Raw genomic sequence first — 288,358 nt, forward strand, 5'->3', positions numbered from 1 at the left:
CAACAATTCTGTAGATCAACGAACAGTGCTGAAATCAGCTGGGTTCTGCTGATCTTGCCTGGGTGTTAAATGCAGTTGCAGTCATCTGGCAAAAAATTAATAAAAATGACATTATCAGTCACCAAAATCTAATTAACGTTTATGGAACACTACACCCCATAACATCAGAATACATTCTTTCCAAGTGCATGTGATACATTTTCCAAGATAGAACATATGAAGGGCCTTAAAAAGAGTCTCAATATATTTCAAAGGAACAAAATAATACAGCATTTTCTAAAACTACAACAGAACTCAATTAGATGTCAGTAAATAAGATATCAAGGAAACCCCCAAATATTTAAAAAATAAAAAAGCATTTCTAAATAATTCATGAGTCAAAGACAAAATCACAAGGAAAATTAGAAGATATTTTAAATGGAACAACACAAATATAATATATAAGAATTTGGGTGATGCAGCTAAAGCAGTGCCTACAGGGAAATTTACATCTTTAAATGTATTAGAAAAGAAGGTCTAAAATCAGTTGGTCTAAAGGCCAACGACATTGATAACCCCCTATCTAGACTTATCAAGGAGAAAAGAGAGAGAACAAATCACCAGTATCAGAAAAGAAAAAGGGGTTATCACTGCAAGCCCTACAGACATCAAAAGGATAATAAGAGAATACTATGAATAACATCGTGCCAGCAAATTTGATAACTTTGATTGCGAAGGTTAATTCTAGGTGTCATCTTCATTAGATTAAGGAATGCTGAGAAACCTGGTAAAACTATCTTTTTAGGTTTGTCCATGAGGGTATTTCCAGCAGAGATTAGCATGAGAACCTGAGTGGACTAGGTGGGGAAGACCCACCTTCAATGTGTGTGAGAATCATCCAATCTGCTGGGGTCTTGGAGAGACTGAAAGACAAGAAAAAAGGTGAAGCTTTCTCTCTAACTGCTGGAGCTGGGATACATACTTCTCTCCTGTCTGTGGACATCAGAGCTTGAGACTCTTCAGCTTCCGGGTTCCAGGACTCACACCAAGGACACCATCAGCTTCTCTGTTTTTGAGGCCTTTGGACTTGGACTAAGCCACACTACTGGTATCCAGTTTACAGACCGCCTACTGTGGGACTTTTCTTCACAGTCATGTGAGCTAATCCCCCTAATAAATTCCCTCTCATATATTTATAACATATCCTATTGATTTGGTCTCTCTGGAGAACTCTGACTAATACATTGATGAAATGGACAATTTAAAAGCACAATTTAACAAAATTGACATGGGAAGAAATAGAAAATCTGGATAGGTCTATATCAAACAAGAAGCATTGAATTTGTTATCAAAAGCCTTCATCAAAAGACAAATTCATGCACAGATAGTTTCACCAGTGAATTCCATCCGATGTTTAGGGAAGAAATAGCACCAATTTCACACCAACTTTTTCAAAAAATAGAGGTGGGATCATTGCCCTACTTGTTGTATGAGAACGACATAACCTAATAAGAGGCCTGATAGAGACATTCCCAAAAGAAAATTACAGACTAATATTCCTTATGAATATAGTTGAAAAGATCCTTAACAAAATATTAGCAGATTACATTCAACAATATACATTAAAACAATCATACATTGTTTATTGACTTACTAGGGTTTATTCCATACATACATGCAAAATTGATTTAACATTTGAAAAATCAGTGTAATTATGCATATTGATAGAATAAAAAAGAAAAATAATAAAATCATCTCAATAGATGCAGCAATTTGACAAAATTCAATATCATACCCATTAATTATTTTTTAAAAAAACCTCTCAACAAGCTAGGAAGAACAGGAAACTTCTTCAAACTGATAAACAGCATCTACAAAACTGCTAACATGATCTTTAATGGTAAAAGACTCAATTTTTCCCATTGAGATTGGGAACAAGGGAAGGATGCCTGCTTTCACCATTTCTATTCCACATTTTTCTGGGTGTCATAGCCATTTTAATAAGGCAAGAGGGAAAAAAGAAAAGAGGCATAAAGACCAGAAAGGAACAAGGAAAATTGTCCCCATGGCAGATAATATTGTTCACATAGAAAACGCAGAGCAGCTATAAAACAACTATTAGAACTGATAAATAAATGTAGCAAGTTCACAGGATACAACAAAATATTTAAAAAATCAATTCCATTTTCATGTACTAGCAGATTTTTAAAAATCCTTTTAACACTTGTACTAAAAAACAGACCCATACAATACCTAGGAATACATTTTTTAAAAATCCAAGTAACTGAAAACTACCAAACATTGCTGAGAGAAATAAAGCTCAATACACAGGAAAAAATTATACTCATAGATTGCAAAATTTAATATTGTTAAGTCGGCAAGGTTTCCCATATTGAACTATAGATTCAGCACGATACCAATCAATATTTCAGCAGAATGTTTTGTAGAAATTAACAAGTTGATTCTAAAATTTATATGGAAATACAAAAGAACTAAAATAACAAAAGCAATTTTTGAAAAGGAGAACAAACTTGGAGAATTTACCCTACCTGATTTCATACTTACTATCAAGCTATCTTAATCAAGGCAGGTTGGTATTGGCAAAAAGACAGACATATAGGTCAATGGAAGAAGAGAGTCTAGAGAGACTCATGCATATATGGATAACTGATTTTTTGACAAAGATGTCAAAAAAATGGGAAAAGTCTTTTCAACAAAAGATGCCAGATCAATTGGATATCTGAATGGAAGGAAAGAACAACCCTTACCTCACACCATGTATAAAAATTAACTTGAAATGGATCATAGACATAAATGTGAAAACTAAAATTATAAAATTTCTAGAAAGAAACCAGGGAGAAAATATTCAAGTCCTTTAGATAGGCAAAAGTTTCTTAGATAGAATACAAAAAGTATAAACAATGAAAGAAAACATTGATAAATTAGATTTCATTAAAATTAAAAACTTTTGCTTTTTGAAAAACACACTATGAGAAAATGAAAATGCAAGCCACAGACTGAGAGAAAATATTCACTAAACATAAACATATATTACACAAAGGCCTTGGATCCAGAATATATAAAAAAATTCTTACAACTCAATAAGAAAAATACATTAAAAATGGGTAAAAGATTTGAAAAGATACTTCTCCAAAGAATATATAGATGGTGAATGAAAAGATGTTTCACATAATTAATCATCAGAAAAATGCTGATGAAAACTACTATGAGACACAGCTACACACCCACTAGAATGAATAAAATTTTTTTTAAAAACTGACCATACAAAGTGTTGGTGAGGATGTGAGACAACTGGATCTTTCAATCACTGCAGGTAAGAATTTGATAGTTTTTAAAAAAGTTAACCAAATATCTACCATACGATCTAACCATTTTAATCCTAGGTATTTATCAAAGAGAAGTAAAAGTGTATGTTCACATAAAGATTTATGTACAAAGATTCAAACGTTAATGGTCATATGTTCATAGCAGCTTTATTGGTAACAGCCGAAAAAAACCACAAACAAACCCCAAATCCAATCTGAAAACAACACAAATATCCATCAAGAGGTGAATGGATAGACAAATTATGGTACATCTGTATAGTGGGAAACGACTTGGTAATAAAAAAGAACAAACTATCGATACACATAACAATATGGATGGATTTCAAAATCATTATACTGAGTGAAAGAATACAGGCAAAAAGGAGTACATACTGTCTTATTCAACTTGTAGAAGATTCTCATAAGTGAAAACTAGTCTTTTGTGACAGAAATAATATGAGCATTTGCCTGGGGATGGGATGGAAGGAAGGGAAGAGAAAACTTATAGGGGTGATGAAACTGTTTATCTCGAGTGCAGTGATAGCATGGGTGTACATATATGTCAAAATGGATCAAGTTGTACACTTCGAGTATGTGCAATTTAGTGTGATTGTACTTTAATTATACCTCAATGAAGTTTTTCAAAAAACTGTGTGGGTTTATATACATTTTATTGGGGTTTACCCCATGCCCTAAAAAACACATATGTAATTCTTTTTGAGATAGACTATCTCTTCTTTGAGATGCAAGAGATGCTATTGTAGGGATGGCCCTTAAGATTCTTAGAAGCTGTTTCATCAAGCTGAGAAGTTTTGCTAGGCACCACCTTAAGTCTTTTGGAGATCACATCAAAGAATTTGATAGCCACACTATTTATTTGACTTTTACTCTGTAATATCTTACTTTGAGAATTTTGTCCACCTGGAGAGACTAAGGATGAGAAACACTTTTACTTTCTAACTGAGAAAGTCTAGCCTCTTACGTTGCCCATAAATTTTTCTAAAAAATGGAATAAGCTCTCTTTAGTTTATCTTTCTGTAACTAATCATATGCAGCTAAAAGAAGCCAACTGATACTTTCAACATTCTGTCTGGAAATCACCTTGGCCAGATCCACAAGTTCATTAGGCACAATTTTTTTTTTAATCTTCCAAGTTACCTTGGGCAACAGTTCTGCAAATTGTTCCTGTCACTAAATAACACAGTTTGTCTTTTTTCCATCCTCAAAGAGCAGTCTCCTCAATGCTATTCCAGCCTCCACTCATAGCTTCCTCTGTTCTTCTGACCTTTGCCTATTGTCCTGACTCAAAGCCAAAATCACAAGTTTTGGATTTTTATTTTGAACCCCCCTTATAGGTACCAATATCCCACCTCTATAGCACCTCAGCCTTGAACTTTCAACTTTATATCTTATCCTTTTGGAAAACTGCTGCCTTGTGACCGAGCTCAGCTAGCTTCCCTTGAGGCTGAAATGTCATGTGGAAAGAGAGACTACACTGGGGGAGAGAGAGAAGCCCAGTATCTGAGCTGTTCCAGCCAACCTAGCTGAGACCCCCACATGTGAGTGAGGGTATCTGGCACCATCCAGCCCCCAGCCGACTGACCAACTCGCTGCAAATGCCTGAGTGAGCCAGCCAAAAGCACATGGAGCAGAACCACAGCTGAGCTGAGCCCAAATTACCAACATACAGACTCAGGAACAAATAAATAATTTTTATTTTATGCCACTAAGTTTGAGGTGTTTTGCAGTAATAGTTAACTGATACAATCATATCCTCAAAAGTTGCTTAATAAAAATCTCTAATTGTGAAATAAAATGCTTAGAGCCATAGACATTTCAACTTAATATCCATATGACTTTATTATAAAGATTATAGTGTGAGAACTTTCTCTCTGAATATGATGTATAGTACCAAACATATGACAAGTTCATGATAAATGCCGGAAAGATTATGAATTTTAAAATACTCAGAGAATAATTGCAATTTGTGGTAATGGGCATGCTGATGGTATTGATCCGATCATCACATCTTGGGCACAGGTGATCCTGGTCAACTTTGTGCTCCATGAATAAGCATAATCAATAAAATAAAATAAAATACCTAGAGGAAAAGGGAGAGGGCAAGGGATTCGATTTTTAGGATTTTTTTTCCCCCCTTTTTTTTTAGCATCTGATAGTCTGGACATAGAAGAGAACATAGTTAAAATGTTTAACATTTAATAAAATGTTCATCATTTCACAGAGGAAATAAATTTGACTTTTTTCCTCTCATAAATGAGTCTCTTCCAATGTTAAGTCATGGAGCCCAGTTAAGATTATTTACCTCCCTGTTGTGTATTTGTGGCTCGCTTTTGCTCAACAGCAGATCTTTCTGGCATACTGACTTTGCCAACCATAACACAAGAACTGAACACACAACAAGAAGGGAAACACCCCTCCTATAATTGATCAGTGACCAAGTAAGGGGAAAGGTTAATAGGAACTTAACTTTACCAGGCAGGTGGATATTTTGTGAATTAACAGTTTTGATTTTATGGGTCTTGAAGTGTTTAATTCTCCCATTACTGTGATTAAGCTTCAACCTTGGTTTAAGCACTTTCAAAAGGAATGAAAAATGTAATTTCGTCTTGTTATTTTTCTTAGGGGAATATATAACTTCTACCTTTATCTGGAGCTCGTTCCTATTTTCACTGCTGACTGTGGGGGTCAGTTCCATTTGTGCTGAGCTGTGTGAGTGTCAATGTGCCCTTGGATTTTTTATATGAACTAGCACACGGTAATAGAGATTAGGTCACTCTGTTTCACATGTTGATTTTGCAGATAAACATGTCCGGTCACTTCATATGTGCAATAATAATAGCTGAATTATTAAAATTGGCTGAAATAAAATACTGTGAAAAGGTAAGGATAAAATAAGTGCATCCAGTGGATGCCAGCCAGAGTCCACACCCTCCCCATGGACTAGTTTTGCACTGCTCCCTATTCTGGGGTCAGAATATTACCTCCAAAGTGTGAGCCCCAAGGACCCCTGGTTTTCTGCTGTCTTGCTTGCAGCTGTATCACTTGCTGGCAGCTGTATCACTTGCTGTATCTATCACTGAGCCTTCAACATAATAGACACTAAATAAATATTTATCAAATTGGTTTATTATTACAGGGCTGCACTTAACAAGTATTTACTGGTGTGTCATTATTTAATATTTTCACAATTTTCACAGCCTCCCTTCCCAATATTCTTCCTGTAGTTTTATTCAAAAATGATAATACTATATATGTTTTAATACTTTGCAGTATACAAGTGTGATATTGTGAAAATATATATTAGGTCTCTGTCCCTGTCTCCTGACATACAACTCCTAAACTCCTCAGAATCTCCAAAGTGCTTTTTGTATGCTAATAATTTGACTGATGGCTGGAGGCCCCTAGATAGCTTCAGGATGAAAGCTGGTCACAGGAGACTCTTAGTCCCACCCTCCAACCTCCAGGAAGGGGAGAGGGGCTGAAGGTTAAGTTGATCACCAATGGCCAGTGATTTAATTAATCATACCTATGTAATGAAGCTTCCATAGAAACCCAAGAGCACAGGATTCAGAAAGCTTCTGGATAGTTGAATACATGGAGGTTCCTGGAGGGTGGCACACCTGGGGATGGCATGGAAGTTACATGCCCCTTCTCTCACACCTAGCCCTATGCATCTCTTCAACTGTATCCTTTGTGATATCCTTTACAATAAACAGGTAATTGTATTTAAGTGTTTCCCTGAGTTCTGTGAGCCACTCAGCAAATTAATTGAATCCAGGGATGGGGTCACAGAAACCCCAGTTTATAGCCAGTTGGTCAGAAGCACTGTTGGGAAAACAGAATAATTTAATCAGGCTTCCCCTTGCCTCAGGGCTGGTTGGGGGTGGTTCAGCAAACAAATTTTGTGTGTGTGTGTGTGGGTGGAGTTGATGCGCATGCCCAGCGCCTGCCACCTTGGCTGGCAATTGCCTCAAGCAGATGCCCTTCTGCGCAGCCGTGCTTTCCAACCTTCGGCTTCCGAGGACCTGTTTGCTGGTTATCTAGCTCATAGACCTGTGTGTAAGGGGTCTGGTGACCCAGCCTGGCATATGTGGGATCTGGTGACCCAGCCTGGCATGTGAAGGGTTTGTGACCCAGTCTGGACAACAGGCTTGAGGGGTCTGTGAGCTCCAGACCCAGCCCTAGCTCTACAATTGGCCCAATCAATGTGGGATTACGGGCAGGTAAAAGAGCCCGACAACTAGTATGGTTGTGTAGTTAGACAATTGGCGTCACGAACAGAATTAAGAGTTCTACAATTGGCAAAGTCGGCAGGATTCTAACATTAGCCTGAGTGCCACAAGCACAGGTAAAACAACCTGTAATTTGTGATTGGCATCAGAAGTGTGTGGGGGGAGTCTTGGGGACTGAGCCCCCAACCTGTGGGATGTGATGCTATCTCTAGGAAGATAGTATCAGAATTGAATTAGAGAATACCTAGCTAGCGTCCACTGAGGAAATGGTTGCTTGTTTGCTGGTGGGGAGAAAACCCACACACATTTGGTCACAGAAGTCAGAGATCTGTCTTCCATTGTGACTGTTGCTGAGTAAGAGTATAGGAAAAACATCCACTTTGTGTTTTTTCATATCTACTTAACTGTCAAGTGCATTATATCATTTGATTTTCTCAAAAACCTTGTGAGATACATAGGCAGAAAATTATCGTTCCTGTTTCACAGATGGGGTAACTGAGGCAGGCATAAGAAAATTAAATGATATAGAACTGAGGTCTCTGACTCCTAAAACAGGCCTCTCTGTACTCTAGTCAGATGCCCTTCTCATGCCTGAGTTTAACCTCTTTCCTTGAGTCCTTGTCTCAGTGGTGAATCAAAACAGGGAGGCCCTCTTCCAGCACTACCTCATTTTTACAAGTTTGTTTCTTTGTTTGCAGTTCTTCTGGCCTTGTGCTAGGAACATAAAAATGAATTTCTTTGTTAAAAAATCATTTATTATGTAGCTTCTAAAATGTGTATTTTGATTTTAGCAAAGCATTTTATGGCCTCTCATGATATCTTTGTAGACAAAATTGTTAGATGATTTTATTTTTTATTGTTTCAACAATGATACCCAACTCTTCAGTGATTTCCAATATCAAAGAGAAGAAAATCGAATTTTCACATCATTACCCTGAAGGCCCCGTATGATCTAGCTCATACCTACATCTCCAGCTTTATTTTATACCTCTTTCCTCCTCATTGAATAAACTCCAGAAACATGGATTTCTTTCTATTATTAATATATGCCAAGTTCATTCTCACCTAAGAGCATTTGCACTTGTCATACCTTTGGTATGGGACATCATTTCCCCCCCCCAGATCTTGCACAAGTCACTCTGTTTTATCATTCATCTGCTCAAAGACGTCCTTGAAGAGGCTTTTCTTGGTCTCCTTGTCATGTAAAAAAAGATAGGTACAGAGTGGTATATGTAGTGTGCTGCCATATCTGTATATTTTGTTAAATATTACTTACACAGTCGTACCCAGGAAATATTGCTGGAAAAATACACAAGAAATTGATAACAGTGGTTTCCATCCGGGAGGAGAATTGTAGCACGAAAGTGGATTTAAGACATTTTTCACTCTTTAGTATTTGCTTTCCACCTGTATATAGTATCTGCTGCAATAATTTAAATCTCTTTAAAAGAATGAGAAAAAAAAATTCATTGGATTGGGTGAAACTAACAAATTGAAAATAGAACAAAAATAAATATTTGATATTTCATTTAGATTCAGCAATTCAGTTGCACAAGTCCTGGTGAGGTGAATCCTGCTTAAAAGCAATTCACCTGACAAAAATTTAAGATTTTATTGACTATGAGCTCAATATGACCCTTATTTATTGACCAATAAAAAAGTGCATGAATCCACCCAACAGCAGCAGAATACTTGAGTGCACAAAGAACATTCTCCAGGATAAATTACATGTTAGTTCACAAAACAAGTCTTAACAAATTTAAGAATATTGAAATAATACCAATTATCTTTTTGACCACAGTGGGATAAAACTAGAAATCAATGGCAGAAGGAAAACTGAAAAATTCACAAATATGTGGAAATTAAGCAGCATGTTCTTGAACAATTAATGAGTCAAGAAGAAATCAAAAAGGAAATTAGAAAATATTTTGAGACAAACAAAAATAAAACCCAACATACCCAAACGTATCAGATGCAGCAAGAAAATTTACAGCGATAATTGCCTACATTATAAAAGAAGAAGAATCTCAAACAAGAAACCTGACTCTATATGAGAAGGAACTAGAAAAAGAACAAACTAAGCCCAAAGTTAGCAGAGTAGGAAGAAGAAAATAATAAAATTAGAGTAGAAATATACAAAGTAGAGAACGAAACGAAAAGTTGGTAATTTGAGGTCAACAAAATTCACATTTTAGCTACAATAGCTAAGAAAAAAGAGAAGATTCAAATAAATAAAATCTGAAATGAAAGACAAAACATTAAAACTAGTGCCACAGAAATAAATAGATTAATTTGTAGAAACATATAACCTACGAAGACTGAATCATGAAGAAATAGAAAATCTGAACAGATCTATAACTAGTAAGGAGATTGAATTGGTAATCAAAAACCTCTTAACAAAGAAAAGTCCAGGACCAGATGGCTTCACAGATTAATTCTACCAAACTTTTAAAGAATTAATGCCAATCCTCCTCAAATACTTCTAAAAGATTGAAGAGGAGGAAATATTTCCAAACTCATTTTATGAGGCCTGTGTTACTCTGATACCAAAGCCATAAAAACACACTACAAAAACAGAAAACTACAGACCAATATCCCTGGTGAATATAGATAAAAACACTCAACAAACAAACTAGGAATAAAAGGAAACTACCTCAACATATTAAAGGCCATATATGAAAAGCTCACAGCTAAGATATTCAACGATGAAAAACTGAAGGCTTTTCCTCTAAGATCAGGAATAATGCAAGGATGCCCACTCTTGCTACTTTTATCTAACATATGAGGGTACTCAAAAGTAACATTATCTTTGTTCACAGGTAACATTATCTTATGCATAGTAAACCCTAAAGACTCCACAAAAAAATCCCCGTTACAACTAATAAGTGAGTTTAATAAAATTTCAGGATACAATAATCGTACAAAAATCAGAGGCATTTTTATACATTAACAACAAACAATCCAAAAAGGAAAATAAGAAAATTCCATTTATAATAGCATCAAAAAGAATAAAATACTTAGGAAGAAACTTAAAGAGGTGAAAGATTTATACACTGAAAACTATGAAGCATTGCTGAAAAAAATTAAAGAAACCCAAATAAATGGAAAGACATCTTGTGTTCATGGATTGGAAGATTCAGTATTGTTAAAATGTCCATACTATCCAAAGCTACAGATTCAATACAATCCCTATCAAAATCTCAATGGCATTTTTTACAGAAATAGAAAAAAAATAAGGAATTCATATGGAACCACAAAGGACCCTGAATAGCCAAAACAATCTTGAGAAAGAAGAGCAAAGCTGGAGGTCTCATACTTCCCGATCTCAAAATACATTTAAAGCTATAGTAATCAAGAAAGTATGGTATTGGCATGAAGACAGACATGCAGACCAATGGAACACAATAGAGAGCCCAGAAATAAAACCATGCATATATGGTCAACTGATTTTCGACAAGAGTGCCAAAAATACACATGAGAAAAGAACAGTCTCTTCAAAAAATGGGTTGGGACAACTGGTTATCCACATACAAAAGAATGAAATTGTACCCTTATCTTACGCCATCTAAAACAACCAACTCAAAATGGATTAAAGACTTAAATAGAAGACCTGAAACATACAACTCTGAGAAGAAAACACAGGGGGAAAGCTTACAACATTGGTTTTGACAATGATTTCTTGGATATGGCAACAAAAGCAAAAATAAGCAGATGGGATTAAATAAAATGAAAAAGCTTCTGCACAAAAAAGGAAACAAGCAACAGAGGGAAAAGACAACCTATGGAATGAGAGAAAATATTTGCAAACTATATATCTGATAATGGGTTAATACCAAAAATATATAAGGAAATCCTACAACTCAATAGCAAAACAAACAAATGAATAAACAAAAACACAAATAATCTGATTAACAAATGGGCAAAGGACTTGTATAGACATTTCTCCAAAGAAGACATACAAGTTGTCAACAGATATATAAAAATCACTAATCATCAGGAAAACGCAAATCAAAACCACAATGATATATCACCTCCCACCTGTTAGGATTGTCATTATTTAAAAAAACAAACAAACAAAAACCTCCAAAATAAAGCAAAACAGAAAATAACAAATGTTAATGAGGATGTGGAGAAATTGGAACCCTTGGGCATTGTTGTCGAAAATGCAAAATGGTGCACTCTTATGTAGAACAGTATGGAAGTTTCTCAAAAACTTAAAAGTAGAATTACCATATGATCCAGCAATCCCACTTTTGGGTATTTACCCCAAAGAATTGCAATCAGGATCTCAAAGAGATCTTTGTACTCCCATATTCATTGCAGGATTATTTACAGTAGCCAACCTAAACATTCCTCTACAGATTAATAGATAGAGAAAGTATGGTATATACATACAACAGAACATTTAGTCACAAATCAGAAAGATATTTTGTCATATGCTATAACATAGATGAATCTTGAGGACATTATATAAAATAAACTAGTTAAGAGAATAAATACTGCATGATTCACTTATATGAGGTGTCTAAAATTATCAAACTCACCAAAGCAGAAAGTAGAATGGTGGTTGCCAGGGACTGAGGGGAGGGAGAAATGAGGAGTTGCTGTTAATGGGTATAAAAATTCAGTCATACAAGATGAAAAAGTTCTAGAGATGCGCTGTAGAACGTTGTGCTTATAATAAACAAGGCTGTACTGTGCACTTTAAAATCTGTTAAAAGGGTAGATCTCATCTTATGTGTTTTTTTCTTTTTTTTAACCACAATAAAAAAAGTGAATGCATCTCACAATAATAATCACAGAAATGCAAATAAAAAATTATCACCTGTCAAATTAGTAAGGATTTTTATGCCAATGAGAGTTCCCTGAGGCCGGCTCACATTTACTGCTTAAGTATAAATGGCAGGCACAACTGTTTTGAAAAATTGCTTTGGAAATACTCATCAAAGAGTCTTAAAAATGTTTATACCCTTCGATGTAATATTTTTACTTGTAGAAAGCGATTTTCATAAAGTAGTGACAAATGTAAATATGTTTATTATTTATAAAAGCAAAAATTAGAAATCTTCCAAATCTTCCATAAGAGAATGGTTAATAAATGTTAATACTCATGATGAAAGAACAAAAATGTTTATGAAGTTTTAGTGACAAGAAAACTGCTCACTATTAAGTGAAAAAAGGCAAGGTAACAAACTTTATAAAGGATGATTATAAACAGTATTATCACCACCATGTCAAAAAATTTTTTTAAAAAGGTGAAGAAAATACATAAATATGATAAATAGGGTTGTTTCTGGGTAATGAGATCATGGATGATTTAAGACAAGATTTTTTTAAAAAGTCCTTTTTTTTCATGCTTTTTAAATTTTTGACAAAGACCTCATATTACTCTCTCAAGCAGAAACAACCAAAAGATATAGTTTAAAAATCAAATGTAGTCTGAGTTTCCGTGAAAAGTATATTGTCTTGATCAGTTTGTCCCAAAATATTTTTTTGAAAGTGTCTGCTTACTCTCTAGTCTTTGTAAACATACATGTAAAGGTAGAATGTAGAGTGACCAAAAATTTAAAAATACTGGAGGGTATTTGACTGATTTTATTTAAGGTATGGTTAAAACAAATATAAACTTTTCCTCTAAATCTTTTGACTCTAATGTGAAAGAGGTAGACATAATGGGGAGAAATAAAGAGAAAGCCTTACATTATTTATTTGTATAGAAAACATATGGCCTCTAGTGGCCCAAGAAATAGCATCAGTTCCCTCTGGGATGCTGTGGGTTGGTCATCCTCTTCAGGAGAGTGGTCTTGAACAGCATAAATGGAATGGCAAGCAAGGGGGGCTGGAAAGGGTCTGCCCTGGCAGCCAGGTCAGCCAAACCCACCCTGGATTTCAGTGGGTTGGCAGATGGCACAGCCAGATTGTCCCCCCAGCCTGGAGCCAGTAACTAAGGCAATTACATTCAAGATGGGATAAATTCATGCTGCAATCAGATTCCTAATGTCAGCTGTGGATGGTGGGAGTCATGTTCTAATTCGTTTATAGATTGTGAGCAGATAACTCTGATAAGGAATGGGCAGAGAAATATGCAAACTGGCTTCTTTAGGGACACAAGCCACCAACTTTGAGAAAATCAAGTTTACTTCCCCCTTTACGCCTAACCTCATTACCACTTTACCACCCTCCCAGCCCTGCCATTTGATCCCATCTGAGAAGTGTTCTTTTACCTTTACTCATATGTTTCCTTGAAATCAGAGAGCAAATTTGGATGCAGTCTAGAAAATAGACCTTTCCAGTGTGCCCATGCTGTGTTTAAAGAAAAAAAAAAATCTTAAATGAGTGACAGTTAAAAATTGGGCGATCTGGCATAATTGGGACTTGGAGCTTTAAAAAAATTAAATCTAGAAAGAGTGAACTGTCATTGTCACATGGCAACAATCAGCTAAGAAAGAGTGCCAGATACACGCTTTAGATAGCACAGGCCCACCAGTATGCCGCAATCCTCACTCTGCCCATTTGTTCGTTTGGATTTCCATGCCTGGCCCCTGTATGTAGTCCTGACCCTGATTAATAGAATTGCTCTTACCAGCTGAAAGCTTTCAGGGCTCAGAGCAAGTCAAAAAGCCGATGTACTAGCCCCTGAGCTGCCTAGGATTAAAAGCCTTCACTGAAACAAAAACTCACTCAAAGCTACACTTCCAATAACTAACTCTGATAATTAAGAACTAATTAAGCACTATAAACATCCTCAGATACATGCTGGGAGAGTAGAAAGAGAGAGATGCCCTTCTGGAAGTCAGGGTGCTATGGGCAGATAGCTAGAATGGAGGGCCTTCAAGGATTGGGACATTCTGTAGGAAACTCTCAGCCTAGTGTTTGGAACTTCGTAGGAGGTTAATAAATATTTGCTTTCATCTTCCTAGGAGCAGATGCAGAGCACAGCAAGGAGGAAATGGAGCCAGAACAGTGTAATGTAATGCACAAAAGCACAGCATGCCAAGAGAGAAGGAGGAAGGGGGTAACTGTAGCCTAGAGAGCAGGAGCAGCAATAGAATAGACCTAGAGAAGTTAGGATGACAGAGCCAGGTACTATATAACAATGGGGACTGCACAACTGCAGCGTGATTCTGATAGATCTTTGATAGTCACCCATCTAAATGGTGAGCAGGAGCATAGAGTAGATGAAGACAACATTAATCAAGCAGAAATTCAGACAGAAATTCACACTGACACTGGTGAGGAGAAAAAATTCAACCCTTTAGTGAAGAATTGTTGGTTAAAACTGTAACAGATGTTTTTATAACATAAAAAATACAGAGAATACGTGAAACATGCAGAATAGCTATGTTCAGTTGAAATACAGAATTTCTATAATTAGCTAAAATTAGCTGTTTAATAAAATTTATTTTTGGTTTGCCAATAGTGTTGCTTTGGTTAGTTTGGAATAATTTTTTCTAAAGCCTCAATTTAAAAAAATCAGTTATTAACTAAAGTAAAATTCCCGGAAGCATCACGTCACTACAGTAATAACCTGTGAGAGAATGTTACACAAACGGTGCTGAACATCAGAATAGAAGGTTACAGATGCAATTTTTTTTCTATCCCTTTATTTAGTGTCATAGCCAACCAGTTACTGTTTTTACATGGGATAGCTTTTGCAGTATTTATTTTTTAAATATTTAACAGGCTTGAGAGTCAGTGACTGGCAATAATAGGTAGAATTTCTAACATGAGTGCTTAATATATGTTAAAACAATAAAATCCCGTATGATGAAAAACAGCAGTCAGTAAAACGATTACAATCTACAGTATTTTAAAGCCTATTTTAACTACTATTTTAAAAAGCATAAAAAGCAAACATAGTGCATTGATTAAATCATGACAATAAAGAAACATTTATATTCACTAAAAAAAAATCCACCCAGGTAATTTCCTCTTAAATTCCTCAGGGGATTGAAAGAAGTCATGGGCAAAGTAGATAAAGCATGAATTAAAAAACGACATTAAAAAAAATTTTTTTTAAAAGTCATGTGGAGCTCTGCTGACGACCAAACGGGGTAGCTGCATCCTGGACGATAGTGGGGTGCTTCAAGTACCTTCAAAACTCCCTTTAATCCGGCACCAATTAGCAAAGCCCTCCAATTTCCTAGAAGTCTTCAAGCTTCGAAAGACTTGGTTTTGGAAGAGGAGGCACCCACGTGCGTGTGTGCGACACCTCCAGAAGTACGCCGCGAGACACTGACACCGAGAAGGCAAATGCTTACACCCAGAAAGGAAGTTCTTTATTTGCAAATAACTGAATTTGGGAACCTCGACCGCTGCGCTCTCGGGGATGTCCCGCGCAGCCTTCAGCTGCCAAGGAACTCGGAGGCGAGGGCTGAAGACCCGGCGCTTTAAGTTTGGGGAAGGAAGCGAGGATGAAAAATAATAGAGCTGCTCCTTTAAGAACTTCCTTTCCCTTTTACTCTATGTTTACATAACACGGGGGCCGATCTGCCTCGGGGCCCGAGGGGGGCGGGGAGTGGGCGCGGGCGGCCCCACGCGCGGGGGAGGGGGCGACCCGCGCGCCGGGGGCGGAGGCGCTCTCCGAGAAGGGCGGGGCGTCTCCCACCTGCCCTCGCGCCGGCGGGGGCGGCTACGCGCTCCTGCCCCCGCCCCTCCCCCGCTCCTGCCCCTGCCCCCGCCCCTCCCCCGCTCTCATGCTCCCTCCCTCCCTCCCGCGGGGCTTCGGCGGCGGCGGCGGCGGCGGTGCTCGGCGCGAGCAGGTCCCTCTGCTGTTCGGTCCCATTTGTTGACGGGTCTGGGCCGGGGCGGCCGCGGCGCGTGGAGCTCGGAGGAGCCAGGCGGGGCAGCCGCGCAGTCACCACGGAGCAGCCGCGGGACTGGCCGTCCCGCGCCCCCTTCGCCGCCGTGCCGTTCCCCGGCGCGCTCACCCCCTTCTCGGGATGGGATTGTAGCGGCGGCGCGGACTCGGCGGGGATCGCGGCGGAGGCGGCGGCGGCAGCGGCCGAGCGGGGCTCCATGTTTTCGCCCGGCCAGGAGGAGCACTGCGCCCCCAATAAAGAGCCGGTGAAATACGGGGAGCTGGTGGTACTGGGGTGAGTCTGGGGAATCTCCGGCCCCGGGCAGCTGGGCGGGCGGCGAGCGCCCGCATCCTCGAGCTGGACCAGCCGGGCGACTCGGGCGCTCTCTGGGGACCGCCGGGGCTCTCGGGGCGGCGGGAGCGACTGAGAGGGCCGGGACGGCAGGCGCGCGGGGCAGGACGTCCTCCATCAGCGCGCGCGCCGAGCGCTGCAACGGGCGCCAGGCTGCGGTCCCACCGCGCGGGAACGCGGCGGAGAAAGTGGCGGAGCGGGGCCGACCGCGCGGGGCGCAGCGCTCGGGGACTGGGTCCTCGGCCGTACCGCGGGGCAGGGGCTCGACCTCCCCGCGCGCTGCGTCCGGGCCGGGGAAGGCGGGCAGGGACCCTCGGTGAGGCGCCGCCGTCGCGGGAATCTTGCGGGGTCGATTCCCGAAGCTGAGGCCAGCCGGTCCCGGCTCCCGGGGGCCCTCTTTTCCCCGCGGACCGTGGGCCCGGGGCCCCTGAAGTCGGAGCGCGGCGCTGTGGGCAGTGGGATCAGCGGGTGGGCGTCTGCGGGCTGCACTGTGCGCATTATTAGGGTGACCGCCGCGGGCAGCCTCAGCCCGAGGGTACTGAACTGTCTGTGACCCAGGCTGGCCTGCTGGCCCTCGGCTTCTCCCCGCCGGGAGTGCCCTGGAGGGGAGGGGCAAGGACGTGGCTGCGCCTGGCCCGGCCACCGGCGCGCGGGGCCGCATCCTGTCTGTACCCCCGTCCCCGGCCTCGCAGATGCCTTCCTGGCAGCAGGGCTGCGGCGAGGAGCTCGCCAGTCTCGCCTGCCTCGGCTCCCTCTCCGCTGGTGAAAACCACATTTTGAAGATAGTAATTATCTACAATCGTTAAGCGGCAGCAATTAGAGACTTCATCTACTTCCTGAGTTTCCTTGTGACATTTCTATTGTTTACCCTTAATAAGCCGGGAGAGAGACTTCGCAGGATTAAAGCAGGATAGAGTGGGCAGTGAAAGGGGACGGAGGGGGAGGAGAAAAGTGCAGGAAACTCGGGAGAAGGAGCAACGTGCGTTTAGTATTTGGAGGAGAAAGCATTATTTTTCTCTTTGGATGCGTCGGTCCTGGGAACCCGCGCTTTTGTTCTTGTCTGTTGAAAGACCTGTATTCAGAACATCCTTGGTGCTGATAGGTAGGCTTAGCACACAGTGAGGAGTCATGGGTATGAAAAGACCCAGGGAACTTTGAAAAACGTGTTTTGATAACTGAGTACCTTGAAGTAATTGCCGACTGAAAAATAATTTTAAAGAGAGGAGTTTTTAAGAGAAACTGCTAGACATGGTATAACTTTGTTGCTAGAGTATTAAATGGGACAGTATAGGAAATCTCATTACCTATTTTGAAGCTGTTTACAGATAAGCATTTTTTTCGCCTGCATCTTAATTGCACTTACAAGACAAATGTTAAGGTTCACTGGAAGGAGGAAGAAATGGCAGGAGAAAAGCCACAGTTTAGCCTTTCTTATGTAACTTCAGCCCAAACTAATTTTGTGGAGTTTGGTTTTGTGTGGCTGACTTCAAAGAATGTTTAACACTGTGAATTTGACATGGAAGATTAACTTATGCCAGAACTTTATTTCATTATTTCCTTTTGAGGAAATCATTGTTGAGATGTTTCTGAAAAACAGTGCGAGTGGACCTAGAGAGGTTATATGTTCATAGCTGGAAGTGCAGGGAATTCTGAACCCATGAAAAGGATTTATACCCTGGATTGTCTGAGCATCCTAGGCTTACTCCAAAGTAGGCTGAGTAAATACATTGCCAGTTGCATGTGCTCTGCCCTTGACTAATGCTATTCCAGGAGACGCTAAGTATGGCATGGGGCACTTACTCAATAGTTAGGATCAGACACTCAACAGTTACTTGTGCACCTATTGTGTGCCAACACTGTTTAAGCATTGTGGATCCAGCAGTGAACAAGGAATTTTCATTTTAGTGTGGAGTGACAGGCATAAACAGAAAGAAACTTGTAAACAAATAATACATGACGATTTCAGGTGTTGCCAAGTTCTAAACAGAAGTGGGTTAACTTAGTGCTGCTTAAGGTGGGTATTGCTTTCTTCAGCTAGAGGTCAGGGGAGGTCTCTCTGAGGAAGTGAAATGTGAGTAGAGGACACTAGTCTGGGTTTTGAACACTTGAATTGTGGTGTTTTTCTTTTTTTGAGAGTAGGTTTCTTACTTTAGCAAATTGAACACATCAAAGTGCAGGTAAAATAGTGAGGAGGTAGGTAGATTTTAGGAGAGACCCTTATTAATTTGTATCCCACCCTTAAGACTTGAGACAGTGCCCTCCCTCTTAAAACATCAATAACATTTACATAAAAATTAATATCAGCTTTGCATGTCTAGTTCTCTAGCATATACATATTGGAAAATAGAGGATTTCTAGTAGATTTTTCTTATTAATAAGATTATTCTTGAGGGTTAAGAATGCCCAATGTTTGATATTTATAGAAGCTTTTGCTTAAAAAATACGGTTTTTGTTGTTGTGTGACTGTCCTTTTTGCTGTCTTCTGAATTTCATAGTAAAAAGTTACTATGGAATCCTGGAGAGGAGACTGAAGAGCTGATGCGTAGATGTCTGTATGCACATACAGATACCTTTGCATCTTTTCACGTGTTGCGCAATACAGATGGTCCCCAAATTACAATGGTCCACTTCGATTTTTCGACTTTACGGTGGCATGAAAGCAGTACACGTTTAGTAGAAACTATTTCTCGCACCCATACAATCATTCTGTTTTTCACTTTTAGCATAGTATTCAGTAAATTACATGAGATATTCAACACTTTATTATAGAAGAGGCTTTGTGTTAAATGATTTGGCCCAACTGTAGGCATGTGTAAGTGTTCTGAGCACATTTAAGGTAGACTAGGCTAAACTATGATGTTTGGTAGGTTAGGTGTATTAAATGCATTTTTGACCTACGATATTTTCAACTTATTATGGGTTTGATGGGTTTATTGAGACATAACCCCCGTCATAAGTTGAGGATCATCTGTATTAAGAGAATGCCACATAGTTAGGATTTTAGTGAGGTCATCATTTTCTGAGCATATTAGTGGAATTTATTTCATGATCCCAACCAGTTAATGTATCATAGCCAGAACTCTTTTTGTGCCCATTACTTAATTGAACGTAGAGAAAATGACTGGTCTAACCATTGGGCATTTTTTGCTATTGATTTAAAATGTGGCTAACACTTTAAAGTTGAGGAAGTGTCTCAGGATTTGAGAGGCAGTTCAGTGTACTGGGAAGAGCATGAATTTACAGTTAGGGGATCAGGATTTAAGTCCCACGGTCTTGGCAACTGGCTTTGTGGTTTTGTCTTAGTACCTCCTCCTCTCTGTTTCTTTAGGAATAAAGAAATGGGATTAGATTATGTAGTCTTCAAGAGCTCTTTCTGGTCTGTACTCTGTAATTCTGTTCATTGGCTCAAATGTAGAAAATTTAGGAGGGTATTTCAATAAGTTTGTGGAAATAGAATTAAAAGATAATTCAAATCTTTCTGTGAACTTTTGAAGTACCCTCATATAGTTGTTGTATATTGCAAGTAGCCTGACATTTGTTGATTTTGTATATTCTTAAAGTGATGACGCTAGAATTCAAAGGGGAACACATAATTATGTTTTAATAGCGGAGAAGACTAATGCTGGTTGCTTTTTATGAAGTACATATGCTCAAAACAGGCTTTTTTTTTTTTTTTTAAAGCAGTTGTATTGGTGTGTGTGTATATATATATATATATATATATATATGTATTTCACTCATCGGTGTTAGGTTGTACATGAGAGCATTCAAATTGGGTAAAACTTTCAGTTCCAAGCTTAAGAAAGGCACTGATATTCCAAAATTAAGCTAAAGAGGCTGAAACAGCTAGCATAATGAGGAAGTAATCTGATGGTAGATTTTTGGACTGGAAGGGGCTGAAGAGGTCATGGTACATATTCAGCCCTTGTATTTTATTAATGAAGAAACTGAGGCTCCTGGAAGGAAGGAGATTTGTTAAAGTTCATAGTTGATTGGGGCTGAGCTGGTCCCCACTTTAGGGCAGATTCCAGCAGTGCCATCAATTCCTCAGAGCACTCTTTCTGGATTCAATTTGAAGCATGAGACACTCTTGCTGACTAATCGCCCATCATGGTTTTTGGAAAAGTATTGCTTACTCTCTTAGTTCCCCCTCATCTCACAGTTGAGTGGGTAATGCATTTTGCAAGGCTTTATTTTTCATTGATGCTTCATGAAATGTATTTTCATTGGCCCTCTCAACCAAGGGTTCTTAACCTAGGGTCCCCAGCTGGAATTCAGGGAGTCCTTGAGCTTGGGTGGGGAAAAGAAATACATTTTTATTTTCGTGATACTCAAACTGAAATTTAGCATTTCACTCAGCTATGAGTGTAGGCAGCAAAAAGACCTGCTGCTAGATTTGTTATTTAATGCATTAATACAGAAGTACGTGGCTGATTGTATCAAAATTTAAAACTGTTTTGATAACTAAGTACAACTGATTTCATTTGTAATCCTTTGTATTTTATTTTACAAATTTAAAAACATTTTTCTGAGATTTAAAAATACTTTTCTGAGTATGGCTTCGCCAAAGTGCCAGAGAGGGATCCTTGGCACAAAAAGAGGTTAAGAACCTGAACCTTGACTGATAAGTGAACTATTTTAGTGGAAACTGATTAAGCTCTACAAAAGGAGGTAGGTACCTGCCTTTTTCCTTTGGGCGATGCAGCATTCTATCAGACAAGACAGAGTGCTATTGCTTGAAGAGTTATGGTCTTTATTTATTTATTTTTTAAAGCAGCTCCCAGTTTCTCTCTCTCTCTATATATTTTTTGTTGTAACTTTGGCACTTTGTCTTAACTACCCCTCTCATTGGTGGTAATAAGAAAACTTAAAATATGCCCTAACACTTTTTCTTTTCTCATCCTCCAGTCTCATTTGGGCTCAAAGACAGCAAACACTAGTATTTTATATAGATTGAAAGGTCTTTGAACTTTTTTTTAAAAATAAAACAAAATCTTTACTGTCCCTCAGCATGTGGGGTGATCTGAAGAGCTCAGATCTGTTTGTGTGGATGGAGTGTCTAATTCTGTAGGCTATTAAGGGTTATGATGTTACTGGCTTTCGGTTGCTATATTTTCCTTTACTAACTTTAGCCTTGTTTGGGGTATGTGGCTGTCTGTGTTGCTTTGTGGTTTGTAGTCTGGCTTTCTCAGATTTATTTGTCTCTCTCTCTAACACACCAAGATTGAAACCTTTATTAGGACTTTTCATTTTTGGTTATATTTTATCATGTGATCAGTATTTGGTGATGCTTTGTATAATCAGAAATAAAACCAGCTTGATTCAGTTTACAACAATTTTACCAAACATATTTTATCCAAAAGATAAAACACACGCAAAAGACCAAAAATAAAAACAGCAGTTGCTGTATTTGAGGAAGACAGCATTGCCATCCTGGGGCAGTGGTTTTGTATCTGCTCTGTGGGGGTCCCAGTGTGGCCTCCCTGAAGTAAGGCTGTGGGGCTGTAGGTTGGCTTTTGAATGGAGACAATAGCAACTTGGTGGACCTCATTTTCATGAGAGAAAAATAACTGTGGAAAGGAATTTCTAATGTCTTTTGATTTAATTAAAGGTTTCTCCTGGGGTGTGCATAAATCTGTTTTATAAAAAGAAAAGTGGAGGTTAAAATGATTCACTTATTAATTCTTACTGAGCTTATTGCCACCTTCATTTTCTGGAAAATCAAATAGGATCAGAAAGTGCTTCGTATTTCTTCGCTTTGTCTAAATCAGCTGTTCTCAACCACCTCATGTGATGATCAGTCTTGAGGTGCGTGGCCAGTTATTTATGACAAGTAATAAAGTGTGGATCTTTCAAACGATTCAGAGGTGTATCTTTAATAATGCCACGTTTCACCCATTTGCCTTCTGATATGTTTTCTGAATAAGTGGGAGAGAAAGGGGTGGAGTTACATCAGGCAAGCCAGGAATTTATTCATTCAACAAATATTTATTGGGTGACTGCCCTTCCAGGCATGGGAATACAGCTAGGACAAGAAAGACACAGTCCATGCTGTGGTGAATTGCTGTCTTATTCTTATCACAGGCCCTTAGTGAACATCCATTACCTATGTACAGTTCATTTATTTATTCCCCAAATGTTTGATGTCTGCCGTGTGTCAGATGCTGTGCCCTGCATCTTGTTTACAGGTAAACAAGACAGATGTGGTCCCTGCCACTACAGAGCTTATAGCCCAGAGGGGGAGATCACTTGGCTGTGATGGCAGATACATTAGCAGGGTCCCCTGATCCCCAGCCCGGATGAGAAGTGGATGGCTAAAATGGACAAGAGAGGCAAAGAATGCTTTAGGAAGAGGATACAGAGTATTCTAAGACCTGGAGGTGAGCACATGTGGCTCCTTTATGGACAGATAAAAGCCTGGTATGGCTACAAAAGAGTGGTTAAATGAATTGAATGTGAGAAACGAGGATGGGGACGGTGCAGATCATGAAGGGCTTATAAATTATTGGAAGGGTTTTGGACTCTATTCTGTGGGCATAGGAGACTGTGGCGAGGTTTTCAGGTGTGAGATGGGAGTGGAGAAAGCCCTTTGCAAAGAAGCACAGTGGAAATGGACAGAGAAACTGTGGCTGGGGTGTGAACGAAGAGAATGGGGTATGAGCAGAGGGCAGCTGTCTAGTTTGCAGTTCCTGGTTCCTGTCCCTCCTGAGACTTGTTGCATCCCTTGCCCTGAGTTCCGTGCAATTGACCATTCATTCAGTGACTCGAAAAGTATTGACTGAGGACCAGCACTGCTCCAGGCCCTGGGCTATGCTGGTGGACAAACAGACAACTTCCCTGCCTGCATAATGGAGCTTACTTTTCAGTGGAGAGATGAGCAGCAAACAGGTAGATAAAAAATGGAATTTCAGAGAGTGCTATGAAGAAAATAGAGCTGGTAAAGGGGAAGAGAGTGATTGGGTGGGCAGGGTGTGGGAACTAGCAGGGTAAAGTGCTAGGGCTAAGGTAACTGGAGGTGGGGAGCAGGCATTTAGACAGAATAATTAGGAAAAGGTTTTCTGAGAAAATAATCCTGGGTCCTTTAACAGCCCCTACCTTTTTTCTGTTTAAGCCACCTTGAGTGGAATCTGCTCTTACAGCCTAAGGATTCTGAGTATTCCATTAGTTAAGGAGGGAAAGCAATTTACCAAAGGGGAAATAGAAGTGTAAACAAATACGAGGACAGATATTTAACGTCCCTAGACGCAAACATGGTTCAGGCCATAATGCTGCTTGCACGTGCCGAGAGTGGTAATTGCATTCCACCAGACTGTATTGAAACTGTTTGGTCTCCCTGGAAGTTTCCCTCTGGAGGGTAGGGATCCTGATTTCCACCCCCCCTTGCAGTGCTGGGCACACTCTTCTGGTGCAGGGTAGGCACTCACCAAGTCTCAAAGGAATGGATTTCTGTGACATACCTCAGTATGCCACTTGGCACAGGGGTGTCGCTGGGTCTCAGTAAACGTTTCTGGATTTGAAGGAGCACTCTGATTGTGTGGCACAGCTGTGGTTTTGTAAACAGTCCTACCAACCTTTAGGGCCCAAGTTAAAGGCTCCCTGCGAAACTAAACATGTACTTTACTGACATTAGATATTCCAGTTTCAACTTTTGTTTGTTTTTCTTTTTGTCAGTCACCAACCAGTCATTTCATCACCTGCAGAAAGTTCTGCCTTGAAGGGATGCAGACCATCTGTTCTGATTCCACCAGCTGCTCTGAGCTGCATTGCAGTGCACCACAGTGGCGCTGAAAGGCTGTGGCCATTAATGCCTGTTAATGATGGCTGAAAGTACTGTGGCATACAAGCCTTTTGGATGACAATCCTAATAAATATGCATCAGGGGCATTTTCAGCAGCAGGTTTAGGCTCTTGCAAGTCACTCTCAATTGAGGTTGTCTTTCCAGCCATCCACATAATGCTTCTCACTCTCTAACACTTAACTGCTTGTTCTCTGCTTTTCTGCTCATGCAGATGCTGTTTTTAGGGTAAGATATCATTATTTCAAATTTTGTACTTCCATTTTAATTAGTACTGGTTTAACAAAATCCAACCAAAGCAGGCTTCTAGGCTATTGTTTTAAAATGGCTGCTTACTATTACAAGCACCTCAGTGGAGCCTCAACGGCCCCTCTCCCTCTCTCAGCCATACCCAGGCTTCTCCTGCTTCCTGCTGCACGGTTATAGAACACCTGTAATCAGAACTTGCGAGAGGTGTGCAATTAGGTTTTTCTGGAGCAATTGATTGATTACTTTGAGGAAAGGCCCTTTTTGCAGAAGGACCATAGACAGAAAGGAGTGTGCTTTCACACCAGATCCCAGAAAATTATGCTGACTCAATCCTTGCTGTAGTATGTAAGATTACCTTATGATTTTGGTACTTTTGTTCTTACATACTCTTGGATAGAATGCAGAATGGAGTCGTATTTTTGCTTTTTATAGCTGAAGGTAAACAGGAGTTACACTACAGATAACTGTACTGTTTGTCAGCAGCTTATGCTTCTCTAGGTAGTTTTACACACACTTGAACAATTTTCACTGAAGAAGCGCTCCTTCGTTTGACTCTATAAACTGTCTAGTGAAAGAACTGTGCTAAAGACTGTATTCCTGAGGTGGAGCTTACCTGCCTTTCCTGCTTGGTCACTCAGCCATTTGGAGATCAGATATGACAACTTAGGTTTTGACTTCACCTCATGTCTTTCCGTGTTTTCTTCAAATGCAGCCAGCAGTGGTTCCCCCATCCCAGTATGTGCATGCTGGACCTCCCATCTGGAGAATCCCTTTCCCTGGATTCTGGGCTGGTTCTGTGATTTGCTTTGAGCAGTCTGTGTAGTGGAAGTGAGGCTGTGTGACTTCTGGATATTGCCTTAAGGGATGTTGAAGCTCCCATTTTTTGTTCTCTGTATTCATTTCCTAGGGCTGCCATAACAGAATACCACAGAGCTGATGGCTTAACCAGGAATTTATTTCTCAGGTTTTGGAGGCTGAAACTTCAAGAGCAAGGGGAAGATTTGGTTTCTCCTGAGTCCCCTCTCCTTGGCTTGCAGATGACCTCACTGTGCACGCATGCTTCTGGTGTCTCTTCCTTTTCTTATAAGGACAACAGTCATATTGGATTATGACCTCATTTAACCTTAATTACCTCTTTAAAGACCCTCATCTCCAAATGCAGTCACACTCTGAGGTATACTGGGAGTTAGGACGTCAACATGTGAATTTTATGGGGGATTCTGTTCAGTTCATGATATCCTCTTAGAATGTAGCTGCCTTATAGAGAAGTCTACCCTGGGCCGAGCCCGTGGCGCACTCGGGAGAGGGCAGCGCTGGGAGCGCAGCGACGCTCCCGCCGTGGGTTCGGATCCTATATAGGAATGGCCGGTGCGCTCACTGGCTGAGTGCCGGTCACGAAAAAGACAAAAAAAAAAAAAAAAAAAGAAGTCTACCCTGCTGGAGGGAGTTGCTTTTATGGATGGGAGATCATAAGAGGAGAGGAGAGAGGGCCAGCTGGCCCCCAGCCATTCTAGCCTCCGCAGCTGAGGCAGCAGCCATGAGAGAAGTCATCTTAGATCCTTTGGCCTGTCAAGCTGTCGTGTCCACACCACACAGCAGAGATGAGCGCTTTCCACCAGGCTCTGCCCGACTGAAAGAACTGTGAGCACACAAGCGGCAGTAGTTGTTTTAAGTCTGTACATTTTGAGGTGGTTTGTTACACAGCAGTAGGCGAGTCAACACAATACTGTTTGCATGTGGTTCAGTCATCAGATCTGACAAGACTAATATGAAATAAATTCATGACGTTGTTTTTTGTTTCCTTCAAGTTATTGATTATTCTAATAAGCACAATTTCAGCATTTTGTTTGAGTTATTCCAGGCACTAAGTACTGTATGGTTTGAAAATCTTAGCTAACAAAAGCATTTGTAGAGTAGCTTTATTATATAGAAGTCATCTGTGAGTCTCTGCATTCGTTAATCTCCGTAATCAATATTACCTCCTGAATTTGTTGAGAGCATAGCGGTTGAGGAGTAGCCCTGCTTAGCTGAGAACCATGCTTCTGGTAGACTCAAACATAAGCGGCTTTCACCCGGGACAGCTAATGCATGACACAGATTTTCAGGCTTTTAGAAGTCACCTGACATGAAATAATAGAACTAACAGAAATTTGAGTAGGGGAGGTTCTATACAAGGATCCTGCAGGTACGCAATGACGAATGGACCATAAGACTGTTTTAACACTGCAGTTGGGTGGCTAAATGGCAAGATGAAAAGCTCATTCATACTGGTTGTACCTGTCTGTGACTGCCAGCAGTAAGAAGGTAGTACAGTTCCTGAAGTACTTTACGTGTCTCCTCCACACTGTGGAGAACAGTTCCATGTCCGATCAGAAGCAAGCAAAGGCAGGAGGTTGCTCCTGTGTGGCGCTCTTTGGGGTGGAAGTGCACTCTCTACAGAAAGAGAGACAGTGCGACCGCAGGCACTGCTGCCAGCCACCTACAGGGACTCAGGGTAGAGAGAACCACAGGTGTGGAAGCCACCAGTTACTGCCTCCACATTGGGCAAATCGCCATGAAAAGTAAAGGATTCCTCTAGTAGCTGAAGTGAATGTAACTTCTGAAATTTCCCCAAATTCTGTTGGAGGAATTTCAATACTTTCCTTTTTTAATCAGGGGCTGAAAAATATACAGTCAAAACTTTTGCATTCAAAATTTCTCAACTAAATGTAAAAGAAATTTAAATAAAGTTCCAGGTGATGTGTTTTTAAGTCTGTAGCTTTTATAATTTTGTAGTTTTTAAAGCTTAAAAATGATTACTTTTGGGAAACCATATACACACATACATATATATATTTTGTTTTTTTATTGCATGTGTATTCTGCATGGCTGTATTTAGTTAAAAGTGGAATCCACTGTACATATGAGAGATTTAGCACTATCTAAACATTAACCACTCAGTTTGTGTTAGGTGATGCTGTTATTGTTGCTACTTGGCGATGGTGATTTCACACCAGAGGACTAGGGGTGGTGGAACCCACATAAGTAAATGCCCTCCAGTGGGGTGCAGTCTGAGGACAAGACAGATGACTTAGCAACACATTGTACACAGTGCAGGTGTAGAGGAAGGTGATTGGAGGGAGCTGTTGTTCTGGGTGCTCTGTGTGCGAGGTTCTGTTAGGTGTTTTACCATGCTACAAATTCCATTTTATTGTTTGGGCAGTGAGGCTGCAGCTTAGTGACTTGTCAAAGCTCACTCCCCTCGTCATCGGTGGACCCTGATTGGAAGACAGGTCTGTAGGGCTCTGAAGCTTGCCCTTTTCCACCAGGATGAAGATGAGAGGTATGTGTATTGCTGGGAGGTGGGGAAAGTTTTCCTGTGGCAGGTTGCCTTTGAGTAGTTTTGAAGCGTGACCGGATTTTGATAGAGCAGTAGTAATAAAGGCATGGGGATTTTGGAACCCTGCCATATTTTGCTGGAAGCTGAAGTGTTTGGGGAAAGAGATGCAGTTGGAAAGTTAGGTTGGAGTATTATCAGCTAGTCAACAAATACTTGTGCTAGGGATATGGTGGGTAGTGCCAGAGCGGTGCCTGCCTGCATGGAGCTTATAGTCTATCAGGAAAGAAGGACTTTAAACAAATTAAACCTGGCAAGGTGCTGCCAAGGGGAAGTACTGGGTTTTATGGGTGTACCGTAGGAGATGACACTCATTTTTGTGGGGAGGGAAGGACTCCGGTTAAGTTGAGATGGAAAGGGTGAGTGGAAGTTAGCCAAGGGGGAGCAGGGAGAGAATAGAGCATGTGAAGGTGTGTTGGGAGGTTGAGGAACCCCAGAGACACCAGTGTGTTTGGAAATTAAGGGGTTGGAGGGCCAATGTGATGTGAGAGACGTGAAAGGAAGGGCCGTGTGGATCCTGTGAAGATTTAGGCCTCCGGGAGTGGGAAGCTACTCCAGTCTGTAGGTGGCAGGCACAGTTTAAGCTTTCTGAGCAGGTTTCTGAACTCATCCTCAGGACCTGGCCTATCTGAAATCTCCAAATAGGCTTGCATTTCTTTTGTCATTCTTTTCCCCCCACCTTTGCTGAGGGACAGCTGCTCATGGTGGGTGTAGCCCACCCTCTGTGTGATGGCAACGGTGGGGGTGGGATCAGCTGATCATTTGGTCCCTCCAGTAGATCTTTTTGGAAACTTATTCCGGAACTGATGAGTGTTTTTGGGTTGAACCCCACTGGTGAGCAGTCAGCAATCAAAGAGTGCTTTCCCTTTCTGCACCCAGATAGCTGTCTGCTGTAGCCCTGCTTTCCCTGTAGGCGTCCCGTGTGGTTGTCCCCACAGCCCGCATGCTCCTTCCCCCGTTTGTAAGGAGGCTTAGTGTGCACACTGTAGGAAGAAGTCCCTCTCCCTTCCTTCAGGCTGTGGAGTCAGGGCAAAGGGAGTGGGTTGTCCCTCTACCACAGGGTCTCTGCTGTCTCTTGCTGGCTGTACCAGCTGTAGTGTGGGATGGGTGAGATGGCATTTCACACAGTGACCAGCTCCTCTGGTGGGGTGATTGGTCCTGGTGCTGGAGAAAAGAGCAGAGCAGCGCAGATTTCTGTTCTTGCTATGTTTGCAGTAGGCACATGGGTCTCTGATCACTGACTCTCTGCCCTGTTTGCTTGCCCTGTCTGGCCTGTCCCTCCAGTCTCAACCTCTGCCTCATCTCCAGGGGGCTCCACTCCTTTTGAATTGAAGTGGAGGTTCCTGATCAGAACCTGCAGTTTAAAATCATCATTAAAGATGAAGCATCAGGATCTGAGCTTTTTCTCTCTCTCTCTTTTTTTTTTTTTCCGGTGGAGAGGAGGAAATTTGGCCCTATTCTTCCTCTCCTTGGGGGAGGTGCCCAGAGGGCTGGCTCCTGGGTTATGATGATGAGATCTGTCCTTTATGGAGCGTTTCTTCTTTGCAGGTCGTGTGCACAGTGCTGCTCCTGCATGGCCTCTTTAAATCTGACCAAGGGAGTTAGGTACCGCCACTTGTCATTTTGTAGGTGAGGAAACTGAATCGTGGTGCCTGAGAAGCTTCTCCAGGATCACCGGATTATGATGTGACAGCGTTGAATCGGACCTAGGCCTTTCTGAGTCCAACACAGTTGTTCTTAAATCCTGTCTTTACTATGTTCAGAAGCAGTTTTGTTCCTTTTTTTATTTTATTTTTTAACCAAACCCTTGCCATCCTGTGTATTCTCATTAAACACAGTGACAGAAAACTTCACTAATTTAATGAAATTACCAGTAAGGTTAAATTTTTTTTTCCTTCGTTTCCCGTATATATTAACGTTTTTGGGAAGTTGCCTACATGCATGCTTTGCCCACTTTCATATTGTGCTGCTAGTGTGTTGGTTTCTTTAAAAAAATCAATTATGGGATTTGTAGGAAATAAATACTAATCCTTGTCACATCTGCCTTTTTTATTTTCTGGAATGTACTACAGTTGCATTAATGTTTCAAGGAAGACCTTCCTTTATCATCCAAAATAAATCAAAGTTCATTTTTCTAGTTCTCAGGACCATCCATTGAGTTATTCTTCCTCCCTTCAGGAAAGCTCTCTAGTCTCATTAGTTGTGGCATGCACCCTTGAAATCTCTTTTTCCCTTTCTTTTGCTGTTGTTGGTGATAAGTTAGGCTAGCATTTATATTTTGTTTATAGCTTGGAAAAGTGGCTTCAAGCACTTCTCTCTAGTAAAGGTCTGTCTTTGCATGGATACTAAGGTCACTGCATGTTGATTTTCCCTTTCCTGTCTCTTGATCTTCCTGTTTGTATTGATTAAGGGAAAGGAACTTTACAGCTTCTGTCTCCTCACTAACAGTATTTAGTACAACTTGTTCCAGCAATGGTACTAGTTTAGCTAATCCAAAAAGCATAGGCCAACAGCAGTCTAGGAAAAGTGCCTTTTATTTGCTTATGCGAGTGTTTCCTTAGACCAGGTGTCACTTTAAGGCTTTGATGAAACTCAGGTGACTGAGACCCTTTGGAGAGCTAGCATAGCTTTATGCTGTATAGTTTCAACCTTCCTGTGAGGGCAGTTAAGCCTTTTTGGTTACCTATGTGGTTATGTGCATATGACCCAGGGTTTCTGAAAAACATTCTGAGCAAATAGGCATCCTAAGATACCAGATGATAAAATACCAAAGGACAAATATAGCATCTTGATAAGCAATATTAGATGTTATATGGGGAAAAAGCAGAGACCTGGAATTGCTTCAGGGAAGTAATCCAATCAGCAGATTCTGATAATGTAATAAACTGCACAAAGGTGAAACTTGAGTGGTTTACACACATCAGAATGCCCTTCAATTCAGTTATTGTCTTATAATGGTTGTCTGCCTTTGTACTACTGTTTTAAATATTAAATAACACAACTCACTTTTTCCCCAGATGGAAGACAAAAGACACAAATCTTCGTCACCTTGATAATTGTATCTCCTCTTTCCTGTTCCCTAGCGCCTTCCCCCCATCCTCCATGACTGTCAAAGCTCATGTTTGGGGTTTATTAGTTGGAAATCCTGTCAGGGATAATAAAGCATATAGACCTGGCATTGTATTAAAAAAATACAACTGCTCCTTGATTGCTTCTCCTGTTGTGATTAGTGAGTAGGTCTGAGCAGAGAGGCTTTCCCCCTAGATGAGTTTTCATGGCTCCTGTACAATTTACTGACTGTAGGAGATAGTCAGAACTTTGGGTTCCTTGCATAGTGTGAGAGGCTCTTAAAGGGGCACAAACCCCTGCCACATGCCAGGTGCTGCATTAAAGCAGTCCTGGAGGAGGTGATGTCATTCTGGTTGAACAAATGAGGAAGTGCGGATGCCGAGAGACTGAGTGACTTGTATGAGGCTGCAGAGTCGGTACAAGATTTTGAAGTTCAGGAATTTGAATTCAGGTCTCAGATTTTAAAGCCCAGGCATGTTATACTTCTCAAAGCCTATATATACATCTCATGCTTGTACTAGGGCTTTACCAGATGGAGACACTGCATTAAGTCTGTGTCATTGATGGTAATACCTTTTGGTAAAGATCAGAAGGGGGTTAAGTCTTAATGTTTGGCATTAGGTTGTGAAGTTGTGATTTTCACAGTAGAGATGCTGGAGACTTCCCTGCTGGGTGGGCTGGGATGAGGTAGACAGCACTGTAGGCTGATAGCCCTGCTTGAGCCACCCGCTCCCCACTGCTCTGTGGCTCTGCCTGTTTACATTTCCTTTTCTGTGCCTCTCTGCCAGGCCCACGGAAAGGGTCAGAGGATGCCTGCCCCTCTTCTTCCTGTTACCTCCATTCTGATCAAATTCGGACAATAGGGCTGCACTCCCTCTGGAAAAGGGCTTTCTGTAGCCCTTTAAGCCCAGTTCAAGTGAATCTTTCTCTGATCTAATTGGTCTTTTTATCCAGTTGAACACTCACCGTGTTAGTTACCATCAATCACGCCCTGTTCGATTTTGCTCGTGAAATTATTTCACCCCCATTTCTTCTAGGTTAAGCCAGTTTCAAATTATGTGTTATGGATTCTTATAACTTTTAGATGTTAGCACTGATCATTAACACGAATCATTTAGCTTTCCTCCACTGAAAAATTTGTAAGTGGAAATTTTTGTTAAAGTAGTATTCAGGTAATATGGTATTAATTTAAAAGCTGTATGCTAAAAGAATACATAAAGACTATTAATGAAAATTTTGGAAGAAGGAAGAAAAATCACCCATGATGTTAATATTATTATTTTTTGCTTACTTTTTCTCATTCACTTCTAGTTATTTCCCATACACATACATATTTTATATGACATTTTATACATAATATATAAGCTTCTTTTTAAAGTATTAGCTGTCATTTTTAGAGGATTTGATTAATACTAAAAAAAATTAAAAATAAGCCAAATATATGTTTTTTTCTTGATTAGAACAGTAGGTTATTTAACACAAATTCTGCTTTTTGGGGGGTGGGATGGAGGGCAGCATCTGGAACTGCCATGTCATTTCTAAGGTCTCTGTGTGTTCTAACAGGATATAGGGGAGGAGGAGAAACTGGGTTCCATCTTATTTAAGATCTTTAGAAGACCTGAGAGACCAGTATGTATGGGAAGGGCTTCTGGAAATAAATCTCTTAGGTACTTAGAGGAAAGGTCACTTTCAAGGGCACTAAATTCTGCACATGTTGTTGCCCAGGCAATCTCGGGATAACATTTCCTGCCCTTGGGACCTTCCCCTGGAACCCTTCTACATATCCATAGAATTTTCTTCCTCCTCTTTTCTTTGTCTTCTGAGGTTTTGCGCTTGCAGCTTCCTCTGCCTGCCTGCCTGCAGTTCAGCTCTCTCTCTGCCTGTTCCTTCTGCTCACTGTTAGGATTTAGCTCAGGTGTCACCTCCAGCATGATGCCCTTCCTGACACCTCCTCCTTCTTCCTCCAACCAGTAGCAGGGACTTCTACTGAGTCTTCTGTGCCTTATAAAATTGCCCTCCTTAGAGGGTACCTGCAGGCAGGGCCTGGGGCTCACTCAGCTGCACTCTGTCCCTTGTGTAGTACCTGGCATCCACCTGCGTGGACGGTCAAAATGCATGAAGAAATGCTACCCTGGAAATATGAGCATTCTGATATGGATGGCCTCTTCCCCCTTTTCTTTGCTCCATGGCCCAGTTTTTAAGAATGCATTATTTACTTTAAAATAGGTATTTACAGGGGCTGGCTGGTTAGCTCAGTTGGTTAGAGTGAGGTGTTATAATACCACAGTTAAGGGTTTCAATCCCCATACTGGCCGGCTTCCAAAAAAACACAACAACAAAAAAATACATATTTAGTTTGTTTATATTTCTTTAATTCCTAAAATCTCCTGTTTGTGTTTTCCAAGATAAGGTAGATTGTAAAATTCTTCAGCACGTACACATGATGGGAGCTCATTGACAGTTGACTTTTTGGCCCTGAAATGAGATGGTGGTGAATTTTAGGTTTTCTTCTAAACTTTAAGAAAGAGAAGGGGTTAAAGTAGATGAGTACGGGGATGTGGCCTGAAGCTGACAGTCAGCTTTTTTGCTTTAAATGATCTTTCTTAGTAAGTAGTATTAAAAATCTCCCCAGAAAAATCAACAAATTCAAACATATTTTGACAGTGATAAATCTTTATTTTTTACTCAAAATTAGTTGTTCTGGTTTCTTATCTTTTCACTCTGAAGTCACAGATAAATATTCTTTCTATTATATTTCCTGATACTTATCACAGCTGGCTTTTGTGTTTGTGTGCTTGCTGTGTTTTTTTCACTCTGTATCTTCTTTTTGACTACTTTTCTTTGATTCTTAGAAAACTTTATGCTTATATGTGTTTGCTGTTCAGCCAATTTCAATGTATTCTTTTATTGTATCCCTACAAACATACTTTTGCTATTTGTTGACTTTTTCCCTCCGTCATACTTCGTTGAGTGCAGCTTATTATATACTTAAGCAAGACAGCTGAGGTACCCTGAAAGCCAACTTGAGTTTAATTTTTCCTTACTTTTCTTTTTTATTTTTAAATCATTGTCATAAGGAACCAGAGATCTTGTCATTAAACTCTGTTTCTTTTTGCTGGATAGTTTCTTCCCTGTTTTTCTTTTATTCTGCTCATCTCCTCCTCAGTCCAGTTTCCCACCCTGCCTTCAGTTTGTAGAATTCTCAAATGAATATTCATCTCCTTTCTCCATTCCCACTCCAGTTCTTATAGGGATTATAACAGATAATGAAATGTTTAAAATTCCAGTTGTTCATGGGATTTACAACAAATAAAGAGGTAAGCGTGGTGCTATTTAAAAATTACGTATACCTTGGAGAGCAGTGTGGTGTCATAAGTTATTCTGAATTAAGGTCCTTGTTGTTAGTCATGCCTCTGTAACTCCAAAGCTGTATTATGAGTGTAAAACATACACAGACACAAATCTGGTTCTGTGAGCACCTGTGCTGCCTCATGATGTGCCAACAGCAGAAGGGAGATGGTCTGCTGCTCTCGGTGTGTGCACAGATCTTTGGGAGTAAGCTGCAGTCCAACTGATTTGTGAAGTGTGGTTTTGTAAAGTGGCTTAATGAATTTGTTTATTTTGTTTTGATTGGATTATCATAAGAGACTGTCTTATGGTGAGTATCTGGCCAATTATTTTTGCCTTGTAGATTTTCTTGTGTATAATAGGCACATGTTCTCAATTGAAAGAAAAAGAAGATCCATAAATTGCAGATATTTTCTCAAAATGAGAAATAATGCTCAAGGATGGTAGCCCAGAGATTTTGGGGTAATGTTGGTGGTTGATGAGTCAACTTATTATTGAAGATCTCTCTAAAATGAGATTTCTCCAAGAGCTAACATTTTTGGCTTCCTATTGTAAATGTGTTAGCTATACATGATGAATATTATTAAATTGAAAATTGCCTTTATTTTTATGATAGAATATATTTCAAAATCTGGAACTCTTGTTTCTCCTGGACCAGAAGTAGCTGGGTTAAAAAAGAACAATATAATATGTTGTATATTCTGCTCACTAAGGAATATTTAGCTGAATAGTTAACTACTGTGGCTTTATACAGTCAAGACCTCGGCTAACCAGAATGCTTCAGGAGTGACATACTTATGGACAGTGAAGTTTTAGGTTAACTGATGATTAAGCAGAATCTCTGTAGAAGATTTTTTTAAAAAAATTACTGTTGATGGTTCTGCTTTTTCAAATACAACATATGGAGTATACTTGAGTCTTTTTGGTGGGTGAGGCTTGCCTTGTTGATTCTTTTGAACATTAGTGAACGCTGAATAACATGGTGAACTTAAAAGAGGTAGAAAACTGAGACCCAAGGGAATTCTCTGAAAATCCCTTTCAAACATTTTATTCCTGTAAATAAAATTAAAAGATAAAAATCAAATGTTAAAGGGAACTTATTTCTCTGTAAAGGCAGAGTAATAGGGAAGCCACTTCTGTTGGTAGAGGGTTCCATCGGTTCACTTAAGAGTCCACATATTTGAGTTTTTCATGGTCTTCAGGGGGGTGTGGTAGAATGTTGAGGTCCACAGTGTCTTTGGTCATGCCCAGAGACTCTGGATTTAGATAGTTTGGCAACAAAATAAACATGTTTGCTTGGTGAGTCTGTAGAACATATAATTTGGAAGCATCACTGTTAACTGCCAGATTATATTTTTAACCTTTTAAACTGGCACTTTCCTGTAATATATTGGGCTATTGAAAATAAGATTAAATCAGGGTTTCAGCTGAGGCGAATTGGGAAAGAAAGCAGAGCTGGAGATGTCATATGTGATACATCATTCTCCAAGGCTGTTCAGTTAGAGGGATGCCTTTTGTTTAAATAAGAATAAAAATAATAATTGTCTACTTTTAGCCCATTGATCTTGGTAATTCTTACATCTCCTGATGTAATTTATTAGTGCAATTTATTGAGTGACAAGGGTTTTAATCGATGTGTAAAGCACAGAATTGGTATGGAACTCCTGCCAGTGGTCTCACTCTGAAGTTGTGTGTGTCTTTCTCCTCTTTCTTTTTCTCCTCCTTCTCCTTCCTTTCCTCCTGTCCTCCTCTTCTCCTTGTAATTGTGCAGTCTGAGATTATTTCTTTCCAGGTAGACCTTGGCAGTTTGCCTTTAGCAACTTCTTCTAGGAGTCTTAGGTGGGAAAATCCAGCCAATATAGAATTAATCTGTTTTTCAGCTCCCCCTTAAAAAACCACTCCATACTGCCTTGCCTTCTGGATAGAGGTAACAGCGTCAAGTTTATAGCAAGGGGTCTAAGATAGGGTTTGTAACCTTCAGAGAGTGTTTTATGTCTTATCCTTAACATAAGAATCCCATAGTAACTGATGATTTGCATTTAAGATCTTAAACTGTTGAGTTTATTTAAGTTGCTGATCTGCTTTAGGGTATTAGAAAGAGATTGATCTTTGCAGAATTCAGAAACCTTTAAGAGTGATGCTGAGATCATTCTCACAAATATTATTTGATTCCAGATATTTCTACTTGACGTGGGGACAACAAGCTCACCTCTCTGGGCTGCAGCTTCTTGCCTGACATTGCTTCTTTATCTGTAGAGTTAAGGGAGGCCACAGGATGTGTGTTTCCCTCCCTCCTTGCTGCTGCCACCTATGCTACAGACTTCACTGGGGATGGGCTGCTTTGTGCGCTTGCAAATATTCAGACACGGCTCAGCCAGGCCACATGCCCTGCCTCTCCCTGGCCCACTCTTGCTGCGCAGCTCACTACTGATGCCTGCTCAGAAAATTGCTTTCTGTAAGAATTGGCTGTTTGTGTTTAAAGTAGTAATTTTTCATGGAGAGGTAAAAGTAACTTCAGGAGTACTCTTTGAAAATTGTACATTTAGCAAAATTAAATTATACATTTAGAAAATTGTATTTAGCAAAAAGTGCTACATCTCAAAACAGATAGTTTTAGATAGGTATTGACACAAAGTACTGTACATTTGGAATAGTGGTCCTACTGGGTAACTGGAAAAAGCATTCTTCAGGATTTGAGCATTTTCTCTCTTTGGAATCCCTTGCAACTTTTTAATAAAAATCAAAGTGCAGGTGGTTCTGTGGTTCTTTTTGTTTTTCAAAAACTGATAGGTATTCGTGAATTATTGTTTTCTATATTACATATCTGTATAGTAAAAGGCTGTAAAATGGCAGCTGCTTCACAGGAATATTATACAATAGGGGATTTGCTAAATTTGAATTTGTAAAGTTCTGACTTTAGAAACTTTGTAAAATGTCCTATTTGGCACACATAAGAAAAAGTCAGGTCTTACTGTTAGAGATATGTGAATAATGATGGAATATTAAAATTTTAAAGGTTTGATCCATCAAGCTAATCTTAGTATTAATTCTACTTTAGACTGTAATTGATTTGTGGCATAACTAAAAGGATATAGGGAGCAAATTTTTTTCAGTATTTTGTCAGTCTAGTGATGTCTGTTGTTCATTCACCCAGCTTGTTTGAAGTCTCAATGGTTCGTTATGGAAACACTTAGTTCATGTTGAAACAATTATTTCTCCCTGTTGTTGGTGTGTTTGTTTTCTCAGGTGCTTTTTCACAGCCTGGCTTTCACTTCTTTCCTGCTGACAAAATTGATGAGCATGTCGGGAGGCGGTGGGAATGAGTGGGGAATACATGTGGTTCAAGTTGGTCCAGCTGACAGGGAGCCAGAGGGATTTCCAGAAGGTGGCTGGACGGTGTGGGGACAGTGGGGTAGAGGTGTACTCATCGGAAAAGCCACAGAATCCTTCGTTATCTTACTGCATGTCTTGCTTCTCAGACACCCTAAATGATAGGCCATTACATACCCAGTTGTTTTCCTTGGTTTGGTTCTGGCTAGGAAGGAAAGGAGGAAGGAAAGAAGGCAGATGGGCCAGGGAAAAAGGAAGGGAAGGAGAGCAGATGTGGTGAAGAGGGGCTCGGGCTGCTGCACAGAATGGGATTTAAACAATACTAGGTTTTCATTGTATTTGGTAGTTTCACAATTTAATTGTCTTGACTACTTTTGAAACTATGAAAATTGATTGGTGTATATATATTTTGTGTGCAGTTGCTTATTTTCTAAGCAGGGTACCCTGTAGTTTCTTGTTTAGAGCTATTAAAGTTTATTTCGTATTGAACTGACTTCTTTCCCCCAACTTGCGTTCCTCCTTTTATCATTGTTTATCTTTCCTTTTCTTTCCTCTTCCTTGGATATGTTTTTTTCATTTTTTAAATTGTAGATTTACTTTTGAGTCAAGTGCCTGAGGGCCTTTTTTGTGCTTCCTGCCTTTTATGCTTCAGCTTGCCTGTTTTTTGTTTGTTCTTCCCGTGTTGCAAAATTTTTTTTTTTTAAAGTTAAATTTTCTAAAAATATGATTCTGGTAACTTGTGAGACTCAGTTAGCACAGACGAAAAACAAAAACTCGTGCCAGAATTCCTGACAATAATCCTGTCATATACCACGCCCATTCAACAAGCTTTTTAGTTAAAATCCAGCTTCGTTCTTTGAAAAGGGTGGTACAAACCAACTTCTGTACTAAAAGGAATATGTGGGATTTTAGTGTTAGAAGCTTGTCGTTAGTAGGGCATTCATCGCTGTTAAAGTTGGCTTCACCAGAAATGAATGATTATCTGAAAATGGGCCTTCCTCCTTCTGCCTTCTCTTTTTCTTCCTTAACATCTTAGCGCATATCTGAATGATGTGAGAATGCAACTCTGTTGATTATGGCTAGGTCATGCATTGTGCCTCAAACACTTATAACCCAGAGCTGGGTACCTTAATTGAGTGTTCTTGTATCTGAAAGATGTGTAATTTTACAGAACAGATGCATCCTTCCCAGATCTTGTAAAGAAGAGCAACTCACTTCCCCACAAACACACTAATTCCTTCCCCCAATCGCAGTTACTCATTTAAAATGAATTAAAACAGTATCAGTGGTTGCTTTAAATGGATCCCATCTGAATATATTCTTGTTAGGTGCAAATTAATCTAATTTTTTGAAAGTAGTAAAAGCAACAGTGAATGCAACAATAATGTACCTTTAAATTTTATTTTGCCTTTACACTGAGGTCTAAAAAGAAAAGGACATTAAATTTAAGCAAACCTTTGAAAATAGCTCCTGCTTTAGAAAGAAGTTCCTTTTGAAAGTTTCTAAGTCAAGACTTATTACATTAAAGGGTTGTGTGCAGGTATAACTCCACCATCAATCAGATCACTAACCCATTTGAAGAGGGTCTTTGTCAACCTCTCCTTATAGAGTAACAGCGGGGAGGGAGAATGTTTAAGGCTTAGAGTTATTTTTAGTTTTTAACTTTATGCCAAGGACTCAATAGTATTGTCAGTTTTAAATTTTGGTTTAACCACAAGACAGGGAAAAATTGATGATGCACAAACTAGTGCTGATGGAATCTAGTTAGTGGACCAATAGGGTATTGACTTGATATTATAGGAGCGTCACAGTTTGTGCAAAGGCACAGGAGGGAAGGCCCAGAGAATGGGACAGATGCATCGAGCTGACAGGTCGCTGGCCAGAGCATGTGGATGCTGATACAGCAGTTGAGTGTTTATTTCTGTCCTCTTTACCCTGGTACTGTATTGTTTAGTTGTCTATTAGCTGAGGAGAGCGTTAGTTCCACAGTCTAAGAACAGTAGTTTTGTCTGGTTTGGGACTGTTGGGCTGGAATGGCAGTGGGGTAGTACTGAACTGTTTCCTAGTAAGACTGGGTGACATAAAAGGATAACGTTTTAATCGATTGAAGACAAAATGATCATTTGATTTATAATGAAAATGTTATAACACATTGCAGGCATTATTCCATCTATTGTATATATGAATTGGGGAAAATTAAATGTGGGAAGAGATTTTGTCGGGCCAGAATCTTGTGTGTGTGCCCTTGGTGCTTCTTCTTCAGGATCACAGTCACGGCTCTGGCAGGGTGAGCCTGGCTGGCATGGGAATGGCCAGTCAGGCAGTTCCACACCTGTTCCTCTTTTGTCTGTTACCATTTTTCTGAGGTGGAATTTCCCTCGCAGGTTTTAGGAGGTAATGTGTTTCATGGACCATATTCCTGGATTTGTACTGCACATGGTCATTCAGTACACATATCAGCATAGTTCTGATCTTTGCCAGTTCTGGAGAGTTCTTTCATGAGCAGTGATCTCTGACTTGAGCTTCCCCATCCCCCTCTGAAATAAGAGGTAGCTGAGGGCTCATGAGCAGAACTTCAGGTATTGACACTGCTTTACCTTTTAGATTTGTGCTCACCCTTTGAAGTTAAAACAAACTCAAGTTTTCAAGTAAATAGGCCACAAATATTTATAATTTTGTGAGGAAAAATTGGAACATACTGCACCTTGAACGCTATTATCTCTAACAGGGGCTTGGTCCCACCCACTGCACTGTGTGAGGATATGGGGGACTTGGAGGGGAAGCTTCTACCTACCATTACGCTCCCATTTACCAGTGATTGTCCTCTGATGTCTCACAGTTTGTAAATTTTCAGACAGTTAGGAATTTAAGACTTAGAAGTGATAGCTTTCTCAGCTACCTCTGAGTGTCTTAGCAAGGGGTATTACACTTCAGAAACTTTTGGAGTATGTTTCATGTAGAGCCATTTCTTTCCAAATATGAAAATGATATCATTTTCTATTCTGTCTTTTCCCTGAATGCTGCTGTTAGAAGAGAGGGTTATGATAGGAAGTCTCATGGTTACTTGTAGAAGTCTAAAAGGACAGCAATGGCTCAGGTGCCTCCTAATCTCTCTTTACAAATATTTGTCTTTTCTGAAGTAAGCTTTAACATGTTTGTTGTTGAAGATGTAGAAAATACAAACTGTACAAGGGGGGAAATAAGTCACTCAGAGTCCCACCACGTGGAGGAGACGGCTGTCACACAGGCAGTATTCCCCCTGGTTCCTGCCTGCCCCTCTGCCGAGCATACACACCCAGCAGCTGGGTCATGTGTCTGCTTAAACTTTCAGGGCTCCTAAGGCCCCGTTGATGTGGCATAGGCTATGAGTTCTCTTCTCCCTACCCCTTAGTCTGTATCACAACATCTTGTGTGCTCTGTGGACTGGATCCTAGTTTATATTTGTTTTATATGTGCTCACGTGGTCTGTCTCTCACAGTGGAGGGGGAGCTTTGTGAACGTGGGACCATGGCACAGTAGTATCCCTAAAATCTGGCAAGTGCCTGGAATATTGTAGGGGCTTAGTAGAAATTTATTAAACAACGAATGAATGAATCCTTTGGGCCGTTCTCTCTGCATATATATGTACACGTGCTGTAATTACATACATGTTTGTTCTTTATAAAGTTCTCAGTTTGATTTCCCCCAGATCAGTACAGTTCCTTTTCATTTTAAATGAGGAAGAAGAGGTTATGGCACACGTTTTTAAAAAAACACCAAAGATTGCTATTTATAATTTTAATAAAAATAGAATGTGTAGTCTTCCTATTTTAAATCAAAAAGATCTGGCCTACCACTCTTTAAAGCTTTTTAAAAATATAGGACCAGATTTAGATCTTTTTTGAACTACAGCTCTTTTCTTCTTTTTATTTTGAAATAATTTTAATCTTACATAAAAATTGAAAAATTAGTACAGAGAGTTCACATACACCCTTCAGCCCAGTACATCTAACACTGTCAACTTTCATAACCATGGGACAATGATCACACCAAGAAATTAACACTTGTATAACACTTGCACCTAAAATACAGACCTTAGATGAATTTCACCAGTTTTTCTCCTAATGTCTTTTTCTGTTCTACAATCCAGTGCGAGATCTCACCGTTCATTAGTTGTCATGTCTCTTTAGTCTCCTCCAATCTGTGACATTCCTCAGTCTTTCATGACCATGGCCCTTGTATTGAGTACTGGTCAATTATTTTGTAGACTCTCAATTTGGGTTAGTCCGATGTGTTCTTATGATTAGATGGAGGCTACACAGTTTTGTCAAGCAGTCCGCAGAAGTAATGTGGGTCCTAGTGTATCATGTCAGAAGTTCATGATGATGAAATATGTTACCTTGATCACTTGGCTAAAGTGATGTCTGCTTAATTTCTCCTCTGTGAAGTTACTATTTTCCCTTTGTAAGCGATAAATAGCTTGGGGAAGACACTTTAAGTTTTGTGATTCTTTTTAAACTTTCCCCCACTGATTTTAGCATCCATCAGTGGATCTTGCCTGCAGCAGTTATAACTGTGATGCTTGTTTACTGGTGATTTTGTATTTCCTTTATTCCTTTTACGTTTATTAATTTAAATTCTTCTGTAAGTTAAAAGGTGTCCCTTCTCTTTCATGTCTTTATTCAATTATTTATGTCAAAGTGGAGTTTAATGGATATTTATTCTATGTGTTGTAATCCCAAAATATTACTATTTTTTTGCTCAAATTGTTCCAGAATTGGCCATTAGGAACTTCTGCACGTTGGCTCCTGTATCCCTTAAAGGACACGCTCTGTCCTTTAGTCAGCACTTCTTTGATTTTTGGCATGATGAGATGGTTCAGGCTCATCTTGTATTTTCCCTGCCCCAGCCCTGGAATACACCACTTTTCCAAAGAGGCTTTGTTCCTTTTATTGGAGAATGACTTTTAGAAACCAGGACCTGGGTGTTAAATGAGCTCATTGCTACTGAGTTATCATTGGTCCTGGCCTTCTCAGTGGACAGAGCTAGGAAAAACATGTATATATATTAAGCTATTCTTGCATACACATCTATATTTGTTTCTATACCTATTTGTGTGTGTATATATGTTAAAGACCATTAGTTTGTACTCATACCTCAGATTCTAATCGAGTACTATGAGGCTCATTCTAGCCTTCTCTCTTCCCTTATTCATAACTTCTTTCTTAGTGAGAAGCCTGGTTCTCATTACTACAGTATATTAACTTATTTGTTCAATGCTATTGTATTATTGAAGGTTCAACCAGAGAAACAGAACCAGTGGGAGATTTACGAGTATTAAAAGACATATTGTGAGGAATTAGCCAATGTGATTATGGGGCTGCCTAGGTAAGTCCAAAGTCTAGGGCAGGCTGTGAAGAAGAACAGCTGGAACTCTTGGGTACAAGCTGAAGCTGCTATCCACAGGTGGAATTAACTCTCCAGGGAAGCCTCAGCTGTGCTCTTAAGGCCTTTCGACTGATTGAATCAGGCCCACAGAGATTATCTAGGATAATGTCCTTTACATAAAGTTAACTGATTATGGACTTTAATTACATTTACAAAACACTTTCACAGTAGTACCTAGGTTAATGTTTGATTAAATAACTGGGAACTGTAGTCCTGTCAAAGTGACACGTAAAACTGACTATCACAAGTAGTATATGTGTAACGTAGTTACAGAATTGCTAAGATTTACAGACATGGTTGTAAAATTTTGTAAAATTGTAAAGAATTGTAAAATTTATAGATGTGATGCATATACAATAGCACTTATAAGAATCTCTAATTATCCCTTTTATTCATTATCTTGTTTATTATTTATCTTTCTTACTGGGCCCCTCTCAATCTTGCCCTGTGTATTTGTCTGTTTCTGTTGCTTTAATAGAATACTGGAAATTGGGTAATTTATAAAGAACAGAGGTTTATTTGGCTCACGATTCTGGGACAGCTGCATCTGGTACGGGCTTCAGGCTGCTTCTGTTCATGCGGGGTGGGGGTGGGGTTGGGGCGGGAGGGTGCCAGGGTCTTTTAAACAACAAGCTCTCGTGGGAACTAATAGAGCGAGAACTCACTCGCTACCCCACTACCCACTCCCCAGGGCATTAATCTATTCATGAGGGATCCACCCCATAACCCAAACTGCTCCCAACATTGCCAAGTTGGGGGTCAGATTTTGACATGATCTTTGGGGGACAACACATCCAAACTCTATCACCCTGCATCCCCATATTTGTATGGCTCCTGTATGGTGATTCACTGTTGAAGGGATGAAATGAATAAGGCCCTCAATCGTAATATTTCTTTATTACCAACTTTCCCCTTTGCCAGTGTTTCCATTAGAGAGAAGAGTGAAGTGGAAGATCCAGTTTGGAAACGGGTAGAAATTAAGTTAAATACTGGATTCCAAGGAAATGTTTTATAAATGTTCTCTTTACTTTGGGTTAACATTGAAACAGTTCACTGAATGACAGAAATCATTCCTTTTATAGATTGCCTACTTTCTCTCCTTTTTTCCCTAGCCCGTCCTTCCACTCCTTCTACAAGTTCTGCTTAGTTAGTTTTTATACCTTTGAGAGAAGGATGACTTCCCATAGTTTATAGCTTCAAAATAGGTTAGTTGAGGGCATTATCAGACTGTAGCAGTTCACATTTTTGTTGTTTTGGTGTAGCAGCATAATGCAAACTGTCATTTATTCAACTGTATTTTATGAGGGTTTCTCACTATGCCATGCATTTGGGCTATAGAAATGAAAGTGTATGGGCTCTGCTATTAAAGAGTATATATCTAGTACACTGTTACTCTGAACAGTGTATGATTCTGTTTCAAAGGGAAAATAACTATCTAGAATTTCTAGTGGACTTAGTTACTTTTGTTATAATGTTACCTAGGTATATAAAAACCTGTAACTAGGAATAAATCCATCATGCTTATATCTCTTTTACAACTCTAAATCAAAGCCAGTCCATAATGAAATATAAAACTATAAAGTCATTGAAATCCAAACTTACTGTTTTAATTTAATGTCGCAGATGACATTTTGCTAAAACAAAAGCACTGTCTGCAATACAATATATTGCACTGGCTCTTATGTGCAGAGGTTTTTGAGTTCGGCCTGCCTCTACTACCATGGGATGGCTTAGTCTTCCTTCCAGTAGTTCTGCCAGAACTGCTGAAGTCTTGGTTCTTGTAGAGTGCAGTGTGATTGGATTAGGCCTTCTGTTGCCCTAAGTGCATCATCTGTGTAGTAGGTCTGCATCTGTTGGTTTCTTTTTAGTACCACACAATGAAAGTAGTAATAGTCTGCCTTATCCTAACTCAAAATGCAGTGCAAATGGAGACATTGAAAAAGAAGATTAAAAAATATGCTTCTTGGCATATTGTGGACCTCCAAGAAGAATATGTCTATGAATCCATTGGTTCAGTAAAGAGAGAAAGGTGTGGATATACTGTTACCATGTGATGTGCGCCTTGCTGTACTGGAGATCTGTACAAGGTGCAGTGTGGTGGTAGGAGGAGGTGTCAGAATTTAGGTTGAAACTTGAGGGATAGGAAGGAGTTCACTAGGTTGACAAGTAAGGGAAAGCATTTCGGACAGAACTAACAGCTCGTACCAGGTAACGGGCCTGGAGGCATGGATAGTTCAGTACTATTGGAATATACTGCAAATGAACTTTTGAAGTTGGAGGTAGCATTCTAAAGGTTTCTTATGTATACATGTGGAATTCTTATGTTTACATGCTGAGATAAGTATTGCTTGTGTTATAACACTATAAAATTAAGGTCTTCATTTTTCCATTTTTTTCCTTTTTCCAGTTTATTGAGTTATACTTTATATGTCCTACAGTGACATATACCTATTTTGGTGTACAGTTCAACAGTTTAGTAAATTTGAACATTCATTTATAAATTCATCACCACAATCCAGTTTTAGAATACTTTCCTCAGTTCAGTGTTCCCTTCTGCCAGTTTGTAGTTAATTCCAGCTCCCACCCCTAGCTTTAGGCAACCACTGATCTGCTCTGTACCTATCATTTTGCCTTTTCTAGAAGTTTCATATAAATAGGATCACACAATAGGTAGTCTTTTGTGCCTGGCTTCTTTCATTTAACGTAATGTTTTCCCATGTTGTAGCCTGTTGCATCTATATTACAGCACTTTATATCTTTTTATCACCAAATGCCCTTCCATTGTGTGACAATCCCACGTTTTGTTTATCCATTGACCAGTTGAATGACACTTGGATTGTTTCTAGTTTTTGACTATTATGTATAATGCTGTTATAGACATTTGCTTGCAAGTCTTTGTGTGGACATATGTTTTAGTTTTCCTTTGTAATGTAATTACTGGGTCTTATGATAAGTGTATGTTTAACTTTTTAAGAAACTGCCAAATTTTTCTAAAAAAGCTCTGCCATCTTCTGAGTGTATAGTCCTATTGGCAAAAACCACAATGTTGTCGCCGAGCCCGTGGCGCACTCGGGAGAGTGCGGCGCTGGGAGCGCGGCGACGCTCCCTCTGTGGGTTCGGATCCTATATGGGAATGGCCAGTGCACTCACTGGCTGAGTGCCGGTCACGAAAAAGACGGGAAAAAAAAAAACCACAATGTTGTCATTTACAGTTATGGTGGACAGCAGCATATTTATATGGGGCAGAGGAAGGAGAAGATGTGAAGGTCGCTGTGGTAAAATGGGTTGTTTCTTTGTCTGCTACTTGATGTTCTGAATTCTTACACCAGCACCATATTGCATAGAATGGCATTCTGAGGATATTGCTTTCTTCTTTCTGTAGCCCTCTGAAGTTTAATGTTAATATTAATTCTTTTTCTCTTTATGAGCCTTGGTTTTATGTGAACTGTTTGTTAGCCACTGGAGTCTAGAAAAATACCCCTACAATAATCCCCAGTTGGCCTAAAACAGCACCCCCATATCTGCCTGTCTTGTGATGGAATTCTCTGGCTCCACCTTTTAGAAAGGTAGGGGAAAGCCGTAAATGTGTAGGAGGGGGAGTGGATATTTTGAATTGTGTGGTTTAGGTGTATGCTGAAAAGGAAAATGAGGGTACCCACTATGTTATTACCCATGCGGTATTTTGACCACGGCATTATCAGTGTGACAAGTTGTCTTGGATCCGATTTGCTACAAGACTGAATGTTCTAAGTATAGATAGTCTAGGAACAGACAGGTTTAGTTCTGGTGTTTTAATAGCATTAGGGAAGTACAGGTTACCTCATACCTTTTGGTTGCAGTATAAAGTTCAGCACAAGATTGTTCTCTCCCCCTTAAAAATCTGCCTCCTTGTGCTCATTCGTTCTCCGGGCAGTTGGCCCCACAAACCGGGCAGACCAGGACCTGGGGGTTGGCCTGCCTCCTCCTCTCACCTCCCACGTCGTGTGGATCACCGAGCGTTTTTCATTTTCATTCTTCCAGTCTGACTTCTCTTTTCTATCCCACCATGGCTGTAGTCTTGTTAATTCCTTTTCACCTTTTCTCCATTCCAGATCATCCCTTACAATGCTACTGGAGAGAAATATTAAAAATAAAAAGCAGTTTATATGACCCTGTTACGATTTATGTAAAAACATGTACGCATGTGTGTGTTGACTTTAGGATAAATGTACTGTGGTGTAAAAGGGTGGTGTAGCCCTGCCTGAGTTATCCCCCTGCCCGTGTCACCACGTGCAGCCTGCAGCCTTGTGGAATACTTGGGGCTTCTCAGTGTCCCTCTCTCTCTTGTTTCCAGGCCTTTGCAGATCCTGCTCTGGTTGTCTAGAGACCCTGTCCTCCCCAGCCCTGTCTACCTGAACACAGAAATTCATTCTTCTGAGACTTAGTGTAGGTGCCGGGACACCTGAAACCTTCCCAGACACCTTTTCCCTCCTTCCCTCTTTGTTCCTGTGTTCTCATAGCACTTTTACAAACCTTCCTATTTGATTTTGTCCCTGACTAGTAGCAGTGTACTTTTGGGTAGCAGGACTTTTCTTAAATGTTTTCTTATAAGTTTGTGACCCTGGCATCTGGTATGGTGCTTGGCACCAAGTGTGCACTCCACAAGGTTCTGCAGCTGACAAGGGAAGAGGAGTCAGGGATGAATGGAGTGGGAGAGCCAGAGACTTGTGAGAAGTGAGAAGCAGCCCATGAACTTGGGAGGAACTATGTGCAGTTATTCTGTGTCTTTCAGGAAGGTTGAGACCCAAACCCATTCACTGATTGAAAGAGCTTCGTAAGAGATACCATCTCCTTAAGTTACTGTTTCAGTAATCAAAAGCCTTCATGCTCAGAAAACATAGACGGATATTTTACCCAAATCCTTTAAGGTTTAAGCCTCAGTATATAAAGATCCTTCTGTGAAGGCAAATATAACATTCGAACCAGAGTTGTAATAAAATTGAACAAGAGTCGTGAAGTTAGTTGTCAAAATGTGTGAACCTACTAGATAAGCTTTAAACCACATATCCGTGCTTAATGAAAAGTGAGGTCCTTGTACAGTGTGCTTTTCTCTGTTTAACTTTCGTCTTATGCATAGTTCTCTTTTATGTATTCTGGCTAGATGTTCTGCATGCTGCAGTTCATTCTTTGTCCTTTTTTATTTCTGCAACTTGCCAAGTGTAATCATACGTGGAATTACGCTTTATAAAATAAAAATGTGTGCCTGAAGGAGCATGGGAGTCCAGGAAGAAAATGCTGCGAGGGAAGAAATGTAAGAATATATCTCATCACCAAGTATTTCTCCATTTGGTTTCATAGTTCAGTTTCCTTGGAGATTGGAGCCCACCTTTTACCTTTTTTTTGAACTATATCAGAGTTGTGAAGTCTTTTTTTCATTCTGCTGGATTAATTTTTATGTGACCTTCAGGGTTCACATCCCGTCAGTTCCTTTCCAGATTATCTCACTTGGCAGCATCTGTGAGTAAGGTGTTAAGATCTCTATTTAAAATATTGTGTACTTTATAGTTTTGTTCTTGTTCCAAGAGCTCACGTATCTTTCAGGGGATAATGCAAATTTGCTTTTGTTACTTTTAAAGGACATTTAATTTCTTTCCTCCCATGTACAGAAAATGCATTTTTCCTGCCCCCCCTTTATTATTTATTTGTTTTGGTGGTGGTAGATTTAACAGGGTCCTGCTTCCCCCTACTCTGTGCTGATCCTAGCTACATTGTGGGTGGGATTGATGGCTTTTCTAGAAATCTGTGCTATAGATATTACTAGTATTGTTATTAAGAAGAAACTTTAATAACTTAGTCCTCTATAATTATGCTTGCTACCTTCCTTCTCAAGGCAGGTGCAAGAATAAATAAGATGAAGTGCTTTGATCTCCTTGAAAGCAAAATATTTTAAGGAGGAAATATTATGGGGATTAAGTCCCTGGCAGAAAGCATGATGTAACTGTCAACTGTGTCTGGTAGCTAACATTAAGATCTGGTGTAACTGCCAACATGCCAACTTGAAGGAAATCATTTCCCCATGTATAAGCCAAGGTAAAGAAATTTACTTAAACAGAGTTTAAAAATGAAGATGTATTCTATTGAGTGCCATGTATGCTGATAGACTTAATAAAATCTCATAATTGATCTTATAATTGATAAGGGTAATATTTAATACCCTTATCTTTGGGGTTTTTTAAAATCATTTTTGAATACATTCAGTAGTCATTCTGATAAATATTCAGTTTAGCCTATATCTGACACAATACTGAGTAATAGAGTATTTGGAGTAGATACTTAACATGTATAACAGTGTTTAAATATTTGTTTACATATATTTTGAAGTATTTATGGTATTTGGAAAATATCTTACTACTTTTCATTTCTAAGATTGTAAATATTCAAAAAACTGTCAGGTAGAAGAGTGGTAGACTTATCTGCATTGGTTGAGAAGACTTGATACAAACACTGGGTAAACACAACAGAGAAGCCAAATTTAACATTCGGAAGACCTTCAGCAGGGACATGGGTCCTGCTGTGAGCTAGCCTCCCTTTTGGCTGTGTTCCAGGAGGGACAGCTAGTTGACCCTCTTTTTCAGAGATGGCAGAGTAGATTCTTGGCAGCACTGGAGTGGCTGGGCCAGGTGATGTCCAAGTTTCCTTCAACCCTAAATCCTGAGAAGTCTGGTATAATTTTATAGATAAGAAGACTGAGATCCATTGCTTTTAGGTTTAGAACATTGTTTCTGATTTAGGGATAAGATAGATAATCACCTTTGTTTTCTTCTTTAATTTTTGTGTTTTCATATTTATTTTTTGAGCATTTTAGAATTTATTGTGTGGTGAAATGTAAGATGTAGCTCTGAACAGTTTTTATTTTTTAAAGTGGCTTCACTTTCCCCAGAACAATTGATTGAATAATCCAGTTTCTTTCTCATTAAGTGGTGGTCCTTTCCTCATCCCACATTACTTTCTTATATTGTATATTCAAGGGTCTATTCCTGGAGTATTTCTTCTGTTCTGTTGGCTTGAGGTTTTTGTTCTCAGTAATACATTGTTTTCATTATTGTAGCAGTAACAGTAGTTTCATATCTTCTTTCCCAACAGTTAATACCCCTTATTTCTATTTCAATTTTATTGATTAGGCTAGAGCTTTTATAACAGTGTTTAGTAAACACTGGCAGTAGTGGACAGCCTTGTTTTGTTTCTGAGTTTTCATATAAATGTGTTTATTGTTTTATCTTTATAAACATGTGAAGGAAATATTCTTTTATTCTTGGCTCTCAGAAACATTAATCTGGAATGGTAAAGAATTTTATCATTGTCTGTAATAAGTCTGAATTTGGAAGTTGTTTATAAAGTGAATTTTTATAGATGAATCAGACTTTTTGAGTAACTTAGGTCACAAATTCCAAAGTGTGTCCCTAGAGGAAATGCTTCAGCTCCAAGCAAAATATATTTTTTGATGCCGGAATGTTTCCTTTCCCTCAAAAGGGCATTAGGACATTTTCTTAATTACCAGTTAGAGAGAAAAACATCATCTTCAAGCAGAGAGATGGAGTTTGAGAATGTCTTCCGGCTTTGGCATTGTTCCAAGGAACTCTTTTAGAAACATAGTGTCCAAAAACTGTCAAATTCTAGAAATCCTGAGGACAGAATTAAACTAGGATTCAGTATCCTTCTACTGATTGGCTGTGTGACCTAGAAAATGCCTCTTCACTTGACAGTCTATATCAGCACTGTCCAGCAGAGTTTTCTGCAATGGTAGGAGTGTTATAGATCTCAGCTGTCCAGTATGGTAGCCACTACTGGCCATGTGTTGCTGTTGAGTACTTGAAGTATGGCTAGCGTGAAGAACTGAATTTTAAATTTTATTTAATTTTAAATAAAATGTAAATAATTGCACATGGCTAGTGGCTGCCATATTGGACAGTGCAGATCTATACAGTAAATCAGTATATCACTAAGGTTATTTGCGAGGCGAACGTGATAACCACTACACTACGGAAACAAGCTGGCCGTTAGCCCTCACTAAGGTTATTTGCATCTCTCAAACTGTGTCTCTCTGAATATGGCTAGAAATTTCCTAAGAATCTTCTTATATTTCAAGAGTTTGTAAATTGGGAAATTTTTTGGGAAAAAACCAATGATTCGTTCTGGTTCTTGAATTCTTGATAACATACTCCCTGTATTCAGATTACGTAGATGGCTGTTGACTGACTTCTAGTATCCATGTAGGTATAATATGTTATTGATGATAATTAACAATTAATGTATTTATATACTTTCGTGGTGAATATGAAGTGTTCTTTTCCCACCCTCCCTTTTTGCAGCCAGTGGGTTAATGCTCCAAACTAAAATTAACTTCTAGCTAATATGCTTCTGTAGCACTGAAGAATTGGTTGTGGCAAACATCATTTACTACCAAGGGGCCCTGTTTCACCTACTACTTTGTAGTCATGAAATGCAGCTTTAAAGAGTGCTTCCATTTCTTGAAATAAACTTGATTTTGTATACATTTTTATTACTAATATTTCCTAATCTCATGATTCAGTTATTATGTGTAGGTGTTCTAGAAATAGAAAAACCTTCTTTAGAAAAGTCATATGAAAGTGAGTGAATCCATATATACATCACATCAAACCATGAATGGCTTTGGGTTTTGTAGCTCATTTATATTTGGTATAAAATCACTCTTTCCCTCCCCCCAAATTCTCCTGTAGGTGATTGAATAAAGCTAAAATATTTTGTAAAAAATTGTCTTGAGAATTTATTGTTGCATCCAACGCATTTAAATCTATTTTAGTAAGTAATTTGTTTGGGTGTTGCCCAGTAATGTTCAAAGTTGGTTTTGCTTGCTCTGGCATGTCTACATTTCTAGGAATTTCTAAAAATTCTCTATGCATACTCTAAAAGTTTAAAGTAAGCATATGTTGTTGTAAAAGAAAAAATAAATGGGACTATATCAAACTAACAAATTTCCACACAGGAAAGGAAACAATCAACAGAGCAGAAAGACAACCTATGGAATGGGAGAAAATATTTGCAAACTATACATCTGACAAGGGATTGATATCCAGAGTATATAAAGAACTCAAACAACCATACAGTAAGAAAACAAATAATCCAATTAAAAAATGGGCAAAGGAGATGAATAGACATTTTTCAAAGGAACATATACAGAAGGCCTACTGGTACATGAAAAAATGCTCAACATCACTAGTCATCAGAGAAGTGTAAAACAAAACCACACTGAGATATCTTCTTACCCCAGTTAGATTGGCCATTATTAAGAAGTCTGAGAACAACAAATGCTGGTGAGGATATGGGGAAAGGGGAACTCTTCTGCACTGTTGTGGGACTGTAAATCAGTACAGCCATTATGGAAAACTGTATGGAGGTTCCTCATACAACTGCAGATAGAACTACCATATGATCCAGCAATCCCACTACTGGGCATATACCCCAAAGGAATGGAAATCATCATGTCGAAGAGATACCTGCATTTCCATGTTCACTGCAGCTGTATTTACGAAAGCCAAATATGGAACCAACCTAACTGTCCATCGACAGATGACTGGATAGGGAAAATGTGGTATATGTACATAAGGGAACACTACTCAGCCATAAAAAAAGCATGAAATTCTGCCATTTACAGCAACATGGTTGCATCTGGAGAAAATTATGTTCAATGAAATAAGCCAGACAAGGAAAGAGAAATACCAAATGTTCTCACTTATAACTGGGTGCTAAGAAAGAAAGAAAGACCAAAACGATAAGTTAAACTTTCAGAAGAAGAGAACAAACCTAAGGGTACTGGAGATGATGGGGAGGCAGGGGAGGGGGTTTGGGGAAGGACAGGTTGAGTAAAGGGCATAAAGAAAAGTCATGATTTGTAGTACTGAATATGTTTATAATTAATAAAAATTAAAAAAATATTTATTGTGATTCTTTTAGGAGTAGTAAGAGAGGCATACCATGAAGTTTTTTAAAAAGGAAAAGAGATTGGAAATAATTTCTTACTTTAGGAATAGTTATTAAGGAATAAGTATTATTAGGAATAATAGGAATAGTTATGAAGCAGGAGAGATTACTGACCCAAATTTCTGGTTCTAATACTTACTCTCAAACTTTGGGCCAGTAATAAAATTTCTTTGTACCATCAAGTTTCTTTATTTGTAATGCCTATAACTTAATACATATTAGATAATGGGGCCAATGCTAGTTTAAGATGCTTTCTTTTTTTAGTCAGCCTTTCAGATGCTCATTTTTAGAGGCTTCTTACTATAGTAGAAGTTGTGTATAAATAGATTTAAAATAATGATTTGCCAAATAGTTTTATCCTAATTCTTTTATGTGAAATTTGATTATTATGCATTAAGATCTCTGTATACACACATAATTTGGCTTATTTGAGGGCCACAGATTTTAGTGGACAAAATGATATATTGAAAAGAAAAATAAAAGACATACAATTTGGTATTACCATTTGCCTTTTGTTTCATAAATACACATTTAAAAAACTATCTCATTTTCTTATAACCAGTTTTAAAAGGGAAGCATTTGGAATTATCTCTAATTTTAGATTTCCTCATTCTGAATGAAGAGGATTCCTTTTTTTTTTTTTAAATTTTATTTTGTCGATATACATTGTAGCTGATTATTGCTCCCCATCACCAAAACCTCCCTCCCTTCTCCCTCCCCCCTCCCCCCCAACAATGTCCTTTCTGTTTGCTTGTCGTATCAACTTCAAATAATTGTGGTTGTTATATCTTCTTCCCCCCCCCCCCCCGGTTTTTGTGTGTTTGTGTGTGTGTGTGTGAATTTATATATTAATTTTTAGCTCCCACCAATAAGTGAGAACATGTGGTATTTCTCTTTCTGTGCCTGACTTGTTTCACTTAATATAATTCTCTCAAGGTCCATCCATGTTGTTGCAAATGGCAGTATTTCATTCGTTTTTATAGCTGAGTAGTATTCCATTGTGTAGATGTACCACATTTTCCGTATCCACTCATCCGATGATGGGCATTTGGGCTGGTTCCAACTCTTGGCTATTGTAAAGAGGGCTGCGATGAACATTGGGAAACAGGTATACCTTCGACTTGATGATTTCCATTCCTCTGGGTATATTCCCAGCAGTGGAATAGCTGGGTCGTATGGTAGATCTATCTGCAATTGTTTGAGGAACCTCCATACCATTTTCCATAGAGGCTGCACCATTTTGCAGTCCCACCAACAATGTATGAGAGTTCCTTTTTCTCCGCAGCCTCGCCAGCATTTATCGTTCATAGTCTTTTGGATTTTAGCCATCCTAACTGGGGTTAGATGGTATCTCAATGTGGTTTTGATTTATTTTCCGGATGCTGAGTGATGTTGAGCATTTTTTCATATGTCTGTTGGCCATTTGTATATCTTCCTTAGAGAAATGCCTACTTAGCTCTTTTGCCCATTTTTTAATTGGGTTGCTTGTTTTCTTCTTGTAAAGTTGTTTGAGTTCCTTATATATTCTGGATATTAATCCTTTGTCAGATGTATATTTTGCAAATATTTTCTCCCACTCTGTTGGTTGTCTTTTAACTCTTTTAATTGTTTCTTTTGCTGTGCAGAAGCTTTTTAGTTTGATATAATCCCATTTGTTTATTTTTCCTTTGGTTGCCCGTGCTTTTGGGGTCGTGTTCATGAAGTCTGTGTCCAGTCCTATTTCCTGAAGTGTTTCTCCTATGTTTTCTTTAAGAAGTTTTATTGTTTCAGGGTGTATATTTAAATCCTTAATCCATTTTGAGTTGATTTTAGTATACGGTGAGAGTTATGGATCTAGTTTCATTCTCCTGCATATCGATATCCAGTTATCCCAGCACCATTTGCTGAAGAGGCAGTCCCTTCCCCAGTGAATAGGCTTGGTGCCTTTGTCAAAGATCAGATGGCAGTAAGTGTGTGGGTTGATTTCTGGATTCTCTATTCTATTCCATTGGTCAGTGTGTCTGTTTTTATGCCAGTACCATACTGTTTTGGTTATTATAGCTTTGTAGTATAGCTTAAAGTCAGGTAGTGTTATGCCTCCAGCTTTATTTTTTTTGCTCAGCATTGCTTTGGCTATGCGTGGTCTTTTATTGTTCCAAATAAATGTCTGGATAGTTTTTTCCATTTCTGAGAAAAATGTCTTTGGAATTTTGATGGGGATTGCATTGAATTTGTATATCACTTTGGGTAGTATGGACATTTTCACTATGTTGATTCTTCCAATCCAAGAGCATGGAATATCTTTCCATCTTCTTGTATCCTCTCTAATTTCTCTCAGCAGTGGTTTGTAGTTCTCATTATAGAGATTTTTCACATCCTTGGTTAACTCAATTACTGAGTATTTTATTTTTTTGGTGGCTATTGTAAATGGGCAAGCTTTCTTGATTTCTCCTTCTGCATGTTCACTATTGGAGAAAAGAAATGCTACTGATTTTTGTGTGTTGATTTTGTATCCTGCTACTGTGCTGAAATCATTTATCAATTCCAAGAGTTTTTTTGTAGAGGTTTTAGGCTGTTCGATATATAGGATCATGTCATCTGCAAACAGGGACAGTTTGACTTCATCTTTTCCAATCTGGATGCCCTTTATTTCCTTCTCTTCTCTGATTGCTCTGGCTAGTACTTCCAACACTATGTTGAATAGGAGTGGTGAGAGTGGGCATCCTTGTCTAGTTCCTGTTCTTAAAGGAAAAGCTTTCAGCTTTTGCCCATTCAGGATGATATTGGCAGTGGGTTTGGCATATATGGCTTTAATTATGTTGAGATACTTTCCCTCTATACCTAACTTATAGAGGGTCTTTGTCATGAATGAGTGCTGAACTTTATCAAATGCTTTTTCAGCATCTATAGAGATGATCATATGGTCCTTGTGTTTGAGTTTATTAATATGGTGTATCACATTTATTGATTTGCGTATGTTGAACCAACCTTGCATCCCTGGGATGAATCCCACTTGATCGTGATGAATAATTTTTCGTATGTGTTGCTGTATTTTGTTTGCTAGTATTTTAGTGAGGATTTTTGCATCTATATTCATCAAGGATATCGGCCTGTAGTTTTCTTTTTTGGTTATATCTTTACCTGGTTTTGGTATCAGGATGATGTTTGCTTCATAGAATGAGTTTGGGAGATTTGCGTCCGTTTCAATCTTTTGGAATAGTTTGTAAAGAATCAGTTTCAATTCCTGTTTGAATGTTTGGTAAAATTCTGCTGTGAATCCATCTGGTCCTGGGCTTTTCTTTGTTGGGAGCCTTCTGATAACAGCTTCAATCTCCTTTATTGTTATTGTTATTGGTCTGTTCAAATTTTCTACGTCTTCACGGTTCAGTTTTGGGAGCTTGTGTGGGTCTAGAAATTATTCATTTCCTCCAGATTTTCAAATTTGTTGGCATATAGTTGTTTATAGTAGTCTCGAATGATTCCTTGTATTTCAGATGAATCAGTTGTAATATCGCCTTTTTCATTTCTAATTTTGGTTATTTGAGTCTTCTCTCTCCTTTTTTTTTGTTAGCCATGCTAATGGTTTGTCAATTTTATTTATCTTTTCAAAAAACCAACTTTTTGATTCGTTGATCTTTTGAATTGTTTTTTGGGTTTCAATTTCATTCAGTTCTGCTCCGATCTTAATGATTTCTTTCCGTCTGCTAACTTTAGGTTTGGATTGTTCTTGTTTTTCTAGTTCTTTAAGGTGAAGTGTTAGGTTGTTCACTTGCCATCTTTCTATTCTTCTGAAGTGAGCATTTAGTGCAATAAATTTTCCCCTCAAAACTGCTTTTGCAGTATCCCACAGGTTTTGGTATGATGTATCATTGTTTTCATTAGTTTCAATAAATTTTTTGATTTCCTGCTTGATTTCTTCTTGGACCCATACGTCATTAAGTAGAATGCTGTTTAATTTCCATGTGTTTGTATAGTTTCCAGAGTTTCGTTTGTTATTAATTTCTAGTTTTAATCCATTGTGGTCTGAGAAGATACATGGGATAATTCCAATTTTTTTGAATTTATTGAGACTTGATTTGTGACCTAATATGTGATCTATCCTGGAGAATGATCCATGTGCTGATGAGAAGAATGAATATTCTGAGGTTGTTGGGTGGAATGTTCTGTAGATATCTGCCAATTCCAATTGGTCTAGAGTCTTGTTTAGATCTTGTGTTTCTCTACTGATTCTTTGCCTAGATGATCTGTCTAATATTGACAGTGGGGTGTTCAGGTCCCCTGCTATTATGGTATTAGTGTCTATTTCCTTCTTTAGGTCTAATAGAGTTTGTTTTATAAATCTTGCTGCTCCAACATTGGGTGCGTACATATTTATGATTGTTATGTCTTCTTGATGGATCAGTCCTTTTATCATTAAGTAGGGTCCCTCATTGTCTCTTTTTATGGTTTTTAGTTTAAAGTCTATTTTGTCAGATATAAGAATAGCTACTCCAGCTCGTTTTTCTCTTCTGTTTGCATGGTAAATCTTTTTCCATCCTTTCACTCTTAGTCTGTGTGAATCTTTATGGGTGAGGTGGGTCTCTTGTAGGCAGCATATAGTTGGGTCCTGCTTTTTGATCCAGTCAGCCAGTCTGTGTCTTTTGATTGGGGAATTTAAGCCTTTTACATTAAGAGTTGTTATTGAAAGGTGTTGATTTATTCCTAGCATTTTATTGGTTGTTTGGTTGTCTTAGGTCTCTTTTGTTCCTTGCTTTCTGATTTACTGTTTGGTTTCTGTGTTTGTTGGTTCCTTAGGTTGTAGATAGTGTTTTTGTTAGCTTGTTTTCTCTTCATGAATGCCATTTTTATTATACTAGTGGGTTTAGATTTTTCTTGGGTTTTTATGGCAGTGGTAGTTATTTTTCAGGAACCAAACCCAGTACTCCCTTGAGGATTTCTTGTAAGGGTGGTCGTGTGGTAGTGAACTCCCGCAGTTTTTGTTTGTCTGAGAAATATACTATTTGCCCCTCATTTCGGAAGGATAGCCTTGCAGGGTAGAATATTCTTGGCTGGCAATCTTTGTCTTTTAGTATTTTGAAAATATCATCCCATTCCTTTCTAGCTTTTAGGGTTTGTGATGAAAAGTCTGATGTTAACCTGACTGGGGCTCCCTTATAGGTGATTTGCCGCTTCTCTCTTGCAGCTTTTAAGATTCTCTCTTTGTCTCTGAGTTTTGCCAATTTGACTATGACATGTCTTGGAGAAGGCCTTTTTGGGTTGAATATATTTGGAGATCGTTGAGCTTCCTGGATCTGAAGATCTGTGATTTTTCCTATACCTGGGAAGTTTTCTGCCACTATTTTGTTGAATATGTTTTCAATGGAATCTCCATTTTCCTCCCCTTCTGGAATACCCATGACTCGGATATTTGAGCGCTTGAGGTTGTCTGATATTTCTCTCAGATTTTCTTTCATGTCCTTGATTCTTTTTTCTTTCTTTTTGTCTGCTTGTGTTATTTCAAACAGCCCATCTTCAAGTTCAGAGGTTCTCTCTTCAACTTCAACAAGCCTGCTGGTTAAACTCTCCGTTGTGTTTTTTATTTCGCTGAATAACTTCTTCAGTTCAGCAAGTTCTGCTACATTTTTTTTCAGGACATTGATTTCCTTGTACATTTCCTCTTTCAGATCGTGTATACTTTTCCTCATTTCATCATGATGTCTAGCTGAGTTTTCTTGTATCTCATTCAGTTTCCTTAGAATTATCACTCGAAATTCCTTGTGAGTTATTTCAAGGGCTTCTTGTTCTATAGGATGTAGAGTTTGAGATTTATTAACTTTTGGTGGTGTACTTTGTTGATTTTTTGTATTTCTGGTATCTTTTTTTTTGGTGTTTATTCATTGTGGCAGGGGGTTTCACAGTCCACCGGTTTGAGACTAATGACTAACTAGGATGTTGCTGTGGTTGCCAATTTCGTATGGCTCTCTCCGTGACTGCTCAGTTGGCCTCTAGTGCCTTGTGTGTGTGGTTGCCTCGGGTCTTGGGCTTCTCTGGAGAGCCACCTTTCTGGTCAGCTTGGATTCTGCTCGGCTGGTGGATCACGTACCACAGGGTGTGTGATCTCTGTTGAGCTTTCACTTCCTGTGCAGGACTTCTCCCCGTTCCATGTGCTCTGGCCCAGGCTGTTAGATCGTACAGTTGCGACCCCACCGTGTGTGTGGTTTCTGTCTAGTCTCTGCCTCCCTGTCCGCACGTCTCCCCCCTCTGTGCGCACTGTGCTGGTTTGGGGCGTGTCTTCTGCACCCCTCATCTATCAGCTGGGCCTTCAAGACCCTGCTCGGCACTGCCTCGCCCAGGATGTCTACCAGGTTTCTGCTAGGCACAGACGACCGGTCTCTCTGGGTGCCTTTGTAGCACTGTGTAGATCTTTCTTGGGTCTTGTTCACCTTTGTTTCCCCCCGGTATAAACCGAGTCTAGCGCCCGCCTGCAGCCTGCTCTCCGGCAGGTTCAAGCGGACCTGGGAACTCTCCTACCACACTATTCCCAACCAGAAATCGGTTAGGCTTTTTTCCAAACTTGTGGCCGCAGAGATGGTATCTGCCTCCCAGTAACAGGAAGTTTACCGAGGGCCGGAGTCCAGGGTGTGGTGGAGTGACAGTCGGCCCGCCCGTACTTCCTTGCCCTCCCAACACTGGCCGGGGATGCCCCACGCCACCAGCCCCGCCAGAGAACCGCGGAGGGAGTGGAAGAGGAGGCTGGCCCGCAGGCTCCGGAAAGCCCCGCGCCGGGCCAAGCAAGTGGGAAGGCTCAGTGATGGCCGAGCCGGGCGGAGCTGCCCGCACCTGGGAGAATGGAGGCAGCACCGGGCGGTGAGTGGCCTGGTGGTGCAGGCGGGAGCCGCGTGGGCATCCACCCCCCGAACAGAGCTGGGCCAGGGATCACTCACAGTGCTGTGCCAGGTCGGGTGCTCGCTCTCTGTCTCTGGTTTGCCACCTTTCCCAGGTCTTGGCCGCTGCTGCCTCGGGCTGTTCAGTCGCGGCGCGGCTCGGGCGCTCCCAGGAATCTTCTTTAATGCCGGCCTGAAACCTCGAATCCTGAATAGAGCAGCTGGCCGCCTTCAGCGCGGCCCCGGCCTCCGGGATCCTGGCTGCATCCACAGCAGCCCTGGCGCCGTGTTCCCTGTTTCGAGACTCGCTTTTGCAGCTAAGAAACAGTTCTTTTCCTGCTCCACACTTCAAAGCTGTTGCCTGTAAATAAGGCAGCCTCTCCTGCCGGTGGTAAAGTGGTGGTCACCCCCCACGACCGGCCAGCAGCAGCGGTCCTCCCTTAAGAGATGGCGAGAGGAAGGTCCACAAGTTTCCCGGCTGCCTGAGGCCCAGTGGCCGCCTTTTCCACCTCAGCTACTCTGCACCAACCGCCGCAGCCAGCGCCATCTTGAAACTCTCTGAGAGGATTCCTTATATATAAAACTTGAAAAGTGTGTATATTTGATATTTTACGTATGTTTTGCCCAAAGTCTTTAGGTGCTATGGAAGCACTTAAGTTTATTTGTCTTTGAAATGCAGACAGTCAGTTCATTATTGCCACACAATGCTGTGTGACAAATCATCCTCAAGCTCTGTGACTTGCAACAATAATCGTTCATTCTCATGAGTGTGTGGGCTGATTGAGGAGGCTGTGCTTTAGCTGTGATGGCGGCTTTGCTTAATGCTGCATTTGTGTGGTTGGGGCTCCTCCACGTGCCCCTCATTCTCCTTGGCATGGCAGACTAGCTGATCATGTTCTCCCTATGGCTGTGGAAGAGGCACCAGAGGATAATCCCAACTGCCAGGCACATTTCAGACTCCTATTCCCCTTACACTTGTTAGTCCCATCCTCTGGCTAAAGCATGTCACATGGCCTACCCTGAAGTCCTAGGCAAGGAAGTGAACTGGAACCATAAAGTTGTGAGGCAGAGGGCATGGACTCAGGGATGAGTGGGGAATTGGGGTCAGTATTTCAGTCTGCCACATACAGTGTATGCATCTGACTATCTTAATTGGTGGTGAGAGGCTAAAATAGGCAAATGTTAAGGTGATGAAAAAGGAATATATGGGATTTAGTTTGTTTTTCAAAATTATTAATTGGTGAAATATGTAAAGAAGTATGGAGCATAAAATGGCACTAATAGAGGACTAAGATAACGTGGTAAATCTTTACCTGGTTGTTCTTAAATTGTATACATCATGTACTATAGAGATGCATTGCTGAATGATGGGGATACATTCTGAGAAATCATTAGGTGATTTTGTCCTTAGGCAAACATAGTAGGTGATGTAGACTACTATACACCTGGGCTACATGGTACAGCCATTAGAACCTTATGGGACCTCTGTCGTATATGCAGTCTGCCATTGACTGAAACATTGTCATGCAGTGCATGACTGTATATCAAATCCACTTCTTGCTATACTTTGGTCTTTCCTCTTGGTATGATATTTTCTCTTCTTTTGGGAATCAAAATTATTACAGGGCAGTACTTAAATTATTTTCACCCACAGGGTGAAAAACAGATCCTTTGACATAAAGCACTAATATTAACTTGTACTTAATTAGATATATTTTGGGTTGTTGCAGCCAACAGCAGAGTGAAAGAAGTAGTCTTTAAGAGTAACATAGCCTTCCCTGTTCTTAGCACTTTGCCTGCTTTCAAGTGTTCAAGAAAAAATGCTCTGCTGTTGACCCTCCAGCAATGCTTAAAAATCAAAGCTTCAATATAGCAAAAAATTGGTCTTGTATAATTCAGTGACAATATCTGTTTGAAATGAAGAAGGGACGAGAAAGACGTCAAAAATGCAAATAGCTAAATATTAGGTAATAAATACTATTTTTTCCTAAACTTCCTTTGTTTTTTAGGTAGACTGGATTTGCTTTGCATGTTCTTTTTCTTATGTGGCCTGCTTGGAGGAGGAAGTAGGGAAATTTGACCTTTAAGAATCAGTAGGAATTGAATAAATGCAGGAAAGAACAGAGTGTTTGCCCAGGAGTCAGTATAGGTGTGGTGCTAATAAGGCTGGAGTCAGGCCTCTCTTGAGGTAGTTAGCTTTGCCCTCTTCTCCCAGCACCCCACTGTACCAGAATTCAAACTGGAGAATGTTGTGCCTTTCTACTTTATGGGGAAAGAAACAGCCTTTGAGAGGTTAAGGGACTTTGCAGAGCCATATATGGGATTGGAGGTCGAGCCACGATACAGTTTTCTTCCCCTGACACCATGTCTTTTGCTGCAGGGGGTGGATGAGAGTGGGTGGGTATATAAACCCAGGAAAAGCAGCTTAAAATCTGCTGAACGTGGGTAAACATGGGTGTAGTACTGTGTTCCTGATATAAGAACTTTTTAATGGTTAGCCTTGGGAAATATTTTCTCATGGGGAAGCTAGAAAACTTCAAGATAAGAAAAAGGCTACCTGAAGGTATATCTGCCACATCTCAATGGATTTGGGAGTCTTTTGTAAACTGTAACAGCATAGGAAAGCCAGTAGTTAAAATAAAAATGGCTGCCTTTTTCCTTCTTAGACCGGATGTGGGTATTTTGATTGGATGAAATGCCTTCTGTGTCATTGAATTGAAATGTTTGAAAGAGGTTTTGGAATCTCTTTTTAAAATTAAACTTGTAACCTTGTGTTGCTGTCTTTGTAGCTGAAGAAACCAAGGCCATCTTACTTAGGATTTGGATAAGTTCACAGCAGCAGCCAGGAGAAGATCTGGAGCTCTAGGATTCATCTTATGCTCTTTAGACCATTATCATTATTTCCACTCAAATGTGGTGCCTGTTTTACTGAGTCCCTCCTCTGTTTTAAGGTACCATGTAGGGGTGCAGGGGAGTATGCGAAGAAATAGGAATCTTTTCAAAGAGCATCTACTCCAAATGGTGTAAGAGAAATGGAAGATCAGCTTGTGTTGTTGCACAGGTCTGGTATAGATGACTTTGATTAAGGTCCCATGACTGTAATCACACCTGTAAGACATGCCAGTAAATAGGCCTTCAAATACACCAGGGCAACATCCTAATTCAAAACTTCCTTTTTTCCCCCTTGTGTTTTCTGACTCACTTTCGTTAGCATTGATCAGTGTTTTCTGATATGTTTCCTTGACTGTCTTCTCCTCCGCACTGGGTCCGTCAAGAGACAGGGTGTGTTTGTATCCTTAGCCCCTTCACACCCAGCCCTGGGCCCAAACCCCATCTCAGCCCCCCGCCAGGTACTTCTCTTAATGCATTTTGAATGAATATGTATATATTTTCATATTCCTTAGGTCTTTAGCTACTTGGAGCAAAGACCATTTCCAACTAGAAATGGGGACTTGAGAGTCTTCATTGCAAGGCAAAGCCCAGGAAGATTTTCTGAGTGAGTTGATGTTTACATAGCTGCAGTAGGCAATCTCCAAAGGGGATAGACTGTTATGGTGCTGCCATAATTACTTCTCCTGCTAGAAATCAGTCTAGTACTTATTTTATGAGACTCTCCAGTATGCAGCATTTCTTAGGCAAAGAGAAATAAACGTTGCATACCTGGGCGGGAGAAGTCCAGGTGGGTATGATAGGTTAAATAGTAAGGAAGTTGAGACTGTAATTACTTAAAACCAGTGTCAGGCACTCACTGGTATATGTGCATTTTCTCACACACAGTTGCAGGTGTGTGGTGAGTTAGTGTGAGCTGGCTTAAGACAGGCGCCACATTGCAGGGGTTTATCAGACTCTGTGCCCTGCCTTTAGGTCTCTGTAGTATTAGTCTTGTGTGTCTGCAGTGCACAATCTACTTTGGTTACATTAGTTGCTTATGATTTATCTGTGCAAGTGACAGAGATATTGCTTTTGAGGGAGGGCAGAGTCCTTAGTCTGTAATGAAAAGTGGAGCGGCCTCTGGGACGTGATCATTTGAGGCTGGTGATGCCTCCATTCTGGAGACCACATGTCTTTTCCATCCTGTGTGGATGCTTCTATAAGAGTTCAAGCTAGTTAAGATCAAGTGATGTCTCCAAAATGTGGCTGGGATCCCCTAACACCTCCTATTTTGCTGTTGTTTCCTATAGAAAATTCTTCTCAACACATGTTTAGGTGGCAGGCATCTTTTCAAAACTGTATGTTTGTGTTTTATGCCAAGTAATGCCTTGAATTTAAAAATAGTCACTGTTGGCTGGCCAGTTAGCTAAGCTGGTTAGAGCGTGGTGTTAAAACATCATGGTCAAGGGTTCAGATCCCCATATCTGCCAGTTGCTAAAAAAAGGTAAGAAATAATAAATAAATAAATAAAAATTGTCAGTGTTGTTTGCTGGAAAGAGTATATGGAATTTGGAGTTAGACAAAACTAGCCATGCAGGTTCATGTGTGTCTGAACCATTCCGAGCCTTTTTTTATCTATCTACTAGGAGTAATAATGCCTCCTTCACAGGGTTCCTTGGCACATAGTAAGTGCACAGCAAAAGTTATTAATTCACATTAATATGTGAACTAAATTAAATCATGAGGAACCCATTATTACTTGGTGAGGTTTCTTACACAGCATTTTCATTATTCTTTGCAACTTCCAAATACCTTTACTATCAAGACCAACTCTTTGCTCTACCTATATGAAGTTAAATTTCCATCACACATTTACTAAATAAATGGGTATTTTTAAGTCCCTAGAATTTAAAAAGTATGTGAAGCTTGAAAGGCATCTTGTGGGTTTGAATTGAAATACCCCTGTTCAGCAGCTGAAACAGGTGTGTCAGCAGCACTTGGGCATTTTATTCCTACAAACTTACTGGCTGAGAAGCTTGCCAAGCCAGGGAACATTCTGACCTTCTTTCATGGAACAGTAACTATTTGCCTTTGTAAGCAGAATTTCATCTTTATGCCTGGGCTATTCCACTATACAAAAGACACTTTTGTCCCCCAAAGTTCATGTGTTGGAAACGTAATCGCTAATGCAATGGTGTTGAGAGGTGGGATCTTTAAGAGGTGATTAGGTCATGGGAGGTCTGCTGTCATTGGTGGATTAATGCTGTCATCATGGGAGTGGGTTCATGATCACGGGAGTGGGTTCCTGCTAAAAGGATGAGCTCGAACACTTGCTGTCTCATGCACGCTCTCTTTCCTTCCACATTCAGCCATGAGATGACTCAGCAAGAAGGCCCTTGCTGGGTGTGGGCCCCTCAACTTTGGACTTCCCAGTCTCCTGAACTGTAAGAAATGAATCTCTCTTCTTTATAAATCACCTAGTATGAGGTATTTTCTTGTAGCAGCACAAAATGGACCAAGACAACAGTCCTTCTGTCATCTAGCTGGCTTGGAGATTTTCAGTGCCTACTGTGTGTCCCTGGTGCACTGTGCTGGGTGCTGGAGATACAGAATGTCTCACTTTCTTGGAAGTCACATTCCCTAGGGGGAAGATGGGCGGGGGAGGGGAAGATGTGGTGGTAGTTGTCAGGAGGAGGTGGCAGAGCTCGACTTGAAATAGATAGGGGACCAACGCAGAGGCAGTGAAGCAGGGGAGGAAGACTGCTGAAGGAGTCTGTACTGTGTAACCAGCCATCTGAAAACTTACTGGCTTAAAACAACCACCATTTTATTTATTGCACAATTCCATAGGTCAGGAATTTGGGCAATGCTACCCCACGTAGTGTCAACTGAGGTCACTTGGTGGTAGTCAGCTGATGGAGGGGCTGGTCTTGAGAGTCCATAATGGCTTCACTCACATGTCTTGTGCCTGAGCAGAGTGGCTGGAAGGCCAGGCTCAGCTGGGACTGCCAGTCTAGTGACTAGTGTGGCCTCCTCAGTGTGGCAGTCCCAGGGTGGTCGGATTTCTTACACGGCAGTTCAGGGATCCTAAGACACCCAGGCAGAAGCTGCAGGGCTTTTCCACACCTGGCTTTGGAAGTCTCAGAACATCACTTCTGCACCCTGTCAGTACGTAAGTCACTAAGGCCAGCCCAGATTTAGGGTGAAGGAATTAGACTCTACCTCTCAGTGGGAGAGGTAATGAGGAATTTGTAGTCCTCTTTAATCTGCCTCACTCTGTTCCTGGATAGGAGAGCCACTGGGAGACTTTAGGGAGGGAGGGTTGGATGATGTGCTGGGTGCATAATGCATGATCAGATGTGCTTTTAGATTGGGTGCAAAGATCAGACAATAGGGGCTAAAGAGCCAGCAAAGGTTGGAAGTAGGATAATGGATGTGGAGTACTTTTTCAAGATTCTTGGCTGTGAGGAGAAGATGAGAATGAGGGTGGAGGCTCAGAGTGAGGCTTAAGATTGGATATGTTTGCTTGTTTTTCCTTTGTTTTGGAGATGGGTGAGGTCACCAATGACCTGTTCTTTTCCAAATTATGGTTGTGCATTTTCATTCTCTTAACTGGCCTCTTAACTGGTTACACACTGTTGGAATTCTGTCTTCTCTTGCCTTTGGTGATATAACTTTCTCCTAGTCCTGATCCCTCTGCCTGTGACTAAGGAAGAATTGTTTTCTTATAGGGTCTGTTTCCTAGGCTCTGTCCCATCTGTCCTTACTTCCTTATTCTGCACCTTTTTCTTTAATAATCTCGTTTGTTCTCATGATTTGAGACCTTCACTTGCATGGTGAAGGTCTCAAGTCTATAACTTGTATGGATCCCCAGACCTATCTGTCCATCTGTCTCCTGCATGTCTCCTCCTGGATGTCCCTGTAATTCCTGTTCTTGTTTCTAATAGTATTATCAGCCTGACCAGACCAGAAGCCTGCCTGATTTTCCCCTTATCTGTCTCTCTCCCTGTGTATCCAAACAGGTCACCAAGTAGTGCTGATTTTGCCTTTAAGACCAGGGTTCTTAACTGTGGCTGTACGTGGGCATCACCTGTGGAGCTTTGCACAGATGCACACCTGAAGCCCCATCCCAGACTTACAAATCAGACTTAGGTGTGCATATTTTTATAAAGCTTCCCAGGTAATTCTGATGTGCACCTCACACTGAAAACAACTCTAAAATTTTTCTCTAATTCTCTAACTCATTTCCACCATTGCTGCTTTGGTTTAGGCTTTTATAGTTTCCTGTGGCTGCCATTATGAATTACCACAAACTTGGTGGCTTAAAACAACAGCTATTTATTCTCTCAGTTCTGGAGGCCACAAGTCTGAAATCAAGGTGTTGGCAGGACCGTGTTGCCTCCAAAGGTTCTAGGGGAGAATCCTTCTTGGCCTCTTCCAGTTTCTGGTGGCTCCAGGTGTTCCTTGGCTTGTGGTTGCATCATTCCAGGCTTTGCCTCCGTCTTCACATGGTCATCTCCTCTCTATCCCTGTGTGTCTGTTACAAAGACACTTGCCATTGGATTTAGACCCCATAGGTAATACAGGATGATCTCATCTGGAGATCCTTAACTTATTTACATCTGCAAAGATCCTTTTTCCAAAAGGTCACATTCTAAAAGGTTTTAGGACAGGAACATATCTTTTGGGGGACCACCATTAAACAAACCCACTACACACACCCCATGGCTGTGATGTTCTCCCATCTGGTCATCTTGCCTCTAATCTGGATATCTCCTCTAGTCCATCCTGCACTGTGCTGCCCTGGCAATTAATTTATATATCCAATCATCTTAGCCATTCGCTTCAGTCTTGCCAGACTCTCCATTCCCCTTATCATGGACTGCCAGGCTGTTGTGATCTGTCCCCTGCCTACCTTTTGTCTTCCTTTCCCACTCCTTCCTCTCCTGTTGACTTTTATGCTCTGGCAGTACCTGTAGTCTTCCTTGCCTTGTACATGCTGGCTTGTCTTAGGTTTCGAGACATTTCAAGCAGTGTCTCTTCCATGAAGCCTTCCCCAGTGCCTCTTCCCAAGTGCTTTGTACTACTAGTGCATCTTGTTACATGTGTATTTTATCACACTTGTTTTTGTGCCTTTCTCTTCTAAGTAGAGAGCCCCGCGAAGGTGGGGTAGCTGATATTCATCGTCGTAGCTCTAATACTTGGCGTTATAAATATTGAATGAATGACCATGTAGCTTAACCTAATTAGAAACTTGTCTCATCTTGACACTGGTTTTTCCACCACCACCTTAATTATTTCCAACAGGATTTTTAACCTCTCATCATCTAGATGTATTAAGTAGGCAATCTGTAAGTAGACTGGCTTATTATTTGCTTAACCTGCAGTATCTGTGCATCTGTGCTCAGGCAATTTAAGTTAAAATGTTTCTGCATGTGATAAGGTTGACATTTCTGTCCCCCGCTCCCCACCCCATATTAGATATGCCTTTTGGGTTGTAAGTAGCAGAAACCAACCTGAGTTAGCTGAAACTAAAAAGAATTTCATGAACAAGAGTCAGAGTACATCTGGGCCAATAGAAACCCTTACGACTACTCTTTCCATCTCTTTTTGCTGCTTGTCTCTGTTCATCTGCTTCATTCTTCACTTTGTCTGCTTCTTCAGCCACGTAACAGATTGTGACATCCCCACTTCTTCTGTGTTTACGTCTTACAGCTCTAGCCACTGACAGAGACTGGGTAGTTGTCTCTCTGTCCCAGTTTTGTATTTTCCAGGGTGAGAATGTTATTGGCCAGCTTGGGCCAGATGTCCACATCTGGCCAGTCAGCTCCAGGGTGGTGGAGAGGATGCTGGCATGGCCATTTCATTCAATCATGAGCTGGGGCTCACCTTTGGGAGTTATGAGCTAGATTCCAGAGAATGGAATGTTGTGAACAGATAGCCTGAAAAGTGTCTGCCACTCTCTTTCTAGGCTAAGTCCTGTTGATCAGGAGTGTATAATTGAGAGAAGGATGCAGCACAGATCTGGGTAAAAGTAAGAGGCATAGGTCTTTTTCCAGATCTTGTACCTAGGCCACAGTAGTGAAAATTTCCTCTAAATTGTTTACAATCCTGGCTTTAATTGGTTCACGTATGTTTCCCTTAATGTAGAATGTTCATCTTGATTTTAGTGATGTGCAAATCTATTAAAACAAAGTGGGTTTATAATCGTTGTCTACTCATGGATATTTTATAGTGATTACAAATATGTTTAAGAAAATAATGTACATTATTATCTTGCCTGAGAAAAATTAGAGGAATAAGACTTGAAATAAATTATCTCATTATTCTAGAGACATTTTTATATAGCTGACATTCCTTTGTGATGGAAGTAGAAACACAGTGGGAATAACTTTCAGTGATAATTTAAAGCCATCAGCAGACTGTAGTTACCTGTGCAACTCGTAAAACACACACACACAAAATCCCTTTGTTCCAACTTGTACAGTTCTGGAGTGACCCCCATGTCCCCTCTTCCCCACACCGGCCACCATACCTTTTTTCTGGGTGTTGCTGGAGAAGTGGAAAAGCCCAATAGGTCTCTGGACAAGACCATTAGGACAGGAACAAGCCACCAGATCTGCTGTCCCCTAACTTTGGTGTTTTGAGAGAGCCTTGGAGCCGTCATATTTGTTCATATAAATCATAAATCATTTCCCTCCCTTCTTTTAGTTCTTTTCTTGAAAAGAGCTTCTGCCCAGGTGTAGGTGGAAAATAGTCATCTCAATGTGGCAGCATGGGACAGCAGTGATTAGAACCTACAGAGACTGGTTAATCCAGAATTAGAAAATACAGTTGAAAATTGAAACGCTAACTGCAGTCAATTCTGCATTTTCTCTTAAACACTGATAGTAGATAAATACAGGAAATCTACTTAAAGACATTATATGTTTTCCAGTTAAGTCTCTAAGCTTTTTTTTGTTGTTGTTGTTTAAATGAACTAAAACTTGTGTATAATTATTTCAAGCTATTTTTTGGTAACCCTGCAGTGTAGATTTCAAACAGAAACGGAAATGAATATAGAGAATTCAGGACTTCTAAGAAAGCAGGTACTAAATTTGGTCTTTTTACAACTAAAGAGCCTGTGGACAGCATTAACGTGATTTAGTAGTGAGAGATGAGGTGTAATTACTATGCTCCTTCCTAACTAGTTCATTTAAAAATATTTCTCCAGTGTTTCTCTGGGGTCCATTAGAATGGCACTAGCTGAATGAGCCAGTGCCTCTGAAGAATACCCATTTGCTTATTTATACTGTCTCTTTGCAAAAAGATTTGAAGCGTCTGACTTTATAAAATAAGAAACCTATGATTTATTGTACATCACTCTTAAATTCAGTTTCTGGGAGTGATTTGAATTTCATTTTAGCTGAAGTCTGTTTTGCCGCCCTTTCCTTTTGTGAGGTGTTTCATGGGCAATTCTTTAAGACTGTCTCTCTTTTCCTGTATTCCGTCTAACTTTTATGATTAAAACTTTTGAAGTCTGCAAATAAATGAACTCTTTCCTTTCTCTTTCTAGGTACAATGGTGCTTTACCCAATGGAGACAGAGGACGGAGGAAAAGCAGATTTGCTCTCTATAAGCGGCCCAAAGCCAATGGCGTCAAACCCAGCACGGTCCATGTAATATCCACGCCCCAGGCGTCCATGGTAGGTGGTTCCTGCAGAGTTGGGAGGGCCACTAAACAACCAAATACGTCTGAAGATATTGTAGATCGTCTCCTGGGGAGGGATGGGCAGGTACAGTCTGTCCTGTTATGAACCATTGTTTCAGGATACAAAGCAAGTAGCATTTATTGATATGGAATAGTTATGGCTGGAAGATACGTGATGTTCTTTATCCTAAAGAGTTTTTGTATTAAATCTTGGAAAAAAAACACATGAAGATTTGTTATTTTTCTTTTTTAATGGAGTGCAGTACATGTTTTCACATAATCTATATGCACGTGAAATTGAATTTGTGTGATCGTTAGAAAGATGGGAAGTAAACAGAGCTAAGTGGTGTAAGACATGTGCTATACATATTTCTTATAAGTTTGAAGTGAATAAAATGGTAAATTAAAAAAAAAAGGATTATTTATTTGTTTCCTGATATATAAGTGGGGGAAAAATCCGAGTTTCCATTCTAGTTGATACATTTTACATGAGATTTATGATAATTTTTCTTCAATTAAATAAATTCTTTAATGTGTAACATAGTTTCCTTTTCTGTACAGTAATTATACTTATCTGAAGTACTGGCTGTACATGTTTATCATCATGGGTTTGTACCATGTAGAATAAATAAATTCTTGACTTCTATTTTTACTGAAACCCATTTTCAAAGAGACATGAATGGCTTCATGGAAACGCACAAGGTATTTACACACAGTGGGAACAGTGTAGATCACCTTTGTTTCTGAAACAGTGTCATGAAAAGAATTTATAAGAATGTACCAATTAAGATCATCTTGTATTAATGAGGGAATGAGCAGATAAGAAAATATCAAATACCAACGAAGCAGAAAAGGAAAGATTAATATTTAGAGGACAAGCTTTTGACTAGAGAAAGAGAAATAAACTAAAAAGGAAGGACATTTTGTAAGAAAAATAAAGGAAATTCAGCTTTACAAAGATTCTGAGGAAAGGAGGAGATAAAATAGCAACAAAATCTTGGAAGGTCAAGGAAGTATAAGAAACATTTTATAGTCCAAAAATATTTGGTGAAGAGGGATACCAAGACAAATGTTTTTAAGCATGTAAAGAGTGCCGAAAATGTCCTGCTATGATAAACATGGTCCTTATGATTTTGTCTCTTGATATTTATCTTTCCTTTCCTTCCTCTGGATTTATACCTTTTTGTATTTTTTTTAAATCTTGGGTTTTATATTAATACAATGGCTAACATTTAAAAAATTTATAGAAATCCTGCTTTAATTACTCAGTCTTCATGTTGTAATAGAATATGAAAATTTGCAACTGTTAGGAGATAGTTGGCCCTCCTTAGTCTTTACACACCTCCACCCCCTCCCATTTAGCCTTTCATGTTATAACTTTATATCTGGATTTTACTTCAAGTTATTTAGACTATAAATGTTTTGGTAGTTGTCTATCTAAATCTGTGTTTAAAAATATTCCTTACAGTACTAAGAATAGGGCAAGTTGGGTTTTGGTCTTGACCCTCTATCTGGGAAAATATATTTTCATTGCCTCAGTTGACTCATTTATAAACCGAGCAAATTGGCTACAGACAAGAACCATGTTGAATCAGATAAGATATCTTGCTTATAAGCTACATAAATTATTCTGGCTAAGAAAAAAAAAAAGGAAAAATGGAGAAATTAGCATAGGAGAGAGTAGAAGTAGCTCTCAGAATCAGGGGAGAAGTTGAGTAACCAGGTTTTGTGAGTGAGCAGAAGTGGAGTGAGTATCGATGGAGTTAACGTGGATATTCTTCAGAGGTGTCATAAAGTGACTTGACTCCAACCACCTTCTGTCTCTTTTAAAGGTTTTACTTTTCCACTGTCAGGAAAGAGAATCTGGTAGGCCTAGCCTAGGTCACTCATCCATGAGTGAGGCGGATGGATAGCAGGCGTATCTATCCTGAGCTGACCAGCCACGCCTGTGGCTTTGCCTTATTCACCTTACTCGTCTTTGTGCCTTTGCCTTGAGGGCCTTGTCCAAAGTAAGTAATGAATGGTGGTTTGTACAGTGAACAAGGGCTAAATCTACCTCTTCCGTCCTGCACAAACCTAGGACCTAGTCCCATGTCCCTCCCTCCTCCTGGTCCCTCTCAAACGCTCCTCCCCAGCCAGCTGTGCCCAGCAGCTCCTGCTGCTCAATTTGTGCTGTTGGCCCTTCTACTGGGAGCTCCACTCAGTTGTGAGCAAAGCACCTACGTATTTAACCTTTTCTTCAAATGTTTCTCCACTGCCTGGTGAACCTGAATCTGATTGTAAACTAATATGCTCTTTTTACTCTTTTTTCCATCTCCAGTTTGTGGAACTAGAGATGATTTCATTCTGCTGCTTCCATTTCAGTCTTCTCTCTTTTACATTATTAATTTAAGCTACCTTTCCCCCAACTTCCGTTGAACTTGCTGACCTACAGTTCACTCCTCCACATGCTCCAGTGACTCAGTACCTAACCTGATTCCTTTCTCCCTGACTCCTATAGCATCAAAGATTTCATAGTACTTTTCACTCAGTTTCAGAAACTCATTTCTGTTCCAGTTTTTCCCCAGTTACAGTGTACTTTACAGCTTGTTGTCACTGGAAGTGACCACAGTTTATTCTGCTCCTGTGTGCAATTCCTTTCTTATCTACTGTCATCAAGACATCTGGCCCTTTAGCTTTTCATTTGCCATGGTTGTTGGTGCATTGGGCTTCCCCGGGTACGTCTTAACTATGCCCCAGATTCTCTTTCTCCTCCTGAGTTCCTGGCTTTGGGCCCTTCCCAGGCCCTGCTGGGCTATTTTTCTTGTTGTCTTTGTTGCTTACTCCACATTCCTCAGAATGCTGGTGTTTTACCTGAATCGACCTGAATCGACAGTGGTTTCTCTGCTCTGAGGTTTCTGATTCTGCAGAATTGGTAATGAACGTGCACTTTTGATTGGAGTTGTAAAAGTGGGTGGCTGTGATTATCTATTGTTAGGATGCGAGCACTTTGCCTTCCAGCTGTTGTTTCTTTGCCCTGCCACAGTTGTTCCTCTGCCCCACCATCTGGGGCAGACCAGGGATTGCCCTTTGCTGGTGGTAGTGGCAGCTGGGGAGGCGACCTCCTAGTCTTCCACGCATGTCAGCGTCTGAGCTGAGTCAGAGGAGGATGGCAAGCAGTGCCACTATTGTGTCATTTCTATTTGTATCTTCTTTAGTTGTGTACATATTTGCTTTTGGGATAACACAGGTATTTCTCTGATTATGTAGTGTGTAAAAAAGTCATGTTTTTTGTTGGCTGTCCTGTTACATGATCATAGGGCCTTTAGCAATGTATTCACCCATCGATTTATTGAATAAATGTTTGTCTAGCACGTTCCATGGCCAGGCACCATGCCAGCTCTCGGATATACTGCAGTGAGCAAACACATCTGCATGAAGCCCAGCAGCTAGTGAGTAGGCAAAGAGGAAGAGTCGTGTGAATACACGTGTGAGTGCACATGTGAGAAGTGCTGTGAGGGAGGGGCACAGGGGTTGGACTGGGCAGACAGGGAAGGGTCTCGGAGGGAGCGGTGTGTGAACTGCAAGCTATAGGGAGAGAAGAGTTGGCCAGGAGAGCAGAGAGATCGGGGGTCTTGTGGGTCTGGCTGGAGAATTTGGATTTTTCTCCAAGGAGAAACTTTGAGGGGTGTGAAGCAGAGGGATGGCATGGTATGACTGAGAATTTAAGTTGATTTATGTGTGTTCATTTACTTTTTTATGATATGGGGCAACTGTTTTGCTCTTACTTGGCCAGTAAATGGTATGGTGGTGGTGGTGGTGATGGTGCTGATGCTGGTGCCTGATAGGGGAGTATTTTGCTAGCAGCGTGGTTTAAATTTAGCAACATTACTGTGGAGAACTCTTCATCATGGTTTTTCCGTCTTAGATTATGCTTTATTGAAATCTCCTTTTTGGGTTTTTTTTTTTTTTTTAACTTTTAAAAAGTAACCGAAAATCACTTTGTTCCAGTTGGCATATTTCAGAATGGTAAATATCAGTGGTCTTTGAGTGATAGTTTAGAGAAAAATTAGAGCTGTGTAATATGATGGCTATGACCAGGCTGCTCTTCAGCCTGGTGGTAGTGGCAGCTGGGGAGCAAGATCTCCTAGTCGGTGTGGCTTCCCTGTTGATAAAATATTGAAACTCTTCCTTATCGGCTGATGAATAATATAATAGTAACCATGAGAAGTGCTAAAACTAATAATATAATTTCCAGTGTAAACTCATTAATGTAAACTGATTTTGTAGGATGTAGTGAAACTACTTTGGAAGCACTCACTGTCTTTCCAGATTGTGTCTTGATGGCAGTGAAAGTCATTTCTCTACAGCATATTCATTATGCAGCTGGAACCTTTTGTGCTATAGGAGAACCATTGGTTTATCATTATCCTCAGACTTTCTAATTGTTACTGCTTTTAAATAGTTGAGTTTTAAATAGGTATGACTTTGGTTTCTCTCATTGTTATTGCATTATAACTCTTGGGTTAGTAGTGTGTGGTGTTTGATATTAATAGGTTCAAGAATTAATGAAGTATTTTATTATACATGGAGAAGCAATAAAGTTTGGATAAGTTTTCTCCTTTTAGATATCATAAACATGAATATTCTGAATCTGTGAGAGAAGAAAAAAAGAAGTAATAGTAATTAACTGTAGTCCAGAATGTCTTTCAATATTACATGGTAACACAAACCTAAAACAAATCATTCGTATTTCTAGAATGAAAAACAATTGATTATTTCAATGAAACATACAAACATGAATCAGTTCCCCCAAAATTAAAATAATAACTTCCAAAAAATTTAATCAAGGCATTTTGAAAAAGCAAAGGAAAGAACATGAGGCATTAATACAATATATTATATAGTTTTAAAATAATTTTCTGACATAAAGTATTTATTAGGACTTCAGAAAATATTTTTTATGTGAATCTATCAGGGCAGTTTAGATTTATGGTCCTGCTTGTTGCAAAACATGTATCTACTAGATGAAAAAACACTTTTTGGCAAACTTGTAAATCAGGACAGTAAAATTTCAGTCATTATTGACAAAGCTCCAACCATTTCACATAGGAGTATTTTAATAATTTACTTAAAAGTGCAATATTCAAGACTTTGAAGGTAGTGTGATGATTTTTGTTGATTTTATGGAGCTGCAAGGAACAACATCTGAAATATATTTCAGAAGTATTTATTTGGGCCGGCCCGTGGCTCACTCGGGAGAGTGCGGTGCTAATAACACCAAGGCCCCGGGTTCGGATCCCATATACGGATGGCCGGTTCGCTCACTGGGTGAGCGTGGTGCTGACCACACCAAGTCAAGGGTTAAGATCCCCTTACCGGTCATCTTTTAAAAAAAAAAAAAAAAAAAAGAAGTATTTATTTATTTGTCATACTCAAGAATTATTGTTTCAATGAGAAATATTCACATAAAAGCCTTATGAATTCTGTACAGATAGGATAAGTATGATTCTGGGGGCAGGAAGTGTCTCAGCTGAAATTCTAGAAAAATTTCTGGATGTTTTAATTTGGAAGGCAGCTATGCTCGCCAGTATACTACCAATGCCACCCCAGGATGTTTTCATTTGAAGCTCTCTTACTTGTATTTAGTTATCTCTGGATGATGCAGTAGAAAGATAAACCAAGTAAACCACTTAATATTTTTTCTTGAAATTTTTGTTTATTATGTTATATCAAATAAATACTGGAGAATTAAATACCACAGCGAAGGGCTTGAGATAATTGAAGTATTTGGACCTTGATGGGTAGCCTGTGGTACTGTTAATGTAGACTCAGTTTGGAAAGTGTATAAAGACTTGAATGTTCACTTTAATGGAAATTGTGAGATGTGATTTGGACAATTAAATATTTTTAGAGATTTTGGCTTTATTACATGATGTTCTAAACAATGTCAAATTTTCCTTTGGTTTTAGAAGAAAGATAAGTTTCAATTATTAAGATGGACAGATTTATTTGACAAATAAAAGGTGATAGAACATATAAAACCAAATACAGGAAACTATGATAGAGAAGCAGAGGATGTTAGAGAAGCAAATTTGAAATGAAACAAAATATTAATTTCAAGAGAAAACCTATTAAATTAGCCAACAAATTACATGAATATGTACTTATTTGATGACAAATATGAAAAATACAAGTAACTTTTAATAACGTTTCAACTTATTGATTCTTAGAACTTGTCCAGTTGATGTTTACAAAGTACAGATTGAAGGTGAACAAAATTTTGTAAAATTAATCCAAATAATTAAATATGAGAGTCCAGTAAGTGATTTTCATGGCTTAGGTGATAACAGAAGTAGTGAATATAAAAATCTCTGTATTAGGGCTGGAAAAAAATTGAATTTAATTGATATTAGGTCAGCAAAAGGTAATAGAACTGTATATATTGACTCAATTCACCTATTATCTTTCAATTAAATGGGTGAAGTTATTGGAAGAGTTTTGTTTCTTGTATCAAATCATAGCTCAGACATTGCTTGGCTTGTGACAGATACGTTAAATAAAGGGTCACACCAGTAATTTCTAATAATTAACAGATGACTTAGAAATTATTAGCATGACTTGAATGATTGGTGCTGTAACTTGCATCACTTTGGTACAGTTTCATAATTTGTCTAGTTCATATTTAGGGAATCAATCAGAATATTTTTATTTATTTAGATTTTGGGTTTTTTTTTGTTTTCTTGGTTATGAATATTCATGAGATACAAAGCTAATTGTCACCCCCTGTGCCCAAGATGTGAAGGCCAGATCCATACTGGCAGCATGCTCATTACCACAAATTGCGATTGTACCCCATGTACCCCACACAATTATCCCAACCTCCCTCCCCATCCCTCTTCTCCCCTCTCCACTTTGTATCCCAAGGTATGTTCTCTCCCTCTGCAAGTCCAACGCACCACTGTGGTCTTTCTCTTCTTCCTTCTTTCTCTCTTAGCTCCCACTTATGAGTGAGCACATACTGTATATATCCCTCTGTGCTTTGCTTATTTCACTCAACATAAGTTTCAACAAGCTCATCCATGTTGTTGCAAATGGGAGAATTTCATTCTTTGTTATGGCAGAGTAGTATTCCGTGGTGTATATATACCACAGTTTCCTTATCCAATCATCCATCAATGGACATTTAGGTTGGTTCCATATCTTGGCTATTGTGAACAGAGCTGCAGTGAACAAGGGAGTGCAGGTAGCCCTTTGACATGATGATTTCCATTCCTCTGGGTATATACCCAGAAGTGGGATTGCTGGATCATATGGAAGATCTTTCTGTAGTTGTTTGAGAAACCTCCATACCATTTTCCATAGTGGTTGTACTAATTTACAGTCCCACCAACAATTTAGGAGCATTCCCTTCTCTCCACACCCTTGTCAGCATTTGTTATTCACTGTCTTTTTGATTATAGCCAATCTAACTGGGATGAGGTGGTAACTCATTGTGGCTTTAATTTGCATTTCCCTGATGACTAGTGATGTCAAGCATTTTTTCATGTACCTGTTGGCCATTTGTATATCTTCCTTTGAAAAATGTCTGTTCAGCTCCTTTGCCCATTTTTTCATTGGGCTGTTTTTTTTACTGTGTAATTGCTTGAGTTCCTTGTATATTATGGATGTGAATCCCTTGTCGGATGCATAGTTAGCAAAAATTTTCTCCCACTCTGTAGGTTGTCATTTCATGCTGTTGATTGTTTCCTTTCCAGTGCAGAAGCTTTTTAGTTTGATATAGTCTCATTTGTTTATTTTTTATTTTGCTGCTTGTGCTTTTGGGCTCATGTTCATATGCTCAGACCTAGTTCCTGAAGTGTTTCACCTATATTTTCCCTTAGTAATTTTACAGTTTCAGATCTTATACTTAAGTCTTTAATCCATTTGGAGTAAATTTTAGTATATGGTGAGAGGTGCAGATCTAGTTTCATTCTTCTGCATATGGATATCCAGTTTCCCAGCACCACTTATTGAAGAGGCAGTCTTTTCCCCAGTGTAGATTTTTGTTGCTTTTGTCCAATATCAGATGGCTGTAAGCCTGAGGGGTGATTTCTGGGTTATCAATTCTATTCCACTGGTCTGAGTGTCTATTTTTATGCCAGTACCATGCTGTTTTGGTTAGAATAGCTTTGTAGTATAATTTGAAGTCAGGTAGTATTATGCCTCCAGCTTTATTATTATTTTTTTTCCTCAGATTGCTTTGGCTATTCAGGGTCTTTTGTTGTTCTGTATGTAAGTTAAGATTGTTTTTTCCATTTCTGTAAAGAATGTCATTGGTATTTTGATGGGGATTGCATTGAATCTGTAGATCGCTTTGGGTAGTATAGACATTTTCACAGTGTTAATTTTTCCAATCCAAGAGCATGGAATATCTTTCCATCTTTTTGTGTCTTCTTTAATTTCTTTCAGTAGTGGTTTGTAGTTCTCTTTCACCTCTTTGGTTAAATGGATCAATGGGAATATTTTAAAATATTTTATTTACATACTTAATAATTTTATTACAATTCTTATTGTTAAATATTCACTCCTTGAATGAATAATATTCATAAATATATCTGTGATTAGGTGATTTATCCAACTTTATGTTTTACATAGAATGAGTTTTAACATCAATTATTGGTTATTATTAACCATCTGTTACATTTCTGTAAATTTTGACTAATCAATACTTTTTTTATAAATGTTTTTGTAAGGTTTTTTGATAGTTTTGTTATTGTGGATAGTGTTAAGTAATTTGTGAGTTATTTTCTTTTGTTTGTTTGTTTGTTTAGTTTTTTACTTTTGTTATTCACAAAGTAACCATTAGGGTTTCTAGCTTAAATACATTTTCTTTCAAATCACCTAAATTAAATGTCGAGATTTTTACTGCCGTGTTTAAACTAAACAACTGTCTCAGATCTGAAACAGCATAACTATTTGTCACTACTTCTCCCGACAGATTTGTGTGTGAGTCTTTCAGATTTTAAGATATTTTATAGTAAATTTAAAATTAAAATTTGAAGTATGATTCATAGTGCCCACTATGAATACTTCTAGAAGAGTTGATTCAGAATATCACATTTTTCTTAGTTTCAGTAATTCATATAGTTTGACACTAACATTTTTTTCTCTCACCCCTTTTCTAGCATATAGTTTCATCTTTTTAAGCACTGATAACAAATGTGTTTTTTTTCTATGTATGTGTATTGATATTTAACATAAATCTCTGCCTTGCTGTGCAGTGGAGACAGAAGAATTATTCATGGTTTTCCAGCAAAAGAGACATCTATCTTTTCTGTACAGTTGGCCTGCCTTATCCATGGGTTTTGTATCTGTGGACTCAACCAATTACTGATCCAAAATATTTGGGAAAAAATAGGGTGGTGCATCTGTGCTGAACATATACAGACTTTTTTCCTTGTCCTTATTCCCTAAACAATACAGTATAACAACTGTTCACGTAGCATTTACATTATATTATAAATCTAGAGATGATTTAAAGTATACAGGAGGATATGTGTAGGTTATAGGCAAATATTGTGTCATTTTGTGCAAGGGACTTAAATCTGTGGATTTTGTTACCTGCAGGGTGTCCTGTAACCAACCTCCCAGGGTTACTGAGGGATGATTGTATTTGTGGTTGGTAGAAAAATGCCCCCCCCTCCCAAAAGATGCTCACACTTTAATCTCAGCCAATCTCTATGAATATGTTACTTTAATGGCAAAAGGGATTTTGCAGATAGAATTAAGGTCATGGAATTTTAAAGTAGGGTGATTATCCTGGATTATTATTCAGGTGGGCCCATTGTGATCACATGGGTCCTTAACAGTGGAAGAGGAAGGCAGAGACACAAAGAGAGGTGAAGGAAGAAGGGGCAGGAGAAATTTGAAGCCTGAGAGCGACTCATCCTTTTTCTAGATTGGGAGATGGAGGAAGGGGGCTATGAACTGCGAAATGCAAGCAGCAGCCGAGGACAACCCCGGCAGCCAGCCAGCAAGTAAACAAGGACTTCAGTCCTGTAATCACATGGAACTCAACCCTGCGGGCATCCTAAGTATCCCTGGAAACAGATTCTTCCCTAGGACCTCCATAAAGGAATACCTCGCTGCCGGTGCCTTGATTTCAGCCGTGTGAGATTCAGGCTGGCCTTCTGACTGACAGATGTGACCAAAAGATTGGGATAATCAATTTGTATTGTTTTTAGCTGCTAAGTTTTATGGTAATTTGTTACAGCAGCAAGAGAAAACTTATACGTGTTATTTTATGGGAAATGAAATACAAAATACCTTATATTACTGAACAGCTCTTAAACCTTGTGTTGGGGGGAACAAAAGGATGGGGAAGGAATGAAATAACAGAGAGTCAGGGAAGGGGGCTTTTTGTTTCTTTTCCTTTTAAAAATCTTTTGGATCCAGACTGTTAGACCAGGACAGCTTGATATAGCACTCAGTAACTTAATTATCAGTGTAATTATCTGCATTACTGATATACACTAATTATAATTTTGACTTGATGCATGTATTAGTTGGAAAATCATTTAATTTGTGTAGTCCGTAAAGCACAATTGTATTAAAGAGTTGCTTTTAACATGTCAGTGTGGGAGAATACTTGTATTTGTATTTATAATCATTCTTTTACTCAGACTTATTTGAATTTATGGCCCTGATTCAGGCATTTAAACCCATCTTCGCATGGAGGAAGAGAATCTTTTGCTGTAACTTTCCTTCTTAAAAACATGGAGTGTTACCTTTGGAAGGAACTATATTTAGACTGAGTCCTCATTGTATAGACGAAGGACTTAAAGAAGTTCGGAAAAGCCTGATAAGTTGTCTTATGTCACTAAGCCAGGTGTGTTGCTCAGGGCCCAGGAATGTAGATCTGTTACTGTAGGTAGCAGGTGGAAAATATTCTGGAGGATGGGACCCAGGCTGGATTCTGCTCCTGATTTTCCCACCTACCAAGAGTGTGACTTGGAAAATCCATTCATTTTCAAACTAGGATTGCTGTAATGATGACATGAATGAATACGACATTTGCCAGTAAAAATGGAAGTTGACTTATAGACTTACAGGTTAGTAGCACTATTAGGATAAGCTATCAGTCTGAAAGCAACTGCTCTGCAGAGTCTTTTCTACAAAAGAACAACGAGGCTTGTATTTAAGTAGCTGATTTGTTTGCAGTAGTAGTTATGACAGTGTGTAGTAGAAGGTGCATCAGAATAAATTCTGTGCAGCTGAAAAGAAGCATAGACTGCACAGGAGGGACACAGAGGTCCCACTGGTTGACTTGCAAATGCTGTTGCCTTTTTTGTTACACCTTTTGCTTTTTACATTAAAGTGAGTGGTTGGCCTTATCTTTTGTGAGAAAGCCTCTTTGAAGTCCTGTCATTGCTGACTGATTCACAGGGCTACCTACTGACAAGCTCTTTATTGGTCACACCCATGTTCCAGGTGAGGCATGAAGAAATGGCTTCAGGAACCTTTGTTTTTGTATTACTATAGGCTCTTTAGTGGACCCCCCTCATTCCTGCTTCACTCTTTATCTTTATTCTGCTGCCGGGTGAGCCCTGCAAGACTGCCCTGCTCTTCTCTGTGATCCCCAGGTGGCTGTTTTCCCTTGATGTTTGCCAGCGATGTCCTTATTGCTTAGGATGTGCCCCAGCCTCATATACTAACCTACACTCCCACTATCCTTAAAAACATGGCCCAAATGTCATTGCCTCCTGGAAACTCTCCTCACTCCCAGCCTTGGTGAAAGTCCCTTTTTTGAACTGCTAGAGCACCTTTTGCACATCCCCACAAGTTTCCTGATGCTGTCCTAGAGTTACAGGCGGGCTTCTCTTGTCATTACTGACAGCAGGCTCCTTGAAGGCAGGGCCTGTCCTTCATTTCTAAATTGCCATTTCCCAGTACAGTTTGTTGAATGAGTAACCAAATAGTGTGACCTGCCTTGGCCATGTGCTGGGACAGCTGGCTGTTCTAATAAGGTAATGCATTGATATTGTGCAATCCCACAGGCACATGCATAGATCGGTTTATATCACAGGTACATTTGGTGAATTTTGTCCTGGCTAGTTTTAGAATCTTGGAATTATACGATGTATATTGCTTTATATCCATTTTTTTTTCCATTTCTTATATTGTGACATTTCCCTATATCATTGAATGACCATTGAAAACTTGATTTTTAACCACTGCATAGTATTTAATTGTGTTAATGTGTTGAATGTATTAAAATTAAAATTTATTAACCCTTCTGTTGTTTCCAAATGTTTTTATGATAAACAACATGATGGTAACCAGCTTTGCACAAAAACTTGTATGTATTTCTGGTCTTTTTGCTTTGTGATCTCAGGAGTTACGTATCTGTTATTGAGAGTTTTAAGAAGAAATCATTGATAACATTAAAAAAATTTTAAAGAATATTACTCATGTTTCATGTCCATTGTGGGTTAGCATGGGGGCTGTGTTCATCACAGAAATTCAGGGACCCAGGATGATGGAGGGCCAATCTTGGTTTATACTTCAAAGATCATGGAGGGAGGAATAGAAATGTAGTTCTTTAAGCTTCTGCTGGGAAATGACATGCTTGTATTCCAGTGGCCAAAGCAAATCTCATGGCTCTGCCTGAGCTCAAAGGTTCAAAAGTTTTGCAGGGAGAAGCATTAAATACTTGCCAGTAGTATAGTCTGCCTCCAGGCTAGTGACACATGAAGGGAAACACTTGGAACTTGTCATATGCTCACTACATGGTAGCAATTTGTTAATGTTAGCTAATATTATTAGTGATGGTTTCTCGGGAAAGTATTAACTAGCTGTTATAAGAAGTTATAAATTGGCTCAGGAAATGATGAAATCTAGCATCCGTACTTATAGGCAGTTTGATTGTATAAAAAACTTTAAGCTAAAATTTGGCCATTACATGTTGTATACAACTACTGATAGTTTTTTGCCACACAAATATGTATAATCATTTGCTTCAATAAAAAAGATATTCAGCAAAAAAAATTCACAATCTGCAGGTGATTACTAAATGACCATTTACAGTAAATTAAAAAGATTTCCCATAATCTAGTAAAAAACCCAAAAAACATTTAGCTAAAGTGCAGTGATAGATTAAAAATTAAAACTCTATCCTTATGATTTGAATATAGGTTTCCTCTATAAACTTTACAATTTAAATTTATCATTTTCTTCAGATCACAGCCGTAAAGCTTTAATAATGACCAGTTTCTGAATTATTGAACCCACTAACTTTGAAAATCATTGCATGTCCTCACTGAAGAATGTACTTTATTCCAATTAGAACATTTTATAAGGCATTCTTATGTGAAAATGCATCCGACCTAACTCGGTTTTGTTTCCTCATGCATTCTTCAGACTGCCAACACTAGTTTCATTCCTTGCTTTTTTAACAAAGGAGTACTTCTGTATTTTTTTGCAGTTTGGAGTTAAACCCTTGTTTCACGTGAAACAAGATATAAAAAATTTTAAATCCTTCTATAGTGCCTGTTTGAAATTAACATTAATGTCAGTGATTTTTTCCCCAGCATTAAAAAAAATAATTTTTATTATTTTATTCTGCAACCCATATTATAAATCCAAGAATGTCACGTTTTTAAACTTCTAAATAACATTATTATTTAAGTCTTATAAGATAGGTAGAACTAATGTTAAATTTGGTTTCCTTAAAATGTGGAAGAATTGAATTCTGGTAAACAAATCTTATCTAGTATTTTTTAAGACGACTGTCTTTACACAAATCATAAGTGTAGAGTTTGAGTTTTCATAAAGTGAACATACCCATTTACACAGTACCCAGATCAAGAATCAACATTATCGGCACCCCAAAAGACTCCCTTGATCCCCATCCCAATTCCTATTCCCCTCTCCCAAGCAGTAACCAGGTAACCACCATCCTGACGTAACACCATAGGTTAGTTTTTGTATTTTATATAAATGAGATCTGTAGTATGTACTTTCTTTTTCTGACTTTTTTCATGTAGCATTTATATTTGTGAGTGAAATATCTCATGTTGGATATAATAATAGTTTGTTCATTGCTATATAATATTTCATAGTGTGAATATTCATTCTGCTACCCAGTATGCTTTAAAGTTGCATTAGCACTAAAACCTCAGTTAAGCTTTTGTAAATTATTAAAGGCATTTTAAAAAGTTACCTATTTTACTTTAGGACATGAAGTCAAAATAGAAATCAGTAATAGCTACCAACATTCACGTTTACAGCTTGTAGCAGTTTAAAATCTAGCTTTGTTACATAAATAAAAATGTATCTTAGAAAATTTGTTAGCCTGTTAAAACTAATGATTTTACAGAATTGAGTATTTGGGGGAAGAACTTCAATTTTATGCTAAACTTTGAATTTTATGGTTTGGCGTTTTTCTCTCCTGAAAGACATAAACCTATGTTACAGCTGGGAGCCTGCACACCAAATTTTCCTCGGTTTTTACATTTGTGAGATAGGGAGGCGGCCTGATGTAGGAGGCAGGAAAAACAGATTGTGATGTCAGACGGACCTCACTGGAACCTTGGCTCTTCTTTTCACAAACCATGTGACAAGGATAAGCTGTAAGAGAGGAAAATCCTTTCCAGAGTTGCTGGTGAGGATTGGACGGAATGGATAGTACACATGCCTCCTGTCCAGAGAGGTGATGGGAAATTAGTAACTTCTTTTAGTTACCTTGCAAGGAAGTTGTAAAGATGTAATGGAATCACACGCTCTTTTGAAAGCCATTCTGTACAATACATTATACCATATGAATCACCAGTGTAAACATGAATTAAGAAGACTATAAAATAATTCCCCTCTCTAAGTGCATAGATGCTCATTTTCACTGGCTGCATAGCTGGATTTCAGTATTTAAAATATAAGCAAATCCTTAATACTTAACCCCTTAATTGCACACCAAAAGAAAAAAAAAAGATCCTTAAAACTTTATTCTGAAAGGTGATTAACAGTCCCCAGATGCCACCTCTTCTGTGAAATCTGCTGTGTTCTCTCGTATCCACTCCTCCTGCCTTGCATTGGACTTGGAACTGGTACATTTCAGTTCCCAGCAGATTGTAAGCTCCTTGGCATTAGGACCTACTCTTACAGGCTGGTGCCCAGAGGGGAATGTTCATGTAACTGGTGAAATGAACAACAGCCGTCCATGATGTTTAGAAACCATTGCTTTTCAGTCAATTTACATGATTTCATGAAGTACAAAGGAGTTTAATAACTTTTGGAGAATGGAAAGCTTTTCTCAGAAAATACGTTTTTAGCATCCCAGACAGTTGAATTGGTTGAAATATCTTCTTTTTATCTGTGAAAATTGATCTTTACCTGATACTCGAATGGAATACTGAAGTGGGAAAATGAAGTATGGTTGGTAGGTAGTAGCAATGATGAGTCCCACAAGAGTTGGGGGAGAGGGTAGCTGGGCAATAAAGCGCCTAACTCTGCAATGGAAGCGTTGCCTAGGGTGGACATGCAGTAAAGGAGAAGGGGCAGCAGAAGTCATTAAATGCCAAAGTTCAGATCAGGTTGTGTGCACCTGGCTGGGAGAGAAGTACTTGCCCACAAAGGGCTCTTTCTTCCTTGCCTGCCTTCAGAGGCTGTGAAATTAGATAAGACAATATGAGTTCCTCTGGTGGAACCCACTGCCCCACTATCAGCTTCAAAATGTGTTTACCCAAGCTGTAATGTTGACAGCTTTTCTACTTGAGCTATGATGCAAAATCAGTTTTGATTCTAGTTACTACCTTTGTTTTTTTGTTTGTTTTTAAGAAAGATAATATTTTTGGTTTTGTTCGGTGGGAAGGTACTTTTGTTTGGTTTTCAAAAAAATGGAACAAAACTTTTAGTACCAATATACTGAACTTTCTTCTACTTGATCTTTTATTATTACACTGGTACATTTCTAATGTATGTTCCTTGTTCTTCATTATTCCCTAAACTGAGTTATATTGAACAGTGGTAAAGGAGGGAGAGATTATTAAGAAGTTTAAGAATATTTCTAATCAAAGGTTGAGGGTTTCTCAACCTCAGCAATATTGACAGTTGGGGCCAGATAACTCTTTGTTGTGGGGGCAGTGCTTTGTGTTGGAGGATGTTTTAGCAGCATCTATGGCCCCTACCCACTAGATGCTAATAACGCCCACCCTTTGTCCTTCAATGTGACTACCAAAAATGTCTCCAGATAGTACTGAATATCCCGAGGGGCAAAATCACCCCAGTGGAGGACCACTGATTTAAACTCTTACACTCTACTTAGTATGGAATCTAGTGCAAGCTCTGAAGTCAAGTTCCCTGGATTGAAATCCCAACTCTTCTTTGGCCAAGTGACAACCACTCTGACTCTCAGTTTTCTTATCTTTGAAGTGGCAGAAAATAATATTATTCAACTCATAGCTTAGAATAAATGAGTTAACATGTAAAGTTCTTAGCTTTAAGAATTGTGCCTGGTACCTTGTAATGCTCAGTAAATGTTAACCACGACTATTACTACTACTGCTAAGAATATTAGGAATCATATAACACCTTTCTTTCTTATTTTATTTACCATGCCAAAGAATATAGACCTAAGGGGAAATTATAAGTGAGAAAATTCATTAGCAAATTAATCTTCATTTAAAAAAGCTGTGTTGCTGTGTTCTCTGGCTGGCAGTGTGGTGAAGTGAATGGATATCAGACTCTTTTGCCTAGTTCCTTTTCCTTCAGTAATTCTGCACTGCTTAGCAGAAACCATTGCTTTAAATCAGGCTTTGTGGAGATAGAGGGGGATGATTTACAAATTGACTTTCGATATGGGGTTAATCTGTCTTTGGCCTGGATTAAGAGGGGCTGGTCTCAGTTCTCTGTGCCCGTGTCTTCCCAGGGCTGAAGGCACATTTTAAGACCTTATGTCCCCAGCCCAGCACAGAGGGTAGTGAAAAGCCTCCAGATGGACTGGGAGGAATGCGGATTTCTCTATTACCTCAGTCAGGTGAAGCTGCCTCCTCCTTGAATTTAATCCATTGTCTGATTTGACAAGGATAAATTCATTTTGCCAAAGCCTTGATTGTTGGCAGTCTTTCCTAATTTCATAGAATTAAAAATAGCAGGGTTTTGTGGAGGGGGGATGCAGAGACTAAGTGGAGGGAAAAAAGTTTTTCTAAAATCTGAGAATGGAAAAGCAAGAGAAGGACCTGCAAACAAATATGTAGTCATACATAGCAAAACAGACTTGAAATAATTTTTTTTTTTTTTTTTGGTTTTCTAACTTTATTTGACAATCAACAGTTAGTTCTCATCCACATTGACTGTCTGCAGATTTTTGAAGGTGGTAACAGGTACATAAGTAACCAAAGTATAGAGCTTGTTTGGTGAATCTTCATCCTCGTTACGTTTTCTGGACAACCGCACACGGATACGGTATGGGACATTCCTTATTCCTTTAGCCCAGACAGCTTTGTTGAGCCTGGTATCAATGCGCACATCTGGAGTCCCCATCTCCTTCATGGCAAATTTCCGGATCTCTTTGAGTGCCCGAGGAGCACGCTTCTTGAAACCCACTCCATGGATACGCTTGTGAATGTTGATGGTGTATTCTCGGGTCACCACCTCGTTGATGGCAGAACGGCCCTTCTTCTTCTCGCCGCCCTTCTTTGCAGGAGCCATCTCCCTGTCGGGCCCAAGTTAGAGAGGAGGGCGACTTGAAATAATTTAAACCAGCAAAATATCTCCTCTAATGATACATGCAACTAACTTACACTGACCAGTTTGTATGTTAGAAAAACCCATATGAGTTAATCCCAAATATGTTAATGACAAGTATTCTTTCCAAATTTTATTGTCTGACACATTTAAATTCTTTTTGATAAAGAATTGGAATTTTCAGTTTTGAAAAATATTTTAAGCTAACGTGAGATTTTTAAAGGTTAAGTCATAAGGGAGTATATAATTGCTCCTGGATGTGATACCATTTTTCTAGAATGTCACATTAGAAAGATTCTAAAGATTCTAGTTCTTCCTGTGCACTTTTCCCTGGAGTTACAGGGCCTTTCTAAGATTACTTGGCTAGCTTGAGCCTAAGGCTCTTACTTTTGTTAACTTTTTTTTATAGTTGGGGTCTTAGTTTGGTTTGAGAAATTGGTAAATATATTTTACCACCTTGTTCTTTTTTTAAAAAGTAGTAATTCCTTCTGATCTTTGTGGAGTCACGTGGCACTTATAAAATGCAGCTGCTGTAAGTGTGGGCACTGCCCATGGGCACATGGTTACCCATCCTGCCAGTGGTGGCAGTGTCTTCCAGCATGTCTCTGCCCCTCTTCCTACTAGCACAGTACTTCTGTTCCTGACTTCAGCATCTGCTCCTGAACCTGCTTCTTGACCTCTGTCTTCCTTCCTTCCTGTCTTTGCTTGTAGTCCCATCACCACCTATCTCATAGTCTAAGTGGGAAACTTAGCATCATTTTCTTTCCCTTAGTACTCCGGCCCTGACCCTACCAATGAGTCCCCAGATCCTGCAGAATCTACGTATACACCCTTCGTGATCCCGTGGACACTTGCAGTGGCTCGTGAATGGGCTTACAGAAGGACCCCTAATAGTTTTCCCTTCACTCCAGGCCGTAGTCTGTTCAGGCCCATCAGAGGTGACTCTTAAATCCCAAATATGATTTTAGATCACATGAAACTGTCTCTTTCACACTGAGCATGTCTGCCTAGTGACATCAGCTCACCTGGTGGAAAAGCTTTAATTCTTTATGGTATACACATGCTGTTTGACTTACGATGGGGCTACATCCTGATAAGCCCTTCATAAGTTGAAAATATTGTAAGTTGAAAATGCATTTAATAGACCTAACTTAGCAACATCATAGCTCAGCCTAGCCTATGTTAAATGTGCTCAGAACATTTATGTTCGCCTACAGTTGGGCAAAGTCATCTAACACAAATCCTACGTTATAATAAAGTGTTGAGTATCTCATGTGATTTGTTGAATACTGTGCTGAAAGTGAACAAAAGAATGGTTGCGTGGGGACTGAAGTATGGTTTCTACCGAACATGTATTGCTTTCGCACCTTTGTAAAGTTCAACCATGGTAAGTTGGGGACTGTCTGTACAAAATAAGGCCTCACATCCAGAGAATGGTGAACCAAGTTGTGTACAGAATGCCCCCCCGCCCTTTTACAGCCTCCTTTTTCCTGCCAGCACCCCATTTCTCTGCTTCAAAATTCAGTCACTGGTGGGTTGTATATTTAAGATCTTATCCTTTACATAGGTGACAATAAGGACCACGGGTTGGTCCCTGTTTTTAGAATTCAAGAGCCAGTTGTGTGAAATTAAAATATCCCATCACTCACTGTGTGCAGCGATGACCCTAATGAATGCAGAATTCACTTCCCACTGATGAGAATTCAATCTAAAAACTGTAAACTGGTTGTTCATTAATTTAATGCTTTTCCTTGATACATATTTCTAAAGCTTTTAGTAAAATGTTTTTAAGTGTCTGTGCAGATGGAAGGATGCATGCAAGCCAGAGGTAAATAAGTCTAGAAAATGAGCACATTCTCTCTTTGGTCTCCCTTTAATCATCTCTGTAACCATCCCTGCAAAGAGGAGCCCCTGCCCCTCCCAGAAGCGTGTCTTCTAAAAATCTCTCATGGCTCAGTCTTTGCACTGTTTACTTGTCATGTTGTGTCTTTAGGTTTGCTTCTTACCATCTTCTCATCGCCTCTCTTTCTAGTAGGGACACGGGCACGGAGAGACAGACACTGGAAGGACCGGGAGCGGGCCGCGCTTCCCTCTGCCGTCCTCTCTTCGCCCCTCACAGCTGGTTTGCAGCTGAAGCCATTTTCCATGGCATCTGTTCACTAAGGCAGTTCTGACCTTAAAATGCCGTTGGGTATTTTAATGGCCATAAAACAGAATTGCTGTGTGAAAGGCCTGCCAGCAATTTAGCTAAAGGCTTTAGAGGCAGCGGAGATATCTTTACTTAGGAAAATTGGCACTGATGAAACAGGTGGGGATACCTTTTCTCTGCACACCACCACCCTCTCTATAAAACACCACAAACCACTTATCAGAAGAAACTTTCCCACCTGGGCTGCTTTCGCTTATTTTAAACCATGTCTTAGATTTTGGAGCAGTTCCTCAGAGATATTTTGGTTGTTTAAGTGGGAATCGGATGTCAGAAAGCCTGATCTGAGCAGCTGGCAGTTGGGGCCCTGTTCTCAGAGGCCGCGTGTCTGCACAAACTGAGGTCTGCACATGCAGGGGTCGGGCAGAATGTGCATCGCCACAAGCCTGTTCACAGTGGGCAGAATATGGCCTTTATTGGACTCCAGGATGTCCATTTATGATGGGGGGAGGAGCTCTGATAGAATTGTGTTTACTTTTCTCAACAGATGAGTACAGTACAGTACAGAATGTCTGCAGTGTCAGGTCTGTGATTTTAAGTACAACTTCCAGGATTGTGGCGGTTTTACATATATATAGGTAGGATTAATACCAAGTGAATTTAAAGGCTAGAGAGAAGCAAGAGATTCCTTAGGAGGGCCGGCCTGTGGCTCACTCAGGAGAGTGCGGTGCTGATAACACCAAGGCCACAGGTTCGGATCCTATATAGGGATGGCCGGTTGGCTCACTGGCTGAGCATGGTGCTGACAACACCAAGCCAAGGGTTGAGGTCCCCTTACCGGTCATCTTTTTTTTAAAAAAAAGATTCCTTAGGAATCCTTAGGAATTCCGTAGTTATCCTTAAAATAACTGTTTTTTTCCAAAGCTTTTTTGTGTGTGTGTGTGCAGATTGGGAACCCCGAAACTAATGTGTTTGGCATTTATTTCTGAACAAGGTACTTCTAAGTCTATGGTTACTGAGTAATTTGAACCACAGAAGAATTTCAGTCCTTGATATTTTGATATCTGGTGATGAGACGATAATTATGCCATTATCTCTGGATTGGTCATCTTTGCTTTGGATATGTGTAATCCTCTGCTTCATACACACTGTGTGGATTCATCGCAGATGTGGCTTGTAGGAAAAATCTTCTTCAACCTCTTGCTTTCCACGTTCCTTTCTCTCGCTGATGCTGTCTTGCCCTCTACACTGTGATTGTGTTGTCTCTACTGCCCGTTTGAAAATGACTAATAGAATAATTTTTAAATCTTTATTTTCAGTCTTCCAAAAATATTTTTTGTTTTTATTTCAAAAAAGGTCTGTTTTAATTTTTGCCAATTTGTTGGGTTAAGATTGGAATCTTTCGGTTTCCTGGAATTTATTTACTATGTAATATTTATATTCCTTTCCTATATTTGAACTGTTATTTTACTTAAAAAAAATTGTAGGACCTCTTACTATATGTGTTGCATGTATTTTCTTTGTCTTTCAACTATATTCCTGGTGTATAATCCCATATTTGCATATTTTTAACCTTGATGTAATCAAATCTGGAATTTTTTCACTTATGATTAATGTTTCCTGTTTTGCTTAATAAATACTCAACTATATCAAGCTTTGTATACTTTGTTTTATTTTTTTTAAATGCTTTAATTTTTTTATATTTAGATTTAAAAATTTTTTATTTAAAATTTTTATTATTAGCATATCCATTCTTACAAATCATGATATTCTTTATGCCCTTTGCCTGACCTATCACTTCTCAAACCCCCTACTTCCCTTTCCCCCCATCTCTAGCATCCCTAGGTTTATTTTTTCCTTCTGAAAGTTCAACTTATTGTTGTGGTCTTTTCTTTCTTTCTTTCCTTCATTCCTTCCTCCTTCCCTCCCTCCCTCCTTTCCTTTCTTCCTAGCAGCCAGTTATGAGTGAGAACATGCGGTATTTGTTTCTTTGTCTGGCTTATTTCACTTAACATAATTTTCTGCAGACTCATCCGTATTACTGTTTAGATTTTTCTTCCATTTAAATTTTTTTGTCTAATTGATATTGATTGAGTATCTCCTGTGTGCCAGGCCCTGAACTCTGCATGGGATGAGTTAAGATAAACATGGTCCCTGCACTAATGGAGGTTATAGTGGCAGCAGCAGGCAATAAATAAGTAACCAAACAAATACATATATAATATTCATCTGTGCTTAGCACTGTCAAGGGGACAAACAATGGTGGAAAATACTTTGAGGACAAGGGACACAGACATAAGTTATGCTGAGAGGGACAAAAGTGTAACCAGAGGCATATTTCAAGACCTTGAGGCAGACTTGAGAGTTGGTTATTGGAGAGTTGGAGCCTGGGATGAGTTGAGGGTCCAGAAGTAACATATCTTTCAAGTCTTTAAGAGGCCTTGGTTTTAATTTGGGTGCAGTAGGAAGCTGTTGGGGGTTTAGGGAGAGATTTATGAATGTAGAGGGTGTTCTGGCTTTGATGTGGAGGGTAAGGATGGAAGCAGAGAGACCAGTTAGGAGGCTATTTCAATGGGTTAAATCAGATATTGAGGTGGCTTAGGGTATTGTGATGGTTAATTTTATGTGTCAGCTTGGCTGGGCCATGGTGCTAGGTAGTCAGACATTATTCTGAATGTTTCTGTGATGGTGTTTTTGGATGAGATTAACATTTAAATCTGTAGATTTTGAGTAAAGCAGATTGCCCCCATAATGTGGGTGTGCCTCATCCAATCAGTTGAAGTCCTGAATAGAACAAAAAACTAACCTATTTTGAGTAAGAGGGAATTCTGCAGCAGATGGCCTTTGGACTTGAACTGCAGCATCGGCTCTTTCCTGAGTCTCCAGCCTGCCTGCCCACTTTGTAGATTTTGGACTTACCAGACTCTGTAATCATGTGAGCCAATTCCTTAAAATAAATCTCTTTCTACATATACACACATCTCATTGGTCTATTTCTCTGGAGAACCGTGACTAATATAACTAGAGTGATGGCAGTGGAAATACAGAGAAGCGAACCTATCTTTCAGGAAAGAACAACAGGACTCTCAGAGGAAAAATTAATTAATTATAATTAATGGATGGTGATGCCATTCACTGAAGTGAAGGCGACAGAGAGGAGCTGGTTTAGGGAGTTCTGGAGTTGGTTTGGGATCTGTTTAGTTTGAGGTGCCAATGACATATGAATGGAAGAGTTGAGGACACATTGGGTATATGATTCTGGAACTCAGGAGTGTAGAGATGTAAAAGATTTAGGACTGAGTGCTGGAGAACCCAATCTTTAGAAAAAGACTGGAAAGAAGTGAACAGAAAATGAGGAAGAGAACCAAGAGAGCTTGGCATCATGGAAGATGAGAGGAGTGTCTGAGAGCAGAAGGGAGTAGCTGATGCCGTCAGATGCTGCTGAATGGTCCAGAAAGATGAGGACTGAAAGGAAGTAGCTGTTTGATTAGACCACTTGCAGCTTGATGGTTATAGTGACTAATGCAAGTTGATGGAGCAGTGGGAGCAGAGTCCAGCATGGAGAGGGCTGAAAGTGAACAGGAGATAGGGAAGTGAGGAGCACTCCTGGTGGCACCTCTTTGGAGAAGATGTGCAGTGCTGGGGAATGGTAAAACTAGGGGAAGGGTAGGTGAAGGCTTGGGGGTCAAGGGAGATGTTTCTTTTTTCACTTTTTAATGATGAATAATAGGAGAGCATGTCCATATGCTGATGGAGATGACCCAGTACAGTGAGATACTGATGATGAGGAGAGAGAGGCTGTAAATGAATGAGCAGGTCCTTGAGAAAGTGAAGAAGAAAGACATCTTGGAGTGCGACTGTGTAGATGGGAGTCACGAGGTGTGAAGAGAGGGAAGGAAAAAGGTCCGGCTGCAGGTGGGTTTGCTGTTGAGGAGGACGAAAGACTGCCCATCTGATGGGTTTTTGTTCCCAACACTATGTAAGGCAATGGGTGGTAGGAAGGAAGTGTGAAGAAAGGTAGGGAATAGAGTGGGGAAGGAAGTTTCCTGGAGAAACAAAATTGCTAGGATAGTGTTGAGAGCCCATCTGAGGGTTGAGACTGATATTAGTCTGTGTATTTCCAGTGTAAATATTTTGCTGCTTGCTGCATCTGTGGAGAGAGGAGAAAATTTGGGTAAGAGTAGAGTCTGACAAGCAGGACAGAGAGGGAAGGGTTTTTAACAGAATTGATGAAAAATGATGGATGGAATTTCAGTTCGATGAGAAGGAGGCTGATGAATAATTAGAGACATCCAAGAACTGTGGTGAAGGGGTTCAAGGAAGTAATCTGTAAGGATGGGAGGTTATATATGGTGTGAGGTAAGGGGTCCAGCTGGAGAAGTGGTTGTGCCCCAACCCTAACCCTGTACTAACAGTCCACCCTTCCTTCTCTGACTCTACTTGCTTCTGTTCCCATATATTAAACTTCCTTATAATACTCGGACCCCTCTCTGACTCTCTGTTGTGTCCCTTATTCTGTTTGCCTCTTGCTGTGCTGGCAGACACCATCCTACTCTTGGGCAGAGCAGGTTCCTTCAGATGCACATGGAGTAGTTTCTCCAGACCTACCTCCTAGAATGGAGATGCTTAAGGATGACATAGGTTCATCCTAGGTGTCAATAACTGTTGACAAGTTGTTCTCCAAGATGTTTGTGGCAGTTTACCCTCCTGCCAGCAATATCTGAGTTTCTGTTTCTCCACATTCTCACAAATGCTTAATGTTATCAGACTTGATACTTGCATTTTGGAAGAAGGGTTTTGTTGACTTCCTCATTCCATCAAGCTGGGAGTCAGAAGTCTCAGATTTTAATTTTAATGTAGTCAGATAAATCTGTCTCTCCTACTCCTCACTGCCACCCCTGTTTTGTACTTTGGTGTCTTTTGTGCTTTTGTGTCTCTTATTTAAATAATCTTTCCCTATGCTAATGTCATAGAGTTTGTTTATGATATTGTCTTTTTAATAAATTTTAAAGTTTTGCTTTTCGTAAGTAGGACTTTAAACCATATGGAATTTATTTTGTTAAATAAATTTGTAAGCTACGTAAGGATCAAATTTTGTTTTTCCATGTAGATAAGCAATTTTATCTGCACTTTCTCTCATTAACTTGTAGTATTTCCTCAGTCCTGTACAAAATTCCTACATATACATGAGGACCCACATATATAGATAGCTGTTTATTCTTGTCCCTTGGTATGTTTAACCCTGTTACCAACACCACACTATTTTAATTACTGCAACTTTATGATAAACCCTAATATCTGGTAAGATAAATTCCACCCACCTGTTCTTCAGGAGTGTCTTGGCTATTCTTGGCCCTTTCCTCTTTCAAGTGAATTCTAGGATTAAATTGCTGTTTCCAATCAAAAGGCATGTGTTACAGTTTTGATGGGAACTGCATGTAATTAGTAGATTAATTTGAAATAATAATTGTACAGTATTGAATCTTCTTATCCATTAACATGATATCTATTCACTTAGGTCATCTTTTATGATGTTTAATAAAGTTTATCTCCATAGATATCTTCTTTTTCTTTTCAAAAATTTAGACCTTAGATAACTTATGGTTATGCTTGCTATCAAAAATTATATCTATTTTTAATGCTGTGTTTTACAATTCTTTGTTGTTGGTAAAAAGCAGTGCTATTGATTTTTATATATCCTTGCATATGATTATTGGTTCTTGTCTTCTACCTATTCTTTGGTCAGTTTTGGTAATTTTATGTTTTGTTAGAAAGTCTCCCTCTGTTCTGGATCTACTGACAAAGTTATATATAGTATACACTTATATTTCTTTTAATCACCCATGTCTCTAATTATATTACCTTTTCTATAACTAATATTGTATATATTTTTCTCTTTTCCTTCTTTCCTCTTTTTGTGCTTAGATATCTTTTATTTTACCCATATTTTCACAGAGCCAACTTTTGACGACTTATTTTCTTAAATTTTATTAATGTTAGCTATCTTTATCCTCTCTTCCTACAATACTTCTGTAAACAAAAACAATTTTATTACTGTTGTGTGTGAGCCAAAGTTTCTTCTATCTTGCTGCCCAAGGCCTTTCTCATGAGAATAATCATGTGATGTTTCTGAATCATCTTCAGTGATTGTCCTGAATGTCTGCACATACCCATCTTAGCAAAGTGAATGTTGCAGCTCCTCCTGGCCTTTGACAGCCATTCAGTTCTGTTCTGTTTTCGTTTATACAAGAGACAATTTGGCTAGGTTGTTTCTTTTCTTCATTGTTGCTGCAGAGGCAGAATCCAGTTAAAGAACCAAGAATTATGAGAGTGAAAGTGTCCAACTAATCACAGATGGAAGATTCCCAAACTTAATTAAAGAAAACATTGTTTATTATTGGAAATGTTAAAATGGAAGATTGTATTTAAAATAATACATTAATTAAATCTACCCAATGGTTCATGGTTCTTCCTCTTGATTTCTCAGAGGATGGTTAGCAATGAACCAAGGTTGATAACTAGTAGCTGAGTGAAAACCCCCTTAAAAATAATTGTTTAATGTTTAATTTGATTCATTCATCCTGATTTAAACACAGATCCTACTGGTTATATAGGAGATAAAACTTATTTGGTAAATTAAAATATGTGAACATGCATGATAAACCAACCAGCTATTTCTTCAATATTTACATATAATTTTTATTCATTTTACAAAGTTCCAGGGATTTAATTAAGCTGTACTGCAAGTTCTGTTTAGGGTCATGCCATGGACACGGGGGTGCTTGGTAAATCTCTGTTGACTTGATGGTGATTGAGTGTAACTGGAGTTTACCTTCACTCTAGAAATTACTCTACCTTATGTGGATGGCAACACTTGGTATATTCACCTGGTGACAAGAAGTCTGTATCAAGCTTAGGTTTTCTGACAGTCAGCAGTTTAAGTGATTAATGAAGATTTCTTACAAAACAGGGAGCAGTGGTTTAAGGCCATAATTCTAGGCCTCAGTATAAATGTTTATATTGTTTATAATCTAGGTCATAATTCATTTTCCAAATATTTGTTATTGTTGTTATTCATACTCAAGAAAAGCAGAATGTATTTCTATGTACTTTACTAGCCACACCACACTACCACAATAATAATGACAGCTCAAATATAGATTGCTTACTGTCTGCCAGATATTATGCTAAGAGCCTTCCATATTTTTCCTTATTTTTCCTCATAACAGTTTCATGAGGTAGGGCTCTTATCATTTCCATTTTTCAGATGAGGAATCTGAGATGCAGAGTGATTAAGTAACCTCCCAAGGTCACACAGCTGGTGAGAAGTGGAGTGGAGACTCAAGTCTGGATCTTTCTGATGCCTGAGCCTGGTTTCATAACTACCACACTCTGTATTGTCTTCTTTTACCATATCAGGTACAGTCTAGAACTGGAAGTGATGACTAAGAAGGAAAGAAAACTTACTGTAAAAGGTAGTGAAATAATCAGCATAATCCCTATTCAACCAGAAATACATACCTGTGTGTTGAAATACTGGATTTTCAATTTTTGGAATGCTGAGGATTGTAAGTGAAAAGTCTGCAATTCAGGCAAAGATGATTCTTATTTGAGTAACTGAATTCCTGACTCAAGTCTCTCGTTATAAAAGTTCCTTTTAGACTAGTTTTTATTATCATAGTGGGCCTTAGCATAAGACTTAAAGTTATCTTATATTTGCATGTCCAACATTCTGATTGTTTGGCTCACAGATTTTTGTCTGGTCTAGAGGCCATTAATAATTATTATTAAATGAAACTGCCTAAAGATTTCACGAGTTTGTTTGGATTTCATAGGCTGTCTTTTTTACGTCAAAAAAGCACACATAGTCATCTTTAATATTTAAAATAGTTCTGATCTAGGCATAAAACATCAAAATAGTGCTAAGCTTCAGTCTTTAAATGTGAACCCGAGGAGGAGCACTGGCCTGTGAATTTGGAGGCCTGAACGTGCTCCCTGTTGTGTGGCTCCGGATAAATGATTCACTCTGTCTGAACTATGGTGAGGAAGCTGTAAAATGCAACTATAGATAAGTCCCGTTTTCCTGCATTTCTTCACACTCATTATTGTATCAAGGGATAATACTGGATTTGCTGGTTGTTTTTCCATGAGAGTGTTACTTAGAAATGTAGAAGATGTAAACTGGAATCTGTGGCAGAGTTTTTCATTTTTCCTTCAGTAAGCCTGAAAGCCGCCTTCCACTTAATGTGAGATAGTTGTTCATCTTGGAGTCTTGGACAGTAACATACGCACTAGCGGCAGTTAGCCAAGAAAGATCTAAGGATTTTTAAAAAGTGTAGCAGTACTTTTAAGTCCATGTTCATGTGTGCAGAGAATTTTGCATGCATTCAGCCAACAGTTTTAAGGGTCTACCACATAGGGGTTATTTTTGAAGAAGGAAAAAAACCTTTTCTCCCTATATAATTTGATTGAATTGTGTTGTCAAACTCCACCCAAAACCGTTTCGTTCTCATAGGCTCTCATCCACTTCGATTGCAGAATGTGGTGAAGCAATACTTCTGAACTGCTTAACGTCCCTTGCTCTTGATGGGTGGCTTAGTTGCACTATGGTTTACTGAAGATAGTTAGGAATGTTTAACCAAGAATTCAGCTAGCTAATTATTTACAGTAAGCCCATCCATGGTCAATCAGTCCATATTCTTTTTCTACAAAGGTTGAATCCTCATGGCTTAAGTCATTTTAAAGTTAAAACAGGCTTCTTAACCACAGGCTTACAATAATATTAATAATAACTCACTATGATTACAAAAATGTATTAAAGTTTACTAAGTACTAGATATTATTCTGGCACTTAACATGTGTTAACAAGTCTATTCTCACAATCCAATGAGGTAAGTTCTATTACCCTATTTGATAGATGATGAAACTGAGGCACAGATGCACGAAATAACCTGTCAGTGTCATACAACTACTAAGTGACATACCAGGTCTCTGAAGCCCAATTTAAGCTGATCCAACTGGGCATATAAGGTTTTTTTGTTTTTAAAAGAAATACTCGTCACCAAATAACCATGGTGATGACTACACCATGCTTTTAAAATAGAAGGAAAAAGTGGATAGAACATCATTCCTTTTAGTAAAAAAACCAAAATCAAAAAACATTTTAGGAAATTTTGGTTTAAATATAAAAATAATTCTGCAGTTAATAATTGCTTTTTTTTTTTTTCTCTTTGCTTAGTTTTCAGTTTTTCTGTAATGGCTTTATACCTTCTCTCTCCTACAGCAGTGTAAGTCTTCCCTTAGCACAACCTGACTCATCAGTTACCTGCCAGTTCTGTTCTTCTCAGTGGAGACAGCTCTCACTCAGAACTTGCTCTCTAGGTCTGCTCACAGGCAGCATCCTGCTTGCTTTGTCTCTTTCTCATTAGAGGCTTTCCTAAATGTCTGATGATACTTGGATGTCTGTTCACATGGAAGGCCAGTTAGAATCTGCAAATGAGGAAAGGATGGAGCTCCTGTAGTCTGGGCTGAGTTGTAGTATGATTGAGTAGGGGCAAGGTCATGTCTTCTGGGGGATGTGACTTCTGATGTGCTGCACTGAGAAGTACACAGCATATCATCTGCGAAATATTTTTGATGACATCTTTAACCTGAATAAGATCATTAAAAAATAGCCTAAGAAACAACCACACAAATCCAGGTTGTGGGGAATTTTACAAGACACCTGGCCTGAACTCTTCAAAACTGTCCATCACAAAGGACCAAAAAGTTACGTAAAAATGAAGAGCAAGGGAGCTGTTCTTTATTAAAGGAGATTAAAGTGGTGGGACAACCAAATGCAATGTGTGATCATTCCTTGGATCCTCGATTTTTAAAACATGCTGTTAAAGTGCATTTTAAAACAATTGGGGAAGTTGGAATATGGAATTAAATAGATAATCAATGTATGAAGGTTAATTTCGTGGGTGTGATAATAGTATTGTGATTATATAGGAAATTGCTGAAATACCTAGGATTGTGAAGTGTCATGTCTGTAACTTACTCTGAAATATTCAGAGTAGAAGTTTGTACATATGTATCTCTCTTTCTACACACATACTTATATATATACACACATATATATATATATACATATATACATACATACATACAACATGTGTGTGTGTGTGATGTATATAAGTAGATGTCCTCTATATCCAAAAACATTTTTTCTGGAAATTATTTGATTTATTATGAAAACATTAATGTTTATTTCTCAGAGTTGAACAATGAAGGACAAAGCAGTGATTCAAAATGCAGTGAAATAGTTAAAACATGATGTTTATGAGGCCATTTGTTGGCTTTATAATTTATTAAACAGAGATTTGCTGAGTACCTACTGATGGTGCCCATACCATGCCAGGTGCTTGTAAGTAAGGTAGATCCAGTCCTCATCCTAGTGAACCTCGCAGCCCGGTTTAAGCTCTTACAAGTAATTATGGCTCTTATTTTGGAAAGAGATTATGGCTATATATAACAGGGGCTCCTACCTAACTCTGAAGAGCTTCTGCAGACAGTGGCTTTCAGCTGAGTCTCCCGAGAAAGATTAGAAGTTAACTGTGTTAAATGGGGAGTTAGGTAGAAGGAGGATGTAGAATGAAGAAGAAATAGCCAGTGCAAGGGGCCTGTGGGAAGATAGGATGATGACCATTCCTGCCTCAGCAGTGAGCAGGGCTGAGCTCCCAGAAGGACTTGTCAGCCCAAGTATCAGGCAGGTGTTAGAGGGCTTTCAACGGGAGACTGACCAGTGTGATCTAATTTTTGTTTAGAACAGTCACATTGGTGATTGCTTTGGTGTTGTAGAAATGATCAAAGATTTCAAAATTGGTGAATCCTGGAGATCAGCAGGTGATATGATATTTTAGACTGATTGTGTGAATTGATGTCCCCCCCAAAACTTAGTCCTCACTGTGATAGTGTAAAGAAGGTGGGAAATCCCATTATAGTAATTGAAAAGTGGGGCTTTGAAGAGGTGATTAGAATGTAGGACATGCCTAGTGAATGGATTAATAATGGTGGTCAGGGGGGTGGTTCTGAGAGTTTTAAAAGGAGCATGCATGAGGAGCTCTGTCTCTCTCTGCTCTGCCATTTTCTGCCATGTGAGACCCCTGCATTGCTGTAAAGCCACCACCAAAGAAGCCCCTCACCAGATGTGTTCCGTGGACTCTGGACTCCCCAGCCTCAGAAACTGTAAGCAATAAATTTCGTTTTCTTACAGATTACCCAGTTCCGTGTATTTTGTTATAAGCGACAGAAACGGACTAATACAAATGAGTTGGTAGCAGTGAAAATAAAAATAAAGAGAAGTGTACAGCTTAGAATGACATTCATGTGGTAGATTAATGTGGATGTTTGGATCACTCTTTAGGTTGGTTGGGTGTGTTGGGTAAGAGAGAGCAAAAAGGCTAGGATGACTCCTGAGCTTTGGACTTGAGGAAATGGAAGGATAGCATGAATTCTGGAGGAGGACCAGGGTCTTTTTGTTTTGGAAGAGAAGAGAGTAGGAGAAGATGGTTTCAGTTCTTGATATGCTGAATTAGAGGCATTTGTGAGACCTACAAGGGCTGGCGTTCTGAAGGCTGTAAGATGTGAGAGTCTGGAGCTCAGAAGTGATGTTTGGGTAAGAGTAGGGAATTTTTGGCATAAGATGGTGTCTGGAGAAGGAGGGAGTGAGCTGCCCTGGCAAGAGCGTTTAGACTGTTGAGAAGACTGGGTGTAGTTAAAGGGCCTGGTAGAGAGGGAGGAGTCTACGAGGTCAAATGACAGAGGACTGAGAAACCCCACAAGTGTTACTAGTGTGAGGATCATGGGGCCCTATGTGGTGCTCTTTCACTGGAACATGGAGCACTAGGGATGGCTCTCGTGTGGACTAGATTGCGTGGCCTGTGGGGTGGCAGGGAGGTGAAGAGCAGTTTGACAACAGGGGATGAGAGTGTGATTTTGGCAGGGAAGTGGAATCAGGGAAGGGTTTCTTCTGTTTTTTTAATATGGAAGAGTCTTGAACATGCTTAAATGCTAAAGGTGGTGAGCCTGTGGGGAGGGGAAGATTGAAAATACAGGGGGTTAATTGATGGGCAGGATCCTAGAGAAGGCAAGAGGAGTTGACTGAGCTTGGCTGGGACTGGCCTGAGGAAGCATAAAATCCCCTTGGGTTGTAACAGGAGGGCGGAGGAAAGTTTGGCAGCATAGGTAAAGGCAGTGACTCAGTAGAAAGTTAAAATGAATACTTAAAAAGCAAAACCATTCAGTGATTTCAAAAGAAGATAAAGTCTTGTACCTTCAGAAAATATTCCCATGGAGCCAAAGACATGGTGATGCTCTTGTCGAGCACAGGACCACTCTGAGGGGGACCTGAAAGGTCCTCTGGTGGCTTTGGGGGGCACCTCCCGCCTCATGCAAGCCTGACCTTGTGCTGGCTGCTGCATCTGGGGGTAGTTGGGAGATGGAGGGAGCTATTAATTAAATAGAAGCAATTGTTCTCAAAGGCTGTCCTAAGTATCATGTTAAAGTATTTAAAGGGGTAGTTGGAGAGTTGGGTAGTTTTTTCTTTGTGGACTAATCAGTAACCATTATTTTGATACATAAAAAGAGCACAGAAAACCTACCAAATAGCAGTTCACTTTGGAGCTGGTGCTCCCCAGCGGGAAGTGTGGCAGCTGTTCACAAGTTTACTGTCTTTCACAAAGGTCGAGTAGTGCAGTGACACATTTCCCTTTACTGGGATATTTGTTGTAGGAAGGTGACCTTAGAACACATGGTAACTTCAGGAACTTTCTCATCTGATCACAGGGTCAGTGCCTGGAATTACTTCCCTTTACTTGATCAAAATAGATTAGTTGAGACTTCTTACCAGAATTAATCAGAGAAAAACAAAAGTTACATCAGAACCCAGGTTTGCAGATCACCCTTTCATTTCCCTTTCAAGGAATTTTTTTTTTTAAAGTTATTCTTAGTTGATGAAAATATCCGTTCTGCTTGTCCCCATTTTACAATAATCTCTCTCACCAAGTGGATTATATTTTGTAAACCTTTTAAGCGCTTCCTTCCAGTTTAACTTAGGTCACACCACGGGCTCCATAAGTTGTCATTTTGAAGTTCAGTGAATGACTCTCTTCATGTGCTATGCTGGCTGCGATATTTCTATTTCCAGTATTCCATTAAAGGCCACTTTGTTTTCTAATGGTTCTGCATTCCTAGAATACACAATCAGAGTGGTTTCCCTTCAGATGTTTTAAAATAACATAAAAATCCTGCACTTTATCACCAGCCCATGTAGTATGCAATGACTTTTCTCTTTCCTCCTTGAAAATTTCCTTTGTGTCCTGCTGTTTAGTGTTTTATCAATCTAATACCAGTTTCCCTCTCAGTTTATGGCTCTCATATGCTGGCTGTTAACCTTTGATATGAAACTCTGTCAAGTGTTTTCTGAATTCCAAGATTGCTGCTGCTCCTTTTATTAAACTTGTTGGTATTATCCTCAGAGGGATTTGCTGCATGTTACGTGAGAATGACTTGCTATTCCTGAAAGCATGTTGGCTGTGTCTAATCAAAATGTGCTCAATATGTTATCAAAAAAGGGCTCTTAGTTTTCAGTGATTACATGGGTACTGAATTGTAAGTCTGCAGTGAAATCCTGGGGAGATGTCGGAAATTAATAACAAAAATTACCACCCAAGAGCAGAGCGAACATAGGGTTTTAAGATTCATGAACTGTATCGTTTCTCATTGCCCTTGCACACAAGCTAAGATTACTAGACCCTAATGTATAATATACTTTGCACATTGCCAGTGAGGCCAGCAGAGCACAAAATTACTGAATAATCTCTGTATAAAACCAAATGTTCTTGTTGTCATTATATCAAAATTAGAACAGCTTCTGCTATTGACTACTGACTGTGTTGTAGTGACTGTGCTAAGAACTTTATATATATTATCTCATTTAATTGCTTCAAAAAATATTTTGTGAGCACCTACTATGTACAAGGTACTGTGGTAGGTACTAAGGATATTTTGCTCACTACCCTCAAAGATTTATAATCTAATGGGGGAAGTCCCACTAGAACATGATATTATTGGGGTTTATTAGGAACAGGACCAATTTTCTAGAAGATTCATTTTCCTTCAGCATGTTATATTTACATAGAGATATAGACTCACACAGAGTAGATAAAGCACAATTAAGCTTTAATGTCACCTAGACCCAGTGGGGAAAACAAGTAGTAAGATTGCTAGCAAAAGAGGGCTGGTGAGGGCTAAAGTCCCATCACTCCAGGTGGGATTCAGCATGAGCTAAAGGCTGAAAGTGGTGGTAACTGCAAGACAGCTGAGGCTTTTCTTGTTTGGCTAGAAGGTAGAGAGTTTCCTGCACAGGCAGGTTCCGCTAGTACAGAGCAGCAGCCCTGACCAGAAGTGGGTGGACCCTGTTACCTTCAGCTGTCTGGTTACATGGCCATTATACCTTCTCCCTGGTGGACTGTGGACCTTTATCCAAATGACAGACATATTGGGGTTGTCAGGTATTCAGGCTGGGACTCAAAAACAAAACTCTGTTCTCTTCCAGACATGTAAACAATAGAAGCCAGACACCTTTTACCTGTTAGACATGACATTGGGCCTAAAATTCAAAGTGCTGTGTTATCAAGGTGCATCGGCCAGCTTTAAAGAGAGAGTTTTAACAGTTTCGTGAGCAAATTAAGAATAATTCATGAGTGCTTGCCAGGATGGAGAGGCACCAGTGGGGAAGGGAATATCTGAGGAGCTCCTGCTAACACTCACTTACCGTAGCATACAGGGGCCATGGAAGTGCTTAGGAGGGCAGTCTAACCTAGTTTAAGGGAGTTAGAAAGTGCTTTCCAGAGGAGATGACATCCAAAACCTGAACAATAAATTGAGGTAGGTTGGGATGGAGGGAAAGGAGAGGGGAGATGACTGTTCAGACAAGCAGAGCAAAACTCCAAGAATAAAATTATTTTCATCTGGCTGGAAGGTGTAGAAGAAGGGGGGCTGTTAGGACACTCTTGCCTTTGCCTTTTTCCCTGTGTTGACATTTTCAAAAATCGTGCACAAGGAGTGGTGGGTAAAACTGCTGGCACTTTAGCACGATCATTGCAGTGGCTCCATAGTGTAGTTGCTTTACTCTTCATTGCCACAAAGCACCTGCAGTAGAAAAACAAAAAGCAGTTGCCCTTGTTGAAGCAGTAAACATTATTTTTATTAAACCCCTTTACCCTTGAGTACATATGTCTTTTTATTATGCATGATCAAGTGGACAGTGCATATATAGAACTCCTGTCACAAACCGAAGTGTGATAGTTATCTCTAAGAAAGCACTTGTGTGCTGCTTGTTTGGCTTTCAAACTGAACTAGCCACTTTCATAGCATACCATTTTTACTTAAAAGAATGACCTATAAATATGGTTATTCAGACTTGGATATTTGGCAGTCACTTTCTAAAGGAAAATTATGGAAAGCTTTTGTTGCCAATATCAAAATTCAAGTTTTCAAGCAAAACTTAGGATTTTGGAAAACTTTTGTATCTGCTACCAAGACTTGCCAGTTCCCAATACTTAAGAGGTTGGTGGTGATATTAATAAATGTGCATGGTGTTACAGAATCATACATAGTTGAAAGATCCATTCAAAGTGTAAATTAAACAATGGATTTTAAAGTAACAGAGTAAGAAAAGCTGATATAGTTTCAGATTCTGCACTGCAACTAACCTTTAAGAAATGACCAGTTGTCAAATTTTGCTGTAGTATCATGAAAGTTTCTACAATTATCTGCAAAGGCTATTGAAATATTTCTTCCGTTTTCAACTACATATCTATGTAAGGGTAGATTTTCTTTATATACTTCAGTCGGGTTGATGTATCATAACAGATACGAGAATCCAGCCAGACATTAAAGAGATTTGCAAAAATGTAAAACAGTATCACTCTTCTCAGTAAATTGTTCTTTCATTTTGGAAAATAGAGGCTTTTTTTCCCATAAAATATTTCATGATAATATAATATATATTATTGATTCCTGTTGTTATTCTTAAGTGAATTAATGCATATTTAAATTTTTTCAATTTTAATTTATAATATGGTAGGTGCCCTTAGCACAAGAACAAAAGATTTTGCAGATTTTTCAACAATAGAGTAGTACAAGGAGGTCTTGAGACCAAAATATTTGAGAACCAATTATTGAATATTTCAGACTGAAAAGGATTTAATTCACTGTATTAGATGCTTACCAAACCATTTAAAGGACTGGAAGAGCAAAGATCAGGGAACGCTATCACTAACTTTGAGGTTTACCACTAGTTTCGAAATAACTGAGAAATTGCTACTGTGGCGGAGTTAGGAACTGTAGGAAATACTCAATGATTTGTATCAGCTGAAAGGAGATAAAGAGATGAGACAGCTACATGAAATGCATGATCCTTGATTGGATCCTGGAATGGGGAAAACGCAAATGAGAAAGGACATTCCTGGGAAAATTAGGGAAATTTGAATATGGGTTGTATATTAGGTATTGTTATATTAGTGTTAAATTTCTTTAATGTGATAATGGTACTATGGTTACATAGTGTGAAATGAAGCATTCTAAAGTATTTAGGGATGAAATGTCATATTTTAAATTCGTCAAAAAGAAAAGATGCATACATAAAAAGATGATGCGATAAAATGTTAACAATTGGTAAATCTAGTCAGAGAGTATACAGATACAGATATTCGTTGTACTATTTTTTATGACTCACGTGGTTTTTGAAGTTTTTCAAAGTAAAATGTTGGAGAAATGTATAATAGGATAAAAATAAATTAATTTAAGGTTTGGGAAATAAAAGTAAAAATATTTCCTAGAATATAGAACAAAAGTAAAGTGATGGAAATTAAGGAGGAAAAAAAATAAAAATTAGAGGACCAGTTTAGAAAGTCTAATATCCAATTAGTATGAATTTTAGAAAGAGAAAGGAAACAGGAAGGAAAGGAGTTATCAAAGGAATAATGGATTAAAATGGGATAAAATACTTAAGAACTGATTAAATGAATCTCTAGATTGAAAACTCACACTAAGTGACCAACATAGAGATTGAAGAAAAGAGCCACATCAAGGCTCAAATTCAGAATACCAGAGAAAGAAAGAATCCTAATAGCTTGTGGAGAGAAAAATCATGACACAAGAAGATCCTAGAATTAGAACGTCTTCTCACCAGCAACACAGTGAAGCAAGGTTTTCAAAATTGTGAACGAAAAAGATTCCCAGCATAAAATTCTGCTTCCTCCCAAATTACCAATCAAGTATGGATATAGAATAAACACATCTTCAAATCTGAGATGTAACAGTTTAAGTGCTCTGTGCCCTTTCTCATGAAGTTACTAGAGGATGAACTCTAAGTGAAGGAGTAAAGGAAGAGCAGTGCGTGGGAACCAGGAACTATCCAACACAAAAGAGAAAAAAAGGGCTTCCCAGGATGATGAAGAGATCCAGGTGGCAGCTGGAGAGCTGACTGAGAGAACAATCTGTCCAGGTGGAGTAGGAGGCTGAAGATTTGTTCACAAAAGAGAATATCCAAGAAAAAGTTTGGAACCGATGGATTACCTAATGTGTATGACTGTCTTGAGAGAGATTTAGACTTCTGTAGGAGGGTCTGAGGATTAATTGATGATTGCTATAAACAAAATAGGCAAGTCAAAAGATGAATAAAATTCCAGGGAAAACAAAAATTAAACAGCAGAACTCAACTTTGAACAATGTTAACATAGTCAAAGTAACATCATCAGTGAATATTGATTTAACCAAAAATTGTGGTGCAACCCTATTGGAAGAAAGAAAAGAAACATATGTGTATGTTGATAGGAGGAGGGGTGTGGAGGAGGAATAAAAAGCTAAAAATAAGGTGGAGAAACGCCAGAGACCAGGAGGGAGATCCTATGAATTATAGAAACAAATATTGTAGAATTACCAAGAGAAAGAGTTAAAACAGGAGTTTGTAATCTGATTGCTTCAAATTTAAGATTTCCAGACGTAAAGAAATGTTGAGGCCCAGTGAATGGCTTGGGAATAAAGTAAATAGAGTGAAAGTCTTTGCAGTTAAGAGGTTAGTGAACTGAAAGACTAAGGCTCCATCTGGTCATCAAGTGTGTTAAAGTCACCCACAATAATGGCGGATTGGGGTACCAGGCAGACAGCACCTGGGTTCAGAGTCTTCAGTCTGGAGCCCAGTGGTCAGTAAGTAGAAACAGGACTCAGCTGTTCTGTCTGACCAATGGCTGAACATCCTCATAGTTCTCCCTCTACATAAATGAAAAGTGATCCCTTTTCTAAGTACCTAAAAATATCTATTGAATAACTATTTTACTGTTGCTTTTGGTGGTAGATATTGCTCATGTCCTTGGTCCTGAGAAACTACCAAGAGTGTTTGGATGCAGCTCACGCTTTCTGAGCATATCATGTAAGCAAGATTTATAAGCCATTCAGAAGCTGTTTAGCCCACCTGCAATTCTTTATCCTGCAGCACAGCCAACTGAGGGGCCTCCTTGAGCGAAGATAAAATCTCAGGTCTCTGGGCACTTGTGCCATTACCTCCGTCATGTACTCTGCTCCCTTGAGGTGCTGGAGTAGGCAGCTCCCAGTCCTGAGACAGCTTCACTTGGGCACTATGAGTTCGCCTCCTGCATAGATGCTGGCTCTGGCCACCATGAAAGTCATCATGGGGTCCCAAGGTGGTTGTTGGTTTCTGGCTGGTAGATGGACTTCGGAGTTGAGATGTCACAGCATTGTTTGTGACCTGTCACCTCCCATGAAGCCTGTCTTCAAGTTGCCGCATCTTCTCCCCTCACCCAGCATCCACAGGCTGAGTTAAATGCCCACATGGTCCTTCATTATGCACCTCTTATAAAGCATCTGGTATTTTGTATTGTACGATTTTTCAGATATATTTTCTAACATTGTTAGGATAGAGAGCAAATTTTATTGATGTCTGCATCTTCAACTCTAGTGATAATACTTGGCATTGAGTGAGAAATATATATTTTTTGGGTGGATAGATGGGTGACTATAAGTAAAATAGATGCTTGACATATCAAAGTTTTAGAGAATCTTTATTATAAAACTATTAAGCAAATGTGTGTTATTTCTGTGTTTGTTATTTCCAGCTGGTAAGGTTTCCAGATGGCTAAATTCCAAGTCGGGGGTTGGGTGGAGATACTATTAAAGAGGCTCTTTAATTTTTTTTATTATTATAGATCTAGCTGTCTCTTTTCCTTTCTTAAGAGGGAAAATGCATGTGACCAAATCTCAAAATCCATACAAACACATGCATATTGGCTTTCCCCCAGGAACAGAAGTATAATTTTGTAGAACATTGAAAACAAATACCTCAAGTCAAACATCTGCCTGGGACCTTCATTTAGTTAGCAGCAAGGTATCAAGAGCCTGTTATGTCCTAGGAATAGCCCTGATGGTTAGTGTTTGGTGCAGAAAATAATCAGAGAACCAGTTGGGGTAGATATCGCCAAAAAAGAGCAAGACAGTGAAATCAGCTGGGGGAAAAACTGGACAAAGACAATTTTCTCAGGATATTATTATGTGTCTGAAACCAGCCTGTATCTGAAATGTATAAAACAAACCATTCTCTTACTTTGTTAGGTCCTGAGCATAATTGATTTTTCACATTCTACCCTACATTGCTTTGCTTTTCTTAGGTACTACTGTGCTGTATTTTCCCATTTTAAAAAGTCTCACTATTTCCCCCTGAACTCTCCTGCCAGGCCCAATTTTCAGTAGATCACTGAGGCTGAGCCTCTGCTCCTTAAGAAGCTCTGACCCAGAAGCCATTTGTCTCAGGCATCCCTTTGTCTCTCTGTGCCTAGGACCTTATGCCAGCACAGGCCTGGCTGAGCTTCTGTGGAGGAGCTGAAGATGCAATATGAGACGATGAAGGGGTAGTGGGTGATAGGCTTTCTGAGGACAACTGAAGCTCCTGGATGCTGCCCTATTCTACTTTTGGGGGAGGAAGATTCTGGCTTTGGGACATTCATTCACAGTCGTGTAGGTGGCAGTGGAGCTCATGCAGCAAGTGTCTGGATCGGTAGCGAAGAGCATTAAGACTCTTCATAACTCTTCAGTCTTCCTTTAGCAGCTCCTTAGTGTCCTGGAGGCTGGACCAGGATGAGGACTTGTGTTCCAGTGGTCAGTCTGGGCATGTAGCCAGAGGCTAAGCACACACCTGCTGGACAGGAGAGGGGAGGCACAAGCCGTGGCCAAGAAACCCAGCCAAGGCCAATGGCAGGCCGCACTAGAGGCACTGGGGGTGAAAAGCAGGGCTGGGTAGGCAGGGTCCAGAGGAGGTTCTGGTCTGCACACTGTGTGCCCTTTCCCAGAGCCCTGGCTCTGAAGTGGATGGCAGGGGCCTTTCCCCAGCCTGCAGCTTGACAGTTGCCCTTCACTCTTCTTGTGACTCTAGCCCATATTTAGAATTATTCTTCAAACTGGAAAGTGATGGCAGGTGAACTGCCCAGAGTATCAGATTATAAAGAACATGAGCTCTGGCCTTGGGAGACATCCTTTTTCCTTATCACTTCCTCAGCAAATAGAAAACTGGGTAATAATATCTGTTCCTCTTCAATGTGTGGATGACATCACCGTTTTTATCATTATGAATTACTTTGATTTCTGTTTTGTATCCTACCTTTTGTGCCCAGGCAGAGGTTTTGTACAACAGAGGCAGGCAGGAGATCCAGAAAGGAATTAGTTTGTTGCATGCCAGGGAGGAGCACACTTCAAAGGCATAGACAGCAGGATCAGAGTCAGCAGGGGTTGTTGGGGACGAGCCCACGGGGCAGCTTAGGGCAGTTTGCAGAGAAAGGGACAGAGGCCAGATTGCAGAGAATAAGTAGAAAAAAGAGCCAAGGTTGAAGCAGTGTGTGGACTGTTGTCCCCAGGAAATTTGATGGTTTAATGATAAAGAGAAGAATTTTGGTGGCGGTGGTGATGTTTTTACGATGGGGGAGCAAAAATGTGCTTGGGGGTGAGGTTAATAAGCCAGTGGTAGAGAAAGCGGGGTTAAATTGCAAGAGAGAGATTCAGAGTGAGCAGTAGTGATAATGGATAGGAAGATGCCAGAACAAAGCTGAGGTTTATTTATTTAGTTGGTTTTCTCCTGAGGGATATATCAGTTTTGTGAATGACAAATATGTGCCTTATGCAGTGGTAATTTTTAAGGACTCATTTACAAGGCTTTTTCTAATGTCACTACAATATATTCAGTAAAATTCACAGATCTCAAATTGGGGCCTACAGGGAAGTATATTCATAATTATGATGCAAAGCTAGAAAAATTTGTCTTGCTTTCCCATCTCGGAGAGGTGGGAGTCTACGGCTATGAGGCCCGGAGGGCAGGTCAAGGGGGTAGCGAGGGGGGCTAGAAGGCCTTGAGCCCTGTGCTGTGCCTTTGACAGGTTCCAGGAATGGGTTTGGGATAGGAAATGATGCTACTTTTTCTTCGAATTCATTTTTGCTGTTGGTGGTGCTCACCCGTTGGATTGATTTGGTTTGAGGAGTATTGTTTAGTAGAATATGCACAAATGATAACGTGTGTGGTCATCGCTTTGGTAGAATACCCTTATTTTTAGTCCCTTCCTCTTCTAGCCCTTCTCCTGGGTGTCTCCAGTGGGATGGATTTAACCAAGAGATTGCTTTTCGGTTTGTTCTCTTGGTAGGAGGAAGGTACAGACTCATTTGTCCAAGAGGGAGCTGAGCTTGGAGTCAGCTGCTGTTCCATGTCAGGGGCCGTAGGGCACGGCAGCCATTGGGCTCGGGAGGTGGATATGCAGCCATTTTGGGTGGAAAACTTAATCCATGTTTTTCATCTGTGAGGTATCCATGCATCAAGGGACACACGAGCAGCACTTTAAGTGCCGTGTTTGGTTAGCAGGGAAAAGAGGTTGGTTGGAAGGGTGGGTTTGGGGAGACACTGACGCGTCTTGAATGCCACACAGAGGGTGTCCTTTCAGACTTCCTGGTGAGATGCTGGGGGTAGACAGGCTAAGACAGCTCCTACCCTCTGGGATTTAGCAGCCTGGGGAGAAATGACCAAGGAGATAAACAGTGCGGTGCAGTGTTACCAGCTTTGATAGGGTTGGGAACGAGGAGGGGACTGCCTGGGGTTAATGCTCTCCTAAACATCATTTTTTTTTTTGATTTAGAGATTTGGGGTATTTTAGTAACTATTTTGCTTAAAGCTGTATTTTGGAGTTAATAGTCAAACATATAGTTGGTGAGTCATTTGAGAGCTTGTTTGGAGGTTCTAGCAGGGGAGCGCAGCTACTCGTATACCCTTGACCGAAGAACGGTCCTCTCCTCTAGCGGGGAAGGTCGTCCTCTTCGACCGAGCGCGCAGCTTCGGGAGGGATGCACATGGAGCGGTGAGGGAGGAAGGGGACACCCGCCTAGCCAGCCAGATCAGCCGAATCAACCCTGGCGATCAATGGGGTGACAGATGTCGCAGCCAGATCGCCCTCACATCCTGGTGAGTCATTTGAAAAGAAGAGGTATCAGTATTTAATATCTGCATTTTACTTAGCTACAAGATGCTGGCACATCTCATTTGTGAACCATGTAATTGTGATTATCCATGCAGTGGTCTCACTTGGTAATATAGATGACAGCAAAATGGGTCTTTATCAGTTTTATTTGAGACACAGCAATTGAAATTGTTCTCTTTCCTATCTTCAGAAGTCTATTTATTCACTAGGAAATAATTTTGTGGTGATATAGACTTGAATGTGTCTTACATGCTAAACCCTTTTCATGGAGCACAAGGGGGTTTGGGGATTTAAGGGTAGACACCCTCCTGTACTGTTGCTGTAGCAAAACAGTGTACTGATCAACCAGGTGAGGGGATTGTTGCCAAGGATCGTTAGTGGATATACTTTGGTATTATTTTCACATTATATTGGGTTTCCTCAGTAGGCAGGTAGAAGGAAATAATACCTGTTATAAATAAGATTTATTTATAGCATTTTTAAAACATCGTTGATTCATGAACCGAGACTAAAAGAAGTAATCGTAAACAAAATAGCTTAAATTGGTTGTTGAAAATTCGTTTTTGGTGTTAAATTGTAGTAGTATTTTAATTGAACTCTACGTTTTGGTAGCAAAACACATGAATTAAGGAGCGTTTTGTTTTCAAAATAAACTGGGTCTTAAGAAAGAACCAGAGACTTGAAATGTAGCTGAGTTTTGCAAATAAAATTTGTAATTGAACTCGCTGTTGTTTAATTACATCTGTCAGGTCTTGTCACTGTCACCAGTGGTGTGGAATTTAGGTACCTAATGCTGTGAGCATCAGTCAGTAGCTTAAACCGTACATAATGTGGCTGCAGATTAATGACACTGCAGTGGCTTATAGAAATCATGCAGTTTTACTTTGTAGTCACACTCATGTTGTTATGGTGCTGTGGAGTATATATCACATTTGTGCTGATATTATAATTTTATTTTTATGTGCGAAATACATGCCGGTACTACTCGGGAATTTGCTTAATCTGGTTTATATTTTGCAGAGATGTCCTGTCTAGGCTTTCAAGGTAGCATTTGATTTTGCTTTATTGTTTAATCAGCATTATAGAAAAGTAAAAACAAAAAAACTGTATGCAGTTGCTGATGCATTTGCTTTTTATGTACCCGTGAAATAATTCACCTTTCATTTGGTTCAGATTTCAAGTGTGAGAGTGTTCTTGACTAGGGGGTGGGGCAGAGGCTATTCAAGGTCAATTGAGCTTGTGTGGTTGCAATGTTATTTGTTAAGGTTCCTCTCTTTTGTTTTCCATGTTCTAAACCAGTTGTTTAGTTATGCTATGCTCAATCTTGTTCCCTATATTCATTTCCAATGTGTATTAAACTACTTGTTCAGCAAAGTGTGATCTAGTGTTGTTGGATATTACAGCAGCCCTGTTATTTTGTAAAATGCTTATACCCAACAAGACATAGGCTGTTTTGTGCTGTAAACATAGTTTTTTCTAAAGGCACATATTTCACATAATTTGAATCATTTTTGTCAAATTATAACTCTCTGTCTTAGTTGCAGTGACTGAATTTTCATATGTTTGATGATAGTGTTTCAAGGAACACTGCTAGGCAGATGGTTATAAACCAATGGTAATTGCATTCATTTTAACCTAATTCAGAGGCAAGAAAGGAACAAAACTCTATAGGCAAAGGCCATGTTCAGAGCTCCATTGCTATCAGGCTTCATGTCATCAGTGCTCAGTTTTCTGGCTCCTCTGAAAAAGCTAATTCAGTTTCTTTACTTACCCGGCAGACAGTTGGCTGTTTGCCAGGAGCTGTTGACAGTTACTGCTCCTTCTGAGGCTGATTAGCATGCAATGTTACAATGTCCCTAAGAATAATTGTGCTTACCTATATAATAATTTAAGAATTTAATCATTTCCAAACATGTCCTAAATTATTCCATCCTTTGTCAGCATCTCAATTCAGTACTAGAAGTTTTTTTTGGGGGGGGGGGGCTTCATGTAATAGGGCATAAATACATTAAGGAAAGTGTTTCCAAATAGATTTTTTCTAATAATAGAATTCCTTACATTCTTTTGCTGCATTAGAGTTCCACACACACATCTCACTTGAGGGTAATAAAAGTCCCATGAGGCAGAGATATTAGGGGTGTAACTTCCCTTTTCAGAGAGGAGGAAACTGAGGCCTCGGGAGGGTGAGGGGTTTGCTTAGATCCACAGGGCTCGTGTTGCAGGTGGTCTGCTCCCTCCACCCGCTGGCAGGCCTGGCAGAGCTTCCCATCTCCTGGGAGAGAAATCGGCATACAAAACAGCCAGAACACAGAAGAGAATTAAAGTGTCCAGTGGACTCTGATCAGGAATTGCGGAGACAGATAATCTCACAGATGAGATCAGCACTGTGCTGTTATGGTAGGAGGAGGCTCCTCTGGCAGTGAGGGGAGGGTGGCCTGTGTGGCCAGGGGTCCACCAGGGTCCACCGGCTGCCATTTACTCAGTGACAGCGGAGCCAGCTCAATCTTTCCCCTCCGTCCCTACATCAGGAAGCCTTTCACACGTGCCACTTTTGAGTTTTGTATTAAACACACATCTGATACCCTTTTATTCTGCTCCCCACTGAAAGCTAGACATATATTTCATCACAAGAAAAACAAAAACACGTGTAATAGAAAAAAGGCTATTTATCATTTTCTGGCCTTTGAGATTTTACCATTTTGACAGGCACCTCCGTCCTCTTTTTCTTTTTGGTCCAGTGTGCAGCTGTTTCTCCCTGGGAGGGGCTGCCTTGCCCTCCTGCCTCCTCCTCACCAGTGTTCCCCTCACCTCCTTGCGGTTCTTAGCAAATGTGATGTGTGTTCTTGAGTTCAGCGAGCTAATAAAAAGCTACTATTTATGAAGGGTCCTCCCCAGGCAAGCACTCTGCTAAATACTTTTGACACAGGATCCCCTAGAATTCCCCCAGCCACCCTCAGTTGGATGTTCTAACTATCCCTACTTTATAGATGAAAAAAGATGAAGTTTGATGAAGAAACTCACTCAATATCACACAGCTAGTAAGTGACAAAGCTGGGATCTGAGCCCTGTTTGTCTGACTCTATAGCCAGTGGTCTAGTAAACGAATAGACTGATTCTGCCCCTTCCTTGGCCAGATTAAGTAGCCATGCCCCTTCAACTATTTTCTGGGACATCTCCCTTCAGAGAATAAAATTTTTTGTTGTTGTTGTTTTTTAAAATAGCTAGCAGCTTTTGCACTTAGAGATTGTTTTTTCTGTTCTGACATTCGACGAAGCAAAAATTAGTTTAGTGTTTAAAATATATGCCAACAGTTGCATTTTCTTCTTATTTATACCTTTATGGTCCTAGAGCAGAGAAGCAGTTTCAGGTGGGTTTTATGATAATAAAAATGCTTAGTATTGAAACCAACATTGTTACTTCTTTCATTGTTGCCAATTTTGACATATTTAATATGACTGTGTAGTTGACTGTGTGGTCTGTTTCATACAAGTTAATGTTCCGTGCCTAATTTTAAGGTTAAGTCTTTGCTGGCTCTCTTCTACTTCCCAGAAGTTTTATTTTCCCCAAGTGACAGAAATGGAAATGTTATTCTGCTTTATCCTTGTGGGTAATACCTTAAGAAAATTAGATCCAAGATTCTCTCTCTCTCTCTCTCTCTCTCTCTCTCTCTCTCTCTCTCTCTCTCTCTCTCTCTCTCTCGTGTGTGTGTATGTGTGTGTGTGTGTGAGAGAGAGAGAGAGAGAGATTGAGAAAGAGAATTTAATTTGCTGAGGAGATCGTAGATCAAGCAATCAGAAAGCAGAAGAGCTATTGCTCTGTGAAACTGTCATGTATCTGAAGAGTATACTCTGGTGCACAGAGACAAAATTTGGTCAAAATTCAATGTGATGGCAGTTTAGTTCTCAAAGATGGTTAATACACAGGGGTTGCTCTTGTGATGCTGTACGCATAGTAAAGCAGCAGGCAACGCTCCCATGCTGCTTTTGCCGGGATTTTATAAGATGCCTAGTCCTTACACGTTCTCGCACATGGCCAGATCAATTTCTTCTTTCCCTTCACCTTTCTTTTTCCTGTAGTAAACTGAATCCTAGGAAGCAAAGGTATCTTTGGATATGAGAGTATTCCAAAAAGTTTATTATGGAAAAATTCATATTATCTTGTAATTCTATTTTTCCACAAACTTTTTGGAGTACCCCCATACAAGCCATATTAGGTATCCTTGTCTCTTAATTTTTCATAGATTTTTTAAAGAAAATTAATCTTAACTTGCCAAAAGTTAAATACTGTTTTCAGCTCAACAATTCTGGTTCTTTTTCAGTGTTCAGCTCCCACTTTTTCACCACCCTTTCTTGTCCCAGTAACTACAAGACAAGCTACCTTACCCCTCTGCTCTCAGCTCTCATAGCCCTGCCCCACCCTTCTCTGCGACCCCTCGATCAGTCTTGAAGGGGCGGTCACTGTCGGCATCAGCAGGCAAGTCAGGTGAAGCGCCTCTGAGCCTCTACACACTCACAAGAGGCCCTCTCAGTGCTACTCTGGGACTTATTCATTCTCGATTATAGACCCTTCTTAATGAGCCGATTATTCCACTTCCTTTCTGTGGTTAGTTTAAAAACAGAGAATTAGATAGGGAAAATTACACTCAGTTGGTAAACTGAAAAGTGACATGACACGCATTCATTGTATCCAGTTAGAGTCATTTGTTTATTTGTACATGTTTATACCTTGCCCCATTCCACAAAAGACTTGAGGCAGCTGACATCCTTGCAGAAAGTCTCTTGTTATGACTTTAATGGATACAAGCTCCTTAAAGAAGCTCAGGATTGAAAAAATGCATGCTGCAGAACAAACAGATAATTTAAGTGTTTGAACACTTTTTATTGCTTTATTAATACTTGCCCTGGGAATCATATCACAAGCAGTCCAGGTAAACAGTAAGCTAACAGCACACACTGAGCATTTTGCTGTTTCACCAAACATGTATCTCATCTGCAAGCTGCAGATATTTAGCTTCAATTTCTGCTGTCCTTGTAAGGCTCTGGACAAGAGGCACACAGCAGACACAGCCCAGCTGCTGGCTCCCTGTGACAGAGTGCCATCCCCAGCACCAGAGTGACTGCGTGGGCCGTGCCATGGGAATGGTGCTTTAACTCTGTGCAGCTTTAAAATCAGATTAATTTCATTTGTGCAAAGGCATATCAGCAGGGGTGTGTTTTACTGTTTGACACACAGATGACAATCTGGCTGGGAGCTAGTATTAGGGGAAAAAATAACTGAAAAGAAAATGATAGTTTTGAAACAACATAGTTATAAGACACAGCATGTATCTGTATTTTTCTTCTGAAAAAAGTCAAAATTTTCTCCCTGGAAAAACACCCAGAAACGAAGCAGTAGCTTCCCTGTGTTTTGGCATTCATGTAGCAGTTTGTATAAAAGGACAACACTGTATAAAGTGATTCCAATAGTGTGTGCTGATTTTGCCAAAATGAGATGAAACAATCAGTATGTTTGCATTTTTGGTTTAAAATTTTTAAGAGTATGACAATGTAAAGAAAAAGAGGAGGGAGAGAGAAATGTGTGATATGATTGAAGAGGACAGAGCGGCAGCATAGTTAGAAAATCCAGGTCTGTACATAAGCAGTGTATGGAGAGCCATCACCAGGAGGAGGAGGTAAAGTGGGGAGTGCATGGAGATGGGGAGCAGGAAGGACGAAGCATCATGAGATGGTGCCAACTTTGGTGATTAAAATCCAGAATCCTATAAAGATTTCCAGAAAATATGAACAGCTACATAATTCAAGTTGTATGCATGATATATTTATACAGAGTTTTCAGAAGCACATGATTCTGTCCTTCTAACAATGCTGTGATGGAGACGGGGCACACACTCCTAGTTTATAAACCAGTTGCACAGTGAGGCCCTATGACAGTCTGTGACATGGACAGCTGTAACAGATGTGAAACGAAGCCTGCACCTCCATTGTCAAAACTGGCCATGCTTTCTAGGAAAGAAATTGCATTTCATAGGCCACACCTGAGTCTTGTAATATCTGATCCTAAAAAGAACAAACACCACGTGGGCACTTTAGAAGGGGAGGAAAGGCCTACGTATGGAGAATCTGGGCCTGGGAAGCATTGCTCCTTTTAGTGTTACAGGGACTGAGCAACGCAGGGGACTGGGTTAGGAAAGGAAGGAGTGGACTGGACTGAGCAACCAGCAGAGATCACACAGGGAATGTGGAGGAACAGGAGGTTCCAGGCTTCAGCTTGCCCTGCACCTGTAGTGTTGGCAACAGACTCCAAGGATTTGCCTGTAGAATGTTGAGGCTAAAAATCTGGGAATGGGCACATATTTTTTTAACCCCCATCCACCCACCATTTCTGCCTACCCACAGCGTTCAGGAATAATCATTTCATTTTATAAAACAAAGTACAGAAGATTTGTATTTGCCAGATCCCAAACTGGGAATGAGTATCTTCTCTAAAATATCTTTGATTGCCAGGATAACAAGACCTTTAACAACTAGAGGGGTGAGGCTAAAACACAAACCCATAGGTGCCATGGATTCTGTTTTTAAGAGCTCTCCCTCCTTTTTGTGTAAATGCGCAAAGGGGAGTTTTTCTTATGGAAATCTTCAGCTATCTGAAACTATCAGTGAATACATGATTTCGTATAAATGAGTTTTGTAAAGTGTTGATGGTTTAAACATTCACATTTTATTTTAATCTTTTTTGCGGGGTGATTATGTCCTGTCTTGAGAACTATTTCTCGGTTCCTTTTTTATAAAAGAGGGATAACAACCCTCAGCTAATAGAATTGTGATGAACTTAACAAACATGTCCTGATAACATTGGGATGACCATGGGAGGAAGTCAGTAAATGTTTGCTCCCTGCCTGTTGCCTCCAGCAAGGAGAATGGATGCAGGGCAAGAAGTCGTTGACTGGAATGATAGTTATTTTATATTGAGATATATTTCCTCTATGCATAATGGCCCTAGGTTGCTGTTCTTTTTCAGTTTGGGACTGCTTTTTAAGAGTTTTCCACCTACTTTTCTTAATGTTTTAAAAAGTTTACTGAGCTCCTACTATATTATGCTAGAAGCTTTACATTTATGTCACCTCATTTAATCTGCAAAGCAAGATGTCCTTTTCATTGGTCTGCATATATCTGGTTTAATTAAATACATTTTGCGGCTGTGATCCATTTTTTCAAATTCTGGAAGTTGTTTTGTTGGATGTGGATCAGAAGCAGGAAAGACTTTGTCCCCTTAATTTGCCTAAGGAAGATTTCCCTCGAGTCACTATTGAAAGTGTTCGAGTGGCTAGGTGAACCCAGCATTTAATGGCACTTTACAAAGAAAGGTAGGAACAATGACATCTAACACTTAGCTGGTGCTTGCCACTGTCTGTGTTCTAGGCACTGTCTGAAGCCCTTTATTTATTCATTTCTCTATTTGACTGAAGGAGGAACTCTGTCATGGGAGAAGACATACTAATGTAATATCATGTCTTAAAATGAAAAATATTTTTCATCAAAGGCAATTTGAAAAGAATTTGTTTTGATGGAGGAACTGTGGTCTTAGTTCCCAGTAATGTCATAAGAGGTTAGGAGGCAGAGATAGCCCTAGGTCATACGAATTAGAAAATGGTGCCCTCTCTGGGCAGATACTGCCCCCGGGACACAAGGCTTAGGGAAAGGATGGTGCTTTTGCATGAAATAGAAAAAGGCCTCCCTTTCTCTGGGTGAACACAGCCTGATACCAGGGTGTGTGGCTCAGGGAGCTGGGTGCAGGCTGGATTCCACCTTCTGGTGCACCCTGTGCATTGCACAGCCTGGCCTAACCACACAGCAGCTGAAGAGTGAGTGTGTGAGTGAGAGCGAGAGGAGGTGGGGGTGGGGTAGAGAGAGAGAGAGAGAGAGAGAGAGAGAGTGTGTGTGTGTGTGTGTGTGTGTGTGTGTGTGTGTGTGTGTGTGTGTGTGTGTGTGTGGTGGGGGTGGAGTTGAGGGGAGCCAAGGTGTTGATGGAGAGATGGCACAGAATGAATACAGGAGAGGGGCACAGGTATAGGACAAAGTGATAGATTGGCAACCAATAAACAATCAAAGGAATTATTTCAGAATGGGGAGGAGGTATGACTGCAGCCAGCCCTTGCTCAAGGCTTGTAAGGCAATTTGGTCCTTATAGTGACCCTTGATGCTCATGGCCCCATCCACCTCCAGAGCCTGTGGCCGAAACCCAAAGGAATAAAGGGGCTCGGCAAAGCCCAGGCAAGTCATGCTGCTCACCCCGCCCTTGACACCGAGGGAATCTTTCTTTCCTCATCTTTAATTCCCTTCATTGGTCTTAATTTCTCTAACTGCAGAGCTTAACTACAGAGCTTACTCTTAAGGAGTGGAGCTTATCCTTAGGCTCTGAAGGCTCTCAGGGCAAAGGAATTAGAGACATTGGAGAGATGTTGTGAAATGCTTTAGAGCTTTGACATTTCTCTCTTTGACTAGTATGTGGAAATCTGCAGAACAAACTGATCCCTGCCACTGTGTTCTCTTCAGCCCCTAGGTGGTGAGAGCTGGGCCTTGGTCTCTGAAGAGCAGCCTGGTCTCTGCTCCCATATTACCCTGTTTTCCTGTGGATTTCAGATGTGCAGAAAAAGGCCAAAATTGTGGGTTGGATGCAGTCATAATAATAGGAAAGCAAAATATGGAAGCAATTATGGATTGGATGTGGAGAGAGGAAAATCTAGTTGTAAAAGAGCCTATTTATAAGTTGCATATGTATCTTGTTTTTCTTCTTTTCATACTAGAAATATTTGATTACTTATTGTTAACTTCATTGAGGGCCAGATACAGATTCCAATACTATGTTTAGTAACTTTCTGAAATTGCAGAAGGGTAAAAGAAATCACAGTAGGATTTTAATTCATTTTTCTTATTTAGACATCATTTACTGTAATTTCACAAGAATTGAATACTGTTTGCTAACATTCCAGAAAGATTAATTTGCCGGTTTGTGTCATATAATACCTGTTTTTCTCCACCCACACCCACCCCCCATTTTGGCAAATATAAGCATATGAGGTTGGTGGAGATCAGTGTACATTAGAGTATATCTGTGAGAGTAAATGACTTCATTGTCTGTAAAATTATGGGGCAGTATAAATTGATCATATGTGGAAATATGGATGAACGTGGCTTTAAAAGGAGAAAAGAAAGTGGACTGATGAATGTGTGTATGTACTTTTAACAGTTCTGGTTTAGAAATCGTGACAGGTTCAGCAGTGCCCAGAATAATACCTGATGGCTTTTGATATTCATTTGAATGGGCTGATGTCATTCAAAGGGTTCTGTCTTCAGTTATAGAAACAATTGCTTCAGTAAAATGATTTAATATTGCTTGCAAGTGTAGAGACTCGTGATTTAGGCTCAGGGAAAAGCAGGTTCTGGCAATCATTTACTAAATCTCTCCCAAATCTCATATCCCACCTGGTGGTGACTACAACCAGGCGTGCCTGGTCTGCACAGTTAATAAATTGGAATCTCCTAACTTGAAAAGTCCACCATGATCTTGCCCTCCAGTAGCTTTTTTAAATCTCATGAATAGCTTATTCTGAAACTTAGCTGGTAAAATTGTTGCTCTTCAGAAAAGGGTTATCTGTTCAAAGTTCAGTAGGGATAGAACTCTTACAGCATAAGGCCAGTGTTTTATATCTTTTGCTTCTTTTAGAAACTGAGCTCACAGACAAGTTCTATCCACTGTAGTTTGTCAGAATTTTATTATTATTACCTCACAAAAGCAATTCAGGATTTAAGTAACATATTTTATGTGTCATAGTTTAATTTTTATATATATACGAGTAAATGGAAGGAAATGTTTTGCTACATTTGTGCAGAGCTTGTATTGTGTTTGAACAAGGTCATCTTTTCTTCATTAGACTTGTGAGACTCCTATGTTGTGGGACAATACATAAAGTATAATTGAATCAAAATGTAAAGACCTGGCCCGCAGACCCTCTTCCTGTCTGCCTCAGCTGCCTTCTCTTGGTCCTCTCTTACTCTATACATAATTCTGACATAGTGCTAGCTACTCTGCATTATAATTGCTGATTTGCCAATTGGTTCCTCCCTCAATGTTCTGCCTAATTTGAAGGTCTAGGTATGAGCAGATAACCGTGTATTTTCAGTATATGTGACCCCAGAACCTACTGTTATGTTGAGTGCTTGGTACGTGTAGAGTGAATGAGTACATGGCCACATGCATATATAATCAATGTTTGGTAAAGATGACCAGTGAGAATGGAGGTCTGACCCTGGGAAATGGGAAAGGGAAAAGGCCTGTCCAAGAATTCCAAACAGCAGCTGTATGAGCTTGGGGACTCCCGAGGCATGGCTGAGGGGGGCATCAGGCTGCTGTTAGGAGAATAGTTCTGAAGAATGGCAGAGGGGCTGGCTTGTCCAGAAATCTAGATGTCTGAGAGCTCGAACTGAGTACAGGGTATGGAAGGAGGTAAAACTAGGAGTGACAGTGACCTCAAGGCTGTAGGTAGGGCTACAGGAGGAACCAGCGATTGGAGAGGGAGCTGAGTGAGGCTTGCGAAGTTCCCAGCCTCTCCTGCACCTCCCTGGATGATGTGAGGTGAGGTCCACCACTGGGCTGAACTGAGCGCATCTTTCAGTGAGGTCCTGTACCAGCTGTGGGGGGTTACAGACTGGGCCGTCCTCCAGAGGACATGTAAGCACGGCCACAGTGAAGGGGCAGGAGCAGGGATGGGGCGGTGGTCATGACTCTCAGCAGTATTGCCTTTTCAGGAGAGGTGCTGCCTGCTTTCTTTCTTCTCCCCGTTTTTCTTGTCCCAGAGGAGGCAGAAACTACCAAAGAAGAGCACTGGGAAAAACCTGTTCAGAGACGCCCTCTGACTTGGAGCAGCCCCAAAACCCACTTTACGACAGCTGCCCTCCCATGGTCCAGCACATCACCAGGGTGAGGCAGGAGGGCTCCTTGCTCCACCAGTCCCCGTTCTGGTGTTGAAGATATGTGTGTCATGTGGAAACTGAGGCACAGAGAGGTTGTGAATCTTGCCCAAGGTCACTCAACTAATACGCTGTGAAGCCTGGATTTGAACTCAGTCTGGTTTCAGAATCTGTGCTTTTAGCACTCGTTTGCATTACCTTTGCTGGTGAAGGAGCTGACTGCCCAGGCAAGGTTGCCAGGGAAAGTCCCGGCATACCAGAAAAAAGCTGCCTCTGGCTGCGGAAGTCAGGTCAAGCGAGCCCAATTAACTGCTCTTAGTTGATTCTGACTCCAGTCTCACTCATTTCCTCTGCCTGTCTGGTGGAGGTTGACCCACCTGTCTCATTCTCCCCACCACTGCCTGCCCCAGCAATGATTTCACTCCCGGGTTATTGCACATGCACGTCTAGTCCTGACCTTGCTGGTTTTCATTCCTTGTTTGCTTTTCACCCCTGCCCACATCACTAAGTGACGGTCAGCCTGCTCTTGCTGCCATCCGCCAGTCTGATGTCCCTTGTGGTCCACCAAACTTCCTTGAGTCTGCAATCATTTGGGACAAAGAGGTACTTCATTCTTTTCTGATAGCAATTAACAACACCAAGGGAAGGTGAGAGTGTGGCATTGTGCTTTTTTTAACCCAGGCGTATGGATTTCAGACCAAATTTCTAGGTACATATGCCGGTAATTAAATATCCCTAAAATTGACATATGTTTGCACTAAAATTACTTTATGAATTCCTAGTTTAACTTTCTCTTCCAGACTTAGATTCATTGACATTGTGTTAAGATTACATTGTGTGAGCTATTAAAAACTTCCTGAACGTGCTATCTAATTCATTTTACTGAAAAGGAAGATTATGCTCCAGGGCTTCTATGTTACAGTGAAATGGTGTTTTGTTTGTTTAGGCATAAGTAGTGAAATTCTAGAGTACATTGACTGGTATTTAGTGAACATCATATCCTACCTCAGGTACTTGCACTTTAAAAAATATTTGGTGAAAATGAAATTTTGCAGAATGGAATCATTAGTAGGGATTATTCACAGTACAAAATGACTTTTTGCTTTGTGAAATAACTCACCACTGTGTTCCTTTAAGTAGAAAGCCCCGAGGGCTCTAAAATGTGATTCCTATATAAAAATATAAACGTCTGTGGAAATTTTCCGGAATGTGGCTATTACATAAAATGAAAGTGAACGACCCAATAAAATATTAGTTTTATTTTAAAGATAATTACCAAGTTTCTCTCTTCTGTTTCCTCAACAGTTCAGCTGAGAAGCCATTAGATGGGCTGAGCAAGGTAGCCATCTGTTTGGGGAGGAGGGTGGGTGGACCATGGTGGTCCTGCTTGTTTGAGGGGGGTGTCTTCCTGGGGGGCTGCCCAGCACAGCCGTCTGAGCTCAAGTAGGGGGTGAAGAGGACAGTAGGGTGTCAGATCCTGAGGGGGATGAGCTGGGGTGTGGAGGTAGCAGCCCAACTCAGCATGTTTGAACCCAAGCAGAGTGAAGAGAGTGCTCCACTGGGAATGGGGGCTCAGTGGTGGCAGTGACAGATTAGTTATGTACAGGGGATTGATCGAATGCTTAAGTCAGTCAAGGATAACAGAAGCCAGGTTTCTCACTTCAGAGAAGAGAATTATAAACGTGGAAAGGGAGAGAACTAGAATGAATGCTGTGGTGGTAGTTTTGAATTGGAGATACCAGTGTGAACTCATGGACTTCAGTAAGTGCAGACATAGAGAAATAAGTATCGATGTAAATGTGAATATGTCTGTATGTGTGCCTAGACTTACGCACAGTCCCTGGTTGTGTTCACTCACAGAGCCTGGAGCAGCAACACACCAGTAGCAGTGAGCACACCTCCCATCCAGCTCTTGGTTTCGAAATATCATTCTCCCCTGAAAGGAGCCAGGGCTCGTTGGAGAACTGAGGATTTTAGGGCCCAGAGGGGGAAATACTAAGTGAGCCCCAACATTGTGTTGTGCCAAAAAGTAAGGTAAGGTTGGGCAATGATAGAGGCCTGTCAAAAGGACTTAGAAGCTAGATTGAAGGTACTCTACTGGCAAATCTTGATGGCAAGAGCATCAGATTAAATCATGAAGTTCCAAAAGAAATGCAGATCCAAACTGAAGAGTGAATCTGGCCACTGCTAGAAATGGAACCCAAAAGCCAAGGGTCATCTCATTGCTTCCCAGCATCCAAAATAATGTATTGCTCCTAATGTACGTGGTGCAGTGTTTTAATAACTCTATCTGAACTGAAGAAGGCTGTGCTTTCAGAGAAGCCTCCCACCCTGTAAAACTGTTTCATTTCAAGAAATGATAGAGAAAACAATCGCTGTGTGTTAAATGTAGCATATTTATTTAAAATTGACATTTTTAAACATTTCTAGTTTGTGATAGGGACATTATTTTATGACTTTAAGGCAGTTGTAGTGACTAATCTTGCTGTGGTCTATACTCTTCCTTTCTCAGCATCATGTTAGTGTCATTCTGGGGACCTATATGTAGATATATACATATTGGAATGAAAAAAACAATTAAAAAAAACCTGAGGAATTGGACCTTTGATCTTCACTATATATCTGAAAAGTCCTAAATATTTTCCAAGCATGCCTAAGTTGAATGTCCTTTATTCATTTTTATTTTATGTAAGTTAATTGTACTTTTGTAATTAGGTGACTAAAATACTCAGTAACTATGTATTATAGGAAAATACAGAGTTATTAACTTAAAGTTTAAAACTAGATTTTAAAAAAGTAGTCTACTAAATTTGCACTGAGTTAAGATTAAAAAAAAAAAACCTAATGTGGTCAGGCCTGGGAGTGTGCTTTCTGCCAATTTGTAGGAAAATTGGAAATGAAGGTGGCAATGGAGAATGGAGGTGCTTTGGAGCGTACAGCACGTGAGTGGGGGCCCATCTGCAAGGGGCTGGTTGCAGACTGTTTGCAAGGGGCTGTAATTGCCCAGACTTGATATCAGGGACTAGGAAGTGTGATTTCCCAGCAGAGATTAGCATGAGAGCTTTTTCCTCACTGCCTTTCTTGAAAGTGTCTTGTTTGTTTCACATCTGAGGAATTGAGGTAAGGTTTAGGAAAGGTATCAGGAAAAAAATGATAATCTTTACCTTAAAGTTTAGTAGTTAATATTCTTTACTACAATCTCTCAAAAATAAGTTAATGTTGTAATGAATGGAATGTTACCTGCTCCAGTAGTAGTTAATAATTCAGAGACCTTAAGAAAAAATATTGTTGTGGTAACTATATGGTGTCAGGATATATCCCCCAGCTCTTTGGGGACTTTAGGAATCTTTGAAAAGGAATAATGTTCTTAAAGAGAGACTGAGAAACCTCGTGATCTATCAGTTTGTGATCATCTCTTCAGTGCTGCTACAGTGACTTTGACAAGGCTTAATGCTTTTGATGTTTTTATAAAGTCATTTCATGTGTTCTCAGGGGCCTTTTCCCAAGATAAACTGTCCTATCTTTGATAAACGATTACGTGAATATTTGCTTTTGTTTTCCAGCAGTTGGTAATTTCCCTTGCTCATTGAATGGAGTAGTAGTGGGTCCTTACACGTGTTTGCTCTTGTCCTTCTCTCACCTTCCTCCAGTAGAATGCTCTTTTCCATCAGTACACCAGATGATGATGATCTTGGCATTTGTGGTGGCTACAGAAATAGGTTGAGATTCCAGAGATGGTTGCTCTGTTGTGCTCAGGATTCTTTTGATGCCAGAAGAAACTCACCGGAGCTAGGTCGGATGGGCTTGGCAGAGGCTAAAGGGCATACTGGCAGAGGGTAAGGTGCAACAGGGCCTCTCATTCTTGCTGATTGTCATTGTGAATCTGCTTGGGACTCCTTCCTCTCTCTGTCTCTCTACTTATGTAGTGTTTCCACTCTTGTGCCTTCACGCTGGCTGTGGTCTGTCCAGACTTCCCAGACTCCAGCTCACCTCTCGAGCTTTCCTCTTGTCTCCTATAGTGAGGGGTGGCATCTCTAGGTATTGCTTAGGTCATCTTTTAGAACCAGGCCTAGAGCCACTGGCCAGCCCTAGCTAGCCTCAGGCTGCCAAAGCTGCTGTGGTCACCTGTGTGCAGTCCAAGCCTGGCCACTCAGGCCAATAGTGGTATGAGCAGTACTTGTAGAGCATCGTGCTCATGCAGATCTAGATCTTTCAGTTTTATAGAAGGATGGAAGATGGGTGTTTCCATTTCTATATAACATTTTAAGTACATAAGCATCTCCCCTGCAGAAGAGAGCTGTCTGCCCGGGTGTCTCGTGGCTCATCCCATGCCTGCTTGTAAACCCCTGGGAAGACAGTGAAGGGAGAAGCAGTTCTGTGTATGTTCAGGTGCAAAGGCATAGTCTATTTCTAGATGGTGGGGTTAGGTCTCCATTGTGTGCTTTTTGATTCAATTTTCATTAGCTGTATAATTACAAGGAATCAAGTTCAGAAAATGGTTTAACTCTTCATGTTTGAAATTTGCTTTTGCTTCTGTTTTGGTACTAGTGGAATTTCACCCCCTCCCCCTTTCCTGTGTCCTTATAGCTATTTAGTGGGTTATTGGAAGAGGTTGCATTAGGAGCTATAGCTGATACCTTTTTAAATTTGAACATTTTTTAAAGGTTGGAAGCTGTGTTTTAACATTTGTTCCCATGCGTATTGCATCAAACAGATAGCCTTATAAGCCTGCTGTTATTCATCTCTCTGATTCGTCACCATCAACTTTGTGACTAATAGTGTTAGTAGTGTTTGGAACATGGCAAACCTTTCTAGATCAGGAAGCATCTGAGGCAGTGCCAGGGTCCTGAATTTCTAGCAGCATCAGGTATCTTTTTATTAACTTACTGAAATCAGTGGAATGAGAGTGACATTATTCTTGGCTGATTTTGTCTGACACTGTTTTATAAACACTTATTATACACTGAGGTGTAAAGAGCTAAGGAAAGAAGAGCATTGGATAATGGAGAGTCAAAGAAAAAAATACAGTTACTTGTTTATTATTTTAAACCTTGGTTAATCTCTCCATTTTTTAGTGCAATTTTCCCATGTCCAATTTTTATTTAGTTCCACATTCAGTTGGTTGAAGACTCGTTATCTTGGAACCCATATTGGTAGGACCATTTCCCACCTTTCTCTCAGTTGCTTTTTGCAGTGAAAGTTACAGGTGGGTTTGCAGTAGAGCTTTACAGTTTCCAAGTGGTAATATCTGCCGCAGAGTTGATATATAACTTTAAGATTTTTTGTATTTGTTGTGATATTTTTTAGTCAACCATTTTGTGAGGTTGATAGAATTAAATTTTTACAGTTTATAAATTTGATCACTCTTTTCTACTCTAGCATGTTTCAAAATAAACATACTTGGAGCTGACTTAAAACACATGTACATGGGCATGTACGTACAAGTACTTACATAGCATTATTCTAGCTACAGCTCTTTGTACAGAAGCTGTCGTGTAGTGAATACCTGGAGGAGACTTTTATTCTCAGGTTTTAATTACACTTTTGTAATTATTTTTACAGCATCTCCAAAGCTCTAATACTGAGATGCTTCTGAGGAATGAATGAAATTTCAGTATATCCAGACTCCTGGCTGGCTTTGAGTATCCTGTGTGATGCATGTGTCTCCTTGCCTTCAGTGTCAATCCTGTATTTGATAAGTGCTAAACCTTTTACAGTTCTGATTCTACTGTGTAGTTTTTGCTGACTCTTACTCATGGTGTCTTGCTTTTGTGTGTATTTTATTTTAGTTTATTGCTATGAGTTCATATTTCTTAGAATTTTATCTGTGGGAATTCTCTGAGACCAGAGTTGAGAGCATGTTCCTCCAGAGAGGAATTATACCCTTTTCTTCTCCCGGGTAACTGGAGCCACTCCTAATCCCTGGGACCACTGGAAACTTACCTCTCAACTTGAGGTTTTTTGGACCTGAAGTTATTTCTGCCCATAAACTCATGTAAGGGCTGGCTTGTGATTCTGAATTTTTGAAGCTGTATGGATCTCTTCCCGTTCACTTAGTACCGAGATTTGAGACAGGCAACTTTCTTTGTAGCACTGAGGTGTCAATTTAATTCTACTTCTCTCAGATACTGAGGGTGTGGTCCTTTGGTATGTCTTATTAGATGTTCTACTTTGGGCAGGCCCTGGGGGCTCCCCTATTGCTTCTAGCACCCCTAGAAGACTGTGAAAACCAAAGCTAAAGTCTGCCACCCCACCCCCAGCAAATGTCCTCACGGCAGAAACCATTTTTAGTCCCCTGCTTACCTCTTGGGATTCCTGCTTTTACTTCATCTTTGACTTCTAATATTCCTTACTAACCAGCCAGGTCTTTGTCCATGTTTTATCCAAGATTTTTAGTTTTCATTGTGAGGATTAGTCAGATTACCTACTTACACAAGCCTCCAGAAGTGGAAGTCTTCAGTTAATTCTTAAAGTTGCTTTGAATCCATCTTTACTTATCTCATCTCTTCCCCCTGCAGGGCTGGAAGAATTTACAGAATTCAAGTCAGAGATGCATCCAGACCTTACTTCATATTTAGAGCTCACGACTTGTTCAGAGTCCCATTCCAGTCAGACAGCTCTAATTTTTAGATCCTTTTTTCTTGCCCAGAACTGAAAATTCTGTCTCCCTTTCATTTCTCCTGGTTGTTTAATATTCTTCTCTTTGAAGCAGCACAAGATAAATCTCCTTTTTCCATGAGGCTTCAGGTATTTTGTGTTTGTTTCTTTCCCCCACCCCACTAAGCTTTTTCTTCTCTGGATAAAACTTCCTCAGTGTTTCCAGCTGCTTCTTGGACAATGTGATTTGAGGTCTCCATCCCCAAACATCAGGATTACTGGTCATGTTCCCCTGTGTGCTGTACAGTCTGTCAGTTTCTCAGGCATTGCATGTTCATAACTGCACATGATATTCCAAATAGGACCTGACCATGTCAGCGTATGTGGACTGCCCAGGTGCTCTTTTAATGCCCTCCGTGTCTTTCCACAGTGCTCCATAGTGCAGCTCATCACCACTGACGATGCTGCTCAGTCAATCGCTTCTTCCTCTCCACTCCCTCCTCAGCCTCCAACCCTGACCTTTTCCATGTGAACTGTTTTAAACCAGGTCTTACTTATTCTGGAATTATAGATAATATGCCTTTTAAAAAAGATAAATGATGTGCTGTTATATGATTCCTTTTTGAATGGGCGTATTAAGGCCCTGATATGATTCTGTTTATCTTTTGGCTTAAGAATAATTTTCTTGAGTAGAAAATTGTCTAGAATCTCAGAAACTCCTAAGTTGTGTAAAAATCTGTCACTTCGACTTAACATGTTGTCAGTCAATCCTGAGAAGTTGATATTCAGTTATAATTAATAATAACCAAATCTATTGAATTAACATGCCTCTTACAGTTAAATTGACTTTTAAAAGATTATATTTTATGAAGGAGTTTCATTTACTATCTTTAATTTAAAGGAAGAGATTAAAGTTCTTAAAATCTCATTTTATCCAACATTTGATGTCCATTGCCGTTTTACATCGACTGCATTAATTAGATTTCCTGCTGATTTCAGTCTTCTAGTACATAATATATCAAGAAAAATCTATTAGTTATAATTTAGGTTCTTGTCATAAATATTTTTAGAAGGCTGTTCTAGCAGTGGTAACAGCAGTTAAAGGTGTTTAATGTTCTTAATCCATTTCTGCAATGGTTTTGCTCTTTTCCAAATGAAACCCTGGTCCCTTCGTGCTCCTAAGTAACTTTCCTGTTGTGTTTTCTGACTTTTGACTGTAGGACTCACTAGGTTGTGTAGACTTATTGTGGTTACCTTTGTGATAAGATTTGTTCTAAATTTCACACAATGGATTTGGAGTCTAATTAATCTGTTGCTAGGATGATTTATGAAATTGTATAGGGATGTGAAGTGTTTGTCTAAAAGCCAGATTAGTGACAGATTCCGTGCTGTGAAGATACTTGACAAAGATGTTTAACCAGCAGGATTTGTGTTAAAGTTATTTTAAGGTTTACATGAAAGGATTTGTTCGGTGAACTAGGAAAAAAAATCCTTTCCTAGAGATAAAAGAGATTAGAAGAGTAACAAGTTGGGAAGGTAGCTGATGTGATTAAACCAACTCAAGCAGTAAATTATACATACTTTAATGTTAATGATAAAAAATGTTTTCTTCATTGGTTTTAATTGGAGGCATGAATTAACTCAAAATGTTATCACGTATTTTTCAGAGAGGAGTTTTTATGCTAATATTTGTTAGTGAACTGGAGATATTATTTTAAAGTATAAATTCATCCTTATAAAAGGGCTAAAGTAATGAGAAGCATTAGTTATTAAACCACAAATGATATTTATTGCCTGCCTTGCTCTGTACAACTTCATAAGTGCAAAACAGTTACCTTTATCAGTTTTAGATAGTTTACAAAGTCTAGAAAGATAAAGAATATTTATGTGTTCTTTCTTTGTAATTGAGAATAGGGAAATAATCCTCAAGAAGAGAATATCTCAGAATATCTGCTTTTGAAAATTCTTGATGACTTTACAGGAGAACGCCTAACTTTGTTTAACTTGATTTAAGTTGTCTGAGTTTGGTAGCCCTACCGACAGAGCAGAACTGACTTTATTCAAGAGTAAATAGTATACTGTAATGCTCTGTTTGGTTGAGCATGCTCTAGACCTCTACTTTCAAACCTGCCTTTATTCGTATTAATTACAACATACTTCCAGAGTGCTTTCCTCTTTCTCTTCTCATTTGATTTCCACGAGAACTCTGACAAGCGGAGTAAGCATTATGTTTATTATGTGCACATGCGCGCGTGCACACACACACACACACACACACACACAGAGGACAGTTGTGTATCTCCAGTTCACAAATGAAGACGTGAAGACTCAGCTAGGTGAAAGGACTTAGTTCACACAGTAAGCAGAGGCTCCAGGTTAGAGTCTGGGTCTCCTAATTCGCACCAGTGATTTGGGCAGCCCTGTAGAGAAGCAGTTAAAGCATAGAGCTCAGGATGAGAAGTGGGCCCTGTGTGACCTTCAGCAAATGTCCTTAGTCCACGTTTCTTCATCTGTAATCAACTCTTGGTTACAGTTCTCAGTAGAAATGACAAGGAGGATGGACAGTATAGAATAGACAATAAAAGAAATGACTCATCAGTAGCGGAAAGGACCTGGATTAATACTCTGTTTCCACTGCTGGTGAGCTGGCAGCAAGAGTCGCTTGACCCCTCTGAACTCACAATTCCTTATCTGTTTAGGCATTCAGGCCAGATCACGAAGGCCTTATAAACTATGTTAAGGATTTGGAATGCCATTTTGAGGGCAGCGAGACACCAGAAAAGCAGTTTAAGCAGGGATGTGACAATATCAGATTTATGTTTTACACAGCCTTTCTGGGCACAGTGTGGAGGGCAAGACTCCACAGTGTGGACACCTGCTAGGAGGTTGTTGGGGTAACCCAGGAGTAAGACGAAGGGGTGGATTCCAGACATGTGCAGGAGATAGAAATTACTGGTTTGGTGAATGACAAGATGTGGGACTTAAGGAGAGAGAAGGGGCAAGGATGATGCATAAGTGTGAAAGTGATTTACAGACAAAGTTGTGAATGGGGTGAATGCCATATTCTAGATAACTGATGAGGGAATGGGTAATGAAATGGAGACAGTGCAGTGTGACTACTCTTTCGAGACGTCGGCTATGTTAGATAGCATATGGTGACAAGTGGAGGGAGATGAGGATCAAGAGGGGGTTCTAAGATGGGTTCGAATGCTGACCAAAGAAGAAAGGGAGGAGTTACAGAAGGGGGATTAATGGATAAAGAGATTTTGGTATTCAGGAAAGGGAGGATCTCAAGCTTAAGTAGAATGGCTGGCTGTGGATGGATTTGCATCTTCGAGGCAATGTGGTTGTTGGTTCTTAAACAACTGTTGTAACTTGGGTCAGGAACCCAAGTTCTAAAGTCTGGGTATTTGGATTTGGATTCTATCCCCATTGGATTAGGGTAGCTAAGACCCTAATGGTGAGACCATTTTATCTTCTCTGTAAAATGGGTCACTAAGAATAATAAGACATTATTATTATCATGTTTGTTCTTTCCTGAATTCCACTATGCTATCTATAGTTTTAACTTAATACTTATTTCTTAAAACTAACAAGAAAGTAGAAACCAATGAGGGTGTTTTCTAAGTCATTACTCATTTAAATAAATATTTTCCAAATAGCCAATCTATATTGTGGCATGCCATGGACATTTTATTATCAGCATTTATAGTTGGGAACTGAGCCATATTAGGACTTTCTATGGATGGTCTATCTCAACGTGTGTAATAGCATCATTTGTACCATGTAGCTGGCCTATGAAATTCTCAAAATGCTAACACATTCCAGTCATTAGATAACTTTGCAGTTATTTTTTTTCTCAAGAATCAGAACTTTGCAGATATTTTTAATGCTATATATATAAAGTAATGCAAAAGGCTAGCTGGCTACCTGAGTTGTTTAAGAAGCACACAGTGTCTTAACACCAAGGTCAAGGGTTTGGATCCCCTTACCAGCCAGCTACCAAAAGAAAAAAAAAAAAAGGTAATGCAAAAATATGCATATTCTATACTAGCAGGAAAAAAGTCCTTTAGCAGGACAGAGAGGAGGCACAAGAACAAGATTATAAGAAAGCTTCCATCCCACAGCCCAGTGGACTGTTTCAAGGCATGTAATTTGGCCTATGGTATATGTAAGTCCAGGTGTTTCAGAGTCTCATGTGAGGCAGAATGTTAAATATTTTTTCAGGGAAGAACTACTGATATTTGGAATGTGAAGGTTGCTGGAGAGGGGGTGAACATATTTTGCTGTAGAGAGTCTAGAGGCCTCTTGGGAGAGAAGGGACTACGACTGTGAGCCTCTCGATGCTCAAAGTTATGGAAATATGTCAGGGTGCACTTGGGCAGTGACCAGGGCCCTTGTCAGGAAAGATGGTCAGGCCCTTGAGCAGTAGTCATTGTGTGGAGGAATAAATTAGTTTTGAGGGCAGGCTCATGTTCTCTTTTGGGACAGTTTGCTGGGAGCAGGGACATGGAACATTATTGAAAATAAGGGGTAAAGTGAACATCTATATGCTGAGTAGTGAGATCTTTGGCTGTCTTCCCACTCTTGGCTCCTGGAACACTGTAAGCTGGACCAACAGCATCGTCAGCCAGAAGATTTGAATATTCTTCTCTGAGGAAACTGACCAGACCTATAGAAAAAGACCTTACAAATACCAAAGTTTGGGGATTTGGCTCCTGGCTCGGCTCCCATCAGTGAAGCGAATGGGACTCTTGATCACTGAGTGTTAGGCCTGCAAGAAAGAAAGAACTGAAAAGTAAACACGCTGTAACCAAATATTGAAGCAGCTTTTAATGATAGAAGGATAAAGGTGAAAAAAGTCTCCCGGAAAGTAGAACAATGAGGAAATAAAAGAATGTGTGGGAATCAGTTCAAGAAGTCCAACACCCAACTAATATGAGTTCCAGAAAAAGTAGTGGGCAGAAAGTTATAAAGAAGTAATTCAAGAAAACATATGTACCTCCACATTGAAAGGGCTCACAAGAATGGTCATGTTTTCTTCCTTATTCCACCTGTATTCATTGAGTGCCTGCTGTAGGACAGGCACTGTTAAATGCACTTGAGGTACAGGAGTAGGGGCTAGGAGTGAGGAGCCAGACAAAACTCCGTGCCATCATGGAGTTTATATTCTGTTGGAATTATATTAAAATAAAAAATGACTCACACCAAGGCATTTCATTGTGACATTTCAGAACAGCAGGAATAAAGGAAAGATAGTTAAAATTTCCAGAGAGGAAAATATCAGGTTATATTTAAATGATCAGGAATCAAATAGCATTTAACTTCTCAATAATAAAGCTGTATGCTTCTTTTGAAAGGAAATGAGTTCTAGCCTATGATTCTATACCCAGCCAAACAATCAAGCATGAGAGTAGAAATAAGACATTTTAGATATATAAAGACCAAGAAAAAAAAACATGCTGGGGATATGCTCCACAGAAAAAAGGGAGTAAAATTAACAAAGAGGAAGAGATGAGATACAGGAAACAAGAGGTCCAGCAAAAGAAGAACGCAAAGGGAATTCCCCGGATGGTGAGAGGGCATGCAGCTGTGTAATGGCCCTGAAGACTAGCCCAACCAGACAGACAGAGAACAGAGGCCTCTGGAGGCAACAGCTGTGTGTGAGGGGTTCAGGGGACAAGAGGGACCTCTGGTGACCTACTCATGGGTTTCTGTGCAGAGGAGTTTTATGGTTGTGTCAGAAGGTTTGGGGATGAATAAGTAATAGGAAAATAGAAAAGTAAGCGACTATAAACAAAGATATAATTAGTGCTAGGAGAAACAGAATTATTAAGAAAGGAAATACAGTCATAGCATACTACAGAGTCAGCTGTGAGCATTACATACATAGTCAGAACCATGAAAACAGTGAATATCAATTGAATAAAAAATTATTTTGTATTAGCAGGATGGGGAGAGGAGTCTGTGAGAGAAAGCCAAAGTCTAGCCTTGCTAAATAGGAAGTCAAAAGTAATGTGTATTGAAAAATCAAGAAAGACAGCATCTTGGTAGGTCTTGTAACACTGAACCAACCTGCCAAGGAAGTCTGTAATTTCCACCCCGGTATGACTTAAGGCACAGGAAGGAAAGCCATCAGTTAAGAGCGTGGCCTTTCGGATCCTCTTGCAGATTCCATCTCTGAGGGAGGTGGGATGGCTTTTTTGTAGTGAGGTCCCTGATGGAGCTATCCAGACTTCTTAGGGTGTGCTTGTTTTAACAGACCCCTTAGGACTCCCCTCGGGCCACAAGGTCTGCGCGCACACATTCGGTGTAGCTGACATGCACTGTTCTCTACATGCTTTCTCCTCATTTTGAGAGGGATCAAAGTGTGGCAGGAGCCTGGTCCCAATTTCTGGCATTTTGTGACCTCGGGTAAGTGAAGTCATGTCTCAGTTTCCCTATCTATAAAATGGGGACAATAATATTACCTCCTTCCTAGGTTGTGAAGAGTAAATCAGTCGAGATATATAAAATCTTTCAAATAATGCATGACACATAGGAAGCATAGTGTGGTTTTTTTTTTTTTTTTTTACCTTTACTAACCTTTGCTTTTTTTTTGCCATTACTATTGTTTTCTTTATTCAGTTCACAAAAATGGGTCTGTAATTCAGAAGTGGTTCTTTGAAGTGTAAAAGGAGTGACAAAAATAAGAATAAAATACTACAGTTCAAAATAACATCATAAACATAAATAGTGAACAGAAACCCTATGTAATTATAGAATGTGAATCTTAATGTCCAGAGACCAGTGTATCTGCCAGGTTGATAGTTTCACTCAAGCAACTGAAAAAGAAAAATTGTAAGTAGAAAGTACCACAATAACTCTTTGAAAACTGGATTTTACGTGGCAGGTGATTTATTTGTCCATAGTCTCCAGTGCGTTCTCTGTGATGAAACTTTGTCAAATGGGGGCATGAAACTCAATGTTTTTCAGTGCATAGTACAGTGGCCTCTCTAGTAAAGCAGTTGAGTCTTCCCAGATCAACTACAAAATAGTGTTTTCCAGGATGAAATTGATGAATTTTGTTGCTAAGGGCCCAGAATAGAACAAAATCTCAGAGGCATCATTCAAAGTTGCATTTGTTGTAGCATAAGCAGATTTGCTGAGAAGTTTGCAACTTCAGCCTCAAAGCTGGTGGCAAACATACTCAAAGGTAAAGAGGAACAAGCTTTTGGCAAAATCCTTTATCAAATGCTGCTGTTGCATGTCACATATCAGTGTGGCGGAGCAGTCATGTGTGTGAGTGAATATTTCTCTTTATGGTTTGCTGATATCACTGTACGGAATATGAATCAGCCCTTAGCATATGTCTAGTAACACATATGAAGGAAAAGTGTTCAATGATTTTTTGTACTTTTTATTGCTATGACCTTTGCTTCAAAACGATAGATTTTTTTTTGAGAGGTTCCTTGACATTCCTAACGCCAGGGCACCAGCTGAGGAAGGTGTGCTCTGCAAATGGTTATCCCCTCTCCACTTTTTCCACTGAGAGGGTGATGAACACTGCCGCACTGAACACATGTTTTCCACTGAGCTCGATGAAGAAATACTCAGCAAGTAAATAGCTCAGCTTTTCCATGCCGGGTTTTGCTAGCTGTGGAGGAGATCCTTTTGAAATAAGGTATGAAATAAAGTATTTCATCTTGGTCCTAGTGTGAGTAAAGCCTGTTTCTGTGATATCAGTTGGCTTGATCAGATATTAAATAAGCATTTTTATCTTTTCAGATAAGTGACAGAAATAGGGTACAGAGATTTTTAAAAAACTGATAATACTTGATGGCTTTATCATTAAGAATTTGACTCTTTACTAGCATGTTGTGATTTTCATCAAGAAAGCTTTTATGCATTGGGCACACGTAAAAATCTGAGGCAAATGCAAACACTAAATGATTTAAGAATCTATTCCCCACTTTCTCCCAAGTTGAAACATTCCATCTCCCAGCTTATAAGAATAAATCAGTTTCTGGTAGATGCTGAGAGAACCCTTTAGTGAGTTTTTGCATAATATATGTGTTCATACTTGATGCAAATGTTTGTACTATGGACCAGAACACAATATTGTGACGATTTCCAGCAATCTATATAGTACAATGAGTTGTGGTTTTCTAATTTATTTAAACTTGAATATATTAAATTAATCAGCTTAGATATGGAGCCAGACCATTGCTCAAGCTAAATATGTCATTGAATCCAGATGAACAATTGTGCTGATATGGAATACTTATAATTAATTTAAAAGTACTGATATTTAGTGATATTTGCAAATCAGGATGAACATATAAAAATTATTGATCACAATAAATTATCTGAATGTGTTCCATATGCCTGTTGAGTGAATTCATAGTTGGCAAAAGTTTGGGATATACTGCCTTGGGGGTAGGAGATGTGACTCTATGCAGGCAAATTTTCTTGCTTTGGAAACTATTTCATTAACTGTAAAAATGAGACTAGCCAGACAATTTTATTCATCAAAATACCAATACTAACTGAACTGGAGACTTTTTGAACTGAAGAGCTCCTTTGAATATCACAGATTCTGTAAATCTTGAAGTTACATGACACTTTCAGAGTAATGTAGCACGCCCTACCTCAGTAGACAGAATTCTCCTCTGCAGCACACCTAGTGCGTTCTTGGTGAGCTTTACCTCATAGGGCAAGCAGAGTACGTGAGGCTTGCTATGACTTGGGAAGGATGGCAAGTCCACTGCTGGGCAACTCGGTACCATTTCAACAGCTGTAACTTATGAGGTTTATATATTTCTACTCAAATCTGATTCCTCTTCCTTGTAACTTATATATTGGTTTCAATCCTGTCACTAGAGCCAAATAGAAAAAAATGAAATTTTTCTTTTATATTAATAGCCCTTTAATTATTTAAAGTCAGCTGCTAATCACCTACTAAGACATCTCTTCTAGGGCAAATTGTTACAATTCGTTCAGCCCTTTCTCCTGTATTTTCTATCTCCTTCCCTATTCTGGCCCCTGTGTGCTTCTGCATTTGAGTGCTCTTCAGGACAAGTGTGGTCTACCTGTATGGATAAGAGTGATTTTTTTGGTCTGTTATAAGCAGTGTTTATTGAGCTAGGCCAGCTGTGTGCCGGGAAGTATGGGATCGGCACAGTCATGTGTTATTTCATTTAACCCACATGACTTTGCACGTAGGCTTGATTAGCTATAGCACACTAATAAGGAAACTAAGACTCAGATGCTAAGTAAATTGCTCAAGGTACTTACCCAGGAATAGCAGAGCTGTGTCTCCTATTTCTTTTAATTATTTCACGGCACCATTGACTCATACTGTACAACCTTTCTTATACATACTGCCTCAGCCACATTTCCTCTTTTGAATTTAAAAAATATGACATGCTTCCAGAAACCTTTAAACTATACAAAAATATATAGAAAAACCCTTCCCCACCCCAGTTACTATGCTGGTAAGTGTGATACGTGATAGCCTTTTTACACTGTTCCACCACTTTCTGTAGCTAATAAGTAAAATAGAGATATGAATGTGTACCTGTTTCATTGGAAGAATTGAATGAATTAATAAATCTAAAGTACTGTAGAAGAGTATCTGATACATACTAAGAGCTCCGATATTGTTATATATACAAATAGGCAAAGACATGCATAATGTATATATGAAAATAAGCATATACACATGAAATTCTTTAAAAACAAACACAAGAAAGGGAACAGTCCATGTATAATATCTTCAACCTACTTTTATCACCCCAAATTTATCATGGACATTCTTCCATATCATTATATTTCAATCCATTGTAGGATTTTGTTTGTTTGTTTTTGTTTTTACAGATGCAAGGTCCCCTTTTACAGTATTTTACAGATACTATATCCCCTTAATTTATTTAGCTATTCCCTTACTGATGGATGTTGAGTTTGTCCCAGGCTGTTACAAATAATGGTGCAGGGAACTGTCTGAAACACATATCTTTATTCATGAGAATTGATTGTCTGAACCTACGTACAGAAATTTACATTTATCTCTTAAAAATGTTTTATCTTATTATATTTTGCTCTGTTTTTATAATGTATTATCATTGGATAGATTTTGACCCTGTCATCCAGTGGATTCGCTATCTGTGGTTTTACTTCATTGCTTAAATTGTGATCTGCCTACTCTCCCTAACATCTTGAAAATCATGGATTAAAAAGGTTAAATTCAGCAGTTTAGGACAGAATTCTGTAGTTGCCACCAGAGGGCTCCTGTTAGGTTGCATCTGATCCTTTAGGTATATTCATTCACTTAGGTATAAATCTACTTCAGATATTCTCTTCTAACTATATTTCTCCATTGTATGTGCAAAAATGTCATGACAGACTTTGTCAGATGCCTTCATGTAATCTTGTTAAGAGAGTAGTCATCCAGTGAGCAGTCTTTGCTACCCAGTCTGGAAGGATGACACTGTACCCTGTATTTGGGGAAACTTGAAATATAAATGACGGATGTCTATACTTTGGGAAATGTCTGAAAAATGTCTAAAAATGCCCACAGTTTTATTTCCAAAAAAAGAAAAGTATGAGTGCTATTTTGATTCTGTTAGGCTAGCTGCCACATAACTGGCACCAGTGTTGACTTCCATTTGGAAATGTTTTAGCAAGATCAGGTTAAAAATATATTTTCAGAACATTGGGTTTATTTAAACCATTAAAAGTAGTTGCATAAATGTGAACTAGAGTTCAAACATAATTTTCAGTGTCTCCTATGCTCATTTTTATTAAGCAATGAACATATCATCTGAGCCAACTAAAAATGAGACTTCATTGAACATAGTAAATAGTGAGAACATTAAGTTTTTGTGCATGTTTGTTCTTTAACTTTTTAAGATTTTAAGAGATTAGAACATACATACATTACCTCATTTGAACCTCTCAAGAACTCAGAAGTGACAGAACACAGATAATTATTCCCATATTTCAGTTGAAGAAATTGAAGCACAGGAAAATTTTAAAACAGCCCAGAAAAAGGAGGGATTCATTCTGAGCATCAGGACAGCCATGGTAAACTTCACACGGAGGGGGCCTTCAACCAGGGCTTAAATTCTGTTGAGGGTGAATGTGGAAAGGGGCACCCAGGCTGAGCAGCGATCTGAGGTGGAGGCCACGGGGAACCGGGAGGGACTGGGAGATGGGCCAGAAGGGTAACAGGAGGCGGCCACGTCCTGACAGTCTTGCATGCCATTGGGCTTCAGTCTGTAACGTGGGAAGCCAGTTGAGAGGAGCAGAAGAAGGGGAGTGACTGAGCAGGTCAGCTCAGAGTAGAGCCTGAGAGGTCGTTGCTGCTGTTCTTATTCCTGGGCTGAGCTGCCACAAACCCACAGGCATCGGCTAAGTGCCAGTGAGACAGGCAGGCAGTGCACTGCTGGCTGCGCTTGCCTTGGCACGTGGGGAGAGGATGTCACTTCTCCTCTCAGTAAATACCTGAGAAGCGTGGTTAACTGTCAGTTCAAAGAGTATAATACACAGACTTCTCTCCCTTCTCTCCCAGTTTTTGCCTGGACTTCTGCATTTTGCTTCTGTTGGGCCTTTCGCACAAAGGTGGCAGTACTTTTATCAGTTAATCCCTGTAGTAACAGTACTGTGAGTGGCCGTGGGAGATGGATTATGTCATGCTTGGAAGTGTATATAGGTTTCAAAAGACTGATGTGGGTATCTTTTACTTTCCAGAAATTCACATATGAGAATTCTAAGCTTAAAGAATTAATGCCCACTAAAATATAAGCAATATTGAACATTTACTCTGTGCCAGGCAGCTTGAGGTGGGGGCGGTGGGGGTGAGGGGGAGGAAAGGAAAGTAAGGCCAAGTCCCCTGGGCAGTTGATTGTCCTCCTATTTATTTAGCGTCCTTTACAAATATGTTATGCAGTTGCCTATCAGCCCTTGTCACATTCTTTGGTTATATTTATAAGTCTCATCTCCATCCATGTGAATGACTTCCCTTCCTCCGGTACCTTTTTCCTCCTGTCTAAATCCTGCTGCCCCAGCATCTAGGTCCAGGACCACTGCCTCCTGGAATCCTTATCCAGCTGTTCCAGGGTGTGATCAGCTTAACTCAACATATATCTCTGGAGTGATCTATCAAGTGCAGGGTCCTATGTGAGTAACTTGATCCTTATAACGCTGGGACTGAGCATAGTGCAAGGCACCCATCAGAGGTTCCAGGCATGTCTTGTGAACAAGTAAGCAGCTCAGGTATTCCCTTGAGGAGCCAATCCATAGACACACACCAAATAGCTAAGCAGCATTTTGGGCAGCATATGGCTGACAAAACACGTGGCCTGTGTATTCAGTTCTGTAAGAATTCAGAGAGGGTTGAGACACTGTTGACAGCTGACAGTGGGAGCATGACTTGTTGGATGTGTGAGTTGACCAGTCATTCAGAAGGTCATTGAGTACCTACTGTGGGTCATGCAAATCTTGGTGTCATTTAAGTAATTTTGAGGTGGGGAAAGTGTTTCTGGAAGATTTGTTTGAATCCCGTGAACAGACTGGATCAGAGTGGTGTTTCACAGGGAGTGAGGTAGGTGTTCTTTGGTATTTTCCAAGGGACAGAAGTCCCCTTTACCCATGGGTTTGGGAAAACGTATCCTCCTTACCAAGGATGCTCCAGCCAGTGCTGTATCTTCTCCTTCCCAATTCCATGTTCCCTGCGCAAACTGTGGCTTCAAACTTTTTTCCAAGAAGCCACCAGCATTGGTTGGGCTAGTGGGGAACTGTCTGATGCACGGGTAGTTCCTAATGAAAGTCTGGGCCATGCTGGAAACGCTTTCATTTGAGGGAAGCAGGAGAGCGCAAGGGAGGAAGCTGAGAAAAGGTGCTCTTAGCTCAAGTCTAGCCTCAGCCTGATCCCTGGGGAGCTCTGAGGTATGAATGGGACCACACAGTCGCCCCACCTTGAGGTGGTGCTTGGCCTTCTTTCCTCAGTTCTGGTCTGCAGGCCGCCCCTGGGGGAGGGCCACCATCTCCCAGGTGTTTCTGGACTGAGTGGTCCAAAGAAATGAAAGGGAGCCGTCAGCAGCCAGCACCTGGCTGCCTGCTTTCCCCGCAGCAGGTGGCCAGTGATAGAGGCTCCTTCGGAACAAAAGTTGACGTTTCCATTTACAAATGGAATTATCCTTCTCGAAAGATAGTGTTACAATATTTGTGGAGCACTTTGAACTTAAAAAACCAAATTCATTTTCTTTTTTCATTTTATCCTTGCAACAACCCTGTAAAGTAAGCATGATAGTTTTTGACCTTTTACAGTTGAGAACATCATGGGGTGTGAAGGTTAAGTGACTTCGGGTCAAGCAGCGGTTGTTTCCACGGGATCTTCTGTTTGATCCTTGCAGCAGTTGTGTGGCGTGGATTTTATTGTTGTTCCCATTTGTTGATTGTTGCGAGGCAGGGAGGTAAAGTGACTCACCTTGTCCTCAGAGCTGGTATAGTGGAGTTGTGATGGTGACAGCCTGCTCAACTCCACACTCTGTTTTTTTTTTTTTTTTTTTTGTCTTTTCCATGACCGGCACTCAGCCAGTGAGTGCACTGGCCATTCCTATATAGGATCCGAACCTGCGGTGGGAGCGTCGCTGCGCTCCCAGTGCTGTACTCTCCCGAGTGAGCCACGGGCTTGGCCCCACACTCTGTTTTAGTCTCACCATACCCTGCGGTCTCTGTAATCAGTAGGCAAAACTGAGTCCAAAGCCCAAGTTTTTGACACCTATGACTCTTGGAAAGAGGCCTCTAAGCATAAGTGATGGGGAGCAGCAGATGTAAAATGTTAGCTGCGGTCACTGTTTAAAGCTAGCATAGCTTACCAGGACAAGTTGTTAAAGCTCCACACCAAGAGCAATCACATGGGGATATGTTAGTTGTTCAGTTTACATTCCTCTTGTGTTCTTGTCTAGATTGACAGGACAGCTTGAGGCACCAAGTGTGTGCACCATGATTCTCTCTCTCTTTTTTTATTCATAGTGAGACATAAATGGATTGTGAGAATAGTTGATCAGCTTAGTTTGAGAATAACACAGGGTAATAATATCTCAGGAACCCAGAGTGCTTGGGAAGATAGGGTATTCTACTTTAATAATTTATTCGTCCAGCAAACTTACCGAGTGCTCTCTTTACCAGACACTGTGCTGCTGTACAAGGAGCTGACGATGTATAGACAAGTGAATAGTCACTGTAGCAGAGGGTAAAGGTGCTGTAAGAGTAGCCAGACTTGACAAAAAGGTGTTTAGATCTTTAAAAGTATTTTCATAGTTAATGGTAGCATATGCCTGTTTAATTAGATTTCCCCAAGCAAAGATGTTCCTACACTGTGTTCATTAATATGATGTTGTCTTTATGGGGACAGCTATTATGTGTAAAGTATTATAACCCATTCCTTCACTTGTCAAGTTGAGCTTTGAAAGAAGTCATAGAAATTTTAATTGTAAAATTATTTGTGTAAAAGCACATTTAACTTGTAATATTTCATAAGTTGTGTGTTGGTGGTCATGGTGGAGTTAGTTTTGGTTAGCCAAGACAAAAAAAATACATCACTTCAAAATAGAAATTAATTAGAAATGTAAGAAGCCAGGTATAATTCTGAAGAAGTGTATCCAGAAAATATTTATTGAAATCTTTTATTAAAAATATAAATAAACTTTACTATGGAGTTTCTTAACAAAGATTTTATGTTGTAGAGACAAAAATCTTCTTTTAACGCAAACCGTAGGTAGAAACCATAAAACTTCAAAATGTCTTGGGAAGTAGTAATATGTGGAACAAATAAAATTCCTAGTTAGGCTACCCTAGAACCTCTTAAATAAAAACATAATTTATTTGCAGATGGATTTCAGACAGGTTGCTCCTCCCCCACCCTTCATGCTCTGATTAATGTGGGTTACACCCTTGAAAGTGGTAGCTTTAAGAACACGTGTTTGGTCTTCAGTGTGGAGGCTTCCATCTTCAGATTCATTCTAGTGTATGCTACTAGAAGGTGCCCGCTGCCTGAATAGCTATGTAGGATACCCTGTACTATTATGTAGTACTCACTTTGATCGGTGTTAAAGTTTATACTATTATTTTTCCTTTCAATATGAATTTTAATGTTTTTCTTTTTTCTTAATGTCTGCCTGCTCATGAATAGTGCCCTATTTTAACATTATATGGTGGGCATCAAGGGTAAGTAGGATGTTATTTAACCAAAATTAGCTTTCTAATAAATAAGTATATTTTCTACTATCTAAGAAGTATCTACCAAGTGAAAGAATGGATGTACACAGTTAAATAATTGTGTACTATGTGTATGCCAGGAATTGTCTAGGTACTGGAGATAAAAGCAATGAACAACATACAAAGTGATCCTACCCTCTCAGAGCTTACATTCTAGTGTAGGCTGGAGGAAGAGAGTAAACAAGTAAAATAAACAAATATCTGTTTCTATTAAGTGCTCAGAAGAAAATAAAATAGGATTAGAGACAACTGGATTTGGGGTGTTACTTAACATTTAATGTTTTGGGGAGTGTATTATGTATTCAAGGAGCTGAATTGTGTAAATTTGTCATTACTTCAGGTGTATTGGGTTTTCCTTTTTTCTCTATATACGTAGGTTTTCCTTTTTTCTCTATATACGTAGGTATATATGTATACATGTGTGTACACACACAGAGACAGAAGAGATTGTAAATGTATGCAAAACAGAATTCCACTTCCACCCATGAAGAATTAAGTGCTACAGAAATCCACTCCCTCCCCCTGCTGAGAACATCTGGAACAATGGACACAATGTATTAAGTGACTGTTTGCAGACACTGGACAATAGGCAGCTCAGAACTGTGATTCCTGAGAGAAGAGAAATAAATGAGGTGAGCCCCAGCTTAGTGCCTGAAGGCAGCTTCTGGGCCCAGACACAGGGAAGAGGAACCAGACAGCCCTGTGACCTCACTGAGTTGAAGAGACAAAGATTGCAGCTTGAGAGGCTGAGGCTGCTAGAATTTGTGAAGAATACTAGAGATGAGGGGGCTTCATGAAGTGAAAGAAGATACCCCTTCGCCCTTGGTTAAGAACTGCTTTGCTTTGTGTGGGGTGAAACTCCACAGAGCGGGAGAAGAACTGCAGGAAAGCAGTAGGCTAAACAATTTTTGTAGCTTACAAAGGGCTGGGATTAGTTCATGTTCCCACCTGCAGAGTGGAAAGACCTCTCATAATACAAAGGAAATAGGATAGAGTCTGCAGAACAATATCACGTAAGTAATCAGAGTAAATTATCCCTAGATCAAAGTCTGCTCTGGACTTGCCCAAACAAAACTTAAAAAGCAAGCCCTGGGAGATAAAACTGATCCAGTGCAACTTAACTACCTGCCAGAACAAGCCCGACACCCTTAACAAAATCCAGCACCCAAAAACATAAAATTAACAATGTCCGGTATCCAGTGAAAAATTACCAGAAATGCATAAAAACAGTTAAATATGACCTATACCCAGGGGTGGGGGTGGGGTGGAATCAGTCAATAGAAGCAAACCTAGAAATTACAGATGGAATTAGCAAACAAAAAGGTGAAAGCAGCTACTACAAATATATTTCCTATGATCAAGATTGTAGGGGAAGACATGTACATGTTGAGAAGAAAAATGTAAGATAGAAAAACACCCAAATAAACTTCTGAAGGTGAAAAATGAAATGTCTGAAATGAAAAATATACTGGATTGGGGTAACAGTACATTAGGAATTGAAGAAGAAAAGATCAATGAACTCAAAGATATAGCAATAGAAAGTATTCAATATGAGGGGAGAGAGGAAAAACTACTGAAATAAATGAAGAGAGCAACAGTAAATTGTGGGGAAATGTCATATGGTCTCAAATATGTGTAATTGTGGTCCTAAAAAAAAATGGGATAGAGGAGGAAAGAAAAAGCCAAAATTTTCTGGGTTTGATGAAAATGGTAAGTCTAAGATCCAGGAAGATCAATGAGCTCTAAAGAGAATAAACATAAAGAAAACCACAGTAAGACACATCACTATCAAATTGGTGAAAAGGAATAATAAAAAGAAAATCTTAAAAGCATCCAAAGAAAAGAGGCAGTATGCACAGAGGAACAAAGATAAGAGTGAAAAAACAACACTTAACAAAACCACCGCAAGCCAGAAGACCATGGACCGACTATCTTTAAAGTACTTGGAAGGGAGGGATGACATAGCTAGAGAGAGACTGTCAATCTAGGATTCTGTACATAGCATCAATTCTTTCAAATGAAAGAGAAATGAAGACTTTATTTCAGAAAAACAAAAGCTAAAAATAGTATCTCCAGCAAACCTGCGCAACTAAAAAATGTTAAAGTTTTTCAGGCAGAAGGAAAAAACGAAACAGATAGAAATTTGGATTTACACAAAGTACTGAGTACCAGAAATTTGTATTTTACACAAAGTAAAAATGAGGGGAAATACAAACGAATTCTTTCTTACTTTGCTCTCCTTAAATGATAATCAATTGTTTAAAGCCAAATTAATAATAATATATGGGTTTTATAACCTACATAGAAATAAAATGTATGACAGTAGCATCAAGGACAGGAGGGAGGAAACATTAAGATTCTTGGATTATTTATCCTGAAAATGCAAGGTTGGTTCATCCTTCAAAAATTCGTCAATGTAATTCACCACATCTACAGATGATAGGTACAATAGATGCACAAAAGACATTTAAGTTAAAACATTCATTCATCATATAATCTCTCAGGAAACTAGGAATAGAAGAAACTTCCTAATGTGGTTAAGGGTGTTTATGAAGAACTTAAAAATAGCCACACTTAATAATTAAAGACTGAATGCTTTCCTGTTCTTAGGCTAGGAACAAGGAAAGAATGTTTGTTTTCATCACTTCTATTTAACGTTGTGCTGAAGGTCCTAGCAATGTAGTAGAGCAGGAAAAAAAAAACTGGTGGGTGGGGCAGAAAGGAAGTAAAACTATTTTTATTCACAATACGATTATCCATGTAGATACAGTAGATACAAAAAAAAAAAAAAGCTACTCACACTAATTAATAAATTTAGTGAGCTCGTAGAATACAAGACCAACATATAACAATCAATTGTTCTTCTATACTAGTAATAAGTAATTGAGAGTGGAAAACTTGAAAACAAAGCGTTTAAGATACTGTATGAAATACTTTTGGGTACATTTAACAGAATATGTGCAACAGTGTATACTCCAAACTGCAAAACATTGCTGAGATAAATTAATGAAGACCTACATAAAATAGAGAGATTTACCACGGTCATGGATTGAAAGACTTGATATTATTTAGATATCGATTTTCCAAAAATTGATCCATATATTCAGCACAATTTCAATCAGAATCCCAGATTGCTTTTTTTGGTAGCAAAAAAAGTTAAATGTGTATTTACCATATGACCCAGGAATCCCCTTTTAAGTATTTACCCAGGAGAAACGAAAACATGTCCACAGATATTATCCATAGATATATTCCTGATAGCTAAAAACTGGAAATAGTGTAAATATCCATAAACTGGTGAATGGATAAGCAAGTTATAGTATATCCTTACAATGGGATAACCACTAATAAAAAGTAACAAACTACCAAGACATGTAATAACAGATAGATTTCAAAAGGTTTTGGTAATTTAAGGACACCAAATATGAAATTCTGGAAAAGACATAACTACCATGACAGAAAGCATTATCAGTGGCTGCTGGGAAAGGCATGGGGTGGGGATTGGCTGCAGACTCAGGAGGGAACTGTTTGGGGTGATGGACTGTTCTATATCTTGACTGAGGTGGTGGTTATGAGACTTTTTATTTGCCAAGACTCATCAAATTGTACACTTAAAATTGGCGAATTTTAGTCAATGTAAATTATACCTCAAAAAAGCTGATTTTTAAAAGTGTGGGAAACAGATTTTCATAAAGTAAATCTGACAATTGATGATAATCGTCCTGTGAGTAAGTAGTACGATGGATACCTTGAGAAGCTAACACACTCATGTTGAAGGGAAAAGAGCAGAATTGTTTACTTTGCTTCTGATGGGCCCATATGTGCAACAAGAAGTTCTGTTATGGAGACTTCACAATGAATGTAGATGGACAGATCTGCGTTCAGAGTAGAATAACCAGGAGAGTGAAGGGATCTGAAGTCGTGTGTTGGAAGAAAATTGGAAGGAATGAGAGTTTCACCAAAGGCAGGAAATCCTGGCGTGGAGGCAAGGCAAGGTGTGGTGAGGCCGTCTCTAGGTATTTGAAGGACTCTAGTGTGGATAGGGATTGTAGTATGTTTTGTTCCTCAGAATGTTCTTGCTACAGGGAGATGGTTTCTACCCACCACAAAGCTTTCCAAGTTATTCAGGTTGGGTAATTTTTTGGACTTGATGGTATATAGTCAAGGACAGTATCCTGTAAAGGAGATTCTAGGAACTTCTGAAGAATATGCTCAGTTTCAGCTTGTGTTAATACTTGTTAACTGTGTCCTGTGATTCCACAAATGACTTAAATTCATTGGCCTCTCGTTTCTCCTGCTTGATCTCTCTGCTCCAGCTGACAGTTTTGTAACTCATTCTTACAAAGTTGGCTTGCATGAGGCTATCTTTTGCTGGTTCTCCTCTCGCTTCTCTTACGGTTCTTCCTTTCTAATGATGGGAAGAAGATTTGATAGGTGACTGAGCTACATTGTCTTCAGAGATTTCCAATCCTATGATCTCATAAGTTATACCTGATTATGAAAGTTTATATAAGTCCTCTCCCCAAACGTGGAAATTCTTTTGTAAAGTAGCAGTGAAAAGAGTATGCAGTGCAGTGTAGACTCTCCCATTAACTACAAATCCCTTATCCTCAAGTCACTTTCCTTATTTTACAAAATGAAGATAACGATTGCCATCTCATGGTGGTTGTAGATCACATGATTAAGTAAAATAATATATATGAAAACCTATACCTTGAAAAAGCACCATATACACAGAAATTATTACTAATTTGGTTATTAAGGTGCAGATGGTTATCTTATAAACGTTTTAGGTTTCTTATTTTTTAGCTAAAATAGTATCTAAGCGGAGGATTTTAGCATGTAGATTGTTAATTTAATTAAATTTAACTCACAAATGTATTGACTGAAGAGTGCTGACTTTCCATGTACTATAAAAGAGCTGTCTACTCTGGCTGTTACAGTTTATTCTGAAAAAGTTGCTTTGGTAGGTGGTTTCTTTAGGGTTTACCATTCAGCACAGGCTTCATCCACAAGGTTGCAACACACTTATTTGTCAAATGTATTTACATTTTGTTTCTTTCCAAAAAGTATTAGAGGCAGGGCAAGTTTATTTTAAGCAGCAATTTCCAGGCAGAGCCCAAAGGCAAATATATCCTTTCATTAGTCTTCCTTTAGCTAGATAGCAAGTATAATAACCCAGCACTGACCCTGGTCTTTTGTTTGTTTGTTTGTTTAGAACTTGCAGGTAATACAGTTCTAGGAGTTTTGCTCCCAAGGAATAAACATTATGTTATCCACTGTGCAGATAGACCTTCGAATCAATAGTAGTAGTCTTATTGATTTAATAACCAAAACAGATCTGAATCCCCAGTATATTGAATATCAAGCCATTTTACCTTTCCTATTGATTTCTTGATAATGTGCAAATGATTATCTATAGATTTTTCATGTCGGACTGTTTTCTCTGAGATGCTCCTAGCCCCCGTTCTTGTCTTTCAGTCCTCAATTTCTCAAGAACTGTAAACTAATTTTAATAATTGCCGAGGTTGAGGAGGGGATGGTATAGATAATTCTTTGCCATAGCTAGAATGTATTCTCACAATGGAAATAACATTTAAAATCTCTGCCACTGCTTTCCTCTTTTACTGATTTCTGAAGTTTTAGTAATATACCTAAGGACTCACGGGTAGTTGATGTTAGGACTGAGCCTCACACTGACTGTCTTGCCCCCCAATCTGAGGCACTTCCCACTGGCATAGTATGTCATTGTGCTGCTGTGTCACCACATTGATTCTTCTGTTATATCCCTGATTTCTCTGGATCATGTCCTCGCCAAATATAGCCAGAATGTAAAAGTTTCAATAGAGAATATGCACAGGGGAAAGCATTGTTGTGTATAATACCTTTAATCCATTTTTTGTAGTGACTCATTTCATCTGGGGGTTGTACAAAATGTTCCTGCACTAATGCTAAATGCTTTGATTCCTTTGCTCAAAGATTTCATGATGTAGTGACCCAAGATTTCCTTACTCACCCCAAATCTCTTTTAAATATTACAGCCTACAAATACTAATAAAATGCAAGAACTCACGATATAGAATTTTTATGAGCCCTTACTAAGGAAATTACCAGCAGACAAATTTCTGCCAAAAAAGAAGTAAATGGAGAACCTGTGGCAAAGAGGCTGTCATTTAAGCATTGAATTCCACTCTGTTGGACTAAAACAAATGAGAAAATTATTGCCACAGAATAGTGTGTGTTATGATTCTGACAATGCAGAAATAATAGAACTACTAAACGGCGGGCAAGGAAGGAGAGAAAAGGAGAGAGGTAATGTAAGCTTGCTAATATCCTCAGATTTTATAGCTAGGAGACAAAAACTATTACTTAAAACAGGAAGATATGGGCTGGCTGGTTAGCTCAGTTGCTTAGAGTATGGTGTTACAGCACAAGGGTCAAGGGTTCAGATGTCTGTACCGGTCAGCCGCCAAGAAAAAACACCCAGGAAGATATAGGTATATTTAATGGTTGAAAAGCAAACAGCAGTGAAGGGTGTAAAAATAATTAAAAGTGTGTGTCTCTTAGTCTGTTTTTGTTGCTTATAACAAGATACCTGGAACTGGGTGATTTATAAAGAAAAACGAAACTTATCGCTTACAGTATCTGTGGCTGGGAAGTCTGAAGTGCATCTGGTGGTGGCGATAGTGACCCAGGGGTCTCATATTGCAAAATGGTAGAAGCAGAGAGAGCAGCAGAGAGAGTGACAGACTCTCCTCTTCTTTTAAAACCTTCAGAACCACACCCCTGACCACCATTTTTAATCCATTCACTAGGGCATGGTCCTACAATCCAATCACCTCTTCAAGCCTCCACCTTTCAATTACCATAATAGGATTTCCCACCCTCTTAACAGTCACAGTGGGGGCTAAGTTTCTAATACATAAAACTTGGGGAACACAATTCAAGCTTCAGTGAGTTTTGGGGGGACATAATTCAATCCACTACAGTATGCATGGGAGGATGGTAGAAAAACATGAAGATATTCTTATTTTTCATTGTTCTTATTTGATAGTTAGTGGGTGCAACCATATTTTTATAGATACGTACATAAAAGAAACCACAAGAATAGAAATAAACCCCTTTTAAGTAGTCATATAAAATACAGAAGATAAGGCAAAGAAAGAGCAGCTCATAATGTGAAAGAGCTTTTAAAAGACTAAAGAAGCTCAGAAATTGAACTTTTAAAAAAAATACCATTTACAATAGCATCACAGAAGAAACTAGTAATAGTGGCTCTCTCTGATAGAAAACTGGAATTGGAAATATACTATTCACTAGTAACATTTGGTACTTCATGCACATATTACCTTATTAAAAATAGTCTTTGCCTTACAAATCAATCAAAAACCTGGAGGACACCATAAAATTGAGTATAAAATTATCTAGTAGAGGCTATAAATGCTATAGTAATCAAAATAATTGACCATAATAGTAATTATGTGTTGGGAACTGTACTATGGGTACAAACATCATCTGAGTTTTTCCCACAGCCCTACAAAGTAGTTGTAGTACTTTACAGCTTAGGAAATAGAATCAGAATATAGCCCAAGGACACACAGCTAATAAGGGACCTTTTAAGAAGTTCTGTTTATTGAGGCTTGAAGAGTAACATACAAATACGCCTAAGCTTCTACCAAAAACATTTGTGATTGGCTTAGTATGGTGGCAAGTACTTCCAAGGGTAAACAGCCATTACCTTACTCAAAATTTTGTATATTAGGGTTGTTATTTGCATGATTCTATCAGGCTAACATCTTGAAACTAACAGCTGCCAAGATATATGTTGTCTTTTGACAATAAATATTTTTATGGTTTTATAACTACAGTGTGGCCTTATTGATCTGATTTTATTCCATGAAGAAAATGAGATTCTTCAGCAGATGGACAAAATTTTAAATCTAGGCCAAGTCTTAAAAAACAAAAAAGGTGAAGTAAAATGCAGGAAAAAATTGAACCCCCTCCCACTAACCCCCCCCTTTTAAAAAACATCTTTTAAATGAGGACTGTTGTTTCTATTGCTATAAATTATCAAAAAGGTTTTATATTTTGTTTTATATGAAGAAGGCGTAAATTTTAATATTTTTATTTTTTAGTACTCAAAGGATCATTTTGACAGCTGATAAACTGGCCTATGTATTAAAATAATTATATGGCAGGTCTTTGGGTATCTTAGTATAAAATCAATTTATGTTAGATTCAATTTATAGCATCTGGAAGATTGCCTGTTGATGCCAACACATTATGGCTTGTATTTACTATGGACTCACTGTAACACATAATATATTGTTGATGTCTATGTACTTTTTCATCAGTGCTCTTTAGAAACAAGGTATACCTTGTTTTACCCAGTAAAGGCATTATTAGAAGAGTGGTGGGTAAATGGAATTATTGACAATGAATTTTAGTTTTTCAACTTAGCCATTTGCAAGATGCATTAATTTAATTTATGATTCACATTTATTAGAGTTCACTCTTTTTTTTTTTTTTTTTTTTGACCAGTAAGGGGATCATAATCCTCGGCATGGTGTGGTCTGCACCACCCTCAACCAGTGAGCACACCGGCCATCCCTATATAGGATTTGAACCCATGGCCTCAGTGCTACCAGCGCCACACTCTCCCGAGTTAGCCACGGGGCCAGCCCAGGGTTCACTCTTTCAATGAACTTTGCTTCTTCTGACGAGTAGCTCATGTATATGCCAATACTTAATATTTGAAGAAGTAAATGTAAGATGTTACAGCAGACAGATTCACATCCATCCTTTAAAGCATTGTCTGTTGACTGACTAAATATCTCCCTATAAAATTTACCAATTCCTGTTCTCATTGACTATAGTCAGTCAGTTTCACTTTCTCTTTGTCTTAAGATGTGCAGCAACAACAAATCCCATCTTTGTTTTAATTTTCACCAAAACACCTGGCATTTCACAAGAATATCATGGCGTCATTTCTTCTCGTGCCCCTTCTTGCTCATGTCTAGGAATGTAAAATGTTCGAAAGCAAATGCAGTTCTCTTTTAAAGAATAAATTTGTTGGGGATCACTTTCTCCACCTCTTACCAGGTGAGTGTGGCCCCCCTGCCCTTCTCCAGGTGACCATGGGCAGTGCTTGCTGCAGGATGAGACCCTGGGGTGACTGGCAGTTCTGATGCCTGCTTTGTGTGTGTCAACTTGCCTGAGGTTCCAGAATGTTGCCTTGAATTGTGAGACATGAGGCTTTCAGGACTGTCCCCCTTCCTCATTCTCTTGTGCTTTTTGGGGAGCTACCACACAGAATCAGTGTGGGGAGATGTTCCCAAGGTCTGCATTAAAGTGTGAACTTTTTAATCTGAGACCAAAAGGCAGCAGAACTTTGAAAGTCATGATTAAAAATAAGCAGGCTGTCATTTACGGTAGCTACTGCACAATGTGTGATTGGTGATGTGAACCCATTTATGTATATAGGTATATGTCCCAGTCACAGCATTCCTAGGTGGGAAGCTGCACTTGGCCCCTATTTACCAAAAGAGATGAGACAAATAAAACAATTAAAGAGGGGATTGCACATTAGGTTGTCTTAATAGGTTCTAAAACACAATGAAGTAATCCATACAAACTTGAATATGAACCTGTCACTTGCTCAGCACTTTGTGATGTAGCTGAAACATCTCTGCTGTTAGAAAGCAGTGATCTTGCTGGGGACACAAGACCTGGATGGATGACAAAACTGAAGCACAGAATATTTAAGCACTTACCCAGAGTCCATGGCCAGCTGATGGGGGCGTGGAAATTCAGCCTGATCTGTACTTTTAGCCACACAATATACTGCTGGAACTGAAGGATGATTTAAATAGACAGGAGTTCTTGCCTCAAGGAGTATTTCATCTGATTGGAAGTGGTAGAATTCTTGGGGACAGATCTCTACAGAGCACTTGAACATGGTCTTGCCCAAATCCCCAACCACAGCCCTTGGTGTTTGTATCTTCCAAATGCTATCCGAATCAGGTCATCTCTTGAGACAGGTACCACCAACCAAATCCAACTTTGTTGTAGTTAAGAGTGACCCCAAACTGGAAACAGGCTCTCCTCAACCATTTGTACTGTCTCTGGCATCTGTACTTGCTGGTTGATTGACCAGGTGTTCCCAAACCCCTGTCCAGCACTGTGCATACAAGAAGTTCTCTGCCAAACTTTATCCAATAGCTCAGTAAGCTGATCCAGGATTGGCACAGGTGGGACCCAGTGCCAAATTCAAAGCGGTTGCCTCTAACAAATAGGCTTATCATTTTGATTTACTAGAAAATAGTGTTGATTTTGATGAAATCCAAGTCAGCATTTTGTGATTTTCTTATAGCCATGGTCAGTCAGGCACTTGTTTAAAAAATGGTTCCTTGACAATATTCTATTTTAAAGAGTGTGTTCAAGCAGCATAAATTGTTCATTCCTCTAGCCTCCTCTTCTCTTTAGAAATAGTACTCATACATATTTTACACATAAATTGACAAGAGTGACAGAGTCCTCATCTTCCCTGTAGCAGTTTGAGCCAGACTGATTGAGGATTTATTGCCTAATTATACTTGTCAGCCTGACATAAAAGTCATTAGTTCTAGAAAAACATGTTTGTCATACTGGGATTATCTCTAATTAATACAGTCAATATCTAGCATATATTTAAAGCCAAACAGAATAGTAATCTCCAAAGCATATGTTATGGATTACAAGGAACTGATGTTAAATGCCTTTGTGTCAGGAAGCAGTGATCTAAGTACAGGTTTGTATTTGAGGAGAGTAAATGCCATGTTATATACATCATGCCTTCTGCTTTGAAGATGGTGAAATCAGTGCTGTTGACATTGACTCCCTTTGTTGATGAATTCTGAAGGTAATAACTGATGAATCAGAGAAGTTATATAATTTGGTTACAGTTGGTGAGCATCTGAACTCAGATGCAAACCTGGTCCAGTGTGTTGTTTGCTCACCGTGAATCGACTAGCCATGTTTCTTTCTGCAGTGTTCACGTGTGGTCTTATGCTCCCTTCGTAAAGTACACTTAAAGTTGGAGCTCAGCAGCATAAGCCAGGTAGGCATATTGAGAGAGCCAGTTTGGCATGAATGTTTTCTTCTGCCCGATGTTTAGGCATGTGCTGCATTATCAATGGATATTGCAGTGAGGCAGTGCAATTTCAGATGTAATGCCAGTGATCTCATGGGGCAGCTAGTATAAGCCCCTACATACTTGATACCCTCTAGTGCCCACCCCACACTGTCCCCACATCACCACGTACACGGTGCTTGGGGTGGTAAGATCATTCAGTTATTCCCAGGCTGCTGCACAGTCATGGCAAACCCGTTCATTTGCTCCTATGCATGTTTCTGCCATAAACATCAGTTATTAGAAGGTGCAGAAGTTGTTTTTGAACAGAAAGGTTCAATTCATTGGTTTCATTCAGACCTGCCCCCAAACAGTTTATTATGTTTTCCCATACCAATTAGAATGTTTCTACAGCGACACACCCTGCCATAGAATGCTTGTATTTAGTATCCAGAACTGCTGTGAGAGGTCAGTGTATTTTTCCAATCTTTTTAGGTCCTCTCTGCAGCAATCATTTTGTGTAGTTATTTATTTAGATTATTTGATGGATTGTAATATTAAATTACAAATTAGAGTTAACAGTTAAAGTGGCTGAAAATGAACTTGCCTAAAACATGCAAATAATCATCAGGGGAGCCAATACTTGACCTATCATGCCTTATTAAGGAGGGCTGAGTCATGGCCATCATTTAGAAGGTGATCGAGAACATAAGCTTAGATTATGTTTCTTGGTGGAAACCAGAAGACAAAGGGCTCACTGGCTTCCCAAGAAGTGTGTTCAGGACATTTGCTAGGACTGCCCCCATTGGACAGGCTGTTAGAGAACCTCTCTCTTCTTCCCAGGGAGCAGATCACGGGAGGAAAGGCATGCCCCATGGGCTTTTTCTTCCAAGATGTTTTGTTGGGACCTGAAGGATGGGTGTGGTGACCAGCATCAGAGAAGATCACCACGTTCAGAGTGATGCAGAGCTCTTCACAGCAGCTCTGGGAAAATTTGAGATTTATCTGGAAATAGTTCCTGTAGCCTGTAAGCCACACCAGGTCTCTGGCCCTCTCTTGGAGGAGTCATAAACAACCCTGATTATGTCTACACGCAGAGAAGACAATGCAGGGTGTGCTGCTTCCAAAACACATTCATCTGGTGTAGTCAGACCACTCACTGTGTGGCCCGGAAGCAGTGACTGCGGTTCTGTAATAGTCGGCATCCAGGACGTCTAGACAAGAGGGATTATTAAACTTTTGAGTCATTTAGTTCATATAGTAATAGAAAAATTAGGTGTACTTCTGAAGAAAAAGAATTTCACTTCATTTGATTTGGAATTCAGATTCTCGTGTGCGCTCACATGCACGCACACGCACGCACACACCCACAGATACTGCATTTCCTGAAATGAGGTAGACCCTAGCTCGGTAAGGCATACCCTTTGGTATACATAATACATGTAGTTTGCCAAAGTGGCTTCATAGTACCTAGCAGTTATTTTCATTGCCTTCCTTCCTAGTATCCCTCCCATTCCTGCTCTAAGTGTGTAAGAACTAAAAAATATCCTTGTGACACATCTGGTGGCTTTTGCCATCTCTGACAATACTTTGAATGCTTTACAGATTCCTTTTATATATTAATCTATAAATAGCAAATTTTATCTTAATATTTAAAATTTCTTCACTTCTCAGTCTTCCAAGAACTGGAGATTATAAAAATAAACATACATACTTGCTCTAATCACAGGGAACCTCTTAATATACATTCAGGAGCATACGAAGCTTCCAGCTTCCATTAGAAATGTAGCCCCTGCTCTGTGTGAAGGGGCTGTGCTGTATGCCAAAGCAGATACACCTATCCCATGCCTTTGGGTATAGGTAATGTGCCTGCACAAATAACCATAATGTCGTATGTGATGAGTCACATCAGATGAAAAAAAGCTCTGGCACCAAAAGGCCTTGCAAATTGATTGTTCCAACTGTCTCTTCCTGTGTAGCAAACTACCCCAAAATTTAGTGACTTAACAAAAACCACTTTGTGTATTATTTGTGGATCAGGAATATGGAAAGGGCACAGCTCGGTGAATGCTGGGGCAGCTGGAACTGGGGGACCCATTCCCAAGGTGGTCCCTTCACTCGCATGCCTGTGCCTTGGTGCTCCTAGGCCTCCCTCTGCCCACATGGCATGTCACTCTCCAGGGCCTCTCCACGTGGTGTGGCTTCCTGTGGGTGGTGGCATCTGAGTCTTCTCACCTGCAGCCGAGAACCCCAAGAGTGGCAAGTGGAAGCTACAGAGCTTCTCCTGATAGATGTGAAGTCCCACATGTCACTTCTACTGCCTGCTATCGGCCAAGCAAGGCGCTAAGGCTAGCCCAGGCCCAAGGGAAGACAAATTAGTCTGCACCTCGTAATTTCCAGAGCAGAAAGTTATGGGTTGTCTGTAAAGGAGCAGATATAAAATTCCTTTGGGGAATAAATCAGTTTTGTAAGTACTGGGAATAAATCAGTTTTGTAAGTACAACAACTATTTGTATTTGAGGAGAAAGAGTGATGAAATGTTACACATTCTTTGTTCTGCTTTGTATTTGATTTTTCCCTCAATATAGTGAAATCGGTGAGCCTGGCTTTGACTCCCAATAGGGAGTCAGATTAATTACGATGGTAATGATGCAAATCCTACAGACAACAGTGGCAAGAGAGGGCTTATAAGTGACACAAAGCTTCTAAGTGTGAATGACTGGGAACATGGTTGTGCTGCTGACTGAAATAGGAAACCCAGAAGGAGAAAAATGTTTGGGCCAAACAGTATACGGATGCTTTAGACTGCAGGTAACAAACTACCTAACCTAAAGCAGCCTCAGACCCTCATTTTTCTCCCAGAAGTGTGAGGACAGGTAGTTCCAGGTTGTGTTCAGCATCTCAAAGATGTCAGCATTCTCAGTACACCCCTCTGAGAGTCATTTGTCTTCTCTCCTGTTTGCAGGATGGCCACCTCAGCTCCAGGCATCACATTACTTTTTAATGACAGAGAAGGAAAGGAGTCCACACCAGATTTCTCCTAAGTCCCGTTGGCCGGGATGGGGTAACATTTTCATGTGCTAGCCTCAGAGGAGCCCAGGAGTGCTAGTGTTGTTATCGTCAGGCTTTTTCACAGGAAGCCAGCCTGGCTGCAGGGACAGGGACATTAGGTACGCAGCCAAGGGTGTCTGCCCCGATGATGAGGGCGCTCTCCCCACACTGTTGATAAAGGCTCACTTAGCAGCCTCTTAGAGCTGGTATTAAATGGGCTAACTCATAACTATAGTAAATTAGTATTTTATAGAAACCAACTAGTTTCTCTGTGGGCTTTCTCCCTTTTACTTTGTGGTTGAGAACTACCCACTGCTTCTTAACAAATAAAATATTTAATATTTCCCTTATACTTTAACATTTGAATGAAAGCTTTTTGGCAGCCATGAAAACATGTATCTCCATTCCGCATCTTGCAGGATTACCTTTCTGGTATCATTACTGTCAAGCCTAGGACTGGGTCTGGAGCTCACAGACCCCTCAAGCCTGTTTACAGACTGGGTCACAAAACCCTTCACACGCCAGGCTGGGTCCCCAGACCCCTCACATGCAGGTCTATGAGCTAGGTAACTGGCAAAAAGGTCCTTGGAGCTGTAGGTTTTGAGAGCATGGCCGTGTGCGGTGGACACCTGATGCAGTCAATGCCAGCCAAGTCACCATGCATGAGCACTAACTCCACCTACACACAACTTATTTACAAAGAATGTGCTGCACCATCCCCAACTGGACCTAAGGCAAGGGGGCCTGACTTAATTATTCTATTTTCCCAACAATCCACCTCTTTAGGGTCCCTTGCCATATGATCTATGTGTTCAGAATCTTCTGCGATGTTCCCTTAACGAGGATAAATGACCCTTACATTTACATAACCTGTTGTCCCTTCGGTATGCCTTAAGGCTTGTAGTTCTGTCCTTTTAACTATGAGCCACATATGTCCAGTTAGTAGTCACCACTGGTGTGATCCTCCATGTGAATCCTGCAGTCATACTGATGGGAAGTTCAACGCACATTCAGTAGGTGGTCATGCCAAAGTATGTATGTACCCAGTTGACTCTGGTGCAGTGCCTGCAGCCAGAACACTTAGCCAAGGCATTGACTTCATTATTTCCTGGACTGGCTAAGGGGAAGTGTCCTGTGACATGGAAAAGAGTTACTTCTTTCTCATTCCCCAATGCCCATAACTCTTGCCACATGGCTTGTCCCACAGGGGTTGGTGGCCTGCCATACACCGTTGATACTTCCAAGTAGAAATCCAAAGGGTTAAACCTTTGTACGCAGCCTAGCTGTCAGTACAGATGGTTAATGACCCAGGCTCATTTTTTATCACCATCCATACTGCTCTCAATTCAGTCCATCGACTGCTTTGCCCTGTACCATTTTCATACCACGTGGTATCCATTAAGGGATGGACAGCAACAGCTGTCCATCATGCTGAAGGTCCAATGCTAGAGCCATCTGTACACCAAGCTTGCTCTGTGATAGGTCCCTGTCCCTCATGGAAAGGTGTAGCCTCCACCTCCGTGGGTAAGGGTTGTGTCAAAGTTTTCTCTACAACCTCTACTGGGCCTAGCATAGTTTGCAACTCTTTGGACAGAGGACTCATTGACACAGTGCTCCTTTGTTCTATATATGTTCCCCATTTAGACAGAGTGGGAGTCTGAACTACACCCGTTTAGGGTTGGTTGCCCATTTGTGCAGCCAACCTATTATGCGGTATGTCATCCTTACTAGAACTTTGGCAGTTCCTATGATAGCTTCAGTGGCTATCAAGGCAGAATACACAGCTGCTAACTGCTTTTGTATTAGGGTATAACACACTTCAGCACTCTTCCAGAGCTGAGACCAGAATCCTACAGGTGTGCAGAATTGGTCTTGTCTCTCCCACAAACCCCATCCTAACCCCTCCTGAGTTATATGTACGTCTAACTCAAAAGGCTTAGTGGGGTTGGCCACTTGTAAAGCTTGTATTTGCTGTAATGCCCTTTTTATAGCCCGATAAGCCTGTTCTACTTTCTCAGTTGAATCTCAGAGGTCTCCTTTTTCTGTCAGTGCCTATAGTGGGCATGCCATTTGGGCTATATGGGGTACAAAAGCTATCCAATACCCTCAGAGTCCCAAATATGTCTGTAGCTGAGCTACAGTTGTGGGTCGAGGGTATGCCTGTGTCTTACCTATAATAGCTTCTGGGATGACCCTTGTCTTACCCAGCCAGACCACTCCTAGGAATTTGACTGACAGCCCAGGTCCTTCCACTTTGGCTGTGTTCATGGCCCACCCACATTGTTCCAAATGACTGAATAGAGCTGGAGCTGCCTGAGTTAAATCAGCAATAGAATCAGAGGTTAGTAACACATCATCAATGTAGTGAAACATTGTAACCATGCTGGGCCTAGTCCACTTGGCTAGGTCCCCAGCCACCAAAACATGACAGATGGTTGGGCTATGCAGATAACCTTGGGGCAATACTTGAAAGGTCCACTGTCTTCCTTCCCAGGTGAAGGCAAACTGATCTTGGCTATCAGCTGAGATTGCAATAGAGAAAAAAGCATTTGCAAGGTCCAGTACATAATGATAAGTCCCCAGCTGAGTTGTCAGCTGATCCATCAAGTTGTGAACTGAAGGCACAGCTGCATGCAAAGAGGCACTACTTTGTTCAGTTCTCGATAATCTACAGTCATTCTCCAGATACCATCAGCCTTTTTCACTGGCCATACCAGAGCGTTAAATGGGCTCTGAGCCGGACGAATAATGCCAGCTTTCTCTAATTCCAATATAGTGGCACTTATCTCTTCATGTCTTCCTGGTAGGCAATATTGCTTTACATTAACTACACGTCTTGGCTTGGGTAACCCATGGGTCATGTTTAGCATATCCTTGTAACATGGGCTTTACTGTCTGTATTCGCAGTCAAAACTCACCAACTTTTGTTTGCAAGTGCAAACCATAAAGTACATCCATACCCAAGATGTATTCAGCTATGGGAGATAAATATAGTATATACATGACGAGGTAATCTTCCTATGTCCAATGGTAGTGACACAGCTTTGACCTCAGTAGTATGTCCTCCATAGCCATCTATATGAACAGTGGCCCCTGGAAACTTATCTGGATTTCCATATATCAGGCTACATTCTGCACCTATATCCACCAATGCCAAAACACGCTTCACATTTGTCCTTGCCCCCAAAAGACAAGTACCTTGGCCTGCTCCCTAATCAGAATGGAACAGTTCATCTGCCTCCTTGGGAGCAGCCAAAAAGTCTTTTAAATCCACTGAACGTACCTTGCTGCCTGTTTCCAGACGTTTGGTGAAAGGCTGTTCAGGGTGCAATTGCTGCCACAAGGCAGACAGGACTGCATTTAGCTGCCAGTCAGTTTTCTTTTTATCAACCCCTGCTCCAAGTCAAGCCACATCTGCTTACGGCTAGTCTTGCTTGGTCCCTTTTGGATAAAATCCTGAGTATTTCTTGGGGGTCTAGTCTTAGCTACCTTTTGGACCCCTTTTGCTTGTCTGCTATCCTTTACATCACCCAAGCTGCTTATTATGGTCACTACCTCATGTATAGGATAACCAATGTGTGGGGCCAGTATGGCCATCAGTGACCCAAAGGACATTGACGGGGCATTTTGCAGCATTATGTTTCTCATGCTGCCTGTAAAATTTTCATCGTCTAGGCCACGAGTGTTCACATTAAACATGGACTGCCACATCCCCAGCTTTCAAATGATTTGGATCAACTCAGCATACGTTTGCCATTTACTAACAATCTTGAACAGTTCTCCAGCATTTGCCCACACCGTTCGGGCAACTGCATTCACCCAGTCCATCAAGGAGTGATTACCTTGCCGTTGTGCATATCTGCGGCTCTTCTGCAGCCACTGCCTCCAGGAGGGTGTATGGTAATCAAGGCCAATTTCTCCATCCCCTCACCAGAGCATACCACACTGTCCAACCCTAGGTCCCATAACCGCAACAGCCAAGCAGTCAGGGTCTCCCCATGTTTCTGCCTGAACTGTTCCCAAGTCAACCAGTTCAATCTGGTATACAGGACATAGGTGGTGAACTGGGTCACCCACGGATCGCCCACCGATTGTCTCTTCGGTCCCATAAGCTGCTTGTGCCTCAATTTCTCGTGCACAACAGGTTGTGCCTGGAGATGCACAGTTTCCCCCAACTCACCTCTGGCATGGTCGTCTTCCCTGGTGTGAGAGGCAGGAGTGACCAGTTGCTACATATCATCCTCCAAGACATTTATCCACGCTTCCAACAACTCTGCTTTCTGCCACAAGTCTTAATCAGTTTGCAGCATAGTAATCAGCAGCCAGGCTCTGGTCAGCAGAAAAGTGGCCACCAGGCACCACATGCTCAAGGACAGCCACATTTCCTCCCCCTCCCAAGGGGTTTTCTATTGTAGTACCTGGTCTATGCTGCCTTGCAATACAGTGTGCAGCAACCAGATCCTGGTCAACAGGAAAGTGGCCATAGGGCAGAGCATATTCACAAGTAGCCACATTTCCTCCTCCTTCCAAGAGCTTTTGGCTCCTGTACCTTTTCAGAATCCTGTCGCAGACTATGCCAATTGTCGTGATCTTTTATCTGCCCGTAATCCTGCCGACTAGGCCAATTGTCAAGCTAGGGCTGGGTCTGGAACTCACAGACCCCTCAAGCCCATTCACAGACTGGGTCACAAAACCCTTCACACACCAGGCTGGGTCACCAGACCCCTCACATGCAGGTCTATGAGCTAGGTAACCGGCAAAAAGGTCTTTGGAGCCATAGGTTTCGAGAGCATGGCCACGCACGGCGGACGCCCGAGGCAGTCAATGCCAGCCAAGTGCTGGCACCGCACGTGAGCACTAACTCCACCCACACACAATTTATTTACAAAGAATGCGCTGCACCAACCCCAACTGGACCTAAGGTGAGGGGGCCTGACTTAATTATTTTATTTTCCCAACAATTACATATTATAAATCTCTATCAGTGCCTTTTTGTAGGTACATATGGACTTAAAAGAGGCATAAAATTCTTATAGACATATGAGCCGTGTTTGTTTTAATGTCTGGAGACTCAGAGAACTTCTTGACATTTAGTTTTTAGTTGGAAGTTAACCAGGACAACAAGTTCTGAGTGTTCCCATCCCTGAATGGCAAAGGCTGGCTGAGCTGAGCCTCTGACACAAGTAGTGTAGAGATAAGAAAACACAGATCCTCAGCTGAGAAGAAAATGTCTTGGCTCAGAAAGGGCCTGGTCTGGGCATCTAGGATTGCAAAGTAATACTTAATTTTTTAAGCTGGATAAAGTTGGAATTCTTTATTCTGTGTATCTGTAGTTACCTAATTGTACATTTTTAACCCAGTAAAATTCACAACTGTAATAAACTGGCTTTTATAGACTCAAAACATTTGATCTGAGAGTGCCCCTATTGGTAACTTTGCTAGTGAGTAGAGCAGGTGAGGGGAAGACCCGAGGAAAGAAGCTCTGAATCTCATCTTGTATCTGTAGCAGTTCATTCATTCATTCATTAGACATTCATTGAATGCCACCTTATTAGTCTTTCTGTGTAGCTTATAACAGAAATATCCAAAACTGGGTTATTTGTAAAGAAACAATATTTATTGCTTACCATTTTGATGGCTAAGAAGTCCAAAGTCCAGGAAACACATCTGGTGAGGGCCTTGTTCTTGGTTGTAATTCTACTGCAAAACAGGGTGCCATATGACAAATATGGCTTGAGCAAGAGAGAGAAAACTTCTCATGCACTCTTCTTTTAAAGCTGTCAGAATCACACCCATGACCACTATTAAACCATCAATGGATGAATCCATTCAGTAAGGCATGTTCCTCAAAATCTAATCACCTCTTCAAGGCTCCACCTTTCACTTACCATTGTAGGATTTCCTACCCTCTTAACCCTGTCACAGTAGGGGTTAAGTTTCTAATGCATGGAATTTTGGGGGACACAATTCAGTCCATAGCACTGGCCATGTGCTCCATACTGGAGATGAAAGAATAAATAAGACCTCTGAGGTGCTCACAGTGTTGTGAGAGCAGAGACAGTGACCTGCCTTCTCATCACAGCTACACAATACAAAAGTAGGAAATCAGTACTGTCAACCCAACAAGCTGCTTGGGCCAGTTTTATTTACAGGGTTAGATGGCTTTGTTGCAAAATTTGAAGTAGTGTTAGTAAAATCACAACATTATTTTACAGTAATTGTGTTAAAACTAAATTATAATGCCAAGAGAAAGCCCTATCTACTCTCCTTTCTGATATTTCAGAAATAGATTTCAAAACAACTTGGTGCTTTGGGGAAATTTTTATTTCCAAAATACCTGAAATGATTGACTCAGACAGTGAATCTTTAATTTTCTAGAAGCTGTATTTTTGAAAACCATATTTTAAATGTTAAAAAACACTGTTGAAAAATTGATACTTCTGACAACAAAAAAGAGCTTAATGCCTTATGTACTTGCAGATGTCTCTGTAAGACATGACCCCAGATTGGAAGTGAAAATTGATCTCAATCTTAAACTCTTCCCTTAACTTCTCCCAGCAACCTAAATCTGACCCCACTCTAGACTGTAATATATTCAAACAAGATCCTGTAATTGAGGGAAGTCTGCACCTCTCCATTACTTCTCAGGTGGCCTTAGTTGCCCTGGTTTCGACTGCCACCCTTTTTTTGCTCCAAATCCTAGTTCTGGCTTAAGTCTCAGTCTTCTTGGGCCAGTTCATCACCATGCTTCTGCTCCCTGCGGGTGCAGCCTATTTGGACACCAGCACTCAGGGATCTCGTATGAGCAGGACTCCTCTCCTGGCTTGGTATTACCAGAGGGAAATCCCTGCTGGCACTGGAGGTAACTTTGAGGTGGATGTCACACTAATTGTGAAGTTCCTCAGCCACCTCTACTACAGGGCATGCATTCCCTGCTGCATCAGAGCCACTCTTCACCTTCTGGGGACTTGTTTCTCCTTGCACAGTCTCTTTTCCTACATCCTCATCTTCCCCAAATCCAGAGGCCTCCAAATCATAGTCCTCAGCTAGAACTTTCCTAATCAAAAAGGCACAGAAAAAGTTTTCCTCACCCAAGAGCATTCACCTTTCCTAACCCTGGCCATTCACCTTTAGCAGCATAAATAACTGGCAGAAGTTTGAAATTACAGGTTTTCTTTAAATGGGTTTAACATTCAAGGTGTCCTGTATCAGGCATTCAAGGCCTCAATATACCAATGCTTCCTTTTCTGTTTGGGGCCTAGGCAAGGCTCCCCTTTGCTGTGGGCAGTTTCCACTCATGGTTATGCTTTCCATATAAATAGACTTTTTCAGGTGTTACATAGGCTTATATAGTTTGGGTCATAAGAATTTTTTTAGAATAAAACCACTGTGGAAGAATCGGGTCCAGTAATGACTTAGGACCTATGAAATGGTGGTTTCTATGCTTCCCAAAGTGGCATGGAAGTGTCTCCAGGGCACTTTGCCCAGGACTGTACTAGGCCATGGGGTGGCACATAGCGAATCTTCCTGGGGCATTGATTTCCCAGCAAATTTGGGAGAAATGTTTAAATGTTAAAACTAGCAAGCACGTTACAGAATAGAAAACAAAATTTATAATTTAAGGTAAGATGTTTTAAGCATGGGAAACTTCACTTAAGGGCAGCTCTCCCATATATCGCCAAGGTTCAGGTAACTTTCTTCCTGTTAAGGCAACTTTGCTAGAAGTTTGAGAAACACTGTACTTAAGAAGGCACCATCATACAAAAAATGTGTAACTTTTAAAAGGTTTTATGTTACAGGGGCATGTTAACTCCTTTTTTTAAAAAAGTTTTTTTGGGGGATAGGGGGCTGGCCGGTATGGGGAACCGAACTCTTGTCATTAGTGTTACGAGGCTGCTCTCTAACCAGCTGAGCTAACTGGCCAGCCTTAACTCCTTGTTTTGCAGGTAATTGGCAAACTACAGAAATTCTTTTTTTATGTAACATGTGTATACCAAGAAAGTTCTGTTTGAGTTGATATTTTTATAAATGAAAGCAATTTAAATACAAGGGACATTTTTTAAGTGATATACATACAAATTGTGAAATGATACCACAGTCTACTTCACACCTGCATCACATCCCCTTATTTTAAATTGAAAATAGTTCTTTTTAAATTTGGCTTTCAAAAAATGTCACAACCAATACCATTGAGTTTATCTGACTCAGACCAATGAAAATTTAAGATTATGATTGTTAGTAGAGTCAAATAGTTCAAGAAATATTTTTGAAATTTCCAGACATATTAAAGATCTGTATTATTTCTAATACTTATATTATCTTAATAAAACAAGTAAAATAAAATATCAGTTCCATCATGAAGTTTCTTGAGGCATATTATTAAATAACCATGAAATTAACCAAGCTAACTTCAAAGTTGATTTGGAATGTTGTACTGTTTTTTTTTTTTTTTATAATTGTGCTGTTATTTATTTATTTATTTATTTATATTTTTTTAAAAATTTTATTTTGTCGATATATATTGTGCCTGATTATTGCTCCCCATCACCAAAACCTCCCTCCCTTCTCCCTCCCCCCCTCCCCCCCCAACAATGTCCTTTCTGTTTGCTTGTCGTATCAACTTCAAGTAATTGTGGTTGTTATATCTTCTCCCCCCCCCCCCCCGGTTTGTGTGTGTGTGTGTGTGTGTGTGTGTGTGAATTTATATATTAATTTTTAGCTCCCACCAATAAGTGAGAACATGTGGTATTTCTCTTTCTGTGCCTGACTTGTTTCACTTAATATAATTCTCTCAAGGTCCATCCATGTTGTTGCAAATGGCAGTATTTCATTCGTTTTTATAGCTGAGTAGTATTTCATTGTGTAGATGTACCACATTTTCCGTATCCACTCATCTGATGATGGACATTTGGGCTGGTTCCAACTCTTGGCTATTGTAAAGAGTGCTGCGATGAACATTGGGGAACAGGTATACCTTCGACTTGATGATTTCCATTGCTCTGGGTATATTCCCAACAGTGGGGTAGCTGGGTCGTATGGTAGATCTATCTGCAATTGTTTGAGGAACCTCCATACCATTTTCCATAGAGGCTGCACCATTTTGCAGTCCCACCAACAATGTATGAGAGTTCCTTTTTCTCCGCAACCTCGCCAGCATTTATCGTTCAGGGTCTTTTGGATTTTAGCCATCCTAACTGGGGTTAGATGGTATCTCAGTGTGGTTTTGACTTGCATTTCCCGGATGCTGAGTGATGTTGAGCATTTTTTCATATGTCTGTTGGCCATTTGTATATTTTCCTTAGAGAAATGCCTACTTAGCTCTTTTGCCCATTTTTTAATTGGGTTGCTTGTTTTTTTTCTTGTTAAGTTGTTTGAGTTCCTTATATATTCTGGATATTAATCCTTTGTCAGATGTATATTTTGCAAATATTTTCTCCCACTCTGTTGGTTGTCTTTTAACTCTGTTAATTGTTTCTTTTGCTGTGCAGAAGCTTTTTAGTTTGATATAATCCCATTTGTTTATTTTTCCTTTGGTTGCCCATGCTTTTGGGGTCATATTCATGAAGTCTGTTTCCAGTCCTATTTCCTGAAGTGTTTCTCCTATGTTTTCTTTAAGAAGTTTTATTGTTTCAGGGTGTATATTTAAATCCTTAATCCATTTTGAGTTGATTTTAGTATACGGTGAGATGTATGGATCTAGTTTCATTCTCCTGCATATGGATATCCAGTTATCCCAGCACCATTTGCTGAAGAGGCAGTCCCTTCCCCAGTGAATAGGCTTGGTGCCTTTGTCAAAGATCAGATGGCAGTAAGTGTGTGGGTTGATTTCTGGATTCTCTATTCTATTCCATTGGTCAGTGTGTCTGTTTTTATGCCAGTACCATACTGTTTTGGTTATTATAGCTTTGTAGTATAGCTTAAAGTCAGGTAGTGTTATGCCTCCAGCTTTATTTTTTTTGCTCAGCATTGCTTTGGCTATGCGTGGTCTTTTATTGTTCCAAATAAATGTCTGGATAGTTTTTTCCATTTCTGAGAAAAATGTCTTTGGAATTTTGATGGGGATTGCATTGAATTTGTATATCACTTTGGGTAGTATGGACATTTTCACTATGTTGATTCTTCCAATCCAAGAGCATGGGATACCTTTCCATCTTCTTGTATCCTCTCTAATTTCTCTCAGCAGTGGTTTGTAGTTCTCATTATAGAGATTTTTCACCTCCTTGGTTAACTCAATTCCTAAGTATTTTATTTTTTTGGTGGCTATTGTAAATGGGCAGGCTTTCTTGATTTCTCTTTCTGCATGTTCACTATGGGAGAAAAGAAATGCTACTGATTTTTGTGTGTTGATTTTGTATCCTGCTACTGTGCTGAAATCATTTATCAATTCCAAGAGTTTTTTTGTAGAGGTTTTAGGCTGTTCGATATATAGGATCATGTCATCTGCAAACAGGGACAGTTTGACTTCATCTTTTCCAATCTGGATGCCCTTTATTTCCTTCTCTTCTCTGATTGCTCTGGCTAGTACTTCCAACACTATGTTGAATAGGAGTGGTGAGAGTGGGCATCCTTGTCTAGTTCCTGTTCTTAAAGGAAAAGCTTTCAGCTTTTCCCCATTCAGGATGATATTGGCAGTGGGTTTGGCATATATGGCTTTAATTATGTTGAGATACTTTCCCTGTATACCTAACTTATAGAGGGTCTTTGTCATGAATGAGTGCTGAACTTTATCAAATGCTTTTTCAGCATCTATAGAGATGATCATATGGTCCTTGTGTTTGAGTTTATTAATATGGTGTATCACATTTATCGATTTGCGTATGTTGAACCAACCTTGCATCCCTGGGATGAATCCCACTTGATCGTGATGAATAATTTTACGTATGTGTTGCTGTATTCTGTTTGCTAGTATTTTAGTGAGGATTTTTGCATCTATATTCATCAAGGATATCAGCCTGTAGTTTTCTTTTTTGGTTATATCTTTACCTGGTTTTGGTATCAGGATGATGTTTGCTTCATAGAATGAGTTTGGGAGATTTGCGTCCGTTTCAATCTTTTGGAATAGTTTGTAAAGAATCGGTGTCAATTCCTCTTTGAATGTTTGGTAAAATTCTGCTGTGAATCCATCTGGTCCTGGGCTTTTCTTTGTTGGGAGCCTACTGATAACAGCTTCAATCTCCTTTATTGTTATTGGTCTGTTCAAATTTTCTACGTCTTCACGGTTCAGTTTTGGAAGCTTGTGTGTGTCCAGAAATTTATCCATTTCCTCCAGATTTTCAAATTTGTTGGCGTATAGTTGTTTATAGTAGTCTCGAATGATTCCTCGTATTTCAGATGAATCAGTTGTAATATCGCCTTTTTCATTTCTAATTTTGGTTATTTGAGTCTTCTCTCTTCTTTTTTTTGTTAGCCATGCTAATGGTTTGTCAATTTTATTTATCTTTTCACAAAATCAACTTTTTGATTCATTGATCTTTTGAATTGTTTTTTGGTTTTCAATTTCATTCAGTTCTGCTCTGATCTTAATGATTTCTTTCTGTCTGCAAACTTTAGGTTTGGATTGTTCTTGTTTTTCTAGTTCTTTAAGGTGAAGTGTTAGGTTGTTCACTTGCCATCTTTCCATTCTTCTGAAGTGAGCGTTTAATGCAATAAATTTCCCACTCAATACTGCTTTTGCAGTATCCCACAGGTTTTGGCATGATGTATCATTGTTTTCATTAGTTTCAATAAATTTTTTGATTTCCTGCTTGATTTCTTCTTGGACCCATATGTCATTAAGTAGAATGCTGTTTAATTTCCATGTGTTTGTATAGTTTCCAGAGTTTCGTTTGTTATTAATTTCTAGTTTTAATCCATTGTGGTCTGAGAAGATACATGGGATAATTCCAATTTTTTTGAATTTATTGAGACTTGATTTGTGACCTAATATGTGATCTATCCTGGAGAATGATCCATTTGCTGATGAGAAGAATGAATATTCTGAGGTTGTTGGATGGAATGTTGTGTAGATATCTGCCAATTCCAATTGGTCTAGAGTCTTGTTTAGATCTTGTGTTTCTCTACTGATTCTTTGCCTAGATGATCTGTCTAATATTGACAGTGGAGTGTTCAGGTCCCCTGCTATTATGGTATTAGTGTCTATTTCCTTCTTTAGGTCTAATAGAGTTTGTTTTATAAATCTGGCTGCTCCAACATTGGGTGCGTACATATTTATGATTGTTATGTCTTCTTCATGGATCGGTCCTTTTATCATTAAGTAGTGTCCCTCATTGTCTCTTTTTATGGATTTTAGTTTAAAGTCTATTTTGTCAGATATAAGAATAGCTACTCCAGCTCGTTTTTCTTTTCTGTTTGTATGGTAAATCTTTTTCCATCCTTTCACTTTTAGTCTATATGAATCTTTATGGGTGAGGTGGGTCTCTTGTAGGCAGCATATAGTTGGGTCCTCCTTTTTGATCCAGTCAGCCAGTCTGTGCCTTTTGATTGGGGAATTTAAGCCTTTTACGTTAAGAGTTGTTATTGAATGGTGTTGATTTATTCCTAGCATTTTATTGGTTGTTTGGTTGTCTTAGGTGTCTTTTGTTCCTTGCTTTCTGATTTACTGTTTGGTTTCTGTGTTTGTTGGTTCCTTAGGTTGTAGATAGCATTTTTGTTTGCTTGTTTTCTCTTCCTGAATGCCATTTTTATTATAGTAGTGGGTATTGATTTTTCTTGGGTTTTTATGGCAGTGGTAGTTATTTTTCAGGAACCAAACCCAGTACTCCCTTGAGGATTTCTTGTAAGGGTGGTCGTGTGGTAGTGAATTCCCGCAGTTTTTGTTTGTCTGAGAAGTATACTATTTGCCCCTCATTTCAGAAGGATAGCCTTGCAGGGTAAAGTATTCATGGCTGGCAATCTTTGTCTTTTAGTATTTTGAAAATATCATCCCATTCCTTTCTAGCTTTTAGGGTTTGTGATGAAAAGTCTGATGTTAGCCTGACTGGGGCTCCCTTATATGTGATTTGACTCTTCTCTCTTGCAGCTTTTAAGATTCTCTCTTTGTCTCTGAGTTTTGCCTATTTGACTATGACATGTCTTGGAGAAGGCCTTTTTGGGTTGAATACATTTGGAGATCGTTGAGCTTCCTGGATCTGAAGATCTGTGATTTTTCCTATACCTGGGAAGTTTTCTGCCACTATTTTGTTGAATATGTTTTCAATGGAATCTCCATTTTCCTCCCCTTCTGGAATACCCATGACTCGGATATTTGAGCGCTTAAGGTTGTCTGATATCTCTCTCAGATTTTCTTCAATGTCCTTGATTCTTTTTTCTTTCTTTTTGTCTGCTTGTGTTATTTCAACAGCCCATCTTCAAGTTCAGAGGTTCTCTCTTCAACTTCAAGAAGCCTGCTGGTTAAACTCTCCATTGTGTTTTTTATTTCACTGAATAACTTCTTCAGTTCAGCAAGTTCTGCTATGTTTTTTTTCAGGACATTGATTTCCTTGTACATTTCCTCTTTCAGATCCTGTATACTTTTCCTCATTTCATCATGATGTCTAGCTGAGTTTTCTTGTATCTCATTCAGTTTCCTTAGAATTATCACTTGAAATTCCTTGGCAGTCATTTCAAGGGCTTCTTGTTCTATAGGATCTAGAGTTTGAGATTTATTAACTTTTGGTGGTGTACTTTCTTGATTTTTTGTATTTCTGGTATCTTTTTTTTTGATGTTTATTCATTGTGGCAGGGGGTTTCACAGTCCACCGGTTTGAGACTAATGACTAACTAGGATGTTGCTGTGGTTGCCAATTTCGTATGGCTCCCTCCGTGACTGCTCAGTTGGCCTCTAGTGCCTTGTGTGTATGGTTGCCTCGGGTCTTGGGCTTCTCTGGGGAGCCACCTTTCTGGTCAGCTTGGGCTCTGCTGGGCTGGTGGATTACGTACCACAGGGTGTGTGATCTCTGTTGAGCTTTCACTTCTTGTGCAGGACTTCTCCGTGTTCCGTGTGCTCTGGCCCAGGCTGTTGGATCGTGCAGTTGCGACCCCACAGGGTGTGTGGTTTCTGTCAAGTCTCCGCCTCCCTGGCCGCACGTCTCCCCACTCTGTTCGCACTGTGCTGGGCTGGCGCATGTCTTCTGCAACCCTCGTCTATCAGCTGGGCCTTCAAGACCCTGCTCGGCACCGCCGTATCCAGGAAGTCTACCAGGTTTCTGGTAGGCACAGACTACCGGTCGCTCTGGGTGCCTTTGTAGCACTTTGTAGATCTTTCTCGGGACTTGTTCACCTTTGTATCCCCCTGGCATAGACCGAATCTAGCGCCCACATGCAGCCAGCTCTCCGGCAGGTTCAAGCGGACCTGGGAACTCTCCTACCACACTATTCCCAACCAGAAATTGGTTAGGCTTTTTTCCAAACTGGTGGCCGCAGAGATGGTATCTGCCTCCCAGTAACAGGAAGTTTACTGCGGGCTGGAGTCCAGGGTGTGGTGGAGTGACAGTCGGCCCCGCCCGTACTTCCTTGCCCTCCCGACACTGGCCGGGGACACTCCACGCCACCAGCCCCGCCATAGAACCACGGAGGGAGTGGGAGGGGGGCCGGCCCGCAGGCTCCGGAAAGCCCTGCGCCGGGCCAAGCAAGTGGGAAGGCTCAGTGACGGCCGAGCCGGGCGGAGCTGCCAGCACCTGGGAAAATGGAGGCAGCCCCGGGGCGGTGAGTGGACCGGTGATGCAGGCGGGAGCCGGGTGGGCATCAGCCCCCCGAACAGGGCTGGCCTAGGGATCACTCACAGGGCTGTTCCAGGTCGGGTGCTCACTCTCTGCCTCTGGTTTGTCGCCTCCCCAGTTCTCGGCCGCTGCCGCCTCCGGCTGTTCAGTCGTGGTGCGGCTTGGGCATTCCCAGGAATCTTCTTTAATGCCAGCCTGAAACCTCGAATCCTGAATAGGGCACCTGGCCGCCTTCAGCGCGGCCCCGGCCTCCGGGATCCTGTCTGCATCCACAGCAGCCCTGGCGCCGTGTTCCCTGTTTCGAGACTCGCTTTTGCAGCTAAGAAACAGTTCTTTTCCTGCTCCACACTTCAAAGCTGTTGCCTATAAATGAGGCAGCCTCTCCTGCCGGGGGCAAAGTGGCGGTCACCCCCCACGACCGGCCACCAGCAGCGGTCCTCCCTTAAGCGATGGCATGAGGAAGGTCCACAAGTTTCTCGGCTGCCTGAGGCCCAGTGGCCGCCTTTTCCACCTCAGCTACTCCGCGCCAACCGCTGCAGCCACCGCCATCTTGAAACCGTCTGGAATGTTGTACTGTTTATTGTTCTGTGCAATTACATTAGTCAAATATAAATGTTTGGTACATTTTCATTAACATGCTATATGTGTCCAGCTACTTCCAAGCTTTCTTGGTCTTCATATAGTGTCATCATTCAATAAATGTCTAATAGAAAGCCTTATTAAAGTTTTATTCATTAAACTTAATGTAAAAGAATGGAAATGAAGGTAAATTAGGTTAAAATAGAATGGATAAAATGTAATTGAAATAATGTGGAGTCAAATTTAAATCAATTTCTTTGTTAATTAAGAAATATTAAACGTATATGAGTACAACGTAAGATGTGTTCAAATATATCATTATGGAAAAAATAAGAGCAGTATCTTATCCTGTTATTTCTAGATTATTTAAAAAAGAATATTTGCTTTTCTAGTCTAAAAATAGAAAAAGGGTAAAACTAAGTTAACTACCTTATTTGTTAATTTAGAAAAGATCTGGGTTAAGCAACTGCTTATACAAGATTTAAATAAGATGTAGAGCAGTGCACCAATATGGTTATCATTGGCTAGAACAGTACATTATTATATAGAAATCCTGATAGACCATAGTTTTTTTCAATGATTTTTTTTACTATGCTTATAATATCTCTCACCTAGGAAGGATAATATAACAAAATGTTGTTGACTTATCTGTTGTGTGAAATAATTTTAAATTTGTGAATAAATCACCATATTAGCCTAAAATTCTGTCACTGAGTTTAGTAATATGGAGAAAGTTTTTGTTTTTCTGGGAATATTATTAAGTCAAGTATTGTAAACTAGTAAATTAACTTTTATTTGATTTAAATAAAATATTATTCATAATACAGAATATTTGATGAAATCAGAATTGTGACTGTTGGCTCCTCTGTGGTTCAGGGGACAGAGCACAGGGACAGGCCATGACTGTTAGGAAAATGCTGGCTTGTGCTAGGTGTTGTTGGTAGAATGATGACTCTTAACTATAGACAGAATTGTAGTCAAGATTGAGTTGTAGTTGTTAATTGAAGTTGTTAAAATGAAATTTTAATGAGTTTTTATATTTATAAAATTTTATTATTAGGCTATCAGCTGCAAAGGTCAACACAGTATATCCTACACTTTGTCAAGAAATCAGACTGTGGTGGTCGAGTACACGCATGATAAAGATACGGATATGTTTCAGGTAACATCTTTCTTTTTTACTGGAAACCTTAGCATTTTTTCCCTTCAGTTCTGTATTTTGATATGTAATCAGAACTTCAAGCACAGTGGTGTTTGGTAATGACCCGGGGGAATGAAGTGAAAATAATAAAAAAATCATTTCTATCTGGTTTTTCAAAGGTTAAGAAAAAAGTTAATTCTAAAATTGTAAAAAGAAATTATAAAGGCTACATTCGCAGATCTAAATTCAATAAAAATAGACATTAATAGCAATAAAATATTTTAAAGCCACCTACTTTTAAAAGCCAACATATTCATAATACTTTCCAAATAACACTTGAATCAAAGTACAATTATAGACCTTTCTGAAAATAACGGTGGAAGCATTATGTAACAAAACTCATGGGATGTGGCTGCTTCTTACTCAGAAGAAAATGCCTTAAGTCCTTTTATTATTTTTTTTAAAGAATGAATGAATGAAAATCAAAGAACTAAACATTTATCTCAAAAAATTCTTTTTTAAAAAAATGACTAAGGATGGGATGGGTTTAGAAATAATTTTAGTGGTATACAATAGAAAGTCCAGAAATATATCAAAAGAAAGCATGAGGAAGGAAATAAATAATCATCAATTAATGAATTTAAAAGGAAGAGAATAAATAAATATAACCAAGGTTTGGTACCTTAAAACAACAGAAAATTTAAATTTAGGCTAATAAAGGGAAAAAAGCAAACGTAAGTTGGGAGTAATGAGGGTTTGCATTTAAATTATTAAATAAATAATGTGAAACAAATGTTAAAAGTATGGTGGATACTGACACTATGTCCTGTGCTTAATAAATTTAAAGAGAATAACCATTTCTATGTGGAAATGAAGGAACAAAAAGTCCTAGAACACACTTTAGGAGAACTCATATTCTTGGAGTGGAGAAGGATTAATAACAAATGAAGAAATAAATTTTATTTTACACATCTTAGCTTCTTTGTGAAGGTCAAGAAAATTAAATGGCAAACTAGGGAAAATTTAGGCAACAAATCAAGTAGATGAAGAATTGATACCTGTAATATATGAATTTATTTTCCCATACTTTAAAAAATAGACAAAGAACAAAATGTGTCATTCTAAAAAGAAGAAATATAAATGGCCAATAAAAATATAAATGATTTTTGTCTATTTTAATAAAAAACTAGAAATCTACATTTCTAGCAGTAGGTGAGAATTGTTACAGTTTGGTACAGTTAGATCTAAAACACTGTGTAGCTGTTACATGATTATTAAATAGGAAATACAATAAGTGAGAACAGGCAAGTGCCCAGACAATACTTTATTTTTTATATGCACACACACACATATAAACATATCTATGAAAGAGAGATGAGACTAGAAAGAAATGCCCTAGCTCTTCTACCCTGTTCTCTGTAACATCTTGAAGTACACGCCAAATTTGGACCACCTACATCAGTCCTTTTTGTCAAAAAAGAAATAAAATTCTATATCATTTTTAAAAATATTGGCAGTGGTTGTGAACATCAACACCTCAGACTGATAAGAAACAGCCTAAAGCAAAATCATCTTTCTCTAAACTTTCAAACTTTGGGAGAAATATCTGCTTTTCTTGTATCCATCACATTTAAAATTAATAGTACAAATGGTATAAATTAGCCATCTGGGCAAAAAGGTTGTGTCAGCACCTCACACCATAAAATTTCAAGTAGATCAAAGATTTAAAGATTTTTTTTTTTAATTAAGCAGAAGTATTAGAAGAAAATATAGGGAATTATCCTATAACTTCAAAATTATGAGACAAAACCCACAAACCATAAAAGAAGTGGTTGATAAATTTTGTCTTTTAGATAGTTAAATTTCTGTTTGGCCAAAAGATAATAAAATAAAAACAAAAGGCAGATGTCAAGTGAGGGAATCATAAAGGGTTAATGTTTCAAATATCTGAGGTACTCCTAGAAATAACTGAGGAAAAGAACTACAATCAAACAGACAAATGGAAAAAGATTTGGCAGTTCATCAAAAAGAGAAAATAAATAGCTTTTAAAAATAAGAAAATATGCTCAACCTCACTTATGTAAAGAGAGATGTGAATTAAAATCACACAGAGATACCATTTTTCACTTACAGATTTGCAAAAATCCAAAAGGTTTTGTCAAAGATGTGGGGGAAACAGATGCTTTCTTACATCCTATAAATTGGTGTAACCTCTATGGGGTAATGATTTGGAAATACTTATGAAAAATACAAAATGATTGCATGGTTTGACTCAGCTCTTCTTTTTATAGAGATTACCCCAGAGGTATCCTTACATACCTGCAAAATGACATTTGTACAAAGGTATTGCTTAAAGCATTGCTTAATAGCAAAAAAGATTGGAAACAACCTAAATGTCTTTCAGTAAGGGACCAGTTCAGTAAATTTGGTACAGCTACGTAGTGTAGTTCTCCAAGGCAGTAAAACAGAATAAGGAAAAGCTTTATGTATGGACACGGAAAGTGCTCCAAACATATTAAATGAATTATATATTAATGCTGTATTATTAAGTATATTAAGTCATATTGATAGTATTATATTCAGTTAAGATTACTTAATGTTAAATATTAATAAATTGAATAACTTATTAAATGTACTAAATAATATGAAATAAATTAAATGTTAAATTACTATTGTTAAATGCTTAAAATAATGCTCATATGCATTAAAAATCTCTAAAAGGATAAACAAGATATTAGCAGTTGTCTTTGTGGGGAAGGGGACTGGGCTGGTGGTATACAGGGAGATATTTCACACTTTTTGATTTTGGAACAGTGTGAATGTGTTAGCTATTAAAAAAAAAAAAGCCAAAAAAACTGCACAATCCTAGACATACACACAGATAGATGAAATACAGATAGATATGATCACAGACATGGACATAGTTATAAGTGCCAGTTTGAATTCAAAAGAAAGATTTATCAAATTTGGGCAAAATATTAACAGTAGTTTTACTCTTTATGCCATTCCATTGTATAATCTTTTAAATGTCTTCTCTTCTCATTCTATCAAAGCAAATCTCTTCCTAATAAGTATATTCATATACTTCCCTGTTGATATATTTATGGAACTCCACAATTATTTTTTTTTATTACTTACCAAAATTATGCTTATTCAATTTATAATACTTTTTTAGTACTTACTGTAGTGAAGACTTATAAGATTTTTCTTACTACTTATAGTAGTAAAGATTTATAAGAGTTTTTTACATGGATACAGAGGATTCTTAATACTTTAAAAAGTGAATCAAGAATATTTGATAACTGTCAGTGATATGTTTTTTACCACTTAAAATCAAAAGTTTACTGGGTTGGCACATGTAATAGGTAAGTCAAATACTATTCAAGTGGGAGACACTGAATTTCTTTAAGGAGAATCTTGTTTCTTAGTAATTTTTCAAAATCTCATGTAGTACAGGTTGAATATTCCTTATGCAAAATGCTTGGGACCAGAAGTGTTTTAGATTTTGGTATATTTGCATTATTATACTTACCAGTTGGCCATCACTAATCAGAAAATACAAAAGCTAAAAAAGTTTCAAATTTTGGAGCATTTTGGATTCTAGATTTTTGGATTAGGGATGCTCTACTTGTCTCTTCAGTGACATGTTGTGACATGTGTCCTCTTCACTATTGTACAGTCACATTCTGCTCAAATTGTTCACTTTCTTCCTTCTCATCTCTGCAGCATGAATTAAACATTTAGTTGGCTTTCTTTAACTTCCTTTTACTAACTTATAAGTGCTTTATGTGTATTTCCCATTTTGTCAGACAGAATGGGAAGACTATTGAAAGACTGAAGATTTAATAAATTAATAAATTTTTAAACTGCAAGTCCATAACAATGAATAATATAATGACCATTCGTACATTTTGGTGTCACTGCTTCGATTTGTGCTAAAACACCAGTAGTTTTCCCCACCATTGCTTTAGCACCCAACATAGTGGAAAAGGTAAATGGCTCTTCGTTTTATTATGAAAGGAATTTTGGCCTCGTGGACCTGGACCCCTTGACAGGGTCTCAGAGACCCTCAGGGGTTCATGGACTACCCTCTGAGAAAAACCAATTTATACCCACCTCTTAATTACATAGCCGAGAAAGCTGGGTCTTTGAAAGGAAAAGTAACTTGTACTAAGGTCGAAGAAAGCATTCGTGGCAGAACTGAGGTTTAGGTTTCCTGAGTTCTTCATTCTCTACACAGTACCAGCTCCACCTCTCTAAATAAAGCATAGAAAGCCAAAGAAAAATGTATGTATTTTTAAGAAAACATCACACATTTATCATTTTTATTAAAAAGACAAGCTCATTTTAAATTTTTTCCTCTTTTTAGCAGGTTTATGTGTCCAAACCTACCACTGACAAAAAGCACTGAAGCTTTCACATTTCTCAAGTATGGACCTTCGTGTGGAGGGCTGTTCATTTTGGGCATTCCCATTAAAAGATTTCTAGGTTAATTGAGGATCTAAAAGCCGAACATCAGAATGAATCACAAAGGATCGTTGTGCCGCGTTTCCCACAGTGGAATCAGATAGTGGGCTCAGAACTTGGAAATATTATTGCAACGCTAGATCTGAATTTAGGGGATGGATTGATTAGGTGTGAGAAAGTCTGAATTAATATAACCAGAATAAGATCTTAGTAATTATTTTCTGGAGTAGGAAGAATGAAAGAAAGGCAAGAGAGAAGAGCCTGAAAAGAAAGTAAAATATGAAGAAGAAAGCTAGTGCGTGGAAGGAATGAGAGGAAGTGGTGGAATGTCTCACAAGAGTGCCTGCGGTGCAGTGTGGTGCCACGCGCATGCTGACCACAGGGGCAGGAGACTGGCTGGGTCCCGCAGCCAGTGCGAAGTGGTCTTTTTCCCCTCCCATTTCTTAATTTCACAGGCTTTGAGCCTGGGTGCCATGATGCCTTATGTTTTGGGTTTGGTTTTTGTTTGTTTGGCTTTTAATTCGATGGTTTACGTAGTTTTAGATGGTGACATTTAATTAGCATCTGTTTAGATAAGAGAAAAATGTTAAAGAATATCTTCATTTTTTCAGTATGTTGAAACATTATATGCATGTGTGTGCGTTTCACAGCATTCAAGTTCACTGTCACAATCCTCTGTCCTTTTCTTTTCTTGGGTATTTACTGTGTCAGATATTCATCTGCTGCTGGGGGTAGGGAGCTAAGGCTCCCTTCTCATGGAGTCTGCATTCTAAAGGAGACAGACCACAAATGAGCAAGCATTCCAGGCAGAGAAACACCAAGTGCAAAGAACCCAAGTCAACAAACAGCAGAGAGGAGGAGGGGGTGAAATGAGATGAACAGGAGAGGGAGGGCCTTCCAGCCAGGTGAAGAGTTTGGGTTTTATTCTAAGGATTTGGAGAAGCTGTCAGCACATTTTAAGCAAGGGAGAGATAAAATCTAATTTATATTTTTGTGAGATATCTCTAACTACTGTATGGGGAAGAATCTAGAAGGCAAATATGAAAACAGAGAGACCAGTTTGGAGGCTAGGAAATGGAATCCAAGTAAGAGAAGATGGTAACTGGAACTAAGATGAAACAAGTGGAAGAACTGGAGATGTGTTTTGGAGGTGCAAGTGACAGGGTTTTTACAGAGGGCTGAGATGGGTGCAGAGGAAGTGAAGAAACAAGGATAATTCTTGGGTTTGAATTTTAGCCTGAGCAAATTGGATGCCAGACAGTCGGTGTCATAGGGAAATCCAGGGGCTGAAAGGGGGTCCAAGTGGAGACTGGGAGAGCTAGTCTGATGCTCAGGGGAGAGATGAGAGCTTTGGGGCTAATAAATGGGATTTAATGAGATTACTAGGGAAAGAACAGAAAGAGAAGAGAAGGGGGGCGCTATTTACCAACTAGCCTAGAAGTGGTTCATTATTTTATTACCAGATACAGGGTACCAGGGAATGCTGGCTCATTATAAGCCCTGGATTTAGGAATATATTGATACTTGGAGCAGTAGCATGAGTGGTTTCAGTAGAGTTGTAGGAAGGGAAGCTCGGTTTGAGTGGGTTGAGGAGGGAAGTTAAAGAGATGGCTGAGAAATGGAAGGAGTAACTAGTGACAGTTTTGCTAAGAAGTATTGCTGTGAAGTGAATCAGAGAAGTGAGGCTAGAGCTTGAGGGTTGCTTACAGGTGAAGGAAAATGTTTTTTAAAGATGGGAGGCTAGTCAGAGCAGGGCTATTCAAACTGTGCTCCATGAGCAGTGAAATGTATGCGACAGTACAGAATAACACTACTGTGAAAATTGACAAGGTAGGTTTGGAAACTTACATAGCAGTTTGGCATTGCTGAAACATCTGAGCATAGATTATTTTTCTAGTACTCATTTTTGTTGTGTTTTTTAAAAGTATCAGTGACAGGTTGAAATTTAAAATGAAAACAAACAAACAAACTGGTCCTTTAACCACAGGATTTGAGAAACTCCAGAATGTGTTTAAGAGCCAATGGCATGATCTAGTGTAAAGGGAGAAATTGATAATTCAGGAGAGAGAGGAGATTATATCAGGAGCAAAGTCCTTGGGAAGAGGAGAATATTGTTCTTGGGTAGGAGCAATAATATTCCATACTTATCATAGGAGGGAAGTCAGAACATAAAGTTACAGATGCAGGGAGGTGGGTAATTGGTGGAGGAAAGGTGAGGGAGGTCCTTCCAGGTGCTTCAGTACCATCTTACCTGTACTGGCTTTAGCTCACATCCAGGCAAACCCAACTTTTCTTATCAATATAAAATCTAAAGTACTGAATGAGGAAAAATTCTCACTATAGCTGCTCTATGAATATTAGCACTCTATGAATATCACATGAAATTCAGAAACGTCTTGGCTTGTCTTCATGACTGCCTTTAAAATAATGTGGCATTGATTCAGTAGTCAAAAGAATGGTCGGTCAGGCTGTAAGTTTACCACACTGAGTGATTTATCAGTAGCAAAGTGACTTAGATTTTTTTCCTGGCAAAAGCAACATGAGGCTTGTGTTCTAAAGTATAAAATTTTATTAGCCTTCCTAGAGGTTAGATTTAAATGGAAGTGAATTGATAAGCAAATTTTATGTGACCAGTCAGGTAATTATCATGATTTAAAATAAATGATCCCAGCAGTATATTCCAGTTGGAATAAAATTTCATGTTTTACAGTCAATTTCAGTTAATTTATCAAGACATTAATTTATTTGGATGAATTCAGAATGTAGCCCTTCTGGAAGAGAGGAGTTTCTGTAGCTGGGAATGAGCAGTGTGACATTCTAGGAGAGGGTGATTTTAGCTTTGAGCTTATAACAGAGCTTGAAAATTTTTTGCCCTCTTCCATGAGGTTGACAGAAATTAGGACAGAGACTTCGTCAGTGGAGGCTCCAGATTTTGTGAGATGACCAGGGAATTTTGAAACTTTTCTCATTTAACTCCTAAACTTCATTGGAATAGAGGTACAGAACAAGTTTGTTCCTGAGTTTTGAGTGGGCTTTATTTTCTTTATACTTTTTTGTATTAAATATTTTGCAATATGCATTTTTACTTTTCTGATTTTTTAAAAAAGTTTTTAAAGAAAATTAGAGCGGTCTGAATCAGTAAAGCTTCTGAGTTACACACCACTTTATAAGTGAATCCCACAGAGAGAAGATTTTGCAACTTTAGAAAGACAAATGTATGATATGGCTTTATAATATCTCTAATATGGAGTTTATGTTGCATTTTTTAACAAGTTATATGTTTTTCTAATCTTGAAATAACTGACAATCTGGCAATGTGCATCTGTTCAAGTTGATGAGTTTCAGTGAAACCAGCGGTTTAGTTTATTCCAGGCACATTTCATTAGTACAAGAAATTAAAAGTAGTAAAAAACAAGGAAAAATAGATGTCTGTATTCTGTTGGTTTTATAGAGATAGTCAATACATGAGAATGTATATGTGAGATTTACAAAAGAAGTCTAATAATATTGTTCCAGGAAGCAAGCAGAGTTAAGTGATACAAGACTTTTTTTCCACTTTATTCATTTGGATAAAGAAATGTATTATATTGCTTATGTTTTAGATAGAATTTTGAATTGATAGAATAAAAACACCTTGTAAATTGACTTTTGAGGACCTTGTATATCTGTATCTTAGGGCTCTGTATGTTCTTCTTGTTGGCAGACTCGGAATCAAAGTCACTGTTAGGAGAGAACATTAATATATTTAGTGAGAAATTATTTATTTACATGTAAGTGATTTTAACTTAAGTCACATACAACATTTGGCACATACAACATTTATCACTGTTTTCCAATTAAGGATTCATAAGAACATCATTACATAAATGTGTCAATATTCCATCTTGAAGATTTCCTTATTTGTAAATACTTAACTCTTCCTAATTCACAGGAGAGAGCAATTCCTATCTTATTTGAATTTATTGAATAGGAAGAGCTTTGTTAGAACTCTAAGATCTTCCTAATGAAATATATTCTTTCTGGGCGCATTTAAATCTTACAAAGAAAAGTAAGCCAATATAATGTTATGTTTATTATAATATTAGCTTTTTAGACTTCCTCAGGAGAGGTTTTTTAAAAAAATGCAAACTTGAAATGTTGAGACCAGTTTTTAAATCTTTCATTTGACTACATCCCTGTCTTTGGGCTGACTTGTCCAGCCCTTTGTTTCATTCTCATGTGCACTGAGGAACGGTAATGGACGTTTACCGCCGTGTCTGTTAGGGCTGTCCTTGCTCAGTGCTGTGCGTCACTGTTGGGTTTACTTAGTGAGGAAAACCATTCTCTGTAGCTGGGCAGGAGAGTGGGAGACAAGAGTTCCTTTGTTTATTTAAAATCTTGCTGTTTTTCATCTGGAAATAGGAAAAAAAAAAAAAAATGGTTTGCTATGAAAGTAATATTTCTCCCTGGGTCCAAGAGATAAAATCTGATGTGTGGTGGAACGTCTGATGTTTTCCTCCAGAATAGATAAATGAGCTTTTTCTTAGTATTTAAAATCCTGTGGACTAACAGGCATAAAGTTCCAGTTAAGCTAGATGATAAGTTCTTGGTATCTGCTGTACAACATTGTACCTAAAGTCAAAAATTACTATATTGTGTACTCAAATATTTGTTAAGAGGGTAGATCTCATGCCGTGTTCATACCACAGTAAATAAAGTAGAAATTAAAAAAAAAAAAAATGATGGTGGGTTGCCATAATATCTCCCTTAGTTAAATAGGGAAAGGGGTACAACTAAAAATTTTTCATGAAATTCTGACCCTCACAGCAAAGAGAATGAATGTTAAAGGGATCCTGAACACCCATTCCATGTGGAGAAAATATGGTAACCTGATATTTTTCAAGTGAATCATGAGTGTATTTGATTTATTTAGGTGGGCAGATCAACAGAAAGCCCTATCGACTTCGTGGTCACAGACACAATTTCTGGTGGTCAGAACAGTGACGAAGCCCAGATCACACAGAGCACCATCTCCAGGTTCGCCTGCAGGATAGTGTGTGACAGGAACGAACCGTACACAGCACGGATATTTGCAGCCGGGTTTGACTCTTCCAAAAACATATTTCTTGGAGTAAGTACTGTTTATAAGTCTATTATTTCAAGAAAAACACCCATTACTATGGCATAGAATGTTTCATTGGCTTTGCGTGATTAGTTAGATTCTGAGATTTCACCCTTCAGGTGGCCAGTTGGAAAAGCTATTATTAAAAATCTGAATTATTACTTGCGATATTTGCTATATTAGTTATAATAATGCAGTAATTACTTTCTTAAAAGTGTATGTATTAACATTGTGCATAATGTATTGGTGGTAGATTTAAGAGGTATATTTCAGAAAGAAAAATAAATGGCCAAATCTAGACCATTAGAGCTCAAAGGAAAGTGTTACTGAGTTATTTATCCATTCATTCAAAAGTGTTTTATTGAGTGTTTGCTCTGTTCCACACTGGATGATATAGATGTAAAAACTCCTGCCCTCACAGGGTTTCCTTATAAATGAACCCCAAAAGTTTTAGTGAATATCCAGTTTTAATATAGTTCTCTTTTGAATTAGGATATTTTGCAGGAGGAAAAAAACCAAATAACACTCAAAATGGCCTAAACACTAATGAGAATGCATTGTCCCACATAACAAGAAGCACCAAGGAAGGCCAGCTCCAGGGCTGGTTGACGCAGTGTGTCCACAGCACTCAGGGACACAGGTTCTCTTTGTCTTGCCCTCTGCCTCTCTTGGAGCACCAGCCTCCGCAGGGAAGGTCTTGTGTCTGAGAGCTGGTCCCCGGCTCCCGCACTTCCGGACATCCCCTGCAACGTGACAGCTTCCAGCCAAAGAGGCAAAGAGGTGGCAGCAGGGGCGCTGTTTCCTCCTCATCTCTTCTTACAGCACAGAGACCTTTTCTGGAATTCTCCCAGATGTCATCCATGTCTCATTGGCTAGATCCCAGTAATGTGACCACCCCCCTAAACCAGCCATTAGGAAGAGGGCTGGGATAATTGGTTTATACTAATCAGGATTTATACCCACCTCCCTCCAACATTTGAACAGTATCTGGTCTCTATCACCAAGAAGAAAAAGGGAATCGCTGTGGCACAGGCAACCAAGAGTGTCTGTCCTGCCATTATATAAAGCTGCTTGTGCCTCCTACCTTTGAGGATATAAACAGTGGTTTGTATGAAAACATAATGGCCTCAACTTGATGGCTTAACGTTTTTAGAAATTTTGTACTTTATGATTTTTTTAAGATTTTTTTTTATGACTGTCTTTCCTTCTGTATCCAGATAATGCATGTGTATAAAAAGCATTCATTCTACTCTAAATTTTTAGATAGCAGGATAAAAGCCATGGACAAGTCCAACTGAAGACAGAAAACGTGCTAGATTTCTGGAATCACATGGGGCAGCTGGGGGGTATTAAAAAGAATCTCTGAGGAAGAAGTGGAATGTGTGTCCACTGACAAATCATTCTTCTATTTTTAGTGCTTCTTTCATATTGTCAGAATACTTGCATATTCTTGTGATTATTAGCTTTAAATAGGAAATGAAAATTTATCGCTTTCCTCCCTTCTGCACCTACATAGTATTTTAAAGAGATTCCAGAATACCTTCATTTGGGGGCAGTCACTTTTGGGGGATTTTTGGCAGCTGGACGGTATGGGGATCCAAACCTGTGACCTTGGTGTTACAAGGCTGCACCCTAACCAGCTGAGCTAACCAGGCAGCCCTGGAACCCCTTCATTTTGAGAGTCATATTAGCGTGCTTTTTCTGTTCTGTGGTATGCTCTCCAGGAAAAGGCAGCAAAGTGGAAAAACCCCAACGGCCACATGGATGGGCTCACTACGAATGGTGTCCTGGTGATGCATCCAAGAGGGGGCTTCACTGAGGAGTCCCAGCCTGGGGTGTGGCGTGAGATCTCCGTCTGCGGGGATGTGTACACTTTGCGAGAAACCAGGTCGGCCCAGCAGAGGGGAAAGCTGGTGAGTGGGCTTCACTCTGGAAAATGTGCCACACTACAGAAACCTAACTCAAGGACTGTCACTCTCCTCCCTGAAGAGCCTCTGAACATGTACGTGCGCTGTGTACCATGACCCAGGAAAATGAGAATTCTTTCCACAAGCACCCGAAGTAAGACGGAAATGGCCTTATTTTCCTTAATGATTAAGCGTTTCACATAGTGGAAGTAAATTTTCTTTTGCTCCTTACCACCTTAAAAGCATAATCTTTTGTTGTATACCTCACCACAGAATTCTACTTAAATTCACTTTAAGGAGTATAAACTTATTTTTAGTGTAAAACTTTGCTGCTTTAGAAAGACTCTGAGCAGTCCAAAACCAATTAGTGAAAATTATGAATTTAAGTATTATTTATTAGACTTTCTGGATCTCAGAAATCATTGTTGGCATTTTTTTCTTGAGTTCTTAATAAAAAACATGAACACAGAATTCTCTGCATTGTTCACCAAAATCATAGTTACAACTTTTACTTGAAATGATTCATATACTGCATTGACCTGGCATGTTAATATTTTCCTATAAATATCACCACTTATCCCCATGCCCTAAAGCAATTGGTTTTTAAACCCTTTCTTCTGTGGAGAATAATTATAATCCCTTAAATGGAAAACTTTGGGTTTCTGATCTTGCCGTAGCTATGTGCACAGCCACTGAAAGATTCTTGGTAAACTATTGACTCCTGTGCTTTTAATTAATTGCTAGGTAGAAGCCAGACCAAGAGGAAGCAAATGTCCTTTTCCAGAAGCTAGAAAAGAGAGAGTTCTTCAAAACCTCCACAGAAAAAATGTATAGGGAATAGAGGATGGGATCTGGCATTTTTCAGAGAGAAAGGTGATAACCAAATGTTTCTAAGATGGAAAAAGAAGATGGGGGACTGTTCTACTAATCTAGTTTGCTGCTCTGTATTGTATATTTGTGTTTAGGGAATTATTTTTATTTCTATTTTATGCCGTTACTCAGCTACAGGCGCAGCTTCTGCGTTTTGCAATAAAGCCTAGTCTTGGAGCATCATGGCTGAATAAATATGAGAAGCATTTTCTAAGAAAGGCCAAGCAAATTCAATAAAGTTTGTTTAAGCACTTTTCAAGAAATTATAACAGGGAAGGGAATGCAAAAGCATTTTTTCCAAGTAACTTTTTGTTTCTGCTCATCAGATAGCTTTACTCAAGACTGACCTAGATTGGCTGAACTAGTTATTAATTATTATAACAGCAAGAGCAAAAAGTCAGTAAATGGCGGCTGGTGCAGACACTGCATTAAAATTTCAGAGATATTAGCTCATTTAATCTGCACAGTAGCCCTCTAAAGGAAGTAGAATTATCCCCATTTCTTGGATGAGGAAGGTGTGGCATAGAGAAGTTAAATATTGCCTAGTGTCATGGAGTTAGAAGGTGGCAGCAGATGGGATTCAAACTTGGGTCCCCCTGATTACAAGTCGGGACTCCGAATTGCCAGTCAGTACCATCTGGTGGGGAGCCATGCCCAGCTCTCACCTAAGATGGTACACACCAGTGCATTTGCGTCCCTGGGGAAATATAAAGCATGTGCTGGAATCCATGCAGAACTGGCCTGTCCAGGAGGGCATATCAGGAGATGAGTTTCTTGTCTGCTCTCTGGTTATTGGGTAGTAAACCACCTCAGGCAGCTGTGTGTGCCAGAGAATTTTACAGTGCTCCTGAAAAGAAAGAACTCCAAAAATGGCTTGCATCAATGGGTTGTATTAATATATAGACTAATTTTGAAGTTAGTCCCCGTAAGTGACACTTAGATCTATGTACAGTCGTGCTGTACTGTTTGAGAGCATATGGTTAACCTGGCCAGTGATAAAGGTTTCCATCAGTCTGATCTTAGGCTTGCAGGAGACTCTTGAGTGGATACACCCTCCCTGCAATATCCTCTTGTTAACCTCTGGAGAACAGTTTAACTCTGTTCTCAAGGAAAGCCTCCTGATTTTTTAGCTTCTGTTTCAATTCATGACCCTTTGGTCGTCCGATACATGTTGCTGGTGGCATTTCATGTAAATTATTTCTATCTGGAGATTAGATTTTTGGGGACAGTCTCTGGTAGTATTCTTCATTTGCATTCTAATGGGGAATGAAGTGATATGATAAAAGTCTGGAATATTTGTTTGTTATAATAGTAGTGCATGCCCCCTGTTCTCAGGGTGTGGAGTTCATGGAAGGTTTTGTATTAATATCATACTTAGCATTTGATATTAATCAATATACTAATGTGTTTTAACAACAAATCACCATTTTTTTGTTTTTATCAGTACAACAACTGATGGAACCTTAGTACTTTGTACTTAACATTATTAATTAAATGTGGGGGAGTGTCTTCAGAAGCTCAACCTTCTGAATAAATAGGTGAATGGAATTTGAATTGTGTCCTACTCATTTAGCTAATTAATGATAACATATGGTAACATTTATAATACTGCTCTAGGAGGCTCTTGAGTATTTTATTGAATTATGTTTGAGATATTTTATTAAGCTCTACTGGCTTTGTATAAAATTAAGTAAATTCAGTTAACTTGATTTGCTTACCTTGTCAAGGTCAGTAGGGGTTGGGGCCTTAACAACCTAATTTTAGGTAAATTATAAAAATAGCTATAGAGTTACTGTGTGCAGGCTCTACCAAGTTTACATTAATTCTATTTCAGGTGTTGCTGACAGCAACCTGGAAGGTCAGTGTTGTTGTTATTGCCATTTACTAATGAGGAAACTGGTGTTTAATGGGTTCAGTCACTTACTAATGAGTGACGGATGGGGGTTTGAATTCTCTATATTGTGCTTAGATAGTTGCTATTTAAGGACCATTAGGTTTTAACTGTCTTTTACTTCCACAACACTGTCAATTCCTGTGCCTTTTCATAGCTTTTATTTATTTATTTTTTTTGGTAGAATTTAAAAAATAAAATCTGAACCCATGCCTCCACACAGTGGCTAAGGGTGTATGTATCTTTGCCATGCTACTTCCTGCACACTGTATTCTGGAGAAAAACTATACATTTTGTTCACAGAGATATCGCACAGTAAATAACAATTTAAAGGAAAACAGGCTACTTTTTTGATCAGCCACCATGTATGAATGGTTTTGAAGTCAGGCCACCAGGTTAAAGTCCTAGTTTCACCACTTAGTGGATCTGTGGTCTTGAATCAGTGACTTAACCTCTCTGTGCCTGGCATCCACATCTATTAAATTGGAATAATACTAGTACAGGTCTTAATAGGATCAGCTAAATAAGTTTGGTACCTGGAGAGGATTAGAACAGTGCTGTACACAGGAATGCTCTGTAATGGCTTAGTTGTTATTACTAAGTAGGGGCTAGGGGCTGGGGATCCAGCAGTGAACACGATGTCCGGGCTCTGCCCTTGAATTGTGTAGTGGGGAGAAGGTCACAGACTGGGCAACGAGTCTTCAGATCAGCAAGTACAATGTGATGAACACAGCCATAGAGAATGTACTGGAAGGTACAGGAGTCCCTTGGAGGAACATTTGCCCTAGACGTAGGAGCCAAGGGTGTATGGAAAATGAAAGACCAAAGACCTAAAATTTATGGTGAGACTTTGTCATTTACCAAGAACTGCCCTGCAAGAAGGAAAGAGAGGGTTGTTAAGCAGCTGTTGGCTGGGTCCTCACCAAATCTCAGTTTTTTACCACATCAGAATTACTCTTTTAGACACAGTTACATCCTGAAATGAGACCTCCTCTGAGAATTGCCTGTGGTCAGCAAGGGGGAGGAGAAGACCATGGGGTACTCAGTATGACAATGGGGTAGGGAGCGAGCTTCAGCAAACTCAAAAAAGGCTTTTGAAAGGGGCCATAGTGTTTGTCCTGCACAGTATTAAGATTTATCATTTTGTTAGGACTTTAACTTTTTCAAATTACTGATATGTGGTACTCCCTCATTCGGGAGGGCTGATTTCTTCATTAAAGGAAAACTTCCAGGACAAAGTGACATCCAAGCAAGACCTGAATGATAAGCAGGAGTTGCCAGGCCCAGGGGTAGAGTTGGGGTGGGAGGGCTGTGTGGAGCATTCTAGGCAGAGGTCGCTCTTGCACGTGCCCATGGGCGATCTACGTTATCGCATTCATAGCTGCCAGCTGGGGCAGTCCTGGTTCATAGGGAGAGTGGTCACATCATGAATGACCTTTTAAGCTCATTAAAAAGTTTGGGCTTGATCCTGAGGGCAGTGGAGAGCTGGCAGTGCCCTGTGAACCAGAAGTTGGTAGTATTTCTTGTTCTTCCTATACCTCTTTCTTTCCTTTCTATGGTTCTTTTCCTCCACCCCAGCCTTCAGCTGACAGTACAGTGAGGCATGGTCAGCAGTGCCTTCTGCTTCCATGTGCTGATGCGTGCCAAGCCCTGCGGGTATACCAGTGACACCGGAGCCCCTGGTGGGAGCCCTCAATCCCGTGCCCGCCCCAAGACCCTGCCTGGGTGGTCTCATCCATTCCCACCCAAATGCTGATGAATCCCAGATCTGTTTCTCTCAGCCAGCTCCGCCTCCCAGGCTGCGTCCACCTGAGCCTGGTGTGCGGACACTGCACCACCTCAGGGGCAGCACACCCACCCTCAACTCACTGTCTTGTCCCCCAAATGCCCCATTTCTCCTGTATTCCCATCTGTGGAAAGCCCCGTTCTACCTACAGAACGAGATACGTAAAAGTCTTTCTTCCTCAGATCAGGAGTTAATTCCTTAGCATCTAATCCCCACACCTCACGTCTGATACTCCCTTTGTTCAGGTGCTCACACCTGCTTTGCCTAGAGAGAGAACCCCGCCCCTCCCCAGCGTCACATCCCTCCAGCCACCCTCCAGACGTCTGGAAGTGACCTTTCTGGAAAGGCACACTAGCTCTTTCACGGCTGTCTAACCCCACGCTGATGCCAACTGGGCAGTGAGGCCGGCCTGCCCCTCCAGCCCAGGCCGCTGGTCCTGCCTGCGCCAGCCCCAGCCGTGCTCAGCTGGCGTTGAACCTTGCTGAACCCTTGTGCTGCCCTCGGTGCACATGTTATTTGGTCTTCTCATGCCTCTTTCTGGCTACCTGCTGATTCCCGATATCTTTTTCAAGTCTCTTTTCAAGGAGAACCCCTTTAAAAACTATTTCTGACTTCCATCATCAAGTAATGGTAGCAGATATTTACATAATGTTTACTGTACACCAGACATTGTTCTAAGAACTTCATTTGTGTTAGCTTACTTATCCCTCACAGCCACCTTATCTAAATTTTACGGAAGGGGAAACTGAGGCACAGAGCACTTCAATAATCTGCCCAAGGACACACAGCTAATAAGTGACAGAGCCAGGCTTCAAACCCGAGCAGTCGGCTCCAGAGTGCACACTTAGCCACTGTGGTGCTCCAGCTTCACACGGCACCTCCCCGACCGGCACTCACCCCTAGCTCTGCGTGTCTGCCTCCCACTCCTGCAGAACCAGTCCGTTCAGGATGGGAAGAGGGGTCACTGGTCTGTGACTCCCAGGGCTCAGCACGCATGGGTGCATGGCAGCAGAGGCCAAGTCCTTGTAGACCAGGTCTCACTGTGCTCCTGTCAGCTGCTCATCAGTCTTGTAAGCATGTGGTACACGGCACAGACATCCTTTTACAAATGAAGGCTCATACTGAACACTTCAGCTTCAAACCTTAGTGATGAAGGATGAAAGGGTCCAGGTGTGTGGGAAGCTGAGGGTGGCCACGAGTGTTCTGGACCACTGCAGTAACGACTGCAGGGCCCCCAGGGCCTCCCGCATTTGCTCTGGCTGAAATGAGGAGGTACTGGTGGGACAGCTCCCATCCCTCATGAGATCAGTAATTGTGTGATGGCCTTAAGGAGGAGTTAATAAAAACCTAAGGAGATTTCTGAAGTTTGTTAAAATAACCACTACCATTAATTGAACACATAAAGCTAGGAATATTGCGCTCAGAGCTTTGTATGTATGATATATGGATATGATACATGATATTTGAATACTATATATAGTGCGTGTGTGTGAAGCTGAGGGTCACCAGGAGTATTTTATACATATTATATATAAGTATAAATATAGTGTCCCATGTTCAAATGATGAAACTGAGGCTCAGGGAGGATAGCTTACTCCCCTGTTCTGTTTTTAGTGGGATAAATGCCTGCACATGTTTTCTTCAAAAATGATGTCTTGTTTAATTTCAGAGGAAAGAATGTTGTTGTGACTTGCTGCAGTGATTTGCTGGATTTTGCCTTAAAAGCATGTCTACCAAATTTGTTGTAGGTGGAAAGTGAGACCAACGTCCTGCAGGATGGCTCCCTCATTGACCTGTGTGGAGCCACTCTTCTCTGGAGAACAGCAGATGGCCTTTTTCATACACCAACTCAGAAACACATAGAAGCCCTCCGGCAGGAGATCAATGCCGCCCGACCACAGTGTCCTGTGGGGCTCAACACATTGGCCTTCCCCAGCATCAACAGGAAAGAGGTAGTGGAGGAGAAGCAGCCCTGGGCGTATCTCAGCTGTGGCCATGTGCATGGGTACCACAACTGGGGCCACCGGAGTGACACGGAGGCCAATGAGAGGGAGTGTCCCATGTGCAGGACTGTGGGCCCCTATGTACCTCTCTGGCTCGGCTGCGAGGCAGGATTTTATGTGGATGCAGGACCACCAACTCATGCTTTTACCCCCTGTGGACATGTGTGCTCAGAGAAGTCTGCAAAATATTGGTCTCAGATTCCACTGCCTCATGGAACTCATGCATTTCATGCCGCCTGCCCTTTCTGTGCAACGCAGCTGGTCGGGGAGCAAAACTGCATCAAATTAATTTTCCAAGGTCCAATCGATTGATACCCTTGACAGCCATCTATGACTTTATTAACAAGTTACTGTGAAGATTTTGCCACTAACTCTAGATTTTACCTTTTTATAACGCAGTTTATTAAGTGGGGGGGACACTGGGGCTGGGAAAAAAGAGGGGACACAGTGATGAAACATGGCAGGAGTTTAAAAGTTACCAGTGATGTGTTGCATGCCAAAACAGCAGCATCGTCATTGAAGTCTGCTTGATTCAACCGTAGTATCTTTGTAACAATTGGATTTAAAATGCCATGCTTTAATTTTTAACCTTGGGTTTTTAACCAAGTTTTTTTTCCTTTGTACACTTGGATGAGACTTTAAATCTTATTTTACAAATAATTTACGATGTAGGAGAAATTTATTCAGAAGTTGTTGGCTCTTAATGCGCAACCTTCAGTGTTTTGTGGCATAGGGGTTGCCTGAAAGACACGCAGTGTCTGGGAATACTTGATAACGGCTAGAATCTGAACAGATACCAAAGGGGTAACTCTGTGAAATGTGATTGGTGGACAGGAGACCTTAGGGCACAGGTGGTTGTTTTGAAATCTGGGGCTTTTTTTTCGATTTATTTTTCTTACTCTTCCAGAGAGAGAATATTCATATATGGTTTTGTGTGTGTGTGTGTGTGTGTGTGTGTGTGTGTGTGTGTGTGTGTGTGTGTGTGTGTGTGTGTGTGTGTGTGTTTTTAACTTCAGTGGAATTCACTTTATACACTCATTCATCAAATACTTGACATTTCAAACAAAGAATTTTCTGTAACTTTTTACTCTGCCTTTTGTTATTTCTGCCTAATGTGGTTTATCTCCGATACTCATCTTGCATGACCAGAACTGTTTGGTTGATTAAAATATAGCAGTTCTTAAAAATTCATTAACTGAGAGTGATTACTGCAGCAGTAGACATGGCCTAGGCACTATATAATACCGAGTTTATTTGCTTACTGAATTATTTAAGATTTAAGAATGATTAAAAATAAGCTTTTACTTTTTAATACCACTTCTTGGGGTTTCATAAGGTCTCCCCCCTCCCCCCCATCCTTAAGCTAAAATTACATGAGCCTAAAAGCAACAAATCACAGTGATAGTCGTTTTTGTTCCCTTTCTTTCCACCATCTGTCACCTTTCCTTGCAGCTTAAGGAGCCCTGTAAGTTTTGAAAATGTTTGCAAATCAAACCAAATTTAAATGTGATCATTAGATATACACAACACTAAGTGGTACATCTGTAGAGATAATTTGAGATTCCTGATTTTGAGAGAGTAAGTGAGTGTTTACTTAGGAATAATTAAATCAGAATTTTATATGAGCTCTACCATCCCTCTCTGTTAGTTTCATTTCATTTTGATGAATAATTCTTGGATACTCATTCTCTGTGCTTGATATCAGTAGTATAACTGATCCCAGAATGTAAAGATCCCTTAGGACATGAAACTGCTAGAATCTGGCTGAGATAAAATTGATCCCTGCCACATGGAGTAAGTATTTATTTAACCTAACACCCTCTTAAGTTGATCATTGCAGATTTGGGCTATATTTTTTAACCTTTGTAAATATATATAATTTACATGATTCTAAAACTTGAATTGAATTCCATATCTTGTCTACTGGCAAATATTTTGCCTGTTTTCAGCCGTTCTAACCTATCTGAATACTCTTTTCCTTAAAGTGGTAAGATATATTACTCCTGATTGCTGCTGCTTATTTTGACTTAATATTTTAAAAGTTCAGCCTCTCAGTTTTAAAATAGCTTTATTTTTCCATGGAGATCACTGTTTAGGATGTGGCATTTTTATTTCTGGTTTTATTTTGGTAATTTTTAAATGATGTGATAATCCAGCATCAGTCCTCTTAGTCATAGCTTTCTCAATTCTGTATAGCTTACTCTACCTACAGACAGAAAATGAAAGAAAAAAGTGGAATTGCCTAGAATAATATGTCGAATAGCTTTTGATTTAGTCAGTCTCCAATGATTAGCTTTCACTGGTCAAATATGTCTTTTCAGCCTGTGATTCTTTGGGCTCTCAAGAATGATGAAGGAGGCACTCGTTCCCTTTTCTTGCTATATGGCTAGAAAGTGGTTTGAGGGTTCTTGATACCCTGAAAAGTATCTTGTAAGGTAAGTTGTCTTGCATCCAGAAAGGCTGGATTTTACCTGCCCCTCCCCCACAAAATATTTTCCAGAAAGTCATGCTCTGATACAATTCATTTCAAGAACTATATAACATAAATCTAGTAGTTCTGCATGCAACATATGCCCAAAAGTAAAGTTCTCTTCCAACCTGAAAAGTTCCTGACTTTTAGTAAATACAGATAGCTTAAGTGTAAGTTGAAATTTGGGTAATAATATTCCAAGCTCTTGGAAGGGCTCACAGTGAACCACTTCTATCAACTCTACATCTTTTCCTTTGGCTTCCAAGTGAGGTCCCCTTCCACCCTGCCTGGGAAACCACAAAAGGTGGCAAGTATACAGAAAGGACACCCTGCTCATGTTGGCCACTTCTCCTAAGGTCCCCTTATAATTTTCATGAGTGAGATTTATTTTCAGAGTTGAAAGCAATTTAGTTTGTGAGAAAAAAGAACTCTAGCTCACCGAAGTAGAGTAACACAGTTCAGAAAAGGGAACTTCTCAAAGGTCATTTCTGTTCTTATGTCTTGCTTGCCATCACGTTAAAGGATGAGTCCCACACCCCATGTGTATACATAAGGAAATAGATGTTCTTGGTCTCTGCCTGACAGAGATGCCTTTTGCAAATAGAATTCCAGAAGGAAAGCCTCAGTGATGTATTCCCACAGATTTTTTTTTCAGTTGTTTGTCAGTTTACTATGAGGAAAAAAAAAAAAAGATTCAGAGTGGATGGGGTACAACTCTGAGTATTTTTCTAGTCCAGAATTTCTTATTAATAATCGGTGCTGCCGGGTCATGCATGCTGGAGCTCTCAACATTTCCCTTATTTGGTTCAGCTTTTTGCAAAAAGGGCTACAGTTCACACTGCAGAGTAAGTATTAAGCTTTCTGGATTTTTTTTTTTTTTTTTTTTTGTCTTCACCAACTGTGGCCCAAAAGAATTAAAATCTTTTAATATAAATAGAGAGCATATTTATCATTTCTCAATAGTTAATTATAGAGTTTGGTACCTTTGTGCCTCAGGGAAGCCATGTGATATGACTGGTTACAGAATTTCAGGGTTAGGGTTTAAGGAAAGGAGAAAGCCATTGGAAAAATGATGGGCTCCATTAAGGAGACTAATGAATCTGGATGCAGAAATATGCCAGGAACTGGCATAAACATGATTGTAATAGAATTTATTTTTCAGTACTAATGGGAAAATTATTTTAAGTTATTACGTATACTGTGTTAGGAAAGTTGAGAACTCTTTTCTGCATAAAGCTTCAATGCCTTTTATTTTTGCTTACATAGAAAAACTCAAACCTCTGTTATTTGGTCTCTCAGTATCGTTATTGGGCACTTTTGAGAGTTTAAGGAGCACGTTTTCTACTTAAGTGTAATATAGATTATAGAGTTGTTACCTGAAGTTCTAGGATTTCACTCAAGTTCTTTTCTTTTTAAAAGCCATTCTGTTCTTTGGATGTATATGAAAGGGTGTATGATCACACCATTGTTATTGCTGGGTAAAAGCTAGTTATCTTCATTCAGTCTTGCCTGATAACAATGGAATTTCAGATAAACAAACCATGGAACCTTGATTTTAAGCCAGGTCCAGCTCTGTTTCCTTGGCTGTTGATCTTATATCCCTATAGTTTAGCCTTTACATGCTAAGGGTATGAAGTTCCTTCTTCAGTGCTGAAAATAGAACACAGTTCTGTTATCATTTCTTTATGACCCAAGGCCAATGAGACAACTTCAGGATCTTTTTTAAAGAATGTAAGCATTATTGAAGCAGTAAAACAAAAGGAGGTGCAGTATTTCTTTTTAGTAAAACTTATATCCTTTCAAGTAAGTTTTCACACTCATGAAGAATCCCTAGAGGAAGGTAGGGAAAAACAAATATTTTTCCAGTTCTATTTAACTGTTTCTAAATATGTTTTTAAACAAAAATTTGATGGAAGAGAAGTTGTTTCTTTGTAGCTGAGATAACAAGTTGCTTCTCTGTGTTAAATAGTCTAGAAATTAAGGGGGTGGTCACTTGCCATGTATAGTGTTGTGAGCAGTTAAATTTTATGGATATATTTGTAAAATTATTCTTTTATATTTCATGTCAAATTGAAAAACTTATTTCTTCACTATTGTACCTGTGGAAATACAAGCCATTTTACAGGAAAAATCTTTAAAAATTATTAAATGAATCTCAGTATGTTTGTGAGTCATTGTCTTCAGACTCTGTGGTCATCAATGGGTTCATCAGGACATTCAATAGGAAGTGAATACAAAGGTAGAATTGATTTTTCCATTTCTCAAACTTCCAAGTTAATCCCAAACAGTTGAGTTAATTATTGTTTTATATTCTGTAGAGTACTTATTTAAATCTGGATTCTGAAAATTCCCCAATTTTTTTTATTAAAGAAATTTCACTGGTGCTTATATTACTATTACTTGTGACATTAGATCACTGTCAAATAAATCTAACTTCAAGGATAATTTAACCTGACTTGTAGAATTAATGAATTTTCTTCATGATTATTATAGTCATTCTGCTACTTTTATGACAATCTTCATTCACTTTTAACATCATAATAAGTATTGTGTGTAAGCCTTCAAGCCTTTAATATCTATCATAAAATATATGTATATATGTTTTTTTCTTCATCACATTGATATTGAAATCTTAGTATTGTTGAGGGAAATCGATTTTTAATTTCCAAAAAAAGAAAATGCACACTTACATAGGCTTTTATTTCAGGGAATAAGTGTTACATACTTCATTGGATGCAAGATGCCATGAATTATAAGGTGTTATTCCAGAAAAATACATCCAGTTACAATTGTAAGATACATCCCATTCAGCAAGGGTGCTAAGACCATTAAATGGGGAAAGAATAGTGTTTTCAACAAATGGATCTGAGACAACTTAATATCCACATGCAAAAGAATGAAGTTGGACCCCTACCTCACACTGTATACAAAAATTAACTCAAAATGGATCAAAGAGCTACAGCTATAGAACTCTTAGAAGAAAACATAAAAGTAAACCTTTGTGATGTTGGATTTGTCAATGATTTCTTAAATATGACATCAAAAAACACAAACAAAAAAATGGATAAATTTGACTTAATCAAAATTAAAAAGTTTTTTGATCGAAGGACACTATCATATGAGTAAAAACACAACCCACAAAACAGGAAAAAGTACTTGGAGATCATATATCTGATGAGGGACTTGTGTACGGAATATGTTAACACTTAACAAGTCATCAATAAAAACAACCCCATTAAAAAATGGTCAAAAGATTTCAATATACATCTGTCAAAGAAAATATGCAAATGGCCAATAAGCACATAAAAACATGCTTTAATATCATTATTCATCAGGGAAACGCAAATTAAAACCATAAGGTACCACTTTATACACAGTAAGATGGCTAAAGTAAAAAAGATAATGACAAATGTTGACAAGGATGTTGAAATATTGGAACCCTCATATGCTCTTTTTGGATTGTAAGCAGCTGCCTTGGAATGAACAGTTTAGCAGTTCTTCAACTGATAAAATATACAGTTACCATGTGATCCAGCAGTTTCACTCCTAGGTATACACCTAAAAATTGAAAACATGTTTATACAAAAACATATACATAAACATTCATAGCAGCATTATGCCTAATAGCCAACAAATGAAAACATGTCCATCAACAGGAATAGAGAAAACCAAATATGGTGTGTATCCATATAACGGAGTATTATTTGGCTATAAAAATGAATGACATATTGATACACACTGCAGTATAGATGAACCTTGAAAACATGTTAAGTGAAAGAAATCAGAAACAAAAGGCCACATACTGGATGTTGGAAATAGACAAGTCCACAGAGGCAAAATAGATTAGTGGTTGCCAGGAATTAAGTAAGGGAAGAGGAATAGGAAGAGATTACTAATAGGTATAGGGTTTATTTTGTGGGTTGATGAAAATGTTTTACACTTAGTGGTGAATTGTACACTTAAAATGGTGACTTTTATAGTATATGAATTGCATCTGAGTAAAACTTACTTTTTAAAAAGATACATCCTAAATTCATAGATGTTCAGTTGTGAAAAAACTTGTCCTAGAATTGAAATACCATACCATAATCTTTGCTTCGTCCTTCTGAGGAAAATATTCAGGATCCTCCAATTTTTGCCTACCTCGAGATGTGTTTTCCAAAGTCTTACAACATAGTTTATTCCTTTCTATCTCACTTCCACTTGCCATTAAGGAGAACATACACATAAGCCTTTCAGAAAAGATTAGAAGGTGGCAGCTGCATATTTTTAAGGATCTACTGCCTTTTATTTTCCTATTAGGATGAAAACATAGAATGCCACTGGCTTCAAAATCCACTTTAAAAGTATATTTATAATGGAAATGATTTTATAATCAAAATAAAAATCAATATAGGGCTTTTAAAAAAATTTAAAATGTGGGAAGTATAAAGAAAAAAAAGCCATTCATAATTCCATTACCCAGAAATTAACACTTAATATTTGGAGGTATATCTTTCTAAACTTAAAAAAGGAATTTTTAATTGTGACTTCAATTTCTTTCTGGTCTTTCAGTTACTTAGACAAAAAGACTGTTGTATGTATTTTGAAATGTGGCTTTGGGAACAAAGAGAAAGTGATGACTTGTATGTCTGTAGTAGGAATGTGTCCTAGGCTTGCAAAATGAGGCTGCAGTTGTTATGGCTGCTGAGCTGTGAGCCTGTACACTTTTCAAACGGTTGTGCCACTGTGAACAGCCACTGCTAATTATGGGACATACATTGGAATGCCCAAATGGAGTATTCTTAAGCATCACTTTCTTTTATCTTCTAAACAGGTTCAAGTTGGAGAATACTAAGTTTATTTTTATTAGTTAAAAGAGGTAAAGTGAACTCTTCCTTGCCTAATTCCAGGTCTGAACTTGAGTGTACATCAGTTTCCTGAAATGTTTGCTTAAAATGCAGATTCGTTAGCTGCATCTACAGAAGCCAGTGCTCTAGTTTTCTAGGTCCAGGAATTTTTACTTTGGATGTGCAACCTAGATGACAGGTGATCCATGTTCCATACTTTATATTGATTGTATGCCTCTGCTGTGCAAGTTACTGATTACCCATTGTGCTCGTGGGTTTTGGCAGACCTTACATGGTTTTCAGGAACTTGAGGCATGTGGTCCCCCATGGAGGTCGGATGGGTGGCCTCACAAGTCAAATGTCCTTCCTGTTCTGTGATTCTAGCTGCCATATTCTCTTAGATGAATGGAACTGAGTCTCTTAACTCTGTTGCTTCTTTTCTAATATTGCATTCCCTATTCTTTGCCATTGGTATCTTAAGTTTATGCCTTTAACTATTTCCACCCTACAGGAAAACAACATCCAGAGATTTTCAAACTAGTTTAAGGGAGTTCGGCATTAAAGATGAGATTTATCCTGGAAGCTTTCTGAATTCTTAAAATTGTCATTAGCATGATAGATGGATGTCATCAGAGCACATTTCACAGGCTTTGTGTTCCTATCATCATATTTATAATAAAACTTGGAAAGGGAACTTTTTTTAACTACAGAGTTTGATTTCTGCATACATTCTAGAAATGTTCTACTGTTTAGATTCATTGGTTTCAATGGATGGGCAAGTATTTTCTCATCTATACAACAGAAAATAGTGCTCCTACCCCTTAGAGAAGTTGTAAAGTTAACGTAATATCCATAAATGTTATAACATAACATGTTATATAATGTAACATGTGCACTATGATATACAGTAAGTACTCAGTAAATGATAGTTGCTTATATTATTCCCTTCTAGGAACATTACCCAAAGAGTCTTTATTAGAACTCGAGTCCCATGAATGCCTTGTAAAAAAGGTCATAAAGATAATCTTATAACCTTAGGAAATAATATGGTACATCCTAAATTTATTTGACCACAGACTCTTTTTACCCTCGTATAATGTAATTAAAATTCTTGGGGAATGCCAGTTAGACTGGATGTAATCAAAAAAATGAAGAATAACAAATGCTGGTGAGAGTGTGGAGAGAAGGGAATGCTACTGCACTGTTTCTGGGACTATAAATTAGTACAACCACTGTGGAAAACAGTATGGAGGTTTCTCAAACAACTACAGAAAGATCTTCCATATGATCCAGCAATCCCACTTCTGGGTATATACCCAAAGGAATGGACATGATCATGTGGAAGGGATACCTGCACTCCTGTGTTCATCGCAGCTCTGTTCACAATAGCCAAGATATGGAACCAACCTAAATGTCCATCAATGGACGACTAGATAAGGAAACTGTGGTATATATACACCATGGAATACTACTCTGCCATAAAAAAGAATGAAATTCTCCCATTTGCAACAACATGGATGAGCTTGGAGAAACTTGTGTTGAGTGAAATAAGCGAAGCACAGAGGGATAAATACTGCATGTACTCACTCATAAGTGGGAGCTAAGAGAGAAAGAAGGAAGAAGAGAAAGACCACAGTGGTGCATTGGACTTGCAGAGGGAGAGAGCAGACCTTGGGTTACAAAGTGGAGTGGGGGGAAGGGGGATGGGAGGGAGGTTGGAGATAATTGGGTGGGAGACATAGGGCATAATTGCAATTTGTTGTAATGGCCATGCTGCCAGTATGGATCTGGCCATCACTTCTTGGGTATGAGTGGTGTCAATCAGCTTTGTCTCTCATGAATATTCATAACCAATAAAAAATGTACAAAAATAAATAAAATTCTTGGGGAATGCTAAAATGAAACTATTGCCACATGTTCTCAATTACTTTTATTTTAAATGAAAACAAATGAACATAAATCCAATGTTGGCATTACTATTCATGTAGTTCTAAACCCTAATCTTTAAAGAAAAATAGTTATGTGTAACTCTGTGTCAGCCTCTATGACTTTAAACAGTTTAATATGGTATTGCTGATGATCATAGAATGATAACTTTAATGAAAAGAAATACATAGCAAATATACTTGGGACCATGTATTTGCGATTATAAAGCTATTGACAATACACCACGCTTTCAGTTGGTAAATGTTTCTCAATTTTAAATGTTTTTTGTAATCGCAAAGCCCTATTCTGTTTATTAGAATTAGTTTATTTATTTGGAACAGTGCACCTCTTGGATTGAATGGATGCCAAACTGTATTATCACCCACGTTGCTGATGAAAAGCATCAGAATGCTTGACTAGTTCTCTTGCTAGTTTCTTGTATAGATTGAGTGTAAAAACTCATTTAAATTGCCACAACCTATGTTCTGGAACCCAATAAACCAGCCAAATTCCAAGTCCCGGCAGTCTACCAACATTTCCACTAGATGAGAATTCCTTATTTACTTGAACCAATTGATGTTAGTTAGATCTTTTAATTGATTTTATTCTCTACTTACATTTATGAATCTTTAGGATGAAAACTGTTTTAGAAAATGAAAATTTCAATAATGAGTTTAGTCTGAATCAATATGACTGAAATTAGAAAATGCAAAGCCAGTGAGGTTAGTGGTCAGAGCATCAAGTTAGCCGTTTGTTTCTGGTAATTGTGTGGCCTCTAACTAATTGTGCGATCTCACGCAAGTCACTTAATCTCTCCACCTGTCTTTAACCCTGGAAGATGATGACATTTGATTAAAATCAATGATTTTCATACTGTAGATGTATGTGCATAAAACTTTTGAAAAAAATAGAAAATCTCATGCAGATTCCCAATATATAGGTAGACAACAACAGTATTTTAGTGGTATAAATTTTGTAAGCTTAAATGAGTAAAATTTTCTAATAAAAAATATAAAATCTAGAGTTAGGGAAAATAGTTACGATCATATCAGTCTTATCAGATTTTGTGTGTGTTTGTTGGAGAAAAAATGATTTGTAGCTCACCAGCAATACTCTTTAATTAATCCAAACCAGAAGCTTGAAAGAGAACAGAAACTTTTTTCAAAGTTAAATAATTTACAATATCTAACAACTATATCCATCATTATGAGCATTGATATTCATGTCAGACTAAAATCATCTCATAGAATAAATGCAGAAACATCCATAGTATGTTATCTTAGCATAGCGTATAAGTGTAGGTAGGCACCAAGTGAATAGACCTCAGCTGCATTTTTATTACAGGCCTGAATTTTAAAAAGAAAAAAAAATAGAGAATGATATTTATGGAGAGCTAATGTTGGTAGAATTCTGTGTACAGCACAGTCACAGTGTCAGCTCTGCTCTCCAGGGGCCTGCCATCTAAAAGTGGCCTCATTACACATGCAATTTGTAGTTCATTTATTTGGAACTTCTGATAATTCAAACAGGTTCAGATTCTGCCTGTCAAACCCTTTCTTTTCCTCTTAACATGATGAATAAAGATAGCAAAGAAAAACTTCAAATATTTCAAAACCATTTGCTTTGAGCATGTTGTAAATATAGTTTATGTTAAATATATTAATTAAAAAAGAATTAAATATTTACTATGAATACATATTACTACATATGTATATGTAATGGTGATATATGTATTATATTACCCATTTTTTACTATAAAATTTTAATACCTTAAGGTAGTTTAATTTGATTAGTAAACTATCATATAGTTAAATATTCTGGAATACTTACCCTTTCTTTGCTAATGAGACCTGTTTCTTCTCCAGAACAGCACTTTCTATAGAAATGTTCTCTCTCTTATCACTACTTTGCATTCTTACAGGATTGACCACTGTTTCTATTCCTTCTTTAAACGTGCTGATGAATGCCTGCAGCACGCTCATGCTCACAGCTAGTAATTGGCTTCCCCCTACAGTAGTCCTTTCTTATCCGTGGAGGATTTGGTCCAAAACCCCCAGTGGATATATGAAACCACAGATAGTACCGAACTCTACATATGCTATGTTTTTCCTATATGTACCTATGATAAAGTTTAATTTATAAATTAAACATAGTAAAAGATTAATAATAACTAATAATAAGATAGAGTAATTATAACAATATGTCAGCATCACTACTCTTGGGCTTTGGGGCCATTATTAAGAAAAATAAGAGTTACTTGAACATAAGCATTGTGATACTGTGAGTCTATCTGATAACTCAGAGGCTACTAAGTGACTTAATGGGTGGAGAGCGTCGTGGCTATGCTCCACAAAGGGATAATTCACAACGTCCTGGGTGGGACAAAGCAGGACAGTGTGAGATTCATCATGCTACTCAGAAAGCCGTGCAACTTAAAACTTTTGAATTGTTTATTTCTGGAATTCTCCGTTTAATATTTTGGACCACAGGTAACTGAAACCATGGAAAGCGAAACCGCAGGTAAGGGGGACTACTGTACAAACCCGCATGCTTCTGCTCTTACTAGTTGGGTTGTATACCTACTAAGAGTCATTAACATTTTTTCTCAAACTTATTATGTCGGTTGTACTGTTGATATTGTGTAATTAAATATCACATAACCTTATGAAATAGCATAAAAGAGTTGTTTTGTCTATGGAAATTAAGTTGAATACTTTGGCAGGATTCTAAACAAATCACTAAAAAAAGGGTTTCAAGTATGGGCAAGAAAACTGCAAAATGCTGAAAAATTTATGGGTTTTGTGAAGCTTTTGCTCAGATTGTCCCTGGTGCCTTTTGGTTCTCACTCCACTTTAAAGAAACTGAAAATCAGAAATGATTCGTTGTCAATGTGGTTTATTCAAGAAGGATACTTGGATCTCCAGTGAATGGACCTATGCTCAGAGGAAAGGCTTTGGTGCACCACCAAAATATTAGTGTATGAACGTGCATTTGTGTTTTTAAGTTAAAGTAAGGTATTACAGTAAATGCAAAAAGTATGTATTCTTTTGTAGAAGTTCCCTCATATAAATAACTTTTAATTAAGTGAATAACTACCCTTTCTAACAACATCAGATAAGAGAGTTTCTACCATAGTTCAAATTAGGTTTTTGAATATCCAACTACAAAAGTGTAACATAATCTTATTTTCCCAAAGTAAATTTGATGTTGGTTTTGTTTTTATTTCCTTCACTAATTCTATCAACAAATATTTATCAAGCCACAACTATGTTCCAGGCACTATGCTAGCCACTTGAGGAGACATGTGTAAATCAGGTAGGTAGAATCTGTATTCCCAGATTGACTTTTCAGTCTGGTAGGACCACAGACAAGTAAAAGCAAGCACAGTACTGTGGGAGCACATAAAAGGAATACCTAGCTTAGATTTGGACGGTGAGAGAAGGCCTTGTTAGTAGATCAACTATCTGAATTCATTCATTTCCCATTTTTACCCTTTGAATTTAAGTGCCATTTTTCTTTCTTTCTTTTTTTCCCCCCAGTTAAAAAAAAAAAATTCTTCCTCAAAACTCCTTGGCCTAAAACCAAATGAGAATTATCTTTGACACATTATCCTGTGAATTTTGGCAATGCTGGTTTAATAAGCAGCTACTGTACAGTTTGGAAACCAGTTTATGTACACAGATCCAGACCCAGACCACATGCCTTGGCACTATTTCCCCAACTGCCTATGGTGACCATGCTCCCAGGAATCTCAAGTTCTGTAAATCAAGGCAATACACAAAAGCTGTCATCACAGCAATTACCAAACATGCAACAGGTTCACAAAAATTTTTTTATTGAATGCTGGACATTGTCTATTAAAAGAGGAAGTGTAGAGGCTCCAGAAGTTATTCTCCTCCAGAGAGGACTCAAGGTTTCCTTTGCTAGGCAAGCTGAGAAAGCGCTCATCAACTTTCACCAATCCGGGTCAAGTCTGGACCCCTATGGCATTCAACCAAGATTCTGGTTTAGTCACTTTCCCCCTGTGGTTCCTGAACCATAATCCTTGTTCCCTAAGCATGGTGACCCTGCCAAAAACGCCACTCTCTTTTCAGAGGGTCTCTGTTTACTTAACCTCCTGCTCTGTTAACTATTTGAAGACAAAACCTACCATATGCCAGGGTTGGTTTTCTGCCTCTCACCAGGATCTTGACCTCTTAAATTTCCAACTTTGTGTTTTGAACCCTACAAGACTGTCCAGAGCTTTCCCGGTTTCTCTGTGTCTAGTAGCAAATTCTCAGGCTCTTACTTTACATCCAGAATCTGCAAATGTCCCAGGGTAGAAGAGGCTGCAGATCACCTCTCTGTGCTTCCACCCTTTTCAGATTATGGACTTTCTAGTCATCCATGCATCAGCAGCCTTCTTATGCCTTTTAACAGAGTTTTGAATGTTATTTTATGCACCTTTCTAGTTATTCTTGGTGGAAGCATCATGACTTCGCACTCAGGACAGAAGTCCTAAGACTGTACTTGAAACCACAGGGGAAGAGCTATGTTCTACCATGTAGCTTTTGTTTATCCAACTTCTATTTCAGAGCTCTAAAAAATTCTTCTCTGCTCAGAAAGTTAATGTTCCCTGAGATTTGAAAAATACATACCAAAATTCATCTTTTTCCTTCTTTTAATTTCAAATGGTGAGGTATTCTTACAAAAACATTAACTTACAATATTTAGTGATTATACTTTAAATGTTCAGCAATGATTTGTTAAATCAACTTTATTTTAATGGGGCTTGTAGACTCACTTGGAGTTGCCCAGAATTAATTCTGGTGGGGAGATGCATCCTCTCCCTCTGCGCCATTGTGCATGGAAACAGAGAGATGGTTCAGGCACCGGGACAGATGCTCAGTTTCACCCTGAGGACCTGCAGTCGGTGAGGCTGGTCACTTGTGCACAAAGAGCCAGTGGACCCAACTGTGGGGAATACCAAGATCTTAAACACCTGACTGTGCAGAAAGATCTTACTGTCCTTAATGAACTCTCAGCAATTGGCTTTCCTCTGAGGCCATGGCAATAACATGAGGCAGGGCAAACGTCAGACAAATGTGGAGAACAGATTACCCCAAATGAAGGTCAAATAGCGTTGAAGACCTGTAAAGGGTGTCTGATAGGCTTACTCCTTGGTTTAAAGTCACTTTGATCTAGGACCTTGAGGAAATAGAGTGTGTAGCTATGGAAACAGACCCACCTCCCTCCAGTTCCTTACCCTTATCCCTCCCAGTTTTCCATCCCTGCTGTCACCTGTCGGTCATCTGAAAGGAAGATCCCCCTCAGCTGATAGGAGCCTTTAGAGAGAAGATCACTGTAGTGTCTCCATAGGTTACCCCCCTATTTAAGAAGCAAACCTCTCGTCACCCCACTGCAGAGCATCTAGATGTTACGAGCCACGCCACTATTTTTAGTGTGTATCCTTGTGCTTCTGCACGATGAGTCAGGATTCTCTTTTTAAAAATACTTGGCATTCCTCAGAAGAAAGATAAACACATTTAATGTTCTCGGTTGCTACTATTCTAATCACAAAGTCAAGAGTTGCTCCTTTTCTTAGCTGCTCTCAGCTCAGCGCCACAGAACTGTTTGGGCTGCTTCCCTCCCTCTCCCACGTCATCACTTCTTTCAAAAGCATCAGCTGAGGCAGATGCAAGGGAGAGGCATTGGTGCTCATAAATTCAAGGAGCTAAAATAGCAACAGCTGTGGCAATTTCAGGATTTCAGCAGGTAATCAAGGAAGTGCAAAAGTGGGATTTGACAGTTCTACAGGGGACTGAGACAGAGGGCGGTGAGAACTTGAGCTTCAAGGAGAATCTTCACTAGCCATCAACAAGAAACGTAAACCTGCAACTTCACCCAGTTAAGCTCAGCATATTTTCCTGCTTTCATCTCTAATCCTTGAGCAGTAGGAATATCCTTTCTCATCTCATAACATTTGGCTTTCTTAGATAAATATATCTTAGATAAATATATATATTATATACTGCAGTTCACCTATATATATTAGGTAAATTCATCACCGATTTAATAATGCCTTTCAATAGACTTATGAAAGATGGACATTTTCAGGGAGGACTATTGTGCCAGTTTAGGCTGAGGCTTATGGGCAATGTTTCTTCTGAAATGTCCTTCCCAAGTGATTCTCAAATTCTCTGTAAAGGATAATGAAGACCTATTGCTCACCTTGGAAGCTTAGAGCAGCACCTAGGGGCCAGGCAGTCATTCAAGGCATAGAAAGGAGAAGGGATACTGTGCCTTGTTCTCTTTTGTTATTAGACATAATTATGAAAGACTTTCACACCAGGACAAAACTAGGTTGTAAGTATTAGTATGATGGCTAATAGTGCAGACTCAAGCCAGTCTGCCTAGGTTCAAATCCTGCCTCTGCCACTTCTAGTCTCTGTGAACTTGGGCAAGTATCTTAACTGTTTGGTGTCCCAGTTTCTGCATCTGTATAACTGTGCTAATAATACTGAGTTCAAATGATTTTATGAGAATTAATTGATTCACTACATGGAAGGTACTTAGTAAGCACTCAGTAAACACTATCTCTTAGGAGCACCAGAAAATAACACTATAAACAGAGTAAAATTATCTCTTGATAGTTTTTAAATGTCTTTGTGTTAGTTAGAACTCTGTTGGTTACAAACTCAGAAATCCAATTTCTGAACTAGATTAAGGGTACAAAAAGGAATCTATTGGCTCTTGTACCCGGGAAGTTCAGTGTGCATCTGGTTTCAGGAACAGCTGGATCCAAGGTCTCCATCTCTCTCTCCACCTCTTGGCTGTGCTCAGGTAATTATGCCTGCAATTTTCTGTATGATGGGAAAGATGGCCACCACCAACCCCCTTACTTATATATTCCTGGCCTAGCATCTCCAGCAGAAACAGTCTCCTCTGATCCTCCCGAAGAGGAGTCCCAGGAAGGGCTGTGGTTGGCTCAGCCTAGAACCACTCACAATGAACAGAGGGGTGTTGTCATCTCGCCAGGATCAGGTGCCTTCCCTGGGCAATGGGGAGGTGGAGGGATGGGATAGGGAGGGCAAGACTTGCAGCAGTGGTTCCAACCAAACCACACCCATGGAATTGGGTCCCCATGGAAAAGAGGAGTCCTGATATCAGAGGAAAGTGGCACTTGGAGGTGATGGTGTGCAGTCTAAAGCAAAAGATGCCCACCTGAAGCTAACTGGGAAAGTGCTGGCTTAATTAGCAAGAGCCTAAACTGCACATTTCATAAGGCAAATATCCATTTTAAACATATAAACATCAAATAATATCTCCAATTCTCTTTAATTAATTAATGATAATTTATTGATTAAATAAATTATATTAACAAACGATGAACTATATTAATTTATAATAAATTATATTAATAAATGATAACATTATTTTTTAATCTACAACACTCTAAAATTAATTGTAACTATGTATAGAGACAGGAGCTTTATTCTTCTGTATAGAGATGGCAAATACATTAAATATGTTTCATCTGTCATGCCAACCTAGAAAAATTGGGTGTGAATTCCTAAGCCCTGTGTTGAGAGAGATTCTGAGGTTGCATTCTTGTTCAGACAAAATGATACCTCTCTTCAGTATGATTTGAGAATCGTGGTACATATGCCAAGTGATAACTGCCTGCATAATGCCAGAAGAACCCTTATTCGCAAACTGAGGGACTTTCCATTAGAGCCTTGTGTCAGAGCTGAGCTTCCGAACAATGCTAGAACTAATTCAAATTGACTAATTAACTGCCAGATATGGCAGCTTATGCACTTAAATGAGCAGCCTTCCAACCCCACAAATGAGTATAAAGAGGCTGACTCATCTCTGTTAAAAAGAAAGAAAATGCTGATTTACCTCTTTCAAAATCCCTTGGGTCAGCCTCTTGCAAACCTTACCTTGAGATACTTTATAATATTATAAAACAACAAATAAACAAGGACAACAAGGTAATTTAAACTTTTTTTATTTTAGCTTTCTTATAGTTTAATACTTCAAATGAGGTTGTGTATGTAGTATTTCACCAATTGCTAGGGATAGTACAGCTCTTCAGTGGCAGCTGTTTTCATGATTATTTCCACAACTTTTCTTCCTTATAAAGCATATATATTATCATTAAATAAAAAGTGACAGAATTATGTAGCCAAACTTATTTTAAAGATTTGCTTGGAAGATTTCAGAGAATATGACCCCCTACTAATCATGTTTTTTGTTTCCTGTATTTTATGATGCTTTGATATCTTGGACGCCTTGTGGACCTGGGGAGGGACTGCCCCTCCCAGGGTTAGATAATCTTGGAGATAACAAACAACTTGCCTATGAACACACCTTTCATATGCAAACCAACCAATTGAAAGCCATATGCCCAATCACCTCCTCCAACTCCCACACACCGAGCCAATATTTCCCATGCTCTAAATCACTCCAAGTCTAGGTACCAGACAACTAGAGACCACCCCTATGGCCCAGAGCCAACCAAAATTATTCGAACTATCCAATCCTAAACCTGCTCAAACTTGCCTGTCCTGCCTCATCCATTCTTTCTCATGCTTTCCCACCTCCTCCTGCCTCTTGACTGACCTGGGGGCTTCCCCAGGTGGCCCTGCATGACTTGGCAGGCCCCTCCTCTTTGGCACTATAAGTAATAAACTCTTCTTTCATAGACAGTTGTCTCTGTGTCTGTCATCTTACCATAACTGATTAGAACAAATCCCATATACATTTTAAGCCACTCCCATAACTATAAACAATAGGGTTAAAGAATAAAGTGCAAAGAAAAAAAAATACCTCCAAATTGAAGTGGGAGTAAAAATATGGGAAGACGAAAGCCTTTGAATACAATATGTTGATATAATTTATTATTCATTTTCTTTCTCTAATTGTGTTTGTAAAAGAAGTTATTAAATTCAAGCATATACATATTGCAACTATGGAATTTCTGTAGGAATAAATATTCTTTTTTTCCCCCAGTTTTCTGGAATAAGTATTCATTTGCTTTAGGGTTCTTGCCAGTTTTAACAAAATTATGGGCAGTATTAACGTTATCAGAAATAATCTCAAACGTAATCTTTAGCAATTCAGCAGCTGATTTAATTTCATCAAAACAAATTCAAACTTGGACCTGTCAATGCTTTTTGTTTTGTTTTGCACTTTTTTCTTTCATTTAAGAAAACTTGAAGTGATTTTACCTGGTTTTAGTGCCAAATTTTAAAACACCAAGCTCTTGGGTTAGATGTAACATGCCTGTGTATAAAATTAAGTATCAACAGAGGAGCCAAATTATAATGGCTTTTTGGAGTGAAGGATTAAGAGTGCAAGCATGGCGAGGAAAAAAGGGTGCAGCTGCCAGTAACTGCAGTGCTCACACAGGGAAGGCATCACAGGGCCCATCGCAGGGATAAAATGGACAGTGTGTTCCACACGAACTCTGTGTAAGGGGAAAAGAGGGGGAAACAATTTACAGGCCAAGAAAGACCTGTATAAAATTATCCATTTTGGAGAAATCATTTGTGCTGAAGCAATGAAGACTTTCTGGAGAGCTATTTGAGGAGGCAGATGTTTAGGTCATATATTGCTGCTTTGCATTTCTATAACACCTTCCATCCAAGAGCTGCAGAGTGTAACACAAACATTAACTAATAAATTAAGCCTTGTGGCACCTCTGCATGATCGATAGACATAATAGCTATTTTTATAGTGTAGAAAAGGCAGCACCCTGGTCAAAAATGCTGAAGTCATTTACCCAAGGTCACGAAGCTGGAAAACTGGCAAACTGTTTCAAAATGGAGCACCAATTCTCGCCACGCTTGTACAATGCGCTTTTTCTCACTCGGCAGGTAAGCAATTTCAGGAGTATGTATCCTTCTATAGGTTTTTAGTGGGAATGAAGGGGGTGCCATGATTACCCTTTCCAGTGATTCACTTCGGGAGATATCTCTTTAATTTACTTGGAGATAATTTGAAAATAATAAGTCATGGATCAAAGCCTTAACTTCTTTTTCTCTGGTTTACCCAGGAATTAATTTGTTCACTAATGCCTGTCTCTTTCATGGGATGACAGTGGCCTTTAGCTCTGTAGTTATGTGTTCATGTTATTTAATCTGATTATGCAAAGGACTTAAAATACTACAAGAATATCAAACAACACCAACGTGTCTATGTAGACATTAATGTAATTATTTTAATTGCTGTTTTAATTTCTGAAAAGCCCATAAAATTGTTATTGAAAAATAGTGTGACATCTCTACAAAAGACAGTGTGCAAGTCCATAACAGAATCTGTTTTTTTAATTTTTGTTTTACTTTGGTCAGACATTACTGCATGTCTTCCTAAATGCAACTTCTCTCCATTATCAGAAGCTTGGCTTAGTAACAACCTTTTCCATAGTAATACTGTCTTTTCCCCCCCTCTTTCTCTCTGATAACCACATAACTTCCCCAGTGAAATAATTAGGCAGGGGAAACCGAAGCAAGTTAACTGAATATAAAAACCCTGGTGCTCATAATCCCTCCTGGAAAGAAAACGGCTGCCTCTGGTTAACAAGGTTCTGATGATTTCCACCTCAGTAGGTGTTTTCAGACTCTGAAAGGAACTAGCTCACCTCTATGTCACTCATGGTCTTAATTTCCATTTGTGTTCTCTTTTCTATTAGAAGAAATAGAAGCTTTTTAAAAATAAGGCACAATTCACTTGCCACTATTTAACATTCAGCCTCCTTTCTTTCCAGAGCATTCGCCCTTGCATCGGAGAAGACTGTTGCTCACAACACCACCACATTGCGCGTCCAGAGCACTTGGTCTTGCTCAGCATGCTCCCCAGCTCCCCCTGTTTTCTCCCCATCCTCACAATACTCGAAGTGTAGGCACTGCCTCGGGTGTTGCCAGGTGGCCTGGTACTGAGGGGGCAGAGCCAGGATGGACCCTGACTCCTGGTGTCCACAGTGTGACACAGGACACCCTGTCTCCTCGTGTCCAGTGCACTGGAAACAGGTTTAGGCAATGCTGAACGCAAATCTCAGCCCTGAAAAAATTCTATCACACATTGCTCTGTACCTCAACAAGAAGTGGGGGCTTATCCAAATGGGGGAGTGTGCATGTCTTGGGGAGAAGGGCAGTGAATGCTTATAGTTTAAGGGGAAAAAAACACCATAAGTGATTCTCATACAGCCTTCTAGAAGGGTCGTTGAAATCATCTGCATAGCTTTTTTAAAGCACAGTTTGTCTTAGAGTTAGGACGTAAATGAGCTTTGGTATAGAGTCCATTTCTGACACCTGTGGGCAAATCTCCAGGGTGAAAGGACAGGAGATGGAGAAGAACGAGTCAACAGAAACATCCCCTCGGTCAGTTGGCAGCCTGAGCTGCTGTGACACAAGCGTTGGATTTTTGCACTTCTGGTCTGCACAGTTTCCTCAGAACTACCTTGCATATCAAGGTGGGTAAACTTAAAAGAAGAGCTACTGTATTAATCCGTTTATGTTACTTATAACAAAATACCTGAAACTGGGTGATTTATAAAGAAAATGAAATTTATTGCTTACAGTTTCTGAGGCTGGGAAGTCCAAAGTCCATCTGGTGGTGGCAACAGTGACCCAAGGGTCTCACACTGCAAGATGGTGGAAGCAGAGAGAGAGAGAAAGACAGACTCTTCTCTTAAAGTCCTCAGAACCACACCCCTGACCACCATTATTAATCCATTCACTGCGGCATGGTCCTACAATCCAATCACCTCTTCAAGGCCCCACCTTACAATTACCATAATAGGATTTCCCACCCTCTTTACAGTCACAGTGGGGGCTAAGTTCCTAATACATAAAATTTGGGGGACACAACTCAAGCTTCAATGAGTTTTGGGGGGGACATAATTCAATCCACTAAAGCTACAAATCTTGTGATAGGAGAGAAAGCATCCAAAGCCCTGGGAGCTGGAATGAGATCATTTCTCAGCATGGGGCACAGTGGTTTGGGCTTTGGAGCTTGGGTCCTGGTCAGCCTCATCTGTCTCAGCTTCTGGAGGAATAACCCAAGGTCCACTGAAGTAGGTTCCTGCTGCTCACACCCTCATTATTACAGCTTTTAGGGAAAAAATACAGCCTCTTCTTTGAGAATTCCTACTGCAACCTTTGAAGCAGCCATAAGAAAAAAAAAAAAAACAGACCATGAAATCAGTCCTGATTTTCCATGGAATTCATGTTTTGTGATAAAAAACTATTTCCTAACCATCTGATCCCCTGCTTGACCGAAAATGGACAGGATCAAATGGTTTTGTGACAGCAGAAGATTTGTAGGTACCAATTCAGTTAAGATTCTCACCTGATTAAAAAACAATTAAATTCCCATTTTGACTATGATTTCAAGTATTACCTGACAATGTGGGAGTAAGATAATATTTTCTCTTTTTGTTGTTGTTAACATTGCAAACCACAGAAACTAACACAGGGTAACTTAAGTGGCAAAAGAATTTACTAGAAGGATTTTATTGCAGAATTAATAGGAGGTTGGAAAAACTAGGAAAATGAGCAGGAACCAGAGGAAACAAGACATGACAGAGCCATCCACGGCTGGTTTGGGATGTAGCCCTGGAGCACACCCCTGTCTCTCACCGCCCTCCGTCTACTCCATGCAGGTCATCTCTGGCTGAACCTGCAGCTCCCTCAAGATTCAGAGACCTGGGAATGAACACTCTACTGGATGTGTTCGAGTCAGTTTATTTCCCAAATGCCACCCTTCAGCTTCCACCTTGAGATTCCTCCAGAGTATAAAGGGTGTTCAGATGCTAGGTGGCCAAACACCACAAATGTCTACTGCAACACATCACATTTTTGTCTGCCTAGGAAATTCCACCACATGATGCAACTCATTCTGGTTTCTCTCTCTCTCTCACTCTCTCTCTCTCTCTCTGTTTTTTAAAAAAATAAACCTTGATAATAACATTTTTTATTGTGATAAAATATACATAACATGAAGTTTACCATTTTTACCATTTTTAAATGTACAACTCAGCGGCAGTAAACGCATTCACAATGTTGTATAGCCCTCACCTGTCTCTATAGCAAGCTAATCTCAGTCAAGTTTCTTCCTCTGGTGAATGTGGTCAGAGGACACTGTAGGTCATTCTGTAGGAGCTAGGATGGAAAGTGACCCATTACAAGGAAAGAGGCCTGGCTGCACCTTCTATGCCATATTGTTGCAGCTGACACATGCCATTTATAGAATAGCACCCCTCGCATTACTACCGTGGCTTATCAGCATGTAGCTGCTGGTTTGTGTTGAAAAGTAGACTGTCCCCAGGTGGAACTCTTTGGTTCAAGTGTGGCCAGTTAGCTTAGCACTGAGGACTCTTTCCAGACCCCATTAGTTGTTTCATAAATAACTCCCCTGTGCAAAATTGGGAAGTCGAATAAATTCCTAATAAATGAAATAGTATCCAGTGTGACTCCAATAAATACTGGAATTGTCTGGGTGACTAGAAAATTATTTTGCTGACGTGCTATCTGTAACCACATTCTAGACATACTCACCACACTTACACATCATCTGAGAACCGTTCTCTGGCTCTCACTCTAGTCAGTTCTAATGTCACCGACTGTGCAGGGCCCCATCCACCAGTGCTCACAGTGGGGCAGAAGTTGCCTCTGCTGCACATAACATAACACAGCACTGTGGACAACAGCCACGCAGTCGATTCCTTTGTTCCTAATCTTTTGGGATTTTAAAAATGAAGTAATTTAGATCCCTGCCATTAATAACATCCTCGAGATTATTATGGTGTTCACATTTCCTGACCACATTAGGCAAGTTTTCTGCCCAGGAAGTAGATTTTATAATCCATCAGTTTTCATACAAGTATTTTAAACAGAGAAAGTTTAAACTGGTGGGAGGGTGAGGAATATTTTCTCGGAGAACCCTGATTCAATTCCGTTTGAATAACATGAGGGAGAAAGCAAAGAGTCACACGAAAAGGCTAAAGCAGTTCCCTCAGCTGTGTCCTGCTTAACAAACAGTACTGGGAAGGGAGAGCACGCTGGTTGGTGAGCTTGGCTCAGGTCACTGCTGCATTGTTCGAGGGTGGTAACTGGCCCATAACACTGAGCCGAGGATGGGGCCTAAAGGAGTAAACAGAATCCTTCCCTTGGGGGAAGCACCTGCCTCCTGCCATTCAGAAGCAAAGACTGGCTTTCTCCTTCGAGCTCACCATGAGACAAAGGTATCCTCTTCCTGCCTTCTCTTCCCATTTCCTCCTCTGCTGAGAATCAGCTATGGACAGGAATTGGCAATTTTAGAAAGCTTTGAAATGGAATCTTTTATGCCTTCTTATTATCTATTTTTCTTCCTCGGGGTGAATAGCTGGTAAACAAAATTACAGAGGGCTTAAGTCACAGATTAACTCGATTTCTGCTCTCTCCCCAAATTGCTTGTCTTCTCCTTTCTAGACTTTTAGGAAGGTACAGAATTACAACTTGTGGGGTTACCATGGCAACCCCCATACATTATCTTTAAAGTGTTCAAGACCCACAGAGCCTAATTTGATTATAGAGATTTTAATTAATGACTTCTATGTTTTGTATAACAGGTTTTTAAAATTAATGAATTGTAAACAAAAAGGTACTTAAATTGATTTCGATTGAAAGATAGTTTATTTAGATATGCCGCTTCAATTTATGTTGCTCAAACAACAGAGAATTATTTCAACCCAAATCTTTACCACTGAAAGACTGGTACTCACTTCTGTAATAGGCTGTGATTTTGGGAACCTGAGACAGGCACCTCATTATTAGGAAAATCTAGTAGAGTTGGCCTTGACACATTGGTATCTGAGATTGGTTTTTGCTGGTTATCTCAGGATGCCATCAATGATTAGTAAATGATGAACTATACCAAGGAAGAAGATCATTTGAATGTTTAATAAGCCTCGTGAGGGAAATATTAAGGACCACTTCTATATAAACCGCTTCTACTGTTTGCACTTGATTTGCAAACATATTTGTTTACTAAATGAATTATTACATGGAATGCACTTAGAACAGCGCCTGGCACTTTCTAAGCACTCAACGAGTTTTCATCATTACTGTTTACATTTTTGTAATGACTCCCAGTACAAAAGGCTTGAGCATCTTGGGCTCCTCGACATGTTGGGCTTGTGTGATTCCTACCACTCTTTTTAGGTCTTACTCTAAACTTTCTCTGCTGTGAGCTCTTGATTCAAGTGTTCCACATGCCCTCTCACTGTTAAGTTTGGATGGTTTTAAAGAGTTTCCTGTTTCAAAGAAATTTAGGAAAGGAGAAGAATTTCATAGAATCTTGGGTTGCAATCTTATTTGGTGTTTAAGGGGAATATAACTTGGATTGTGCAAGTCACAATTAGGGGAATTTTCACTAACCTCCAGAAGCAATAAAGAAGTTGCACCATATTGTCTTAAGCTTCTCAAGATTTTTTCTAGTGCTCTCCAGAGCCACTGGCATCTGTCTCACTACCCCCATCCAATTAATGGTTTGGAGTGGAAATGCACATTACAAGAGGGTGGAAGTGCCATGGTAGAAGGAGCTTTTTACTGAAAAGTCAGGCAATTCTGAGAGGGGCATTAGAATCTGGGAGGAATAAAGATTGAAACAACCAACAACAGCAATTCAGTCAGCTGTCCTCTTGGAGCAGCAATGGGAAGAACCACCCAAACACAGATATCCATGACACGTGTTTTCCTGGGGAGCAGTCCCTCCAACCCTCTCCACTCTCTGGCACTGGCCTCCGTCCCCTATCCTGTTTCCTCAGAGAGCTCCACCCCTCCCCCAAAGAAGAGTGGGATATTCTCAAACCCTTCCACCAATTCACAAATCTAGTGATTCCTCAGTATTTCAGCCAGTCTTTGTTGATATTGTCCTTTTCTTGGGTGTTGTAACCTACAGAAGAAGACAGTTGTAAGAAAATAATCTAAGTGATTCATTTTCAGAAATGACTTATCTGAAGGTGTTTGAACTGATTCAGGCCCAGCCCGAAAGTTGCCTGACTGGTCCAGCCCATTCTCAGAGGGTCACTGAACAGACAGAGCTGTCCTTGAGATGGTGATTAGTTACCAGCCACTATCATTTTCTTCATTCCCTGGTGTTTCTCCTTTCACGGGGTTTTACTGGGCCTTTTTCACAGGCTTGTCCTGAGCCCTCAGACAAAGAAATTTCTTACAAGGGGGTAATAAATCAGGGTAATAAATTGTAGGCACAGGCGCCGTCTGGGAAGATTGTGCATCCCATAGTACTCAGCCAGTGAGGAACTGGGGGAGGGACATCAGTACAAGGGAATAAATTGCTTGCTACAGCCCTTTTCTGTGTGCCTGCCCTTCAGACACCCAAACCTTATAAGGCCATAATTAAAGTCTCGCTTCACTGTACCTTGTGTCTCCATGTCGTCCATCCTGTGGCATTGGATGGGTGACGGCATTTCTCACAATAGTGATGGGTCCCGAGTGTTGGATGAATCGGAGCACTCCCATCCCAGACCATTTTCTCCACCTATGGTCGTTTTCTTAGAGTCAACAGCCTAATTTCAACTCAAAGAGAAAATATTTCTTCCATTGCCATGACTTTGGTCTTTTCCTTCTGATATAACAGGCCACACCGCTTGACCTTTTTCCGCCCCTCAGCCCTGCTGCCTTTTTAGAGAAGCCACTTAGTTGTCAGTGTTGTTCTCCTTTTGGTTCCTGGTGGGTGCAGCTCGTGCGGATGTACCACTTTAAACTATTGTTTCCCTGGGGTGGGAATGGTGTGGGGGAGGGGTGGTGGAAGGACTCAAGAATGGCGTTGCCAATTCATCCCATTTCAGGGCTAGAAGGAAAAATAACCCTTTTGTCCTCTAGTTTGGAGGGAGGGGAAGTTTGTGGACTCTGTGGTGACAATGGGGCACTCTGTGGATAAAGGAACTGTGCACACAACACAACAGGCACTCAGTGAATCCTTCCTCTTGAAGCTTATCTTCTCAACATTTCTTTCCTCCTTAGTTACTGCAGAAAAGGGAGTAGAAAAAACCAAAAGGAAGGATAACATGATTTTTCACTGACTTTTTAAAACAATGCAATATTTATTTTATTAAAGACTTTTGATACACATTAATGGTTTAATTGTGGTAATAAACATAATGCATTTTATAATTTTCCTACTGTTATGTTGGTCTTCATCCTTGGCTTGCATCAGATGACAGAATGATTTTTCCCTTAATTAGTGAACATAAGCCAATAGAGAAAACTAGGAAGTGCCACTTGCTCATATGTGAAGGCTGGATGCATGAGAAGCCACCCATTTTTTATAAAATACAAGCGTATTCAATCTGTGTTCTGATCTGTGTCTCAGCAGTTACCAGAAAATGTTTTTTCATTGTCTCTGATTTGGGCCCAAACTCCACTATTCTAGGATCTTGCAGTCAAAGCTGACTGTATTGGTGGCTATGTTGTACTCAATATGGGATTAGTATTACATGCAAATTGTGAGGATGGATAAGCAAGACAACTGCACAAGAAGCTCGTAATGCCACCCACCTGTGCCTCTCTGCTCCTGTTGATGGATTGCCTCTACAGGCTCCAGCACAGCCTGGTCCACAGACCCTTGCCCACAACGACAGCCACATCTGTGTGGGGGATGGCAATTCTGCCATGCCACCCACCCCATCCTAAGTGTGACAGAGATGTAGTCAGATGAGAATCTGCCTGCAAGGATGTTCCCTCTAAGATCTGTTTCACGTGGGAACCAAGGAGGGCCAGGAACATAGGCATCAGCTCCCTAGCTCAAGGTCAATTTATAACCAAGCAGCAAAAAGGGCTGGTAGCTCAACTGAGACACAGAGTGGCAGACAGAGCCATTTTGTTCCTTAATTAACATAACAGTATAAGCAACCTCTCCCCACGCCATAATCTTACCAAGAACGCTGGTGGCTTTTACCTATGTTTCTGTTTGTGCTGTGTGTCTCAAAGAATTGATAACATATATGATTTTGCCCCCATACACAGAGCATGCTTAATATGCATATTCATTAAAAAAGAATGTGTTTAAACTTTGTATATGTCAGATGGTCTGCAGATGCAAAATCATCTTCTGGTATTGAACTATATCCAATAATTTTTATGTCTTTGTTACATCATGGTAAGAAAGATTCATGGAAAGTTTGGAGCTTGGTAGCTTAGACTTTTCTGGTTTCTCCTAATGTGTTTTATCCTTTAAAGGCAAGCTGTAATATTGGTGGTAACAATGTGCTGAATGGAATTACATTTCTATATCCACTTCAGAAAGATTATACTAATCCAGAGGCCAGAAATCAGTTGAATTTCAAACTATCCAATTCTTGGTTGGAGTTTTGAACACAAGTTAAGGGTAGTTTCTGGTTTAAATTGCATGTTCCCTCTGTAGTTTGGTTCTAGCTATTTAAAAATATAGAAGTATATATGTATAAGTTCAGTTATATCATACATGATATATAAAATGCAGATAACTCTATAAGGCAGCTCACCAAATGGCACCTGGCATGTAATAGTCATTGAATGAATATCTGATGAATGAAAAAACTAAAGAAAATAGCTGGACCTAGTGGGGTCCTATGTGATTCCTGTGGCCAAGGAAGCACAAGAGTCTGTAGGAGGTAATACCAAATGTTGTTAAATATGGCCTGGGGATGCAGATCACCAAAATGGACAGTATTCTACAAAACGTAGAAAACAGTGAAAATATGCTTTATTTACTTGAAAAATTTTTATAAATTAAATGAAATCAGCCACGGAATTATTTGTTGTGTGGGTTTTAGCTTTTCTTCCATAAACTCTAAGTTGGCAAGATCTCAAGTGTTGGAAAAATAGAATAATCAGGCCCCCTCACCTTAGGTCTGGTTGGAGGTGGTGCGGTGCATTCTTTATAAATAAGTTGTGTGTGGGTGGAGCTAGTGCGCCTGCCTGCATGGTGCTGCCACCTGGGTGGCATCTATTGCCTCAGGCATCCACCCTGTGTGGCCATGCTCTCAAACCTATGGCTCCAGAGACCTTTTGGCTGGTTACCTAACTCATAGACCTGCGTGTGAGGGGTCTGGTGACCCAGCCTGGTGTGTGAGGGGTCTGGTGACTCAACCTGGCATGTGCGGGGTCTGGGGACCCAGCCTGGGGTGTGAAGGGTTTGTAACCCAGTCTGTGAACAGGCTTGAGGGATCTGTGAGCTCCAGACCCAGCCCCAGCTCGACAATTGGCCCAGTCGGCAGGATTACGGTCAGGTAAAATAGCTCGACATCAAGCCACTTAAGTCACTCTACTGACTGTTGGGGATAGCCAGAGAGGTTGACTGGCTGGTGTTGAATTTGGTCCTAAGAGCCTCTTCATCATCCTCCTGCAGCCTAAATGTCAGGAAGGCAAAAATAAGCCACATGTAGTCTGAAGCCCAGAAGGTGATCATCCTGCAGCTTAGAGGCCACTGCAGAAGTCTCCAGGAAGGTGAAAGAGGAGTTTGCAATTGCAGGCAGCAGTCTCCAAACATTTAATGATAAGGAAAGGGTATAGGAACCTATAGGGGCGTTCACTCCCAAATTAATCTCCCTCCCCCACCCACAAGGAACCATGTAAGGCAATCAAAGGACATAATAATAAGCAACATTCATGGAACTCTTGCCCTGTGCCAAACACTGGATGACCTCATAATCCTCACAGCAAAGGGGGAAGTACTGTTCTTACCTTCATTTTACATATGAGGGAACCAAGACACAGAACGATAAACCGAGTTGCCCATATTATACCGCTAGCGAGGCAGAGCTGGGTTTCAAACCCAAATGGTTGGACTCCAAAACTGAGCTATTAAAGTGCCTTTGTGTAAATAAGCAAGTAACTTCTAAGATCTTACTGTAACTGCGGCTTTACAGCTAAAGTCTACTGCCTGTTTAAATTGCTTTTCTATCAGTAAAACTTCATAACTAACCTCTCTTTCTGCTTCTTCCTACCTGCCTTTTTAGATGAACACCTCTGGTGCATTAGTCACGAGTTAGTGCCTAAAGGGTGTTTTTCAGGATAGCTGGAGTCAGTCTGGCCCAACACAAACTGGGCTAGGCTGTTTGAGCCCACAGACTTCCCTACAGAACCTGCGCAAATGCCCCCAACTCCACTTCCCGCCCGGCCGACGCCGCCTTTTTCTGAACCTGCAGAGGCGTGCAGCGGACTTGCGCCTGCGCAGATCCTCTCCTCGCCCCTGACCGCTTCCGCATGAATGTACCGTGTTTCCTGCTGTGAGCAAGAAGGATCTGGGATACAAATCTCCGGTCTTCTCACGTGACTGTGTTCTGAATAAACCTTTTTCTCTCCACTGCGAAGACAGGTGTAATTGGCTTCTGCTGCACCCGCGGGCAAACGAACTCCAGCGGGTTCAGTCACGGAATTGGCCCCCATCTGGGACTGCGGTCCTTTCCGAATGTCCTGCCTGCGGGTCGCTGACCCTCGCTGGGTTGGAGGCCTGTGGACGTGTCAGCAGCTGCCTGGGCTAGTCGTTCCAGGGACTCGTCCCAGGGTTTCCTCCTAGCGGGGCACACTGACCGCCAGCGCGGTTTACCGTTTCTGTAGAGAAGGTTTTCAGTCTGGGAGACGGTTCTGGGTTGGATTCTGAAAGGAGCTCTTGGGGAGCTTCTAACGGGGCAATCTTGATTTTGCTTCTGCTCAGAAAGTCTTGGGTTGGGCAGATCCCCCAAAAGATGTCATTTGGGGAGCATCCTCAGTCTCACAGAGGTTCTCGTGGTATTTGACTTGGTTATTGATACATGTGTATAATCTGAGTGAATGTATGTAATTGTAGTCGTCCTCTCTGTGAGGTATGTATTCATATGCGCTACCTTTTCAACAAGCCCAGAAGGGGTTTTCGGCAGCAGCCAGGTAGGCCTAACTCAGAGTAACTGTAGGTTCCATGTTCCATGTTGGCCTGACTGAGCGACTGCTTGCCTGATTATTGATTGGAGGTCAATCCTTCCCACCTTGAGTTGATAAAAGGTTCCTGGTGCTTGCAAGGGCAAATATGAGGCTTAACAGTTCACTCCCACTGCAGGGATAAAACTCAGGGTCTGGAATGAGGTGGTGAGTCTGTCATCTGTCATAAATTTGAATTTGGTTCATCAAATTTAACATCTTTTGAATAAACTGGTTTACCTTGAAAAACCCTACGGTGAAATGGGAAACACAAATTCAGCCCCCTACCTCCCCAATCCCCCCTCTCCCGTGCAGCCCCTTTGAGATGCATACTCCAAAGCTGGGTTACTTTTAGCTATGTGGTAGAGAATGAGAGAGCATTTGGAGGAAAAAGATCCAAGGGTGCATCAGATGTTAAAGGCATTAGCAAGGGCAGCCTGGTGCTAATAGCCAAGGCAGTGGGAGAGAGTCCCCAAAGGTATTTCAGAAGTCTCCAAGTGTGCCCTCCCATCACAGGCCCAGAGGACTAGGAGTACCAAATTGTTCAAGAGCTGTGGAAGCATGGCAGCCCCACCCAGATTTCAGAGGATGTATGGAAAGGCCTGAAGGGACAGGCAGAGACCTGCCACAGGGGTGGAATCACCACAGAGGACATCTACTGGAGCAATGCTGAGCAGATGATAAAAATCATTGTATCTCTTTCCAAAATTTTGATTAATAAGAGAAAGATTTGTATGACAAGTCTGAGGAGTAGAAATCCTGGTGTACTTTTGGTACTTTTGTGCTATTGAAATGGGTACACCACTACGGATCCTGAATTGTCCTTGGCCAGATGGTAGAGCATTTGAATTCAAAGAAAATTTTTTAGAGAGCTCTCATCTTAAACAGCTGTCTTATAGGTATCTTTAAAAAGATTAATATAATGACTAGCTTTAAAAAAACTTTCTTGGCAAGATTAAAGAACAAAAATAATGTTAACATCCAGGAAACCAGCTAACAACCCTTGAGCAGAGATTGGAGGTAAAACAGAGTTTAGACCCATCACAAAATTCCTTTAACTCAGAAAAAGACATTTGTTAAAATTAATTTAAAATGTTTGTTTAAAATTATTTATATGACTTGATATTTTAGGGTATGTGTTCAGATTTTGAGTCAGTTGTTCAGACATACTTTTCATTTAAAATTTGGGTTTATAGTATGTTAAGAGCTTTTGTTGTTTAACTTCTCTCCTGAGCTAAATGAATAGGACCATTTGCAGCTAGCATACCAACTGTTGCAGTTATCAGGGCTTTCTTTAGGGGAGACTGGCTCCTGAGAGGGCTTTTTTGCACCTCTTTGGTTTTGTTTGAGTATATATTTTTAGGTCCCTCTATTTCTCTCTGTTGGATTTTGCTTCTCCCCATGGGAAATTTAAAGCCAACTAACCCCATTTTTTTTTTTTTTTTTTGGCTCTATTCATTCCTTGTAAAGTCTTGTGGGAATTTTTGTGATTTATTTTGTCTTGATATTCATTTTAAATCTTTCTCTGTGTCTCTGACATGAAAATTCCATGGAAAAACTTTCATTCTTTCTCTGTGCTTTGAGGTATAAACTAGCTCTCTCTTTTTAGATGAGGGCTTCGGCCACATGGGGCAGATAAGTTTTTATTTTGTTCTTTTATGAAGACAATTTGAATCCAACTGACTTTAAAATTAGTCAGTTTTATATTGTATCTGTCTCATAACTAAGATTTTAAATGAAAGCTATAAGATCCTTATTTGTTTCTATATATGCATATATACATGGATACATGTATAAGCTGTATGTTATGTCCACATGTATGTTTATGTCTATACATGTGTTTGTATATTGTCTACGTGGTACCAAGTTGGCTTATAAATAATGCACTCTCATGAATTAGATTGATACACCTAAATGCTTTAGGTAACTTTAGTAGTCATTGGCAAATAAAGCTAGTTTTAGAAATTGTTGGTAAATTAAAATGAAAATGTTTACAGAATTGGTCAAACAGGTTTATGCTGATTCTATGAGAAGTTTTAAGATCATAAAACTTGCTTCTGTGATATTTTTGATACTGGCTCTTGGGAAAATAGAATAGTTTCGTCAGGGCCCTCACCTCAGGTCCCCTTGGGTGTGGTTTTAGCACATCCTTTGTAAACAAATTGTGTGTGTGTGTGTGTGTGTGTGGAGTTAGTGTGCATGTGCACCAATATATCTTTTTAGTTTTGTTGCTATTCTTGTGTTCTTCAGAGAGAGAGAGAGAGAGAGGTAGAGAGTAGTTTGAGTGAAGCAGGCAGGTGGGCATCTGCTTTGGGCATCCGCCCTGTGCAGCCATGCTTTCCAACCTACATTTCCCAGGACCTTTTGGTCAGTTACCTAGCTCATAGACCTGTGTGTGGGGTCTGGTGACCCAGCCTGGCATATGAAGGGTTTGTGACCCAGTTTGTGAATGGACTTGAGGGGTCTGGGAGCTCTAGACCCAGCCCTAGTGCAACAATTGGTCCAGTCAGCAGGATTACCGGCAGGTAAAAGAGCCTGACAATTGGTGCGGTCAAGTAGTTTTACAATTGGCATCACAAACAGGATTAAGAGCGCTACAATTGGCAGTGTCGACAGGATTCCAGACATTAGCAGTAGCACCACACTGGCTTAATTTGTGAACTGGAAACTGTGAAAACAAGATGCTGGGCTTCCCCCAAAGCCTTGCACACACCTTGTTGTGAGCTTATAACTCTGGATCTAAGCCTCTGAATTCAGAGATCTAGACAGGTAGCCATGGCAAGGCCTGGGGATGTGTCCACAGTGTACGGGACACTAGCTTCAAGACAGAGCAAAGCTCCACATGGTCTCATCATCCCTGTCCCAGCTCAGCCTCCAGGTCATGCTGGGAGGGCGCCATATTCTCCAGGCATTGTCTTCACAGCTTTGCTCCTGTCTTGGGCTCTGCACCTGATATGTAAATCCAAGCAGGCCCTGCCCTTCATGGCCACCCTGGGAGCCATATGGACCCAGGACAACTAGAAGGGATATTGGGGAAGGTACCCATATCCAGTATCTCTAAGACATTGGTTAAGACCAGTTTAGCTTGTTTTTGTTTTTGTTTTTCTAAAGAATAAAGTAGTAACATAATTGGCTAGCTTTATTTTCATGAACAGTTTAAAATGGATTATTCCTACATTTTCACAAATTTAAAGTTACTGAGAGTTAGGATTTTTAATTAATGTGTGCAATTAAAATTACTGGAAATAAGGAAATAATTCTGTATGCAAAATGTACAAGGAAAGTAAGATGTGTTTTCAGTGAAATATTGTAAAAAGACATGAGGATATATTTGTTAACAGGGAGCAATTTTGTCTAATTCAGAGATTAATTAAAGATTGTTTCAAAATAATGATTTAGAAAGAAAATAGAAACCAGCAAGTAGGAGAGATACAAAAAGCCATAAGTTTGAAAATGTAATTTTTAGTGAAGAAAATTGAGAGTAATTTTTCCTTTTGCATGAGAGAGAAATTTATGTGGTCAAAATGCTAGGAAAAGAGAAAAATAAGTCTTTGTCCTAAAGTAAAATGCTTGTGAAAAGTAATTTTATGTGTGATCAAATTGCCTAAATTAGAAGGGAATTATTTACAAGTTTTTCTAAAAATTAAGCATTAATATCAAACGTACACTGATGTAAGCCTAGAGGCTGCTCCCCTGTGTTGGAACAACAGGGTTTTCTTGAAGCACTGATTTGCTCTTAATAAAAATTGTGAGAGGTTTTTCTTTACCTTTTAGGTAACTGACCTAGGAAACAGATTTCATGTTTTAGCAAGACAATCTGTTGTGCTTTTGCCTTTAAAATCTTTTGTCACTTTGGGCTTATTTTATAATGATTTATGATCTTATTTAGTTAAGTGTTTTAAGTCTAAGTTATTTGAAAAACTTCCTAGAATCAAATTCTAAAAATTAAATCTTTTGACTTGAACTAAGTTTGAGAAGTCCCGAGGGCCCTGGAACTTCTCAAAGGACCTATAAAAGAGAGACATTAAAAGCAATTGAGGGCTGGCCCATGGCTCACTCGGGAGAATGCGGTGCTGATAACACCAAGGCCACAGGTTCGGATCCTATATAGGGATGGCTGGTTCGCTCACTGGCTGAGCGTGGTGCTGACAACACCAAGCCAAGGGTTAAGATCCCCTTACCAGTCATCTTTTAAAAATTAATAAAAAAATAAAAGCAATTGAGCTTATCTGATAGGTTAAATTATATAAGAAACATTATCAAAACAAGAAATGATGTTTGACCTTTTTGAGTTATATGGATATGTTAATTTGTTCTAAAACTCTATAAGGTTCCCAGAAATCTGATGTGTTCTGGTATAAATGCTATTGGTCATAATTTTGGTTATTTTAAATTGTTGCACATCCCAGAAACACTTTTTCTGAAAGTTCTTTGCAAATCCTAAAGTGTTCTTTCTTCAAGTGGTTCATGAAAAAGATAAAAGACTTTGATAGGTACTCTAAGATACAGACCTCTATTGATGATGTTGAGATTATTCAGTTGGACTGGGTAAAAACTTCAAAACTCCAATGAAAAAACTGAACTCATAAAATTGCTAAACTAACATCAAGGAGAACAAGAATTAATTACATGGAACTGAAATGATAAAGTACTAAATGATTTTTTAATGATTTTTTTGAAACATTGTTAATTCTTTTTATGTTTTGTTTTTCAGATTTTAAGAATTTTTTTTTTCTCTTTTGGGCTATTTGGTAAAATATACTTTTGTGAGCAAAACTGAAGCATTTACTTTTTTATTGATTTGATTCCTACGAGATTTTAAAACTATTTGTGAGCGTTCTTATTTTATGCCAGTATAGTTGATTGCATATGTTCAATAAGAATTTGTTTTCTTTTGTAACAGGACAAAATTGAAGACACTGGTTATTTTATCAAGGCTTTGACTGGAATGTCAATTTTCAGATATGACCAGAAAGCTTTCAGGAATTGAGATTGACTTTATGAAGCCAATAAAACTTGGAGAAAGACTGGCCTGGTACCTTGTTTACACATTCCTATACAAGGTTCCAGGCCTTGAGGTAAGTAAAGAATATCACTTTCTGACAGTCCTAGGAGCCTCCAAAAGAGAGGAATTCACCCATCATACATGTAGTCTGAGAAAGAGTCAAATCTTTGGACTGGCTTCCTAAGCCTCGAGAGGCTTTTAAGATCTGAGATCCCTTATAAAATTCCCAACAAGGCCAATTTTAAAAGAGCCTGTAGAATAAATCACTATTCTTACTGCACTTTATGCAAATAATCATGCCAGAAGTTAAACTTATTTTGCAAATGAATTAGTCTTATGACAAATATCTTTGATAAAGGGGGGATCGAGAAAGAAAAATTGTTCCAGGAGAAAACTATAGTATGCCTATTATTAGATTCTAGCTCTGTTCATTTTTTTTTTTTTTTTTTTTTTTTTTGAGTTTTTATTATCTGGACTGAATCCTGAATTTAATTTCCTCTGATAACTGGATGTGACTTTCCAGACTAATATTTTCAGTTTTTCTCTCACCCTTCTGATTTAAAATCACCAAAAATTAAAGCTGTTTTTCCTAAAGTTTTGCAGGCTACAGCAAGTCAACTTGAACGTGAAGAAAAATCACCACAGCAGCTTATATTTAGACAAGCTGTGTACACACACACTGCAATCCAGAAAAATCTGTGAGATTGCCATTGCTAGTTCACTCCAACTGAAGATACTTCAAAGACTCCAGACACAGAAACTGGCTTATAAACTTCTCCAGACATTAATCTTTGTTTTCCTTCTCTTTCCATAGAAATGCCTCACACTAAAGATCTGTTTGCCTACAGACTATATAGAGGCCCAGCTTTGAGAACCCATATGCAATGCCACCTTCTAGAATGAGATACAACTGTTTGATTGGACTGACCTATTCCCAGGAATGAGAGACTGATTTTCAATGTCATTTTCTTGGATTTCCCAAAGTTTCAGATCCATCTTACAATATCTGCTAGTTAAATGTGCCATCAAATAGTACACCAAAATAGTTAAGGAGGAGACTAACATACTACTCATACAAAATATTCCAAACCAGGTACTGGGAATATTTCCAATTGAGAGTTAAACAATTTCATTCCTTGAACCCTAATCTGTGCTCTCGACCAGCAGGAAGTAGCTGCGGTGGTCGTTGCCCAGAAACCCTCATGATTGAGGAATAATTTTAAACAAAACAAAACAAAACAAAACAAAACATGAATGACTGTAACCATGGCTTTTCAATTAAAATTTATTCCCTGTTTGAATTGCTTGTTTTTTCAATAAAATTTCATGACTAACCTCTCATTCTGTTTCTTCCTATCTGCCTTTTTAAGATAATACCTTTTCCACAGAAGTCACAGTTGTGTGCCATAGGGTGTTTTTCAGGATCATTGTAGTTAGCTTGTCCCAACACAAACTGGGATGGGCTGGTTGAGCCCACAGACCTCTCTACAGAGCCTACAGGAAGGTCCAAAACCTCCACCTCCCGACCCTGCTTACACCACGGTTATCTGCACCTGCAGAGGCGTGCAGCAGGATTGTGCCTGTGCAGACCCTCGCCCCACCCCGGACCACTTCCCTTTAAATGTACTGCCTTTCCTGTGGTGGGCATGAGGGATCTGAGATACAAATGTCCTATATTCTCACATAGCCACCTTGTGAATAAACCTTTTTGTCTTCACTGCAAATACTAGTGCTTTGGTCATTGGCTTCCATTGCGCAAGGACAAATGAACTCTACTCGGTTTGGTAACGTTACCATGATTTTATGGCTGCAGATCTCTTCACCACCCCAGGCACTTCTGAGCCGTGAGCTAGTGGGGTTCACCTGACTAACTGCAACACTTTGAGAAAACCCAAACCCCTGAAAATGCAGGGCAGCCACTCCACGGTACCCAGTCTCCCTACAAGAACCATTTGCAGACTGTGTCCCTCTCTGATCCCTTATGTTTGTCTGTTTCGTACCTTTGCGCACACCATACAGCCCTTTCCTTCCAGGAGGGCTGCCTTTTACCCTGCTCTTTACATGTCGGATCTACCCCTTTTTTAAGACCCATGAAGTTTTCCTTGGCCAGTCCCATGCCAGGGGTGACTCCTGGCTTTTCAAAGCTGCACACATTTGTCCACCCAGTCAACCAATATTTATCAATATGCCTTCAGCATTAAGGTACAAAAAATCCATCTTAAACTGATTTAACAACAATGAAACCGTTATTTCACATTACTGTAAGTCCACAGGGAGGGCTGGCATTTAGGTTGCTTAGTTCAGAAGCTTTAGTTCTGTTTTTCCACATATTCATTAAAAAAGAATTTTTAAATGAATTCTTCACTCTGTTCTCCTCCGTATGTTGGCTTCATCTTTACTGTTTTAGAAAGATGTAAGGGAATCAGTTCTGGAAACAGGAGACAGAACTTTCCCAGAAGGCTCTGCGAGCTTTTCATCAGTCTGATTTGAGTGACATGCCTAGTCCTGAACCAATCACCAGCAAGTAGGATGGAATTACCCCTGGTCCTGTTCTACGCACTCTTGGAGCCAGAGTTGTGGTCAGCAAATATAAGAGCACTGAACTGCTATGTGGAATCTCTGAAATTACATAATTTATAGTTTGGAGCTTGTACATGTGCATGTATTTCATTCTTACCAAACAGGGAAATGCTGCACAAAAGTAATTAAGCTCTTTTTATTGTACTTTTTAGTATGTGTACATTGTACAAACACTTTCTACTTTTCTATTCACCATGAATAGGAGGACCTAAAGAGAAAAGAACCATGGGTTGCCTTATTTTTCCCCTTCATCATTTTTGGCATAAGTGGCTGGCTAATACCAGGAAGTAACATGAGTAAGAAAGGCTATGATAGGGTTCCTTGGTCATTTGTGTTTCTTAGAATGCATTGCCTTCTTTCTGTGTCCAAGCAAGTTCAGGCATGGAAAACATGGCCAGTCAGGGCTGTCAGCACCCCCACTTTCTCAGTTTTAGTCATGTTGATACAGAACATGACCAGGGAATTACAGCAAACCCACAATCCATGAGAGTTCAGCAAGACAGAAAGCAAGTACAAGGTAAGCATGTTATGGAGGCTGTGAATGGGGTAGCTAAGAACAGTGGACATACCGACTATGCATAAGCATCTCTGCTTATGGGCCTGCTCTGCTGTACCATCAGACTTCACCTCCAAATCCCAAGTTCAAAGGTAAAATTATTAAGAATTGCAAGACAGTGATAGCAGAGCATTCACCCAAGCATAGGGCCCTTCTGGGCACAAGTCCCTGTGTGACTGCACAAGTCACGTGTCCATGAAGCCGGCTCTGGATGGGTAGTCACCTAAACGAAATCAGGGTCCTGTTAGAAAGGAGGGAATGAAGGTTGAATTCCCAATGAACCCACCATCGGCACTATCTTATTTTGTAGATGAGGAATCAGGAGCTCAAAAATGTCATGGTTAGTTGTTGTAACGCTGATATTCAAACCCAGATCAGCCTACAAAACCAGTGCATTTCCTCTATGCCACTCCTATTCTCATATTGATAACCTGTAACATGGAAACTGGTTTTCCCCCCTAATGCTTGTGTTCCAGGGGATGGTCACTGAGTAGAAATCTACATTCCTGGAAGCCCCACAGAAAGTAACTGGAATTCTGCATAAACACAGACACATTCTAATAGATTCCAGGGAGATCCATTTAGTGTGGGTTTATTTATTCAATTTGTTATCACAGCTCCTATTGCTAGGAGGTGTGCATAGAAGGCAGATGGATTCAAGTATGACATTAAGAGAAGCCAGTAAAAGTCTCTTAAAAGAGAGACAGATAACAACTGTTTAAATTGTTTAGTCTCATTTTTGAAACATGCTTACCTTTTAAATGCCTGGGCCTTCAAGCAGGAGATTCTGCTTCCCCTTCTCTGTGCTCTTGAGTTTTACAGGGCACTGCTGTAGGGATGTATTTCAGAGAATGACACTCAGATATTGGGAAGTAAATGATGAATGAGCAGACATTATTTGGGCAATGCAGTTTTCAGACAGGGGCTGCAAGAGAATATATTTTTGGGTGCTTCTGTTGGTATTTAACTTGGAGACTGTATATACAGTAAATCAGGAAGGCCAATAATACAGTACATGGGGGATGTTTTATGTATGGTTCTGACAATGTACAGCAGTTGCCTTGGAGGAAGGGGTGTGGATTTATGGTCCCACACTTGCAGGTGGTGACAGCTAATAGCGAGCACAGTTCTCTATCTATACCTGGGAATATTTGCTGTTTGGTTCATCCTGAGGTAGAGGAAAAGTGTAAGGCAAACTATGGACTTTTAGACACCAGAAATGCAACCTGTGCACAATTGCATAGCTTTTAAAGGATGGAGGAAGAGCTTAATACAACACACTTGCTCACAGTTCTTTCTAAGGCTCAGTTTCTTGGGGGCAGTATCACACAGAGAGGTAGGTTGATAATAATTCTCCCATTTCATCTGTGGGGCAGGGCCAACTTATCCAATAGACACAGTAGGCACAGTGCCTGAGCCTGAGCCACTTTCAAGGACCTACAAAAGTATTTCAATTTTAGTTTCTTTTAAAATCGGGAGAAAAAATGAATATAATGATAATGAATATGTAATGGATTCAACACAGATTATACTAGTATTTAGAACAATGAATTCATAAAAAGTTTTAATTTTTTTTTTTAATGCAGGAAGAAGCCCACGTAAGCCAAAGTGCCTAAGGCCCATGAAAGTCATAAGGAGACCTGCTGTGGAGGTAACTCTAGGCTTAAAATCTGACTTCTTCCCATCTCCCCAGGCAGGTACCAGGTGAGCAGTTTCTTGTCTAGAACTATCTCCAAAGAAGTTCTGGGAGAAACTGGGGCTTGTCTTTGAACCAAGCACCCTTAGCCCATCCAGGTGGCACTCCCACAACCTGGACCCTATTTGCACCCCACCTCACCCCAGGACGGACTTACCATGAAGTTTCAGAGGACTCCTTTGGGCATCTCTCCAGCTTGGTAGTTTCCTAGGACTGCCATAACAAAGTACCATAAACCAGGTGTCTTCCACCACTGAAATTTACATCTCTTATAGAGCTGGAGGCTGGAAGTCCGAATCAAGGTGTCAGCAGGGCTGGTTCCTCCTGAGGGCTGTGAGGAAGACTCTGTCTCGTGCCTCTCCCCCAGCTTCTGGTGGTTTGCTAGTTATCTTTGACATCCCTTGGCATGTGAAGCATCATTCTGATCCTTCATCTGCACATGGCATTCTCTCTGGGAGCATGTTTGTGTCCAAATTTCTCCTTTTTATGAGGTCACAAACCATACTGAATTAGGGGCCACTCCATTATGACCTCATCCTAATTACATCTGTCATGTTTCAAAATAAGGTGACTTTCTGAGGTCATGAGAGATAGGGTTGCAACACAGGGATCTTTGGAGGGGTGAGGGCACAATCCAACCCATAGCACCGGTTCTTGCTAACCCTGTGATCTCAGTGTGGGCTTTGAGTGCAAGCTTCTTCTGCCTGAGGTTCCAGAAGTCACTCAGTGTGAGCCATCTGCATATTGCCCAACTTCCATCATGAGAGAGACATGCACCCTCACTTCTCAGGAGTATCATCAGGAATTCTTGCACTCAGTGCCAGGTAGAGGGGTTCTCCAGAATGCTCCTTTGTAACCCCAAAGCCTGCTTTTCAGCAAGAAGAAGAGGGTAGAGTGGGCAGAGGAGATAGGGTGAGACAGGAGGTCACCAGATGTGAGAACAGAGAGGGAGGTGGCAGAGAGGTAGGACCACAGCCAGCAGGCTCTATCTGATTGTCTCTATGTCAACCACACACACATCTTTTCATTAGCAGGGTGCAGGTTCCAACTGAGGCCAGGGTCAGGAGCACAGATGCTGAGTCTGAAGAGCGGGTGTGGGTGTGGGGAGAAAGGGGGGCTTGTAGGGCTGGCATGGAGCCCGGGATGTGTGGGAAGCCCTGAACAGCTCTGCAGAGCAGCTGTGGGCATAAGCCAGTTTACTTAATGAGCAATGCATCCCCCAAGGCTCCAGTCATCTTTGTACAAAGATCACAATGAGCAGGAGTGGGTGCAGTGGAAAAAGAAGAGACCAGACCTGAGACCAAATGAGAGTCAACCAGACCTGAATTTAAATTCGAAATTGACTCCACTGGCCCTTAGGCAAATCACTTTATCTTTCTGGCCCCAAGTTCTGGAATAACAGCTTTAGGGGTTGGAGGTCTGATCTGAAGTGCAGTGAGGAATAATAATCCCTATCCTGTAAGGTTGTTGTGAAGGCTACACATGTGCTTATATGAAGTAGAGAATCCTGGCATGTGATTAGTGATGAACAGCTAGTAAAAGTGGTGAGAGCATCATGTACCAACCAAATGACTGTGTCACTCAGACCATATGCATGCAGTCAAAACCAAAGTTTAAACTTCCCAGAGCTGTTCTTTAGTTAATGGCCTTGAAATGCCCACACACAGGGTCTCGAGTATTTTCCCTGGGTTAAAATTATTGTGGAACAATTGCCATTTTTCCCTCTAGTGAATATAGGTAGAAGGGGCCAGGATTGCATGAGGATGTTTGCCTTTTACTATTATTGAAGGGGCAGCTGCCCAGTGAGTGTCCTGATACTTGACCTCTGCTCTGCTGTCTTTCAAAGGGAGTGGAAATGTAATGATAATAAACACTTACATGTGTTTACCATGTGCCAAGTTCTTTATGTTTATGAACATTACCTATTTAATCCCCACAACAACCCTATGGCTGTTGGGGGAGTGTTATTATCATGAACCCATTTTTACAGATGTGAAAGCTTAGGGTATAAGAGCACAAGTGGCAAGGTCTGGTTTGAGAGTGTAGGCTCACAGCCGCTGTGCTCTAGTGCCTCATATCCTAAGTTTCCTGCACACTGTGACTCTACTGAAGTGGGTGTCTGTGTGTGTGTGTGTGTGGGTGGGTGGGTGGGTGTGCATGCGAATGCATGCTGGGACATCTGGGGGCACCCAGCCCTCACTTCCCAGCCCAGCCACTGTGCAGAAGGCAGGGGTGAGTCGTTTCACTTCAGCTGTTCTCTCTGCTTTTAGCAGAACTTTTTGTCCCTTGAAGGATATTAACACAGGAAATGAATAAAGAAGGGTTTCAAAGCAAAATTGTGACCATGACAGCTCCCATCTTAATGCATTTCAGATAAATAAGCCCTCACAGTAATAAACTCCTTGGTACCAGACCTCTTTCCCTGGAATATTAAGTGCTCCAGCCCACTATAAATAACAGTGATGCGACTCATTTCCTGAACTGTGTCGTGGCCATCTGCTTAAATATCTCCCTTCTTTTCTTGTATTAAATGGTACAGCAACCTTATAAACTATTATGTAGCCATTAAAAATGGTAATTAAAAAAAATTTAAAGTTAAAATGTGTAACAATGTGGAAAAATGTTTACAATATAATGTTGAGTGAAACACTTGCACACTAGATGTGCATGTATGTAAATTATGTGTGCATAAGGACAAGGCCTGGAAGGACATGGAAAAAGAAAGTTCTTTCCAAAAATTGCAGACTTTTTAAAAAAAGTTTTGCAGTTACTTTTTAAAATGGAAATAAAGCAAGATGTGTACTTGTGCCATTTTATTGCCATTATAAACTTAATACATACATATAGCCTCAATTTTTTGGAGCTAGGAGGACCTCTAAGATTGATAAAAATAGTTATTAAAATGACAGATTATACTGGATGTTGGAAAACATCATAGGAATATGTAATGTGCTTTCTCTTATCCTGTTTGAAATTCTTAAGTGGTTGGGGAAATTGTGAGGAGGGAGGAGATGAAGATGAAGAGATAATCTTTTCCTTTAAAATGTTGTCTCACACTAGGTATAGAGAATAAATGATCAGCTTCAAATTCTTTGGGGAAGGAGGCAGGACATAAATAACAAAATATGGACTAAATGAGATATTACTTAAGAAATTCTCCCTAAATACATTTTTCAATGAACCTGAAATCTGTTAGATATTTTTAGTTCTACATATTCTTCACTAACTTAAAGTCTTATCTGTCCTCGTTGCTTTGTTCTACCTTTAGTTTACTCACTGAATCCTATGTTGTCAGCTTTGGGCACTTGAGGTTTGCTAGAGTGAAATGAATTTTTATAATTCAGCTCTGTGTATTAGCACATCTTTTTAAAGATAGATATTGTACATAAAAATAGTTTTCTTTAAAAAAAAAGTCAATGCCATTGTACAGCTGTACTTCATTTGCTCTGTTGGTCTAGGTCAGCTAAGGTTACAATACATCCTTAGTACTGAGGCATCAAAGCACTGAGAGAAATTCATCAACTGCATTCCAGAATGGAGCCTTCATTCCATAGGAAGTGTGGGTCATTAACAAAAGCTAATTTTCCCCAATTCAAAATGATATGACATAGAAAGGAAAATGTAAATGAAATGACTCGGAGAAAGTTCAATCCAAGGCTAATTTCAATTCAAGGTAAACTCAGGTTTTAGTTTAGAACTAGACAAATTGTCTTTTGATCCTTGGAAGTCAAATCCAGACATACTGTTTATGATTCTTGTTACCAAAGTCCCTGGAACAAGTGATGTATCCTGATTCTCTTTGAAGACTTTGATACTAAGGAGATCCTCATGAAAGTGATGCAAATGCTGTGTGACGTTGGAATGAAAAAGCAAGGGAGCAAATGAACCTGCCGAGAAGGACCAACACGAACCCATTGTTCCTGAATATCTTGCTCCTGAATAAATACGCTCCAGAAGATTATGGCTAAAAGTAGGTCCCAACAGAGAAGGAGAATTATCAAAGTATGGAAACATGATGCAGTCTCCATTGGTATGGCAGAGACTAGATCTTATCACTAGCTGACACGTGCTACTGCTCTGGTCCTCAAGGCGTGGCTCTTGGGAGAACGTGGCTGTCAGGCTCAGCATCACCTGGAGGCGTGTTACAAATGCAGATAGGCCATCAGCACCACGAATGGATTTTTGTCTGTTTGTGCACTTGCATCCTCCTGGTGTCTTTACCAATGTCTGGTGCACATAATTGCTAGACAAATTAACTTCTCAAGCCCAATCCAAAAACCACTCAATTAAAGTCTCCGGAGGCAGGCCCCAAGAATCTGTGTTATGACAGAATCCCCAGTTAGTTCTTAGACAAAGTTAAGTGTAAGAACCACTGCTCTACTGTTCAAAGATGCTGGCCAGTACACTATTAGCTCGAATGGTTCCCCTGAATGCACCACTAAATTTAGAAGCTTAAAGATGAAGGAATACTCATACCTTGGTTTCTACTACGAGGGTGATGACTGTTCTCTAGTGTTGTATAAAACATTTACACCCTTTATCTCTAGGTGTTTAGGTTAGGCAGTTATACTTATCCCCATTTTATAGGTGGAGAAACTTGGACAAATGCGAGGTCAAATCATTAACAAAATAAGAATCAAAACCTACTCCATTACACAGAGGTTAGGAAATGATTTTAGTTCCTTGGGCAAAAGTCACCGCATGCATCCCCGCATTACTATTCCCAACACTGTGCACAGTCTTAGATCACTGTCCTGTAATCACTCCATTCTCTTTTATGAGACTTGAGGTTTAATTGGAGGTTCCAATAAGAGATTTTATGTGTTTAATGGACTTTGATATAATAATCAGAGTCTGAAATGCTAGTCAGAAGGCCAGCTGACTTCTAATGAAGCTGCACTTAGGGGAGTAGATTTTTAAATTTATTTTATTTTTTATTTTATTTTAGAGGGAGTAGATTTTTTAAAAAGACACTACAAGCCTGTACTGTAGAAGTAGACATGTAAATACTTAGGAAAAAAATGTAAGTAAGGTATCTGGTTACTTCTAAATCCTTGGGTACTGACAAGCATGTGTATTCTAACACCTATTGGAAGAGGGTAACTGGTGATAAACATTTACATTGTGGAGAGGCCAGCTCAGTTTCTGGGAGGGACCTGGTGGGCATAGCAACGGGATGCTTGGGAAGTTTTTCCCACTGGCCACTTCTGGGGGCCCCAGGGATTGGGCTCCCCTTCCTTTCCCTGGTACCTCCTCCCGACTGCTTAGCCTGGGTTGCTCTTCCTCCCGCACTCCCCCTGCAGAACGGAACCCAGCCTTTCCAGCCTCTCTTGATGTACCCCCTTCCTTGCTGTCTCCAAAACATGCACCCTCTCACTTCCTTTTAATGATTACTTAAGGAGTTTTCCAACTGGGCATTGGAAGGAGAATGGGATGAACAAAAAGAACAAGAAATGAGGAAATTAAATATTATGGGAAATCTTATATTTATAGCTATATCAGAGCAATTTCCCCAGGAAATTTTATGATAGCTTGCTGACTAGGCATTGTTTTACTTTCCCAGCACTCTTGGGAATATTTTAAATACCAGACAAGCACTCTTACCAAAGAGATATATTAAATTTAATACACTTAAAATACTATGGAGTGCATATCTCAAACATTAAGTGCTTAGTGTACACATGGAAACCAATAACTCATAGGTGGCCTCACCCACAGCCAAAGACCCTTTGCCTCCCCAGGGTGGAAATGTGAAACATGGGTCCTCTTTACCTCTCTGTCCAGGCTACACAGCCTCTGGCCCTGCACTGATTCTCCCTACCTTTTACTAGAATGTAAATGCTGCTAACCAGCCTTTTTTATACCTCTTTGTCTAGACTCACTGATTATTGGCTCTCAGGTTTGAACGTGCATGAGAGAGAGCTAAGTTACTCATTAAGAATCAGTTCATGGCTGGCTGGTTGCTCAGTTGGTTAGGGCTCATCAGTGTTATAATACCAAGGTCAATGATTCAGATCCCTGAACTGGCCAGCCACCCCAAAGCTGGGGGGGAATACATATATATATATGTATTCTTATCTATCTATCTATCTATCTATCTATCTATCTATCTATCTATCTATCTATCTATCTATCTATCTATCTATCTATCTATCATCTATCTATCTATCTATCTATCTATGTAAGAATTTCAATTCTTGGTCCCCAGTCCCACAAATCGATTCAGCAGTCCTGAGAGGTGCCCAGGAATCTGTATCTGCATTTGTAACAACCTTTTACCTATAAGAAACTGAACTCTAGATCCTGTCTGGAGGAACACAGCACCCTGTCCTGCATTGGGCATTTGGACCACCACTGCACTGGACGCTTGGACCACCATGCTGCCTTGTGAGATGTGAATTAGTCTCTGGGCCACTCCTTGGGGCCCCATTCATTCAATAGCTACTTGAGCTTTCTGGGGTCAAGCTTTGGGCTTGAGGATATTCTCCAAAGATTCCACTCCATGGGCTGCAGGACACCCTGTATTAACAAGAAACATTAATTAAGCTCCTTTACCTATCCTGGAAGACCTCAATTGCTTTAATAAGTTATCTAATTTGCCAGTGACATTAGCTCATAATTTCAGGCTATAGGACTCAGTTTCTTCTTAACCCATTGTTCTAGTGGTTCGCAAACTTGGATGGGCACAAGAATCATCTGCAGAGCTTGTTAAGCATGGAGTGCCAAACTCACCCCAGGCCTACACAGCCAAAATCCCTGGTGTCTGTGCCTGGGGTTCTGTGACTCTGTATTTGACAAGCTCTACAGGGGGTTCAGATGCCACCAACTATTGAGAATCTTTGCATAGTCAGTTATTCTTAAATGTCAGAGTGTAGCCAGAGCTGGGATTCATTTAACCACATCACTGGGCCCTACTCCCCAAGTGTCTGGTTTTGTGGATCTGAGTGGTGCATGAGAGTTGGCATTTCTATCAAGTTCCCAGGTGATACCAATGTTTATAGACCAGAGCCCACACTTGCAGAACCACTAAGCTAATATGTGAGCCTAAGTTACACTTACACCTGTGTGTAACCATCATACCAAACAACCGGTGGCCTCAAAACAGCTTCTTATCAAGATGAACACTTCCGGTGAAACCCTCTAAATTCCTTCTTTCAGCTGAGAGGGACTTAAGTTCTCAGTTCACTGGCAAAGTAGCTGAGGTGGTTGAGAGACACCATCTGTCCAAGCTCTTTGTGGTTTTCCCCCATACCTCACTTGGAGAGTGGCCTTGTCACCTTAAAATGACCTTAGTCATAACAACAATAAGACCCAAGCGGAGTGCTGTCCCTCGCCCTTTGCTAATTGTATCACGTTATCCATGTCAGGTTAGTCCATTGGGCAGTCCTTGCCCCTACCTTTTGCTCACACACAGACTCTTCCTTAAAGACTGAGCCCCTCCTCAAATTCCAGTGCCCCCCACCCGAGTAGAACTCCAAATGCATTATTTTGTAATGTTGATGTTACAGGCTGTTTCAGGGGAAGATGAAGAGTTTGCATCACACACTGCACAGCAGAATTTCATCAAAATCTTCCCCTTAGTCATCTGCTCTCTTCTGTTTTCCCAGCTTTCCCATCAGTTTTTACTGTCTCTTCTCTCCTGGGTAGAACAATTTAGGTGCCCTCCCCCTCCAATTTGTATCCTCCCACCTAATGAATCCAGCACCTCCATCTCTTCTCAGCAACTAAGGGGTCTTCTTTGGGATCCCTCCTCCTTAGAAATCATTAGGGGAATGTAAAAACACCCACCCCCACCCTAACACTCCCTCACCACCAACTCCAGCAGAGGGATCAAAGAGGTTCTCTAGGGAAGGACGTTTGCCCTCAGGGAGAGTGTGGTCTATCCCTCTGTGATCACCTTCCTTCTCCATGCAGAGCTAGCCAGGACAGGTGAGAAATGGAAATTTCCCTTCTCTTCTGTGAGGTCTATGAGGTCGACATGCATCTGGAGTCTTTCCCGTGGGGGTATGTACTTGACAATTCTGTATAGACACCTGGAGCATTTGCAGTGAGGGTGGGGGAGGACTCACTTGGAGACGAGTCCTCATACACTCTGAGAGGCTTAGATCCACCCACAGCTACGTCTCCCTCGTCACCTTCAGCTTTGGAGTACCCCTGTGAACAGACCCTCCCCTCTGCTATCTGCACTGGGGTTCTTGGGCATGACAGCCTGTCCCCAGATGGTGAGTAACCTGGCAGCCAGCCACAAAGGGTCTAGGGCTTCCTTTTCCTGCTGCAGCAGAGTTTCATGATACAGCAGGGAATGATCCAGCAAAGTCCGATGAGGGCAGAGAAGACAATCAAAGGGAACTACAATGCTTTGGTTAGAGGGTTGAACAAAGGCCATTGTTAGAGCACCCACAACACTCAAATTGCCAACGACTGCAGTGCCACCTGCCGGCTGAGGGCCTCTTTGTATTACTCTTGCATTGGCCCCATTCTAGAAGCTGTTCTCCAGGCCCCAAGCATAGCCAAGACGTCTGAGACCATTGGAGACATTTTCATTCACCTGACCTTGACTTCAGAAGAAGTCTTTTTTTTTTTTCTCTTTTTTCCCATATCAGGTCATTTTATTTTACTTATTGAAACATAATTGTACATATCTGTAAGGTACAGTGTTGAATATCAATACCTGTGTGCAATATATGATGTTCAAGTCAGGATGATTAGTATATTCAACACTACACAATGTAATCATTTTTTGTGGCCCTTTACCAATTTCTCACTAACCTCCCTTCCCTCCCCCTTTACCTCTGGTGGCCTCAGTTCTGTTCTCTCCTTTTGAAAGTTCAACATATTATTGTGGTTGTTGTATCTCAGAAGAGGCCATTCTATGAGTCTCTTGTGCTCTTAAAGAAATTATCTCTGAAACTCAGAAGGCTCTAAAACTGTTGAAAGGTGTTGAAGGTGTTGAAAGGGAAGGAAGAAAATATGCTAAACCTAGCAGCTAAAATATGCCTTTGGATGTTTTGTATGTGCTTATAATTTTCAAGATACCATAAAATGATCTGTCCTTCTCTCATGCCCCTAATTGTTAAAGGCCTCTAGCTGCAATCCAGCTCCTCAGTGGACCAGCACAACCATAGACTTAGAATTACATACTCTCTATTTTCTCTGCCCTGTATTTATAGACATAAGTTGTCTTTAAATTTGCTAATGAAGATGAGTCCAAGTTTCAGTAAGATCCCATCGCTGGCTGATTATTTATCAATATGTTTCAAGTAGGAATTGATTCCAGGGTCATAAAGGAAGCAGAAAGACGGACATATATTTGGAATCTGTCTTGAAATTCTAATACCTCTGTCTAGAGACTTCACTGCTATGTCCATTTCTCTGCTGGATGAGTGAAATACTCTTCTCTGGGCACTAAGGTTAACTTTCTTCTTTCTCATCTCCTAGACATGTTAACCAGCTGGACCTTTGTTTAACAGCTTCTGGGAAGCCTTGTGCTCTGACAACCTGCTTGATGGATGGAGCTGTTGGCATATCCTCAACCCAGATGAGGAGGACTTGCCTCACCTACTGACTCTGTAAGTCAGATGAACAAAAATTAGTACCAAGCTAGGCCCAGGGATCCTTTCTCATTTTAGAATTCTCTGCAGATTGTGATTTGGGGGGATGTGCTACAGGAAAAAAAAAAAAACAAAAAAAAAACCAAGGCCTTGATGTTGCTTTGCTTTAAAGAGTTAGCATTGATTTACTCTATGAAATATCTGCTCGTGAGCAAGACATCTGGAAAAAATCAGTATTATATGCACTAACCTATCCACTGTGGCCTGGAACAATAACTTTGGGGTTGGAGATCTGATCTGAAGTGCAGTGAGGAAGATGTTAGAGGAAATTTCAACACCAAAGGGGACTAGGCAGAGTGGGCAAGACAGAAATGAGATGTCAAAGTGGGGCAACCAGAAGTGCCCAGGAGAAGAGTGAGCCTTTCCTCACTTAGCAGAGATGATTATTTCCACAGTTCTCAGGATTTTTCTTTACAGATCTACTTGCTTGTTTATTTGTCAGTTTCCCCTGGTAGACTCTGAACCCTTTGATACCAGGAATTGAGACTCATTATCTCTGCGTGCCCAGGTTGCCAGCCCTATGCCCCATACGAGGGGCTTAGTTTAAGATCTATGAATGAATGAATGGGTTCAGTTACTTTAGCAAAATAATTAGGGTAACTCTAGGTGAGGAAAGAACTACATAGCCTGGCAGAAGTATGTAGAAAAGATTACCCAGATTATGAATATATAAAAAGGAATTGTGGGGAGTAAACTGCACCAATAAGCATGGGATCTGGTACTTTATCCTCAGCTGAGAAAACAAAATTCTTACACTGCAAACAGATGATGCTGTGAGTATTATCTAGCAAGTTCTTTGTTGGGGGAGAAAACAGCAATTAGGCTCTATGTTTTTCCAGGTCACCACATTTACCATTTTGCCCTGCTCCAAGCTGGCATTCACAGAATTGGTATTCTTTCCCATTTTCCTGATGGCCACTGTCTTTTCCTTGGAACTTGGGGTAGTTTAAGTCAACGGTGAAGCGATTTCCAACTCTGCCTGGCCCTACCATGTTCATGCTACTTAAGTTTCAGGGTCTCAGCTTCTCCATCTGTAAACTGTAAATGACAACACTTGTGCCTTGGCTGCTAAACAGGACTAGAATAAAAAGTAAGATGTTGTCAGGGAAGCCTGTAAGGCATATGCATGGAACAGGAGTAAAAATAGCCAAAGGCAGATAAATGCAGTCAAATATTTTGTCATTTGCTTTGCCTTAAAATTTTCACTACTCTTCATGAAAATGAAAAGATGTCCTTTTGCAAGGTGACAGCTGCTGTTGGTTGCAGGAAGCTGCTGTCTGCTACTGATAAACAAATGACAACTTTTCTTGAATGGGTCCATATATTGCCTGAAGCAGATTTATGATTAATTTTTTTCTGGCCTTTTTTTTTTTTTTTTAACCACTAAAAAATATTTGGCAGGAGTGGGTATATTTTCCTCTTCACCAAATCCTTTTGGTGTTTTGAAAACTTTCCAAGTGAGAAAATGAACTCTTTTACCCAGCTTGAGTCAGATGCTCAAAACACAAGATAAAAATAGTCATTGGGAAGCTGTCGCACAGCTTTGCTCTGCCCCCAGGGTGGTTAACCCTTCAGAGGGCATTCAGACCAATGAGTGATCTCCCCTGGCTTTTGCTAGAGTTGGTCCTTCTCGCTTTTCATTTGGGATGTCCTTGTTATGACCCATGTGAAGTTGCTTGTGATTATGAACAGAAGAGCTGAGGGTGATCCAAATGTCAAAGAGCTCTTTCCAAACCATCTGCTCTGAGGTTCTTTCACTGAAGGGATCAATTTTTGGTCTTAACTTTTCCTATTTCTAATAGTAGCTTATGGTTTCACTTCTCTCTCCTGGGTGATTTAGTAAATCTGATTAATCGGTATGTCAATTGTAATAACAAAAATGACATTTTTATACTAAAAGCTAACATTCAATGAATATTAAAAGGCACTTTGAATGAATAAAGTCAGGCACTGTACATGCATCTATCTTAGTTCATTTTGTGCTGCTGTAACAGAATACCACAGGCTGGGTACTTTATAAAGAAAAAAAATTGTTTCTTACATTTCTGGAACCTGGGAAGTCCAAGATCAAGGGGCCTGCATCTGGTGAGGACCTTCTTGCTGCATCACCCATGGTGGAGTGTGGGAGAGTGAGAGAGTACACATGAAAGAGCAACAGCGGAGGGAGCTGAACTCACTTTTATGACAACACACTCCCACAATAATGATGTTAATACATTCATGAGGGCACAACCCACATGACCTAATCACCTCCTAATTATCCCACCTCTTAATACTGTCATAATGGCAATTAAATTTCAACATGAGATTTGGAGGGGACAGTCAAACCATAGCAGCATATATAAACATTCTTTTTATCCTCATAATAAATTCATGAAATAGATGCTATTAATAGTTTCCATCTTACAGATAGGGGAAATGAGGCTCAGGGAGGCTATTTGACTTGCCCAAAATCTCATAGCTCAAAATGGCAGGCAAGAATTTATACCCAGGGCTGTCTGCCCAGAGTCTGAGCCCTTAGCTGGTGTGCCATGCTGAGCAAGTGGGGCTGGGCATGACATCCTGTGGGCCCATCAGTACTGCAATTCTGGATCCCAGTCTCTCCCAACAGAATGCTTTTGGTTTGGATTTTAAACAGATTATGTGAGACTGGGGCTTGAATGAATACTGAGGCCTGAATTTCTGGTTGTAGTTAGTATGAAGTTCAGGCAGGTGCAAATCTAGCACTCAGGCTTCCTGGAGAGGCAAGACGCATGACTGGTCTTGGGAATTAGCACTCACGAAGAAGAACATGGGCTGGGAAACAGCATTGCTGGCTTGGCTTTGCTCCTGTTTGGAAATTTGCTATGCATTTGCATACTTATTCAACATCTCTGGAGCTTAATTTATTCTTCTTGAGGTTGGGGTTTAGGGGTAAGTGAGGATTAATCAAGTGAGTCAGTGGGTGGGAAATTTGCAATCCAGTAGAGGAATTAAAGTACCTGACTCTTGTAATGGGGCACAGGTTCATAATCAACTGGATACAGGGTAATTTTCCTCAAATATCTTCCAGAGTAATGCCTGCAGTACTTGTACCTGTTTGAAGTTTTTAAAAAAGAAGGAGCGGGGGAAGGACAGTAAAGCTAAAAGGACAGAGCTACCTCTGGGACATCTAAAAGACCAGGAATCATTTACGAGTCAGGCCATCCATGGTCAAGGCAAGAGCTGGTTTCACTTGGATGTGGGTGGACAGTTGTATGTATGAAGGGGGCCTTTTCTCCAATTTGGAAAACAAAAGGCTAAATTAACTGCAGAACAGGCACTGGTGGTTGGCTTGTAGAAGCAGCAACATCATCAGCCCTTGGGGAGTCATCCAAGGAATAAAACTCACACCATTGAATTCACCTAAACTGTCTTACTTAAATTTACAAAAATAATAATAAAAAACCCCATGTATCTATCTGGTTATCACAGAAGTAATAGCATTATAAAATAAATTCACAAGGCACTGAAGGTTACAATATGAAAATCAAGTCCTCCTTCACCTCATTCTATCCCTGGGCCCACTAGTACCACTGCCCAGGGCAATCACTTGAAGATTAGATCTTTAACTCACCTCTTCTGTCCCTGAACTTCCTGTTTTAAAATTCCAGATTTTAGTTCTTCAAGCAGTTTCCTCCATGTCTGCAAATATTAAGTGTATGCTGTTAACTACCAACTTCAAACGTTGTTTATTGACCTCCTACTATGCAGAGTTCTTAGCTCACTCAAACCTCTCTTTCCTTTATCCCAATACAGTTAGATTGCTCTTGGAAAGTCCCCCCTAGGTTACTTTCTCTGCTCTAAATAATATGGTTAAAGCTCTATTTCTAATACTATGAGTGGTAGACAATGTATCTTGACTCCCCACTTTATAGTATGAAGATAGAGGGGAGTTGCAATATCTGTGCACTTAGCCTATATCTGTCAGCTAACTCAGTTTGGCCAAAAAGTAAGGGGGAAGTGGTTATTGGAAGGGAGGCAGGATGGGAGGAAGATAGTTGAGGGAATGTAGAGGAGACAGAACTCTTGAGTAGTATGAATGATTTCACCTGCCTCTGCATTTTGCTCAATAAGTTAGGTGAGATGGGAGATATGATCACCTGCTCACTCAATCTCATTCACCACCACCACCCTGCCTCATATTTGTCAGGGTCTCTTTCAAATTAGCATCACCTGGGAGCTTAAGCACACTCTTGGGTCCCACCTCAGACCCACTGAACCAGAAACTCTGGAGTAGGACCAGCAATCTGTGTTTTAATGAGCCCGCCAGGTAATTCTGATGCATGCTCTGAAAGCTTTAAGCCTGAAAACAACTGTTCTGAACTGAGTGTAAATCTAATATTTAAAGATGCATTATTTTTTGTGCAATATAATCCCTAAACCCAAGCTGATTATTTCTACTTTATTTTGGCAGGGAGGGAACAGTGATCCCCTTGATAACACTGATATTTTGTTCTGAAACCATAATTAAGTCCTTCACACTTTGTAGGTTGATTTAAAAAACTGAAAACCTGTTGAAAGTATTTACAGTTCATGTTATATAGGTTGAGTATCCCTTGTCCGAAATGCTTGAGACCAGAAATCTTTCAAATTTCAGATTTTTTTTGGATTTTGAAATATTTGCAGAATGCCTACTGGTTGAGTATGTCTAATTTGAAATTCTGAAATCTGAAATGCTTTGATGAACATTTTCTTTGAGCATCACATCAGTGCTCAACAAGTTTAGGATTTTGGATTTTCAAATTAAGGATGTTCAACCTATATAACTTTTTTCTTTAGAAACAAGAATAAATTACACTTCTGTCTAGTTCCAAGATCATGACTTCAAAGGAGAGTAATGAAATGGATTTTTCTTTCTTATATTCCACGAGTTGGTCACCATCATGTCGTAGCAACCTTTGAACCATGCCTTTCTCATGGGTGGCTATTGTCTTGTGTTTGGGAGTTTTCCAATTGCTTTTCTTTTTTCATTGCTGGAAAAAGAATCATATATTCACTCATCATTATATTCCTATTATCTTCCAGCTTCTTATTTGGGTCCTCTCTTGCTTAGAATCCATTTTGTTTTTCACAAAGCCCACTGACTTCCGGGTTACTTTTATCTGGACCATAATTTGTATCACCTTTAATTTATCCAGGAAGCTCTAAATGTTTTTTTTTCCTCTCTTCATTTTTTCCCTTCATTCCTGTTTATGCGTTATGTGTTCTTTTCATAGTCTAAGGGACTTCCGATGTCTTTATCATCATATCCAGTCTATGGAATCTCTTCCTCCCCTCAACCCCAGGCCTCTCCCTCTGGGGCCCTGCTCCTACCTGCTCTGGCTGCTCTCCAAAGTCTCCTGCACAGCTCTTATCCTGGGACTTCTTTGTGCTTCTTTCCTGAATTGGAGCCACTTTTTCTCTGTATCCTGTGTCTACCTTTTTCTTGCTTTACATCCTTGTGTGCAGGAGCATATCCTTAAGTAACTCCCTAAAAAAAGTGATGTTGCAAGAGGGTAATGTATAGGAGGGTACATTTTCTGTATCTTTGCATGTCTAGAAATATCTTTGTTCTGTCCTCATGGTGGATTAAGAGTTTGACTATGTATAGCATTCTAGATCAAAAACAAAATAAATTTATTCCAGACCTTTGAAGGAGGTTGTCTATTAGTATTTAATGTTGCTGAAACTTACTTTTTCCATATTCTCTCCCTGCACCTACCCACCCCCCTCTAAGTTTAGAGTCTAATGACTACCCTTGATGTTTTAAAATATTGCAATGAGTATTTAGGTAGTCCCTCCCTTTCTCTGCCTCAACTAGCTTCCATTTATCTGGCTTGTTATTGAAAAGACCCTTATTATTGAAGATGTTAGTCTCTATTAGTTTCCTACTGCTTATAACAAATGACCATAAACTTAGTGGCTTAACACAACACAGATTTATTATCTTACAGTTTCGGAAGTCAGAAGTGCAAAATAAGTCAGCAGGGCTACCTGCCTTCTTGAGGCTATTTGAGAGAATCCATTTCCTTGCCTTTTCTAGCTTCTAGAGGATGCCTGCATTACTTGGCTTGTGGCCCCTCCTCCATCTTCAAAGCCAGCAGCATCTTCAAATCTCTTTCTTTCTGATGCTTCTCATATCACATTTTTCTCTCTGATGCTTCTGCCTCCTTCTTATGAGGACCCTTGTGATTAGATTGTGCCCACCTGGGTAATCCAAGCTACTATCCCCATCTCAAGATCCTTACTTAATCACATCTACAAAGTCTCCTTTCCCATGTATGATAACATATTCATAAATTTCAGGGTCTACGATGTGAACATCTTTGGAGAGCCATTATTCTGTCTACCACAGTTTCCCTGGACCCCAAAGATTCATGTCCATTGCACTTGCAAAATACCCATACCCCATCCCAATATCCTCAAAATTCTCACCCCATAACAGCGTCAACTTAAAGTCTAAAATCTCATCTAAATCTCATCAGCCTTGATTGACATGTTTACAATTAATAAGACAGAAAAAACATAAGTACTAAAAAGAGATATAAATAATGTAGCTAGAAAAGAGGAGAAACAATTAATTACCATGGGAAAGGGCAAACTCAGGAAGATGTAATAGAAAAATTATATTTCAGCTGTGACTCAAAGAATGAGAAAAAATTTCACCAGCTATAAATAATTTAGTATAAGGCTACCTTGCAATAATAGCAACAATATCAGGTCAACTGCAGTATCAAATAATCAATAAAGATTTGTCTGTCTAAACAAAGCAAACTTTTCTTGTGGAGCTGGTAGGCTCCAGCAAGAACAACGTGTAATAAAACTATTTTAGCCCATGGGGGGGGAACAATTTCATCGGCCTGAAAGTTCCCCAATTTCGTCATCTAAGTCATCTAAATCAGGTATACATGAGACTCTGAGTATGACCCAAACTGGGACAAAATTCCTCTTCATCTGTAAATCTGTGACACTCAAGAAACAAGTTGTTTGCTCCCCAAATTCGATGATGGGACAAGAATAGGATAACAGATATAGACATTCCCATTCAAAAAGGAGGAAAGGGAAAGAAGAAAGGAGTTGCTTGTCCATTTCAAAATCCGAAGGTGTAAACTCCATTAGTTTTCAAGACCTGGGCATAATCCTCTGTGGTTCAAGGCTGTGCTTTGTGGGCCCTCAGCTCCACCCCCCCAGTCATCCTTCCTTTTTCATAAAGGGTGGCAGCATTTGCGCCTGGGTAGTTTTATCTGTCTGTTTACTGTCTGTAGAATTTTGGGAGCCGACAACATTCTTTCATTTCATCCTCTCTCTGTCCCTTTCAATCCAAGCTGGCAGTGTATAAAATTCTCAAAAATCTCCAACTATGGGAAATTTTCCTGCATTGGTTTTTAAAATAATTATCCACCCCCGTAATTTTTTCTGTTATATCTTTCTTAAACTCTCATTAAATAGAATGTTGAAGTTCCTAGATTAACCTCACAGTTTTTGTTTTCTCTCATATTTTTCATTTCTTTGTATGTTTATTGTGTTCCAAGTGCATATCCTTCCAAGCCTTCTAATACATTATTTTATTTTAGTAATATTATTTTTAATTTCTAAGAATATTTTTTGTCCTACCATTGCTCCTTTTTCATAGCAGCATATTCTTGTTTTATTGATGAAAAATTCTCTCAACACCAAGAGCATACTAATTTGAATTTTCAACCTTTCTTTCTGTACCTGATAGTATCTGTTTTCTTCAGAATAAATGTTCTGCTTTTTAAAAATCTTAATATTTTCTCTTAATCCAGGTTGTTGGTTTGCCACAAATATCTGGTGACCTTTAACTGTACACATTCATGTGTGAAGGGCAATGTTAGTATGTAAAGATCCTCTCTTTGTCTGTTCTCTGGCTTCTCATGTGAGTGGCTGGGCTGATTATGGGTTCAATGAAAGTGGAGAGTGTCGTGTCAACACCTGGCCTCCATTCAGGGTGCATGAATTGAGAGTGTCTCCACGACTGCCAAAATAAAGCAAATTTACTCTTATGTTTGTGGTGTGGGAGGTTCTCTAGTATGTTTCCCTGTAGGTATAGCTGCCTTTCTTTCTCTTTCTTTGCTGTGGAGAGCTGGAGTTCCCTTGGGATCTGCTCTGCCCCATGCCATGGTCCTTTTCCAGCCAGAACTCTCATTCTGTTTACTATTACTTACTGTGGGTCTCTGCTTTGGCCAGGTGGGGAGGCGGAGAAAGAGGAGGACAGATGCCAAGAAGTAAAAAGAACATTCCCTGCCTCAACTACCCCAACTTTGAGTCTGGTTCTGCCAGGAGAGCAACACTCTTCCCTGCCAAGTCTTCTTTCTGTACATATTCCAGATTTCTTTTCTGCTGCTCTAGTTTATCCATCCATCCAGTTCCCATTTGTTTCCTTTTCAGGAATTTTATCAAAAATCTCTGATCTGCTAATGACACTTATTTTAGTCCATTCAGGCTGCTATAATAGAATACTACAGACCAGGTAATTTATAAACAAACAGAAACTTATTTCTCAGAGTTCTGGAGGCTAGGAAGTCCAAGATCGAAGCACCAGCAGATTCAGTGTCTGGTGAGGGCCCCACTTCTTAATACTGTCACATTGGTGATTAAGTTTCAACATATGAATTTAGGGGAAACACATTCAGACCATGGAATGCACTCCACTGTTCTCATTACTATCATAGCTTTTTTCCCTGCTAAACTGTGCTGCCTTTTCAATAGAATTCCACGAAAAAGAGCAGAAAATCACATATGCTCAATTTGCCATTTTGAATTGGGTGATACCACCTAAACTCTTAATGATCTCGAGCTTTTGAAATCTTAAGTCAGGGGGAACATAATTAAAATTCTGACATAGGAACCTTAGAAATGTCTCCCCATTTGACACTGTCGTAACTACTTGTTGGGATATGACCTTTGAGCCTGCTTCAATGTGGATAGATACCTATTTTGTTTTTTTCCCTTTTCTTTCCTGCATTAGACAGAAGGAAGGTAAATATTTACTCTTGCCCTGGAAATGTTTGAATATTAAGCCCTCTCTGCCCTTGAAGAAAGGAGGATCATTTTTTTGTTTGTTTGTTTGATCGATTGCTAATAACTTGACCTCTAATGGTAAAAAGCAGGAGATACATTTTGACAGGTAATGGTATGTTGAGGGATAAAGATAGGGTAAAGCTGGGAATTAAGAAAAGCCTGGGCAGGTGGAAAGCAAGAGGAAAATGAGATAGCTTTGAGACAGAGCCATGAACATCTAGAAATTCATGTTGAAAAGTGTGCTCAAGAAGGGAGAGATCTGGCTGCCAGGGAAGAACTATGTGAGTAAGGGGTATTTAATACTCAGGATATGCCTCAATTTCAATAATATAACAATTATATAAATAACCATATAAATATTGAGTGCTTACTATATTCCAGGCACTGTGCTAAGTGCTTTACCCATATTTTCTCATGTAACCTTACAGCAAGTCAATGAGATAGGTATCATATGCTCAACATGGTCTATAGCCATTTAGTATCCATTCATATCCCTTTCCTTATGCATTCCTATATTGTCAGTGTGGGTAATCTAAAAAATATATTCCCTCAAAGCTAATGCAAGAAAGTTCCACTGTGGAGGCAATGGTCCAAGATCTTCCAACAATTTTGTAAGAACTATTTCCCGCATTAAATCCCTATCTGCTTAAAATACCTGAAATATTTTTATGCATTAAACTCATGTTCACCACTGGCATCTCCACTTTATAGATGAAGCAAATGAGGCTCAAAAATGTTAAGTTCCATGCCAAAGACTGCCTAGATATTTAGTGGTAGAGCTGGACTTAAACCTAGGTTTATCATAGTAAGGCCTGTGCACTTAACCACTATGCTTTATTGTCTCTTGTTCTCCGTCTAAAGTTGGCTCATGCTAAAATAGACTGGTCAGTGCTTAATATTAAATGATAGTTATAAGACTGGCTGTTATGGATTGAATTGTGTCCTCCAAAGTCCATCTGTTAGAAACTTAACCCCCATTGTGACAGTGCTAAGAGGGTGGGAAATCCTATTATGGTAATTGAAAGGTAGGGCCTTGAAGAGGTGATTAGATTGTGAGGACCAAGCCCTAGTGAATGGATTAATCCATTGATGGTTTAATGGGCATGGTTCTAAGGGCTTTAAGAGGAGAGCCCATAAAGAGCTCTCTCTCTCTCTCTCTCTCTCTCAGCTTCTGCCATCCACCATGGGAGACCCTGCTTTGCTGTGAAGAGTCACTACCCACCAACAAGGCTCTTACCAGATGTGTTCCCTGGACTTTGGATTTCCCAGACTCTGAAACTGTAGGCAATAAATATTGTTTCTTTATAAATTACTCAGTTTCATGTATTTCTGTTACAAGCAACAGAAATGGTATAATATACTGGTCTACCAGCAATAGGACATATGCTTTCAGGATGAGTGGGTCAGGACTATGACATATGGGTTCCATTGAGGTCAAACTTTTGCCTTAATCTCATTAACCAAGGTAGTCTGAGTGAAAACATGAATCCCTCAAACCACTCTACCAACTCTAGTTTTCTGTAGCTCTTAAATAAATTCAGCTAGCTTTGTATGATATATGTAGAACAGGAATAATGGGAATATTCATGTTCCTGAAAACAGAAAAATTTACTGTTATCATATTTCTATAACCTACCCCCACTGATACCTTATTAAAATATAAATGAAGGCAGAATATCCCAGAGGCAAGCCAATGATACAGAAGATATGTTTTGAAGATTTCTATTTTCCCAGGTCAAGAACAGTTTGCTGCCATAAAGTTATTTGTCATTTTAAGAAAAAGACCTTCTAGTAGTGGCAAGTATACATTGTTTGGCTCCAATAATATCAGCAGCTATGTTATCTTATCAAATCATATCAGCTTCCTCTTATGATTTTCCAATCTTGTGCAGAGAAGAGAGTGCTGTGAGAATGTGCGAATGGGCATTTTGTTTTGGATAGAAATGCTTTGTTTCTGTAGTAATACACTCATGATTCTGTATGCATTTGAGATGCTGGCCTCGGAAAAGCCCAGGGATTACCTAGCTGGTGCTTTTAAGCCATGCATCCATTGCTCTATGCACACACTAAAATCATGGACACCCACTTCTAATAGCAAGGAGCAAGGTAAGCCCATTGTAATTGGGAACAACACCAAATTCTAATGTCCCAGAAATCATTAGTGGATATTAAGGTGAGGATTTGAAGAGTTATTGTTGTTATTTCCAAGCACATGCTATTTATCTAGTCTGGATGAGCTGAAGGCTCCCAAGATCTAATTGAAAGAGGTTGGGGCTGGGGCAACCATGGTGTGGCATCATATTGAGGACCTGTGTTGATTTATACCATGAGGTAGGGAGGGAGTGAAGGTGTGAGATTCACATAAGTTAGAGGGTTAGAATAATACATTTCACCCAGGTACTTCATAAAAATCAGTCTCACAGGCCTACTCTAACTATATCCAAGCATTACTCCAATTGGGCTAAGAAAATTCTCTTTAATCATAAAATCATTCAAGAGTATTAAATGTGCATATTTCTTCGAGGTATTTGTATGTGAAAGAACTCTAAATATAATCATTATTTTTTCAGGGGTCTCATTTGTACAGTGAAATTGTTCAAATAGAATCTGAGGAAGATATTAGATCTGTTGTTTTGCTTTTAAAAGGTAATTTATAATCTGAGTCTGGAGTATGGCATAATGTAGTACAGACATTCATTGTAAATTTAAGAAAAACAGTATTTGCTCTCCCAAGGATTAATCATATTTTCCGTAAAAGGAGTTAATGGAAGCCTCTGACTCGAGTACACTTCAAGGATACATTTTTATCTTGTGTTTCTGAACAATCATTTCTTTTTTGGCTGCCTCTTTCATTTATGTGAAGTGTAGCTAAGAATCCAAAAGGCAACAAAAAACGTCTCTTAGCAGCAAAGTAACATTCCCAAAGTCCAAGTACTAAAGGTCATGCACTTTACCTACAAAAGAATCTCTTAGGTGCTCAGCAGAGCCTCTTTACTCTTATTTTGCCCACAAATCAATGAGCTTGATTATCTGGTTATAAAACTGATTGAAAGCAGCAATTAGAAGGGATGGCCAAGTAGCTACTACAGTTGCAAGTGGAAACACAGGAGTAGAAAGAAAAACTATAAAGTGTAGAAATAAGAATTCAAAGAGCACAGTGGGCTGAATCCATTTCACGGATTGGAAAATAGCCGACATCTCAAATACCTCAAATAAACTCCAAGGGCATGTTTTATACCTTAACATTATCTCGTTCATAAAAACAGCCCTAAGGTATCAAGGAAGTGTTTGGTATTCTCTTTTTAAGATGCAGAGAAGATTGCAGCACATTTTAGAAGGGTTATACCCAGAAAGACAAAAACTAAAATTAGTGATTGAAGAGGTGAAATCTTGATTTATTTAGAACTCTTCATGTATCCAGATGAATTTATTTCCCATGGGTGTCTAATAGTCAGCGTTTTACTATGTAAGATTTTACCCGGAAGAGAGGAAATATAAAAGAATTATTATCTACTCATGGCTACAAGGTCTGTGTGTACATAAACATATGTTAGTAAAATTTGTCAACATATGTGTGTGTATATAGAAGCATATAACATTGTCATACATGTGTGTGTAAGTGGCCATGCCAAATCTTTCTGTGATCAGAAAGTTTTTTTCAATTAAGTTATTTTTAATTGACACATAATAATTATACATATTTATGGGTTACAAACTGGTATTTTAATACATATAATATGTAATAATCAAATCAGGGTATTTAGCATATCCATCACCTAAAACATTTATCATTTCTTTGTGTTGGGAACATGCAAAAAGCCTTTTACCTATTTGAAAGTATACAATAAATTATTATTAACTACAGTCATCCTGCATGCTGTAGAGGACTAGAACTTACTCCTTCCATCTAACTGTACTTTTGTATATTTTAACGAGGCTTTCCTGATCAGATGGTTTTTAAAATGTGTATGGAAGTTTAAGAATGAAACATAAAAATCTGGTTAGCTTTCAGTTTTGCAATTGCTTCATGATTTAGGATGTTTGTCATAGCTTCCTCTTGCCTGTTTGAAAATTGTGATTTCATCACATTTTATGTCTAAGTTTCTTTAAACATTTTAGACACAAGGTTTAGAAAATAAAGTATATGGTTTTTGCAGTTTATCTTAACAATAAACATCCTAGTTAAGGATCTGAAACTATGATGTAGAGCAACAGTCATAATAATACCTAATGTTCAACAACTCGGCCATTTACAAAGCACTTTCATTCACATGTTCTGTTTGGCTGATATGATCTTAAGTCTTTTTCATATTTAATATAGTTAACTTCTTTTGTAATACCATGTTTTTGTTGAGAAAACTGGCTCATTCATGCTGGTGGTGGAATCTCAAAATCTAGATTTACTGAGTCTACATGGTGTCATTTAACATATTCTTCTATAACTCATAATTTTGTAAACTAGTATTTACATGAAGACTTAGATTCAGATTCAGTTTTTTCAAAGGGTACCTCATGGGGAGCCATGAACCTAGCATTGAGTCACATCAAAAGGCTCATAATGTCAGGCTGTCTTTCCATTAATGCCTTTAAGATTGATTAGTCAAATTGGGTTGTCAACTTGATCCATCCATTATAAAATTCCCCATCAAAGTTTTACTTAATGCTTTGAGCAGTCATAGATTATTGCCCAGAATAGACTCATGGTTTCATTGGGCATTCAAAAATGATAATTTTCTAATTCCACTATTCTTTATACATTTATTAGCTGGAATTCTATGAGAAGAACTTGCCCTTGTCAACTAACTGGAAGCTCTAAAATACAGGAAAGGCAGAATAGCTGTCAAGCTCATGCCGTCCACCACGATGCGAACCTGGAAAGATATTGGCTTTCCTACAAGTGTGATCTGATAGGCTGAGCCTGGCATCAGAAGCCTCCATATATTAGAGGTTCTCATCCACAGGTCCCTGGAGACTCTATCCAGAATGCAGCAGGATTCCTGTTGGAAGATGCAGTGAGAAGGTAGAGCCCTGTTCTAGAGAGAGAAGGCTGGCAAAAATTTGGCAGGATTTCAGGCCCCAGCCCAGGAGGCTGATGCAGGCATAGAACTGGGGTGTGTGACAGGGAAATAGAACTGAGACACTGGAATATGAACCGGGCACACTGAATAAGGCTGAGGAAGGAGAAGGAAGAACATCACTGAAAATGAGTGGGTTTAGGGTCTCAAACCAACCACAAAGGTAACGAGGGCAAAGTGTGGCTGGGCTCTTTGAAGGGGACAGAGAGTGAAGAGTAAATGGGGGACTGAGCCCCGGAGTGAGTGTTCTGAAAGGTGTTTGTGAAGGGCCTGGGTTTGGACGACTGAAGGATTGTATTGTTTCACCTGGGTCCAGAGGTGACTGCGTCTCAGCTGGTTTGGCAACAGCCACCTCTGCATGGACCCTAATTGGAAACTCCACACCCTTCTGTGACCACAAAAAGGCCCTGATTTCCAAAGGAATAGAGCCAGAAGAAATGGGGTCAATACTGACTTTACATGGCCAATACATTCACCACTCGTTCAAACTGGTACTTAATCAGTGAATCCTCCACCCTATTTTTGCCCACATATGATCCTAATCCCATCTCAACCCCATAAATTCCCAAATAAGTGGAGGTGGCATATTTCTGTTTCCAGAGCTGTGCTGTTTAGGCCAGAATGAGCAAGATATGTAAATGCAAAGACTGGCCAGGGCCTCTGCCCACCCACTCAGCACCTGACTCCTCTCCACTTGTGGTTCCAGAGATCCAAACCTGCTATTATATTTAAGAGTTGACTGCTAAAAACCAAACCACCCCAACCGATAAAATTAACATTTATTTTTTTCCTGCTGCACTGCTTACACACAAGAGTACCAAGAATTATTTTTAGATTTAAAAAAATAACAGTTTGCTGGTGCTTGCCATCCAATTTGTAACAGATTTCCAGAGATTAATACTTGCTAGGTTTTTGGCCACGTTTAATCACAAAAGTAATTCTGTATTCCATCAATACACTCAGTTTGAGGAATAAAAATAGCACTGCAATCTGGTTGGATGAGTCTCGGCCACCAGCCTTTGCTCCCCCGTATGGAATTGCTGTCCTCCTTTAAGGGCACATGTTTACAAGACAGCACATGAGGGTGGGATGGTATCTGATGAGCTGTTAGACTCAGCCAGGCCCTCGTCGTGCTAGAAAAGAGATCTTTCCACAGAGCAAATGAAAGCAGTAATTGTGTCTGATTATCTGGCCAGATTTTACAACTGAGAAACTACGTAGTACATGCTTTAAAAAAAAAAAAAAAAAAAAAAAAACCTTTTGATAAGAAGTATTTCAGTGGGTGAAAACTACTCCTTCCTGGATCTGGCTTATCTTTTCATGTAGAGTGGCTGCTAACCAACCAACCAACCCCTGAAAGAGGAAAGAAACTCCAGGAGAAAGTGCATAAAGTAGCACACGTCAACTTCCACCCTGATTTGTTTTTGTTTTCTTGTGTAACTGCAGTTGTTCAGATCTGCTAATCTGAAGCTGCAGTGGCTCACAGGAAATTAACATTACTAAATGTCATTACAGTTCATTTGCATTGGTCATCCTGTGAAGGTTTGTTTCTGGCCTCTAGAAATTACTGATGTTCCTCAATCTCCAAATCCCTTCTTGGATGTTTGGATTTTCAAAACATGAAGAAAGTTCCCACAGCTGCCTCCAGAGAGAAGGCGTGGGAATTTATCTCTCTTGTTTGACAGTTTCTAACCCTATGTTCTACTTTTGTAGCATGTTAAATGATGTCTTATTCATTGCTCATCTTGTGTTATTCTGTGGCTGAAGGTCTTGGTGAAAGAACTTCTGAGTCTCTAAGACACTACAAATGGGTACATAACTATGCTATCTACCCAAAGTGAATCATTGTGCAGTATATGCATGTATTGAAATAAAATGTTGTACCCCACAAAAATAAATATAAATAAAATTAGAAAAAGTGAAGATATGTACAGTCTTTTTTTATTTGACAACCACTAGGAAGACATAGAGGTCCCCTGTGCTCACAACTAAGGTAAACACATACATCACACACACACACACACACACACACACAAGCATTCTGGCCACTCCAAAGGCAAGTGAATTTGAGGTCCCTGGGAGAATTACGGACTTTCCTCCTGACAGAGTCCTCTGTAGTCCTTCCTGCCCACCTTTCCTTCCAGACCCTGTTTTCTCCTATCTTCTTCATGAAGCTTAACTAATAACTCAGACAACACCAATCTCTTTCTTTTCTGACTTCTCAGGAAGTGTACTTTCTGAACTGATCAATTATACGATGTCTTATATCAATGGACATTATTTGTCATAAAATCATGGCATTTTAGAGTTGCGGGAAAAAACTTAAAAGAACATCCAGCTTGGCATTTATCTGAAGTGTAATCTGAGAAACGCCAAGAAGAGAGATCTTATAGAAAAGGGGTTCTACAGGCCATTCGGAGAACATAAATGTCAATCCCCAAGTCACACTAGCTAAATTTCAAAAGCTCTCAAAAGTCCTTGAAATGATAAGCTGGTCTAAATATGTTTAACCTATTGTTTCTAAAACTTGTTTGATTAAGGATATTTTTTTCCCAGCTAATTTGTATTAAGTTCCTACAGAACATAGGTTAGGGTGTTTAACTTCCATTTTACAAATAAGAAAAGTGAGGCTCAGAGATTCAGTTGCTGTGGCTAAGTTTGTCTGTAGTTAGAACATGATATGATCTTACCATTTTAGATCTATAACCCAATTGGAGCTATGACCCATGTTTCAAAGCCAAGGCACATTTAATGAAGCCCTGCCCAAGAAGGAATTGTATTTCCTTTAATCTCTTAAGGGGATCAGAGAGGGTAGAAATAACAACCTCAGGTACCCTTTCCTCACTTTCTCGATTGTGTAGCATGCCAGATTCTTAGAAACTTATCGGTTACCCAAGACCTCACTGGCAAACCCAAAACAAAAACACCTCCTTTATCCCAGCCCAAGAAACTTTCACATTCTCTCGTCTTGCCCTCTTGTCCAGCTCTTTATTGTGTGTGGTTACGACACCTCTTTCTGAAAGTCCTTGCAATCTTCCTTCTGTCTCTCTGGACTACTATTCTGATACAACATCTGTTTTTCTGATCCAACATCAGAAATACCAGAACTTGTCTGGCAGAGATAAACTCTCCTCAGGGAAGGGAGCTGGAGGGGGAGATTGAAATTACGATGGCAGGCTTCTTTTGGATGAGTGGGAAAAGATGGGAAGTCAAGGACTACTTCCATGGAAATAAATTGTATCTTATCACATATTTGGTACATGGTACAATATTCTCTATAAGAAGGGAATGAAAAGAGTCCCTTAATTATTCATTCTTTTTTTTTGTATCACATGAATAATTTTTATTTTAAAGATTTATATTCATTTGCATTCATCATTAAACTCACTTTGCAATTAAAAAAATTTCTATTTTATTTCTCTTCATTGACAATGCACAGTTCAAGCATAGTTTCAAGGTATTTCTAATGATTATTATACGTTTTTCTAAAAATCTGCCATCTCATATGAGAAAGAAAAGTGTTCTGATGTAAGCAATGCCAGGTCACCCCACGTAAATACTTCCGGACACCAGGGAAGGTCCCATACGTTTTCTGCACCAACACACATGCAGGCGCAGTGCTCTGTAGACACATTGAATGGATTCGTGATCTTTGTTAACTTTTGCGTTCAGAACCTAATTGTCTGCTTGTTTGACTGGTCACTTGTTCTGTACCTGGGAAAACTGTACTTGTTGTGGAATTTCATGTTTCTTCTAGATGAGGGGTGTTTAACTTCTAAGCTTTGCGCCTCTTGAAATTTGAAAACTGGAAAGCACAATCTCAAACCATTAACTTGAAACAAACCCAAGACATTCTTATGGAACACCTGGGCGGACTGAGAAGGGGGAAAGGGGAAAAGTAACAATGAGGTGTCTAAGTTACCAGGGGACAGACTGCACAAAAGGCTGCTGGTCCCCATTGGAGAACTTACACCCTTTTTGAGACTTGACTATGGCCTGGGATTCTACGTGTAAAAGGGGAAAATTTTAAATTGCTTCAATTTTTTTTTTCAGGAATATAGGTTGTTGCCTAAAGAAATCTTATTCTTCATGGGAAAGTAGTGTTTATACTTGGCAGGAATGTGGAGCAGAAATCACCTATGTAATTTCACATATTTTTTCTTAAAATCTTCCTTAAGATATGGCAACTAAATGTAATGTGGTATTATGGAAGGGATCCTAGACTAGAAAAAGGGAATTAGGTAAACCCTAAGAAAATCTGAATATGGACTTTAGTTAGTAATAATGTACCAATATTTGTTCATTAGTTGTGACAAACTTCTCATGCTAATAATATATTAACAAAGGTGGAAACTGGGTGTGGAGTCTATGCGAACTCCCTGTACTATCTTAATAACTTCTGTAAATTTAAAACTATTCTAAAAGTAAAAGTTTATTTAAAAAACAAACAAACAAAAAAAAACCCCTGCTTGTAGCAGATTGGGATTTTCAGGCAGCTGTTCTGAACCAATAAGAAGTCAACATATGGGGCCGGCCCGTGGCTCACTTGAGAGAGTGTGGTGCTGACAACACCAAGTCAAGGGTTAAGATCCCCTTACCGGTCATCTTTAAAAAAAAAAAAAAGAAGTCAACACATAACTCACCAAAGCCATGTCCCAAAGGGGATGACACTCACGCCCCATTCCTGATGTAGAGAGACATCTATATCTGACCCCCTCAAAGCCAGCCTTGCCTGCACTGGGTTTCTCGATGACAACAAGTGACTTGCTGCTCAGCACTCTCCTGGGCACAGCCGTGAAAACGCTAGGAAGAATTGTGTGTAGCTCAGATGTGGCCCTCCCCAAACCACCTTCTGGCTCAGGGGCTGAGGCCAGCTCCTTGCCTCCCAATCATCCTTTCTTTGTTATGTGTCTCTCACCCCTGTGTGTTGCCAAGGCAGCCCTCTTGGTTCATTTTCAAGACATCCCACGCAGACAGAAACACTGGGAGGTTCCCTCTGGCCTGTGCTCTTTGAGGAACAGCCTTGGCTTGCAGATTGCACACCTGGTAATTCCATTCCCTTCACAGCAACAACACATCAGGAGTGGCAGTCATTTATGGTAGCATGGCTTTCTGAGATGGCAATGTCAAAGACGTCATTGATTCTGACAATTTACATAGGCAAGAGCTGACAAAATGTGTACTCAACTCAGGCCCTGAAAGTGTTGTTCATTGCAATCTTCTGTTACCAAAGCTCATTTACCTGCATATTTTTATTTCATGGCTACCTCAGGGAGACAAAGTGTAAGGACAACAATGACAACTTCTAGATGAGAGTAGCCAATTTCAGTCTTCACTGGAACATTATCTGTGTAGAGTACTCAGCACTAGGCCCTCTGCGTGTGGTTTTGAAGATCTCCCAGAACACTGGCTTTTAAATCAGTCAGAATTGCCCATACTCTTTGTAGCTGGCATATGATAAGAGCTTTGGAGAACCCAGAAGTGAATCCTTCACCTTCACTCTCACTTTTCCCCACCTCTCCTGTTCCATGCCTGTGATTAGCCAGTGACTCTTAACCCTTTTAGCCTGGTCTCCTGTTCTTGGCCCTAAACATGCTCCCTTGGATCCGAAAGTGGACCTGGACTCACTTCTCCTTTGGCAAATTCTTCAAACCTATTTTGCCCTTATTCTCTGGCTCTTTTTGCTTCCAGCTCTTCTGGTTACTGATTTGCCTCAACAAGTCCCTGCCCTGAGTCTCATCCTGGCAATGACCCTCACTGGCCCAGTCCTCCTTTAAAGGACAGGAATAAGGGAGACCCCTAGCACTTGCAACCCAGAAGTAATCTCATTTTCCTAAGCACCAAAGAATTTTTACTTGGTCTTTCAGGAAGGAACCCCAGAGCTGTTGGGCTGCTTCTTGGGATGTCTGGGTTGATGATTGTGAAGGACTTTGGAGATAAAGCATCTCAAGCAAAGGACTCATGTTACCAGGGGGCATGCTACCTGCTCAGGGCCAACTGGGAAATCTGACCAGACACAGCACGTCAAGGTGTCCAACTGGATGATTTTGTCTCACAAGAATTTCTCCTCCTCCCATATTTGATGCATTGTTAGATATTGTCAGGCATAGTAAATAAACCTGAAAATATGAAATGGGATATTAAATCAGCTTTTAAAAACCTTGGAATTAAAAAAAAGTGGCAGTATACATTGTTTCCTCCAAAAGAACTAGTCCTTTGCATGATTCTTATCTCCAATGATTTTTTATTGAAGACATTGCTGATTTGTTATTTTAATAGGCTTTCCAAAATCAGCTGTCATATTTATTATTTCTGCATGGCTGTTTTACTTTTGCATTTCTCATACAAACAAGGAAGCCAGGGGACCTGCGGATGCTGATCATTCCATAACCCTAGCACCGTGACAGCAGAGGTTTCACCTCCCATGTGGAAATGGTAGCAAGGAAACAGCACTGAGGCCTGATGGAGGGTTCTCTTGGTCATAGTATAAATACTAAAACAAAGTGGGTCTATATTTAGATAAATTCTGCAGCAACAGATTATGTCTTTGGCCAATGTGCATAACTCGGTTCTAAGGTGAGTATGGGTTATCAGACAGCACTGATGTGACAAACAAGCAGGTAACCAGAGGATTGTCTTTTCCTTTTTTTCTGTCCTAATTCAATAATTTCCACTTATTAGTTGCAAGTATGCCCTTAGCTTTGGGGCTGTATTGTACTAAGAAATAATGTGTGACTTCCAATGTCCTGCCTCCCCACACCCATCTCTCACAGATTTATCCATTGCTACCTTTATCCTTATGATCATAGATGCACCATTCCCGCCTGATCCACCCAGCCCTGACACTTGAGATTTCTGACTAGCATATGAATTAGGCTAGGATCCAACATCTAGAGAAGGATCTGGGGCCTGAAAGAGGCTCTTGGTGATGTGCTGTGGACCATCTTTGACAGCAAGGCCTGTGTACTGAACCAGGCACCAGGAGAACAATTTCAGCTAAAAGATTCAAAGAGTTCAGGATGGTTTGTTGAACAGTCACTTCCTAGTTCTCAGTAGTCACACCAATCACCTCTCCTTTCTCCTTCTCATGCTTTCCTGTGTGCCCCTCACCCTGACCCCCCAATTTCCCATTGTCTTTATTCAATTCCACTTCATTAAATAGCTGTGTGTTTATCTATACCATCGAAGATTCATGGATAGCTTATCCATTAGCTGCAGAGAAGGGAAAACGAAACAGAGGAAAGTAAGAGGATTGCTCCTCATTTGTGAGGCTAGGCTCCAAGCAGCCAGACAGACCTGGATTCACATCCTCGTTCTGCCATTTGCTAGCTGAGCGACTCTGGAAACCTACGGACATCTCTGAGCCTTTGTTGCCTCATTTGTAAAATGGACATAAGAATATCTACATTTCAGAGTTCTTGTAAGGTTTGGAAATAGTACGTAAGTTCCTAGCTCATAGTAGATGTTGAGAAGATGGTTACTGTGAATAGTTTACATAGGCAGGATTATACTATACACGTGTAATTTCTCTCTTTTCCTTTCTTTCTTTTCCTTCTTTCCCTTTCTTCCTTCTCTCTCCTCTCTCTTCTGTTATAAGGATGCTATAGTGAGCCTCTGTATGTGTAAAGCTTTATCTGAATTTATGTACACTTTACACCTGGGCTTTGTTCCTAGAAGTGGAATTACTATGTCAAACTGTGTGAACACTTAAGTATCTTGATATATACTGTACTGCCAAGTTACTTCCCAGAATGTCTACCTATATGTCACACACACACAATTGTTTTAATTTGCTGTTTTTTAATTACTAAAAAGAGCACGTTTATTATTTATATGTTTGTTAATAATTTCCACTGTATTTTTCTAAACTATCTGGAAAGACTTTTCAAAGATCAGTGGTCACAGAAAATTATTATTTGCAGGCTGGACTGGGTGTGAAATTGAGGGTGCAGTTAAGGTCAGATTAGAACTGGGCCTGAAGATGTCCAAGGATGAGGATGACTGTTTCTTGTTTTCATGCAAATACTCCTTCAACTTGCAAAGTGTCTTCAGCACAATGAAACAAACAGGCTTCTGTCCAAAATATGGTACTGATGGAAGTCAGTCTTTTAGGACTGTTTTTTTTACAGAAAGCTAGACCTTGGGAGGGCTGTCTATCAAGAAGACAGAAAGTCTGGTGGGTTAAATAAAAGTAAGACTCATGAAAGTGCAGGAAAGGTTGAGAGAGACCATTCTGGATAAGGAGCTGCTACACAGGAACATGTATAGCATTTTTCTCTGCTTGATTCTGGCTTTCTCAGTTTCAAATAACTATGGTCCCCCATCCCTTGCCCCATTAAGCTTACCCATGTTTGTGCTCTAGCATAAGAACATTTTCATTAGATTTTCCAGATAGAGAAATGTTTTTCAGTTACTCTGGTTTTGATATAAACTTTGAACACAAGCATGGGAGCAAGTCTGATTCATCTCCCAGAAAAGGGAACATATGAAAATGATTCACTCTCTTTTTATTAGCACATTGGACAGCCACAGGGTACTGAGTCATCAGTATTAAGGTAATGTGTAATAGTCAGATAATTAGAAATTTAAACAGCCTGGTTTAATAGGAGGTTTTCAATATTATAAATAGTGAATTCAAGCCTGACTGAGAAATACCCAGATGAAGTCTTGCAAATGAGCATATGTATAATACATGGGTAAGGTTGTTCCATAAAAGACTTATTGACTTTCTGGTCAAAGCTTTAGTAGCTTCCATCAAAGACTTATTCTAAACCATTGTAAGTTAACAGATCAATAGTTAATGGTACTACTAGCCAAGTTTAAAGCCAAATAACTCAGATCCCAAGACAACTCGATTTTACTCATTAGTAATTCAGACACTTTGGTAGACAAATTGATGTTTGTTTAGCCAATTTGTACATACAAGATTTTCAACCTGAACCTACTTTCATTTAGCCCACAAAGACCATCTGCAGAGTGTGATTCACTAACCTGAAGCTCGCTTCTCCTTCTGTACTGAAAACTTTTCTTGCCTGAATTCCTTCATTAGGTGCATCTCGTATAATTAAATCTGATCATCTGTGGTAAGATCCTGACCAAATCAAAAAGTGGACTCCATCACTAAGTTGGGAGCAAGAGAATGCATGTGAGAGGAAAAAGAGCATATTTGTAAAAGAACTGTAAGGCTGTTTGGGGGTGTGTGCTGTGCTGTGGGCATGCCATGAGGCCTGAGAATGTGTTGGTGGGGGGCGTTTATGCCACTATGTGTTGCCTCTTAGTTGTGCCCATTTAAAAATTAATATTTTCTAGCTTTAATGTGAACTCTGGGGAAAGAGAATAGAGAGGGAAAAAAAAACAGACCATTTGTGTTTCTAGCTGCCTACTTTTATATGAAAAATTATAAAATAAACAGGATCCAAAAATAGTACTCTCTGCTCCCAAAAAGACCTTCCACTCAGCTCTGAATTACAAAAGCCTCTGCTTAAAGGAACTAGATAATAGATTAGTCTCACATGGGAAGGATATAGGAAAAGGAGGCAAGACTAATTTGAATGGAGGGCTCAATTTCAGCTGAGTTTGTTAATGTTTGTCGGGGGAGGGTAATTTCTCAGTTCTCAGTCCTGGTGCAAATGGTGCTACTCTGGGGATGCAGACCCCAGTCTTGGGGTCATGAGCTTTTCTTTTCCTTCCCCGATAAAGCTCCCACTGCTGCTGCCTATTTAGCTACAAAACCACTTAAGACAGACAATGTTGCCTCAGCTCTGACAATGCCCAGCCATCAGCTAGGGCAGAGCCACCAAAGCTTTGGCTCATAGGCCTGAGGTTTCAAAATCTCCTTCTCACCCCTCCAGCCACAAACCACAGGAGTTTTCATTTGGCATCCAGTCCCCACAGCCAGCATAGCACCTGTATCAGACCCAAATTCCTGGGACCTCCTACAGACCCACTGACTCAGAATCCCTGAAAATGGGGCCCAGGAATGTGCATTTTTGATAGGGGTCCCAGTGATTCTTATACTTACCCATCTTTTTGTGCTCAAAGTTTAAGAACCACTATCTTGTTGTTCCTTTTGTTTTTTTTTTTAAAAAAAACTCCTTATGAAAAGAAGAGCATTTTGATCAGATTCTGGAAGCATGTATTGTTTTGGTGGCCTATGGGCTCCAGTTGGCCATTTTATTGTGACTCAGTTTGGTTCTTGTCTAATCCAAGTTGGATGCCATCAAGAGCCACACTGGTCACTTCAACAGTGACTGTTGGACTAGGGCTCAGACCCTTCAAACCTGTTGTACAGACTGGGTCACAGACCCCTCACGCGCAGATCACAAACTATGTAATTGGGAGAGATCCCAGGAGCCATTAACTGAGTTGACAGGTTCATTCCAACTTGAGGTCAGTCCTCAGCTTCCTCAGCAGCAGCAGCTTACAGCAGCCTCCAGCAGCAGTAGTGGTGGCCTCCTGGAGCATCCTGGGGACCCTGGCAGCAACGGCCTCCAGCAGCAGTAGTGGTGGCCTCCTGGAGCATCCTGGGGACCCTGGCAGCAATGGCCTCCAGCAGCAGTAGTGGCCTCCCCATGCCTCTCGCCCTGGGGCATCCCGGGTGGGGGAGGAGGAACTGTGGATCAGAGCCGTTCATCCTTTATACTTAAGTCTGATAACACAGGAACACCTGGGTAGAGTTAGACACCCAAAGAACACCTGGGCACACATGTGCAATTACATTAGACAATAGCCAAGGAACACCTGGGCACACGTGCATATTTACATCAAATGCTTGGCAAGATTCTGAACATTTGAGGGACCTTGACCATTTACCTTCACTTTCCCTACACTGTTGGTAGTGGGCTACATGACAAGTACACCATTGTTTTGCAAAAGACATTTCACTGGCCAGAAGAGGAAATAGTGTCAGAAGACAAAACAAATCCCCATATACTAATCCAGTCCCTGTTCTTAATATAACTGTAAAAATTTTCTTGGTGGCTTTATTATTAACAATTTATTTTGTATATTCTATGTATAGCCTTTAACCTGAAGAATAATGAACTTAGTATGTAGCAAATTCTTAATTATTCATTTTGTGGATTTTCTAAGGTAAATTTTTTTTTTCCCAAGCTCGAAGTCTCTAGTGCTCAGAACACTGCCAGACTGCCATCTCCCAAATAGTTTAAGCAAACATAACTGCTGCATTAAGTATGGATTCCAGCTTCTGCTGTAATTTTGGTTCAAATCTATGGTTTTCAATTAAGGGCTATTGATTATAATCATTGCTGAAATGTGTTAGGTGAAAGATCGTTTTGTTTTTTTTTAAACACATATTCATGTTCTTGTTGCTGTTCCCCCTCTTTCAAAAAATAATTACTTATAATTAGAGAACAGTTCTTTATTCAGGAATTATTTAAGGTACATAAACGATTGTTTTCACAGAAGACTTTTCTCAAAGCTTAGCCAACACAGAAGAGGGAGCCCTTTAAGAGAAGGGCAAAGTCTGACTTCAAGGTCCCCACACTATTAGCTGGGAAGACAAAGGTCCTTGGCCAGCGTATTAGTCCATTTAGGTTGCTTATAACAAAATAACTTGGAACTGGGTAATTTATAAAGAAAACGAAATTTATTGCTTACCATTTCTGAGGCTGGGAAGTCCAAAGTCCATCTGGTGGTGGTGACAGTGACCCAGGGGTCTCACATTGCAAGATGGGGGAGGGGGAGGAGGAGGGACCACCATTTTTTTTCCATTCACTATTGCATGGTCATACAATCCAAGCACCTCTTTTAGGCTCCACCTTTCAAATACCATAATAGGATCTCCCACCCTCTTAATAGCCACGGTGAGGGCTAAGTTTCTAACACATAAAACTTGGGGGACACAATTCAAGCATCACAATTCAAGAAGTTTTGGGGGGACATAATTCAATCCACTAAAACCAGCATCTCTCTTGATCTTTCGTTTCTGCTCCAACTTCGTTTCGGAATGACCTGACACTCATCAAGGCCCCAGACTGGAAGACACCTCAACATTCTGTTCATCTCCTTCCCCCACCCCAACACCTCCCTCCAACATCCCTGCTAGATTCACATGCCTTAAAACAGGACTTGAAAGTCAAGCCTGATGACAGCTGCCCTCCCACCCTGTTTCCATGACCAAGGCTTCCAGCTCTGACTTAACCCTAGACTTCAGTGGGACTTAACCCAGGCTCCTCTTTGGCCATCTCACTGTGTATCGTAAGCTTTGTTGAAGCCTGACTTTTTTTGGCATGCTCTAGTGTATTTGTATTTGTTTAAGTTCTCATAGTATTTAAACAATTCTCAGCTGAGGTCAAATATTTTAAAGAATGAGCTGGTTTCTAATGACTAGAGCGACCGTACATCATTCAAATCTGAACAGTATTGAAGTGGGAAAGCGGTGCTAACTGGGTTGGAAGCAGGGGCCACAAGCAGGACTCGCAATCATTCCACTAACGAGGCAAACCAGCGTCTCCTGCAGGGGTCCTGCAATCACGTCATTTGGCTTAACGCTGGGGAGGGAGGACGGTCAGGACAGAGTGAAATAAGAAAAATGGAGAGGTGGGAAGCAGAAAAGGAAAGCAGCAGCAAAGTGGGCAGAGACAAGGGAAAGACTGGCCTCGTTTTAGTGGGAGCTCTGACTGATAAAGTCCCAATCTCTAATATACTAACTGGGGCCTCTCTAAGGAGCAGGAGCAGAGAATGAATTAAATAATCTAATCTCGAGCTGACTCTGTAACCAAACGGAGGTTCGTCTGCCCGATGTGCAGCAAAACCCAACGCTGAGACGCCGGTTTTGCAGAAGAGAAAAGGGTTATTGCCGAGCGAGGAGCCGGGAGGGAGCAGTGTCTTTCCTAAATCCGCGTCCCCCACGGCGGGGCGAACGGGACACTTACGAAGCTCGGTCAGGGGCGGTGCAGGGCCCCAGCGAAGCTGACTGGCTCGCGGGTGGACGTCTTTGATCCACCTGCGCATGCGCGAGCCAGCTTCGCGCCTCTTCCTGGGTCTCAGGTGCCCGCCATGGCGCGTCAGCACGATCTGAGGGAGGAGTGTGCGGCCTTCTGACGTCAAACGTTCACCTGTAGGTCGCAGGTGCACTCTTCGGGTTGGTGGTCGGAGCTGGTCCTGGCCAGTTTTGTACGCTCCCCAAGGGCTCTCCTTGCTTCCTGACTGTGAGCCATGCTTCAGCTTGGGAGGTTAACTGTGTAGAGGTCGGTTCCGACCCTGCAGCTCATCCAGCTACTAGGTCCTTACACCGTCCCGTTTGGTTTCTTCCCAGTGTACCTTATGGGTTGTGGCTAGTCTCAGCAAGGACGAGGCTGGGGAAGCAGAGCAGTTAGTATACACGGGGCTGCAATGTGTGTATAGTTTTTCATCCCTCCTTTAACCTTGCGATCCGATCCTTCTCCCAGTGGGTGAGTCAGCATCACTGCCTCACGGAAGGGATGGCTCGGGCAGAAAGCAAATAACACAAAAGGGGTCAGTTGTCAGCCTTTTCGTTTGAAAAGCCTTCCCCTCAGCAGAACAGGAAGAACTTGAGTGTTTACAACAGATGCGGGAGAAGTGATGAATCATAACGAAGAAGCTTCCTCAGTCCACACTGCTCCTGTGCTCTAAGCTAAAGTACCTCACACTCCCTTCCACCAACCGGGAAAGCAGAGGAAGCCAGGAGAAGCAAGGAGAGCTTGGCTGATGAAGAGTCCTGGATGAGAAAGGCCTACACCCGGTTCTCTTCCTGGGGTGCAGTGGGGAGAATGTTCTACAACGGTAACTCCAGGTAGATCTGGGAATTGCGTGCGGAGAGAACCAGTGTTTACCTTCCCTGGTAGAATCTACGAAGGAGGCGAGGCCCCAAGTCAGGACGACTGTCTACTCTGTCCCGGCAGATGAGTCTGAAAATGCCTCAGAGTAGACCTGTGGATGGCCAGGCTGGGGGTGCAGGGGTAGTGAAATGATTCTTGTGTACTCAATACCAAGGAGGTGACAAATGGCTGCAGGTGGCCCCACCAAGTTTCCTGTCATCCCAGAATGAAATGCAAGCATCAGGGTTATCCTGTGTGCCCAAGAAGATGCTGGTAGTTAGCTGACCCAGAGCCAGACCCAAAGTTTACTGTTGTCGACCAGTACCTCAAGGAGAGACGGTGGGAAATGAAGAAAGACGCGATTTATTTTATGGGATCAGGAGTACCTTGCAGGCTGGTGACTTGTAAGGTGTCTCAGTTTGTTTTAGGTTCCTTTTTACAAGCCAGTGAAAATAATAAATTGCACTGATTAAATTAATTATATCTGATATCAAGCTATTTACAGAACAAAACATTTTCAGCTGCCACAGTGCTTGAAGATTCATGGCTAACTACTTATCAACAAAATAAGAACATATGTTTCTTATTTACAAAGTTTCCAGGGTCCTGGGTTCAATCAAAGGTCAGACCTCAAAGAAAGGGAGAAGGGGGAAGTAGGCAAAAGGGATGCCAGCATTGCTGGCTTCCCTAGAATAGCAAGGACTTTGTCAACTTGCTTATTCAGTACCCTACATACTGTGATATGGCCTGATACAAAGGATGACTTAGCAGTGACTGGCAGGTGTCCACATCCCATCTAAGCAGTTGTACTAGTGGAGAGTGATACCAGCTCAGGTGAGATGTCCCTCATACCCCTATCCTTTTACTGGTATTATTATGTAAGCCTTATACTTAGGTGCAATTATAGGAAAAGAGCAGGTATCCTGAAATGACTGAACTTAAGTTTTTTACTGCCTGGAAGAAAGGAGGTTCATTACAAGTACAGAAAAATAAATTTACCTTTTCCACACCTGGGTTTGTGAACTGAGATTTGTATGTACAGCTTATAGAAATATGCATAGCTGCACCCCTTTCTATGCCCTTTCTCCTCTAGTCCAGGCAGGATGCCCCATCAGGGTGGCAGGTATCCTTTCTTTTCCCTATGCTTTTAAACATTGCACCAGTTCTATGAATTAGTCCCCTTGTGTTGGTTTTATAGTCACTACTGCCATGGAGAATTTCTCTCTCAAGTCTTTCATTGTTAGTGTGTTTTATGCACCATTTCCCTCCAGGAAACTGCCATCTGCTCTGAAATCAGTATAATTGCATTACCTCCACGTTCTTTTCATTTGAGGCTTGACCTTAGATGATCTGGACTTCTAATATCTACATGAGGCTAAAGAAAATGTTATCTAATGAGCCGTGACCTAACACAATTGGAGCAAATTACCTGGGGTGGGACTGGGGGGTCTATACCTTTCTGGGTTAGCACAGCTAGAATATGCACACACACAAAAAAAGAGAGAAGGCTCTGTTGTCTTTTGAGAGAACTAACTTAGACATTCAATTAACCTCATTCAGTATAAGTTTGATATGTGAGCATTAATTTAGCTTCATGATTATGTAGTAAGATTTTTAAGACCCAAGTTATCAAGTGTGCTAAAACATAACTCATGAGTTCTGGTCAAGATGGTGGAATAGGTGGTCCCCAGCATCATTCTCTCCCAGAAATCAACGAATTTACAATGATAAAAATGTAACACCAGCCAAGCAGGGGCCACTGGAGCTCAGGTGAAGAGGAGGAGAGACCTATGGAACTCATGAAGGCAGGAGAAACCCCAATGAGAAAAAGAAAAAACTGCTCTCAGCGTTTCGGCCCGTGGCTGCTTTACTGCTGGAGCACATGGAGCAGGAGCTGGCAGAAGCCGCAGCTGTGCCTTTTAGATGGCATTACTTGGAGGTGGCAGGGAAGAAGAGGACTTTGGTGGCTCCCGGGACAGCAAGACCACTAATAGGGTTCCGGTGGACCCACGCAGGAGCAAGGAGCCAGAACAGCTAAAAAAGAGGAGCCATTCAGAGGCTGGTGAGTCAACGCAAGGGACCGGTGCAGGGCCCGTCCCATGGGAAGTGTTTGGAGCACAGGCAGTGGGGGAGACAGGCCCACCGGGAGAACACTGGGACACAGCAAGGACAGCCAATCTGCCCCCCAATCAGTGCAGGACCACTCAGAGGAGACTGGTCAGGAATGCAGAATTGCATGGGGTGCGGTTTAATGAAAAAACTCAGGCCCAGATCAGAGTTTCTACACAACCTAGGTGCACCGAATATCAGAGCTGGAAGTACCTATAAGGTCAACCATTAAACCCTGAGCTGCATAAAAAGTCTTCCCTAGGGAAACAGCAGCAAGGCAGCAATTTAGGTCAACCACACAGCTCAAGTACTAGTTCCCACAGGAAGTTCCCCTGTGTTAGAAGTAAGCAAAGAACAAAAAATTAGTTCTGGCCCAGGCACACCACCAATGCCTTGGGGCCCACCAGGGGACATGAGGCATGAAGCCAGGGGCAGGACTCCTGCCCACAACCACTCACACCACCAGCACCTTGGGGCCCCACCCAGGAACCTGAGAATTGGAGCTGGGAACTGGACCCCACTCCCACTTCCAGGCACACCACCAATGCCTCGGGGCCCACCCAGGGACCCAGGGCATGGAGAATGGGACCGGACTCCCCTCCTACAACCAGGCATCCCATGCCAGTGCCTTGGGGCCCACCCCGGGACCTGGGACATGGAGAAGGGGACCAGACCCCCCCTCCCACAACCAAGCTCACTGTGCCAGCACCTTGGGGCTCTTCCTGGGGACCTGGGGCATGGAGAAGAGGACTGGACCTCCCTCCCACAGTCAGGGCCACTGCACCAGCATCTTGGGGCCCATCTGGGGACCCAGGGCATGGAGAAGGGGACCAGACCTTCCCTTCCACAGCCAGGCACACAGTGCCAGTGCCTCAGGGCCCATCTGGAGATCTGGGTCATGGAGAAGGGGACTGGAACTCCTCCCACAGCCAGGCACACAGCGCCAATGCCTGGGGGCCCACCGGAGGACCCAGGGCATGGAGAAGGGGACAGGACCCCCCTCCCACAACCATGCACCTCATGCCAGCACCTCAGGGCCCACTTGGAGACCCAGGGCATGGAGAAGGGGACTGGACCCCCCTCCCAAAACCAGGCTCAGTGCACCAGTGCCTTGGGGCCCATCTGGGGACCCGGGGTATGGAGCTGGGGATTGGACATTCTCCACAACCAGGCACACCACCAGCGCCAAGAAGCATGCCAAAAACATCTTCTCCATGTGGGTGGCCCACCACAGCCACCACGATAACCATGGCTGCCGTGAAGGCAGCTAGGTGCCACAACCACCACACAGGTTGTCCGCCAGCCACTGGAGTGCCTTAACACAAGCAGAGTCACCAGCAGAGATAAAGAAAGGAGGAGGATCTCTCTCTCCACAGAGCCCATTTCAGACTGACAGAAGAAGCATCTGCTCTATGATAGTATTGGGGGACCTGATCAAACCTCTCAGCATTGGACAGGTCTTTTGGGCAGCAAATCAACAGAGTAACCATTCTTTCAGAGGGTGAGAAGAAATCTAGGGTGATTAGAGGGGGGTGGGAGGAGGGAAAAGGGGATGGGGAGGGATTGGACAAGGGGCATAAATAATAATTAGGATTTGTTACAATACATATGCTAGTAATATTGATTTGATCAACATGTCTCAATGTTGAACCCCCAAAATTTGTATAATCAATTTTGATTCAATAAAAATTAAAACAAAAAACATAACTCACTTTATTTTTCTGTAACTTTACAAGCAATGTATTTAGGTCCTTTTCCCTGCTTTTTCCATGAGTATTCTAAGTTGGAAAGAAGTCTGCGGTAGTAGGAAGGGAGGAATTGGTCTTCAGTATAGATCGATGTTCATTGTACCATATGGCCTTTGGACATAGCCTAGTGTCTTCAGTCCCTCTATGGCATCAGATTATCATGCCTTCACACTCTGTGTACCCCTCATCCCAACTGAAAGTCCCTTTGGATCCACTGGCCCCCTCTATCCCGTCCCCTTGACACTCCCAGGAATGAGGCAAACTTCCTCCTATGTGTGCAGAAGAGTCAGATGGCTGTGAAAGTCCTCTTTTGTCTCCACAATTTCTTCTGTATTGTTACTGCACCAGGCTGCCTGGACCATGCTGCCTGGACACTGTCTTTAAGAGGACCAACCAGGCCAGTACCATATTTTTAAAAATCTATTGTCCTTACTATAAAGCTACAGTAATCAAGACAGCAGGGTATTGGTGGGGAACAGATAAATAGATCAGTGGAATAGAAGAGAGAGCCCAGAAATAGAGCCACATAAATTTAGTCAGTTGATGTTTGACAAAGGAGCCAAGGCCAATAGAGAAAATGTAGTCTTTTAAACAGATGGTACTGGAACAACTGAACAGCCACATGCAAAAAGCGAATATGGGGGCTGGCTCTGTGGCTCACTCAGGAGAGTGCAGCGCTAGTAGTGCCAATTGGGGTTTGGATCCTATATAGGGATGGCCAGTGTGCTCACTGGCTGAGCGTGGTGCAGACCACACTGTGCCTAGGGTTGCAATCCCCTTACCGGTCAGAAAAAAAAAAAAAAAATTTCCCATCCTTCAAAAAATTAACTTAAAATAGATCATAGACCTAAATGTAAGACACCAAACTATAAAACTCTTACATGATAACATAAAGGAAAACGTAGTTGATCTTGAGTATGGAGATGACTTTAGATACAAAACCAAAGTCAAGATACATGAAAGAAATAATTTGTAAGCTAGACTTCATTAAAATTAAAAAATTCTCTGTGAAGGACAATGTCAAGAGGATGAGAAGACAAGCCACAAACTAGGAGAAAATATTTGCAAAACACATCTGATAGAGAACTGTTATTCAAAATATACTAGGAAGTCTTAAAACTCAACTGTAAGAAAACAGCCCAATTAAAAATGGGCAAAAAACCTGAACAGACATCTCATCAAAAAAGATATACAGACAGCAGGCAAACATATGAAAAGATGTTCAACATTATATGTCATCAGGGAATTGCAAATTAAAACAACACTGAGATGCCACTACGCATCTGTTAGAATGGACAAAACCCAAAACGATGATAACATGAAATTCTGGAGGGAATATGGAGCAATAGGAACTCTCGTTTGTTCCTGCTGGGAATGCAAAATGGTACAGCCACTTTGGAAGACAGTTTAGCAGTTTTCTTACAAAACTAAGCATAATGGTCTTACCATACAATCTGGCAATCACACTCCTTGGTATTTACCCAAATGAATTAAAAACATGTCCACACAAAAACGTGCGCACAGATGTTTATAGCAGCTTTATTCGTAATTACAAAAATGTGAAAGCAAACAAAATGTCCTTAAGTAGGTTAATGAATAAATAAACCGAAGTATATCTTGACAATGGAATATTATTTACCTCTAAAAGGAAATGAGCTAGCAAGCCATGAAATGATATGGAGGAATCTTAAGTGCATATTACTAAATGAAAGAAGCCAATCGGAGCAGGCTGTGTACTGTGTGATTCTAACTAGACAGTCCCTGACTTATGGTGATTTGACTTACAATTTTTCGTCGTTACAGTGGTGAAAAAACAACGTGCTTTTAGCAGTGCAAAGCTATAGGACTATGCCAGTTGTCAGGTTGTGACAATAGCTATGCTAATTATATGGCTAGAGCAATTCATAGCTAAAGCCAAAATGTTTCATTATTTTAGGTCCATGCTAGGTAATTGGGAAAGATCCTGGGAGCCATTGGGAGACAACACAAGCTCAGTCCTCAGCAGTAGCAGCAGCAGCTTACAGCAGCAGTAACAGCAGAAGCAGCAGCAGCAGTGGCCTCTTGGGGGCATTCTGTGGGTACTGGTAGCAACAGCTTGTAGCAACAGCCTCCAGCAGATGTAGCCGCTGCCCCGTGGCCCTCCTGGGGGCATCCCAGGGGTTGGGGGCACCATGGATCAGCGCCACTCATCCTTTATACTTAAGTCATAACCCAGGACACCTGGGTGCACATGCGCAATTACATTAGACAATAACCAAGGAACGCCTGAGCGCACGTGCATATTTACATCAAATGTTCGGCAAGATTCTGAACGTCTGAGGGGCCCTGACCATTTTCCTTCACTTCCCCTACAAGTAGAATCCGGATTTTGAGTACACACAACCATTCTGTTTTTCACTTTCAGTACAGTATTTAATACATTACATGAGATATTCAACATGTTGTTGTAAAATAGGCTTTGTGTTAAGTGATTTTGCTCAACTCTAGGCTAATGTAAGTGTTCTGAGCATGTTTAAGGTAGACTACGACAAGCTATGATGTTAGGTTAGGTGTATCAAATGCATTTTTGGCTTATGATATTTTCAACTTAACTATATGTTCAACTTAACAATGAGTTTATTGGGACATAACCCCATCACAAGTCAAGGAGCATCTGTATATAATATTCTGAAAAAGGCAAAACTATGGAGACAGTAAGATGATCAGTGGTTGTCAGAGGTTAGAGGGAGGGTAGATTGAATAGGCAGAGCACAAAGGGTTTTTAGGGCAGTCAAACTGTTCTGTATGATATTACAATGGTGGATAAATGTCATTATACATCTATCAAATCCCACAGAACTTATAATACTAAGAGTGAGCCCTAATGTAAACTATGGAATTTGGATGATAATCATGTGTCAATGTAGGTTCATCAGTTGTAACAAATGTACCCCTCTGGTACGGGATGTCAGTAGTAAGGGAGGTTGTGCATATATAGGAAGAAGGGGGTATAAGGGAACTTTGTACTTTCTGCTCAGTTTTGCTGTGAGCCTAAAAGTGCTCTAAAAAATAAATTTTAATAATTAAAAAGAAATTCTATTGTCTGGGCCAGGAACTGGCTCTGGCTTGAGGAATGAAAAAGCATCTTCCTTCAGAGCTTTGTCTCTGCTATAAATTTAGAACATGCATTTAGAAATTCAAAAGCAGAGAGTTGACTTCTTAGTTCTTTCCTGCTCTCTCTGATCTCGTGCATCAGAGGTTCCAAGGTGAAAGACTATGGCCCAAATATGCATCCACAATGTTTTTTAGATGTTTGAATTCATTTTCTACGTTTTAAAGCCAAGATATTTATTTTCCAATAAAAGGAACAAGAGCTCCTTGGAGAAATTGTTGATTCCAGGGCAAGGGCAAGGAAAATGTAAGATGAACCTGAAACATGTTGTAGTGCCAGAAAATGAGTTCACAAAAAAAGGATGGGGGCAAGTCAAAAGACATAGGAGCCAACCTGAAGGAGCTCCCAATGGCCAAATCAAGAAGAACTTGAGCAAGAAAATAATCGTGATAGTATTGGATTATAACCTTTAAAATGAAATAAATGTTCATACTAATATAAATAAATAATGGAATAAATAAATGGGGGGAAGGGACAGGACAGCTTTTCCTTACAGTGGAATTCCAATTAATATATGTAGAATGAATGAGAGAAATGTGGAATTATCATTAGGCAAACATCCCAGTAATAATTGTAAGCAGGATCCACTGATGGATATTAAAATAAGTGGACAAAAATTCCAGGAAAAGCCAGAATATTTGTGTAGCTTTAAAGTGTCTCCTTTGAAATATTTGTCCATTACAGAGGGGAAAATGGCAACTTTACAGTGGAAAAGTATGGCAGACACAACCATAACTGAGTGATCAAAATAAAGATTACCAGTAATAAGATATCGACATTGTGTGCCCCCGATATGATGCACTGAGAAGGGCACAACATCCCTCCTGCCTCTCTCTCCAATCCTGCTTATTTCGGTCTTCCCCATCCTTCAAGACCTGACATGCAGACCACCTCCTCCATGAAGGCTATGTCCATCTGATGAGTTCATCTCTCTTTCCTTTGAACAAATAGAGTATTTGGTGTTCCTTAGACAATAGCACCATTTTTCATCAATCAGTTATTGAATAGCAGTTTTGTGTTGGGCACATTTTTCTAAGAGCTGGGGACACTCAGATGAGCAATATGTTTTCTTTGTTCATCAAGGATCTTTCAGGCCTGGAGGAAAGCAGACAAGAAAACCAGCAATTAGAATTTGTGTGAGCAGTGCTGTGATAGAACTATGCACAGGATGCTAAGATGTTCAGAGGAGGGGGCTTCTTGAAGGTGAGGCATCTACATTGAGTTTTGAAGGAAAATGAGAAATAAGAGTGCTGAGGAGTGGGAAGTAGGAAAGAGCCTTCAGGTGGGGGGAAAACTTAATCAAAGGCTTGGAAACCTGAGAGGGCGACTGCAAGGAGCTTAGAGTACACATGTTTGGCAGTTGAGGTTGAGCAGGTAAGAGCACATGGCCTTGTGCCATACCCAGGTTTACATATGCCTGTCACCCTCAGTTGATTATTGACTCCTTGGGAGGTAGAGGAATTTGGGCGGCAGAAGGAAAGAACATTAAACTTCAAGTTAAAAGACCTCACGTTTTTGTGAGTCTCTGCCCTTTTCTAGAGATTATGACATTAATAATTAAGGAATGTCTACTTATAAGCTGTGTGAACAGCTTGGGCAAGTTACTTAATATGTCTGAGCCTCAGTTCCCTCATTTATGAAACACCAACTATATACCATTGACAGCAGTGGTGACAAAAAACATTATCACTGTGGAAACTGATCAGCCAGAATGTATGCTGGACCAACAGACACTGTCTATAAAAAACCTGTAATTGCAAACCAGAGTATACTGGCTGATCATCAGCCATGGTTGTAACGAATCAGTGAGCTAATGTATGTAAGCTGCTTGGCACAGCATCTGGTACAGAGTAAGAAATTAATAAGGGTTAGTTCTAGAGCCATGTCCCAGGCACTCACGTGTTTTCTATCTCATCTAAATCTTACAATAATTCTGTGAGGCAGATGTTGTTCTTTCTACATTTAACAATTGCGGAAAATGAAGTTGAGAGAAGTTAAGAACTTGTCCAAGGTAACAAAGCTAATAAGGATCAAAGCTGAGTTCTGAAACCTCAAGAATTGTGTTCAGTACCACATACAAAATTTGCACAGCCCAGTACAAAATAAATATGCGGCCTCTTGTTCAAAAATTATTAAGAATCTCAAGACAGTGACAGAAGACCATGAAAGTGTTGGCCCTTCTGAGTGTGAGGTTCTTCTAAGTGGGGGTTCATTCTAAGTGTGGGGTCTTTCTACGCACCGGGCCCTGTGCAACTGCACAGGTTGTGAGGCTGGCCCTGACTGTGTTATTTCCAAAATACTAGAATGTGCTGGAAAAAGAACCAGCAAGAGGAAAAATCTGTGTATTTGCCTCAAAAATAAAGGAGTAGATATGGGAAAAATGTATACCACCTTGATACTTCATAAATGCCACTGTAATGTGCTAACAGCTTCTTTTTTTATTTTTATTTTTATTATTAATTTAATTTAATTTTGTCAATATACAATGTTTATTGTGGTTGATTATTGTAGCCCATTACTGAAACCTCCCTTCCTCCTCCCTCTCCCCCCTCCCTCCCAACAATCTCCTTTCTGTTTGCTTGTTATATCAACTTGAAGGTATTGTAATTGTTGTGTTTTCTTCCCGCCCCCCCCCAGGTTATCTGCGTATTTAATTATTTATTTCTAGCGCCCACAAATAAGTGAGAACATGTGATATTTCTCTTTCTGTGCCTGGCTTGTTTCACTTAATGTAATTCTCTCTACGTCCATCCATGCATTGCAAATGGCAGTATTTCATTCTTTTTTAAAGCAGAGTAGTATTCCATTGTGTAGATATATTGCATTTTCCATATCCACTCCTCTGATGATGGACATTTGTAGATATATGGACATTTGTAGATATATCCACTCATCTGATGATGGACATTTGTAGATATATTGCATTTTCCATGTCCACTCATCTGATCCACTCATTCCAACTCTTAGCTATTGTAAATAGTGCTGCAATGAACACTGGGGAACAGGTATACCCTCGACTTGATGATTTTCATTCCTCTAGGTATATTCCCAGCAGTAGGATAGCTGAGTCATATGGTAGATCTATCTGCAATTGTTTGAGGAACCTCCATACCATTTTTCCATAGAGGCTGCACCATTTTGCAGTCCCACCAACAATGTATGAGAGTTCCTTTTTCTCCACAACCTCGCCAGCATTTATTGTTCACAGTCTTTTGGATATTAGCAGTCCTAATTGGGGTGAGATAGTGTCTCAGTGTGGGTTTGATTTGCATTTCCCAAATGCTGAGTGATGTTGAGCATTTTTTCATGTGTCTGTTGGCCATTCGTATATGTTCCTTTGAGAAATGTCTATTTAGCTCTTTTGCCCATTTTTTAATTGGGTTGCTTGTTTTTTTCTTGTAAAGTTGTTTGAGTTCCTTGTATATTCTGGATATTAATCCTTTGTCAGATGTATATTTTGCAAATATTTTCTCCCACTCTGTTGGTGGTCTTTTAACTCTGTTGTTTCTTTTGCTGTGCAGAAGCTTTTCAGTTTGATATAATCCCATTTGTTTATTTTTCCTTTGGTTGCCTGTGCTTTTGGGGTCATATTCATGAAGTCTGTGCCCAGTCCTACTTCCTGAAGTGTTTCTCCTATGTTTTCTTTAAGAAGATTTGTTGTTTCAGGGTATATATTTAATTCTTTAATCCATTTTGAGTTGATTTTGGTATATGGTGAGAGGTATGGATCTAGTTTCATTCTCCTGCATATGGATATCCAGTTGTCCCAGCACCATTTGCTGAAGAGGCAGTCCCTTCCCCAGTGTATAGGCTTGGTGCCTTTGACAAAGATCAGATGGTTGTAGGTGTGTGGGTTGATTTCTGGATTCTCTATTCTATTCCATTGATCAGTGTGTCTGTTTTTATGCCAGTACCATACTGTTTTGGTTATTATAGCTTTGTAGTATAGTTTAAAGTCAGGTAGTGCTATGCCTCCAGTTTTATTTCTTTTTGCTCAGCATTGCTTTGGCTATGCATGGTCTTTCCATATAAATGTCTGGATAGTTTTTTCCATTTCTGAGAAAAATGTCATTGGAATTTTGATGGGGATTGCAATGAATTTGTATATCACTTTGGGTAGTATGGACATTTTCACAGTGTTGATTCTTCCAATCCAAGAGCATGGGATATCTTTCCATCTTCTTCTGTCCTCTTTAATTTTTCTCAACAGTGGTTTGTAGTTCTCATTATACAGATTTTTCACATCCTTGGTTAATTCAATTCCTAAGTTTTTTTTTTTTTTGGTGGCTATTGTAAATGGGCAAGCTTTCTTGATTTCTCTTTCTGCATGTTCACTATTGGAGAATAGAAATCTACTGATTTTTGTGTGTTGATTTTGTATCCTGCTACTGTGCTGAAATCATTTATCAACTCCAAGATTTTTTCTGTAGAGGCTTTAGGCTGTTCAATATATAGGATCATGTCATCTGCAAACAGGGACAGTTTGACTTCATCTTTTCCAATCTGGATGCCCTTTATTTCCTTCTCTTCTCTGACTGCTCTGGCTAGTACTTCCAACACTATGTTGAATAGGAGTGGTGAGAGTGGGCATCCTTGTCTATTTCCTGTTCTTAAAGGAAAAGCTTTCAGCTTTTCCCCATTTAAGATGATATTGACAGAGGGTTTATCATATATGGCTTTAATTAGGTTGAGATAATTTCCATCTATACCTAACTTATAGAGGGTCTTTGTCATGAATGAATGTTGAATTTTATCAAATGCTTTTTCAGCATCTATAGAGATGACCATATGGTCCTTGTGTTTGATTTTATTAATATGGTGTATCACATTTATTGATTTGCGTATGTTGAACCAACCTTGCATCCCTGGGATGAATCCCACTTGATCGTGGTGAATAATTTTCCATATGTGTTGCTGTATTCTGTTAGCTAGTATTTTACTGAGGATTTTTGCATCTATATTCATCAAGGATATGGGCCTGTAGTTTTCTTTTTTAGTTGTATCTTTACCTGGTTTTGGTATCAGGATGATGTTTGCTTCATAGAATGCGTTTGGGAGATTTGCCTCTGTTTCTAACTTTTGGAATAGTTTGTAAAGAATTGGTGTCAATTCCTGTTTGAATGTTTGGTAAAATTCTGCTGTGAATCCATCTGGTCCTGGGCTTTTCTTTGTTGGGAGGCTTCTGATGACAGCTTACATCTCCTTTATTGTTAAAAGACACATTTTAGATTCAAAGACAAATACAGAGAAAGTGAAAAAATGGCAAAAGATATACTATGAAAACAGTAACTTAAAGAGAGCTGGAGTGGCTTTAATAATAGAAAAACAGACTTTAAGACAATAGATTGTTACTAGAGGCAAAGAAGAACATTTTGTGATGATAAAATGGCCAATCCACCAGGAAGACAATAACAATTATAATAAACATATATGCCCCTAACAACAAAGACCCAAAATACACGAACAGAAAATTGATAGAACTGAGAAAGAAATAGATGATTCAACAACAATAGTTAGAGATTTCAGTATCCCACTTTCAATAATAGATACACTGACTAGGCAGAATATCAGTGAGGAAACAGAAGACTTGCACAATACTATAAAACAACTAAACATAACAGACATCTATAGAGAGCTCTACCAAAAAACAGCAGAAAACACATTGTTTTCAAGTGCACATGAAATATTCTCACAGAATAGACCACATGTCATGCTGTAAAAGAAGTCTTGAAAAACTTAAAAGATTGAAGTCATACAATGTTCTTTGACCACAATGGAAGGACATCAGAAATCAATAATAAAAAGAAATCTTGGAAATTCACAAATGTGAACCTTAAATGACACACTCCCAAGTAACTAATAGGATAAAGAAGAAATCAGAAGGGGAATTAGATCATACTTTGAGATAAATGAAAGAAAACCACAATATAGCAAAATTTATGCGATGCTGTTTGTCTTAGTCTGTCTGGGCTGCCATAACAAAATACTATAAACTGGGTAGATTCAAAACAACAGAAATTTTTTTCTCACAGTTCTGGAGGCTGGCAAGTCCAAGATCAAGACACCAGCAGATTTAGTGTCTGGTGAGAGCCCACTCTCTGGCTCATAGAACATGCCTTCTTGCTATGTCCTCACGTGGTGGAAAAGGCAAGCAGCTCGCTGGGGTCCCTTTTATAAGGGAACAAATTCCAATCATGATGGCTTGCCTTCACAACCTAATTACCTCCCAAAGGCCCCTACCTTCTAATACCATCCTGTTGGACGTCAGAATTTCAAAAATTTTTAGAGGATACAAATATTCAGACCATAGCACTGCTTAAGCAGTGCTAGAGGGAAATTTATAGCAGTAAGCATCTATGTAAAAGAAAAAGGAAAAAGATCTCAAATAAATAACTTAACAATTCACTTAAAAAAAACTAGACAGGAAAATTAAACTAAACCCAAAGTAAGCTGAAGGAGGCAAATAATAAAGATCAGAGCAGAAATAAATGAAATCAAAAAATGGAAAAAAAAATAGAAAAAAACAATAAAAATATCTTTCAAAATATCAACAAAATTGACAAAACTATGACTAGATAGATCAAGGAAAAAAGAAGACTCCAATGATTAAAATCAGGAATAAAAAAGGCATCAATACAATCTTACAGAAATAAAATTTTAAAATATTAGAAGTGAATACTCTGAAGAATTGTGTGCCAATAAATTATATATACTAGATGGAAGATACAAATTTATAGAAAGGCAAACGACCAAAACTAAATCAAGAAGAAATAGAAAACTATCACAAGAGATTGAGTTAGTAATCAAAAAGTTTCCTGCAAAGATTTTTCATTCTCTGTGTTTTTGATAATAGCCAGGATAAGATGTCATCTCACCCCAGTTAGACAATAGAGAATGACAAATGCTGGCCAGGACATCGAGAAAGGGGAACACTTCTACACCATTGGTGGGACTACAAATTAGTACAGGCTTTATGGAAAACAGTATAGAGGTTTCTCAAACAACTGCAGATAGAACTACCACACAATCTAGCAATCTCAGTACTGGGTATATACCCAAAGGAATGGAAATCATCATGTCAAAGAGAAACCTGCACTCCCACGTTTATCATGGCTCTATTTACAATAGCCAAGATAAGGAGCCATCCTAAATGTCTATCAATGGATGATTGGATAAAGAAAATGTGGTATATATACACAATAGAATACTACTCAGCCATAAAAAATAATGAAATACTGCCATTAGCAGCAACATGGATGACCTTGGAGAAAAATTATATTAAGTGAAATAAGACAGGCACAGAAAGAGAAACACCACATGTCCTCACTCATAAGTGGGAGGGAAGGAAAGAAGGAAGGAAGGAAGGAAGGGAACAATAGTATCTTGAACTTTCAGAAGGAGAGAACACAACTGTGGTTATTAGAGGGAGGGAAGGAGGAGGAAGAGGGGGGGTTAGGGAGAAATTGGTTAATGGACACAAAAAATGAGTATATTTTTATAATGACAAATATGCCAACTATCCTGATTTGATTATTACTTATTGTATACAAATACTGATAGTCAACTCTATATCCCACAAATACATATAATCAATTGTGTTTCAATTAAAAAAATTAATTAATTGAAAAAAAATTTTCCCACAAAGAAAACCCCAAGCCCAGGTGGATTCACTGCTGAATTCTACCAAGAAGAATTAACACCAATCATTCACAAATTCTTGTAAACAATGGCAAAGAAAGAATACTTCAACCCATTCTATGAGGCCAGAATTACCTGACAACATAATCAGACAAGACATCATAAAAAAATAAAACTACAGACCAATGTCCCTTATAAATATAGATGCAAAAAAACCTCAACAAAGCCCTGGCAAACTGAATCCAGCAATGTATAAGAAAAAGTATACACTACAGTTAAATGAGATTTATTTAAGAAATACAGGATTGGCTTAACAAGTGAAAGTCAATATAATGAAGGACAAAAACCATGTGGTCATCTCAATAGATGCAGAAAAAGTATTTGGCAAATCCAATAACCTTTCATGACCAAAATACTCAAGAAAGTAGCAATAGAAAGGAACTTCCTCAACCTGACAAAGGGAATCTATGAAAAACCCACAGCTAACTTTACGCTTAGCAGTGAAAAACTGGACGCTTTTCCCTAATATCAGGAACAAGACAAAGATGTCTGCTCTTGCTACTTCTATTCATTATTGTACTGGAAGTTTGACTTAAGGCAATTAGGCAATAAAAATAAATAAAAGGAATCCAGATTAGAAAGGAAGAAATAAATCTATTTTCACAAATGACATGACCTTATATATAGAAAATCCTAACGAATCCCCTAAAAAAATTATTACAGTTAATAAATGAGTTCAGGAAGGTTGCAGGATATAGGATCAATATACAAAAAATCAATTATATTTCTATACACTAGCAATAAACAATATGAAAATGAAATTAACAATTCTGACAATAGCTTCATAAGGAATAAAATATTTAGGAAGAAATTTAACAAAACAAATGCAAAACTTGTACTCTGAAAACTACAACACATTGTTGAAAAAAATTAAAGATCTAAATAAATGAAAAAACATTCCATGTTTATGGACTGGAAGACAATATTGTTAAAATGCCAAATTGATCTATAATTCAATACAATTTCTGTCAGAATCCCAGCTGACTTCTGTGTAGAATTTAACAAACTGATACTAAAATTCCTAGGAAATTATAAGGGACTCAGAATAGCCAAAACAATCTTGAAAAAGAAAAACAAAGTAGGAAGACTCATACTTTCCAATTTTGAAACCTGTTAAATCACAAGCAATCAAGAGAGTATAGGCCTGGCATAGGACAGACATATAGATCATTAGAATAGAACTGACAGTCACAAGTAAGCTCTCAGTTAATGGTCAGTTGATTTTGATGAGTGTCAAGGCAATGCAATGGGGGAAAGCATAATCTGTTCAACAGATGGTGTTGGAACAACTGGATATCTTCATGCAAAAGAAAAAAGTTGAACCTCTTCCTCACACCATCTACAAAAACTAACTCAAAATGATCGAAGACAAATTGAAAATACTAAAACTATAAAAGTCTGAGAACAAAACATGGGAGTAAATTTTCATGTCCTTGAGTTATGTAACTTTTTCTTAGATATGACTCCAAAAAACGCTACAAAATAAAAAAAGATAAATTTAAAAACTTTTGTGTCAACAGAACTGGAGGAAATATTTGAAATCATATATCTACAATATATGAAGAACCTTTGCAATGTAATAATGA

General features: G+C 39.8%; 2 protein-coding genes across 2 annotated transcripts; one reads left to right on the forward strand and one right to left on the reverse strand.

Annotated features, from left to right (window-relative positions):
- Positions 1-16,359: 16,359 nt before the first annotated feature.
- Positions 16,360-194,862, forward strand: PELI2 (pellino E3 ubiquitin protein ligase family member 2). The gene is made up of 6 exons (XM_063091699.1): positions 16,360-16,653; positions 70,572-70,701; positions 176,445-176,546; positions 185,905-186,102; positions 187,818-188,006; positions 194,296-194,862. The coding sequence occupies exons 1-6, from the start codon at positions 16,577-16,579 to the stop codon at positions 194,860-194,862; spliced, it is 1,263 nt and encodes a 420-aa protein (XP_062947769.1). The 5' UTR covers positions 16,360-16,576.
- LOC134373286 (large ribosomal subunit protein eL31) lies at positions 87,955-88,396 on the reverse strand. Its single transcript, XM_063090946.1, has one exon. It carries the CDS (start codon positions 88,368-88,370, stop codon positions 87,993-87,995), a length of 378 nt encoding a protein of 125 aa, XP_062947016.1. The 5' UTR covers positions 88,371-88,396; the 3' UTR covers positions 87,955-87,992.
- Positions 194,863-288,358: the final 93,496 nt, after the last annotated feature.

The sequence above is a fragment of the Cynocephalus volans genome, chromosome 3 (genome assembly GCF_027409185.1).
Source record: "Cynocephalus volans isolate mCynVol1 chromosome 3, mCynVol1.pri, whole genome shotgun sequence".
NCBI classification, from domain to species: Eukaryota; Metazoa; Chordata; class Mammalia; order Dermoptera; family Cynocephalidae; genus Cynocephalus; species Cynocephalus volans.

What these genes read in the sequence shown, in the direction of transcription:
- LOC134373286 (XM_063090946.1), bottom strand. Translation starts at nt 88,370, where the DNA reads ATGGCTCCTGCAAAGAAGGGCGGCGAGAAGAAGAAGGGCCGTTCTGCC.
- PELI2 (XM_063091699.1), top strand. Translation starts at nt 16,577, where the DNA reads ATGTTTTCGCCCGGCCAGGAGGAGCACTGCGCCCCCAATAAAGAGCCG. An exon ending in GGGGAGCTGGTGGTACTGGG is followed by an intron (nt 16,654 to 70,571) that starts GTGAGTCTGGGG and finishes TTCTCTTTCTAG; the next exon opens with GTACAATGGTGCTTTACCCA. An exon ending in CCAAAAACATATTTCTTGGA is followed by an intron (nt 186,103 to 187,817) that starts GTAAGTACTGTT and finishes TATGCTCTCCAG; the next exon opens with GAAAAGGCAGCAAAGTGGAA.